This window comes from Bos indicus, chromosome 16 (genome assembly GCF_029378745.1).
Source record: "Bos indicus isolate NIAB-ARS_2022 breed Sahiwal x Tharparkar chromosome 16, NIAB-ARS_B.indTharparkar_mat_pri_1.0, whole genome shotgun sequence".
Lineage (NCBI taxonomy): Eukaryota > Metazoa > Chordata > Mammalia > Artiodactyla > Bovidae > Bos > Bos indicus.
The window spans coordinates 52,851,202-53,075,915 of NC_091775.1; the positions used below are offsets into that span (position 1 = coordinate 52,851,202).

The 224,714-nt window shown below is 47.0% G+C and overlaps 2 protein-coding genes and 1 long non-coding RNA gene across 12 annotated transcripts; 1 reads left to right on the plus strand and 2 right to left on the minus strand.

Moving 5' to 3' along the window:
- Window positions 1–4,510: 4,510 nt before the first annotated feature.
- EFHD2 (EF-hand domain family member D2) lies at window positions 4,511–22,530 on the minus strand. Of its 2 annotated transcripts, none has more exons than XM_019976728.2 (4): window positions 22,150–22,530; window positions 8,987–9,134; window positions 7,356–7,490; window positions 4,511–6,165 (listed from the first exon to the last, which is right to left on the minus strand). In XM_019976728.2, the coding sequence occupies exons 1-4, from the start codon at window positions 22,458–22,460 to the stop codon at window positions 6,034–6,036; spliced, it is 726 nt and encodes a 241-aa protein (XP_019832287.2). In that variant the 5' UTR covers window positions 22,461–22,530; the 3' UTR covers window positions 4,511–6,033. The 2 variants fall into 2 exon arrangements, with proteins under 2 accessions (XP_019832287.2, XP_070624556.1); XM_070768455.1 differs by lacking the exon at window positions 22,150–22,530 and adding an exon at window positions 10,330–11,317.
- An 11,138-nt stretch (window positions 22,531–33,668) lies between these two features.
- Window positions 33,669–199,065, minus strand: FHAD1 (forkhead associated phosphopeptide binding domain 1). 9 transcript variants are annotated; one of them, XM_070768456.1, is made up of 34 exons: window positions 198,930–199,065; window positions 194,945–195,051; window positions 166,018–166,224; window positions 148,826–149,096; window positions 134,590–134,699; window positions 130,996–131,232; window positions 120,277–120,400; window positions 116,810–116,940; window positions 114,809–114,898; window positions 113,678–113,782; window positions 109,484–109,591; window positions 106,396–106,479; window positions 105,494–105,646; window positions 103,517–103,712; window positions 84,127–84,197; window positions 82,411–82,563; window positions 78,803–78,910; window positions 78,454–78,561; window positions 74,684–74,791; window positions 70,970–71,077; window positions 66,220–66,393; window positions 64,113–64,338; window positions 61,980–62,064; window positions 59,217–59,323; window positions 57,343–57,502; window positions 55,815–55,947; window positions 52,059–52,188; window positions 51,262–51,386; window positions 49,197–49,292; window positions 48,316–48,536; window positions 47,613–47,778; window positions 41,442–41,522; window positions 38,630–38,683; window positions 33,669–34,223 (listed from the first exon to the last, which is right to left on the minus strand). In XM_070768456.1, exons 2-34 carry the CDS (start codon window positions 195,035–195,037, stop codon window positions 34,107–34,109), a joined length of 4,440 nt encoding a protein of 1,479 aa, XP_070624557.1. In that variant the 5' UTR covers window positions 195,038–195,051; window positions 198,930–199,065; the 3' UTR covers window positions 33,669–34,106. The 9 variants fall into 9 exon arrangements, 8 of the variants coding, with proteins under 8 accessions (XP_070624557.1, XP_070624558.1, XP_070624560.1 ...); XM_070768457.1 differs by lacking the exon at window positions 198,930–199,065 and adding an exon at window positions 197,868–198,004; XM_070768459.1 differs by lacking the exon at window positions 109,484–109,591.
- Window positions 83,476–110,213, plus strand: LOC139176416 (uncharacterized). The gene is made up of 2 exons (XR_011560884.1): window positions 83,476–84,221; window positions 103,324–110,213. It is a non-coding gene; the product is annotated as an uncharacterized lncRNA (long non-coding RNA).
- Window positions 199,066–224,714: the final 25,649 nt, after the last annotated feature.

Sequence of the window (224,714 nt, forward strand, 5' to 3'; positions counted from 1 at the left end):
CTACTATTTGCTGGTTGCCATGCTCAGTAACTCTTGCAGTCCCTTAATTCTCCCAACAACACGCAGTAGACACTCTTGTCCGCTGATTAAACATGACAAAGCTGAGACTCAGAGGGTCAATGACCATCCAGGGTCACACAGCTGAACAACAACAGGGTCTGAAGTCAGCCTTTCAAATGTCAGCCTACGGCCCAAAACTGCTATGATGCACCACTTCCTTCTCTGTCGCTGTAGCTCTTGTTTGCTTCCTGTCTTTTTCTTTCTCCCTCATTCAACTAAATCTGTCGGATCTTGGGGTTCTCCCTGCTCTGCAGCACCTTCTTCCACCCAGGCTGTGGGTGGAGGCTGAGGCCTTGGCATACCCTGGAAGGTTTTGGTTGGCCAAATTCCTACTTGGAGCCAGCTTAGTTGTCTCCCTGCAAGGCCTTCAGTCTCCCGTTCTTTAAAATGGGCATGTAGGATCAGATCAACTCTCGGGCTCTTTTCAGATCTTAGATTCCATGATTTAGATGTAAAGGTTGAGTGCTACTCTGTTGCTGCTGCTGCTGCTAAGTTGCTTCAGTCGTGTCTGACTCTGTGAGACCCCAGAGACGGCAGCCCACCAGGCTTCCCCGTCCCTGGGATTTTCCAGGCAAGAACACTGGAGTGGGTTGCCATTTCCTTCTCCAGTGCATGAAAGTGAAAAGTGAAAGTGAAGTCACTCAGTCATGTCCGACTCTAGCGACCCCATGGACTGCAGCCCACCAGGCTCCTCCATCCACGGGGTTTTCCAGGCAAAAGTACTGGAGTAGGGTGCCATTGCCTTCTCCAGAGTGCTACTCTGGATGCCCCCAAATTCCACCTGGAGCCTCGGCAGTTTGGGTTCAGCCTTGACCTCGGAGAGTTGGTTTACTTCATTTGCCTTGAGGCCTTACTTCTCTTTGTCTGCTTTGAACTCCTCCATGCGCTGTTTGGAAGTTGTTTTCTGAACTGGGCCTACTGGTCATGTTGGGCATTATTCAACCATGCTCTTTCACTGGGAGCAACTGGGCAGAGGTGGGAGGTGCCTCTGGTGCACGATTAGTGTGCATGGCTAGTGTGCATGGCTAGTGCCAGCCCCTCCTGACCTGGTCCTGATGCAGGGAAAACCACTGGCCAGAGGACGCCATCACTCCAGGGGCTCAAAATGCCTAAAGTTCTGGTGGTGACACCTGGCTGGCTGACCTGGTCTTCTGACCACCAAGATGAAGAAACAGCCCCAGGAGGGCTGGTGAATATTTGCAGAGAGGTGCCCTGGGGAGTGGATTGCTGCGATTGGAAGGCAGAAGGCTTGGAGTTGGATTAACTTAAAGCTGTGCATCTTGCCTGCCCAGACTGTGAGGCACTGACTTAGTAGGTACACAGAAGCCATTCATTCCTTCATTCCTCCCGCACTAGCTGAGCAGCTCCTGTGTGTAGGCTCTGTGCTAGGGCTGGGGCCACAAAGAAGATAAGACCCTGTTCAGCTCCGCTGGAGCTCCCCGCTGGGCAAGGTGACAAATGTTTTTTTGAACATTCTGGGCCAAGGTCTGGGAGCCCTGAACGAGAGTGCATTAATCCTGGGCGGGGGGAGCTTGATGGGTGCAGGTGGGAAAGGGTCCCTTTTCTTCAGATTCCATATCCAAAATGAACTTGAGATTCAAAAAGATGCACGCAGCTCTATTTTCCCAGCAGGATTATTCACAGTAGGCAAAACATGGAAGCAGCCTAAATGTCCATTGACAGATGAAAGGATAAAGAAGACATATATGCAATGGAATACTACTCAACCATGAAAAAGAATGAAATAATGCTAATGCAGCACCATGGATGCAACTAAAGATGCTCACACTAAGTGAAGTAAGTAGAAAGACAAATACCCTGTGATATCACTTATATGTGGAATCTAAACTATGGCACCAACAAACCTATCTATTAAGGAGAAATAGACTCACAGACATAGAGAACAGACTTATGGCTGCCAAGGGGTGGGAGAGGGAAGCACTGGAACTTTGGGATTGGCAGATGTAAACTTTACATAGAGGATGGATAAACAATAAGGCCCTTCTGTTATAGCGCAGGGGGCTATATTCAGTCTCCTGTGATAAATCATAATGGAAAAGAAGATATAAAAAAGAATGCCTATATGTGTATAACTGAGTCTCCTTGTTGTACAGCAGAGATTGGCGCAACAATGTAAATCAACTATACTTTTTTTTTCCTTTAAAAAAAAATTAATTTATTTTTTATTGAAGGATAATTGCTTTACAGAATTTTGTTGTTTTCTGTCAAACCTCAACATGAATCAGCTATAGGTATACATATATCCCCTCCTTTTTGAACCTCCTTCCCATCTGCCTCCCTATCCCACCCCTCTAGGTTGATATAGAGCCCCAGTTTGAGTTTCCTGAGCCATACAGCATCAACTATACTTTGATAAAAAATTAAAATTAAAACTAACAACAACAACAAAAAAACCCCAAATGAACTTGAGGACTTGAGGCTATGAGGATGCTGTAATCCCACCTTATCCTGCTGACCCTTGTGTATTCCAGGGCCTGGAGTGGGGCCTTCCAGGATGAGGGCACTTAATGTCAGCCAGCCACTCAGGGCCAGACTGTGCTGGAAAAACAACCAGGAGTGACTTGGCAGAGGCTGGGCTTGGGAGTGTGGGGAACGTTAGGAGAAGCGATGCCAAGGTTGGGAGTCAATGAGGATGCTGGTGAGAGCCTGAGAAACAGGGCAGGTGCCAGGATGGGGGCCCATTATTTTTAGTTGCTGGGACAGGACTCTCAGGTGGCAGCTGTTACATCCTGGGTGGGGCCCATTAAGCAGGCAGGCCTGGGGCTGACAGCATTTCTCCTCAAAACCAGGTGAAAGTAGGGAGTTGGGGGGCTGAGTGAGGGAGTCGGTGTTTGGTGCTGGGGCTGGGACTCGGTGGTGGGGAGGCTTACCGAGAGGCCAGGACATGGTTGGGGTTTGAGGAGCCATCTCCGTTCCCCACTCTTGGTCCCTTAATCCCTTCAGGACTCCTTATTCCTCTCGTGCCCCCTGCCCAGGCTGGGAGAGGGGGTTCTCATGGTGGCTGAGGCTAGGGCCCCTCCCAGCTGCATCTGATGGTGGAGGGCCTGGCGTGGGACCAGCAGCCCATGTATCTCACATTCTGTGGGCTCGAGGCCCATTTCCATTACCGGGCCACCTGGGCCAGGGCTCTGGGGCTTGAATGCCCTTGCCTGTCTGTATCCTCTCAGCTCTGAGACCATGTTGCTAGGATGTCAGGGCTTCTGATATTCTTCCCTTGGGAAGGCAATTGAGGACAATGCTTCACCCAACATGCAGTGTTAATGGCATCTCGGGCCACAGGTGGCACGTGGGGTGGCCTTTCTCAGGAAATAACACTTCAAGGACGAAGAAGCCTTCTCCAAGCAGGAAGCCAGAGGCATAGGGCATTAGGCTGCTGTAGTACCACCTACGTCCACGTGGGGGCAGCGATGTACAGCATCATCTCAAAATCCTGCCCGCCCCACCCTCACCACATTGTACCTGGGAAAGGGGACACCCTACCTCGAAACCAAAGGGAAGACCTTGAGACCTTAGCCCAGCCTCACATTGACCAGATGGGTAGACTGAGACCCAGGGGGAGCCTAATCTGTTCAAAGTCCTCTTATAGGGGGCACCCCAGCTTGTTCCTCCTCACCCCACCGTCCCAGTCTGTAATGGAGGAGGCTTGGAGTGTCTCTGAGTGTGAGGGAGTCTTGGCGGGGCTCCCGGGTGCATTAGTGCAGAATTCCTGTGGCCTTGGTGCCACTCCTGGGGCATATCCTCGAGTGAACTTGGCAGGCAGGGTGGGTAGATGGGTAGGGACATGGGCTGTGGACTGAATGAGCTGGAGCTGCTCCATTTGCCTGTGTCTCTTGAAAACTTTCTGGGTCTGTTCTTATCTGAGAAAGACCGCCCCACTGCCATGGGCTGACTGTGAGGATTAAATGAGTTGATACGCTGACTTCTCTGGTGGTCTGGTGGCTAAGACTCCATGCATCCAGTGCAGGAGTCTTGGGTTTGATCCCTGGTCAGGGAAATAAATCCCCCATGATGCAACTAAGCGCTCGCATGCCACAAGTAAAGACTCCGAGTGTGGCAACTAAGACCTAGCGCAGCCAAACAAATAAGCAGATTTTCCTTTTAAAAAAGAGCTTAGACGAGTCCCTGGGGACAGCACGTGAGCCTCAAACTCAACTTCTTCCCTTAGGAAGAAGTCCTGCGTCCCCTCTTCTCCCTGGCTTCTGACATGGGAGCCACCTGAGCAAATGCTGCCCCCATACCCAGGTGACCTCGCCCTGTCCACTCCTTTCCCAGCCCCTCCCTTCTCCCACCCCAAGAAGAACCACACACACATAAGAATATAGAATTTTATCTTATTTAGTTAAAAAAAATAATCGTACCACCAAATGAAGAAGTAGCTTTTTTTTTTTTTGGTGAGATGCGAGGAGAGAAAAAAAAAAAAGCAATAAGCCCAAAGAAAGAGAACTTTTTATATTCATCTGTATAAACATATCCGCTAAGGCAAACGCAATCCAGGGCCAAGGCTGCTGCACGGGGGTCAGTACCTCCTAATTCCTGCAGATTCTAAGGCCAAAAAAATAAAACCTCTGCAAGTCCAACAGAAGTTGTGTGGACTCTTGGGGCATCTTACTAAAATAAAGAATTATCAAGTTTAAAAAGCAGTGACGCTGTCACAACACACACGGAAAGTTGCATAACTGTGGCCTCGGCGGCCATTCACTTGTTTGGACTGGGGGACGGGCACAGCTTCACGACACAGCAACGGACACAGACACGCACACACATGGACACGCACACGTGTGAGCGCACATGGGGAGCCGCGTAGGGCCTGGCTGGTGGCACAGGCTTGGCCACAGCCCATCTGGGGAGGGGCACGGGGCAGGGGGGCTGGGGTCCCCGTGCACCCTCAGGGGGTGGGTGTGATGGGACAGGTTCCCGTCGCTGGTGCCAAGGCGGTGAACGTCATTCGGGGAAGGATGGCGTGAAAGAGCCCAGCCAGGCCCCCTGCTCCCAACCACCTGGTCTGTGCAAACCATTTAAAGCACTTCTTGGACACCTCCTGGAGAATGGAGGCGTGCTGGTTTCCTTCCCCATGAAGGGGCCAAGCCCTCCTCCCTGCCCCCTCTTCTCCCGGGACCCTCTGGCTGCTGTGGGCCAGTGTGGGGTGAGAGGGCGACCAGGGAGTGGTGTTTCTGCCCCCAGAGCCTTCCCGGCCCATGATCCATGGCATGGCCGGCAGAGTGTGGGCCCATGAGGTAGATTGGCAGAGATGCCCCCTCACCCTGCCTGGCTGGGGCCCAGAGGGCTGGGGTTTCCATGTCAGCTGGGGGGCAGGGGGGTGGGCGGGTGGGCCAGGGCCTTGGGTCCCTTGGCCAGGATAGAAGCGCCGCCCCCTTGATTCCAGCAGAGAGAGGAGGCAGGGCTGCAGGAACAGGTGCTGGGCGTGGGGAGCCGGGTGCCACCGATCAGCTCTATGGGGCTGCGATTCTTGCCATCTGTCGTTCGCCCAGTCTAGGGAGGGGCCCCAGGGCCGTGGGGGCGGTGCAGCCTGTAGGTGAAGGGCAGCTGGCCTCTGGGGTGGGGACGAGGTGGACGGGGGAGGCGCAGGAAGGAGACGAGTGTGCTCTAGGGCACACTCTAGGAGTGCTCTAGGGCAGCCTCCCAGCAGGGTGCGCCCTAGAGCCGGGAGCAGGCGCGGCTGGGGCAGGCAGCGGGGCAGCCAGGAGGCGAAGGAGCAGGACTGGCCGGGCAGCTGGTGTCGCGGCCTCAGGAACAGCAGAGGGAGCGGGGAGAGGCTGGGCCGCTCTGGGAGACCCCGTCCACCGGCTTGTTCACAGACATCTGTAGCTTTTTAGCATGGTCCCTTCGGGCAGAGCCGAGGATCAAGCTGGGCCTCCGGTCTGCCCACCCTTGCCACCCTCGCGGGCCGGACCGGGCGCCAGGGCCGGGGCCACATGGTGGGGTGCAGCCTCGCTACTTGAAGGTGGACTGCAGCTCCTTGAAGGCCGCTTTCCGCTGCTTCATCTCCTCCGCCTGCTTCTTCCTCTCCTCCTGCTCTGCCTTGATCTCCTCCTCGAAGCGGCTGGACACGTTCATGGCCTGGACCTGGGATGGGGTCGGGTAGGAGTCGGGTGGTCAGGACCGGAGGCGGTCTCTCTGGGGTCTCTTCTAGTTCTGCTGTGCCCTCCATCCCACCCCAACCAATGCTCTGCCTCCCACCATCCAGACCCTCAGCTCGGCACCTCAGTCACCTCTCTGAGCCTCAGTTCTTCCATTTAGAGCCTGGTAGTGATTTAGTCGCCAAGTTGTGTCTGACTCGTGACTCCATAGGCTATAGCCTGCCAGGCTTCTCTGTCCATGGCACTTCTCAGGCAAGAATACTGGAGTGGGTTGCCATTTTCTCCTCCAGGGAATCTTCCCCATCCAGGGGTTGAACCTGGGTCTCCTGCACTGCAGGCAGACTCTTTACCAACTGAGCTACCAGGGAAGCCCATATTTAGAGCCTGGTGATTAATAACTCTGACCTCATAGGTACATGGAGAGGATTAAAAGAAATAAGATACATTCAGTGGCTGTTGCAGACTGTGGGTCCTGTAACTGAGAGCTTCTGATGTATCTATTCTTATCCTGTTCCTGTCCTGGGAAGTCCAACTGAACCCGGAAACATCCCATCAATTCTAGAAGCCCAGAAGGAGGTGGGAAGAGGCCTTTAGAAAGAATGTTCTTAGCTAACATGAAGATGGGGAGAAGCAAGAACAGGCAGGAGCCCCAGGGCCCTGGCAAGACAGGATCCAGGAACCATACTTGTCCTCTCCTCCTGAACCTGTGCCATGCCTGGAGTTGGCCTCTGGGGGCCATCACACTCCCTCCAGGCTGGGCTGGCAGGGCTAGTGTCTCTGAGAGGCCCTGGGAACCAGTGCTGTGTTTCTGGGCCTGCTCTGCTGTTTCTTGGTCCCACCTTTTAAAGCCCAGTCCTTTGTGGGTAGTGGCTCTGTGTGCCAGGGCAGGGGCATCTCAAAGTGGTCCTTGTTCCCTCTTCAAGAATACACACCCCTCACCCATCCCTGGGGGAGAGAAGAAGGAAGCTGGAAAGGATCACAAGCTGGATGGGAGGGGACAGAAGCCAGGAACAACGTGGGCCCTGATAGGCATCAGTTCCCCATCTCTTGCCTGTGGCCTCAGCAGGGACAGGAAGGGGACATGCTGATCCTTCTGCTAACTGAGGGTCCTGGTGGATCCCAGCCACCCCCATCCTCAAGTGGGGTCAGGGCACCCCACAGCCCCCCATTCCTTACCTTGGCCTCAAAGAAGCTCTTGGCCCCCTTGACACCCTCGGTGGACACGTCGATCTCAGAGAGGCGGGCCAGCACGTGCAGCCCGCTGTCCTCCTGCAGCTCCCCGGCTGCTGCCTTGCGGAAAATCAGGAGGAACTGTGGCAGGGAGAACAGAACACTGACATCATCAGGGAGAGAGTGGGAGGGGCCAGAGCCTGCCCACCCCCGGGCCTGCTACAGGCCTCCCTGGGAAGAGAGGTGCTCTGGGGCCTGGGAGCCAGAGGCCTGGGCTCTCCACTCTCCATGCTCTGTGTTCCTGAACAGGCTGCTGGGCCCCTCCTCTCTGGGCCTCAGTTGCCCATCTGTAAAATGGGAGGATAGGTGACCTATCTCCTATCCACCCCAGGATTGGGGCTCCTGCAGGCTGCTCTGCCCATGCTCAGCTCCCAGCAAAAGCCTCAACTTATCTCTTACCTTTGTCTCCACTGTTCTCCAAACCAGTCCACCTTAAATCCCACTTACTGAGCCCTGAAGGTACATGATTATGCCCATTTTACAGAAAGAGTGAGGCTCAGCACTGGAAAGTCATAGAGGAGGACTTGAACCCAGGTCCTGAGTCCATACCATCATCGTGTGCTGCCTGCACCGTCCTCCCTGGGCCTCGGCTCCCCCAGGCGCCTGGGCCACCTTTCTCTTGCTTGCCTCCTCTATGCTTCCTGCTAGCTCTCCAGGGCCCACCTGAGACCTGACCCTCCAGAGGCCACAGCTGGCATTTAACCCTGTGCTGCCCAGGAGGCCAGTGCCATTGCTATCTGGCTTGGAGCCTCGGTTTCCTCCTCCAGCAAGCAGGTTCGCTCATGGCTCCCATCTCAGAGTGAGGCTGAGTGAGAGCTGGAGTGTGAAGTCACCTGGCCCAGCGCCTGCTCCTCTTGGACCTGCAGGGTGAGTCCCTCCTCCATCTGCCCCCTCTTCTCCTCAGTCACAGCATCCTATCGTTTCACTCTCTGTGCATCTCCCCCTCTGCATGCCAGGACCCCTGGAGCACAGGGTCTTTCTCTGTACTCCCAGAGCCCACACGGGGTCAGGGATACGGGACTTCCCTGATAGTACAGTGGATGGGGAGTCTGCCTGCCAAAGCGGGGGACATGGATTTGATCCCTGGTCCAGGCGGTGGGGCAAACTAAGCCTGTGGGCCACAACTCCTGAGTATGCGCTCTAGAGCCCATGAGCCGCAACCACTGAGTCTGTGTGCTACAACCACCGAGGCTCGTGCACCTGGAGCCCATGCTCTGCAACAGGAGAAGCCACTGCAACAAAAAGCCTGAGCACTGCAACCAGAGAGTAGCTCTCTGCAAGTGAAGAAAAGCTCGTGCAGCAGTGAAAACCCAACACAGACATAAATAAAAATCAATCAATCAATAAAATAAGTGCTCACTACATGAAGGGATGGATGGACCTTCTTCTCACTTAGGCATCTCAGAATCTCCCTGGGGACCTGCTCTACGATCTGCTGAAACCTCATTCAGCCAGCAATCAGCCATTCAACAGTGGCTGTTCAAGGACAAGTAGCTCAGTGACAAAGCGGGGGTGAGTCTCTCCCCACCACCAAGCCCCCAGCAGTGTTGCCCCCCCACGGGGAGGAGGAAGCTCACCTCCCGGAAGCTGAGCTTGCTGTCAAAATCCTCATCCACCTCCTTGATCATATTTTTCAGGCCCAGGTGGGTCTGGGGGGCTCCAAGTTTCTCCATCATGAGCTTTAGCTCCATCAGGTCAATGAATCCATCCCGGCCGGCATCGTACCTGTGGGTGCAAAGAGAGGCCTTAGGACATCCTGACACTTGTTCCTCACCAGCCAGAGCAGTGATAAGCCAGAGCGCAAGGAGCCTAGGAGCTCAAAAGTCACCTCTTAGCGAGGAACTCAGCCAAGGCTGATTTGTGGCCCAGTGACTGCTTGGTTACCTCTGATGATGGGGAGCTCACCACGTGGCCCGGCAGCCTCTTACATGTTGAGCAGTGCCAACTTTTGGCCAAACCTGCTACACAGGGAAGCTGAAACCACAGCCCATATCTACTGAATGAGACATGACAAGCATGTAGGAAGAATTCACAATATCATATGGGGTATGGACTGGGAGTGTGGGCCCTGATGTAAGAACTCACTGACCATCCTTAGGCACCTCCACAGGCCCTCGAGGGACATCTTGGCTCCATATCTCCCCCTCTCCCTGTCCCCACCCAGGAGGGAGGCAGAAGGAACCACACTAAGGGTAGGGGCCAGAGCTCACAGGAGGGAGGGGAGTTTTCTGGAATGTGGCCTGGGGTGTGTTCAGGGAACAACTTGCACAGGGTGCCTGCAGAGGGGTACAGTGGTGGCTGGAAAGGCCTGGAACAATGATTAGGTGATGACTGTGTCTCTGCCCTGCACATTCCGGGTCTCTTTTTTCTACCACTCATGGCCTGGCAGAGAGACAGACAGGGTGAGGGGCAGAGTCTAAATAGCTTGCTTGACCGGCTTCCTTGTGGTAAGAGATTGGGTCAGAGCTGCCCTCTGGCCCATCCCCTGGTGGGGGAGGTGCTTGCTGCTGGTGCTGGGAGCACACAGCCTGGTGGATGTGGGCGCTGTTCCCACAGCCCAGCCAGGCCCTCTTATCAGGCCAACCAAGCAACTGCTCTGATTGCCTCTGGTGGGTGGGGGAGGGTCATCTCAGTGTTGGCCAAGTGGGCCTCCTGAGCCTAAAGACCCTTGTGCAGTTCCTCAAGGCCTCAAGATGGCTGGGTGACAGTGCTGGTGACATTAATATGACACAGAGGGGCTGAGTTCCAGAAACTTTCTACAGACTTGGATTTCCTACATAAACACTCATCTCGTTTCTGTCCCCTCTTCAAGGGCTCCCCAATTCCCTTCCCCTATCTCCAGGTATACTTCATACAACTATGGAAATCTGATAGCAACCAGCTTTTGAAATCTTATCTTTGTGCTGGGAAATTTACCTACTTCATTTTTCTTAATCCTCTTCATTTAAAACGAAGGCTCAGAGAGGTGAAGTGAGCTGCCCAAGGTCACACAGCAGTAGAGGAAGGAGCTGGGCTTCTATCCCACGTCTGGAGGGCTCACAGACTTGCCCATTTGCTGGGCCCAGCCCCCCTCCACACGTCCTGGGGCTGCCAGCAGAACAGAGGAGCGCTGAGTGGAGCATTTGTGCGAGGGGTATAAATAGTTCACGAGCAAGTGAGTCAGTGGTTGGAAGTGACGCAGCACAGGGAAGACAGGTCTCTGGGAACCCTGCAAGGAACACAGGGTCCTGAGGCCTCTTCCCCCACCATGGAGAAAGGAGGCTGGAGTTTGGGCAGTGGCCACAGCCAAGGTGGAAGCAGATAACAGAGAGGATGCAGTGGAGGATTGTGGGACTTGAGAAGGTCAGGAAGACCAACGATCCTGTGGTCCAGACTCCACTTAGAGCTGGAGGGACCCTGTGGGGGGCACAGTGGAGCCCCTCATCTTCCATCTTTGGAGTCTGTTTGCCAGTTGGTAACAGGCAGGGTGGCTGCTCCTTGAGCCTTACTGACCGGTACTGGAGCAGCCCTGGAGCAACCCAGGAGGAGAGCAGCCCAATGACAGAGGAGTCAGTCTTTCCAGGGTCAGTCATACGGATGCCCCTCCTCAGTGTCCCTGAGGAAAACAAAGGCCCAGCCTCTTTCTGAACTTGGGCTCCAGTGACGTTCGGCGATGACATGTCAGGGCTGGAGCAGATGGTCTGGGTTCTAGGAGACTGTGCCAGTGAACCTCCCACCGAGGCCAAGAACCCCTGGTATGATGGTGACCCTTTCGTAGGGTCACTGTGGGGACTGAAGGGGTTCATACGTGACAAGCACTTAGCACAGCTCTGGCTCCAGAAACGGCAGCTACCAGCACTATCATGAGATTTAGTTACTTTTATGAAGCTCCTACTATGTGCCAGGCAGTTTCTCTCCACACCTCTATGCTCAGCAATCCTGGGGGGTCAGTTATGGCCCCACGTGACTGATTAGAGAACAGGGACTATAAACGTCTGGGCACTGGCCAGGGGTCCAGCCCCCCATCCCTGCGCTTCCCACACTTGACTCTCTCCACCGCCCCACTAGCCTCTCCTGAGTCTCAGCTCTATTTATTGCTCAAGGGTTTCTCCTGCAGCCAGGGGTGGCTCAGTTTCAGAGGAAGTGCAGATAAAGTGTCCACACTTGGACAGAAACGAGGGCTCTGGATCTCGGTCTCTGGCAGCTCCCAGGCCTGTCTGGGCTGCAGCTCAAACCGCGGCCTGAACCGCTGTCTGCGTCAATCAAGCATCAATCAATTACCAGGTCTGGGCTCCCGCCCCCAGGGGGACAGTGCTGGCCGCAGTGCCGGAGGATCAGCCACCAAGGGGAGGTGACAGAGAGCAGGGAGAAGCAGGTGCTGGAGTGGGAAGTGGGGCCCCAGAGGTGGTAACACTGGACCCCCTCCCCCCTCGGGGGAGTGGACCTCCACCATGTGCCCTGGGCTCTGGGTCACTGGATCAGCTAGATTCTTCCTGGGTAAACCCTGGAGGTTTGTGCTCACAGCACCTCTGCTGAGACTGACCCGAGTCCAAGCCCCAGCTCTGCCATCTGCGGGCTAGGTGACCCTGTTCAAGTCACATGACCCCAGGCACCTCAATTTCCCCATTCACACCATGGAGATCAGACCCATCTCAGGCTCAAGGCAAGGGTTAAGTGAGGGTCCACAAAGATTCTGAGCACAGAGGCTGGCCCACAATAAGTACTTAATTAATACACACTAATTACAGTACCACTGCTGAATTATTATTATTGTTAACATCTATCATTAGGGTTTGAGAGTAAAGGAGATTATGGATATATAAAACGGGCTTTCCAGGTGTTGCAGTTAGTAAGGAACTTGCCTGCCAATGCAAGAGATGTGGGTTCAATCCCTGGGTTGGGAAAATCCCCTGGAACAGGAAATGGCAACCCACTCCAGTATTCTTATCTGGAAAATCCCATGGACAGAGGCGCCTGCTGGGTGACTGTCCATGGTGTCACAAAGAGTTGGACATGACTAAGCCCATACTGAAGCTGAAGCTCCAATACTATGGCCACCTGATGTGAAGAGCCGATTCATTAGAAAAGACCCTGACGCTCGGAAAGATTGAAGGTAGGAGGAGAAGGGGACGACAGAGGAGATGGCTGGATGGCATCACCGACTCAATGGACATGAATTTGAGCAAGCTCTGGGAGATGGTAAAGGGCAGGGAAGCCTGGCGTACTGCCGTCCATGGGGCCGTGAAGAGATGAACACGACTGAGCGACTGAACAAAACAAAGCCCACACACGTACGCACACAAGGATATAAAACACCTAATATGTAATATGTGCCTAAAACCTGCTAACTTGATTATAATAGCTCTATTGAGAACTTTTAATGTGCCAGATACTAGTTAAGTACTTTGTATATATAATATAAAAATAGTGATAATAATAATAGTGGTAAAAAATACAATTTCTTCCCCAGTCCTGATTGTGTATGGCTGGGAGGAAATGCTTGCTGTAGACTGGCCTGGAGGTAGGGGGTGGACAAGATGAATGAGGGATCCCATGAGCACCTCCTCTGAAGGTCCAACTACTTCCATCCCCAACCCCCATTAGGCTGGATTCAGAGACCCTGCCACTTGGGGAGGTGGAGAGATATAATCTTTTGCTCTCTCACTGGGCAGAGAGAGAGAGAAGCCCCAGTCCTGGGTCACCCTCTGGTTCCTCCTCTGACAGAGAAGGAAGTGAGAAAGGGGGAGATGGTCACTGTGCCACCAGCAGGAGGATGCCTGGCAACCCAGGAGAGAATGGTGTTAGTAGGATGCTGGGAAACAGGCATATCCCTGGCTGGGGAGACCCTCTCTTCCAACAGCCCTTGCCCTGAGCTGGAGCTGAGGCTACAGGTAGCTCAGAGGATCCAGGCAAAGACTGTACACAAGATCCGTCTGGATGCCTGGTCTACTCGCTTCATGTCATGTAGGGAAATTGGGGCCCAGAGTGGGTAGCAAGCAGCCCAGAGTCACACAGCTAGAGATCAGCAAGATTCCAAAAGCTGTAAACTTTGCTCCCTTCCTACCAGCCTGCTTCCCTCTTCTTTGTGGTCCCGTAAGAGGTCCTGAATTCTCAAGCCTGCAGGGCTGGGGGAGGCTGGGCCGAGAGCAGAGGCTTGGGACCTGCCTGGGAGGACCAATTCCATCCGGCGGGACTGACAACAAAGCTCCTGGGCTGGGAGCTCAGCACTTTTCTCCAGCACTGGACGAGGCTGCTGCATCTGGCACTGTGCCCACATTCCTACTCCCCTCCCCCTGAACAGTTCTCAACAGGGAGGGCTCAGCTGCTGCCGCCCCGGATGCTGGTGAAAAATCCCCTCCCATCTGTCCTTGAAAGTGGAGCAGCGGCCACCACCCGGGCAGACTTTGCCCCTTTGGGCTGCAGGGCCCCCTTGGCGATTGCTCCTCCTCTCCTGGTTCTGATAACCCGGAGTTCTGGGGCTGAGCAGCAGCCGGCCCTGACAGTGTGCAGGGCCTGCCCCTATTTCATAACAATATTATCATTAGTGGCTCCTCTTGGCTGAGCACGTGCTATGTGGCAGGCACTACCCCAAGTGCTTTGTGTCAGATCCTCTCAAGAACTTGGTGCTGCTGCTGCTAAGTCACTTCAGTCATATCTGACTCTGTGTGACCCCATAGACGGCAGCCCACCAGGCTCTGCCGTCCCTGGGATTCTCCACTGGAGTGGGTTGCCATTTCCTTCAAAGAACTTGGTGAAGCAGGCATAAACATCTCCATACTACAGACGAGTAGACTGAGGCTCAGGGAGGAAGTGACTTGGCCAAGATCATAGCTAACAAGGACATACCTAACTATCAGAACCCTGGCCTGAGGAAAAACATGTGCTTTTAACTACTATGCTGTGTTCTGATGCCTACAGACCCTGTAACAAAGAAACTCATGTTGGGAGGGATACTGGAGGCCACCTCATTGAGCACTCGTGAGGGTCAGATCCCCTAATGCAGCTTTCCTGCTTGAATACCTCTGAGGACGGGAAGCTCACTGCTTCACTAAAACAGCCCATTTTGGCTTTGTAACTCTCTATTAGAAAGTTGCTCTTTCTAATATGACCCTCCCCATTGGCCAGCTGTGCTGTACAGTCTGATGGCAGAGTGAGGAGCCATCAGAGTCACTGCACAGGGGGAGAGGGGCAATGGTTTGGGAGCATAGGGGACCCCAATTCTCTCCCTTCTGGTTCCCATCCCATCCCAGGCCTTTGCTGGTGGTCTCTCTGCCCATGGGGGTTGCCAGGAGGACAGACAGCTGGAGAGAGTGGTGTTTAGGGACCACTGAGCCCCCAGGCCCACCTGACTTTGGCCCCAGTATTCACAGACCTGGTCTTCCCCCATCCTGTCTGGGGAGGCCTCAGTGGCTCCAAGGCCTGTACTCTTTGTCCTGAAATGGGAAGGTAGGAAAGTTCTAGACACCAGGGAAATTCTGGCCTTGCTACTTGTCACAGTTGGATTGGCCCGGCACGCCTCCTGGTACAGGTAGACACCCACAGGCTCGGTGATGACAGTTCGGTAGTGCCCATCCGTTCCTACACTCCCCCACCTCCAGACTGCCTGACTCGGGCGGGGAAAGCCCAGTCACTCACCACTTCCTCCAGCCCTATCTTTAGAGTCTGACACTCGATCTGTTGCCCTGTGTCAGCGAAGAAGAGGGTGTGTGAGCGTGTATGGGTGAATGTGTGGCCAGGGTGGGGCTGATGCTTCCCCTATGGCTTCCCAGGGAGTCCACGGATCAAGTGGGTGCCCCCCCTTGGCTGATGGCAACCTGCTGGGGGCTGTCAGGGCTCAGGACACCCTAAACTCGGGTTTAAGCATCTCTCACTGAGCCCCACCCTGGGAGGGCAGCTCCCTCCACTGGTAGCAATAGCAGTGGGTCTCCCCACAGCCTGCTCCTAATAATAATTATTATTATAACAGTGATTGCAAAGGACATATACCGAATGTCTAATATAATCCAGTGTTTATTACTTAACTTAATCTTCCCTCTTGTTATTGTCTCACTCCCTAGACTCAGGAACGGGGCAGGGAGACGGCTATGGGGTGGCCCAGTGCTTCTTAAACCTTAAAGTGCATACCTGGTGAGTCTTACTAAAATGCAGACTCTGATCCAGTAGGCCTGGGGTGGAGCCTGAGCATCTGGATTTCTAACAAGCTGATGAGGAGATGCTCCCAATAGGGTCCCATGGGAGCAAAAGACTTGGAGTCAGAAGGATCAAATTTAAATCCTGTCTGCTCCTCAGTCATAGAAACCTGAGACTCAGTCTTCTTATCTGTGAAATGGGTGATGACCATCTTACAGGATGTTGAGAAAGAATTAAACAAGAGGTAAAGTTCCTGGAATGGAGCAGCCCCAGAGGTCCTCTCTCTCCACACAGCTCAGGAGTCCCCAGGCCTGGCTCTGTCTGGCTGCACCTTTCTGGCCTAGAATCCTTCTCTAGAGTCCTAAAAAAGCGGAAATCAGCCAAGGAGAAGACTGCTGGGCAGACAGAGGGACCTCAGCTGCTGGAGGGCGTGGGGTTGGCTTTGCAAGGTCTGGTCTCCTAGAGCTGAAGCTAGGCCCTGAACCCAGAGGCACAGACAGAAGGCAGGAAGGCGCAAACCAAAAGGGAACCGAAAGTCCCCGGGGGTTGGGAGAGGAGAGGTGACTCAGAATCACAAGGGAAGTAGAAGAGCAGAGGACAGGCCCGAGGCCAGAAAATCCTCCCTCCCCAGAAAGCCAGGCTCCCGGCTGCTGTAGGTGCAGGACCCAACCTCTGAACCCCCAGAGGGTTGCACCACCACCCCCCCCCCCCCAGCCCTGCCCCGTCCCCCAGCCACAAACACCGCCCTCATTTGGCCTTGGGAGCTCCCTGTAGGCAGACCTGGTTCTAATCCTGCCCTGGCCACTTATTATAAGCTTGGGCCTTGCTTTTCTCATCTGGCAAATGGGGAGAATGACAGCACCCACCTCACTGGGCTGGTCTGAGGATTCAATTCAGTTCCTGAAATAATACACCGGGCCTCATGGGCCTGGTGGCTCCATTTAACAAGGAGAGGGCATGGAGGCAGGGGGCTGGCTATGAAGGGCTGACATCATGGCATCCTTCAAGAGAACTTTAAGTACTCCTCGTAGAAATAAAGAAACGGAACCCGACCTTTCCAGCCCTGGGGGTCCAGCCTCTCTCACTCCCAAAGACCCCTCTATGCCATTGCTCTTCATGAGACTGTAAGCTTCTTGAGGGCAGAAATTTTATTTTTCCCTTAATTCTCTGGAACTTGCATACAGAAACTTAACAAAATATGATCAAAGGAGTGAACACTACATTTTAAAAATATGTCACCTATGTTTTTAGTAGCCCACCAGCCAGACACGATGGTGGACTCTTTACAAAGGCACAGGTGTTTTTTTTTTTGACTACACTATGCAGCTTCCAGGATCTTGGTTCCTGGGCCAGGGACTGAACCCAGGCCCTTGGCAGTGAAAGTGCAGAGTCCTAACCACTGGACCACCAGGGAGTTCCCCAGGACTTTCTCAACTTAATCCTCAGGACTTTCCCAGGCAGGTTCTTTAGCCCCATCGGAAATAGACTCTGAGAAACGGAGTACCCACCCGCTGGGCAATGGCACACGGGAGCCAACTAGAGCCCTAGTTTTGTGTCATCCCCGGGCTGCTGGGTGCTCTTCCCTTTTTTCTGCCACCTGCCTTCCAAGTAATTAAGTGATAATGAATTTGATTCCCCATTTTTGTTATTTCCCAAAGCCATATGTAGCTGTCAATCAAAGCTTCTGTTCTGCAGGAGGGAAAGAAGGTTCTCATGCTGAGGCCGGTCACTCGGGCCCAAAGCAAGAGGGCTGTTGCCAGCCTGGCAGGCCGGGCAGCTCCGTGGGGGGTAAGTGGAGGCATCCAGTGGCTTTTTGGAGCCATCTCTGCCTCAGCCACCTCGCCAGGGCTGGGACGGTAGTGACAGGAACTTGGTGAGGACTTATTCTATGCCAAGCCCTGGATTAAACACTTCATAACAACTCTGGGAGGTGAGGGCTATTGTTCTCCCTGTTCTAGCGTGAGGAAGTGAGGCTCAGAAGGGTTTACTGTGTCTTGCCCCAGGGCTCACAGCTGGGATTCCAACCCAGGGTAAGTAAGTAAGTAAGTAAGTAAGTAGGTGAAATCGCTCAGTCGTGTCTGACTCTTGCGACCCCTATCCCCTGGTAGGACTGTAGCCTACCAGACTCCTCTGTCCATGGGATTTTCCAGGCAAGAGTACTGGAGTGGGTTGCCATTTCCTTCTCCAGGGGATTTTCCTGACTCAGGGATCGAACCCGGGTCGCCCGCATTGCAGGCAGATGCTTTATCCTCTGAGGCAGGGTAGCACACTCCAAAGGCCCAGCCATTAACCACTGCACCAGACAGTCTCCCAGAAAGGACAAGGGGCTGTGCTGGGGGGCAGGGGGGCGGTGCTGTGAGCTGCAAAAGCCTGAGGAGATACCAGGGAGGTGGAGCAGGTGGAGGGGAGGGAAGGGTGGGAAGAAGAGAGGGGCACCGGCTGTTCTGACGCAAGGGGTCATGAGACGAAATGGCTGGGGACGGGGCTGGGCCAGGCAGGGAACTAGGGCATCTTCCTCGGATTCCACAGCAGGTTAAGAATTACATGGCTGCCTCCCTCTCTGGCAGGTCTCAGCTTACAAACCCCCACAGAGCCCCAGGCAACAGCCCCAGGCTGTTGCTAGCCCAGAAGTGGCTGCCTTGAGGCCCTCTGGGGCCACACCCCTGCCCCTTGCCTGGAGGTCTCCAGCATTAGTCACTCAGTCTGACTCTTTGCTACCCTAGACCCTATGGACTGTAGCCCTCCTCTGTCCATGGAATTCTCCAGGCAAGAATATTGGAGTGGGTTGCCCTTTCCTTCTGCAGGGAGGCCTTCTTCCCAACCCAGGCAGGACCCTAAATGAATGAGCAGACAGAGGAGGGGAGAGGGTGGAGTTAGAGGTGATGGGAGGAACCTGAGGGAGCAAGGGGAGGACGGACTGAGAGTCAGGTGCCTCCAGGTGCCTGGCACTGTGCCAGAGCTCGTGTGCATCACCTGCCTGCAGCACCCCCCCCCACCCCAGAAGCAGGGACCACTGTCCCCAAATGTACAGATAGGGATGCTCTGGTTCAGTCGTTGAAAATCTCCCCATGAAAGTCACTACACCTTCCTGGGCCTCAGTTTTCTCTTCTGTAAAATGGGGAGAAGGGTTGATGACAACCCCCCAAGGTCTCTCCCAGATGGAAACTACCAGGAGTGTAAGGTCAGTGATAGTAGAGAGCATGGCCATCTTCCCTCTGCCCCCTTTCTTCTCCCTCCATCTCCACCCTGAGGAAGAATCTGCTGATGACCACTGAATGGATGAACTGGAGGACCCCAGAAGGCAGTTCTGTCATCCAGACAGCTCAGGATTGCTCAGACATAAGGAGGTCACTGCTGAATCATCTTTGAGAATCATCTGTCATTGTGCTCCTTTTACAGATGGGAAGACTGAGGCCAGAGGAAGGGCGGGCATACTAGGTAATTCCATAGCAAAGCCCTGCTTCCTATCTCCTGACCTCCAAGGCAAGTCCAGCTCCCAATTCCTTCTGCCCTCTCCCGTCTCTTGCACTCTGATCTGGGGGACGGTTTCCCAGGAGGCCTGGGCTCCCCTCCCCTCTGCCATGGAGGCTGCAGATCAGGGTGGAAGTCTCTCGGCAAAGCCCTGGCTGTGATCCTCCAGCCCTGCTTGGACCCAGGAGGCTGCAGCCCCTCTTGGATGGCAGAAGCAGAACGGGGGTTTTGTCTTCCATGAGAGCCTGTCTGTTGGCTGTTCACAGCTGGGACTCGGCTGGGCTGGGCTCCGCTGGCACAGTGAAGCCTTGTTTCCTTGAATACAAAATCTGCCGCCTTCCCTCCTCGCCAGGGCCCCCCGGCGGGCGGTACTTCCTTCCCTAGAAGTCCAGCTCCCTGGCCCCTTCCTGCCCTCCTACCCCATCCCTGCCAAGCAGCACCCCATCAAGCAGCAGTGGTGCCAAGATGGGGCTCCAGGGGTTCATCTCCGCTCAATTTTCACCAAAGTATCCCTCGTCAAACTCATACCAAAAACAGCCTCCATAAAACAGTGAGCTTGCTCTGCAAATGCAGGTTCACGATCACTCCCCAAGCCACGTGCTCCTTCTAAACAAGCTGCAGCTTCCCATTTAGTGAAGGTGTTAGTCACTCAGTCATGTCCGACTCTTTGTGACCCCACTGACTGTAGCCCACCAGGCTCCTCTGTTTATGGGATTCTCCAGGCAAGAATATTGGAGGGAGTTGCTGGGCCCTTCTCCAGGGGATCTTCCCGACCCAGGGATCAAACCCAAGTCTCCTGCATTGCAGGCAGATTCTTTACTGTCTGAGCCATCAGGGAAGCAATCCCAAGTCCCTGCTTATTTGGCATGTCTGGGTTCTCCAAACTGTTCCTTCTTTTTATTTTTCGTGGGGGTAGAAGGGATGTCATGGAAGCCCAAGAGTAGGAGGTGGTGGGTCCATGTGGGGGAAAATCAGCCATGAATATGGAAGGGGGTGCTGGGTGATCGTCCCCTTGTGGAGGCAGACATCTGTGATGGGAAACCCAGAAGGGAAGAACATGAATTCTGGAGTCATAGACCTGGGTTTAGAGCCTGACTCCATCATTTTCTAGCTGTGTGTTCTTGGCAAGTTACTTCACTTCTCTGTGCCCAGACTGCCCAACTGCGCCACAGTGGTGATGACAGTTCTGTGTCATGGGGTGCTGGGAGGAATGGAGGAGCTCCTTAGTCCTTGGGCACTGTGAATATAGGGATCAAGCAGCTGAATAATCTCTCCTATACTTCCCTGTGGGGGGTGGGAGGGGTTCAGCAGAGTCTACAAGGAAGTTGCCCTCTATTGGGTCTGGAATTCTGGAACTCCTGCGCTTCTGATAAGGCCAGTTTTGATCAGGAAAAAAACTTGAGAAGAACTCCTAAACCAAGACCCTGGAGGCAAAGGAGCAGGCTCCTCAGGGACCGTGCAGAGGCCTGGGGTGGGGTTAAGGACTCAGTTCTGCCCCAGGCTTACCCTCGGAAAAAATTATGGGGTTCCCAGCCATTCAGATCTGAGAACCAAAAAACCTCTTCCCTACAATAAGGGTCAAATGCAGAAGCAGCAGCCGCAGTAAGCAGTAAGAAGTGGGAAAGAGCCTTTCTCAAGCTGGGGGGTTGCAAAACACCCTCGGCTTCCTGCTTGCCGCTGGGTCACACTGCCCCAGCCTGCCTCCACCTCCTGCCCCAGCCAAGGTGGCTGCCAGACCTCCTGACTTCCTCACCTGAGACTTGACCTCAGGACGGGTCTACCTTTTTGGATCCATTTCCAGACCTATTCCAGATCACACCCCCCAAGGCTGTTTTGCCTGCCAGGGGCAGGGGCCATGGGCAACAGGAGGTGGGTGGGGAAGAGTATCAAAGTGAGGGGGGTTGAGCACCTTCACGGCCCCCACCCCCCACTAGCCCCCTCACTGCTGGGGGGCAGAGCATCTGATTATCTCAGTCCCAAGAGGGTGAACCCAGGGGTGGACCCGAAGGGCATCAGGAAGTTTGTCTCTCCAGTCACTTAAGAGATTTAAAGTTTTTTTGTTGGGGGAAGGGTAAGTCCATAGGTCTGAAAGTACCTGTCCAACCTGCTGAGGCCATGGGGTGTGGAAAAAGGGATGGAGGAAGGGCTGAGGTGAGAGCCACCAGCCAAGTCAGATAGGAGGTGACCCTCTGCGGGGAGGGCAGGGGGCACGCAGTAAAGGAAGAGGGGAAAGGAGAGATGGGGCCTTCTGACAGAAAGCCAGTGACTGCAAAGCTTCAGGGCGTAGTGGGTGGTGAGGGCAAGAGGAGGGAGCTGCTGTCTGGAGAGGGAGGAGGGGGACAGTCCTGACGGGACTATTGGTGGTGGGGTTTGTACAGACCTGCGGAGTAGAGGGCAGGGAGGAAGGGGTCCCTCCCTAGGGAGATCACCTGAGGGTCAAGGGTAGGGGTCCTGGCTAAAGGAGTGGATGGGGGTAGAGCTGAGAGGGACTGAAGGGTCTCTGACACAGTTTGCTGGTAGATGCTGAATAAGTGCAGGGAAAGTGGGGGAGGGGTCTCGGCCCAGAACCCACATTGAGGGAGATGTAAGATAAGCGGAAGAAATGAAAAAACCCCAGCCAGTGAAAGGAACGGTCACCTTTGTTGAGGCGCTAGAGGGTGGGGTGGGTGTTTCTGACCCGCGTTTGGGGTGGGGGTTGGTTGGGAATTCAAGTAGCTGAGGAGGAGGAGGAGGCAGAGGCCACGGGGCCCCCAGTCTGGTGGTGCGCGGGTGTGGAGAAGCATCGCTAACAAGACAGGGGTCCTAGGCCAGAGATCCGAGCTCTCCAGACCCACGCGAATGGTAGCAGTGGGGGCTCGCGCTTCTCTAGAAAGAGCCGCGGGGTCCCCCACTCCGTATGCGGGCGGGTAGGGTACCGGGGGCAGCGTCACCGTGAGAAGGGGTCGCGTGCCAGGGACCGCGGGTCCCCAGACCCATAAGCGTGGTGGGGAGGAGGTCCCGAAGCCTCGTGACTATCTGGAAGGGATCTGGGGTCCTCGCCCCTGATGTGTCGGGGATCGGGGAGATCGGCTGGCCGCATGGGTCCCGAGACCGCGCGGGGTCTCAGGAGCCGAGGCCGGCTCGCGGGGTGGGTGGGGAACAGGGTCGAGCGGGCACTCACTCCTTGAACATCTTCTCCATGTCCTTGATCTGCTTCCTGGAGAACTCCTTGAACTCAGTGTAAGGGTTGAAGACGCGGCGGCTGGGTGACTGGGGCTCGCCGATGCCCTGGTTGAGGTCGGCGCGCCGCAGCAGCTTGGCGCTCAGCTCTTCGTCCGCGCTGCCCAGCGCCTCGGCCGTCTCGTCGGGCGCTCCCGCCGCCGCCGCCGCCGCCGCCCCGTTCAGCCCGGGCTGCTCCGGGGCCTCGCCGCCGCCCTCGCCCTCCATCTGCAGCCGCCGGCTTAGCTTGCTGGCCAGCTCGTCCGTGGCCATGGTGGCCCGCGCGGCGCTCGCCTTGGCCCGGCGTCTGCTCGTCGCGCTCCCGCACCGCCTCTGGCCGCGCTCTTCCTCTTCCTGACACTCCCCACCGCCAGGCACCGCCCCTGAAGGTGGGACTTACGCCCCTCGCGGGGCCCGCCCGCTCCCGCCCCTGATCCCTGCCCAGCGCAGCCCGCGCCTGCTCCGGCTCGGTCGCAGCGGCTCAAGTGTGCCGGGAGTGCCGGGCCCGCCACCGTACCCCGCCCCCCCGCGTCAGGTTGGGGGAAGCCGTGGAAACCCATCCCCCGCTCTCCGTCCTCACTGTGCCAACTGAGCGGGAGAGGTCCGGCGATCGAGGCGGGAAGGAAGTGGGGGGTCCTTCCCTGCAGTTTGGGCGTGGGTCTGGGGCTCAGAGGGGCGCCGCCCCCAACCCCTTCTCTGGAATCCCCACGCCGTGAGGTCGTAATCTCGTGTTGGCGTGACACCTTGTCGGTTGCCATGGAGACCACTCGATGTTACACACTGGCGCTCTCCATGAGGGTTGCGAGGCTAATGAAGAAGGTGGACCCCGTGTGCAGGATACCCTGTGTAAATGTACCCGCAGGTGGAGCCGCCGCATCTTTTGGAAAGGGAAAGACCAGCAGCTGCGAGGGAGATGGCGCTGGGCCTCAGTCTTGAGGTCCTCGGAGATATCTCAAGAGAGAGCATGGGAGAAGGGCCTGGTCCTCTCCCCGCGGGTCAGCACATAACATGAATGACTTGGCAGAATAGCTACCGGGCCATGCGGTCGTCTGTGACTTTATTTTAGGGGATCTGGCAGGGAGATCTTGATGTTGCCATTTCAGTGGGACCCCAGAGAAGAGGTGTCCTCTCCCAAGGCTCAAGGGATGGGGTGTTAGGAAGAGGCCAGACAGAGAATTTCTCTCTGTGGTCTGGTCTGTCACCTTAAAACTCAAGAGTTGTGGACTTCCAGCATCAGGACTCCTACAGGGGAGGAGAGGAGCTGGTTGATAATACCAGTTTCCAGACTCCAATCCAGAAAAACAAATCTGATCTCTGGAGTGGGACCCAGAAATCTACATTTTAACAGACACCCAGGCGCGTTTGGCTACATGAAGTTTGAGAATCACTACTGTGCTTTGTGCTTGTTCTCTAAAATGTTAGGATGATTCTCAAGACTCTGCAGAAACGGCTTCCTCCAGAGAAGAGATGGGCTTAGGGCTTAAAAAAAACCAGTGCTCTGGAAACAGAGAGCACTTGAGAATGTAAAACCAGCGAGCTGTTACAGACTGATTCCCAAAGAACAGATCCTCAGTTGATATTTGTTGATTTCCCACAGTTTAAGAATATTGCTGGGACTCCCCTGGCAGTCCAGTGGTGAAGACTCTGCACTTCCAGTGTATGGATTCATTCCTGATCAGGGAGCTAAGACCCCACATGCCTCTGGGCCAAAAAACCAAAACAGAAAACAGAAGCAGTGTTGTAACAAATTCAGTGACTTTAAAAAAATATGCTTTCCTTAAAAAAAAAAAAAAAGATATTGCTAGAATTAATTTTGGGGGGCTCCAAAATCACTGTAGATGGTGACTGCAGCCATGAAATTAAAAGACACTTGCTCCTTGGAAGAAAAGCTATGACCAACCTAGACAGCATATTAAAAAGCAGAGACATTACTTTGCCAACTAAGGTCCGTCTAGTCAAAGCTATGGTTTTCCAGTAGTCATGTATGGATGTGAGAGTTGGACTATAAAGAAAGCTGAGCACTGAAGAATTGATGCTTTTGAACTGTGGTGTTGGAGAAGACTCTTGAGAGTCCCTTGGACTGCAAGGAGATCCAACCAGTCAATCCTAAAGGAAATCAGTCCTGAATATTCATTGGAAGGACTGATGCTGAAGCTGAAACTCCAATACTCTAGTCACCTGATGCGAAGAACCGACTCATTGGAAAAAGACCCTGATGCTAGGAAAGATTGAAGGTGGGAGGAGAAGGGGATGACAGAGGATGAGATGGTTGGAAGGCATCACGGACTCGATGGACATGAGTTTGAGTAAACTCCGGGAGCTGGTGATGGACAGGGAGGCCTGGTGTGCTGCAGTCTATGGAGTTGAAAAGAGTCAGACAGGACTGCACAACTGAACTGAACTGAGAATTAATTTAAAAGGGATTTTAAAAAGAATAAAATTGAGAAAAGGACTCTTCAGGGTTCAGAAAATATGAAATTTTCATCAACTTATTTTTGAGAAATGAGTTGGACTGTTTCTGAGTCCAATAAAGATATTCAGCTTAAATGACGTGATTTTTTTTTTTTTTTTTTAAGTTTGGAATTAAGTTTCTGTTGGTCTTGGACAATTTGGTCCAGCTACTTTTAAGAGCTAAGTTTCTGTATCTCCCATGTGTTTTCTTCAAGGACTCATCAGAGGCAAAATAGTTGGGTTTTTATTGAATGCAAAAACCTGGGGACATGGTATAGATCGAAACTTTAAAAATTATGCCTGCAAATGCTTGGGTTTGCAAATTCTGAGCTTTCTTTTTTAGGTAGTTAATTGCTTAAATTCTGACAGACTTCAATTTGCCCCAACCTATGATTCATAATGGGTCTGCATGAAATAGGGCTGCCTTTATTATGAAATGTTTTGTTTCTGGGAGCCAACTTTTTAACAGTGAAGGGATTAGGTTAGGGTTTGCCTTTGTGAAGAACAATTTACATGTATGTGAAAAACCTGGGATTTGGTTTGGATTATTCACAGACTCGTAAGTATTAAATGCTCTGGTCAATTGCCCATTTGGCTTGTGTGAACACAACCCTCTGGAGGCAGGGCGGGCTCCATGATGCACAGTTGGGGGAATTCCTGTTCATTACCAATTGCATTTTGTAAAAGAGGAGCAGAACGCCTAGACCTTGCAGCTCTTACGCTCAGACAGAGCTCAGGAAGTGCTGCCCAATGGGCGAGCCCTTTTAACACCTCTCAGGCTGATTCTGTCACTAGTGTTCAGGGGTTGAGGGGTCTGAGACTCTGGGACTGTGGAGCAGGAGCTCAGGCTGCTTGGTGTCTGTCTCATTTCAGAGCCCTTGTTGTCTGCTCCAAAGCTGGAGATGCATGCTGGATTTTATTTGAACTCTTTCCTTCTGAGGTCATTGGACTTCAGGAAAAGCACTTATTCAGAAACCAGAGAAGTAGTGGGGGGAAGAAAACTCTGGGATAAGTGATGATCCCCAATTGCTAGGGAAACTTCCAGGAACCACCTAGTTGCCTGTTCATTAGGGAAAAATCACTTCTGAGTGACCCTGAGTGCTGTGCCCCAAGCACAGATTTGGGCAGAAAGAAATGCTCTGGACTGGTTATGCATGACAACATTTGGTCATGTGGAAAAAATGATCTTCAGGAAAAAATCACACCCTCGGCAAAGGATTTTTACAGAGGCAGGGGTGAGAGAGAGCCGATTCTGACAATATTCCAGTGACGAGGGAGCTAGGCAGACTTAGTCATCGTTGACTTATGTTTTTTAGCTTCCTCCCACATCTACTTGTGTAACTGTCTTTTGGGGAGGGGTAAAGCAATATTAAGAAAAACAACAGCCCTTTGAAAAACAGGAGGGAGACACAGGGAGGAGTCGGGAAGAGCTCTTGGGTGAAGAGGGCAGATGGAGAGAACTTTGAGGGACATTCCAGAGCCGGATGGAACTGGGTGGTCCCTCCAGCCTGAGATGCTTGGAAAACAAGAAGGGATTAGGGAGACCAGAGGAGATAGAGTCAGCTCATAAACTACGGTACTCACTTGGCACTTTATAGACCCCGGTTTACTCATTCATCATCACAAACCCTCCGTGGTCATCAGCAAACCGGTGATGGATGGAGAAAGGTGCACAGAGGCCAAAGTTGAGGGACAGCCCAGATACCCATTTGGAGCGATTGGAGGAGTGAGAGCAGAGAATGAGGTCACAGCCTGGTTGGTCTCAGAGGCTTTCTCACCTCCTGCCAAGTCTGGAAGCCGTGCAGAGCAGGCAGCGGGGGAGCTGAGTCAGGAGGCGCTCACAGGACCGCAGAGCAGGGCAGGTGGGAAAGGGTGTAATGGGGCCAAGGCCTGCAGGTGGTCGCCAGTCATGAGAAGCCAACCTATCTCTCTCACAAGCTTTTTGTGGTTATCTTGGATGTGTTGAATCTACTTGAAAATCAAGATTGTCTTTCTAATTAGTTGCATATGCCCAAATGGACAGTCTGGGAGAAGAAAACTGAGCGTGATTTCTGCTTCTATTAAACCCCAGGCAGTTCTGTGTCCAAGTTTAACAACTTGGACACAGCTTAAGTCTTAGCCCTGTCTTAAATGCTCAGAGAGAGAGAAAGAAAAAGAGAGAGAGACAGAGTGAGCGTGTATGTGTGTGTGTATATCTTGTGGCTTAAAACCCAGCAATGTTGCATCTGCAGAGCCTTCCTGGACCCTTTCCAAAGATGGCAATAATATGGGCAGCTGATTTCGATTTTTATACCATTCTATGAAAGCAGTGTGCGTCTCCATCCAGGCAATCAAGACCTATTTATTAAGTGTATTGGGCACCAGGCTCTGGTCCTGGAATTCTAGCCATGTGCAAGAGTGGGAATGGGGGTGGGGAGAGTGGGACTAGCCAGTTTGAAGAGTGAGAACTGTTGGACCCACGCTGGGGGACTGACAAAGGCTATGACTGTTCCAGCTAACAAGCCTCTGGCTGGGACTCAGTACTTATTACCACCCACAATGACGCTGTTAGTAAACTATCTGACACCTCCTACCCGACCCTGCCCCAGCACAGCTTCCTGGGGGAAGGGACCTGTCTGTCTGGTTCAGCTTCGGCTCCTCAGTGCCAGCATGGTGCCTGGCCCAAGGTCAGGTTGGAGAAGTCAAGGTTGACAGAATGCATGATGGCCTGCTCTGCCTGAGGGCTCAGGATGGACTGGGTGTTTTTTTCTGAGTGTCCCCTCCTGAGCATCCGGTGGCTGGTTTTCAGGTCTCAAGGTCACCGCTAAGAAAGAGTAAAGTGACACCTCTGTGCACCCACATGACTCAACACAAAGTTAACAGGATCTCTGGGACAACGGACCTCTCAAGTATCTGTCCCTGCTCCTCTGAGGACAGCGTCAGCAGCATCAGATAGGGATTGCGGCCGGGTGACCTGCTGGTCCTTGGGCATCAATAAGGCCCAGAGGTCATTTGGAGCTCTCTGTTCAGCAGACAAGGTGGAAGGAATAAAAGGAGGGTAGGGGTAAACAGTGCATGAGGCTGCTGCAGGGGAACATGAGGATTTGGGAAACTGAAAAGCAGGTTGTAAAATTAGCACAAGGCCGAGGCAGGCAAAGTTGGTTGAAAGAGAGAACACAGCGCCCCGGCCAGGGACACCTGAACTCAGGCAGTAACTAAAGAAAGCAGGGGACTCTGAGAAGGGGCTAGTAAGCCAGGATGCTGAGAGGAAGGGGTTTGTCATGAAGTCTCGTTTCCTTCAAGCTTGGTTCAGTGGAAGGCAGTTCTCCTGATTCACCTGTGCAGCTTCCTATTGTTCAGATGCAGGGCTGTGATGGTGAAAGGCAGTGTTGCATCATGGTTAGGATCTGGATCTGAAAATCCCTTTGGGTTCACCTAGGGCAGCCTGTTTTACCTTTCTAAAGGCCTCAGTTGCATTGTCTATAAATGGCAATGTATCTCTCCTCCTGGAGTACTTGAGAGGATTCAATGAGAAAATTTGTGTGAAGTGTTTAATGAAGTGCATGGTTCATAGTAAAAGCTCCAGATGCTCTCAGTGATGGAGATATTGATAAACATGGCAATGTGGCAGGCAATAGCCATGCAGATATTAACAATCTAGTCTGGGTAAGAGTCTAACATGGGGCTGGCACATCTGGTCCCCTGCCTATCTTTATAAATAAAGTTTTATTGGGACACAGCCATGCTCATTTGTTCAGTTATTGCTACAATGGCAGAGTTGAGTAGTCATGACAGTGACCCCATGGTTCACAAAGGGAAATGGCCCTTTATAGAAAAAGTTTGCCAATCCAATCTTCATTGACCAGTAGATAACAAGCTGGTTCCTGGACTTCATTGAGGAAAGCACCGCATTGGAGCAGTTGAGTATGAAGTCTGAGCTCTGAGGCTTTTTCTCTTGGGCAAGTAACTTCTTATTGTTTTCACATGTGAAACAGGAGTGATACAGTGAGGACTGAAAGGGATAATGTCTGGGCTGTGCTTAGCACAGGATCTGATGGCTGGCAAGGATGCTATAACAAGTTTGCAATTATTAACTATTAAAATTCAACAGTTGAAAGGCACAAAGAAACTTCCAGAAGAGGGTAACTGCTGTGTATAGCTCTCTCTAGAGAAGGCCCAGCAGGAATCTCATAGAAAGCCAAAAAAGAGGATGGGAACGTCACCAGTGAGCTCTCCCAGGCAACACACCATCTAAATGAACGATTCCACTCCTCAGGTGAGCAGCAGGTCAGGTCGTGAAAAGTCAGGGGAGCAGACGTGTAGGCCATGAGGTCTAGCACAGTGTCATTAATACCTGGAGCTTAGTCAGTCAGTTCAGTCGTGTCCGACTCTTTGCAACCTCATGGATTGCAGCACACCAGGCTTCCCTGTCCATCACCAACTCCCAGAGCTTGCTCAAACTCGTGTCCATTGAGTTGATGATGCCATCCAATGATCTCATCCTCTGCCATCCCCTTCTCTCCTGCCTTCATTCCTTCCAGGCATCAGGGTCTTTTCCAATGAGTCAGTTCTTTGCATCAGGTACATAGTAGGTACCCAGCGTTTGTTGCCTGAATGAATGAAGGCTGGTTGTTTAACCATAAAAGTGATTGATCCGAATAGAGTACCTCTGATGATTAGATCCACGGTGAGCCAGAAGATAAAATTTCTGCCTCCAATATCTTAGGGTCTTAGGAATGAAAGCATTATGAGAGTAAAGTCAAAACAAGGAGTCTGCTAATGCTTCCCACAGCAGGAAGGAGGCACTGTGATGGATTCCTAGGGAACAGATGGACAAAGAAAAATGTTTAAAAACAAAAGCAGGGACATAAGGTCATGAATGGGCCCAAAATAACTCGGGACACTGAGCAGACGGGTGCAAGCGGTGCATCTTGATGGAAATGAGGCCAAGCTGATACACTGAAATAGTCTACCCTCACCAGATGCCCTAACCTCAGTACAGAAAAGAGGCTTTAGGAACCTCAGTCCGGAAAAGAGAAGCGCATCAGTGTGAGCAGGTGTTGGGTTTCTTCTCATCATCTTCGGTGTATTGCTTTCATTCTTAAGATCCTAGAAAATTGGAAACCACTCCACTTACCAGGAACACACTTGGGAATGCAGATCTGGTGGAAGCTGTTTTTTCCTGCAGACACTTCATGACTCTGGTTTCCACAACAGCAGGCATGGCTGGCTGTGCCAAGTTGTTGGAGAAGGGCACCTTATCTGCAAAGTCACGAATCCAAATGGGCTACCATTGGCAAGGGCGGGAGGAAGTTGTTTGGTTTAGCCTCTCGGAGGGATCAGAAGATTGGGAGCTCTGGAGGAGGGTGAAGCTGCCTGTCCCCTGTTGTCCCTTGGAACAACGCCAGGGGAAAGGTCATTGGTAGCTTCTCAGAGCTACCAGTGGGGGCTGTGTACCAGAGTGTCTTTTTAAAAAAGTCTTCATTGAATTTATTACAATATTGTTTCTGTTTTACGTTTTGGTTTTTCAGCCGCAAGGCATGTGGGATCCTAGCTCCCTGAACAAAGATGGAACTGGCACCCTCCACATTGGAAGGTGATGACCTAACAACTGGACTGCCAGGGAAGCCCCAAGAGTGTCTTAATAAAGGCCATTTTGTTTGCAATAACAGAAACTCAAACCAGCTGAAGCAAAAAAAAGAGGACATCTATGGGAAAGAAGAGCTGGTTCCTGACAGTCCTGACTTTTCTCGTGATGGTCCTGACTTCTCAGCTTTGCTCACCCTGTGATTCTCTAACCTACCTTGTCGCCTTTCAGTAAGCTCCCTTTCTGTTTAAGTTAGCCACAGGAGGTTTCTGTTGTTTGCAACCAGAGACCCTGGAGTGATACTCTCTCCTAGTGGAAGCCAAGGGCAGGCCCTAGAACTGGCCTTTCCCAGGAAAAAAACCAGGAACCAGAAAGTCATCAGGAATTAGGGTAACTTTCTGTGTCAGTTGGAATGCTATCAGCTTTTAAATAATAGAAGCCTTGACGTGGGTAGGTGAAAATGTGGAGCCTCTCCCAGATGAACCCTGGCTGTGCGGTTTGCTTTGTCTGATGACATATTGGCAAACACAAGGCAGGTGGAGACTTGAAAGTGTGCTTTGGGGCTTGGTCTCTCCTGCAGCTCTTGGGAACCTGTGGCTTGATCTGACCTGCTGGGCAAAGAGAGATCACACCAGGCAGAGACAGAAATCCCAGCTGAGGCCTTTCTAGACCAGGGTTTCTCATTCTCGGTACTGTTAACATTTCTAATCAAATAAGTCTTTGCTGTGGGGAGTGGTTCTGCGCATTGTGCTATGCTTAGCAGCATCCCTGGCCTCTACCCCCAGATCAGCGGTCCTAAACTTTTTTGGCACCAGGGACCAGTTTCATGAAGATTCCATGGACTGGGGCAGAGGGATGTTTTCAGGATGATTTCAAGTGCATTATATTTATTGTACACTTTATTTCTATTATTATTACATCTGTCCCACCTCAGATCATCAGGCATTAGATCCCAGAGGTTGGGGAACACTGCCCTAGATAGTTGCACCCCCCATGCCAGTTTAACCACCAAAGTTGTGTCCAGATATTGCCCAATATTCCCTGCGTGACAAAATTCCCCTGATTGAGAACCACTGCCCTCACCCAGCTTGCCTGTCAATGACCAGGCATGTACACGAGGCATCCCAAACCATCCAGCTCCAGCCAGGCCAGCCCAGACCAGTACATGTGTCCTGTTTGATCCATGAAATAATGAGAAATAATGTTCGCCATTGTAAGTCAGCAAGTTGCTCAGATGGTAAAGAATCTGCCTGCAATCCAGGAGACCCAGGTTCAGTCTCTGGGTTGGGAAGATCCCCTGGAGAAGGGAATGGAAACCCATTCTAGTGTTCTTGCCTGGAGAATCCCATGGACAGAGGAGCCTGGTGGGCTACAGTCCATAGGGTCGCAAAGAGTCAGACACAACTGAGTGACTAACACTGAGAAGTTTTAAGTGGTTTGCTCCACAGCACACACAGGTACACCAGACTACAGTGACTTAAACAGAGAGGGGTTTATTCACATAAAAGGATGTACAGAGGTAGGCTGTTCAGTATACTGTGGTGTACAGCACAGTGATGTTACCAGGCTCCCACCCAGGCTTTTCATATCTTTCCACTCCGTTGTCCTTGAGGTGGGCTTTGGCCTCTTGCTTGTTTCCTGGTGATTCCCAGCATGGCTGCTCCAGCTCCAAGTCTGAGCTCCAGGAGAGAAAAGACAGACAAGACAAAGGGACAAAGAGAAAAATCTCTCTCCTAACAAAGTCTTGCCTTTAATTCCAGAAGGGAAGCCCTGTCCAGGACCTTCACTTGCATGTCATTGGCCAGAACTGAGCAACATGGCTGGGTCTAACTGCAAGGGAAACTGGGAAATGAAGGTGCTTAACCTTCAGCTTATGCAGTAGAGCGGGGGCGATGACTAAGGGACTTGTAGTGTCCACGGCACTGTCTCTCTGGTGGTCTTGGTTTCTTGTCTCCACTTGTTTATCTATCCCGGCTGTCTCATTTTAGACTGGCTTTGTTTCTCCAAACACAGTGGAAGAAATGGCCACACCAGCTGGGAACTGCATTGAGACCTCAGCTCCACACCACTAATGACCTGTGTGGTGCTCCTGTTCTCTACTTCCAATACCAAGGCTGGAGGTACTGATGGGCCCAGCTTGGGTTAGAAGTGAAACCTGATCAGTCTGGCTTGGGCAGACTATCTACTGCTCAGCCAACCAGCTGTGGCCAACAGAGCAGCATTAGCTAGGGCAAATCTGACTGGGGGCAGGGGGCAGTGTGCATTCTCAGAGAAAGGGGTATGTGGCTGAGGTGATACCCAAAGAACCATCTAGTTCAAGGAGTGAAGAAAGGAAATCACCACCACGGGTTGCAAAGTTGATATGATAAAATTAAAATGTCCTTTGAGAGACCTAAAATACAATGGAGTCACAGAGGCATCATGTTTGACTTCTGCAAATTCAAATATTCATGTTCAACCAAATTAAGTATTTCCACCCCCCACCCCCCACCCCACTTCAATTTGGCTTCCAAACATTAGCTAGCTTAACTACTGTCTAACCCAGTGATCTTTTCTGGTGTTGGAGACTGCTTTTTGGATTTTGGGGATATGGTGCAGTATAAGTAATATCATATTCTTTATGGAAAACTGGGGTTTTCAAGATTACTATTATTATTTTTTAAAAATAATTTAAAACTCTTTTTAAAAATTTTATTTTTTTTGGCTACACCACCACGAGGCATGTGGGATCTTAGTTCCCTGATCAGGGATTGAACCTGCACCCCCTGCCTTGAAAGCATGGAGCCTTAAACACTGGATCACCAGGGAATTCCCTTCAAGATTATTTTTAAGGTCATGTGTAAGATGTACCTTCTCACTGTGTAAGATGTACCTTTAGTGGAATATCACGCAAATAATTTTTCCTATTTCCTTCTAATTTTAATTGGTATAAAGAATGCATTTGGTTTAAAAATATAAAAATGTTTTTATTGTGACTATTTAAAAATTAAAAGAATTAGTGATATTCATGACTTCTGCTGTTCCTCCCATTTTATTTGGTGGTCTTGGCCATGTAAGAAAGGCAGGGAGAGGACAGATGGCTGCAGAGAGGGCAAAAATGAAAGTCTCTCCAAATACCATGGAAAGAGTGTGTGCACCTGGGCAGTGTGTGCCCTTTGGTGATTGGGTACTTGGTCTGTCCTGATGGCCTGTGACTTGAACTACTGGGCTTATCCTGCTGTGACAGAATGGGCAGTGTGAGATGGGAGGTAAATACCTGGGTTCCAGACCCAACCCTTGAATTTCTTAGCTGTGTGACTTTAGATGGGCCATTTAACCTCTCTTGACCTCAGCTTCCTCATTTGTAAAATGGGGAATATAATACTATTTACCTCCCAGGTCTTGGAGGAAGATTAGATGAGATGGGTTTTGAAAACTGCAGAGTGCCATATACATGTGACTCATTGTTATGGAAGCAATAAAAACAGGTTGGTGTTCAAATTTATTATAAGAAATTCAGATATAAATGCACTATACCATGGACCCAGCAGCCCCTGAAGTTACCTTTCTGTCCTGTGGCCCCAGTATCATGCCCTGGGTTTTCTCAACTGTGGGTTTCTTGGAGCTCCGTGGAGGTGTGACATTTGGGTACGTCACAACCCAGACACATAAGTTTATCTACTGGGCCCAGGAGTCGGAATTTTGAACTAATTCTTCATATGCCTGAGTGCGTTTACATTCGCAGATAGCTGTGAAAAGAGCCCCTCTCCCCACACACTCCGAAAAATTGTACTGTGCAAAATACCAGTCTAGGAAGCAACACACAGGGTAACAATAAGTCCTAAAAAAGTCTCTTTGTGATTTGGCGCGGAAAAGTCTCTCTGACTCATGGAGGAGGATCTCGCAGACCCGGCGGGATGTTTCTAGTTCCTTCCACCAGGCTTAGAAAACAGAAGGCTCTGGCTGGACTTGCTGGACATCTCTCTCTTTAGCATCTCTCTTTCTTGGTCCATCTTTGCAGTGGCTTTTCTGGCTCCCACCTTCAACAAGAGCAACAAATGCACAAACTTGACAATTGTAAGGGTATCCCCAAATATACCACTCAAATGGGCTTTTTTACTCAAAATAAAGTATTTGTAAAAAAGAAATTATATACAGACATAGATGTGTGCAAAAAGAAGCTAAAATAATCCACTATTCTCACACTACCCACAGGTAACCTTATTGACATTCCAATGTACTCCCTTCCAGATATACAGATACTTTCTTCTTATATTTTCTTTTTTTTTTGGTTTTTGAAACCAGGAGTTTCTGATTATGGGCACATTCATTGGGATGGACTTTCTCTTGAAAAGCTGTTACTAAACTGAATGTCTTATGTCTCTGATGTCTTAGGAGGAGAAAAGGCAGGATATTCAAGGGGAATCGGTCTAACCCTATTCTAAGCACTGCCCCTGGTGTGGGGCAGTCTTGAGTATGACTCTGTCCCTGGTCTTAGCTGATCGGGCACTTTGGCACAGGCTCAGCTTTTCAGAAGGTCACTCCTAGGATTTAGGATCATGGGCTCTATGATGCTACTTACCACTTGAGCTGATTCTTTGAAATGGGGGACCGTGAGGTCATCCCTTTTTATCACATGACCAGAGAGAGACGAGATCAGGGGAGATTTAGGCACAGAGAGGTGATATGAGCTCTGTGTGTGTTTGTGTGTAAGAGAGATGACGCTTGGGAGATGACGGCCTACCAGTTCTCTTTTGAGGCCAGGCTCTCTCTCAGCTCTCAGTATTTATGAGGCACTCTTACATCCTTATAAAAGCCTCCTCCCTCTTTCTGAATAGGTTTCTATTCATTGCAACCCAATAATCTCTCTCCCACACGGTTCTGTTTATATTGTAGATACGATTGTAACTTGCAAGTTTCTTTCCAACAGGCTTCACATCAACAGCCCTACTTCCTGCAAGTTTTTGACTCCAACTCATGCCCCTGGGGAAAGAGGGCCTGCGGGCCTACAGGTAGTCAAGTTTCAGCTCTGCCTCTGAAAGCATGATCCTTGGTCTCCTCATCTGTCAGCTAGGGGCCAGAATGTCCTGTCTTCCTTAGGGGTTGAGAGGAGGTTCTGGGTGGATTTAAATGGAAGGGGCTGGTAGGACCTTCTCTGTAACTCTTTTCATTTTAAGACAGGCTTAAAAATCACGTTCTGTGCCTGACCTATGCCAGTGGCTGCCAGGAGCCTTGAAATGTGCTTTGAGATTGCTTTCAAAATCATTTCAGGAAAACATTTCAGGGTGAGGTAGGCTAAGATCTCTACACTAGCCCACAAAGTAAATATTGGTGGGAATGCCCAGATAAAAGGAAAACAGGCAGCAAATGTCGAAAATCTTTTGCCTCTAAACCAGTTTTCCTTTGTATCCTTTTTAGTTTGATTTTCAATAAAATTGGATGGGTCCCCAGGGCCAGTGCCCTGACCTGGTGTGGGGCTGGCTGTCAGAGCGAGAGTCTGGGTGTTTGTTAAAAATGAAGATTTCTTAGTCCCAGGGTCCCCCAAGTCCCAGGTCTGCCATGAGCTTGAGGTGGGAAGCACCACAGAGCAAGCTTTGGTCAACTTTTTTGAGTGATGAGGTCGGGGACAGCAAAAGGCAGAGGGGATGGCTGAACCAGGAAAAGGAAGGGGTGAGGAATGCGAAATGTGAAATTCAAGTGTGGGCCTGACGTGGGGGAAGCCTGGCTGGGTCTGTCCCGAGCCAGAGACCTCCCGCAGCAATAGGCATTCATCATGCATGTTTGGAATCGCATTCCGGCTCACCCTTAGAAGGACAAGGCCAGGATAGGAGCCTGTCATTTAAATAAGGACATTTAAATTGGAAATTTGGCAGTTCTATTTCCAGTTTTTTAAGGAATCTCCACACTGTTCTCCATAGTGGCTGTACTAGTTTGCATTCCCACCAACAGTGTAATGGGAGGGGGGTTCAGGATGGGGAACACATGTACACCCATGGCGGATTCATGTCAATGTATGGCAAAACCACTACAATATAGTAAAGTAAAAAATTAATTAATTAATTAAAAAAATAAATTGGAAATTTGGAAATTAACTGGGATAATTCCAGTTAATACTCAGGGCATACTGGAGTAGCAGATCTGGGCACAAAGATCCCAGTTCATTCCCACACCACCTCAGGTCTTTGTTTTAAACATCCCTACTTCAGGGAGGCCTCTCCAGGTCCTTGGACTGGGGAGGGGGAGGGAGAGGTCCCTGTGAAAAGTGTTCCTGAGCTCAGGAACAACTCAGAAAGTACTGCGTTGGCCAAAAAGTTCATCTGGGTTTTTCCATAACATTTTAATGGTAAAACCTGAATTAACTTTTTATCCAACCCAATATTTGTTTATTTATTTGCCTCAGAATAAAAAGCCATGAAAGACTGGGAGTTTTACATGTTTCTTCATTGATCTAACCTGGCGTTTCTCATTCTTTTTTTCATTATCATCCTTTTCCTTAAGAAACCTTCTTAGACATTTTTTCCTAATCGCTTTTGTTGTTGTTTAGCCTCTAAGTCGTGTCCAACTCTTTTGAGATCCCATGGACTGTAGCCCACCAGGCTCCTCTGTCCATGGGGTTTCCCAGGCAAGATCATTGGAGTGGGTTGCCATTTCCTTCTACAGGGATCTCCCCAGCCCAAGGATCGAATCGGTATCTCCTGCATTGCAGGTGGATTCTTTACTGCTGAGCCACCTGGGAAGTTCTCACCTCTGTGAAATTTGATTATTACAGATAGCACTGTGTGTATTTCTGTGCTTTATACATTAAAAAAGTAGAGTTTTGCCCTCTCCGGGGTGATACTGCTGCCACTGAGAATGGGATTGAATCCTAACACCTGAATATTACCCGCCATATCGCAAGCCTCTCAACAAATATTCGTTGAATGAATGAAGGCTGGGGTCCTATCTCTGTTCATTTTTCTGTCCCCAGTTCCTAGCACAGTATGTGGCCTAGACTAGGTATTCAATTTATTAACTAGAAGATTTTCCCCTTTAGCATATGATAGATAATTATAGAAGACTGTTAGCTGCAGAGGAAACAAAAATCGATATGAATCCCATTGGATCTTAAAAAGGAAGAATGTGCTAGTTCTGAAGCATACTAGAGATGGAGACTCTGTTATGAGAAAGGCTGAGACTCTCTGGGAGTCTCTTATGCGAGACTGAGAGAGCAAACTTTACACGTCCCATCTTTATCAATGTGGTCCTGGTGACTCCATCCCCTGAAGGACTCCAGGTCCACTCTGGAGGAAGAAGTCGCCCAAGCTACACTTGGTAGGCAACCTGGAGGAAACCTTTCTGTACCAAGGAGATCTCAGACACCAACTTCTAAGCTGGGGCTGGAGTGCAAGGAAAATGGGAAGCTGGCTCTTTGCTCTCAGCCAAAGCACCATTTGTCCCTACTCTGTTAAAGCCAAAGGCAGCGTGAGATGCCAGGGGGTCTCGTATCTCAGAGAAGCACAGTATTCCCACAACATCTGGGATCCATGTCAATATCCCCTCTGTCATTTTACATCCCCAGGTGGTCCTCAGACAAAACCTAGCTCAGGGCTCTTTCTTCCTCCTCCGCTTCAGTCATATTTGTGAATGAATAAGTGACAAACTTCCCAAAATTTCCACTTTGCAGGGTGGCAAAGGTCTCAGATCCATAGGGGCCCCCAGGACGCTCTCTGTCATTTTAATGTCCTGCTTTGGGACAGTAACCATCTTTTGGCCTTAGAACAAGGATGCTGGTTGAGAAGAAGCTTCCATTTTCCAAATATATCCCTCACCTAGAATATCTTTGTTTCTTCTACCAATGATAATTTGGTTGCTTCAGAATGACTGTGGCCTTTTATCAAACTTGAATATGTCTCTTCTCTCTTATTCAACCAAAATGTGTTCAGCTTTCAAGCTCCCTGAGAGCTCGCCTCTACTTTCTGCAAAGTGGGAACGCGGATTGGCTTAATTCCAGTTCCAGGGCTGATTTGTCAATGGCAATGTTTCAACATGCTCAAGATTTCAAAGTTTTAATTCTCAACTTTTAAAATAATTTTAGAGGATGCTTCTGTGAAATTCAAGAGAAATGCCATTGGAAGTGTTATCAGGTTTATTACCTGGAAGTTTATAACCTCAAGGAAGAGAAGCCAGCACTCTTACCTGGGTGTCAGATGTCTCCTACTTAGCAGTGTGGCTCTGGACAAATGGTCTCTAAGCCTCAGACACCTCATCTGAGAATTGGGTATAATAACAAAATCCACCCCCCATAGGGTTGTTGTGAAGCTTAAATGAGATACTGCAGGTCAAGTGCTTAGCTCTGTGTGCATAGCACACGCTAAATCCTCAGTACACGATAGATACAGTGTCACTGTCGACTGGGCTTCCTGCTGATGTTCTATGGTTTTCTCTCTTCTGTCCTCTCCTGGCTCACCTGGAAATTTGAGTTCTGCATCTTGTTCTTCACCGCCTCTACAAACATTTGTCTCTTTAACACAGAAAGAATATTGACAAATTTTAGCTTATGCTCTGCTTTGTCTTTTGCATCAAAGAAAAACAGCTTTTTCTCAACTTTCGGATGCTACCCATTTGGATGAAAGGTTGAGCCTTCCTAGGTGAGGACATGAGGATGAGGGTCTGCAGAAGAGGGAAGGGATAAGGATGGCAGAGAGGGGGTGGTGTCTGTAGAATGGGGTGTGGCTTTGGGGCAATGCTACATTGTCCTGCTGAACCTCTTAGAGATCTCTGTTCCAGATTCCAGTAGAGAAGGAGGTGGGTCAACCAAGAAGGCTATGAAGGATGCTATATTCTCCCTGGAGGACAGATCTGCTTTAGGGGGAAGCACAGCCTTCCAGGTCACTAGAAGAGGCTGCACATGTCCAGCGATTTCCACCCAATGGCCTAGGCATGACAAAAGGCCCAGTGGTTAACGCCCCTGGCAGGGACTTTGTGGGCCTGTTGGGAAGCCATCACTGAGAATCTGGAGCCCACTCCCCTTGGGTTTGATTACTACTGCTGCCCTGATCTGCTTAAGACTCCGCACCTCAGGGACAGTTCATCAAAGAAAGAGCATCCCTGAGACACTGGAGACACCAAAGGGAGAGGGAACTGGGGTCCCCCTTGCAGACTGACATCCCGCAGGTAAATTATAGGGGTGTCAGGAAGGGGACTTTCTCAGAGAGCCCTGAGCATCAACTGGGGTCACCAACCTGATTCCTACAGGGGCCAGGGAAGTAAAGGAAGTGAGTGAGGTGAACCAGGGGAGGGGTGGCAGCAAGTCCACGAGCCCAGCACCTAAGGGGCCTGGAAAACAAAGGCTTGTGATTTTGTGGGACTGTGGGCCTAGTGTCCCCATATCTTGCAAGTTTCTCAGAGAAGCTGGAAATCTGGAGTATTCTGTTAAACTGCCCTACTTTGAAATGTACCAAAAAAAATCCCATGAGTCAAATGAAATATGTCTGTGGGCTGCCATCTTGCGACACCTGCTTCAGAACCTCCCCGCCTGGTGTCTAGTTGGTGCTCAGTAAGTGCTGGAGGGGTTGTCAGATAAAATACAGGATTCCAAGTTCAATCTGAATTTCAGAATGAAACCAAAATATTTTTTACTATGAGTATGCCCCTGTATAAGTTAGAACATATTTATACTTAATAACTGTTTGTTGTTTATCTGCAATTAAAACTTAACACATCCTGGGCATGCTGTTTTTTTTCCCCCCTCAAATCTGGCAATGCTACTGGGCATTCATAAAATTCATGGAGGAAGTAAGGCCATCTTTTGGGACAGGTCACAGGTACTAGTAAGTCTCTTCCATTCTCCCTGAAGGACGCTAACTCTCCCCTCAGAGGATTGTCCACGAAGGCTTATGCGCCCATATCAAACAGATAGTTGTCCTCCAGACATTTTTCATGGAGGCCTTGAGCCTGCAACCACTCAATATTTATCACAAACTCAGTTGAGGCAGTCACCATCCAAATTTCCAGATATTATAAAGCAGTGGTATTAAACCAACAACCTCCTTCTTTCCCATCCCACCCCCACCTTTCCCCCCTAAACCTTTTATCCAAGCAAAATTCCAAGAGGAACTTGGGGTATAAAACAGACAATGGAGAGCTTCTCTGGTGGGAGAAAGGTGTGTGTGTGTGTTGAGAGTCATCCCCTTCCCACGGCACCCAGGGCTTCAGGGAACCCCAGTTTGAACACTGCTCTGAAATACCTTTTTGGGTTAAGTCCAATCAGTGGATGCTGGGCACTGAAGGGCAGAGCCTGGCCCGTGTGCATATGCTTTTCCTGGACTCACTGGGATATGATCATCAGTCTGTTTCAAGATCTGTGCACAGCCATGACCCAGGTAGCACTGCACTGCTATTCTTAGGGGTGTTGCTCATTACACCACACAACGTCCTCTCTGGAACACTTCTGAGCATCACACTCATCATATCTCATGTACACAGTGAACTCTGGACCATGCTGGGTTTTCTATTTCCCATTGGCTACCAGAAAGCCCACTGTCTAATGGGGCTCCCCTTTGGCAGGTGAGGGGGTGTTATAACAGGCACCTTCCTCCTTATTTTTGGCTCCATTTTCTACCATCCCCTCCTTCTTCCACCTGCTGCTGCTGCTGCTGCTAAGTCACTTCAGTCGTGTCCGACTCTGTGCGACCCAATGGACGGCAGCCCACCAGGCTCCCCTGTCCCTGGGATTCTCCAAGCAAGAACACTGGAGTGGGTTGCCATTTCCTTCTCCAATGCATGAAAGTGAAAAGTGAAAGTGAAGTCACTCAGTCGTTTCCGACTCTTCTCGACCCCATGGACTGCAGCCTACCAGGCTCCTCCATCCATGGGATTTTCCAGGCAAGAGTACTGGAGTGGGGTGCCATTGCCTTCTCCGCTTCTTCCACCTACTGTACTTCATTCTTAGGGCAGAGGTTTCTGGGATTCCTTACTCCTACCCTCTTCTCTTCTTATGGTTTTGTCTCTATGTCCCCAAATCATTTAGCACCCAGGATGGCTGCGCTGCCCTTCTGCCTTCTCTCACTTCCAGATCCTGGGTCTTTCAGGTCCCTTGTGCGGGTTGCAGGCAGGAGCAGGGGCAGGGGCAGGGCCCGGGGTGGGGGAGGGGAAGGGAGTGGAGGGTGGAATGTTTTTTGGGCTGCCCACGCTGGCGTTTGCACCCCACATGCTCTTACCCTTTGAAAATAAGGTATCTACTTTGTGTCTGGCTGCAAGATCAGAAAGGGTCTCTGTACCTGCCTCTCTTTCTCTTTGAAGGAACAGTTGCAAGCTGCTGACTCTTTGGCATTTCTCTGTTCGAGGTCCTCTAAACGTTCCTAAGTGAAAATATCAGGTGAGCAAGACAGTGTTCAATGTGTCCCCACCTGTTCCATTCGGGGACACACCTCTGAGGTTGCTAGGAGACGCTGGGACTCACTGGGATTGGTGGGCAGAAGAAGGGGCAGGTGAGGGTCTTTTTCTTTGGCCATCTTCTGTCTGTATGCTGCACCAGCCTAGCCACATTGCCCTACTTCATCTTCGTGGGCACCCACAAGCCCCTCCCGTCGCACGCTCCTCCTACACAACATCTACCAATTTCTACTTGTTGGCTAAAAACACACAAATGGTGCTGAGGAAACCAGGATCTTGAGAACACGCGGGCCCAAGGAAATCCTGGAAAATGGTGAGTTAAAGAGAAGAGTGAGGATAACCATGATGGCAGGTGAGCGTGTATCCTACGTGGTCCCATGTACCAAGGGTTTTGTAAGCAACCTCCCATTTCATCCAAGGCTACCGAGTTAGGTGCCATTTTTATTCTCATCTTAAAAACAAGGGACATGAGCTAATTAAGCAGAAGGAACTTTAGGGGGCTCCTGCCTGGCTGAGGGGGCTTCCCAGGGGGCGCAGTGATAAAGAATCTGCCTGCCAATGCAGGAGCCGCTGGTTCGATCCCTGGGTCAGGAAGATTCCCCTGGAGGAAAAAAAATGCAACCCACTCCAGTATTCTTGCTAGGATAATCCCATGGACGGAGGAGCCTGACGGGCTAACAGTCCACGGGGTCTCAAAGAGTGGGACCCGACTGAGTGACTTAATCACACACGCTTGCTCGCTGGGGGGAGGCCACAGGCAAAGTGGTGGCCATGCCCCCTAGTCAGGACTTCATTGGCTGGAGATTTGATTGGCAGGCGAGCTGAACGGGTTTCTGCCAGAAGCAGCCGGTGCCCTTCAGCCTTTCTTAGACTTCAAGTCCTAAGTAAAAGGGTTTGCGTGCTTTTCAAATGGCCACTTCTGTGCATTTAAAATTTTCCTATTGAAAAACCCCAGCATTAGCCCATTCACAAAAGGTATCTGGGTCCTTTCTTGGCTGTGACCCGAGTGGTATTCACTGAGGAGAAAAGAGCGTCACAGAAGAGCTGCCGGCTTTGGGAGGACCAGGGAGGGCGTCAGCTGGCAGGAAGCTCCCTGAAAGAAACGCAGGACTCCCCACCCATCCATGGGCTGTCTATTCTTCCCCTTAGAAAAGGGGCTTGCCATGTGCCAGGCACTGCGGGCATCTTGCCATTTAACCCTCCCGCTGCCCCACGGAGCGGGCCTCTTGTTAGCATCTTTGGTTGTTTTGGTTGAGGAACGTGAGATAGAGGTCAAGACACCTACTCAGGGGTCACTGGGGGCGGGGGCGGGGCTGGACTGCTGTTTGTCTGACTGCAGCTCTGTCCTCTGAGAGACACTTCGGGCTTCTCGAGAGACTTGGACGCGGATTAGAGTGAGCTCGGCCTAGGCCAGGGTCCCTTCTCTCTGCCACGTGGAGAGAGCCACAGACCCAGGGCCTTCCGGAGCCCCCGGTGATGACCACCGGGTTCTCTGTGAATGTCTAGCCTTTCGTATCAAGTCTCATGTTCACAGCCAGAGGTATTAGTGTGGAAATACGACTTGTGATTCTGGAAGGTGCTGCTTAGTGAAGAGATGGTCAAACATTTAAGACATAAACTACATTTTGGGGGGTGGGGGTGGGGGGTGGATTCTGAAGCTTCAGATGTGTTAATTTCATCTCAGTGCTTCAGCCCTGCAAGCTCAATGAACAGGGTGAACAGTGTCAAAGTTTTGTATAGGAGGCTAAAAAGTAAGGCTCCTTGTGAAAATACTAGGTGTAAAACTTAGGAAAGAGGAATTCTATTTTCTGTTAATTTCCACTTAAAAACAATGAAGACATACTCCCTGGAAGGAACTGATGCCAAGACGAATGTATACACGTGCCCTTTAGAATCCAGCAAAACTGTAAAGTTTATTATTTTTTCCTTCCTGATAAACAGGGATTTCTGATGACATAGTAATAAGAAGCCTCAAATGCAAACCCGAGTCCTGGAGTGAATACTCTGGGAGCAATGGTGAGAGAAATACAAGGCAGGCACCCAGGTAAGGGAGACGCAGAAGGAAGGGGTGTGGGAAAGTGAACCTGGGCTGGAGAGGGCAGCAGGTGGGAGGGAATCCTGTTTCTGCAGCTGAGCAGCCAGGGAGTGGTGCCCTCTGTCAACTCAGCCCTCCCCTCTCTCAAGTGGGCTGATGCTCACCAGCTTCCCTTGTGGGGTTGATGGGAGAGGTGAAGCCTGTCCGGTGTGGAGCAGGTGCCTGCCCCTTGGTAAATGATAAAGTAAAGTAAATGATACTCAAAGTGCTCAGTAAATGATATCATTGGCGATGCCATGACTGTGGTTGTAGTTCCTGTACATCTTTTCTCCAGTTGTGAATTTCACGAATTTTAAAGCTCCTAGCTCTAGCTCTTCTGGGGACCCTGACACAGGTTCAGCTTGGCCATTTCAGACCCTTCTCTGCTGAAGGATATCTAGCGCCAAACAGGCTGGCACGTCCCCTGCATTGTGTATGAATGAGGCAGCCCATGAATAATGCATGTGAAGCCTGATTATGTAAATCCTCAGGTTTTCAGTACATGACAATGGCCTTTTTTGGGTCCTTTGCTGTCCCATTCTGTGGTCTGGTGTCTCTGCTTTGGGGCCTCGCCTGCCAAGCCCTGGGGCTCGGGGGATGCCTCAGGGAGGGGTGAGCTCTCTAGAGGGCACATCAAAGGGAAAGTCAGAACTCTGTCAGTGGCCCAGCTCTCCCTGGCATTGCTTGGTGTGAAAGGAAACTGTCCTCTGCCTGAGGCAGCCCCGTGACACACGCAGACTGAGGTCTGTGATGTTTAATTCAGAACGGTGAGCACTAGAAACACCACATCCGGGCTCCCTCAGAGCAGGACAGCAGCCACTTTCATTTCTGGGGCTATAAGCTAGAGAGACTGATGTCTGGAAACCTCCTGCCTGGAAAGTTTGCAGAATGGAGGACAGCCTTTTGCAAGGAATTCATCTGACCATCAGCTCTTGGTTGAGAAAGACATCCTTCTATGAGCTTCTAAGGCCTGGCCTCCTTAGAGCTCATGTAGGCAACACACTCACAAATACACACACATACAAACACACAGCACATACTCACAGGCATACACACAAGCATGCGTGCAAAAATACACAGCTCCAATTTAGAAATACTAATGGGTACAAGGAGGCAACTGGGGGCCAGACCTGCAAAGAGTGCAGGACCTAGGACTAGAGAGATCTGGGGCTAGGTAAAGGCTCTACTTGGGACTTCCTTGGTAGCTCAGACAGTAAAGAATCTGCCTGCAATGCAGGAGACCTGGGTTCGATCCCTGAGTCAGGAAGATCCCCTGGAGAAGGAAATGGCAATCTACTCCAGTATTCTTGCCTAGGAAATCCCATGGGCTGAGGAGCCTGGCAGGCTGCAGTCCATGGGGTTGCAAACAGTCAGATATGACTGAGCAACTAACAAGACTCTGTGAACTACCAGCTACTCTATGAACTTGGACAAGTCTCTTTTTTAATTCGTTGAGCCTCAGTTTCCTCATCTGTAAAATGGGGATCATCATGACAACCAGGCAGGGCTACCAGAGGCATTAATAACCCTGATCATGGCTGCATAGCATGAGTGGAGCCCAATGCCTGCAGATATCATGAAGAGATGGGGGCTATGGTAGTTTTTCCTGTTTGCCTGATGCCTGCCTGGAGATCTGCTCGACCTTAGGTGAGAGTGAAGGACCACGGAGAGTCTGATCTATTTAGGAGTCGCTGTGCCGGTGCCCAGTTGGGCTAGTGACATGCTGCTGACCACAGGAGTGGACGTTCATGGGTGTTAACTGCCAAGAAGACCAGAAACCCCCCTACTGACTGCAGTGCAGGCACAGGGTTACAGCGAGCTTCTGGAGCTGGTTTTCAGGTGCTGCCCATGCCTGTCTCGATGTGTATGGGGACTTTTGGCAGCAGACTCTACTGGGTCTGGGGCAGCACTCACTTCAGAGGCCACCTGCGCAGTTGGCTGGCCACAGGGCAGACAGCCTCATCCACCTGCCGAGTCCCAGGCCCTGAGCTGCATGCTTCAGAGCCTGGACAGGTGTACCTGGGCATCGGAAACCGTTTGGTCTTGAGTTCAGACAGTAAGAGCTTGGATAGGAAGGGTTACCTGTATTGTATTCAATCCTTATAACAATCCTGCAAGGCAGGTGCTCTTAGCTCCCATTCACTGATGAGGAAAGTGAGGCTCAGAGAGGGGGACTGATTTGCACAAGGTCACACAGTAAGCAGGGGGATTTGACCCCAGGACCCACTGAGTCTTGTGCCATGTGATAGATGAGATAGCAGGATGAGGGGAGGAGGTGGCCTCTTTTAGCTGGATCACCAGCCTGAGTGTCAGTCTTGGTCTCTCAAGTCAATGCTCTTACCAAGTTCATGCCAGGAAGCAAATCCCTCACCCTCATGCCTTTCCTCTGTGGCTCCCACAGCCTTAAATGCACACCTGTCCATCCCTTTGGTGGACAAACTCCAACTCTCCTTTGCAATTCATAACAAATGTCAGCACTTGGAACACACTTCCTGAATGCTCTAGTACCCTCCTGAGCCAAGTACCCTTCTCTGGATCTGAACAGAGCCCTTACCCCACTAAGTCAGCCTGAAATCAGCTCTTTACCTGTATGTTCTGCACTGAAAAATATGTCCTTCAAGGACATTCATCTATCTCTATCCACCTGATCATTCATCTACCTGAACACGTACTGATCCACTGATCTGGTGTCCATCCATCCACCCATCCACCCACCCATCCATCCATCTACCCATCCATCCACCTGTCCTTCCATCCACCCATCCATCCATCTATCCATCCACCTGTCCTTCCATCCATCCATGTACCAAATATTTATTGGGTGTCTACTATTCTCTGGGTACTCAGAATAGCAAGTTGAAAATCTTTATTCTCAGAGAACTTATTCATCTGTGTATCCCTTGCACCTGGCAGAGCAATGAAAGTAAGAACAATAGACACCACTTTAAAAAATTCAGGACGTTTGCTAAGCTTATTGTGGCAATTGCTTCATGTGGCATGGAAGTCAAATCATTATGCTGTATACCTTAAACTCAATACAGTGTCAATTACACCTCAATAAAACTGGCAGAAAAGTAGTTAGAAATGGAAAGAACGAGGTAAAATACATGAATTATCAAAAGTTAAAAAAAATACAGACAAGCTGGACTCTGAGTCTCAGAGAGCACTGTTTACAGCAGTCAAGACATGGAAGCAACCTAAATGTCCACCGACAGAGGAATGGATAAAGATGTGGTGCATATATACAGTGGAATGTTACCCAGCCATAAGAAGAGTGAAATAATGCCATGTGCAGCAACATAGATGGATCTAGAGAGTACCACACTAAGTGAAGTAAGGCAGACAGAGAAAGGCAAGTATCATATGACATCACTTGTATGTGGAGTCTCAAAAACGGATACATGTGAGCTTATTTATAAAACAGAAACAGACTCACAGTTTGAAAACAAACTTATGGTTATCAAAGGGGAAAGGTGGAGGGGGGATGAATTAGGCATTTGGAATTAACACATACACACTACCATATATAAAAGAGATAATCAACAGAGACCCGTGTATAGCACAGGGAATGCTACTCAATATTCTATAATAACCTATCTGGGAAAAGAATCTGAAAAAGAACGGATATATGTGTATGTATAACTGAACCGCTTTGCTGTGCACCCGAAACTAACACAAAATTGTAAATCAGCTCTACTCCAATACAAAATTAAAAATTAAATTAAAAAGAAAGAAAGAAAATACAGACAAGCTAGACTCTGAGTCTCAGAGTGGTTAAGAAACCTGCCTGAAGTCACACAGTAAATGGAAGAGCTACAGTCTAAACTTAGGTCTGTCTGATGCTAAAGCTATTCTGCCACTTTCCTTTGCATCAGTAAATGCCTCCTGTACTGCCTAGATCCCGCTGGGACCTCAGCTGGCCATTTCTAAAGGGGGCAGAGGGGCAGCCTCAGAGACTCTGCTCCAAGCAGGCACCACTCACCTTCTGCTGCCTGATCGCCCTGTTGACCCTCTTCTCCTGGTGCAACTGCTGCTCCATGCGCTCCAGGGCCTCCTTGAGCAGCGCCTTCTCTTCGGCCTCTTTGTAGATGTCGTCCTCCAGCTTGGCCACCTGTGACTGGTACATCTGAACCGACACTTTGCTCTGCCTGAGCACACGGGAGAGACAAAGTCTCCTTTCCCCTCATCTTTCTCACTTACCAGCAATGCCCCTGCCCTGGGAGATTCTCAAGATACTTCTGTGTCTGCCTAACTTAGCGGTTTCATTACAAGTGGGAGAGAAGGATGGAGTTTGGGGACTAGAGGGCAGTATAAATAGCTCATGGGCTGTGTAAGTGTGGCATGAAGCTGACACAGGTTATATTACCAGCCCCTCCCAATTTCCCAGGGAGGGTCAGGGAACTGATACTACTGAAAATAAGAAGGAATTATGAAAAGCACACACATGGTGAAATATCAGACACATTCATAAAAGGTGCACCTTACCCCTTAAGAAAATATAGTACACTTTAACTGCTGCTTTCTGGCCCAGAGGACTCGCCTCCATCAGACCCTGAGTCATGATCCCGCCTCCCCTGCACACCCAGACCTCTGTCCTCCTGTCTTGGTCCAGAGGTCTGCTGCTGCCCTGAGGTTTAGCCTGGAGAATGGAGGTCCAGGCCTTTCTGCAGGGACATGGGCCTTACCTGAGCTGTTCAATGTCTTTCTCGTATCCTCTCAAAAGCTCCTCTTTTCTCTCCAGCCGGTTCTTGAGTTGGGTGATCTTATCGAACACCATATCGAGGTCTCTTTGTCGAAGCTGGTTGACTCTCTCCCTCTCTTTGGGGGAGAGGTGTTTCATGGACACATGACCTGACATATCTTTGATGTTCATCAGACTCCCGAGTGTTTTGCTCATGTCCATGTACTACGAGAGAGCGTTTTGCAGGTAAGAGGCTTGATCCACCACCACTGGTGGCTGCTTTAATAAGGAGTGTGTGTGCTGTGCTCAGTCGCTCAGTCGTGTCTGACTCTTTGCGACCCCATGGACTGTAGCCTGCCAGGCTCCTCTGTCCATGGGATTTCCCAGGCAAGAATACTGGAGTGGGTTGTCATGCCCTCTTCCAGGGGATCTTCCCAACCCACAGATCAAACCTGCATCTCCTGCACTGGCAGGCAGATTCTTTACCACTGAGCCACCTGGGAAGCCCTTTAATAAGGAGGCAAGTGTCTAATTCTGTTTCATTCATTTTCTGCAATCACAGGGAACACATGCTTTGGAAAGGAGTACAATTGGGGCTTTTAATCCGACTTTCATGTTCCCCACATCCATTTACGCTATGCCTTTTTGAGAACCAGGGGGAAAATGACAACAGATAGAAACATTTATTCTTGCTACCCAGTTTTCCAAGGAATTCAACTATGCAATTTCCAACCCATGCTGGGATAGCAACTGGGTCTCGCAGAGCTGTAATAATGACTAAATATCTACGTAGGGTTGATGTTTAGTTAAGCCATCTGGTGGTTAACAATGCCTGAGGGGGTTGTGGGTTTGGACAGGAGGGGGACTGATGCTAGGGGTACATACCAGCTTTTCACTGAGATCCAGAGCCTCAGTTGCATCTGTTTTCCCTAATTTATTGGTGGCCATGATGGACCCTGAGCTGGAAAGGCCATTTTGAGGCTGAAATAAAAAAAGAAATAAAAACTCTCTCTTGGTATTCATTATGATTTTCTACATCCAGAAGAAAACCCCAAAGAATAACCGAAGAACTGGAAAGTTCCTAAAGAATAACTTGACAGTTGTGGTTCAATCACTAAGTCATGTCCACCTCTGCAACCTCATGGACTGCAGCACTCCAGGCTTGCCTGTCCTTCACTGTCTCCTGGAGTTTGCTCAGATTCATGTCCATTGATTTGATGATGCTATCCAGCCATCTCATTCACTGTCGCCCCCTTCTAGCTGTTTTTTATTCTAGTCTGATTCCTCTGTGAACTGCTTTCTTACAGCTCTGTTCCCATCCCTTAAGAGTATAACTTTTCTTGAAATGACACATTAGTCCCGCTCTTTGGTCACTGTCTGTCTTTCCTCTAGACCAGCGGTTCTTAACTGGGGATGACTGTGCATTCTCCCTTTACCTGGGACATTTAGCAATGCCTGGACATGGTGATGGTTGTCACAACTGCTACCGGCATCTAGTGTGTAGAGGCCAAGGATGCTGCTGAACAACCAGTGACACACAGGGTAGTCCCCCAAGTAAAGAGTTACCTGGCTCAAAAAATCGGTAGCACCGAGGCTGAGAAGATAAGCTTCAGAAAAACAGGAGTCCTGTTGCCTTTGCTCAGCTATTCTTTCTCCTGCTCCTTCTCTCCTTTTAATTACTGCCAGCCTTGGAGGTTTCCTGCTCTGTCGTGTCAGTGGTGGGATGAGGGGTTGTTGCCAAGAAGGCAAATCTTGGAAGCAGGATCAGGATATGGGATCCAGCTGAGCTCCCCACCTGGAGATGGTCCCTCCCTTTCTACTCTCAGAGGAGGGTTTGCTCTTAGCAGGAAAACCAACACGTTTCTTTCTTTCATTCTTTTTTTAAAATATTGTTTTGATGTGGATCATTTTTTTAAAGTCTTTATTGAATTTGTTATAATATTGCTTCTGTTTTATGTTGTTTTTTAGCCCTGAGGCATGTGGGATCCTAGCTCCCCAAAAAAGGATCAAACACTGCACCCCCTGCATTGGAAGGCGAAGTCTTAACCACTGGACTGCCAGGGAAGTCTCAAAGCAACACATTTCTGAAGATTCACACATCTAGCAAATGTGTAGAAAATGAGATTGAATGATTTTAATTATTTCTTCCAACAGCCTAAGGATGGTTTGGATCCAGCTGTGGCAGCAAACCATGCCCAGCAGGTCCTCTGATTAAGGCTAACCTGAGCTGTCCATTGTCATGTGTCAATCAAATGCCCAATCAAACACCTTCCACCTAACAATCAAATTACTTCTGCAAATCTGGGCAAATCAAACAAAGCCCCCTAAGGAAGGAAGGCTTTCTTGAATAATACCATTGAAATACTATTTAATAATAATCACAAGTATCATCTATTAAGTGCTCACTATGAGCTAGGCAGTGGCATAAGCACTTTACATAATTATCTCCTTTTACAGCTGGGAGATGGAGTCCCAGAAAGGTTAAGAGCCTGCCAAGGTCACTTGGTTTGCAGAGCTGGGATTAGGACACAGGCAGGTCTCTGATTCTAGAACTGTGGTGTCTTCTTAATCATCATGGCTCCCTTCTGCTACCTTTTCTGTGTTCGGGTTTTTGAGTTTACAGAAAGAAGCAAATTTTAGGCAAACTCATGGCATCATGTTATATAGCTTGTTGAATATTTTCTGCAGAATATAACACATGATATGAAAAGGAGGGCCCAGAGATTGACCTGGCCAACATCAGTGTGATGATACATCCTGCTCTGTACATTTGAAAGCCTCCTTTCTGTTCAAACACTGGACCACTGGTAATGCTAGGCACTGACTGATCGATCCAGATGCTAGGCTAACAGGGAGGATCTGACCCTGAACCAGTGATGCCAGGGCACTTGGACAGACCTGCCCTCAGGCCCACCCTCACCACGTGTCAGTCACTGCAGAGGTAAATTACCACTCGGCTCTCTACTCGTGAGAAAGCTGGCAAATCAGGTTTTACATCCAATATTTTCTGGACGTTTTTTTCCATCCCAAGAGTCTTTAAGTCTAGAAATGATTCATCCATGTGGTCCTTAGGATCTAAAAAAAGAAATAATTTATTAGACTCAAAAGAAAGGTTCAGGAAGAAGTCACTGGATGTAAAAAAATCACAGCTGCTGTTAACTGGACGCTTACCATGGGCCAGTACTAACCCTCATAATCTGAGGCCCAGAGAGGTGAAATGACTTGTCCAAGGTCACACAGCTAATATGAGGCTGCAGCCTCACACGGCTGAGGCTCTGAGGGTGAACCTTTGGCCACTGGTAGGAGGATGGAACTTGAACCCAGGCTGCTGGGGCCTGGCTCAGTGCTCCACCCAGCAACAAGCTCTGTTTCTTGAGAGCCCCATTCCCTCTAAACAGGGTTATTTATCTAGGAAGTTCCCCAAGGTTGATCCTTGAACACCATCAGTCTATGCAAAAGTTTCCAATGGGCCATAGTGAAATACGAAAAAGAAGGACAATGTTATGAGTTTTTCATGAAATCCTGTTTATTTAGTATCAAGGCCTGCTCTTGACTTTGAGATCATGTCTGCCCATCTTCCCCCCTCCCCCCCACTCATCTTCTTCTTTAAAAAAAAAAACTACATCTTTTCACTTATGAAATGATAAGAATAGAAGACAGTGATCCTGGTCAGCCCCCACAGGGAACCCTCAGGTCTGGGGCCCATGGCTCAGCACAGAAGGGGCCACTAGGAAGGAGGGAACTTACTTGAGGAGCCGGCCTTCTCAAGTTCTTTAATTCGCGCACGAAGCTCAGATAAGGCCTTTTTCTGACGCTGAATGACCTCCTCATGTCGGGACCCTTTGCATTTGGCCCCTAGATCACTGAAGGACTGCTCCTGTGGCCAGAAAGGTGCAGACAGTGGCTTTATTAGGGATCAGAATCTCTCTCTTATATTTGAGGAAACATGAACAATTCATGGATTAGCAGAAACCCCGTCATTTAGTACCCTGGAAAATACTGTTAAGGGGCTTCAGCAGAGAAGGAATTTAAATATTTCATTTCAAATACAAAGTCACATCTAGGAAGATTTCCAACTTCCCTACTGACTTAGCATCACTATAAATAAGAGATCCCCTCTGTGTTTCCTCGCCATGTTTTCTTTCTTTCTTTTTCTCTAATCTTCTTCTCAGTTTGGGTTTCCACTTGTCATTCTGTTCTCATCTTTGAACAATCACATCAAATTCACTCCTGAAGGGGGTACTTTTTGGTTCTTTTTTTTGGTCCAGTCTCTTCTCTGACCAGGGATCAAACTCATGCCCTCTGCCGTGGACGCATGGAGTCTTAACCGCTGGACTGCCAGGTAAGTCCTGGAGGGACATTTTTCGGTGCTTAGCTGGTAGTAAGGATGATGGTCTCATATTTGCTAGGGGGAATTGCATGGATGGGCTCTTGGCTGGTCTAGAGAGACCTAGCAGGTCCTCCCTGGGGTCTCTTCTCCCCTCCAGGCCCCCACCACTCATTCCTTCATTTCATTCAGGCTCTGCTCCCCATCTCCTCCTGCAGAGGCCTCCCTACTGCCTTGTCCCAAAGAGCCCCTGCCCCTGTGCTACTCAGCCCCAGTCCTGCTGTATCCTTCCTTGGAGGGCTCACCCTCGCTGGACATTTTGTTAGACGTTGCCTTGTTTATCGCCTCTTTCCTTTTTCAGAATGTGGACCCTGTGAGGAGGGGCTTCTCAGGTGTGCCAGTGGTAAAGAACCCACCTGCCAATGCAGGAGATGTGAGAGGTGTGGATTCGATCCCCTGGGTCGGAAAGATTCCCTGGAGGAGGGCATGGCAACCCCTGCAGTATTCTTGCCTGGAGAATCCCTGGACAGAGGAGCCTGGCAGGCTATAGACTATGGGGCTGAAAAGAGTCGGATACAACTGAGCATGCACGCATGCAAATGAGCATGCACGCATGCACGGGCCCTGTGAGGACACAGTTTGTCTCCCATGTAGGCCGTGCTATTCCCAAAGCTCAGCCCTGTGCCCGAGCATAGTAGGGACTCCGTAAATATGGAGCCAGAAGGGGCCTGCCCCAGAGTTCCTGCTGGGACCAAGGTTCAGCCCTGAGAGAAGGGGGCTGCACTTAGTAGGGCGTCACTAGACCCTGATCTGGCTCCAGCCGGCTTTCAGCCTGCTCGGCTGGTCCACTTCCGGGGCTGTTTCTACACCAGCCTCCCTCTCTTTGAGGGCATATGTTTGCCCTGGAGTGAACACCAGGAATGCTGTGCATGTGCACACGTGCTGGAGGGTGGAGAGGAGGTGGTGGCTGGTTTTGGGGGTGGGGCAGCCGCCAGGCTCGGTGACAGCATTTCCTCTGCCTGGAGAGCTCGGCTGAGCCCGACGTGACCCTTACTCATGGCCCTTCTGGGAATTTGTTTATTTAGAGAAGATGGAGATTCTTTCTCATACAACTCTTAAGCCCTCTGACCCACTCTGGTTTAGAAAGCAGGAAGTAGACTGAGTGTGGAAGGCTGTTTTGAGAAAGAGAAAAAGCCTTTTTTCCTTTCATCTTGCAGCCTCCCTCCCCCATCCTCCTCTAATACTTGTCATCATAGAAACTGAGACAGGGCCTTTGGTCAACGATCCTTCCCAGCAAACACAGGAGAGTCAGAGGGAGTCTTGTGTGGCCAGGAACCCTGAGCATCCTGCTTTGTGCCCAGCACAGGGTCTGGCATACAGCAGGTGCCCAGTAGTTGCTGAACATGTGAACTAACACAGGCCAGGTCCTGCACTAAGAGCTTGGATTTCAACAGGAATGAGACCTGCTTCCGGCCCTGGGCGCTCACAGCTGCAGAACCAGTTGCAGCCCCATGGCTGGGCTGCCCTAGTAAGGAGGAGACGCTGCTGCTATAAAGGTCTCTGGATGGTGACAGGAGCCAGGGCCAGCCGGCGGGGCCACTGAGCCCTCTCCTTCACACTGCGTGCGGCCTTGGCTCCCTGCTGTTTGGCAGGGGAAAGGCATCTTTGAGGAAGCAGGCAGGCAAGCCGACACATTTGGCCCTGTTTCCAAGAGAAAGTCCAAAGCGCATTACTGAAACGCCCTGGTCTCTAGTTTCATAAAGCGAAGGGAGAAAGGAGATCCCTGGACTCCAGGAAACCCGGGGCCTCGAGGAAGTGCCGTGCCCACAGTCAGCCAACGACGGATCACAGGGAGCACGACCACCCACCACAGGGACAGGTGGGAGCCACCGTACAGGACCACGGGATGAAGGCACGGTTCTCCATCGATGATGTGATCCCTGTGCACTGCCTGGCTGGGACTTCCAGGCGTGCCAAGGCCTCTGGGCAGAGATCATCAAGTCAGCCACGGAGCATAAATGGCCTAGCATTTGAGCCCTTTCAGGCCTAATTTAGGATGTCCCCTGGACATCTCAGAATCACACCTAGGAATCTGTTCTACATACTTAGGGCTTCCCTGGTGGCTCAGACAGTAAAGAATCTGCCTACAATGCAGGAGACCTGGGTCTGGAAGATCCCCTGGAGGAGGGCATGGCAACCCACTTCAGTATTCTTGCCTGGAGAATTCCATGAACAGAGGAGCCTGGTGGGCTACAGTTCATGGGGTCGCGAAGAGTTGGACACGACTGAGCGACTAACGCTTTCACTTTCACAAGGATATTAACTACAGCAATGTGTGGAAGCAGAAACAAATATCCATCAACAGGCGACTGGCTGGATAAAAGGGATGTGATGGAATTCAATGGAAATGGCCCTGCGAGTCCCTAGCACAGGGCCAGGGAGTCACAGCTGTCAGATTTGTGACGGGCAGCAGCTGCTGCCTTAGGGTGGGGGGGTGGGCATCCCCGTCTGACAGCAGAGGATGGGTGCCGCCCCATGTGCCCACCACTGTCGAACCAGCCCACACGCTGGGCCTTGGGGATGAAAATTTCCAAATCATTTGGTATGTTTGCCTCAAAAATACAATTTCCAACTTGGGACAAACAAAAGCATGAGGAAGATCTTCACGTACATTTACTTGAAAATATGCCCATGAAATAGTATTATGTGGGAAAAAAGAAATGTTGCAGAATAAATATGGTTTGAGACTATATTTTGAAAAAAAAGTCTATCAAATAAATATATGTATATGTAAGCTTGTACATGTTTGTGTGTGTAAGTTAAATTTGTTTCTCAAGAATCCCATGATGGGGTGGCTGGCATTATGCCCACTTTCCAGACGAGGGAATTGGTACCAGGTTGCAGGGTTTCTGAGTGGAGGAGCAGGATCGGAACACAGGCAGACGGGTTCCAAGCCTGAATTTCAACCGCTGACTGTATGAGCGTGTGGTGGTTTCTGTGAGGAAGAGGGCTGATGGTACCTGTGCCCAGCTGATGATAACTTTATACATTTCACATAAGCAAGTCATGCTTTTGGAACTTAGAATGAAGATGTTTTCAAAAGCAAAGAAAGCCTCCATCAGGCTCTTTCTTAGCTTATCTTTCTAGATGCCCCCGGGGATGGGGCAGGTACTCACCTCTTGGCTGCTCAAGAAAATATCAGTGTGGACTGGTTCTATCTGCACTGAAATGTCACACATCTTGGTTGTGTTTCTGGGCTTCTGTTCCTTCTCCTTGTGCAGCTGGAGTTTTTGTTTCTCTTGGGAGGCCCTGGGGGCAGAGAAGATGAGTCACTGAGCAGGAGGGTGGCTGGCCGCACAAGGTTTGGGAACCACAAATTACCTTTGTACTCACAAGCAGAAGTGGGAAAGGGACTCCATGTTTACAGGGAGCCGAAGTCTTGGAGCCTTCAAGCTCCTGCCTGAGGGTTTCCAGATAATTGAGCTTGTTGATTAGTGACCAGGGCGGCAGGCACCTCTCCATTCTTGCCTCCTGCACTGGGTCTGCAGGATACCTGCTGTGGCATTTATGGGGGCATTTAGTGCCTGTCTGGGCTTCCCTGGTAGCTCAGATGGTAAAGCGTCTGCCTACAATGCAGGAGACCCGGGTTCGATCCCTGGGTCGGGAAGACCCCCTGGAGAAGGAAATGGCAACCCACTCCAGTATTCTTGCCTGGAGAATTCCATGGACCGAGGAGCCTGGTGGGCTACAGTCCATGGGGTTGCAAAGAGTCGGACACGACTGAGCAACTTCACTTAGTGCCTGTCTGCTATTTCTAACACCTGGTATCTGTCAACCCTTCTATTTCTCATAATAGTCCCATGAGCTAGGGACTCTCCTTGCCCCATTTTACACCAGGAAAGAGACACGGCAATTTCCCTGTGGTCATGGAGCTTATAGGTGAAGGCACCTGGCTTTGAATCCAGGCAGCCTGGGCCTGGAGCCTGTACTTTTAACCACAGTGTGAATCCACTTTGGCCATGAACCATGAAGCAAATGAAGCTATGGGTTATACATGAGACATCAATTTTATTCAAACTTTCTTGGAGAAAACATTAATTTTATATCAAAATATGGATAAACTATGGATGAAAATGCAAACTCACATATGTTTCATAGACAAACTCGCAAAACAACAATATATTTAGTTTAAGCTGACATCCAGTTTACACTTTTGTTCAGTCAGCATTTATCAAGTTCCTTTACATGCCAGGCATTGTGTGAATGGTGGGGAGTCAGTAGCAGGCAAGGTCTACAAGGGGTCCTCATGGGGAAGGCAGACAATTCAACAGGTGGGAGCAGCCTGGCTGTGTGAGAAGTGTTAGATCAGGTGACATGCAGGGACTGAGGGATCCTGGGCAGAGCAGGAGCCCTTGGCTATGTTTGGTGAGGGTGAGTAAAGGAGGATTTCCTGGAGGAAGCCGCATTTAAACTGAGACTTATCTGAAATATTGGGCAGGAATCTCTGAAGGCTCAGAACTGAGCAAAGTTCTAAATGATGAGGTTGTGAAGCAATGAAACATATGTCATTCACTCATTCATCTACTCATTCATTCAACTCTTTAACCATCATTGACTGAGCCCTTCCTCTCTCTATGTCAGGCTCCCTGGGTACTTGGGTATGCCTGGGCTCCCCACACCTGCTGTGCAGGCCTTCCCACCCACCTGAGAGCCTGCTTGAGGACCTCCAGCTCCTTGTCCTTCTTCTCCACCAGGCCGGTCATCTGCACCACCTTGTCCTTGAGCACGCTTAGCTCACTGCTTTGTTGCTGGACCAGTGCCACGTTCCGCTCCAGTTCTATCTTCTGCTTCTCGTTCAGTTCCCCTGGGGGATACATGCAAGCTGTTGGCAGTGGGGTCTCCTGCCTTGGGTTTCCTGGAGGGCCATAGCAGATCTGCCAGGCCTCCAAGAACCATGAGGCGGTTCACCCTCCAGGAAATCTCAGGGGGCTTCAGTAACGGCCAGGAAGTCTTCTTGCAAAAAAAAGAAAAAACCAACGAAACCGCCCACCAGCATCACCTTTCGATGAGCGCCGGCGCCACGAGGCAGCCTGTGTGGCGCCCGCCTGGCCCCAGCTGTCAGGGCCTGTGTGCCTGTGGCATTTTAGGGCACCTTCAGCAGCCTGCTTCTGCATCTGTTTGCCTGAGGCTTCTGAGCCCTCTGGAGACAGCTCTGCTCACGTGTCTGCCAGAGGCAACAGCCTCCAACTGAGGCCCAGTGGAGACAGGCTGGAGCACACAGCCCAGCCCCCTCCCCGTCCAGGTGGCACTCAGAGGGCTGTGACCACATTGCTCCCCAGCATCACCCCCTCCCTGGCAGAATTAAGCTCTGTCTCCCACTGTGCCTGATGACAGACAGCATGGCAATTCTTTATCTGCTTTCTTCCCTTCCCTGTCTCACTTCCCTTCCATTGCTGTTTTCCCTTGGATCATCTCTCAAATAAACCACCTGCAGTGGAATTCTGGTCTCGGGGTCTGCTTCTGGGAAAATCCAAACTAAGACCCCTACGTTGTCTTGGATCTTCATAGCAACCCTACAAGGCAATTCCTAGTAACAGCCCCACATCACAGGTGCAGAAACCAAGGTTCACAGAGGTCAAGGGACTTGTCTAAAGTCACCCATCTAATAAATAGCAGATCCAGAACTAGGTCCAATGCCTCCCGATTCTAGCCTTTCTGCCGCAAGCTCTCATATCTTGGAAGGGGGAAATCCCTCTTTGAAAAATCCTGCTGTAAAAGTCCTGGGGACATCAATTGGTCCAGACACAGGGAGTAAACACAACTGAAGGTCTGGGATACACAGGGCTTGAGATGGACCAGATAAAAGGAATAGTCTTCACCCTCCCTCCACCCCCTCCTAAACCTAATTATACCTCCCGACTCCTGCCCTTTGGCTAAATGGTGGAAGTTAGGGATAGGAAAGAAGAGGCAGCTCTAACAAGCAAGAAGAAGGGAGGCAGAAATAAGTCTGTGGAGAAGAGGAGCCAAGTAGGAATATTCAGCCAGACTTGTGCCCATCCGGAAGAGAACAGACCTCAGAGCTATCTTGCCCCTACTCTAGGTGGGTCCTGATGTCGACGTGAGGGACAGGAGGAGGCCCAACAGGCAGATGTGTGGCGAGTGTTTTTGCATCAGAGGCAGGAGAGACCTAGGGTACACTTACTCTAGGTCCATAAGCTGGTGGGCGCTAGGACTTGTGCTGGCTGGCCTGCCAAGTGAGGGGGGCCCATGGATGACCTCCAAGCCTTTGCTCCTACAGACAAATCCTCTGTGGTCGACAGAGATTCTCCCCGAAAAAGAAAGCTGCATTTCTACTCAGAGGTGTGGAGCCATGTGAGAATGCTCCCTGTGATCCCATATCAAATGGAATCAGTTCAGTACCCGCAGCTTTTGCTGATCCTGAGTTACAAGTGCTGTGATGGCCCAGGACAGCAGGTCGAGGCAGGGTTTAAATGCCCGGCCTTCCAACCCCAAAGACCCATTTCTTTCCTTTCTCAAAGTGGGTTGGGAAATTGAGAAACACAGGCAATTGTACAAACCTCTCAGGTCTGACATTCGGTTATGAGCTTCAGTCAGGTTCTTCCTTAACCTCATGATGATCTCCTGCTGAGACAGGATCTCCTTCTGAGCAGTCAATAAATCCTCTCTGAAATTCACACACATAAAAAAACAGACCAAGTCAGTTCAGCTCCATCTCTGTGGTGATGCTCCAGTGCCTGGAAGGGGAAAAGTAAAAAGGCAATGTGATCCTCCATCAGTGATGGTCCAATCTGGGGATGATGCCACCCCAGCAAGGCTGATAAGCACACTCTTGAAAAGTTCTCAAAACAAGAATCCGTTTTGATGCACCTTCGTTATAAAGAAACACTTGGAGACAGAACAAAGGATCCTGGCTGAGTTTGCTCTGAGGCTGAAATACAACTAATATCAAAAGGACACCTCTTCCTGCTCAACCGTCTGTCAGCAGGAACCAATGCTCTCATGGACTTTCGATCTTTGGCGCAAAGAAGAGGGGAGGCTATTTTTGTGTGTGTGGGTTCAGGGATTCTTCGAGGATGAGGAAAAAGAAAGAGAAGAGGACAGTATGGCTTCTGTGCTTTCACCAGCTTCTTTTAATTCCTGATGGAGAGAAGAGGGACCACATGAGTGGGTGGTCTTCAAGTGACCCTTTGGGGATGTAGGGGCTCTGGGGGCCCAGAGAACTAAGCGGGGGACACAGAGAGGTGGATGAGGGCAGGTCCTTGGTCCCACACCCCAGAGAGTGTGTCTTTGGGATCAAAATGATCAGGGTGGCTGACTGGGAGGTGATGTTTCATGGGAGGGGCCCAAGGTGATGGTGGGAGAGGGACCTTGAGGGCCTTATGAGCATGTATGAGACACCCCAGCCCTGAGAGAAGCATATTGTGTGTGTGTGTGTGTGGTGTGTGTGTGCGCGTGCATGTGTGTGTATGTGCATGTGTGTGTTGGGGCAAGAGGAAACACTGCAAAGGGGGTTTAGAGATTGAGTCTCTCAGTTAAGTTCAGTTCCGTTGCTCAGTCATGTCTGACTCTTTGCGACCCCATGGACTGCAGCACACCAGGCTTCCCTGTCCGTCACCAACTCCCGGAGTTTACTCAAACTCATGTCCATCGAATTGGTGATGCCATCCAACCATCTCATCCTCTGTCAGCCCTTTCTCCTCCTGCCTTCAATCTTTCCCAGCACAAGGTCTTTTCTAATGAGTCAGTTATTCACATCTGGTGGCCAAAGTATTGGAGCTTCAGCTTCAGCATCAGTCCTTCCAATGAATATTCAGGACTGATTTCCTTTAGGATGGACTGGTTGGATCTGCCTGCAATGCAGGAGACCCAGGTTCGATTCCTGGGTTGGGAAGATCTGCTGGAGAAGGGATAGGCTATGTACTCCAGTATTCTTGGGCTTCCCTTGTGGCTCAGCTGGTAATGAATCCACCTGCAATGTGGGAGACCTGGGTTTGATCCCTGGGTTGGGAAAATCCCCTGGAGAAGGGAATGGCTACCCACTCCGGTATTCTGGCCTGGAGAATTCCATGGACTATAGTTCAAGGGGTCACAAAGAGTCGGACATGACTGAGTCTCTGGGCAGGTATTAGTGTCACTTCATTTGTATTCACAGTCTTTTGAACCACAGCCTCCTCTTATATAGACCTTTGAAGGTGGTGTCTGTGTTTATTATGGAATAAAGCAAAATACTTGCAGGCTGCATGTGAAAATTGAAAAAAAAGATTGGTGATCACTGGAATGGATCACACACATGCACATACATGTCTGTCTGTCTATCTAATCTCTTTGGCCGTGACTTTTCCAACTTGAGGATGAGACTTTGTGTCGAGTGTGTCCATCATTAAGGAAGTGAACCAGAGAACAACTTGATGCTGATTCTTTTCCAGGTCATGGCTACTGTTTTCTTTACAGAGTTTAGGAGGAGACATGAACTTTACAGGAGGAGACAAACTTTTCAGAACATGGAGATTGAGAGTCTGTCTGTCATTGCCTTCTTGGGGTAAAACCTGTGTGACATGAGACTTTGGTAATTGGTATATGGGGCAGGGCTCAGGCTGGTGGCTTGCCTTCTTTGAGAAACTTTCTGAATCCTTTCTCTGCGTCATGTTACCACCTTCTGCTTTGTATGATGCTTGGCAGTGTCTTTCAGGATCTTTCCCATCCATGGGTTTTGTTTCTCTGGAAATTGTCAGCTCTTTGAGGGTTGGGAAGATCTCCTGGAGAAGGGAATGGCTACCCACTCCAGTATTGCTTGGAGAATTCTATGGACAGAGGAGCCTGGTGGGTTGCAGTCCGTGGGGTCACACAGAGTCGGACACAACTGAGTAATATCACTTCACTTCTTTGAGGCTCCAGATATGGACCTTTGGGTTGGGAGGGGTCTTCAAGGTCATTTAGTCTAACCTCTTAACTTTTAACGCTCTCTGGGCCCCCACTCCACCAAACGGCTTCCACTGTTTTGAAACCCCAAAATGGGCTTGCCTCAGGTAGGTCTTTGGGGAAAATAGCTAAGTAGTAACATTAGCTGGCATTCATGTGCTTCCTTATCTCACAAGCCGGGGGTGCTGAGGCACAGGAGGGGACATGACCTGCCCGGGGCTACATACCTGGAGAGTGTTGAGTTTAGGATTTGAACTTAGATCTACCCAGATCTTTCCATGACACCAGTGTGACTTACTAAAGGGACTGAGAAACTCAACCAGCAGCAAGGACTGCACAGACTCAACTCTTGTCAGATTCTGACAGTGTGACCAGAAGCAGGAGTCCCATCCAGTACTCACATCAGGTGGTCGCACATTGCATCTTTGGAGCTGCTCTCCCCTAGAGGTGCTGCTGCAGGGTCCGGCTGTGCGTCCCCCTCCTGGGCTGAATCAGAGGGACACGTGAGCGTCATCACAGTCCTCAGGCAAGAGATATTTTCCTTCCCCTTTGCTTATCAACAGAGCAAACCTCAACTGACAATCCTTCCCTCCACCCCCAGCCCTCTCCACCTAATGTGAAACACCATGTGTTCTGTGTCACAGGCTGCCCTTCCCCCATGCATGAGCTTGTGACATCTTTCCAGCTACTCTCTCAGGTGGTGGTGCTTCCCAGGTAGCTCAGTGGTAAAGAATCCGCCTGCCAACGCAGGAGACATGGGTTTGATCCCTGGGTCGGGAAGATCCCCTGGAGGAGGAAATGGCAACCCACTCCAGTATGCTTGCCTGGGAAATCCCATGGACAGAGGGGCTTGGTGGGCTACAAGCCATAGAGTCATAAACAGTCAGACACAACTGAAGCGATTAACACCCACTGATACCACTGACAGCTGTGGAAGTGAGCACAGCATTGCTGGGACCTGCTGGTAACCACTCTGTTAAGGGGTGAGAGGTAGAGCCTTAACCCCTCCCTGGGTCACACCTCCTTGCCCCATTTCCTGCTCTCCACTCAGATAAGAGTCTCGTCCTGTGCTCACCCCCCAGTTACTCCTCAGCCCACTGCCTTCCAGTTTCCGCCTCTGCCCCCATCCTCAGTTCACTCGCTCGTTTATTTGTTCAACAGATGCTTATGGAACATCTGCTTGACGGCAGGCACGGATCTAAGTCTGGGGTGACAAAAGAAGTGTCCCAGCTGGAACACCCTCCCTCTGCGCTGGGCCTGGGCTGGGAACCGAGTCCCAGCCTGCTCTTGCCATGGTGCCCTGAGCTGGAACACCCTCCCTCTGCACTGGGCCTGGGCTGGGAACCAAGTCCCAGCCTGCTCTTGCCGTGGTGCCCTATTCATGCCGCGTCTCCTGTCAGGGCAGTGACCTGGCAGACTGTAGGGATGCCGCCTGGTGGTCCACAGCTGAACTCCCAGTGTCTAGAATGAGCTCAGGACACAAGAGCTGCTCAGCTAAGCGTGCTGAATGAATGTATTCGTGAGGTGAGTCCTGACAGCCTGTCCAGCTGGCTTGAGACTAGGACCACGGTTCTCAACCAGGAGTGAGTTTACCCCTAGGGGGACGTTTAGCCATGTCTGGAGACATTTTTGGCTGTCACACTGGAGTGGGGGGCGGGCATGCAGTGGGTAGAGGCAGGGACACTGCTCAACACCCTAAGTGCATAGGAAAGTCCCAAAAAAGAGCACTGCATTCCATGTGCCTGCTCAGTTACTCAGTTGTGTCCCGCTCTTTGCGACCCCATGGACTGTAGCCCTCCAGGCTCCTCTGTCCATGGGATTTCCCAGGCAAGAATACTGGAGTGGGTTGCCAGGTCCTTCTGCAGGGGATCTTCCCGATTCAGGCACTGAACCCACATCTCCTGTACTGGCAGGCAGATTCCTTACTGCTGAGCCACCGGGGAAGCTGATTTAGCCCACGTGGCAATATTAACGCTCAGGATGAGAAACCCTAGGCCGAGGCCCCTACTTCCAGAACTCTTCTCCAAGAGCTCACTGTCTTTAGTTTTATCTGTCACCCTTGGTCATTCAGGGCAAATAAGTGCTCACAACTCTGAGTTCTTTCTTCAGGCTTTTTTTTTTTTTTTTAAAAAAAGAGATAAACCCCAGCTGGTTGTGAAAAAGCATTAGACAGAGCCGCAAATTGCTGATGGCAGAGAGATGCCTTTGAAAGGGCCCTGCCCGGGATGCTTCCATGGGGAAAGGACGATTCCCATCGTGTGTTCTGACACCACTCACAGCCCCAGCAGCCTGTGCTGCTCCCTGGCTGACTTGCTCGGCACAAAGCCTGTCTCTGTTCATCGTGTTACTTCTGCTGAACCTGGGCCTGGAGGGCACCTAACCTTGCAGTGCAACAAGGACAGGGGCCTCCAGAAATAGAGGGGCTTTTTAAATGAGACGCAGACTTCTTCTTGTCCATCAGCCTGGAGGGACCCACACGGTCATCAGGACCCACCCTGAACGCTAAGGTTCCCTCGGCGTCTCTTTGGACTGACCTGGGTCATTGTCCTTCAGCGTGGCGATCTCTCCTTCTATCTTTCTGTGGTGTTCGGTCACTTTCTGGAGTCTTTCCTCAAGGCTCACGATCGTCTGGGAGTGCTGCTTGATTTGTTCCTTGTATTCCATGATTTGTTTTTCAAATTCGTGCTTCTGTGATTCCTGCTCCTCTTGGAGGGCCATTACTCTGTGCTGTTGCAGCTGCATCCGCTCCTCCATCATGATCTGGGGAAACAGACATGGTTCATGTGACCTTGGGAGCTGGGTAAGACGACAAGAACAGGAACGACACGGCCCCTCTGCACCCACTGGCACTGAGCTCTGCCTGCCCCAGGACCTTTGCACGTGCTGTTCCCTCTGCCCATACACTCCTCCCCCAGCTCCTCACAAGGCTGATTCCATGTGAAAAAATTTCCAGCTGTGCTGGGCTGCAGCTCCAATGTCACCTCCTCTGAGAAGTCCTCCTGGACTGCCTATCTAAAGAAGACATCATCCTGTTTTATTTTCCCCGAGGCACTTATTACCATGTGAACCATCTCATGTCTTTATTTCTTGCTCCCACTAGAATGGAAACTCCACGAGGACAGAAACTTACCTTTTCTTATTTACCGATATGCCCACAGCATCAGAGCCCAGATCCCTGCCACAGCATCTAGACCCAGATGCTCAATAAGTACTGGCTGAGTTAATGAGTGAACAACTTTATAAGAAAAAGTGAATAAATTTGTATTTCTTAAAAACAAAAGTTACCAGTGGCCTCCTGATGGTGAGTCACACCCCTTCCCATGACTACCCTCCCCTCTTGCAGCCACTCCGTACACCTGAGTCTCAGTGCCTCATCCTTGCTCCCCTCCCACTCCCCCCACCCCTTCCTCTGCTCTCAGGATGAGGTCTCCTGCCACCTGGATGATGTCATTCTCCCGCTCTCGGGATGATGTCATCCTTCTCGCTCTCCATTCCTTGTTAACACGATGGGCCTCTCTTCTCCTCCGGATGCAGACATTTTCTGCCCCAGATGCTCACACACGCCCCCTCCTTCAACCATCACTCCACTGAGGCTCTCTTCCAACTTTAGTCTTCATGTCTCACTTCCTGCCCCAAATCTAATGTGTCACTAAAAGTTTGGGCAACTTTTGAACTTTGATACCCCTACCCTCGGTTAAGTCTGAATGCTTTATCTTCTCCAGGAAACAGTCTCTCTCCCACAAGAGACCTGCCCCCATCCCCCAGCCCAACCTCTATCTTTCCAGCAACCCCATGTGCCATCACCGCCCCCCTCCATGGTGCCCTGGCTGGAAGCTCGCCTGCCTCCTTAGCTCCTCCCTCTCCTCGGGACTCCCTCTCCTCAGGAGCTAACTGTCAATCAGTTAGCAAGTCCTGCCATTTCTCTGGTAACTCCCTCCATAGCAACTCCTTTTCCCCACTCCTCTGCTACCCCGAATGTCCAGGTCCTGTGATTCAGGACCTTGGGAATGGCCACCACATGCCACACCCCTGAGCTGCTTTCTCCAAGCCCAGTCCCTCTCTACTTCCCTCTGGTCAGTCCTTATTATGTCCTTGTCCACGGACCTGCCGGTTAAATGTATGAATGACAGGTCATTGCAATATTGAGCCCTGATGATGAAGGGCCTTGAAGGTCAAGCTAAAATTGAAAAAGGCTATCTTAAATTCTATGGAATCATCACTGGCCCCTAAACTCCAGGGCTGCTCTGTATGATCCTGGGAGTAGCCTGAATTACATCATCTCAGAAGGCCCTGGAGAGAGGGTGTTATAGCTTCTGTCTACCTTTCATACTAAATTAATGCCTCTCAACAGGGGGTGATTCCCCTCCCCCTCCCCCCCTACCAGGGAGATGTGGCAAAGTCAGAAGACAGTTCTGGTGGTCACACCTGGGGTAGGGTGCCACTGGCATCTTCTGGGTGGAGCTCAGTGGGTGCTGCTGCGCATCCTAAAATGCACAGGACAGCCCCCCAACTCCCCATGAGAGTCACCCACCCAGAACATCAACAGTACGGAGGCTGAGAACCCCTGGTCTAAACCACACACGGCATCATGATCTTGCGTCGAAGGGAGAATTCTGCCTTCCCTGGAAGGCACTGACTTACCATTTTCGTCTTGGCAGTTTCCAGTTCAGCTAATGTTTCATTTAATTTCATGGTGAGGTTCTCTGCTTTCAGACTTTCAGCCATCTTTGTTTTCTGAGCCTTTTCTAGCATGGCCAGTGCATCATTTAATTTATTACTTAAAATGTCTTCTTTTTGCATTTTTAAATCCATTTCCTAGACAAACAGCAAATATCAAATGAACAGAAATTCAGGTGTAAATATTTACCCCAGCCTCCCCCTTCCCCTGTTTTCAGAGAGGAGGGGACCTCTGTTCTGTTATTGTTCTGTTGATCCTTTTAAAGTCCAAAGTCCATGCTTTCTCTGGAAGGTTCCAATTATTGCAGAACTCAAATTCAGCTGAGATCTATCTCCTTGAGATTTCTGGCCCCTGAGCTCAGTTCTGTTACTTGGAGCTCATTGAACAAGTTTTATTTCTCTCGTACGAGACAGCCCTTTAAATATTTGAGAAGGCTGTCATGTCTCTCCCTAAATCTGTCTTCCAGGATAAATGTGCCGAGTTCTTCACCCTCGAGTCATAGGATCTGTGTTCAGGACATTCCTCCAACTTACTCCGTGACTTAGGCCCTGAGATGACCTCCCCTGGGGACCCTGGGATGGTTAGACTCCAGTCGCCGTGTCCCCAACATCTTCTACCTTCTCCTCGGACCCATTCTTCTCATCTTTGTCAAAATTCTACTCTCTTTCTTGAGTCCCTCCCCAAATAGTGCAGAAAGTGGGCTTTGTGACAGGCACTGTGCTGGGGCTGGATGGACTTCATCTACTTATTTGACTTGACTTTTTAGGGCAGTTTTAGGTTCACAGTAAAACTGAGCAGAAAAATTAGAAAGTTTTCCTTTAATTCCCACCCCCGCCACAGGCACAGCCTCTCCTACCATCAACATCCCTCATCAGATCATCTCATTTGTGATAACTGATGAACCTACATTGACCCATCATTAGCACCTAAAGCTCATAGTTTACATTAGGGTTCAACTCTGTGGTATACACTCTATGGATTTGGACAAATGTATGATAACATGTATCCACCATTATGGAATCACACAGAATAGCTTCCCTGTCCTAAAAACCCTACGCACTCCATCTATTCATCATCTTCCCACCCCTTACCAATCCCTGATCTTTTTATTATTGCCCTAGTTTTGCCTTTTCTGGAGTGTCACATAGTCGGAATCATACTGTATGTAACCTATTCATGAACATTATTTAATCCTACCTGAAATGTATTCAGGCTTCCCTAGTGGCTCAGATGGTACAGAATCGGCCTGCAATGCGGGAGACCTGGGTTCGATCCCTTAGTTGCACAGATCCCCTAGAGGAGGACATGGCAACCTACTCCAGTATTCTTGCCCGGAGAATCTCCGTGGACAGAGGAGCCTGGCAGGCTACAGTCCATAGGGTGGAAAAGAGTCAGAAACGACTGAATGACTAAGCACAGCACAGCACAAAACATATTCTCGAGGTGCAGTGCTAGGCATTCCCAGACTCTGTCGGAGGCAGTGAAAACCGGTATGACCTTTCTGAGAGTGTCACTTGGGAACCTGTTTCACGAGCCTAAAAATGTTCATATCCTGTGACCCACTGATTCCACTTTTGGAGATGTATCCTAAGGACGTAACCCCACACGTACACAAAGCCCCTGACACAGAGCTGCTCAGACAAGCATTTTTCACTCCACTGAAAAGAGAGACACCCCCGTGCCCAAGGGTAAATGAATCAAGGTTCACCCAACACAGTGCAAACCCAGGTCATCCTTTACTGGCGTGTTGCAGAAGAAAGTTCAATGATCTGTGGACATACTTGTAATATATTAAGTCAAAACGCAGCATGCACAGTGTAACAGTGTAAATAACTTTGTAACAAATCGATGTTTGTCCATGTCTGTCATAGTGATCATCATAAAGCTGGTCTGGAAGGAATCACATCAAAATGTCATTAGTGGACTTCTTTGGTCCAGCAGTTAGGAATCTGTGCTTTCAATACAGGGAGTGTGGGTTCAATTCCTGGTCAGGGAACTATCATCCCACACACTGCATAGCATGGCCAAAATAAAAAATAAAATAATTTCATTACTGGTAACTCTGCTCGGTGGACTCATGAATGATTTTTTCCATACTTCTAAAAATTTCTAGAGCAGTTACTCCTTTTATTTTTTAAAATTTATTCTTAATTTTTTGGCGTGGCCACATGATATGTGGGATCTTAGTTCCTCCACCAGGGATTGAACCCACACACCCTGCATTGGAAGCGTGGAGTCTTAACCACTGGACCGCCGGGGAGATCCCAGGTGCTCCTTTTATAACTAGGAAATGAAACTGATTTTTTTTTTTTGAAACAAAACAGAGTATGGTTCTCATCATGTGATGCCTGTGAGCCTCGCCTGGGAGAAGCTTCATTCTCTCCGTACCACCACTGAACTCTGTCTGTTCTTATTTGGGGTCGTGATGTGGTCATTACTGTTGAGAAGTCCCAGTGCAGACAGTGTGCGGACCTGGCCTGAGGAGGCGCTCCCTGGGGGTCAGCGGCAGGCACAGCACACAGCAGAAGCACTCCAGCCGTCCCGAGGAATCCACAGAGAACTGAGATGGTTTATCTGATGGGCCATGAGGTTGCCTCAGGGCAGAACACGCTGCCTGGCATCTTTGCTCCTTGCCAGCTACTCAGCAGCTTACTCAAGTCCAGGGTTCCAGCAGGTCTGAATTTATTTTTCTCCCCTCTCTCCTCTTTCTCTCATATAAATCCTGTTTTCACCCGTAGAGATGAAATCAGTTTTTCAAATGCTCTCCTGTGTGTGCTAGTAAAACGGCATGCAAATAAGCCTCCCTATGTCTGACTGGGTCTTAGACCTTGAACTTCCTTGGTCTATCCTGGTGCGTGGGGAGTCCCTGGGGTCGAGTCCCACTTCTCAGCACCTGATGTGATGCCATCAGCCTGCCTGCAGGGTTGTCACAAGATCTTCCCTCCGGTGTTACTGCTGTTTTCTCTAAGGCTGCTGTTGACGACACTGTTGATTGCATTAGTCTCCTCTGTCATGATCCTGAGGACAGATGTTCTCTGGGTTGAGTACCCAGAATGGTCTAATTTCCAGGAGCACTTGGTCCATTTTGTCTAGTGAGCTACACAGCCACTGGGTGTTCATTTTCACTGGGCTAATAAAAACTGTGACCCATTCACTGATTTTGTGATACACTTTTTTGTTTGCATTAATCTCATTCCTAATCCATTTTCTGCCCCAAATAATCTACTTTAAAATTCTAATTCCTCCTTTTCTGCTACCCCTAACTGAAGTATTTTATGGAGGACGCATGTGAATCATTGGGGAAACAAGGCTGCATGGAGAGATGGCCCCTCCTGGGCTCCCTCTTGGGCAGCGTCCACCTGCCCACAAGGAGTCCTGCACATGTGCATCAGCCCAGAGCTGACAACTCTCACATCATTTCATCCAGCTCATCCTCTGGACACGCTCCAGTTGGTCAAGGCCCCTCTTAAAGTGGTGCTAGGGTGTGCATTCGTTCACACGCGTGCTCAGTTGTGTCCAACTCTTTGCAACCCCATGGACTATAGCCCTATCTCCTCTGTCCATGGGATTTTCCAGGCAAGAATACTGGAATGGGTTGCTGTGCCCTCTTCCAGGGGCTCTTCCCAACCCAGGGATTGAACCTTTGTCTCTTGCACTGCAGGCAGATTCTTTGCCACTATGCTGCCTGGGAAGCCCTTACGGATAGGTAATCCAGACATGGTTTACTGGCACCTTGAGCAGGGTCGTTCCAAGAGCACCAGCACCCCTTGGACTGCTTTAAAAGTACAGATTCCTGAGTCCACTCTATAGAGAGTGAATCAGAATCTCTGGGGCTAAAGTCCAGGGATTGGGCATTTAAAATTACCACCCCCTCCACAGTGATTCTATGTGTATTAATGTTAGGGAAACGTTCTTCAAAGAAAATGATCCAAGACTGATGTGAATAGACATAAAGACTTGTTTGGTCCCATCTGGTCTTGACAATCCTTTGAAATTGTATTTGCCTGTATTTGAATCTAACTCATTGTTGTCAGGTTGTCTGTTTATCACTTGCCGTGACTTTTGAGACACTGACCTGTATCTGTGTGTGTGTGTGTGTGTGTGTGTGTGTGTGCCCTTTGTACTGCTGGGACCCAGGAGGGTGGAATTCAGTCCTCCAGCTTGGAGATGCCTGAGACAAGGTCCTGGATAACAAACTTCAGCCGTGTCTCCTACTCCCAGTGAGAATCGTAAACGTGGTTTAATGATGAAGGTGCTGATAGCGAAGGTGACAGGTTCTGGTGGAGAAACAGCACCAAGGCGGTCGGACATTGACTCCAGGCAGCTGAACCCACAGCGAGCTTAAGGACAGACAGAGGAGCGGTGAGGATGAGGGGGTCCCGGTGGCAGATGGTCCTGGGTTCAGACTCTGCCTCTCCACTTCGTAATAATAATAAAAGCAGCCAACACACACAGCATTCACTGAGTGTGTCAGGTGTGTGTTGGACACACTTGTCTCTGTGTGTGTTAGACATCAAGTCTCCCAGCTCCACGAGGGTGATCTATTGGATCATCTGTATCTCATAAGCGGGCAAAGCAAGGCACGGAGGTGCTAACTGTTGTCTAATGTCCCACAGCCAGATGGCGGCAGGGGTGGGATTTGAACCAGACCGCCTGCCCCCGGAGCCCGGCACTCAGTCACGCTGGCTCCTCTTTCCTCTTAGAGAGGCATACCTCCTTCTGCTTGGTTATACGGTTCTCCAGATCTTGGACCTTTTTCTTTTCCTTCTCTATGGCCTCCTTTGCTTTGTTTTTCTCATAGGCGATGCTGCTCTCGGAAATCTGGAAGTCAACAACAAGCGTTATGAGGGTGTGCGCATGAGAAAGGAAGGGAAGTGACACCCAAGGGGAAAGCTAGCATTAGTAATAGTTGACACCAGTGAGTCAGGGCTGGGGAGCTAGAGCTCAAGGAAGATGATGCCCGTTGGAGAGAGAGACATGAGAACCGGAAGTCAAGTCGTGGTTAGTTATGTCCTCAACAGAGAGAGTTATTCGTCATTCAGGGTTTCTGGGCTGGTGTGCAGGAAGTGACAGGCTGGTGAGTGCTCAGGTCAAGGCGTTTGATTCTGAGCCACTGACTGAACTACTAAACGGACAGACGGTGGCACCAATGTGGTCCTTTGTTGGTACCTGGCTTCTGGGAGGTGGGGCAAGTGAGGCCAAGGGCAGGGGTGGGGGTGGGGGGATGCCTCCTGTCCCAGTAGGCCTGAGGTCTGTGGTTTCAAAGGACACCGGCGGTCTCTCTCCAACCTACGAAGGCTTGGGTCTAAAAACCGAAGTCCAGGACAGTTTGCTGCAGAGAACATTTACCCCATAGATCCTGAGATGGGGAGGGGATTGGAACCCAGCCTCACCTACACAAGCCCCAGGAGGGACACAGCCAGAGTGGGGTCAAGAAACTATTTGCAGCTGTTGAAACTCTTGGAGTGATGCCTCCCACATAAATATAATGTCCACGAGAACATTTTAATGAAATAAATAATTTATCTATGCATAAACAAAAGACTGGAAAGATATGTACCAGAATGTAAATAATGGCTATTTTGGGGCAATTGAGATTATGGTCATTTATATTTTCTTCTTTTCACTGGTCTGGATCTTCTAAATTTTCTTTAGCGAATGTGCATTATTGGGTAAAAAGGGAAAACTATTGAAAACTGTTATGCTTTGGGGATAGGTGGTCCTGGAGAACAGATGATCTTCCCAACAACCCTTTGATTCTCGCATCGCGCCCTTGGCCTCCATCCCCACTGCCCCGCGCTGCACACAGGCCTCGCCGCTGCACCTGGACTCTGATTCTCCTCCCTGCATGGGCTTGGCATTTTCCCACTGCCAAGTCTGCCTGAGACCATCCAGTCCCCACCCTGCCAGGCTGCGTCCTGCCTGATGTAAGAGGCCACCGCATGCTCTGTGGGAGGGCGTGCGCCCTTCTCGTATTTTGTGCTGCTTGGAAAATTACAGATGAAAATGATAATGACGATGCTGCCTGCTCTGTAAATGCTACACGAGTGCCTGCGCCGTGTAGTGAACGCAACCCCCCAGGTGGCATCTGCCTTCCATTCTGCAGGTAAGGGCATGGAGGCTGTAAATGAGGCAGTACAAGGACGAGTAATGGGCCAAGGTCGCACCACTGGGTGCCAGTTCAGATGCCAGTGCCCCGCCCTAGCCACTCTGCCACCTGGTGTCTGGACCTTGCCTGAGCTGTCCTCCTGACTGAAGCCCCACCCTACATGGAGGCAGGAGATGCGCCTGAGTGTTCATACGTAGGCTGGCCCAGAGTCTGCCACCCTGCTCAGCAGGGGCGCATGCTATAAAACTCTGCCCTTAGCCCACCTGTATAAGGGATGCCTGGGGGATGCCATTGACCACAGCCTGGGTTCTACCCCTTAACAAGGCTTGCTCTGTGTCGGTGTTCCCTCACCCTGTGTGGACTCTGACCTCACTTCCCTGCCAAGGTCTTTGCTTGACTGTCCTGCCCCCATACCCCGCCATGCACACCGTCCTCCCCACTCAATCTGAACTCTGAGCTCACCTGGGCAGGTGTTTCACAATGAATGCACTGACTCCTCACAACAAATCTCTGTCACTACACCCACATTACAGATGAGGGCACAGAGAGGGGCTTGCCCAGGGTCACACGACACGTTAGGGCAGAGCTGCAATAGGAACTGGTATCAACTTGTTTGGCCCACACAGCTCTCCTGCCACGCCTCGCTTTGCCCCCCACTCTGCGGCTCCCTCTGGCCTTCTTGCCCTGATCCCTCCCCTTTGGTTTCCATCTTGTTCCAGTGTGATTTCATTCTTCCCGCCCTGTCCCCACCACCCCCTGGCTAACTCAGGCGCCCTCCTTTGCACTTGGGACCCCTGACCTGGGGCATTCTCTTCCCGCGGATGTCACTGTAGTGTTCCTCTGCCCTCCAGGTCTCACTCAATGTCACCAAATACGAGAGGCCCTCCCTGCCTGTTGGCCACTCTCTAACTCATGCTGGTTTTGTACAGCCTGTGGTTCTGGGGTCACCTGGGCGTTTGTTTACATGGCTGTCTGCCCTCCATCCTAGAGCGGCGGGCTCACGAGGGCAAGGCCATGGCCCGTCTAGTGCTCTGCAGTATCCCTGACACCCAGTAGGGCCTGGCACATGGCAGGTACTCCATAAATATTTGCAGATGGATGAATACAACTGCATCAAACAATTCACTGAGTTGTCCGCCGTTTCTGGACGTTCCAAGGGGCTGGCACGTGTCTCTTTGCACTCCCTGGAGCCCAGCTCCTAGAGATGCCACCACAGGTCACTAAGGGCACTGCCACCTGGCCTCTTGGCTCCAGGGAGCCCCTGTTTGACTTTCAGGGCATGGCTTGGGCATCCATCCCTCCTCTTGGCCTTGGGGGTTTGCCTTCATGGTGGCTCCATGCAGGTGAGGCTGGTGAGCCCAGTTCCCGGACTTGTAGGGGATGTCACCAGCTCTGCCCCGGCCTGGTGCTTGGACTCCCCTCTCCCCTCCCACATCACTCTCCTCCAGGGTGTACTTCTCATTTGTTCCAGAAGGCACTGACCCCGGGCGTTTATTTGATGTGACTGCCGTGTGAGCTGGTTATGTTCCTGTCTACTCCATCTTCCTCTGCATCGTTTGTCTCTACACCTGACCATTAGCCCAGGGAGGGTCTACTTGGGAATCTCTGAAACTAGGAGGATGGAGCCAGGAGGGTGTTGTTCTGCTGTGCCCACGCTGGGTTGCCTCTTAAATACCTTTCAGTGATGAGGAGGAAGAGGATGCTGGCTGAAGGACTGACCCAGACTCCAACCAGGCGTATCCCCTTGAGGGCATCTCTCCTCCCCAGGCAGTTGACCAGCAGGGCTTATGGAGATGGTCCTCTGTGGGTGAGGGCAGGTCTAAGTACTTAATATACACTGTGCTGTGTGCACTAAGTCGTTTCAGTCATGTCTGACTCTTTGCGACCCCATGGACTGTAGCCCAGCAGCCTCCTCTGTCCAAGGGATTCTCCAGGCAAGAATACTGGAGTGGATTGCCATGTCCTTCTCCAGGGGATATTCCTGACCCAGGGGTTGAACCCAAGTCTTTAGCGCCACTTGGGAAGCCCCGAAAAACACTAACTGGTTTAATTTCATGATGCAGGGGTAGTTAGCCTCCCCATGTTATGGATGATGAAACTGGTCCAGGAGGTGAGGTGGTCTGCCCTAGGGTCATACAGCTGTTGAGTCCTGTGATGTGACATCAGCCACTCTGATCAGCGGCACAGCTCCCCATCAGGCTGCTTTACCACCTGCTCTACATCCGGGTACCAAAACACAGTCTTGCATCTGGTTCTGAAGCTGCTTCCAAGGGCTTTCGGCTGCCACCACCCACGTCCTCTCTCTCTGCTCCCCATACCTCCTTCTGCTGTGTTAAGTGGTTCTCCAGATCTTGCACTTTCCTCTTTTCTGTCTCTAAGGCTTCCTTGGCTTTTCTTTTCTCATGGGCCATGCTGCTCTCCAAAACCTGAAAATCAATGACCGGTCTTTTTGGTTGCCTGCACATTTAGCGGGGGAAATTGCTAGTAAGCATGATACCAATAGTAACGACAGTAGCTCAAATGTTGGGGGCTGGTCTTATGTGCCAGGGCCCAAGGCCAGTGCTCCTCACCCAGTTTATTCTCATAGCATCCTCATCCACAGAGAAGTTGTGTCCCCATTTTATAGGTAAGGAAACTAAAGAGTGGAAAGTTCCTGGGGACCCAGGGGTCCTGCAGTTTGTTAGTGGAGAGGCCAGAACTGAGCCCTGATATTGTTCGTGTGCAGAGGCCCCGGCAGGGAGCCAGTGAGGAAAGGTGACCAAGCCTGTCTTATTACGGAGTCTGAGTTCTTACCATCGTGCCAGGCTGCCTCTCTGATAAGAAGAAGAATCTCATTAATAATGGAATTTCCCATTATTGAAATAAATCTCTGAAATAGAATCAGGTTTCTAAAAGAGGGCAGTGTATTGAATTAATGAGCCGCACACACAAATTTCTGGAAGGGGAGGGGACCAACCTCACAAGGGAAGCTTTGAGGGGATGAGAGGGCTGTGGTTAGTATTTAGTGCCCATAATCAGGGATTTTTTATCCAGGAAGCAACTTGCTGATGAGCCGTTCAGTTAAATGGTTTATGCAAATTGCAGAAGGATAGAAGCTGCCGGCAAAGCCCCTGTTTCTAGTCACTGCAAGAAAGGCACCTCAACTCTCAAATAGGTTTTATTATTATTACTTTTTTATACACACCAAACTTAAAGTCTTTATTGAATTTGTTGCAATATTGCTTCTGTTTTATGTTTTGGTTTTTTGGCTGCCAGGCATGTGGGATCTTAGCTCCCCAACCAGGGGCCAAACCCACTCCCCTGGCATTGGAAGACAAACTCTTAATCACTGGACTAGCAGGGGAGTCCTGGAATGGGTTGTGTTTTAAACACCATTGGCTGTCAGATGTCTGGAAGTTGGAATGTGGTTTCCATTATAGCCTGTGGTTAGGGTCCTAGATTAGCCTGCAAAAATATTCAATCCATAATATGGATGAAATAGTATATACTTTTGTATATTTTTTTCAGTGAAAAGCAGTTTAAAAAACTCCAACACTCAGCGGTTCCAATACCAGCCCTCAACGAAGCAGAAGAGCACTAACATCATGGGAGCTCCACGTTTATTTTGAAGTTTGAGGTGGGTTTAGGGGTAAGACATTTTGCTGCCCCACTGCGTCTGATCTCACATCGACACTCAGGACTTTGCTATGCCGCCGAGCTGGGCACCGCAGGGAAGGCTGTCCTTGCACAACTCAGGCCCAAGTTCTGTCCCCCTTGGACATTTTGCCTCCACACTCCTGGGCGGGTCTTGGGAATTAACCTTTAAAGTTACCTCCAAACCAGCCATGTGACCTGGTGATTCTGTCGTTCTTAGAGATTCATCTGACAGTGTGGTGCATGCATGTGTGCAATACACTTAGTCGTGCCCGACTCTTTGTGGCCCCATAGACTGCAGCCCACCAGGCTCCTCTGTCCATGGGATTCTCCAGGCAAGAATACTGGGTGGGTTGCCATGCCCTCCTCCAGGGAATCTTCCTCACCAGGGATCGAATCCGTGTCTCTTGTGTCTCCTGTATTGGCAGGTGGGGTCTTTATCACTAGTGCCACCTGGGAAGCCCCTGACAGTGTGGAGGAAGGTCTAATGGAAAGAAAAATCTCACATGACCGTCTGAGGTTGATCAAAGCCTGTGTCTGAGGTTCTGATTTCAGATTTCCCGACAAGAAGCCACAGAGAGGTCCTCCTGGGAGGAGCGGGCTGATGTTGTCCATGGTGTGGGTGACCCGGCCACAACTCCTCTTGCGTTGGGGCTATCCACCATCAGCCTGTCCTTAAATCTCCCTTCTGAAGTGCCCCATGACCTCAAGACCGCTCAGTTCAAGGGGCTTTCCCATCCCTGTGCAGATGACCTCTCAGTGGCATTTCGCCCCAGCGAACCCTTGGGAGACCCTCCTCTTCCTCGCCATCCCTGGAGAAATAACTCAGGACCAGGCGCTGACACTGTTTACACAGGCCTGCAGAGCACATCTGCACCAGAGACCCAAGTGAAACCCAACATGTAAACACCTCCCCTCCCTGGATAGGATCAAACTGCATGAGCTCTACTCACAGGTTCCTCTTTTCCCTTCCTGGGGGGCGGGGCAAGGATTTCACTCTGAGAGGTAGGGATGTGGTGGAGGGTTCATACAGTAAGTGCCTAAACAGCACTGGAAGTACAGTGATGGTATTAATAGCCACCGTTCATTGAGTGATGATTCTGGGTCAAACACTTCATTGTACATGATCTCTAACCATTATCTCACAGCCATCCTTTAAAGAAGGTAGGTACTGAGTCAGTAAGCAGCCCAGCCGGAATCTGAACCCATGTCTCATTTGGATGCAAAGCCTCACTCTTCACCCCTTTACACTGCCCCAGGACTGAAGCACAAATGAGAACGTCGAGTAAAAAAGACCCAGGGATCTGAGAGTGACCAAAGGTAAGTATATTCAAGTGAACAATGTAATAAGGCTTTCCCCAAACCTAGTTTGGACACATCAGCAGAAGTATAACATCTTTGAATGGGGCGAGGACAGTCCTGCTCTAGGCCACTGCATGATGGAAAACTGTCCAGATTTGGCTATAAACAGTTTAGGAAGAAAGCAGATGATGGGCTGCAAACCCAGATGCCTGTAGGGGCTCAACAGTTACCTGAAATGAAATGAGTTGTGTTGAATGCAATAGGGAATGGTGGGGACTGTGGCAAACATCTGCTACTTGGTTCAGCTCCAGTCCATTTCTGCTGCAAGTAGAAAGGAGGGCCAGTCTTCCTGACTTTTCAAGAGAGGATGGGAATCTGGATTTGTCAGTAAATTTTATGAATTCAAGATAAAACACTCTAGGCCCAAGCATAACATGTCTATGAGCCCTTTTCAGCCAGTGAGCTGCTAGTCTGTCACAGGTTAATCTGTCGCAGCTCAGAGGAGGGGACCAAGGCCAGGCTCCAGGCCTGTGAAGGGCATTTGTGTCTGGAGAGGAGCTGGTACCTCTATTCTTATGCATCTAAAAGGTTACTCTGTGAAGAGAAAGCAGACGGGACTTGCAGGAGCCCAGAGGGGTGGGTGGAGGGTTGGAACCTTTTCTGAAAGAGAATCTGAGTCAACTCAATCTAAAGGAAGAATTTTCTGCTAGCCAAGGCATCAACACTGGGATGGACTTCCCTGGGCTGTAGAAAATTTCTTGGTGGTGGAAATGAAGTGTGGGGCATTTTAGGATGTTGTTGGATTCACGTTGCCCTAAAGTCCCAGGATTCTGAAATTCCTCCATTTTTAGGATTCAGGATGTAGTCTCCATGCAGAAAACACACATGTTACCAATCCTGATGTGTCCCCTAGGATTGTATTTTATGACATTTACAATTTTTGTGTAAATTGTAGGCGCAAGGTTACAACTCTAGGGTCCTCTCCTAGAGTCCCACTTGCTTCTTCCTAAAGTAGCTGAGCTCCCCCACGGACAAATCCCTCTAGGAAACTCCGCCACGCTCGACTCCCCATCAGCTGTGGTTTGAAACTTACTTCCACGTGGCCCTCAAGCTGGGTTTGGGTTTGAGCCGCCTATCTCCCCGAGCTGCGTACCTCCTTCTGGTGGGTTAAGCGGTTCTCCAGCTCTTGGACTTTGCTCTGTTGTCCTTCTAATGCTTCCTTTGCTCTGCTTTTCTCCTGAGAAATGGTCTCCTCCAAAGCCTGAAAACCAATGACCGGTGTTTAACAGACAGAATTACGATGGCAGGAATCCAGATTCTGCTAGGCATTGCATGGGCAGGTGAACTCTTTACTACTCACAGCATCCCCATGGGGAGACTGTGGGCAGCTGAGAGCCTGGCAGCTGGGGTGGGCAGGCCCAGATGAGTGTCCCAGGTGAGTCCGTCCTGGCTGCCTGACCTTGCCCTGGGCTCAGGCCGGCTCTGCCTCCCCGAGCTCATACCTTTTTCTGGCGGGTTAACCAGTCCTCCAGCTCTTGGGCTCTCTTCCGTTCTTCTTCTAATGCTTCTTTCGCTCTGTTTTTCTCTTGAGTAATGCTTTCCTCCAAAGCCTGAAAGTCATGACTGTTGTTTAATAGACATAGTTACCATGGTAGGAATCTGGACTCCAGGCCAGGCCCTTCACAGATTAACTCTTTCACATCTCAACACACAACAAACCCAAGGAAAACTGTGGACAGTATATCTAGGGCCTAAGATAATGGGGTCTGGAGTTGGCAGGGTCAGATTAGAGCCTGCGGCTGATTCTTCCTAGGGGTATAGTCTTGGGCAAGTGAGAAGCTTTAGAAACCTCAGTTTCTCCATCTGTACAATGGGGACAGTAAGAGTGCTTCCTGCATTGGGTTGATAGAAGCAGCAGATGAGATGATGAACATGAAATGCTTGTCACACGATAATCATTCACTAGTAAAGATCAATCATTTCTTCTGTCATTTCCACTTTCTTGAGGAGGAAATAGGCTTAGAGAGATTAGGAATGTTTACCAATGAATCACATCAATGGGAAACTGAACCCTGGTCCCTTTGATTCTAGAACCAGTAGTTGGCAAGCTATGGCATGTGGGCCAAATGTGGCCCACTGTCTGCTTTTTTTTGTAAATAAAGTTTTATTGGAACTCCACCATGCTCATCGTGGGTTGCCTTGGCACTGCAACCACAGAGCTGAGAAATCAGGACAAAGACATGACCTGCACAACTGAAAACATATACTATGTGGCTCTTTATGGGAGAAGTTTGCTGACCCCTGATCTAAACCTTTAGTGTGTGCATAAGTCAGGGGGATGTGGTTAGCAGATAGTAATAATAATTAAAAAAGAATGATAGCTTCATAAGTTAGCTACTCAGTCATGTCTGACTCTTTGCAACCCATGGACTGTAGCCCACCAGGCTCCTCTGTCCATGGAATTCTCCAGGCAAGAATACTGGAGTGGGTAGCCATTCCCTTCTCCAAGGCATCTTTCTGACCCAGGGATTGAACCCCTGCGTTGCAGGCAGATTCTTTAATGTCTGAGCCACCAGAGAAGCTCTATAAGGGAACCTAGAATTTCTTACCATTGAAGCAGAGTCCTAAGACAAGTCAGGATTTGTGAGGAGGAGCTTAATTAATGAATTTTGACACACATATTTTTAGAAAGGGTGGGGGGTGACAGTGCCATGTTCATTTAAAATTGGGGAACCTAGCACTCAAGCCTGCGATGATACTTCTGGATGAGTCCCTGGGGTCAAGCCAATCAATGTAAGTGTCTGGGGAAGAATGACCCTCAATGGGACAGTAGTGGACATGAGCAGCTGTACTGTCTGTCTGTGGGTCCCTGGCTTTGTGTTCCCCTCTGCAAGGGGTGGTGTGCCCTCTGAAGTTTGGCGTGATTAAAGGGGGGTTGATGTCAGCCCTTGAAACCCTGTGTCTGTTGGAATCAATGTTACAAAGGGGCATCTGGAGGGCCCAGGCTGGTGCCGAAGGTGGTGGTGAACAGGCTGGGGCTATAGTACTGTACATTCACAGTGGAAAACAGTCAAACCAAAACTGAAACTAAAATAAGACATTTGGGAAGGGAGAAATTAAACAGAGAAGAGAGAGGAAACAGGTGGAGAGTTCTGTGAAGGTTTTGAAGATTTTTAGGTTCTTTCTGGTTTTATTTCCCTCTCTATAGAATGGCATTGTTTTTTTTCTTCTACATCTAATTGCCCTTCTGAAGGGACCTGTCTTGATTTAAAGCCATTGTTTATATACCTGTATGGGGCTCACAGGCGATTTTGGTCAGGTGGTTCTTTCTTTTTAATATTTTATTTCACAAAAGGCAGAGAAAGAGGCAAAGAGAAGAGGTAGTGAGGCACGGATTAGAGGATGAGATGAAACTGGAAGAGGCCGCTGCCTCTTGGAGAGGCCTGGAGAGTCGGGGCATCTGACAGAGAAGGAGGGTCCCGGCAGGAAGTCACCAAGCTGTTCCTGGTGGAGATGGAGGAACTGGCAGTTCTGGTCCTTTTTGGTGGAAGAAAGGAGGTGCTGGGGTTCGGTGGATCTGGTGCTGCTGTTTTGAGGTACGTGGGAGATGCTCTCTGCGGTGGCTGCACGTGGGAACCACCAGGGAGAGCTCACCAATCCCAGGGCCTGAGCTGCACCCCCACCCCAGCTAGATCAGAATCTGGGGGTGGGGGAGGGGGAGGGGTGCAAGGCCTTAACATTTTTTTTAATCTCTTGAATGACAGAAGTGCAGCCAAAGTCGTGAACCAGGGATCCAGGGTGATGGTGACGGAGGTAGTTAAATTCATGGTGGGTCCCTGAATATCAAAAATGGCCAACTCAAGACTTCCCTGATGGTCCAGTGGTTAAGAATCCTCCTTGCAATGCAGGGCACATGGGTTTGAACCCTGGTCTGGGAATTAAGATCCCGCATGCTGGGGAGCAACTAAGCCCACAAGCCACAACTACTGGAGCCCGTGCATCACATCTAGAGAGTCCATTTGCTGCAATGAAAGATCCTGCAACATGCAATGAAGAGCCTGCGTGTTGCAACTAAGAAGCGACACAGCCAAATATATAAATAAATATAAAAAAAAATACACGGTGAACTCAAGGAAAGGAGGAGAATTGGCCTATTAACTGCAGTTTCTGGCCTTCTCCTGAGATTCTGAATCAGTGGGGCTGGGGCAGGGCCCAAGAATCTGTATTTTCAACCAGCTTCCAGGTGGTTCTTATCTGCCAGCTTGGGTAAAACCTTCGTCTGAGACTCTGTCGCTAAACATGTGTCTGCAGAGCTGTGCCATTAGCACTGGCTGGGAGCTTGTCAGAAATGCAGAGTCCCAGGTTCCACCCCAGACGGGCTGAGTCAGAATCTGCCTTTTTACAACATCCCCAGGTGATTCACAGGCACCTCTGAGTTGAGAGACACTGCTGGTAGCATCCTTTAATTGGCCGTTTTCTAGAAAAGTAAGCAGCAATTTTGGCCATTTTATTCCCTTTATCTGTACAAACAGAAAGCAAAAGACTGAAATAACACTGGCTGGTCTTGCACATACTTAGAAACACTCTGTCGGTCATAAACCAGGACTTGTAGTAATGCCTCAGATCTGTAAAATCAGCTGCAGTGTATAAACCAATGAAGTACTGTTTCTAGAAATTGCAATAACCGTGCCTACTCAAGTTGATCCTGCTCTGAATTTTAAGACCCAAGATTCATGTTAATTCCTCCAACATTATTCACCCTTTTTATTTATTTTTTAAAAAACATGTCTATTTATTTGGGTGCACTGGGTCTTAGTTGCAGCAAGTAGGATCTTTGAGCTTCATTGTGGCCCATAGGATCTTCAGTTGGGGCCTGCCGGATGTGGTTCCCTGACCAGGGATAGAACCCAGGCCCTCTGCATTGAGAGTGTGGGATCTTAGCCACTGAACTACCGGAGAAGTCTCCATTCACCCTCTTAAATTAATTTAATTCCATGGCATCCATCAAGATTGCTGCTGAAGTTTCTGCTCTAAATGTGCGCCCTCAGTTTTTTATGGGGAAGGTCATCTCATCCTTCCAGCATGAAAGGGAAGGAAGGGGCCTCCTTACCGCCTTCTCTTCCATCAGGCACTGGACTCGGGCTTTCAGCTTCTCCTCCTGCTGGAGCCTTTCCTCGCTCAGCTTCTCCTTCTCTGCCAGGTGCTCCCGCAACTTCTCTTGCATCAGAGACTGCTGAGTTTCCTGAGAACTGCTGATCTTGATCTGAAGGGAGAGGAAGGGAGATTGTGGCTGATTAGTCCTGTTCGGGACTAATGCAGGAGTCATTTCTACTACTTTTGCGGGAGGGACAAAAGTTCCCAAAACTTTCTGAAAAATGCAGAAAAACTATGCTTAACCTAGTAACCAGTAGGGAAGCAGCAGAGCATCATAGATAAGAGTTCAGACTCTAGATCTAGACAGACTCTCAGCCATAGTTCTTTCTATATGCCTTTTCATTTAAAAGATGAGGTTAATATGAATATATACTTCTTAGTGTTATCAGGACTGAACGAGATAATGTTGGAAAGCTTTTATCACAGTGCTTAGCACGTAGTAGGTGCTTAGTAAATGGTAGTTAGGCTCATTCGTTATTATTTGCTGAGTGTAAGAGGAAAAGCAGTGAGCTAGGGCCAGAAGGCCTGAACTTTTGTCTTGATTCTTCCACCAACTAGCTGTGTGACATTGAGATAGTCACCTGAGCCTCTGAACGTCATTGTCCCTATCTGTAAAATAAGGAGAATGGACTAGATCAGGGCTTGGCAAACTATTGTCTGCAGGCCACATCTGGACCACTGTCTATTTTTATAAATAAAGTTTTATTGGAACACAGCATGCTTGCCACACCCATTCATTTATGCAATTGTCTATGGTTGTCTTTGCTCTATAGTAGCAGAGTCAGATAGGTGTGACAGAGATGATATGTCCTGAAATATTTACCGGCCCTTTACAGAAAAATTTTCTTACCCCTGGAATTGATGGTCTTTGTGGCTGATTGCTGCGGTGCTCCCCCTATTTCACCCTTCCTCTGTTCATACCTTTGGTTATGTAACTTGTAGTGCCTGCCGACATCCTGCCCCCGAAGCTGAACTCAGTCATGTGACTTGCTCTGGCCAGTGGGATGTTGGCAGACATAACACAAGGGCCTGGTTCCTCTTCCTGATCTCTGCTTCCTCTGCTAGTGCCGTGAGAACATGCTCAGGCCAGCCTGCTGGAGGATCAGAGCCATGTGCAACAGAGCACAGCTGCTCCAGCTGAGGCCAGCCTAGATCAGTCAAGAGCCAGCCAACACCCAGGACTGTGAGTAAGTCCATCCAAGGCCAAAGGATTCATCCCCCAGCTGGGCCCGGACATGTGAGCAGTGGACCGTAATTGTGGAATACTGCTATTGTTTATTATGCAGTATTAATATGGCAATAGTTGTCAGAGCAATACAATCCCTAAGGGTTATTTTGCCTCTAAAATGTTGACATTGTGTAACTTTTGGTACGTCTGCTCTCTGTACTGTGGCTAGCTGTACTTCTTCCACTGCATTTAATAAACACAAATTTTAAGATCTAATGTCATTTAAAATTGTCTGGGTTTGGACAGAGGAAAACAAGTCTCCTTGCCCTCCTGGGAGATCTCAGCTACCCCATCTGAATCATTTGGAGTGAAACTGGAGATATCATATCACCTTTTGGAGAATGTGCACTGACTACCTCATAGAGGAACAACGGAGTTAAGATGCCCAGTGCCATGAAAATTTTAAGGAGGAGCTGAAATGAACTTTTGGAGCTCAAAGATTACCTGAAGTTCCTGGGTCCGGCTTGTAATTTTTTTATAATGTTCCAGAAGGTATTTCAGATACAAAGACAATCCTTAAGAAGAGAAGCAAGAAGAAGGTAAGTATCAAGTCAATTCACTTTCTTTGTTTTCTGAATAATGTCTTCACAGGGCTTGCTGACAGGAGGATGAGGGCAACGCTACCCTCCCATCAAGATAACACAAGTTGCCATCCATCTTGTGTTTTTTTAAATGGCTGATCAGCTTCAGTTGGGCTCAAATCCAACTTTCTTTTTGGAGGTAGACAATAAAAACCATCCACAGAACCCTTGTTGACTAAGTGTCCACTGTGCACAAAACTGTGAGCTGAGCTTGGGGGATGGCATGAAGCCATTCCTCAAGGGACTCAGGTTCAGTCTGAGAACAGGTCTAACTGTCTGACAGGAAACAGGCAGTGACCCCAGGTGGTGTGGAAGTGACCGCTGAAGGAGTGGGGAAGTGTGAGGGTCCCAGAAGAAGAGCTATTGTTTACCCAGAGTGATCACCGCTCAGCTGAGGATCCACTGGGCGTGGGCACTGGCATATGTTCAGAGTTGGAGGGGAGGACATTTCAGGATGGACGATGTGGATGAATGGTGCCCGCAAGAATAAAAGGATATTAGCATGTGGTTTCTTAACGACATCACAGTGAGTTGATGGTGACATTCAGAGGGACTTGATTACAGGCTGATGGGTAGACCAATCTGGTCTGGTACAGAAACAGAGAGGCTTTTCATTCTGGGTGTCAAAGTTTTATTATGTTCTGGGTATGAAGAACATTTGATAGATATTTTTTAACTATGGGGTTTATTTTTCTAAATATGGGTTGATTGAGCAGTCAGTTGGGGATGCCCTTAAAAGCAAGTTTAAGTTTTCCCAGTGTGAACCTTAAAAGGTCAGAGAAGTACTTTCATTTATTAAATTCTCTGTTGGGGGAACAAAGCTTCTCGCCCGACATTTTATTTATTTTTGATTTTTCAAAGGGTCTTGATCAGTGGTTGTGTCTTGGCTAGAATTTGTGGGACTTTGGTTGCTATACAGTCGGCATTTACAAAATCTGAAGCATCATAAATAAAGTTATTTATTTAATCATAAAAAAATCAATGCCCCCCCCCACACGCAAAGATTTCCAGGTCCTAATCCTGAGAGGCCATGGACATTACCTGACAGGGCAGACAGAGATTTGTGGATTTGAGGAAGTTGAGGATCTTGAGATGGGGGGCTTATCCTGGATTGTCTGTGTGGGTCAAATATAGGCACAGGGGTTCTTACAAGAAGTGGACAGAGGGAGTTTGACTACAGACAGAGGAGAAGGTGATGTGACAGAGCAGAGAAACCTGAAGATACCCCCTTGCTGGCTTTGGAGATAGAAGAAGGGGCCATGAGCCACAGAATGCAAGGGATGAAGGAGTAAAGACTGGAAAGGAGTAAAGACTGGAAAAGGTGAGGGATCAGATTTTTTTCCTACACCCTCTGGAAGAGACCGACCCCTTGACTTTAGCTTAGTGAAACTAATTTTGGACTTTGGGCTCCAGAGCTGTAAAAGAATAAATATGAGTTGTGTTAATATAAGCCACACACCTGTGATAATTTGTTATCACAGCCATGTGTGCATGCACACTAAGTCACTTCAGTCGTGTCCAACTCTGCAACCCAATGGACTTTAGCCTGCCAGATCCTCTGTCCATGGGATTCTCCAGGTAAGAGTACTGGAGTGGGCTGCCATGCCCTCCTCCAGGGGATCTCCTCGACCCAGGGATCGAACCTGTCTCTCTTTTATCTCCTGCACTGGCAGGCAGGTTCTTTACCACTAGTGCCACCTGGGAAGCCCATGACAGTCACAGGAAACTAATATCGGGGGGTGAAGGGAGGAGGCAGGATGAGAGGTGGGGAATGCAGCACATGTTCTGGAAGAGGGTCGAGGTTAGTTGGGGTGGAGTGGATGATGGGGAGGGGAGGAGTAAAGGGAAGAGTTGGGATGGAGGCTGAGGTCAATTTGTGGCCAGCCTAGGGCAGTGGCCTAAAGACTGTAAACCTGACTTAAATTCATGAGTGTGGCCTGTGTGCCCAGCTCTCTGCTAAGCAATCGATGCATCACCCCACTGTATCGTCTGACCATCGCCCCATTTTACAGACTAGGAAGGGGGGCGCTGAGACATGTGGCTGCTAGATGCTGGCAAGCAACCTAGCCAGGGCTTGGGCTCACGGCAGTCGGATTCCAGAGTCTGAGTCACTGCTTTTTCGGCTGCTGATACAGCAGTGAATTGGCTTAATGAACTGTATTTTTTTTTTCAGAAAAATAACAGATGAATTAGAGAGGAAGGAGCCAGTAGAGTTTCTTAACTATAGCACTACTGACATATTAAAAGACACTTGCTCCTTGGAAGAAAAGCTATGACCAACCTACACAGCGTATTAAAAAGCAGAGACATCACTTTGCTGACAAACGTCCATATACTCAAAGCTGGGCTTTCCTAGTGGCTCAGATGGTAAAGCATCTGCCTGCAATGCAGGAGACCTGGGTTTGGTCCCTGGGTCGGGAAGATCCCCTGGAGAAGGAAATGGCAACCCACTCCAGTACTCTTGCCTGGAAAATTCCATGGATGGATGAGCCTGGTAGGCTACAGTCCATGGGGTCACAAAGAATTGCATACAACTGAGCGACTTTGCTTTCTGACTTTCCCTTTCTTTCTTATGGTTATTCCAGTAGTCACATATGGATGTGACCGCTGGACCACAAAGAAGGCTGAGCACCAAACAATTGATGCTTTCCAACTGTAGTGCTGGAGAAGACTCTTGAAAGTCCCATGGACTGTAAGGAGATCAAACCAGTCAATTCTAAAGGAAATCAACCCTGAATATTCACTGGAAGGACTGATGCTGAAGCTGAAGCTCCAATACTTTGGTCACCTGATGCAAAGAGCCGACTCATTAGAAAAGACCCTGATTCTGGGAAAGATTGAGGGCAGGAGGAGAAGGAGGCGACTGAGGATGAGATGGTTGGATGGCATCACTGATCAATGGACATGAATTTGAGCAAACTCAGGGAGACAGTGAAGGACAGGGAAGCCTGGTGTGCTGCAGTTCATGGGGTCACAAAGAGGAGGACATGACTCAGTGACGGAGCAACAGCTGATATATTGGGCTGGACAATCCTCTGTTGGGGGGCTGTCCTGTGCAGTGTAAGAATCTTGAGCAGCATCCTGGCCTCTAGCCTCTGGCTTCCAGGAGCATCCCTCACCCCAGCTGTGATGATCAAAGATGAGAAGGTTTTGAGAAAGAGACCTGGCGGGAGTGGGGGCGGGTGGGTAGGACAGAGGGAACAGAGCTTGGGGAGGAAGGTGGGCCTTCAAAGACAAAGTCACAAGTTAGTGGTGAGGACAGAGGGTGTAACACACTGTAAGGTCTTGGTGGGACAGGAGTACAAGCTATAGAAAAGGAGTTAAAGAAGCAGTGATCCTGAAGATGCACCAGCTTGAAGGGCATGTTTGATGACAAAGGAGTGAGACGCAGAGAAAGGCTGGAGATGCTGAAGGAGGAGGTCGTGATTCAAAACCCTGCACACAGGATGGCCTGGGAGGGAAAGAGAAAGGGAAACGCAGGGAGGGAGGAAGTACGCCTGGAAGAGAACACAGTAGGGGAAGACAGACGGAAGAGGGGGAAGATGGATGTGGAGGGAGACGGAGGGGAGCTGAACAGGCTCGCGCCTGGGCCCTTGACCTGCGACAAGGCCACCTGCTGAGAATTTCCAGCTTGGAAGACTGAGAATGATAACAGTATAATAATAGCGAGTCCCTTGGACTGCAAGGAGATCCAGCCAGTCCATTCTAAAGGAGATCAGTCCTGGGTGTTCATTGGAAGGACTGATGCTGAAGCTGAAACTCCAATACTTCAGCCACTTCATGAGAAGAGTTGACTCATTGGAAAAGACCCTCATGTTGGGAGGGATTGGGGGCAGGAGGAGAAGGGGACGACAGAGGATGAGATGGCTGGATGGCATCACCAACTCGATGGACATGAGTTTGGGTAAACTCCAGGAGTTGGTGATGGACAGGGAGGCCTGCCATGCTGCGATTCATGGGGTCGCAAAGAGCTGGACACGACTGAGCGACTGAACTGAACTGAACTGAACTGAATAATAGCTAGTGTCAGTATTAAGCACTTGCTGTGTGCCAGGCACCATGCCAGGAGTTTGACACGTGATATTTTCTAATCATTACAAACAACCCAACAAGGAAATTTGTTTGCATTTCTAGGCACGACACAGACGCTCAGCCGGGTTAAGCTGTGGAGCTGGTGAGCAGTAGGATCAGAGTTCAGACTTAGGTCTGTTGTTGTCTCTCTCTTTTTTAAAAAAAATTATTTATTTTTAATTGTCATTCTCTTTTAAGAGAGACTAGAGGTTGGAGAGTGAAGGGTTGAGCTGGCTGATGTGAAGGGTGTGTGATAAGAAGGACACCAAGGTGGCAGAGATGGGTGACGCTAGCTTGGGCTGTAGAAGAGGGGTTTTCCTCTTTGAGAAGAAGCAATTCTTTATTATATTCTGGTTACAGAAGTTATGGAGGACAGAGGAGACAGCCTGATGTGCTGCCGTCTGTGGGGTTGCAAAGAGTCGGACACGACTTAGCGACTGAACAACAACAGCACTTAAGTTATACTTGCCTGTTACACAAATCCAAACAGGACCGAGACCCACAAAGTGAAAACTGTCCCTCCACCCCCGCCGCTGTATCCTCAGTGGTCTGCACACAGCAGTCTGCAATAAACAGCTGTTAAAAGACTGAGTGAAAGTCAAGGCTCACGCAGTCCCATCATACTGGGATAGGCCTTTCAACACTTGTTTTTTTCTCCAAATTTCTCTTGTGGTCAGATAATGACACTTGGGGGAAAAAAAAAGGGTGGATCGGGGAGAGAACACTGTGTATATTCTATGACAATCTACTTTTTTTTTCCACTTAAAAATACTGCTTATCTTGGATATCTAAGGAAGAGTGATTTTCTATGTATGGAGAGAAGACTTTGTAACAAAGTCTTGCAGAAATAGACACAATCAACTGAGCTTGCAAAGAAAAATGTAAAAAGTCCTTTCTTTCCCTTATCAAAAGAAGCTGAGAAACCAGGCGGGGATGAAATTTAAGATCCTCCTTAATGTCTCCTATCTTCCCAGTGGGCTTAGTGTTTCTTGTCTTCCTAGCGGGACCAGGCAGCAAATCCTTCACCAATCAGATTTTTTAGATCACGGACTTTTTAAAAATTAAGGTATGGTTGATGTACAGGTATTATATGTTTCAGGTATATAACATAGTGGTTCACAACTTTTAAAGATTATATTCCACTTACAGTTATTATAAGAATGTTGGCTATATTCTCTGTGTTGTATAATATATCCTTGTGGTTTATATTTTATACATAGTAGTTTATGCCTTTTAATCCTCTATCCCTGTTTTTTCCTCCCCTTCTCTCTCTCCATTGGTAACTACTAGTTTGTCCTCTGTATCTTGGAGCCTGTTTCTTCTTTGTTACATTCTCTAGTTTTATTTTTTAGATTCCACATATAAGTGATATTATACAGTATTTATCTTTTTCTGTCTGACTTATTTTGCTAAGCATCAGTTCAGTCAGTCAGTTCAGTCGCTCAGTTGTGTCCGACTCTTTGTGACCCCATGAATCGCAGTACACCAGGCCTCCCTGTCCATCACCAACTCCTAGAGTTTACCCAAACTCATGTCCATCGAGTTGGTGATGCCATCCAGCCATCTCATCCTCTGTCGTCCCCTTCTCCTCCTGCCCCCAATCCCTCCCAGGATGAGGGTCTTTTCCAATGAGTCAACTCTTCTCATGAAGTGGCCCAAGTACTGGAATTTCAGCTTTAGCATGATTCCTTCCAAAGAAATCCCAGGGCTGATCTCCTTTAGAATGGACTGGTTGGATCTCTTTGCAGTCCAAGGAACTCTCAAGAGTCTTCTCCAACACCACAGTTCAAAAGCATCAATTCTTTGGTGCTCAGCTTTCTTCACAGTCCAACTCTCACATCCATACATGACCACCGGAAAAACCATAGCCTTGACTAGATGGACCTTTGTTGGCAAAGTAATGTCTCTGCTTTTGAATATGCTGTCTAGGTTGGTCATAACCCTCCTTCCAAGGAGTAAGCATCTTTTAATTTCATGGCTGCAGTCACCATCTGCCGTGATTTTGGAGCCCAAAAAAATAAAGTCTGACACTGTTTCCACTGTTTCCCCATCTATTTCCCATGAAGTGATGGGACCAGATGCCATGATCTTTGTTTTCTGAATGTTGAGCTTTAAGCCAACTTTATCACTCTCCTCTTTCACTTTCATCAAGAGCATAATACCCTCCAAGTCCATCCATGTTGTTGCAAATGGTAAATAATGCTGCTATGAACACTGGGTTCATGTAGCTTTTCAGATTAGTGTTTTTATTTTGGGGGGATAAATATCCAGGAGTGGAATTGCTGGATCCTATGGTAGTTTTGGAGAAGGCAATGGCACTCCACTCCAGTACTCTTGCCTGGAAAATCCCATGGACGGAGCAGCCTGGTCGGCTGCAGTCCATGGGGTCACTGAGAGTCAGACATGACTGAACGACTTCACTTTCACTTTTTACTTTCATGCATTGGAGAAGGAAATGGCAACCCACTCCAGTGTTCTTGCCTGGAGAATCCCAGGGACAGGGGAGCCTGGTGGGCTGCCGTCTAAGGGGTCGCACAGAGTCAGACACGACTGAAGCGACTTAGCATAGCATAGCATATGGTAGTTTTATTTTTAGTTTTCTGTGAAACCTTCAAATTGTTTTCCATTAGTGGTTACACCAATTTACACTCCCGCCAACAGTGTGCGATGGTTCTCTTTTCTCCACATCCTTGACAACATCTGTTATTTGTTTTCTTTTTGATGATGGTTATTCTGACAGGTGTGAGGTAATATCTAACCAATCAGATCTTTAGTAGTGATCCCACCTTCTGGGCTGCTCATGACATCACCCAGCAATACTTCAGGTGGTTTCCCTCTACATTACTCAACCTGGATTTCCCTGAGGGACTTACTTCAAAATTTTACAAACCTAGCTTGTTATTACATGCATTTTATCTCTTAGGACAATATTTTAAAAGGCAGGTAGTATGATGGTTAAGAGCAGGGGCTTTGAGTTCGGAGGGACCTGGATGGAGTGCCAGCTTTACCACTCGGTAGCTGGCAAATACACCCATTGTCATGACTCTTGAAAGGAGGTCCAGGAAGAGGACAGAGCATTCATAGCTAAGAAAACCTGACTTGCTGTCAGATGTAGATGGGGCAGGGGTCACAGGTAAAGTCACCTTGGTGTGAGTAAATCAAGCAGCGGTGCTGCTGGGCACATACCCATCTGACTGCCACCCACATTAGTTCACATTACATCAAGAGTGATGCTGATGGCAGCCGCCACTGACTAAGGCTCACGTGTGCCTCTGTGGTTTGGGTGCCACATCACTCAACCCTCACAGCTACTGGGTGAGATCTGTCCCCCATTTTATGACCAGTAAACAGAGGCACACAGAAGCCCAGCAACCTGCCCACACAACTGATGGTGCACACTTGAGAGTCAAGCCTTGGCAGCTGGTCTCCAAAGCCCGGACCCAGAATCTTCACTGTAATGCAAACCTGGGGCAAGGCCAGCAGTGTGCTCAGGCCGGCATCAAATGTTCTTCATCCCAGGGGATGAAACTCTCAACTTTGCCTCCACTCAAGTTAATGACAGAACCTGTCCTCTAGGAACTGGGTATGTAGCTGGTACCTCTCTGGATCTTTAGAGGTCATGTGGGGTCACAGAAAAAAACACAGCCATTAGAATCACAATGACCTCAGTTTGGGTTCTGACCCTGCCATGTACCAGCTGTGTGACTTTGAGCATGTTTTGTAATGTTATTGGTACTCTGTTTCCTGGCCTGCAAAATAAAGACAACAATAGTATCTAGCTCATTGGGTTGCTGGAAGATAAAAGTATGAGGTACATGAAAAACAACTAACACAGTGACAGGTACCCAGGAGGAGTGAAGCAAACCATGGTTCCTACCCTTTTTGTTAAGGAACTGTAAGCACAGAAGACTCTTAGGAGTGTTTGTGGTTGGTGATGAATGACTGACGATCCCCTTCTGGCCTCAGTACCTCAAATCACCTTATCACAGTGAAATACTCATAAAAGGTTTTGAGCCAATTTCTGCATTTTTAAAATGAGGATTTTACATGCTTTACTGAGTTGTACGTGGTTTACTGAGTTATTGTGAAGATGAACTGAGGTTGCTGCTGCTGCTGCTAAGTCGCTTCAGTCGTGTCCGACTCTGTGCGACCCCATAGACGGCAGCCCACCAGGCTCCCCGGTCCCTGGGATTCTCCAGGCAAGAACACTGAAGTGGGTTGACATTTCCTTCTCCAATGCATGAAAGTGAAAAGTGAAAGTGAAGTCGCTCAGTCATGTCTGACTCTTTGCGACCCCATGGACTGTAACCTACCAGGCTCCTCCGTCCATGGGATTTTCCAGGCAAGAGTACTGGAGTGGGGTGCCATTGCCTTCTCTGGAACTGAGGTTAGGTATGGAAAATACCTAGAACAGCGTCTAGAATGCAAGTGCTCAGTAATGAATGATGGCCACCACTGTCACCATCACCATCCTCACCATCTTCTACTCATTATTCTCACCGCCATGACCATCACAGTCGTCACCACCATCATCTTCACTACCTTCATCATCGTCGCCATCATCACCATCACCCTCGTTACACTTACCATTATTATCTTAACCATCACCATCACCCCTGTGTGGATGGCTCTAGGAACTAAGGGCAAGTAGTACCTAATCCAGAGAATATTAGGAATACTCTAGCTCATCTGGTTCTTTTCAACATTTGATGCTTTGAGAGAATATTGTTGGGGCTGGAAGATAAAAAGCCTTTTACCATTAGCTTCCTCTTCTACTGAATGAATGAAGAATGGGCCATAGTCACTGGCCTCTCTGATATTCCCCTTTAACGTTTGATTTCTTAGAACCAAGTACGAACAGTTGTAATCAGAGAACAAAGTCTGTGTCTCCCCAGCTGGTGTTCCATAGAACATTATTCCAAGCATTGTTAGTTCGGGCTAAGGGTAGCAAGAAGGAGAAATGTATTTTGGGAATACTGCATTCTTATCCCATCCTGAGAGATCCGTAGTGTGTATCAGTGCAGGAGGGGCTCTGCAGAGACTTGTTTGATATTGCTCAACTCTCCTCACTCTGTGAACTCCAGAGAAAAAGACAGGGGACCTGAGGAATGCTGCCTGAAAAGAGTCTTCCTCAAGCTTTCTGATGGCTTAACATTACAACCCATGTTTCTTTATGGTAATGCAGTCAGTCATGTCTAACTCTTTGTGACCCCATAGATTGTAGCCTGCCAGTCTCCTCTGTCCAGTGAATTCTTCCAGCAGGAATATTGGAGCAGATTGCATTTCTTCCTCCAGGGAGAATCTTCCTGACCCAGGGATCAAACCCGCATCTCCTGCATTGCAAGCGGATTCTTTATCGTCTGAACCACCAGGGAAGCCCTTTCATTTTGGTGACGAGATTAGAGACAGACGCTATAACGACTCTTGCGAGTGGGGAGGGGACAGTGCATGCCTTGCTTGGTCCACTGTCACTAGGTTAGAGATCATGGTCCTTCCCTGTTTTAGTTCCAGTTTGAAGAGCAGCTAGAACTGTGGGCCACGTCTCACCTGATTTTACATACATTCAGACTCTGCCATGATTACAGCAATAGTAATACTGTGGTTGCAGAGGTGTTGGGTTGTTGGGAGGAATCCAGTCCCTGCCTCTTCTCTATATGGTCTGTGAAGGGCAGACATTTACAGAGAAGTTAATCTTGATTTTCTTTTCAAAAATGTTTAAAAGAAATTTATACCACCTTCTGGATTACCTTAGAGATATCCTGGCTGGGGTTGTCTAATCACTGGAGTTGAATCAGTTCAGTTCAGTCACTCAGTTGTGTCCGACTCTTCGCGACCCCATGAATCACAGCACGCCAGGCTTCCCTGTCCATCACCAACTCCCGGAGTTCACTCAGACTCATGTCCATCGAGTCAGTGATGCCATCCAGCCATCTCATCCTCTGTCGTCCCCTCTCCTCCTGCCCCCAATCCCTCCCAGTATCAGAGTCTTTTCCAATGAGTCAACTCTTCACATGAGGTGGACAAAGTACTGGAGTCTCAGCTTCAGCATCATTCCCTCCAAAGAAATACCAGGGCTGATCTCCTTCAGAATGGATTGGTTGGATCTCCTTGCAGTCCAAGGGACTCTCAAGAGTCTTCTCCAACACCACAGTTCAAAAGCATCAATTCTTCGGCTCTCAGCTTTCTTCACAGTCCAACTCTCACATCCATACATGACCACTGGAAAAACCATAGCCTTGACTAGACGGACCTTTGTTGGCAAAGTAATGTCTCTGCTTTTGAATATGCTATCTAGGTTGGTCATAATTTTCCTTCCAAGGAGTAAGCGTCTTTTAATTTCATGGCTGCAGTCACCATCTGTAGTGATTTTGGAGCCCAGAAAAATAAAGTCTGACACTGTTTCCACTGTTTCCCCATCTATTTCCCATGAAGTGATGGGACCGGATGCCATGATCTTTGTTTTCTGAATGTTGAGCTTTAAGCCAACTTTTTCACTCTCCACTTTCACTTTCACTTTCACTTGAAAGCCACTTTCAAGAGGCTTTTTAGTTCCTCTTCACTTTCTGCCATAAGGGTGGTGTCATCTGCATATCTGAGGTTATTGATATTTCTCCTGGCAATCTTGATTCCAGCTTGTGCTTCTTCCAGTCCAGCGTTTCTCATTATGTACTCTGCATATAAGTTAAATAAGCAGGGTGACAATATACAGCCTTGACATACTCCTTTTCCTATTTGGAACCAGTCTGTTGTTCCATGTCCAGTTCTAACTGTTGCTTCCTGACCTGCATACAGATTTCTCAAGAGGCAGATCAGGTGGTCTGGTATTCCCATCTCTTTCAGAATTTTCCACAGTTCATTGTGATCCACACAGTCAAAGGCTTTGGCATAGTCAATAAAGCAGAAATAGATGTTTTTCTGGAACTCTCTTGCTTTTTCCATGATCCAGCGGATGTTGGCAATTTGATCTCTGGTTCCTCTGCCTTTTCTAAAACCAGCTTGAACATCAGGAAGTTCATGGTTCACATATTGCTGAAGCCTGGCTTGGAGAATTTTGAGCATTACTTTACTAGTGTGTGAGATGAGTGCATTTGTGTGGTAGTTTGAGCATTCTTTGGCATTGCCTTTCTTTGGGATTGGAATGAAAACTGACCTTTTCCAGTCCTGTGGCCACTGCCGAGTTTTCCAAATTTGCTGGCATGTTGAGTGCACACTTTCACAGCATCGTCTTTCAGGATTTGAAATAGCTCAACTGGAATTCCATCACCTCCACTAGCTTTGTTCGTAGTGATGCTTTCTAAGGCTCACTTGACTTCATATTCCAGGATGTCTGGCTCTAGGTCAGTGAGCACACCATCATGATTATCTGGGTCGTGAAGATCTTTTTTGTATAGTTCTTCTGTGTATTCTTGCCACCTCTTCTTAATATCTTCTGCTTCTGTTAGGTCCATAATATCACTCCTCTATTCTCATTCATTGGTGTAAGAAATGTCAAATTCATGCAGCCTCCCTGGGCGGGTGGTTTGGCAAGAAGGATCCACAATCTTAAAAACGTTGGAGTCCCCTAGGTATGGCCCTGGGTTCTCCCTTCTCATCTGATACTTTCCTTCTCAGTGATACCATTCATACCCATGGCTTTAATCACCATCCATCCCACACAGTGACCAAGCACCCACCCTGTGGCATGTGTTCTTCTGGGTTTTGGGGCCACATCACTGACATTCATTTCCAGGCTAGATACCCAGGGTGACAGCTGCATCCTTGGCACCTCATCTTGGATGTCTCCAGGCAATTCTCACTATCTTCCCCCTCAAATCTGGTCCTCACGTCACATTCCTTACTGCGGAGTTTGGTGAAGGAACCACATCTGTACTTTTACACAAGCCAGAAGCGTGGAGATCTGCAACCCCCTTTCTCTCTGTGGTTTCTCTTGTTGTTGCTATTTAGTCACTCAGTTGTGTCCAATTCTTTTGCAGCCCTGTGGACTGTAGTCCACCAGGCTCCTCTGTCCACAGGATTTCCTGGGCAAGAATACTGGAGTGGGTTGCCATTTCCTTCTTCAGGGGATCTTTCCAGCCCAGGGATTGAACCCAGGTCTCTTGCATTGGCAGGTGGATTCTTTACCACTGAGCTACCAGGGAAGCCCCTACCTCTTTTCTAACCATATCTAATTCCATTCATCTTTTAAATGCCCCTGGAATCTTCTCTCTTTTTCCATCCCCTTCTCTGCTGTAGCAAGGGCCACCATCGTGTCTTATGACAGCCTTCTAGCTGTACTCCAGGGTTCTGTGCTGGCCACCTTCCTGGACAGTTTCCATTCATAGCTGAGATGACTGTGTCCAAATGCAAGCCAATTCCATCAGTTCCTTACTTAAAACCTTTTATGGACGTCTTTCTGCTCCCTGGCCAAAGCAGAGCTTCCTACCAGGGCCCTGCAAGTCCCTGGGCCCCCCGTGGTACAGCCCCCACTGACCTCTCTCATTGTTCCTTCCCTGCCCCACTCCTGTCCCCGTTTTTTAGCCCTTGCTTGTGTTCTCCTTGTTTCCTGTGATACCATCATTCTACTATCTTCACCCAGGATGCCCCCACCCTCCTCTGTTTGGCAAATAACTCCCATGCATCCTGCAGAGGCCCTGCCCTCCCTGTCCAAGTCAGAGCCCTGCACTTCTCCTTCAAAGCAACTGTCCCCATTAAAGTTTTCCATGTGAGTGATTTTTTGGTAGCTGCCCATCCTATCCTGTCACAAGATGTGCTGATCTTCTCCTGCAAGAACTCCAACATTAAAACTCGCTGCTGAATAACCATTGACAGGAGAATGTTGGATCCCACCAAAAAAGATATCTCATGTCCAAGTGCAAAGGAGAAGCCCAGCAAGATGATAGGAGGGGTGAAATCGTGTTTAGAATCAAACCCCATACCTGCCCCTTGGAGGGCTCAGACAAAACCTTGTGTGCACCAGGGAACCCCACAGAGACTGAGCCAGACCTGCCTTTGAGTGTTTGAGTGTCTCCTGCAGGCGTATGGGTCAGCAGTGGCCTGCCGCAGGGGTAGGGGCTCTGGGTGCAGAAGACCTGGGTATGTCATAAGCCCCATTGGAGGAGGCCACCATTAACCCCACCACAGAGCCGCCAGACTTACACAGGACTGGGAAAACAGACTGTTGGAAGGCACAAACAAAATCTTGTGCGCACCAGGACTCAGGAGAAAGGAGCAGTGACTCCACAAGAGACTGACCCAGACCTGCCTGTGAGTGTCCAGGAGTCTCCGGCAGAGGCATGGGTAGGCGGTGACCTGTGGCAGAGTTGGGGGCACTGAGTGCAGCAGTGCATGCACAGGACCTTGCAAGGAGGTAGCCATTATCCTCATTACCTCCACCATAGTTTGACCAGAGGTCAAACAACAGGGAGGGGGCACAGCCCCACCCATCAACAGAACGTTGGATTAAAGATTTACTGAGCATGGCCCCGCCCATCAGAACAAGACCCAGTTTCCCCCTCAGTCAGTCTCTCCCATCAGGAAACTTCCATAAGCCTCTTATCCTTATCCATCAGAGGGCAGACAGAATGAAAACCACAATCACAAAAAATAATCAAACTGATCACATGGACCACAGCCTTGTCTAACTCAGTGAGACTATGAGCCATGCCATGTAGGGCCACCCAAGACAGACAGGTCATGGTGGAGAGTTCTGACAAAACGTGGTCCGCTGGAGAAGGGAATGGCAAACCACTTCAGTATTCTTGCCTTGAGAACCCCATGAACAGTATGAAAAGGCAAAAAGATAGGACACTGAAAGATGAACTCCTCAGGTCAATAGGTGCCCAATATGCTACTGGAGAAGAGCGGAGAAACAATTCCAGAAAGAATGAAGAGACGGAGCCAAAGCAAAAACAACACCCAGTTGTGGATGTGACTGGTGATGGAAGTAAAGTCCGATGCTGTAAAGAATAATATTCCATAGGAACCTGGAATGTTACGTCCATGAATCAAGGTAAATTAGAAGTGGTCAAACAGGGATGGCAAGAGTGAACATCAACATTTTAGGAATCAGTGAACTAAAATGGACCGGAATGGGTGAATTTAACTCAGATGACTATTGTATCTACTATTGTGGGGAAGAATCCCTTAGAAGAAATGGAGTAGCCCTTGTAGTCAACAAAAGAGTCTGAAATGCAGTTCTTGGGTGCAATCTCAAAAATGACAGAATGATCTCTGTTCATTTCCAAGGCAAACCATTCACTATCACAGTAATCCAAGTCTATGCCATGACCAGTAATAGTGATGAAGCTGAAATTGAATGGGTTCTATGAAGACCTACAAGACTTTCTAGAACTAACACCCCAAAAAGATGTCCTATTCATTACAGGGGACTGGAATGCAAAAGTAGGAAGTCAAGAGATACCTAGCAACAGGCAAATTTGGCCTTGGAGTACAAAATGAAGCAGGGTAAAGGCTAACAGAATTTTGCCAAGAGAACACACTGGTCATAGCAAACACCTTCTTCTAACAACACAAGAGAAGACTTTACACATGGAAATCACCAGATGGTCAATAACAAAATCAGACTGATTATATCCTTTGCAGCAAAAGAGGAAGAAGCTCTATACAGTCAGAAAAAACAAGACTGGGAGCTGACTGTGGCTCAGATCATGAAATCCTTGTTGCCAAATTCAGACTTAAATTGAAGAAAGTAGGGAAAACCACTAGACCATTCAGGTATGACCTAAATCAAATCCCTTACGATTACACAGTGGAAGTGAGAAAATAGAGTCAAGGGATTGGATCTGATAGACAAGAGTGCCTGAAGAACTATGGATGGAGGTTTGTGACATTGTACAGAAGGCAGTGGTCAAGACCACCCCCAAGAAAAAGAAATGCAAAAAGGCAAAATGGTTGTATAAGGAGGCCTTACAAACAGTTGAGAAAAGAAGAGGAGTGAAAGGCAAATGAAAAAAGGAAAGATATACCCATCTGAATTCAGAGTTCCAAAGAATAGCACAGAGAGATAAGAAAGTCTTCCTCAGTGATCAATGCAAAGAAATAGAGGAAAACATAGAATGGGGAAGACTAGAGATCTCTTCAAGAAAATTAGAGATATTAAGGGAACATTTCATGCAAAGATGGGGACAATAAAGGACAGAAATGGTATGGACCTAACAGAAGCAAAAGATATTAAGAAGAGGTGGCAAGAATACCCAGAAGAACTATACAAAAAAGATCTTTATGACTCAGATAATCACGATGCTGTGATCACTCACCTAGAGCCAGACATCCTGGAAAGTGAAGTCAATTGAGGCTTAGGAGGCATCACTATGAACAAAGCTAGTGGAGGTGATGGAACTCCAGTAGAGCTATTTCAAATCCTAAAAGATGATGCTGTGAAAGTGCTGCACTCAACATGCCAGCAAATTTGGAAAACTCAGCAGTGGCCATAGGACTGGAAAAGGTCAGTTTTCATTCCAATCCCATAGAAGGGCAATGTCAAAGAATGTTCAAACTATGGCACAATTGCACTCATCTCACACGCTAGTAAAGTAATGCTCAAAATTCTCCAAGCCAGGCTTCAAGAGTATGTGAACCATGAACTTCCAGATAGTCAAGCTGGATTTAGAAAAGGCAGAGGAACCAGAGATCAAATTGCCAACATCCGCTGGATCATGGAAAAAGCAAGAGAGTTCCAGAAACACATCTACTTCTGCTTTATTGACTATGCCAAAGCCTTTGACTGTGTGGATCACAATAAACTGGAAAATTCTTCAAGAGATGGGAATACCAGGCCACCTTACCTGCTTCCTGAGAAATCTGAATGGAGGTCAAGAAGCAACAGTTAGAACTGTACATGGAACAACAGACTGGTTCCAAATCGGGAAAGGAGTACGTTAAGGCTGTATATTGTCACCCTGCTTATTTAACTTACATGCAGAGTATATCATGTGAAATGCCAGGCTGTATGAAGCTCAGGCTGGAATCAAGATTGCCAGGAGAAATATCAATAACCTCATATATGCAGATGACACCATCCTATGGGAGAAAGCAAAGAGGAACTAAAGAGCCTCTTGATGAAAGTGAAAGAGGAGAGTGAAAAAGCTGCCTTAAAACTCAACATTCAGAAAATGAAGATCATGGCATCTGGTCCCATCACTTCATGGCAAATAAATGGGGAAATAATGGAAACAGTGACAAACTTTATTTTCTTAGGCTCCAAAATCACTGCAGATGATGACTGCAACCATGAAATTAAAAGATGCTTGCTCCTTGGAAGGAAATCTGTGACGGACCTGGACAGCATATTCAAAAGCAGAGACATTATTTTGCCAACAAACGTCCATCCTGTCAAAGCTATGGTTTTTCCAGTAGTCATGTATGGATGTGAGAGTTGGACCATAAAGAGAGCTCAGTGCTGAAGAACTGATGCTTTTGAACTGTGGTGTTGGAGAAGACTCTTGAGAGTCCCTTGGACTGCAAGGAGATCCAACCAGTCCATCCTAAAGGAAATCAGTCCTGAATATTCATTGGAAGGACTGATGCTGAAGATGAAGCTCTAATACTTTGGCCACCTGATGCAAAGAACTGACTCATTTGAAAACACCCTGATGCTGGAAAAGATTGAATGTGGGAGGAGAAGGGGATGACAGAGGATGAAATGGTTGGACGGCATCACCGACTGGATGGACATGAGTTTGAGTAAGCTCTGGGAGTTGGTGATGGACAGGGAAGCCTGGCGTGCTGCAGTCTACGGGGTTGCAAAGAGTTGGACATGACTGAGCAACTGAACTGAAGATCCTATCCTTTCCTGAGACCATAAAATCTACAAGGGCTGGGATAGAGCCTGTTGTCTCAGCAATATTTTATTATGAAAGAGTTCAGATTCACAGTAAAGAAGGAGGAGTTTTATAGCCAAGATCTAGATTCTACCTGTTTTTGGCCCCATTATATCTCTGCCCAGCATGGTGCCTGGTATCTAGTAGACCTGTAATAAATCTTTGCTGAGTGAAAGTGGTTCATATCCTTCCACATCTCAGATGATAAAGATAAGGTGAACAATATTTATGTCAGCATCATTTCTGTGTGTGAAAAATTGGAAACAACTTAAAGGCCCAAGATAGAGAACTGGCTAAATAAATTATGGTACATCCTACATAGTGGGATTCCTTATCATCAGCGACAGCAATGATGTGTGTATTGACATGGAAGGGTGTTCCTGATGTACTGTTAGGAACAAAACTAAAGAAAACTGGGTATGACGTTATTTTTTTGTAAAGTTAATAAATCAATAAACATTTACAGGTAGAACCTATTCTATGATAGGTACTCTTTTTAAGTACTTTAGATATATTAATGCATTTTAACCCTCACAAGAATCCTATGGAGTGAGTATACCCTATTATCCCCATTTTACAGATAAGGAAACTGAGGCACAGAGAGGGGAATAACTTGCCTAGACTCACATAGCTCTTTCCATGGGAAAATGCCTTGGAAGTTACACAAAGAATATGACAGTGTTGACAATATCAAATACTGGCAAGGCTGTGAGGCAACAGGAACTCTCACTCATTGTTGGTGGGAATGCAAAATACAGTCACTTTGGAAGAGAGCTTTGTGGTTTCATTAAGAACTAAATGTACTCTAACCACATGATCCAGCAACTACAACCTTGGTATTTCCTCAAAGGAGTTGAAAACACGCCCACACACAAACCTGCACGTGGATATTTATGGCAGCTTTATTCATAATTGCCCAAACTTGGAAACAACCAGGATGTCCTTCAGTAGGTGAGTACATAATGGAACATTGCTCAGTGCTTAGTCACTCAGTCAACCTCTTGGCTGCAGCCTGCCAGGCTCTTCTGTCTATGGAATTTTCCAGGTAAGAACACTGGAGTGGAGTGGGTTGCCATTTCCTACTCCAGGGGATCTTCCTGACCCTCGGATCAAACCCTTGATTCCTGCGTCTCCTGCATTGGCAGGAGGGTTCTTTACCACTGCGCTACTTGGGAAGCAATGGAATATTGTTTGGCACTAAAAAAAGAGCTGTCAAGCCATGAAAAAACTTAGAGGAAACTTAAATGCATATTACTAAGTAAAAGAAACTAATCTGAAAGATTGTATGATCCCAACTATATGATATTTTAGAAAAGGCAAAAAACCATGGTGACAATAAAAAAGATCTGTGGTTGCCAGGGACTGGAGGTCGGGGAGGAAGCACAGAGGATTTTCAGGGCAATGAGACTATTCCGTATGATATTATAATGGTAGCTACATGTTATCACACATTTGTCCAAGCTCAAATCCATAGAATGTACAAGAGTAAACCCTACACAACACTTCAGATCAACTACACTCCAGTAAAATTAAAATTAAAAGGAGTGAACCCCGAAGTAAACCTGATCGCTTCCCTGATAGCTCAGTTAGTTAAGAATCCACCTGCAACGCAGGAGACTCTGGTTCGATTCCTGGGTGGGGAAGATCTGTTGGAGAAGGAATAGGCTACCCACTCCAGTATTCTTGGGTTTCCCTTGTGGCTCAGCTGGTAAAGAATCCCCCACCCCAACAATGTGGGAGACCTAGGTTCAATCCCTGGGTTGGGAAGATCCCCTGGAGAAGGGAAAGGCTACCCACTCCAGTACGCTGGCCTGGAAAATTCCATGGACTGTATAGTCCATGGGTTCACAGAGTCGGTCACGACTGAGCAACTCTGACTTTTCTTTTCAATGTAAACCATGGGCTTTGGGTGATTACGATGTGTCCATGTAGGTTCATCAGCTGCAACAGTTGTGCTTCTCTGGTGCTGATGTTGATAACTGGGGGGCTGGGCATGAGTGGCGATGGAGGGTACCTCGGAAATCTCCATATCATCCTCTCAATTTTGCTGTGAAACCAAAATTGCTCTAAAAACAGTGTATTTTTATATGTATGTGGTAACTTCTAAGAGAGAAGATTTGGCATAATTTTGCTTCTTCCTATTGCCTCTGTTACATCTCGTTTTTCTCCAGCAGTCATGTCTCACTTGTGTATACTCTTTTCCTGGAACATCACTTCTCAAGTGGTGAAACGAAGTTAAGTCTGGAGAAGGGAACGCTTGGCTGCACACCCAACAAGAAGCCTCCCTCAACAGATGTCCCATCGTGATCAGATTTGACGCGACATTTCAGTCATGCAACTACAGGAGAAGAAGGCTGCCGTTACCTTTGTTGGAGCTGGAGAACTGGATGCCCACGTCTTGGAGGAGGTGCTCGGTCTCCTCCAGCCAGGACAGCGACAGGCGCAGGATGTCCAGTGACACCTTCTGGAGCCCCGAGACAGGTGGGCTCACCTGCAGGTGCTGCAGGAGGCTGACCTCCTTCCTCAGGTCGTTGCTGCAGCATGACATCTTCATGCAAGCCTGGAAAGAGATGAGGTCGTGAGGAGCCAGGCCACCGTTGCCAGAAATAGCACCCGGCCGCCGTGACCTGCAGAGAGCGGGGTTCTTGATGTGTTCTTGAAGCAGGAAGTGCCCTGGGATGGCCCACTTCTAGTTGCCTTTTAGGGTGGGGGGACGAGGGGGCAGCTTTTATTTTGTGTGCACTTTAATTGGGACTTTTGATGGTCAAAGAGACCCTGTGTTTACAGACTTAGGGAATGAATTTATGGTTGCTAGGGGGATAGCAACCCCTTATGGAGGGAAAGGATAGTTAGGGAGTTGGGGATGGACATGCACACACTGCTATATTTAAAATGGATAACCAACAAGTATCCACTGTACAGCACATGGAACTCTCTCAAAGTTATGTGGCAGCCTGGATGGGAGGGGAGTTTGGGGGAGAATGGATGCATGTATATGGATGGCTGAGTCGCTTCGCTGTTCACCTGAAACTACCACAACACAGTGTGTTAATTGGCTATGAAAGTGAAAGTGAAAGGCGCTCAGTCGTGTCCGACTCTTTGCGACCCCAAGGACTATACAGTCCATGGAATTCTCCAGGCCAGAATACTGGAGTGGGTAGCCTTTCCCTTCTCCAGTGGATTATCCCAACCCAGGGATTGAACCCAGGTCTCCCACATTCCAGGTGGATTCTTTACGAGCTGAGCCATAAGGGAAGCCCAAGATATAATCGGCTATATCCCAATATAAAATAAAAAGCAAAAAAAGGGACTTCCCTGGTGGTCCAGTGGTGAAGACTCCGTGTTCCCAATACAGTGGGCTCGGGTTTGATCCTTGGCCAGGGAACTAGATCCCATGTGCCACAACTAAAAAATCCCGTATGCAGCAATGAAGATTGAAGGTCCCACATGCTGCAAATAATCTCTGGTACGGCCAATAAACAAAATAAATAAAATAAATTAGAAAAAAAAAAAAAACAGAAAAAGGAAGAGATCCCGTGTTTAGGTGCAGGCAATTCCAAAGCCAAATTGCCAAGGACAATTTGGCTGAAACAAGAACCAAATTTGGCTACAAAATTCCTGCTGAGATCAACACATAAGCTGGTCAGAAAGTCCGATTTCCTGACTTGAAAGAGTGCTGACAAGCCAACATTCAGACAGACTCCGCAAATAGCAGCTGCTTATTTCCAGAGAAAGCAGAAGCAGCTGCCTGCTCTGATAAAGCTGGTTCTCCAGGTGGGGGCTGGGAGGTGGGGGGTGGTGGTCGGTCAGAACCAGTCTTGTCTCCTCCAGAGTCAAAGGCGACTAGGGTAAGAGCAGCCTTTCCATTGCTGGGACAAAAAAGAAAAATGAAAATAAAGAGCAGGATGTTTTCTTGGTTTCTCTGGAAATAACCCAGGGCTATTTTGAGGGCAAGAGGAGAAGGGGGCAACAGAGGATGAGACGGTTGGATGGCATCACTGACTTAACGGACATGAGTTTGAACAAACTTCAGGAGACGGTGAAGGACAGTGAAGTCTGGCGTGCTGCAGTCCACGGGGTCGCAAAGAGTCAGACACGACTAAGTGACTGAACAACATTTCTTCCCCTGAGGTCCAGGGGCCTCCCAAAGGGGAGCGTCAGGCAGCTTTTTCTTGGCCACACCAAGTTCACCCGGGAGGCAGTTTTTGAGGTCCTTTGTTTTCTACCTCAAACAGATCTCTCCAGCAAGAGAGAAGGTGGGCAGAAAAGCAGAGCCGGACGATCTCCTGAACAAGGAGCACGTGAGCCACGGGGGCACGGGTGAGAAGCGGAGGAGGGCACCTGGCAACTTTCTAAGGCCTTCTTCAGCCTCTCAACGCTGTCTGTGACCTCCTCGTGTCGGCAGAGGCCGAGCTGGCTCTCCTTCGGCAGGGTCCACTTTTTCTGCTGGAAGTTGATGTTGTCCTCAGTGACCTTGGTGATCTTCTCTATTAACTAGTGGGGGGAGAAAAAAGACTGACATCGCAGGGTGGCTCTGCAGGAGGGGCCCTGGGTTGGGGGAGGGCATGGGCTTGAGCTCCCATCTCCGCAGGGTTGAGGAGGGAGGTCCTGGCATGTTTGGGTGATGGCTCTGGAGGGAATGTCGGCTCTGTCACCAACAAGGGCACGTTCCCCGGGATCAGAGATGATTTTTAAGAGCCAAAGGCTTGTCATGTGGCCCCGCGTGTGTTCTAGATTCTTCGGAACTCTGAGAGTGATTCATCACGCTGAGCCTGATGCTGTGGGGCCCGAAAGAGAAGGCTAGGCTATCTGAGAGCAGTCCATGGTGTGAATTTTTCACCCGCGTGCCGACACAGGGTTGGAGGGGACAAACGGAAGAATAACAAGTCAGTCCTTACGCCAGAGGCACAGCTTCGCTGCCGGCTGCCCTCTTCAGGAGGAACGAGCCAGGACGCCTGCCCTATGGCGAGGCTCTTTCCTCGTGGGACTAACGGAGGTGGATCATGCAGGCCTGGAGACCAGACACAGGCCTGGGTGGTTCCATTTGATTTTCACAGAAACACTTCAAGGGAGTTTCACTGGCTTTTACTCTAAAAGCCAGGAAATCCCAGAATATCGAAACAAATCTTCATGGTGTAGCAACAGTGTGAAAAATATGCACCACCAACAAAAAACAGAAACATATGCTCTCAGTGTCTGGAGTCCCGGGTCCCCGAGAAAGAAAGTGGGGAAGAGGGACGAACCTGCTGATCAGAGACGGGCTTGTCCTGGAACGGCTTCGTTCGTCCATAGGTGGCCTTGATGACCTGACTTCTGAAATGCTCCAGCTGCAGCACAAAGAAAGGGAAGGTGATGGAATGAGTGGTGCAGCGGCAGCCACAGGGCTTCAGGAGTCACTTCCACTGCTGGGTCTGGGAGAAATCAGTTAGAAGGCTCTGCACACCATTAATGGTCACTATGTTCGGGGCTTCCTAGGTGGTCCTAGTGGTAAAGAATCCGCCTGCCAATGCAGGAGCCACAAGAGATGTGGGTATGACTCCTGGGTCGGGAAGATCCCTTGGAGTAGGAAATGGCAACCCAATCTAGTATTCTTGCCTGAAAAATTGCACGGATGGGGGAGCCTGCAGGCTACACTCCATGGGGTTGCAAAGAGTTGGTCACGACCAAGTGACTAAGCACGCCGCAAAACGGATTATTAACACCTTTACCTCTCACCGGAAGGGGCAGTGCCCACACAAGAGAGGGGGACAGTAGGTTTTAATGACTTTTCAGGCATGCCCGCCTAACCCAGCGGATGTGTGTGGGCAGCTCACATACGTCTCAGGCCCTCAGAAGAGCCACTCACTGCCAATTATCCAGTGGGAAGTCTGGGGCCGGGAGCGGTCTTCCATAATTGGTACGCTGGCACCAGGCTGTGAGATAAATATTGAGGCTGTCAGCCCGAGTAAACTGTGTAATCAGCCAGGGTGCCCAGGGAGAGAAGGATGAGCAGCCTGCTGCCATTTTGTGCCTTAGGTCTTGTGTCCTGAAGATGACGCCTGCTGTATTCCCCTCAGGGTCCCCAGAGCCTGGCACCCAGCAGGCACTCAATAAGTGTTCATCGAATGCTTGTAACAGAAACGACTGACTTGGCAGGTATTCAAAGTCCTCGCCTTCAGTTCGGCCAGCTTTTATTGACTATCTCCCTGCTTCTGGTGTCTTCAGATTACAGTTGATGAAAGAATACAGTTACATTAGAATCAGGGCTTCTAGAATGACAAGTTCAAGGTGTTCCAGGTTCATGAGAGACCTGAGAGGCAAACAAGCCCAACCCTCTCTGGAAGTTTACTAACTTGATGGCCCTTGGCTTGGGTTTTTGGCTCACGGGCAAAAACGTGGTCACGAAAGACTCTAAGGAAAGCTGAAGGACCGTAACAGCTGGGGAATCAATGTGAATGTCAATGGGTCCCAAGACACAGGAGTTTGCTGCACACCAGGAAGTTCTGAAGAGCCAAGGAGAGGAATTATGACTCTCCTAAAGACAGCTCTGCAGTCAGCTTGCCGGGAGCCAGCTGGGTGATCTGAGGGATTCTGGGCCGTCTGTTGGTTTCATGACCAAGGGGAGGGTCCTAACTTGCCCAAGGAAGAGGTTATGTAGGCAGGGCCCCATGGGCGATGGCCCGCATCACCACCAGAGGCACCCTATGGGACTGCTCTGAGTGGAGGGATAGGTCCTGCTGGACAACAGGAGTCAGTCCTGAAGTCACTTGCCTGGGGAAGGGCATGACCTCAGGCAGGGAGCTGGCTGTGGATAAGAGGGTGACATGGGAAGGCCAGGGCAGCACAGGGAGGCCTCATCCTTACTCTCTCAAGTCCTGGAGGAATCTCTGTGTCTCTAAGGGTCTTCCTGAATGAGCTCTGGCTGGAGGCATGACCAGGCTCCTGGCAAGCAGCACAGATCATGCCCTCAAGGTGGGTGTGTGCTGGGGGTGCAGAGCGCTGGCAGGGGCAGGGGTAGCCCAGGTGCACCAAGGGACGCCCAGAGTGGCGGGCTCTCTCCCTTGCTAAGGGTCAGTGCCCTGCAGAGAGGGGACACCGGGGGTGATGCTGTGGATGTTTGTTGAAGAGGCTTTAATACCTGCCAGGAGGCACTATCATCATCATTTAACCTGTGGGTGCTTCTGGAGTTCAGCGTGGGGGACAGTGCCCGGTCATACTGCTGGTTCAGGCTTGCATGCCACCACATGGAAGGGCTTCGGGAGCTGGGCTGGGTGGGCTGGAGTGCTCCTTTAAGGACTGTGGTTCTTAACCTTTCTGGGTAGTTTACAGACCCTTCTGAGAATCCAGTGAGTGACGAGGTGGACTCATCTGCCCAGAAAAAGTCTCTCACTGTTTCCATTGTTTTCCTATTTGCCATGAAGTGATGGGATCAGATGCCATGATCTTCGTTTTCTGAATGTTGAGTTTTAAGCCAACTTTTTCACTCTCCTCTTTCACTTTCATCTCTTTAGTTCTTCTTTGATTTCTGCCATAAGGGTGGTGTTAATGTGCATATCTGAGGTTATTGATATTTCTCTGGGCAATCTTGATTCCCGCTTGTGCTTCATCCAGCCCAGCATTTCACATGATGTACTCTGCATATAAGTTAAATAAGCAGGGTGACAATATACAGCCTTGGTGTACTCCTTTTCCGATTTGGAACCAGTCTGTTGTTCCCTGTCCAGTTCTAACTGTTGCTTCTTGACCTGCATATTATTAATACTTCATTAAGAAAAGTGGCGGGACTTCCCTAGTGGTTCAGGGGTTAAGACTCTGCGCTTCCACTGCAGGGGGCACGGGTTTGATCACTGGTTGGGAAACTAAGATCCTGCAAGCCACGTGGCTTGGCCAAACAAAACAGAACAAAACAAAAACAAACAGAAGAGTGGCATCCCCTGTGGATACCGACTAGAGCGTCTGGAGACCCAGAGGAAGAAAGATCGCTCGCTGTACATGTCAAGACAAAAAAATGTGAAGGAGAAAGTGCTAGAAACGCCACTGCGGTTGAAAGGCTCAAACCCTCCCTAGGAGGGACCCGCACCGCTGGTTCACCGGGGTGGGCCTTGACCTGGGACTGGCTGGTTGGTCAGGGTCTCAGGTGATGGCAAACACTGGTGTGGGCAGCTTCCCAGCAGGAAAAGCCTTTTTAGCGACATCCACTGGGACTCGGGAGCCACACAGAGCCCTGCCCTCGGGGATAAGTGGGTGAAATTAAACCAGGCCATCCTCCTCCTCACTCATCCCTGCCGGCTGCTTGGGCGCAGGGCTCCGTGGAGAGCGGTGGGCCATGAAGGGGCTTGGCAGCACGCCTACCTGACCTACTGCCCTTTCCAAATTGGCTTTAATGAGGTTTTCTCTGTTCCCCATTTCTTGCAGCTGAAGCAATTTCCTTCTGGAATCCTCCTGAAGCTTCTCTTCAACCTGAAAGGATGATGAAAGCATGGGCTTGCTGCTAATGTGATCATCATGCCCTCTGGGGGAACTCTTCTGGGTGGGGTGGTGCTAATGGCAGTGGGGGAGTCCTTGAGGGGTAGGGACAGCTGCGGCCCTGTGGCAGGGGTCATGGGCATACACAGGGTGGAGATAAACTCACAGGGAGATACCCCTTAAGGGAAGGGGCTGAGCTCTGCACCCTGGGCTCGACTATGTCCTATCACAGACTCCAATCCCAGCTCCGTCCCTAGCAAGATGTGTGACCCTGGGAAAGTGATTTCACTGCTCCATGACTCAGTGTTCTCATCTGTCAAATGGGGATGATGGTACCTGTACTGCAGCACAGAGTTATTGTGGGAATTCAAAATATTTGGAATACTGCTTACAGGTCTGTGAGTGTGGTAAATATTGGTGTGACCTATAAAAGGTGGGTGGGGAATTTCCTGGTGGTCCAGTGGCTAAGTCTCCTTGCTCTCAATGGAGGGCATCCAGGTTTGATCCCTGGTCAGGGACCTAGATCCCACATGCTGCAATGAAGATAGAGGATCCCACGTACAGCAATTAAGATCTTGTGCAACCAAAAAAATAAATATATTTTTTAAAAGGTGAACGGGAATATCTGCCATGAAGCCTCCTTCTAAGACTCCACGAAAGGTCTTTGGTCAGTGTTATTACTGGGTTTATCATCATAACTATTTGTCACCACCACTTTGAGCACACCCACTGGTGGAAACTTCTCTAGAGGCTTGCTCAGCAACGTCTATTAAGAATCGCAGCCTGTAAAAGAAAGCATTTGAAGTGCAGAAGCTTGCTTGTCTAATCCTCCCTAGCTTGGGTAACGGGGCAAGCTGAGGTGAGCCTGGGAGTGCTTGATGCTACCATCTGCTGGCAAGTGTGGGCCTTGCAGCTGCTCCTTTCAGGGACACACCTAGTCATTTCAGGGACATACCTACTGAGCCCAGGGCTCTGGCACCAACAGGAAACCAGGCAAATGCTCATAAATAAATGGAAAGACTTTGTGCCGAAATAAATCCCATGGGCCGTGTTGATTAGGGATCTGACAAGGGGGATCACAGAGATGTAATAAAAGACCCAGAAGAGCTCTTTGGAGCTTTCCTCTGAGTAGAGTATACAGAGGTAGAGCGACTACCCAGCTCTGGTACCTTGGAAAAGCCACCTCTCTGGGGCCTTAGTTTCCTTCCAGATCTAAACATGCTCTGACTTGTATTTCAGCTGCATTTCCATACACCACAGAAGCCAAGTCCAACTCTGGACTCTGCCCTTATCTGTGTTCTCCACGAACAGCCCCCGATTCCCACTCCTGAGCCTCAGGCAACCTCAAGGGCTGCCCTGCTCCCTCCGTCACGCCTGGTGCTCTCCATGCCTGTCCTCCACCCCTCTCAGGTGACATGCTGGGCTGTGGCAGCTGGCCTCCTCGCCTCTAGTTTAGCGCCTTGCGGTACTGTGAGGGTTAGCCAGCTGTAGGGCAGCTCTGACCTACAGAACTTTCTACAACGATACAGATGCTCTGACTCTGTATCATCTAATACAGCAGCCACAAACCATATCTGGTGATCCAGCGCTCGAAACACGGGCTGGTGTGATCGAGGAAATTAATTTCAAAGTGTATTTAATTTTGATTAATATCAGTGTGAACAGTAGCACGTGGCTGTTGGCTACACAATAGTGATTGGAGTCAGACCAACCTGGAGTCAGCCAAAACTATGCGACTGGGCTAGTTACACTGCTAGTTAACAAGCGGTCTTGACTTTCTCATCTGTAAAATGGGGAGGATGATCTCTAGGTCATTGCGCTGTTGTGAAGAGGGAAAAGAGATGAAATGTTTGGTGGTGATGCCCAGTCCATGAGAAACTGCAGCTATCATTTTCACCATTATTAGCTGCGAATGTCACCTACTGGTTCTCTGTTCGGAGGCCCTGGTAGCGCCCCACTGCCTGTGTGCAATAGAGCCTGAGTGCCAGAACTAGCACAAAACACCAAGCCAGGGATTCAAGAAGCCCTGATGAGCTCTGAACAAGGCAAAGAAAAATGAATCCACACCTAGATAAATCATAATAAGACTGCTGGAAATCCAGGGAAAAGGAAATCTTAAAAGCAGCCAGAGAAAAAGACAGGTTTTGCAAAGGTGCATCAATAAGGCTTACAGATGACTTCTAAATAGAAATAACAGGAGCCAAAAAACAGCAGTGACATACCTAATGCTGTTTCTAATGTGCTGAAAGAAAAGAACTGCTATTGTAGAATTCAATAGGCAGTCAAATGTGTTTTAAGAATGAAGGTTAAATATCATTTCAAGATAGACACACAGACACATCTGCGACTGTCATCAACAGAGCTACAGTGAAGGAAAACACTAAAGGGTATTCTTCAGAGACAAGAAAAATGAATGCAGACGGATGATCAGAGATGCAGAAAAGACAAGCAACAGTAAGAGTAATGTGTGCATATGATACTGACTATATAAAAATGCCAATAATATCTTTGGGGGCTTTATTAATAACTATAGAGAGGAGTTTAGAAAATGACAGCAATGACTTACAAATTTGGAGGGGTTAAGTGAAGTCAGGGTGTTCTAAATTCACTACATTGTCAAGGAGAAGGGCATAATTATCAACTAATACTACATCTTGGTAAGTTAAGAATGTACATTGTAAGTACTTCTGTGGTGGTCCAGTGGCTAAGACTCTGCGCTCCCAATGCCAAGGGCCCAGGTTCAATTCCTGGTCAGGGAACTAGATTCCACATGCCACAAATGGAGAGTTTGCATGCTGCAAGTGAAGATCGAACGTGCCACAGTGACGATCTGCAACTAAAACCCAGCCCAGCCAAAGAAATACGTTTATTAATTAAAAAAGAATGCACGTTGTAATCTTTAGGATGACCACTAAGACAGCAATGGAAGCGTGAAAAACTTAATTAATGTGAGATCTTTGCAAGTCAAGGATAAAATGCTATTGTCTTACTATGGTTAAAAGGATAGTAAAAAAGTGAAATGTTTCCAAGCTAATAGAGGGGGAAGGTGGAATGACAGAAAACCATCAACTCAAAAGGAGGCAAGAAAGGAGAGAAAAAGCAATATAGTTACAGAGAGTACAACTGGCACTGGGCAAGAGAGTAGATTTAAATCCCAGTGTATGAGTGATTAGATAACATAAACGGACTGAAAGTAAAAGACTGTCAAACTGGGTTTTGTAAAAATGATATGCTATTTGGAAGCTATATGTCTAAAACTTAAAAATTGACAGAGAGGACTTCCCTGGTGGTCCAGTGGTTAAGAATCCATCTGCCAAAGCAGAGGACATGGGTTTGATCCCTGGTCCCGGGACAGTCCACATGCCACGGGGCAACTAAGCCCATGAGCCACAACTGCTGAGCCCTTGCAGCCCAAAGTCCATGTTCCACACAAGAAGCCACTGAAATGAGAAGCCGGTGCCCCGCGACTAGAGAGCAGTCCCTGCTCACCACATCTAGAGGAAGCCTGTGTGCAGTAATGAAGGCCCAGCACAGCCAAAAAGAAACAAATAAATAAAATTTTAAAAAATTAACAGAGAAAGTATGAAAAAAATATGCTATGGAAACTCTAACCAACAGCAAGCCAGTGATGGTGCTACACGACAAAGACGATGTTAAGGGAAAACACTACTAGAGATGAAAAGAGACACTAAAAAAAAAAGGGACATTTTATGATGATCAAAAGTCTTGTTCTACTGGAAGTATTAGAATTCTAAATTTATATGCACATAGTAATACAACCTCACAATATATAAAGCAAAATTTGTCAATATTAAAAGAAGAAACACAAATCTACAATCATGATGAGATTAAAAAAAAAAAAATTCCCAATGACTGATAGAACACAAAGACACACACACACACAAATCAATAAGAGTATTTAAGCTGGAACAACATCATTGACAAGCTTGATTTAATGGATCAATTCTTTCCTGGGTAATTTCATGATTGAAGGCAGTGGGTCGTGGTTACACACGGGAACTTTGGAGTCTGGCAGACCCAGCCTGGAGCGGTTGCCAAGACGACCCATCCCTGCCATACCTTGCTCTTTTCCCGAAGCGTCTTAGAGATGAGGCTCTGCTCCGTACTGCTCCTTTTCAACTCCTCCCTGAGCTTTCTCACTTCTTTCTCCATGCCGTGGATTTGCTAAGAAAGTGTCAACAGCAGGGAAGTCAACTTCGTAACTCACCTCACCCAGTTCGTTAAGGTGGAAACCTAGTCTGAGATCAGTTTAATTCTTTCCCTTGGGAGATGCTTCTACATCTTTAAAGCAAAGTAGGGTTTCTTTCAACAGATGCATTGAAAGTGCAGGGTGAGGGAAAATTTGAGTTTCTTTTGAAGATCAGCATGGATTCTGGATTCAACAGTACAAGGGACACATTCACTCATTAGATTCTCCTTTCTTGGAATATATTTTGAGTTCAGTCTAAATAGGGGTTATTTGGAAGACACCATGGGCAGAGCTTGGAAGAAAAGAACAATGAGCTTTTTCTTTTTGTTCCCATTTGAGACAGAGAATAGCAGTGCCCCTGAGAGAAGAAAATGGCCTCGACAGATGGAAAATACATGCTTAGTGATGTTCTCGAGGACTTGACTGGCACGGAGGGTGAACATTCACATTTAGTGCTCATCTTTTCATTGTACTAATTTTTATATTCACCTTCCATACAAAGCCAATGATACGTCTGCGTTTTATTTTGTTTTTATGAACTGATGTAAAACTGAATGCATCAATATTTAAGAAACAATACTTAAGGAGGAGTTTCATGTTAATAACAGAGCCCATGGCTGTGATAAAACTTGAGACAGTAGATCATGAAAGTTTGGGCATCACAAGTCCAGGGGTAGGCACCATGGTGAATTTCTAGTAGCATCTAGTGGCCACTGGGCCACCTTTTGTCCCAGTCTCCAGCCCAACTCTAGCCCAGTTCCAGGGGCTGATAAGGGGCCTAGAGCCAACTGTCCATGAAATCCTAGGAGAGCATGTTTTCCAAGGTTTTCTACCCATCTCTTTGAGGCAAGCAAATCAAAGAATTACATTAATTACATTAACAGACACCCATAAAGCCCCAGAGTTTGTACTAGCTAAGGGGCCAAGGAATCCCTCCAAAGCCCTGAAGGTCAAAGTCTAGGCTTTCCATGGACACCCAGGGGTGAGGAGCTTCAACGCACAGTTTTGTAGAGTTTTAGTTCTTTCTCTTGGGCCTCCAGGTTCTCCTTCTGGGCATCTTCCTTCTTTAACTCTTCTTTCAGCACTGAGCACTGGGGAGAAAAATAACCAGGTCACGTGGGCTTGACTAGGGGCCTAAGTCCCTATGTGCGTGCCCAAGACTGTCTTCTGTTGTTTAACTCCATCACACCCTGCATCATGAGAGGCCAGACCGTCTGTGTGACGGAAGCATGGGGATCCTGTGGTTGTTCCTGGTTCACCCCTCTTGTGAGTTTTGACAAATAAAGTGTCTAAATTGCCCTTCAAAAGCCAGCCAACTGCACCACAGGGAGAGTCCAGACTCGCAGAGGCTGGTACTTAGTGGAGGAATTGAGCCGCTTTCACTCAGTGAGCATCGAGAGTGGTGAGGGAGGGCCAGTGAGTTTGGGTGGATCTTAGTGCTTTCGTGCAGGTTCCATCTCAGAGACACGACTGCCCTGCTGGTCACAGAGTGGTAAACAGAGCTGCCTTTTCCGAGGGCATTTTGGCAACAGACATTAAGAGCATAAGGATGGATGTGCCTTCTTTCGACCCAGAAATTCCCACTTTAGACATGTACCCTAAGGACAATGATTAGAGAAATCAGTGAATCTGTAGCTTCAAGGATGTTCTCCATAGAACTGTCAGTAACAGTGGAAAAAAAAAACAAGTGTTGTTTATAACAGGAGATCACCTTATAACACTGTGTACATCCAGGAGAAAGTGTGTGGCTTTTAAGACCAACGATAAAGCGTTGATTTATTAGCATGGGGAAGTCATTGTGTTTATGATTTTAAAAAATATGCATAGTGTAAATTCACTGTAAAATAACTGACTGCTTGATTTCTAGGTAATATATAGAAACAAGACTGGAAGAACCCAGAGGAAAAGTGACCTCACTCCAAGGTCAGTAAGGAAGGGGAAACGGGGACATAAGCAAATAGATGCAGGTGGGAGGTGGAAGAGCCAAGCAGGGGCTGTCTTTGCATATTCCTTCTACTAAGCACCAGCTCTGCAACCCCTCCCCGTCCCCAACACACACACACACACACACACACACACAGTCCTCTCACCTAAAACAGCGAGTGCACATGCCTAGGAGGGCACTCTGCTTGGCAGAAACAAAGGCAGAGGCATTGCCCAGGCGGCTGACTGAGGCAGAGGCAGAGGAGCACTGCTAAAACCAGGCTCCCGTGTCTTGGAAAACGATTTTGTCACTCCCATTTCGCAGATAGGGAAATAAAGGCCAAATAAGTTACAGTAAGAGAAAGCTCTGGGATTGGACCCAGGTCTGTCTGACTCCAAAGCTCGTGCCTTTTGCTGGTTCCATATTCGGTGTAGTACTACGCACCAGTATCGTGCCTTTTCCTTGGAACCTCAGGATGTTTCCACCCCACACCTGTGCAGCCCTGGCTAATCCATCAGACAGCTGCTGGGAATCTCTGAGTTACGACCTGAGATGAAAGCTATGAGGTTTTACCTTGACTGGCAGGAACAGATGCATTATACAAATACTGAGAAATCTTATCCTATAGAGTCAGGATTCTAAAGTTGGCATGGAAGGCAAGATTTGCAAATAAAGTTCCATTTAAAAAACTCTTCACTTGCCTACCAAGTCTAGGGAAGAAATGAGAGTTTGTGTGTTTGCATCTGGATCTTCAAACGTTCTGATTTGAAGGCAGTTATGAGAACCAGTGGTGCTGGGACCGTGATGGAGCCCTGTGGGTTGTCCTTGCTCACAGAGATATTTTATTCTGTTTTACATTAAGCTGTGCAGTAGCAATATATGCTAATAAGTGTGTTTGTTCCTGGGGTTTATTTATCATAGGGGTTAAAAAATGTTTGCTGCATTTGAAAATATATCATGCTATTCTGAGCCACATACTGTACTTTAAAAGCTGCCAAGAAGTTGACTTCTCTGCAGACACCTGACTGCACCGTGTCTGCTTTTCGAAGCTACACTTTGATGATGACCCGACACTCACTCTGGAGTTGAGGGCTTCAAGCTGGTGATCCTTTTCTTTGTTCTCACTTTTTAGTTGATTCACCTCCTGTTTTAGTTGTTGAACTTGCTCATCCTTTGCTAACATATCCTTTTGCAAAGATGACACCATCTCTGCAAAACAAAAATCACAGGTCAAAAGGGCAGGAAGGATTCCTGGTATCACCACGGCTGTTAGCCAAGTTTCGGACAAGAACCTCCAAGCCCAGGGCCAGCATTCCTAGAACTGCGGAGGTTGTTGCCAAGAATCCCAGAGCAAGAATGGGAATGAGACCAGAGACCATGGAACATGGTTTGAGGCGTCAGGGAGAATGAGGGGCAGTCAGCGAGCACCAGTGGGAGGAGAAGCCTTTGGGGGCCCCTGGTGGGCACAGGCTGGGCAGAGCCGAGAGGAGAGGCCATGCCCAGGGCTTGGGAAGCAAAGGCCCAGCACAGGTGAAGTCCAGGAATTCTTCTCCAGAGCCCAGGAGGCAGACTTGCGGCAGAGCGGACTGCTGGGCACTCTTGGCGGGGCGGCCAGCTTCACACTTATGTGAGTTTGGCCCTGTCCTAACCCCTTATTAGCTTGGCGGTCTTGGACAAGTTATTTCACCTCCCACTGCATGTCCTGCACAGAGTTATTGAAAGGGTCAAGTGAGATGGCCTGTCCTAAGAACATAAAGTGACTTATATTTGTTGTTGTTGTTCAGTCACTAAATCGTGTCTGACTCTTTGCGACGCCATGGACTGCAGCATGCCAGGCTTCTCTGACCTCCACCATGTCCTGGAGATTGCTCAAACTCATGTCCAATGAGTCAGTGATGCCAACCAACCATCTCATCCTCTGTCACCCCCCTATATGGCACTCACTATGTTTCACGACAGCCAGTTTCCAGCATGGCCCCCATGATCCCTGCCTCCTGGAATCCATGCCCTTGTGTGGCCCCTCCCACCCTGAATAGGACTGACATGGGTAACCCACATGATGCTGCGGAAATGATGCAATGTGACCTCCCAGGCTGGGTCATTAAAGACACTGTGGCTTCCTCTTTGCTCTCTCTTGCACCGCTCACTCTGGGGGAAGCCACCCTCCGTGTTGTGAAGACACTCAAGCAGCCCTTGGGAGAAGTACGTGTGATAAGAGGCTGAGGCCTCCAGCCAACAGCCACATGGGCAGCAACTCTGAAAGGGGTTCCTCCCGCTTCCGATAAGGCTTTCAATGACATGACTGATGCCCCAGATGACATCTTGACTCCAATTCAAGAGAATTAAGTTACACACCCCTCCATCCCAAATTCCTGTACTGCAGAAACTGGGTGAGATAATAAATACCAGCTGTTGTTTTACCTGTTACATTTTGGGATAACTTGCTATACAGCAATAGATAACTACTCTGTTACTGAATTATCACTTTGGAGAAAAGTGGGAAGTGAAAGTGAAAGTTGCTCACTTTCCAAGCTGGTGGAAGATTCCACTTCCAGTGGACTTGGAGCCTCATTATATGCTCACTGTAATGCAATAGCTAAGTGACACACCCAGCAGCAACAGAGGCTGAGATGGTTGGATGGTATCACCGCTTCAACGGACATGAACTTGGGCAAACTCCAGGAGATGGTGAAGGACAGGGAAGCCTGGTGCGCTGCAGTCCATGGGGTTTTGAAGAGTCAGATACAACTTGGTGACTGAACAACAACAACACACTCACCAGTACCATCACAGTTCTGAGGTCAATCATACAAGGTCAGAACGTGGGCAGTGGCCCAATTTCTGGAAATCACTGCCCCTTCCCTGAAATATTTGGAATAATCCTCCCATTCATTAGCCTATGAAATTACCCAGCCCATAAAAATTAACCACCTCATATTTCAGGGCCGCTCACCTTCTGCGATGGCCCATACTCTCTGCCTGTGGAGTGTGTTTCTATCTAAACAAATCCACTTCTTACCTATCACTTTGTCTCTCACTGAATTCTCTCTGTGACAAGACATCAAGAAACTGAGCTTTATTAATGAATAAATAAAGCCCAGATGTATGACCTCAATTAAAAGACAGTATGTTCTGGCCTGGGTCCAAGTCCCACCTGAGTTGCCCGGTTTCACACCCACTCTGCTGTTCTCCCTTGGGTCCCCACTGAGGCACAGGCCACCAAGTCACACAGTTTAGTTTCTCCACAGCACGACCACTCTCTGAAGCAGGCTGTTCGTTTATTCGTCCTTTTCCTTCAGTGAGTACGGGGTCTGACTGTCTTGCTCAGAGCTCTCTCCCCAGAGCCTAGAACAGGGCCTGACACCTCGCAGGTGCTCAGTCAGCATGCTGAAGGAATGAAGGAATCCAGGGAGCCCAGGCTCAGCCACAGCTGTGTGGGGGCTGCCCCCACCTCCAAGCCCTTTACCAGGGAACCACCTCTGTTGGTCTCACTTGGGCTCGAGTGCGCTCAGGTGAAAATGGGTGAGATGATGGGTACCCAAAGCGGTGACCCCATTTTGTCCATGTTCTAGTTCACACTTGGGCAGGCTGGCTTGTGGAGCCACCCAAGTCACCCTATGTTCTATGTTCTCCCTGGCGGGGCCAGTGCTCAGGTGACCTCGTAGACAAGATATATGTGTGTGTGTGCTCAGTTGCTCAGTTGTGTCCAATTCTTTGTGACCCCCATAGACTGTAGCCCACCAGGCTCCTCTGCCCATGGAATTGTCCAGGCATAAATACTTGAGCAGTTGCCATTTCCTTCTCCAGAAGATCTTCCCAGACCAGGGATTGAACCTTGGTCTCCTACATCTCCTGTATTGGCAGATGGATTCTTTACCACTGAGCCAGCCACTTGGGATGGAGAAGGCACTGGCACCCCACTCCAGGACTCTTGCTTGGAAAATACCATGGGCGGAGGAGCCTGGTGAGCTTCAGTCCATGGGGTCGCAAAGAGTTGGACATGACTGAGTGACTTCACTTTCACTTTTCACTTTCATGCATTGGAGAAGGAAATGGCAGCCCACTTCAGTGTTCTTGCCTGGAGAATCCCAGGGATGGGGGAGCCTGGTGGGCTGCTGTCTATGGGGTCGCACAGAGTCAGACACGACTGAAGTGACTTAGCAGCGGCAGCAGCCACTTGGGAAGCCTGGTCAAGATACAACATTCTCTCCAGTATTTATCAGGCCCTGCCCTAGGAAGTAGGTGGCAAGAAATCTGCACTGAGGGAGAATTCTAACTCACTGACACTGGTGGCCTGGTGGGTTGCTGAGATCCCTGAGGCTGCACCCAGGTCACGGGCACAGGTGCTGTGGTAGATTGGTGATGTCTGCAGGGGGAGGGAGGCAGGTGCAGTGATAGACTGGTGATGTCTGTGGGGGGAGGGAAGCAGGTGCAGTGATAGATTGGTGATGTCTGCAGGGGGAGGGAGGCAGGTGCAGTGATAGATTGGTGATGTCTGCAGGGGGAGGGAGGCAGTTCTCAGGAGCAAATCCAGAAGGACCTCACCTGAAGTGATGGCATTATCCCTCCTCAAGTTCTCACCCTGGTTCTTCAGGGACGTGATTTCCAGGTTCCTCTCAGACAGGGTTTGGCACAGCACCTGGCTGTAGCCTTGCTGCAGGGCACTGATCTGCAGGGCAACACACAGTCAGAGGGGGGTCAGCCGGCTTTGCAGGACACACTTCTCCAGGGCTGGACAAAAAGAGTCGGGTTGATCTTGGGTTGGGGTGTTGGGGAAACCAAGCTTTTCAGTTATAACTGGTGGGAGAGACGGGAGGGTGCCTATCTTCAGTGACCACCGTGTCCTATATCATCAAGACACAAACCTTACCTTTGTGGTCACCCAGGGGCTCAGGTGCCCTTTCCCTGGATCCCTTCCTGTGACTGAGGCAGGAGGCAGATGGGCTTCAGGCTGGATACTTACAACCAACCTTCTGTTTACATTTCCCAAGACAGGAGGTAGGTGGGCTCCAGGTTAGGCATTTACAACCAGCCTCCTGTTTGCACTGTGAGATGGAAACGACGACAGGAACAGGGTAAATGGCTGGACTTTGCCTCCTGTGGACACATCAGTTATGTCGGGGACAGACAGGGGCAAAACCTTGTTTGAGTACAAGACCAAGAGGTCACGTATTTCCCATTGGGGCAAGGGAGTCGCTGCACATGTGCAGAAAGGCTCTTTGGGGATACCAAAGGAGGGGTCACCATCCCATAATACGTGATGTCAAGCCCCATCCCTCATTGGCTGCTGGGCTGGAATCTACCTTGGGAAAAAGCTGTGCACACATGTTGGGGAGGATCCTAGGGTAGGTCCCATGTGGAAAAAGAAACCATTTAATTGGCCAAAGGTAAACAAAGACCCACTGGATGGGTGGCCACATAATGCAAAGAGCCGACTCACTAGAGAAGACCCTGATGCTGGGAAAAGATTGACGGCAGGAGGAGAAGGGGACGACAGAGGGCGAGATGGTTGGATGGCATCACCGACTCGATGGACCTGAGTTTGGACAAATTCCACAAGACTGAGCCACTGAACAACAACAACAAAGACTTGAAAGAATCGCCCTATACACATGATTTCACCACATCTGCCCTGGGCTCCTCCTCGCTGAAGCGACGCCCAGACCGTTTCTCCCCGGGTGTGCATCTCTGTCTTAATGAAACAAACTGTTTCTCTTTGTGCTCTTGCAGTTGTCCTGCTGTGTCCGAAACAGTTAACTTTGTACCTGTTTTTCTTTTTTTACAGTTTTTGCCTCCACAAGAAATGCATTTTTCAATGGGAGCAAGAGCCAGGGGAGATTTGCTTCTAGCCTCTAGCTGTTGATGGTCCAGTGGCTAGGAGTCCTGGTTTTTATCCCAGGTTCAGTTCCAGGGCAGGGAACTAAGACCTTGCTTCAAGCCACCGCTCACTGTTGCCTCTCCGAGATCACCATCTGTGGCCTTTTAGCCATAAACAGGCCAGCCGTTGGTGCTGAATCATCCAGCACTGACTGTATGCAGAGTGAAATTCAAGAGACAGGAGGGTGTTGTGTGTGCTCAGTCACGTTCGACTCTTCTGTGACCCCAGGGACTGTAGCCCGCCGGGCTCCTCCATCCACGGGATTTCCCAGGCAAGAACACTGGAGTGGGTTGCCATTTCCTATTCCAGGGGTTCTTCCCAACTCAGGGATCAAGCCCATGTCTCCTATGTCCCCTGCATTGGCAGGCGGATTCTTTACCACTGGGAAGCCCCCAAGAGATGGGGTCTGCCATCTCTTCAATATATACTGAATATATATAATGAATATATATTCATTATATAATGAATTTCCTTTAATGAGAACAGCAAATCGCTTATACAACACTCCGGAGTTTACACAACTCATGTGCACATGCTACATGGATACTCCTCACAGCATTGCCGAAGGCTGATGTTCCCAGCAGGCTTCCCATTTGCAAGAGGGCAGACTGAGACTGGGAGAGGTAAAGTCCCCTGCTCAGGATCACGGGGCTGGTCAGAGGCGGAGAAGGATTCAAACCCAGCCTCTAGGGGCCCGTTTCCACTTTTCCAGGTGGCCCTAGGAAGCAGCATGAAAAGTTAGAGGCTCTAAAGCATAGCGTGGACTTGGGAGCCAGACTGTAGGCTTCAAGTCCTGTTTCTGCCTGTTACGGGCCCTGTGAACACAGGAAGACACCGTATTTTATTTTCAGTCTGTACGTGGGGTGATGGCAGTCCCAGTCTGATAGGATTGCTAGAAGTATAGTTTTTTCCCCAGTCCTTGCTTTGCGGCATGTCGGATCTTCGTTTCCCAACCAGGGATCAAACCTGTGCCCTCTGCTTCAGGAGCTTGGAGTCTTAACCACTGGACCACCAGGAAATCCCTGTTAGAAGTATCTTAACAAATTAGTCATGTGTGCAAGTAATCAGATTATGCCTGGCACACAGCATAGAGGGATGAGGTGTCACGGTCCTCTCAGCTGACTACCCATGGTGTGTTTTAGCTTCAGCTTCCCTTGTCTGTCTCTGGGGAAAGGAGTTGGGAATCTTTGTGTGCATTTATAAGTCTTGCTCAGGCTCACTTTAACACTGCTGTGGTTGTTATTAGGAGGAAATACAGGAATCATGAGTGGGATGACCATGGGCTGGCTGCTCCAAGAACTCTGGAAGTCCCTGGCTCAGAACCCACTTGAGGGCCAGCCCCTCTCCAGGGATCCATATGCAGGGCAGGGGCCCTGGAAGGATGTCCTTGGAAAGCAGCCCTGGTAAGGGCTGGAAAGTAGCTGCCGCATTTACTGCAAGAGAGAACCACCTCTCACAGGTACCCGAGAGGCTGGGGAAGGGAGGTGGGCCAGAACCCCCTCCCTCTTCATCTGACTCATCGGACTGCTTGGTCTGAGTGGCCAGGCCTTTTCCCTCCCAGGGTGTGCTGTGGGCCTTCGCGGCTTTGATTTTTCAGACGTCAGGACTCAGTTCTCCCACAGGGACATGCTTATTGGGCCAGAAATGCCACATAGTCCGTAGACAAGATGAGAACTAGCTTGTTTTGATAGATCAAAATAGAAGCGACAAGCAGCAGGATGCAATTTCTTTGTTTTCCTAAGGTAAGGTTGCCGGATTTGGGGGAGAAAAAAAGGATGCAAATGACAGATAACATTTTCCTGTGTGTCCCATGCAGTATGTGGAACATACTCTAAAAAAGATATTCTAATATTCAAATTTAATTGGGTATCCTTATTTTATCTGGCAACCCCACCTAAGAGAGTTCTTAAACTTCAGTCATTCAAATACCACTTTCACTATTTTTGCCATATCTCTTTGCTGGTCCCACTATAATTTCTTAGCATTTTTCTTAGAAGCCCCTTGCTTTCTAAACTTAAAAAACATGTATTAAATTTAAAATAACTGCTATAAGAGTAAATAGTGACTCAACATCTTAAATAAAAATAATCTTAAAAAAAAGAGAAAATACAAGAATTTCCCTGTTTACTGTCAGACCAGGCTGCAGGCTTCACATTAAAAAAAAAAAAAAAAAAAGACTTGGGGTAAGGGGCGGGCATGCCCAGGTATTTGGGCAACGGTGTGGTGAATTTAACTCAGATGACCATTATATCTACTAGTGCGGGCAGGAATCCCTCAGAAGAAATGGAGTAGCCATCATGGTCAACAAAAGAGTTCGAAATGCAGTACTTGGTTGCAATCTCAAAAATGACAGAATGATCTCTGTTTGTTTCCAAGGCAAACCATTCAATATCACAGTAATCCAAGTCTATGACCCAACCAGTAATGCTGAAGAAGCTGAAGTTGAATGGTTCTATGAAGACCTACAAGACCTTTTAGAACTAACACCCAAAAAAGATGTCCTTTTCATTATAGGGGACTGGAATGCAAAAGTAGGAAGTCAAGAAAACCTGGAGTAATAGGCAAATTTGGCCTTGGAATACGGAATGAAGCAGGGCAAAGACTAATAGAGTTTTGCCAAAAAAATGCACTGGTCATAGCAAACACCCTTTTCCAACAACACAAGGGAAGACTCTACACATGGACATCACCAGATGGTCAACACTGAAATCAGACTGATTATATTCTTTGCAGCCAAAGATGGAGAAGCTCTATACGGTCAACAAAAACAAGACCAGGAGCTGACTGTGATTTGGCAATAAGGAGCTGAACTCCTTATTGCCAAATTCAGACTGAAATTGAAGAAAGTAGGGTCGGACACGACTGAGCAACTTCACTTTCACTTTTCACTTTCATGCATTGGAGAAGGAAATGGCAACCCACTCCAGTGTTCTTGCCTGGAGAATCTCAGGGACAGGGGAGCCTGGTGGGCTGCCGTCTATGGGGTCGCGAGGAGTCGGACACGACTGAAGCGACTTAGTAGCAGCAGCAGCAGCAGGAAAAACCACTAGACCATTCAGGTATGACCTAAATCAAATCCCTTATGATTATACAGTGGAAGTGAGAAATAGATTTAAGGGCCTAGATCTGATAGATAGAGTGCCTGAGGAACTATGGACTGAGGTTCGTGACATTGTACAGGAGACAGGGATCAAGACCATCCCCATGGAAAAGAAATGCAAAAAAGCAAAATGGCTGTCTGGGGAGGCCTTACAAATAGCTGTGAAAAGAAGAGAAGCAAAAAGCAAAGGAGAAAAGGAAAGATATAAGCATCTGAATGCAGAGTTCCAAAGAACAGCAAGAAGAGATAAGAAAGCCTTCTTCAGCAATTAATGCAAAGAAACAGAGGAAAACAACAGAATGGGAAAGACTAGAGATCTCTTCAAGAAAATTAAGAGATACCAAGATACTTTCATGCAAAGATGAGCTCGATAAAGGACAGAAATGGTATGGACCTAACAGAAGCAGAAGATATCAAGAAGAGGTGGCAAGAATACACAGAAGAACTGTACAAAAAAGATCTTCATGACCCAGATAATCACGATGGTGTGATCACTGACCTAGAGCCAGACATCCTGGAAAGTGAAGTCAAGTGGGCCTTAGAAAGCATCACTATGAACAAAGCTAGTGGAGGTGATGGAATTCCAGTTGAGCTATTTCAAATCCTGAAAGATGATGCTGTGAAAGTGCTGCACTCAATATGCTAGCAAATTTGGAAAACTCGGCAGTGGCCACAGGACTGGAAAAGGTCAGTTTTCATTCCAATCCCAAAGAAAGGCAATGCCAAAGAATGCTCAAACTACCGCACAATTGCACTCATCTCACACGCTAGTAAAGTAATGCTCAAAATTCTCCAAGCCAGGGTTCAGCAATACGTGAACCGTGAACTTCCAGATGTTCAAGCTGGTTTTAGAAAAGGCAGAGGAACCAGAGACCAAATTGCCAACATCCGCTGGATCATGGAAAAAGCAAGAGAGTTCCAGAAAAATATCTATTTCTTCTTTATTGACTATGCCAAAGCCTTTGACTGTGTGGATCACAATAAACTGTGGAAAATTCTGAAAGAGGTGGGAATACCAGATCACCTGACCTGCCTCTTGAGAAATCTGTATGCAGGTCAGGAAGCAACAGTTAGAACTGGACATGGAACAACAGACTGGTTCCAAATAGGAAAAGGAGTATGTTAAGACTGTATATTGTCACCCTGCTTATTTAACTTATATGCAGAGTACATCATGAGAAACGCTGGACTGGAAGAAGCACAAGCTGGAATCAAGATTGCCGGGAGAAATATCAATAACCTCAGATATGCAGATGACACCACCCTTATGGCAGAAAGTGAAGAGGAACTAAAAAGCCTCTTGATGAAGGTGAAATAGGAGAGTGAAAAAGTTGGCTTAAAAGTCAACATTCAGAAAACGAAGATCATGGCATCTGGTCCCATCACTTCATGGGAAATAGATGGGGAAACAGTGTCAGACTTTATTTTTTTGGGCTCCAAAATCACTGCAGATGGTGACTGCAGCCATGAAATTAAAAGACGCTTACTCCTTGGAAGAAAAGTTATGATCAACCTAGACAGCATATTCAAAAGCAGAGACGTTACTTAGCCATCAAAGGTCCGTCTAGTCAAGGCTATGGTTTTTCCAGTGGTCATGTATGGATGTGAGAGTTGGACTGTGAAGAAAGCTGAGAGCCGAAGAATTGATGCTTTTGAACTGTGGTGTTGGAGAAGACTCTTGAGAGTCCCTTGGACTGCAAGGAGATCCAACCAGTCCATTCTGAAGGAGATCAGCCCTGGGATTTCTTTGGAAGGGATGATGCTAAAGCTGAAACTCCAGTACTTTGGCCACCTCATGCGAAGACTTGACTCATTGGAAGACTCTGATGCTGGGAGGGATTGGGGTAAGGAGGAGAAGGGGACGACAGAGGATGAGATGGCTGGATGGCATCACTGACTCGATGGATGTGAGTCTGAGTGAACTCTGGGAGTTGGTGATGGACAGGGAGGCCTGGAGTGCTGTGATTCATGGGGTCGCAAAGAGTCCAGAGACGACTGAGCGACTGAACTGAACTGTGGTGACCTTGCCACCAGATGGCGCTCACAGCCTTTGGTCCTGGTTTCTGTGCCTGAAAATCTTGTTATTCTTACTCTCAGAGAATTAGCGGAAGTGTCAAGGTCTCACAAGTTTTCTTTCTCGTTTCATGCACCACCATGGTTGAGAGTCTATGACATTTATGATGGTTATAGATACTTATCCCCTGGGGCATCTGAAACATTATTGGGACAGGTCTACTCTAGAAGGTGGCGGGGTGGGGGGGGGAGGGGACACAGGCCACTCTGGCCCCCAACCTCTCCCAGGCTACTGTTCAGTTGTTCAGTTGTGTCCGACTCTTTGGAATCCCATGGACTGTAGCATGCCAGACTCTTTTGTCCTCCACCATCTCCCAGAGTTTCCTCAAATTAATGTCCATTGAGTCAGTGATGCTATCTAACCATTTCATCCTCTGTTGCCCCTTTCTCCTTTGGCCTTCAATCTTTCCTAGCATCAGGGTCTTTTACAGTGAGTTGGCTCTTTGCATCAGGTGGCCAGAGTACTAGAGCTTCAGCTTCAGCATCAGTCCTTCCAATGAATATTCAGAGTTGATTTCCTTTAGGATTGGATCTGGATCTCCTTGCTGTCCAAGGGACTCTTAAGAGTCTTCTCCAAACCACATTTCTAAAGCATCAATTCTTCAGTGCTCGCTTTCTTTACGGTCCAAATCTCACATTTGTACATGACCACCTTCTATGAGTGGTGGTGGTGGGCGACACAGGCCACTCTGCCCACCAGCCTCCCCAAGGCTATACTTTTGCATGTTTGTGCTTTGGACTTTGAGTGAAAAAAATTCTTTCATCTCTTACTGAGGAGATGAAAGAGGGTGGGTGGTGGCGGTGGTGGAATGCAGCTTTCCCATAAAAGGTACTTGGAACACTTAAGCAAACTGTTTCTAGCTCTTCTCAGCTTAATGGGTTTATTTGCATAAGGAAGAACACACAGAGACAAACTTCCAGAAGGGAAAACATACGTTCCCCTCTAAAGACTCCAGTGCTTTTGACAGATTTAAAATATTTCATTTTAAGTGTCAGAGTTTTAGGATTTTGGATTGCTGACAAACTCAAGAGTCTTCAAGGGACTTCCCTGGTGGTCCAGTGGTTGACAGTTCACCTTCCCATGTAGGGGACGTGGGTTTGATCCCGGGTCAAGGAACTACGAGCCTGTGCTCCGCAGTTAGAGAAAGCCTACACACACAACGAAGGCCCAGCTTAGCCAAAAAAAAAAAAAAAGAGAGTGTTTCAAACCTCTTTGTTACTTTTACTACCAAAACAAATATCCATGTTGTCTGTAATTGGCATAAATTCCAAGATGTTTAATGTCTGTTACACTATGTAATAAAATGGGCCCAGAATCATAAGAAAATTAATAGTGCCAGGAGGAGTGACTGTTTCAAGATACTAATTTGGTTTCTAATTAGCACAGGCGTATAAGAACACATGCAGGTAAGAATTTTCTAGCGATATTTCTAGGGGATCGAAGATCTTTGAGAGCAAGTCATTACGTACACGCTTTCAGGGACTAAGGAGAATGCATACGGTAATCAGAACGATAAATCAACCAGCCATGCGGCTTCTGCTTCTGGCTGAATGTTCTGCAGGCAGTAGAATATTGAAGAAGCTGAAACGTGAGTGGATGCAACTCGATTTGAGTTCAAACCAGGGCAGCCTCCGGTTCATAGATGTCTTGTTACAAAATATTCTCCTTCAGTTATAAGTAAAACTCCAGAGGTGGAGGAGGTAACAGGATGATGAATCAGTGTAATTATTTCTAGATAATATCTTTGTAAAAAAAATTTTTTCCCTCTAGATATCATCAGCCACTTAAAATAATACTCAAATTGTGACTGGCTGATATTCAAAGATATGTGGAAATTCTATAATATTATATGTCAAATATGTTTCAACTGAAAAAAAAAAGATATATGAGAATAATTCAGTCTTGTCCATGTGCCTGTGACATTAAGTCAGGAAAGCTCTGAAATGGGAGGATAACTGAAAAGGATATTTCAGCAAAACTGGGTTCAGCTCGAGAAGGTGCTCCTCAGTGCATCAGTTACACGTCACGGTAGCTGTTTGCAGCAGGGGTTCCTGAAGGACTTGCTGCTTTCAGTGTTTTCTTCAAAAATAGGTTCAAAAGAGAGTCACTGCTTCGTTGAAATACTAGAACATCTATTCTGTTTTCTGGTTTATTCTGTCCCCCTCACTAGAACAAAACAGGGGGAAGGATCATGTCTTCCTTGTTTCTGCGGAATTCACAGAACCTGGAAGACAGCATGACACAGGGGTGGCCCCCGCAAATACTGATTTGAATGAATGAATGGATGGATGAAGAACAGACACAGACCTATCAGAGTTTTGGAAGGTTACTAGGACCAACCTTTGCCTTCATGGAGCTGACAGTCTCCTGATAGAATCTCCTAGGTTCCCCATACTCCTTTCTAGGGCACCATTTCTAGGACTGAAACTGCGCACCTAGAATCGGTTACAGAAGGGGAAGGCAGTAAACAGAGAATCAGGGAACCGAGGCCCCAAACGTGGCTATGGCTTTAAGCAGAATTACGCACTGAGGCCAAAATTCATCAGGGGCCCATTTCTTTTTCTTATCAACGATGCTGAGATATGGGCTTCCCTGGTGGCTCAGTTGGTAAAGAATCCACCTGCAATGCAGGAGACCCCGGTTTCATTCCTGGGTTGGGAAGATCCCCCGGAGAAGAGAAGGGCTACTCACTCCAGTATTCTGGCCTGGAGAGTTCCACGGACTGTATGGTCCGTGGGGAGAGTCAGACACAACTGAGCTACTTTCACATATGTTGAGATATAATTTGTGTACAAGATCAATGGCCTAAAGTCATTCCTTAAAAAAAAAATTTTTTTTTTTTGGATCTAGTTTCAAGAGAAAGGAACTTGACTATAAATCCAGGCATCCTGGGTGGAGAATTTTGGGTGAAATTCTCCATAAATGAAGCAGCAGCTGCCTTCAGGGTGCTCTCAGGGTGCTCCCTGAGGCTCCACCTGAGAGCCATCACCCTGAGTCACCACCCTAAGGCTCTGACCCCTTGTCTTCAACCCCTACCTGGTTTTTCTTTTTTTTTAATAAAGGCCTTGGTGTTTGGAACACTTGGAGGTTCCTTCTCCCCATCTCCAGTCCTCTCTGGCTGGGGCCAGGTGAGCATGAGAGGTGGTCACTAAAGCCACAGAGCTGGGTGGAAGGGGCAGAGGGGAGCTCAAGTCACACAGCCCCCTCTCATTAACTGCGCAAGCTGTAACAAGTTCCTGGGTATCTCCGAGCCTACCTGGGTCTCCTCATCTGTAGAATCATATGTGTGGTCAGGGGCTTCCCAGATGGTGCTAGTGGTGAAGAACCTGCCTGCCAAGGCAGGAGACGTAAGAGACCAGGGTTCGATCCCTGGGTCAGGAAGATTCCCTAGAGTAGGGTATGGCAATCCACTCCAGTCTCCTTGCCTGAGGAATCCCATGGACAGAGGAGCCTGGCAGGCCTCAGTCCATAGAGTTGCAGAGTCGGACACGACTGAAGAAGGCACTTAATCAAAGGTATTAATAGTATTGTTCTTAGCAGGCTAGGAACCTACCAAGTCTCTCCTCCCTGGATCTGTGCTCTTCTCCACCATCTGTGCTGACCACCCGTTTCCAACTATCCGGGTGGATACCCTTGGTGCTCCCCGAGGCTCCACCTGAGAGCCATCACCCTGAGTCACCACCCTAAGGCTCTGACCCCTTGTCTTCAACCCCTACCTGGTTTTTCTTTTTTTTAATTAACTGTCATTAAAGTATAGTTGCTTTAGAATGTTGTGTTAGTTTCTGCTGCACAGCAAAGTGAATCGGTTACATATACACATATATCCCTTCTTTTTTCGACTTCCTTCCCATTTATTTCACCACAGAGCATTGAGTAGGGTTCCCTGTGCAATACAGTAGGTTCTCATGAGTCATCTATTTTATACATGGTATTAAGAGTGTGGGGCTTCCCTGGTGACTCAGTGGTAAAGAATCCGCCTGCCAAGGCAGGAGCTGCAGTTTCCATCCCTGGGTTGGGGACATGCCCCTGGAGAAGGAAATGGCAACCCACTCCAGTGTTCTTGCCTGGAAAATCTCATGGACAGAGGAGCCTGGTGGGCTATTGTTCATGGGGTCGCATAAGAGTCGGACATGACTTAGCAACCAAACAATTAAGAGTGTGTGTATGCCAATCCCAACCTCCCAATCCGTCCCACACCCCTCCTCCCCCTACCTGGCTTTTCAAGTTCTCGATTTCTCTCTGTTGGGCATCATCGTCTTCCTCCAGAACCTGGAGCTTGGGTGGGACCACCCTCTCATTCTGTCTGGAGGTGGCTGTTTCTGACAGCTTCTGGCTCAGGTGGGCCACTTCGTTCTGAAGGTTCACGATCACGGCATCTTTGTATTTGGATTCGAGTTCGAAATCCGATAGACGGCTGACTTCTTTTCCCAGCAGCAGAATTATTTCATCCTGGGTGGAGGCCAGATGGGAAGTTTAGTGGGTGTGGGTCTGGGTGTAAGGCTGAGCCCACTGAAAAAAATATAGGAAAAATATGGTATCATTCTCTGGGAAGGTGAGGGCAGGCAGGGAAGGACAAGGCAGATTCTCAAGGCTATCTCTGTCATTTGAGAAAACCTCAAAGAGTCAAGAATTTGGTTGAAATGATGTCCTTGTATATCGATATCTGTAATGGATGTCTGGGCTTCTCAGCTGGTGCTAGTGGTAAAGTACTCGCCTGCCAATGCAGGAGATAGAAAAGATGTGGGTTTGACCCCTAGGTCGGGAAGATCCCCTGGAGGAGGGCATGGCAACCCACTCCAGTATTCTTGCCTGGAGAATGCCATGGACAGAGAAGCCTGGTGAGCTACAGTCCATGGGGTTGCAAAGGGTCAGACACGACTGAAGCGACTTAGCCTGCACACACGGGTGGATGTCTATAGCTCACAGGTACTGAAACTACTGAGAATTATCCTTTCACATTAAGAATAACCATCCCACTTGGGAACTTTTGTTGCTGGAAAGTTTATAATTTTTTATTTATAATATTCAGCCTAGCACACTGGGGACCTAGGAAAGGTAACTAGGAAATCAAGATTCTGTTCAATCACATTCTACTTATAACAAGGGCTATTTTTTTTTTTAAACTTAAAACATTTAATACATTCTGAAATATTTATTTTCCCTTTCCTCTCTTCTAGTACTTCCTGCCTCTCTGGCAATTCATTTAAGGATTTTTTTTCCAGGTCACTGGATCTGGGAAGTAAATGAGACGGGAATGGTGATTATTTGTGCGGGCTGGTGTAAACTTTGGGCTGGAAAAGCAACATCGCTGGCAGACTTCACCCACAGGTGTAATTAACTGTGTCTTCCATCTCTCCAAAGAAAAAGTTCTAATAAAAGAATTTGTTAGGTTTTCCAAAAGTGGAAGGAAAAAAAAAATCCCCCAAGCTTCTCACCAGCAGTTATCAACAAAATGTCAAGAAAACTGGGGAAAAAAGAATTCACCAGATGCCTTTTCAAAGGCAGACACAAAAAGAGGTAAACAGGCAATTTCCAGGCTGGCTCATTCCCGGGGGAGCTTGTCCAGTTGGCCTCAAGACCTTCCAGCTCTATGACCTGGGGAAGGACAGGATCTTAGTCAGGAGGAAGCTTGTCTGACATTGCCAGCTGCTGCCAAGGGTCTTCCTCTGCTGCTGCTGCTGCTAAGTCGCTTCAGTCGTGTCTGACTCTGCGTGACCCCATGGACTGCAGCTTACCAGGCTTCTCTGTCCATGGGATTCTCCAGGCAAGAACACTGGAGTGGGTTGCCATTTCCTTCTCCAGGTCTTCCTCTGGGTCCCTGTAAATGCTGGTGGCAAAATTTCAAGAGAGAGTACCAAACAGATTACCTGCTCCTGGGAAATCTGCCCCCCTCTTTCATCCTATTATGATCAGCCAGGTGCTTATTTATTTTTCATGCAACAAACACTCTCTGGGCAGCCACTATATACCAGGCCCTGTGTTGGTGCTGAAATATAAGTTTGCAGAAGGCAGCGGACTGGTGTGGGTTCTGTCTTCCTGGTGAGCGCCACCCCCCCAGCCCCCAATGCCCTTCCTGGAGGGAGCCCAGTGCATGTGACCCAAGCTGGTCAATCAAAGTTTAAGATTTCACATGTCGGTTACAGAGGGCGAGGATCTCGTGCCTCCTTTTGGACCACAGACCTTACATTTAGAGGCTTGTTTGCCTGAGTTTGCCTTTTTCAACACACAAAACTGGCCTTATGCAGAAAGCCAGACTCTGAGGGAAACAGAGAGGAGAGATTGGTGGTAGGAAGTGTTCTGATGACAAGATTCAAGCTCCTGGATCTAGCCATACCTGAAGCTAGAAGCCCTTTAAATATTCCAATAAGAGGAGCCAATAAATGCTTCCCCCTCCACCAAGCTAATTTCTTTACTGTCACCTGAAGGAGTCCTGGCAAGTCAGGGCATAAATGGCTTATAAATAGAAAAAAATTATAACCGTGGTTGCACTATATTTCCAATTTAAAAATGGAGGCAGTTTGAAAAATGGCTACAAACACTTTGCAGCTTTGCCATCTAGTCTATTTTCCTGCCCTCTAAGTGTAGGCTGGCCCTGGGACTTCTTTAACCAACAGAAGGTAATGGAGGTGTGGCTGCACAATCCCCAGGCAAGTTCTTACAGGCTGTGAGCTTGTGTTCCAGCCCCTGGGAACCCTGAGAGCACTGTGCTGTGATGAAAAACCACAAACAGAAAGGGGGCACCAGTCCAGGCATCCTGGCTGAGGCTCCAGTCCTGGGAAGGAGGCCATCAGGGAGACCACCGGCTGGGCCAGGTCGTGGGCTGACTGCAGTCTAGTGAGTGAGGTCAGGGGACAGGAGCAAAGGAAACTTCCAGGTCAATCTGGAGATTCTGGGGAATAATGAGTTGCTGTTTTAAGCCCCTAAGCTTTAGGGGTGGCTTGTTACATCCAAGCCTGGCTTCTCACCTCCCTGCAACAATTCTTACAGTCTTGTCTCAGGACACCTTTGTCGGAATCCCCTACCTCCTGAAGTTTGGATTCCATGTCTGACAAAGACCCCAGGTAGTTCTGTTCCTCACAGACTCCGAGAATTGCTGCAGGCCCAGGCCCTGGCCTTTGAGGAAAGCGAGATATTGCAGACTGCTTCTTTTAGAATAATTTTCAGGTCATGTGTAAGAGGGGAGAAATCAACCCGGGTCCTTCCCAGGATGGTTTGAATTCACCTCTTCTCCTTCTTTGAACCTCCCTAATTCTTTAAGGAGTCTCTTTCTTTGCTCGGGCCTCCCTGACTTCAGTGTTCACTTCTTCCTGCCAGAAATGTATTTATCCATGATCACTGTTCCATCACTCGAAGCTGACCAAGTGATTACTATGTGTGTGTTAGAAGTACTCGCTGGGAAGTTAACCAGACCTAGGTTTGAGTCCTAACACTGCTCCTTACCCTGGGCAACCTTAAACAAGTTACTTAACCTCTCTGAGCTTCGGTTTCCTCATCTGCAAAGTGAGGGAGATAAAATCTATCCTGAAGATGATAAGGATTAACAAGCCAAGGAAATGTCAAGTGCATAGGACATGGCCCAGCACACAGGAGGGGCTCAGTACCTTGCAGTGGTAGATGCTGTTTGGGACAAAATGAGCAGTAACCAGACTTTTGGCTGAATGTCTTGGGAGCAAGAGGTGATTTCTTGGAAGTAGTCAAAAAAAAAAAAAAAAGGCACTTCTAGAGTCACAAAGAGCAAGAGGCAGTGGCAAGCCCTCTGTGGGTCCCTCCTGCTACTGCAGCTCTGTCCTCCCCAAGATCCCTCACCTTCTCCTGCTGGGCCAAGTCATGATCCACAAACATCTCTCTGGCAGATCCTGCCCCAGGAATTTCCTCAGCCACTGGTTGGTCTGACAGATCCACGGCATTGGTCCACACTAATACAAATGGGCGACAGAGAATGCAGAGGAGATTGTAAGTTTCCCCCAAATCTTAGAGGATATCTTCAGATTAACCTTCACACTCATGAAACTCATGCAATGACATCATCACAGGAACGTTGGTAAGGGGAAGAGCCGCCTCTTCCCCTTCCCTGGGTTAGCTGTGCGGATGCACTTTGATGCAGCCCTTTCCAGACTTATTTCTATGCCGTGTAAGAGCTGAGGACCTGTGCACGTCATTTAATCTCTCTCAGCTGCATATATAATATAGGGACACTAACAGTCTCTATTATAAAGGGCTCTTTGGAGAGTAAATAGAATGAAGATGTAGAGCAGGGGTGGGAAAACTACGGCCCTACGGCCAAATCTGGCCCTCTGGGTATTTTAAAATTTATTTATTGGGCTTCTCTCTACTGCAGTGAGTGGAGCTACCCTCCAGTCGTGGTGCAGGTACTTCTCACCGCAGTGGTTTCTCTTGCTGCAGAGCACGGGCTCTAGGGAGCAGGTTCAGTGGCTGCAGCACGTGGGATCAGTAGTTGCGGCGCACGGGCTTAGTGGCTCCACGGCATGTGGAATCTTCGCAGACAGGGACTGAACCTGTGTCCCCTGCACTGGCAGGCGGATTCTTCTCTATTGCGCCACCAGGGAAGCCCAGCTATTTTTAAACTGCAGTCACATCTTTTATTTACGATTTTTTTTTTTTTGAGGCTGACCTGTTTTCCTTTCTAAGTCTTTATTGAACTCATTACAATATTGCTACCGCTCTGTGCTTCAGGTTTTTGGCCATGAGGCATATGGGATCTTAACTCCCCTACCAGGGATCAAACCCGTACCTCCTGCTCTGGAAGGTGAAGTCTTAACACTGGACCACCAGGGAAGCCCTAGTCGTATCTTTAACAAAAAACAAAAATGGGGAAATACCCTGGCTGTCCAGTGGTTAGGACTCTGCTTTCCCTGCCAAGGGCTCGGGTTCAATCCCTGGTTGGGGAACTAAGATCTCACAGCCAACAAACAAAAACAAATATGGATTTACATAACAGAGATTTTCTCCAGCTTACTTTTCACCTAACAATATTAAAAAAGAAAAATCAGCATTTGCAGCTGTACTTGGTTCTTTTTAAAAATATTTATTTATCTTTGGCTGTGTTGGGTCTTACGTGTGGGTGAGCGGGCTTCTCTCCAGTTGTGGCGGGTGGGCTCCAGAGCACGGGGGCTCTCTAGCTGTGGTGTGCAGGCTTAGCTGCCCTTCGACACGTGGGAGCTTAGTTCCCTGATCAGGGATCAAATCCCCATCCGCTGCACTGGGAGGCAGGTTCCTAACCACTGGACCACCAGGGAAGTCCCTGTACTACATCCTTTTTAATGATAGCATTGTGCTCCACTGTACAACCCTACCTGATGTATTAACTGGGACCCACTTGATAAACATACAAGCTTTCCTGATTGTTTGCTCATTAATCCCATTATTACAAGGGCTGTTTACATGACTTTTGGGGGATGTGGCATTATGTTTGGGGATCTCACTCTGAATTATATCAGACACAATTCACATCAAGACTGAATAATTTTTTTTTTTGGTGTAGAAACTTTCGTAAAGATTTCCATAATTCTGCTTGTGAGATCACTGGGCTCCAAGCAGTGTATTTAAAATTTCCAACTGACTCTGGTTTCTGGGCAGTCACTGCACATTCTTATCTTCTTGTGAAGTGAGAAACTGATCCAATTGTTTTCAAAGCCAGTGAAACTTTAATGGGTGTTAACATGAATGATGAATGAAGCATGCACCGACGCGTTTGTGGCCATTTATTCCATCATTTATTCATTTGGCTTCTGCATTTTTTATTTATGCACTTCAGAGTCAATGATTCCCTCCCTACCAAGCTTTTAAACATGTCTGTGGATCCTAGAACCTCCAGTGGACGCAGCCTATTAAAAAAAAAAATCCTCTCCTGGTACAGGTTTGACTATAACGTGCAGCCAAATTCTGGGCCCTGTCATGCATCAAGGATCGTCACAGGCCTGCGCTTTAGTTTCTAAATATTCAGCATCGTGTGCTCGGTGCTATATGCGTGCAGGTCGCTTAACTTGCAGGCTAGAGGCGGTCAGATCCCGAATCTGCAGTCCTCTCCTGGTGCGGCCGGGCAGCACTGCATTAGACAGGCCATAGACCAGAGGCAGTTGTGCCTCCCGAAGGTCAGAAATGGGTTCTTACTGGTAACAGCGTGGCCTGTTACTTGGCATGCTGAACGCTAGAAACCAGCTCCCAGGGGTCCAAGGGAGGAAGGGACTGCCTAGGCTGTGCCCCGGGGCAGGCCCTGGGGTCTGACCCTAACGGGGCGAGTGTCCAGTCTCGGCTTAAAGCTCTGGCGTCTGCTGCTATCTCTAGGGGTAACTCAAGATGCTTAGAGACCCTGCAAGGTGATGGTCAGAGGGGGACATCATCAAACCTATAGAACAGGCTGGACGACGGGATCCCTCTGCTGCAGAAGATGTGTTCACGGAAAGTCTCTGTGGGGGCAGAACATGCTCTGAGACTCACTTTCCTTACAACCAGGCTGGGAGGTGCTGGGGCAGCTTCCCCTCACCCGCCCCAAATGTCTTTACAGGCTACTATTATTTATCAACACTGGAGCAGGAAATGGCAACCCACTCAGTATTCTTGCCTGGAAAATTCTATGGACAGAGAGGCCTGGCAGGCTACAGTCCATGGGGTCACAGAGTCGTATACAACTGTGGGACTGAGCTATCTTCGTAGCTCTTCCTGTTTCCCCCGTTCCTATTAATATTATTTATCAAAAAGGACCTAAGGGCCACGTCTGACCAAACTGGTTTAACTAAGTTCAAAACAGACCCTCTTGCCTGCTGGATCCCTTGGAGATCCTAGTGGGGAGAACCCCCAGGGAGGGCCAGGAGGGCTGGGGGATTGGGTGGGAGCAGAGGTAGGGACAGAGGCACTTTAAGAAGTTTCCAGCAGGAGCTATTTGCCAAACAGCAGGGGAGTTACTTCAATATTTTAACAACCCACTGTCCTGGTGTGTGTGTGTGAAAGTCTCTCAGTTGTGTCTGACTCTTTGCTGCTACATGGATTATACATCCATGGAATTCTCCAGGCCAGAATACTGGAGTGGGTAGCCTTTCCCTTCTCCAGGGAATCTTCCCAAGTCAGGGATTGAACCCAGGTGTCCCTCATTGCAGGCAGATTCTTTACCAGCTGAGCCACAGGGAAGCTTGCCTGTCCTGGTGCTTATCCAATAATCATCAGTCTACAAAGGGGCAGCAAGTGTGCACCTTAACTGTGTCTTATTTTTTTTGTCATTTCTTTCTTTAAAAAAATTTTTTTTAAATTATGAAAGTATGACAACACATCTATAGCAGACATGGAAAATACAGAATAAAGTTACATATATTAACTGTATCTTCAAGACGTTGCTACATATGGTAAGTTGTAAATAAAAGTTAAATGACAATCATGGGTAGATAATCATTTAATTTTTAAAAATTTTAACATTTACTGAGTGTTCAGTATGCATCAGGGACTGTGCTTGGCACTTACAGGCAGGATCTGATTTTGTCTTCATGACAACCTGGTGAGATAGGCTTTACTATTTCCACCTCTAGTGAAGGACACGGAAGCCTGGCGTGATACGGTCCGTGGGGTCGCAAAGAGTCAGACACGACTTCGTGACTGAACAAGCACATTCCTGTTTCCATTTTATAAGTGAGTGGTATGAGGTTCAGAGATGGCAAGTCACCTACTCAAGGACACACAGCTGGTATGTAGGTACGAGCCCAGGTCTGTTGGATTCTGAGCCCAACCGCTCCTAACCTCTACGCAGTAAATTTACTCAAGTGGGAAGACATTTATGATATATTATTGAATTTCAAAAAGCAGGTTACCAATGTTAGGTTCACAAGATCCCATTATTGGGAGAAAAATTATATATAAATTGGATGGTATTTCAAAAAATTCACCCAATGTATTTTCTGTTCTCAGTAATTCTTCTCCACTTCCCATGAGCTCTTGCCATTAAGATTTGGTGGTTTTGGAGCTGAGGTTCTATTGCCTTGTGGGAAAGGAAGGATGACTATTAACTTAGAATGGGGTGATTCAGCCTCCAGGCACAATGATGTTTTGACTTCTGGCAAAGACTGGAGACATTTCTGAGTATCACAGTCGGAGGGTCGGGGGGTGGGGTTGCTGCTGGCATCAGTGGGAAGGAGCCAGGGATGCTGCTAAATGTTCTAAAATGAACAGGACAGATCCCACAGCAAGGAGTTATCCAGTCCCAAATGTCACCGTGCTGAGATGGAGAAACTCTGACCTGGCCTACGATAAATAAGGCCTTGGCCTTGGGTTTTCAAATAGGATTTTTCAAATCTATAGCAAGGCAACAGTCTAACAGTAAACCAACGTTAGTTGAAAACCCCAGCTTCATTAAGAGGGGATGGGTTTTTTTCAGAACCCTCAAAAATAGATGTTTTCTATCAAGAGCCAGCCTGGAGGACTGGAACATAGAGTGCTCTGAAGAGTGGAGCAGAGAGGCCCAGACAGGAAGGAGCTCTCCATCACATGGGAAGTTGAAAGCCCTTCTCAGAGGATGGAGTGTCAGGGAAGTCAGGGTGAATGTATGGAAACAGATGAGATATGGCTGGGAGGCTGAGGGAATAGAGCCCCAGGTAGATGTGAAGGCCTCTAAGCCATAGGATTCATCCTTCACTTCTCCAGGGGACTGTACATCCCTCAGAGAAGCCCCAGTTGCAACATGGCATTGGAAAAACTGATGGCAAAACCCACTGATTACAGTTGTTGTTTCGTTGATCAGTTGTGTCTGACTCTTTGCGACTCCATGGACTGCAGCATGCCAGGCTTCCCTGTCCATCACTATCTCCCGGAGTTTGTTCAAACTCATGTTCATTGAATCAATGATGCCATCCAACCATCTCATCCTCTGTCGCCCCCTTCTCCTCTTGTTCTCAGTCCTTTCCAACATCAGTCCTTCCAATGAATATTCAGGGTTGATTTCCTTTAGGATTGACTGGTATGATCTCCTTGCTGTCCAAGGGACTCTCAAGAGTCTTCTCCAGCATCACAGTTCAAAAGCATCAATTCTTTGGCACTCAGCCTTCTTTATGGTCCAACTCTCACATCTGTACATAGTCAAGCTGTACAAACCATAACTTTGACTATACAGACCTATGTTGGCCTGAGACTAGGTCATAAAAGACATTGCGGTTTCTGCCTTAGTGTCCAAGACCACTTGTCTGGAGCAGCTGTGTCACAAGGACACTCAGCAGCCTATGGACAGGCCCACCTGGTGAAGAACTGAGGCCTCTTACTAAAAGCCGTGGAGGGAACCATCACAGAGATGGGCCCTTCAGCCCCAGGAGGGCCTCCTGATGACCACAGCCCTAGCTGAGACCATGATAGCAACCTCATGAGAAACCCCAAGCCCAAATCAACCAGCTCAGCCAGTCCCAAATTCCTGACTCAGAGAAACTGTGAGATAATAAATGCTTCAGTTCAGTTCAGTCGCTCAGTCGTGTCCGACTCTTTGCAACCCCATGAATCACAGCACGCCAGGCCTCCCTGTCCATCACCAACTCGTGGAGTTCACTCAGACTCACGTCCATCGAGTCGGTGATGCCATCCAGCCATCTCATCCTCTGTCGTCCCCTTCTCCTCCTGCCCCCAATCCTTCCCAGCATCAGGGTCTTTTCCAATGAGTCAACTCTTCGCAGGAGGTGGCCAAAGTATTGGAGTTTCATGCTTACTGTTGTTTTATTTTAAATGTATTTATTTGGCTGTGCTGGGTCTTGATTGCTGTGCTCGGGCTTTCTCTAGTTGCAGGGAGTGAGGGTTACTCTTTAGTGTGGGCTTCTCGCTGCAGTGGCTTCTCTTGTCGCAGAGCACAGGCTCTAGGGCTTCCAGGCTTCAGCAGTTTCGGCTTGTGGGCTCTAGAGCACAGGCTCAATAGTTGTGATGCACGAGCTTAGTTGTTCTGTGGCATGAGGGATCTTTCCAGATCATGGATAGAACTGTGTCTCCTCCTTTAGCGGGAGGATTCTTCACCACTGAGCCATCAGGGACACCCCTTACTTTTGTTTTAGACCTTCACATCCTGGAGTAACTTATCATGCAGCAATGAGGAGTGAATACTGATTTTTGGCAGCAGGATCGTTGTGAAATTTAACAAAACCCCTGAATGGTGGAATGGTTTGAGGCGGAACAGTGGCCAGAAGCTGGAGGACGTTTGCCGAGAGCCTTAGAGAAGGCCTGTTAGAAGGTTTGTTAGTAGGAGCTCAAAGGCCTTTGAGGAGGCAGTGAGGGGAGGTTTCCAGGAAAGTTAGGAAAATGTTACTGGGGTCCAGGGATCCTTGTTAGGTGGTGGCAGAAGTTTTAATAGCACACTGCCTGTCATCATGTGGGAAGAGAAAATGTTCCTGACGATCAAGCGCTCCAGGCAAGAGTTGTGGAAGGAGCACCTGGTTACTTCTTACTGCTTATTTACAGTGAAATGTGAAGGGGTGCTCAGTCACTCAGTCAGGTTTCTTTGCGGCCCCATGGAGTGTAGCTCTCCAGGCTCCTCTGTCCATGGAATTTTCCAGGCAAGAAATACTGGAGGGGGTTGCATTCCTACTCCAGGGGATCTTCCTGACCCAGGGATTGAACCCGTGTCTCTTGCACTACCTGCATTGGCAGGCTGTTTCTTTAACACTAGTGCCACCTGGGAAGCCCATGTGAGGGGTAGAGACAGTTAAAGAAAGGGATGTTCAATCAGGACTCAGTGCTCTGGGCTTGAAAATTCCCTGCCCGTGCAGGTGACAAATGACATGTAAGAAACAGACTCTGGGCAAAGATCAAATCAAGGGCGCTCTCAAGAAAACACCATCCAAAGAAGAAACTGAAGTGACTGTAAAAATCCTGTGTTAAGAGCACAGACTCAGGGCAGTGTCCCAGAGATGTTTGCTCTAGGCACTGGGCTTCTAAGAAGCTTGGGCAGTGTTGGCAGAAGCCCAAGGTGGAAGGGCTTGTGTCAAAAAAAACCTGTGAGCATGGGTTTTGCCCACTGTCAACCTACTTTTTTAACTTATATGCAGAGTACATCATGCGAAATGCAGGGCTGGATGAAGCACAAGCTGGAATCAAGATTGCCAAGAGAAATATCAATAACATCAGATATGCAGATGACACCACCCTAACAGCAGAAAGCAAAGAGGAACTAAAGAGACACTTGATGAAGGTGAAAGAGCAGAGTGAAAAAGCTGGCTTAAAACTCAACATTCAAAAAACGAAGATTGTGGCATCTGGTTCCATCACTTCACAGCAAATAGATGGGGAAACAATGGAAACAGTGAGAGACTTTATTTTCTTGGTCTCCAAAATCACTGTAGATGGTGACTGCAGACATGAAATTAAAAGACACTTGGAAGAAAAGCTCCTTGGAAGAAAAGCCATGACAAACCTAGATAATGTATAAAAAAGCAGAGACATTACTTCACTGACAAAGGTCCGTGTAGTCAAAGCTATGGTTTTTCCAGTAGTCACATATGGATGTGAGAGTTGGACCATAAAGAAGGCTGACCACTGAAGAACTGACGCTTTTGATCTATGGTGTTGGAGAAGACTCTTGAGAGTCCCCTGGACTGCAAAGAGATTAAGCCAGTAAGTGCTAAAGGAAATCAACCCTGAATTTCCATTGGAAGAACTGATGCTGAAGCTCCAATACTTTGGCCACCTGATGGGAAGAGACAACTCATTGGAAAAGACCCTGATGCTGGAAAAGATTGAAGGCAGGAGGAGAAGGGGACTACAAAGTATGAGATGATTGGCTGTCATCACCAGCTCAATGGACATGAGTTTGAGCAAGCTCCAGGAGATGGTGAAGGGCAGGGAAGCCTGGCGTGCTGCAGTCCATGGGGTTGCAAAGAGTTGAACACAGCTGAGCCACTGAACAACAACATGGGTTTTACCTAACAGGATGAACCCATATAAGAAGAACTGGCAACGCAGACCGACAGAGATTCACAAAAGTAAAAGAAGCTTCTGGACTCACAAGCTTCTGCAGGCAGGAAGCAGACTCTAAAACTATGCAGCTGCAACTATGTGATACCTTCCATGGGAAAGGTAGGACAATTCATAGGGCAGAACTTAGAGACCGGAGGGCAGAACCAAGAGCCCTGGAATGTCATTTCTGGGTAAGAGCTGGACTGAGGCCCCATGAAGGAACTGCTAAGATTTTCCCAGCTGGATTTCAGAATTGCTTTGGGCCAATGACGCCTGTGTGTTTCCTATCTTTCTCCCTTTTTAACTAGAGGAGGGTATGTAGCAGTTAGCTGTGTCTGTCCCACCATCGTATTTTGGGTATGTGAGGGACAGACACCTTGTTCATCAGTCTTCACTTTTCTGAAATAGTACTTGATGAACTGAACTTAAGGAACTACACCCATGAGCCTAATCTGTGCCTGGACTTGATTTAGATGAGATTCTGGAATTTGAGCTGATGCTGTAATGAGGTGAGATTTGGGGTAGGGGCGCAGGAGAGGGTTGGAGGAGGGTGAATCACTGAGGACCAGAGGGCAGACTGCAGTAGCCAGCCTTCAAGATGAGTGCCGATAATTCTTGCCTCCTGGTCTTCAGCCGGGTGTAGTCTTCTCCCATCCTGGAGAGGGACACCCTGTGTAATCAATAGGACACTGCAGCAATGACAGGGAGTGACTATTGAGGCTTAGTCACAAGAGATGTTGCAATTTCTACCTTGCTCTCCTGGATCGCTTGCTCAGGAGGAGCCAGTTGCAGACCGATGCTCATGAGAACACTGGAGCCGCTCTCTGGGGAGATCCCCATGGTGACGAAGTGAGGCCTCCTGCTCACAGCTATGTGAGCACGCTATCTTAGAAGTGGATCCTCCAGCCCTAGTCAAGCCTTCAGATGATGCAGCCTTACAAGGGACCTGAGCCACGGCCGACCTGCTAAGCTGCTTCCAGATTCCTGACGCACAGAAACCGGATATGATAACATGCTTGTTTCTTGCTTTAGGCTGCAAATTCTGGGGAGAATTTCTTATGCAGCCAAGATAACAAATACACATTGCATGTTAATTTCACATGAAAGAGACAAAAAACACTGAATTCTAGTTAATGGTATCTATGCTAAAATATTTAGGAGGAGGACTACAGATGTGTGCCATTTATTTTGAAATGCATCAGACAATAAGATGGATTAAGGAATGAATAAGGCTTCCCTGGTGGTTCAGTGGTAAAGAATCCGCTGGCAATGTAGAAGACCCAGGTTCAAACCCTGGGATGGGAAGATACCCTGAAGAAGGAAATGGCAACCCATTCCAGTATTCTTGCCTGGGAAATCCCATGGACAGAGAAGCCTGGTGGGCTACCATCCATGGAGATGCAAAGCATCAGACACAACTCAGTGACTGAGCATGGAATAAATGAATAGAAGGATGGACAGACAGAAATGTAACAAAGAATACAGAAATATGTTAATAGTAGAATTAGGAGGGGAGCTGTTCTCTTTAAAATTCTTTTTACTTTGCTGTATGTTTGAAAATTTTCACATTAAAATGTTAGGGAGAACTGGCTGAGTAATTTCTTAACTTGGGTTGTAGGTAAATGAGCTTTCCTTAGAGGATGATGATGTAAACTGTAGAGACAGGTTTCATACGCTCCTTAGTTTGTACAGTTTCAGAATAATAACTACTATTTGAGTTCTGGAACATTTCATGCAAAGATGGGCACAGTAAAGGACAGAAATGGTATGGATCTAACAGAAGCAGAAGACATTAAGAAGTGGCAAAAACATACAGAAAAACTGTACAAAAAAGATCTTTACGATCCAGATAACCATGATGGTGTGATCACTGGACTAGAGCCAGACATCCTGGAAAGTGAAGTCAAGTGGGCCTTAGGAAGCATCACAACAAGAAAAGCTAGTGGAGGTGATGGAATTCCAGTTGGTTTATTTCAAATCCTAAAAGACGATGCTGTGAAAGTGTGGCACTCAACATGCCAGCAAATTTGGAAAACTCAGCAGTGGCCACAGGACTGGAAAAAACCAGTTTTCATTCCAATCCCAAACAAAGGCAATGCCAAAGAATGCTCGAACTATCACACAATTGCACTCATCTCACACACTAGCAAAGTAATGCTCAAAATTCTCCAAGCCAGGCTTCAACAGTACATGAACCAAGAACTTCCAGATGCTTGAGCTGGATTTAGAAAAGGCAGAGGAAGCAGATATTAAATTGCCAACATCCGTTGGATCACTGAAAAAGCAAGAGAGTTCCAGAGAAACTTCTGCTTTATTGACTATACCAAAGCCTTTGACTGTGTGTCACAATAACTGGAAAATTCTTCAAGAGACGGGGATACCAGATCACCTTACCTGCCTCCTGAGAAATCTGTACACAGCTTAAGAAGTAGTAGTTAGAAACGGACATGGAACAATGGGCAGGTTCTAAATTGGGAAAGGAGTACATCAAGGCTGTATATTGTCACCCTGCTTATTTAACTTATATGCAGAGTGAAAGTGAAAGTTGCTCAGTAGTGTCTGACTCTTTCAACCCCATAGACTATACAGTCCATGGAATTCTGGAGTGGGTAGCTTTTCCCTTCTCCAGGGGATCTTCCCAGTTCAGTTCAGTTCAGTCTCTCAGTCATGTCTGACTCTTTGTGACCCCATGGGCTGCAGCATGCCAGGCCTCCCTGTCCATCACCAACTCGTGGAGTTTACTCAAACTCATATTCACTGAGTCAGTGATACCATCTAACCATCTCATCCTCTGTCATCCCCTTCCCCCACCTTCAGTCTTTCCCAGCATCAGGATCTTTTCAAATGAGTCAGTTCTTTGCATCAGGTGGCCAAAGTACTGGAGTTTCAGCTTTAGCATCAGTCCTTCCAATGAATATTCAGGATTGATCTCCTTTAGGATGGACTGGTTGGATCTCCTTGCTGTCCAAGGGATTCTCAAGAGTCTTCTCCAACACCATAGTTCAAAAGCATCAATTCTTTGGCACTCAACTTTCTTTATGGTCCAACTCTCACATCCATACATGACTACTGGAAAAACTATACCTTTGACTAGATGGACCTTTGTTGGCAAAGTAATATCTCTGCTTTTGAATATGCTGTCTAAGTTGGTCATAACTTTTCTTCCAAGGAGCAGGTGTCTTTTAATTTCATGGCTGCAGTCACCATCTGCAGTGATTCTGGAGCCCAAGAAAATAAAGTCTGTCACTATTTCCATTCTTTCCATTGTTCCACTGTTACATTGTTTCGCCATCTATTTGCCATGAAGTGATGGGGCATCTGCCATGATCTTCGTTTTCTGAATGTTGACTTTTAAGCCAACTTTTTCACTCTTCTCTTTTATTTTCATCAAGAGGCTTTTGAGTTCCTCTTCACTTTCTGCCATAAGGGTGGTGTCATCTGCATATCTGAGGTTATTGATATTTCTCCCAGCAATCTTGATTCCAACTGTGCTTCCTCCAGTCCAGCATTTCTCGTGATGTACTCTGCATATAAGTTAAATGAGCAGGGTGACAGTATACAGCCTTGACATACTCCTTTCCCTATTTGGAACGAGTCTGTTGTTACATGTCCAGTTCTGTTGTTTCTTGACCTGCATTCAGATTTCTCAGGAGGCAGGTCAGGTAGTCTGGTATTCCCGTCTCTTGAAGAATTTTCCACAGTTTGTTGTGATCCACACAGTCAAAGGCTTTGGTATAGTCAATAAAGCAGAAGTAGATGTGTTTCTGGAATTCTCTTGCTTTTTTGATGATAAAATGATGTTGAAAATTTGATCTCTGGTTCCTCTGACTTTTCTAAATCCAGCTCAAACATCTGGAAGTTCTTGGTTCATGTACTGTTGAAGCTTGGCTTGGAGAATTTTGAGCATTACTTTGCTAGTGTTTGAGATGAGTGCAATTGTGTGATAGTTCGAGCATTCTTTGGCATTGCCTTTGTTTGGGATTGGAATGAAAACTGGTTTTTTCTAGTCCTGTGGCCACTGCTGAGTTTTCCAACTTTGCCGGCATGTTGAGTGCCACACTTTCACAGCATCATCTTTTAGGATTTGAAATAGCTCAACTGGAATTCCATCACCTCCACTAGCTTTGTTCATAGTGATGCTTCCTAAGGCCCACTTGACTTTGCATTCCAAAATGTCTGGCTCTAGGTGAGTGGTCACAGCATCGTGATTATCTGGGTTGTGAAGATCTTTTTTGTATAGTTCGAAACCAGGATCTTTCCAACCAGGGATCAAACCCAAGTCTCCCATATTGAAGGCAGATTCTTTACAAGCTGAGACACAAGGGAAGCCCTATATGCAGAGTACATCATGTGAAATACCGGGCTTGATGAAGCACAAGCTGGAATCAAGATTGCCGGGATAAATATCAATAACCTCAAATAGGCAGATGACACCACCCTTATGGCAGAAAGTGAAGAAGAACTAAAGAGCCTCTTGATGAAAGGGAAAGAGGAGAGTGAAAAGGTTGGCTTAAAACTCAACATTCAAAAAACTAAGATCATGGGATCTGGTCCCAATGTTTCCATTTGGGAAACAATGGAAACATTGAGAGACTTTATATTCTTGGGCTCCAAAATCACTGCAGATGGTAACTTCAGCCATGAAATTAAAATATGCTTGCTCCTTGGAAGAAAAGCTATGACCAACCTAGACAGCATATTAAAAAGTATAGACATTACTTTGCCGGCAAAAGTGCATATAGTCAAAGCTATGGTTTTTCCAGTAGTCATGTATGGATATGAGAATTGGACTATAAAGAAAGCTGAGTGCTAAAGAATTGATGCTTTTGAACTGTGGTGTTGGAGAAGACTCTTGAGAGTCCCTCGCTCAGCAAGAACAAGCCAGTCAATCCTAAAGGAAATCAGTCCTGAATATACACTGGAAGGACAGATGCTGAAGCTGAAACTTCAGTACTTATGGCCACCTGATGTGAAGAACTGACTCACTGGAAAAGACCCTGATGTTGGGAAAGATTGAAGGCAGGAGAAGAAAGGGATGACAGAGGATGAGATGGTCGGATGGCATTACTGACTTGATGCACATGAGTTTGAGCAAGCTCTGGGAGTTGGTGATGGTGAGCAAGCTCTGATGAATCTGCCTGCAATCCATGTAAAGAATTGTGCGGCAGTCCATGGGGTCGCAAAGAGTAGGACACAACTGAGCAACTGAACTGAACTGACCTGTAACCGACTGTGAACAATCAATTGAGATAACTCACTACCTTCAGAGTAGCCTAATAACTATTACTTGAATGGCTGAGTGAGGTGACTAGGTGAGTGGTCCTGAGGGAGACCAAGGGAGGGTGTGGGGCCACTGAGAGATCTGGGGACTCAGAGGGGTCTGGGGCTGGGACCCAGAGGACAGAGAATGGGACCTTCTTGACAGCAGCCACAGAAGAAATCTGGGAATCATGCCAGGGACTAAGTCGACCTAGCTACTCTGCCAGCGAGGCTGGTGAGGCTGAGAGGATGGTGACAGACAGGAAGTCTCCTCCCCAAATGCCATGAAGCCTTCTGGGGCGGAGGAGGGGGAAATGAATCCCTGATGGCTTTGTGTCCCCAAAGTGACCAGGCTGCGAGTGACAGTCCTCGAGATAACCAGCCTTAAATTTCACCGAAACGCATCAGGTGAGATTAGAGTGAATGTATCACCTCTAGAGAAGTAATTTTCTCCATAAGCCTCTGTCTCCTCTAACTTGCAAAATGGTAATAAAATATTTAAAACCTCCGAAGGCAAGAGGGATTTCAGTTACCCGTATTTCTGTCAAAGTATATAAATATAGATTCTGATACACATTCATATATATTCATGTATATGTACAGACACACACACATTCATTGCAGAGGTACTGACTGATATGTGTGGATGGGCACAAAATCTGGAGGGATTTGTACCAAAAAGTCACAGGGGGCAGTCCAGATGGTAAGAATGAGATCTTTCACTGTTTTCTGTTTATCCCAATTGTTTTTTTTTTCACAATTGCTAATGTTCCATTTTAGAATTGGAGAAATTAAGCAAAAACTGAGCCCCTGTCCATGAGCCCATCCCCGAAGCCACCACGGAAGCTCCCCTGAGTACCTTGTTTGATGATGGGAACCCCGTGGGCAGTGCCGTCCATCATAAAGGAGAACATCTTCCCACTGGCACTCATGGGCCGCTTGTGAGAGGCAGGCGGGACCACGGAGGGCCTGGGGAAGCCCTGGGACCAGCTCCTCTGCACTGGCACCGGCCGGACGCCCGGGTGGAAGGGGACCTGTGGTGGCGAGGGTGACTGGTTCGGCTGCTGTGTGGTCCGAGATGGCTGTGGCCTGGGCCAAGGTGCTGGGCCCATCGCCCATGGGAAGGAGACCTGCAGGGGCAGACAAGAGGGTCAGGGGAGGTTACGAGCAGCTGGGGTGGTCTCCACCCTTCTGTCCCAGTGACGTGATTGCTGTCCTAGGTTTCATCATATAAGTCACTTCCTCCAGGAAGACTTCCCAGACTCTCCCCAAATCTGGGATGGTGACCCCGCATGGGTCACCGGCACATCACTGCACCACCATTTGTTGGGTGCAGCCTTCATGCCAAGCACCCTGCCAAGAGATTTGCATCCATTACCTCACTTAATACACCTAACACTCTATGATGAGCCTGAGGCTGAGTAAGACCTAGTGACCTTCCCAAGATCGTAGATTTGGTAGTGAGCGGCTGAGCTCGTAGAACGCCATCTCTAAGACATAAGAGCGTTTTGTCTATCTTGCTCAACACTGTATCCTCAGCACCTAGAATAAACCCTTGGTACGTACAGAGTAGGCCCTCAAATATCAGTTGAGGACTTCCCTAGTGGCCCAGCCATTAAGAATCTGCTTGCCAATGCAGGGTACACAGGTTCAATCCCTGGTCCGGGAAGATCCCACATGCTGCAGGGCAACTAAGCCCGTGCTCCACAACTACTGAGCCCATGCTCTAGAGCTCTCGAACCACAACTGATGAAGCCTGTGTGTCTAGAGTCCATGCCCTGCAACAAGAGAGGCCACGGCAATAAGCCCACACAAGGCAACTACAGAGTAGCCCCCACGCACCATAACTAGAGAAAGCCCGCAAACAGCAATGAAGACCCAGTGTAACCATAAATAAATATTGTTTTAAAAAGTACTGGTTGAAAGAATGAATTGACAAATCTCCGAGATTCAAGCCCAGCTCTCCAGGACCCCATGGTCTGCTTTCTTTCCATCCACACTGCGTGTCTTTCTGGCGTACCTACTGCATCTGTCCCCCAGAGCCAAGAGCTCTGGGGTGGCAGGCACCCCGGCTGGCTGATTAGCCTGTGACCCTCAACACCCACCCTATTCTTGGCAGATACTCCATACATATCTATCGAGGGACCCCAGCAGAAGATGTTTGTAGCTACTTTCAACAGAGAGCACATCAAGCTCTATCTAAACTGGGAGAAGCAAATGCTGAGAGAGGTGCTGACACCTGGCTTTGTCTTGGCTTGATGCTGTCATGGCGGTTTCTCCCCTTGCCTAGTGGTTAAGACATGATGTCGTGAGTGCTACCATTTATTGTACTTTAATCATCTTCCTCACGATACGGGGAGGAGATCTCTTTATCCCCAGTTTACAAATGAGGCTGGGAGAGGTTAAGGCAGGGGTCCCCAGCCTCCGGGACCTAATGCCTGATGATCTGAGGTGGGGCTGACATAATAACAATAGAAATAAAGTGCACGATAAATGTAACGCACTTCAGTCATCCCGAAACCATCCCCCAGCCCACTCCTCTGCCACCTGGGTCCTTGGGAAAATTGTCTTCTATGGAACTGGTCCCTGGTGACCAAAAAGTTGGGGGACTGCTGGGTTAAGGAACTGACCAAGCTCAGGTGATGGTGGAAGGGGTGGTTGGATTGGGGTCTGATGAGCTCTTTCCCTCTCTGTTTCTCTCTCCTTTCTTATCACCCATCCCCACCCCTCCCCCTAGACTCCTGGAAGAAAAAAGCAACACACTTTTCAAGTAAGAAGCTAAGTTTAAAGGTTCGCCGCCTGTGTGGGGTCACGTGTCTCTTTCCCCAGACAGGGAGACATAATGAGAAACAGGACAGAAGGCTTCCAAAATAGGAGCACTGGCAGACAGGACTTCCTAGAACTCCAGCTGGACTGCGTTCAAGAGGAAGTTTCTCCGCTCGCTTGGGCTCCCAAACCAGTCTTTTAGCGACAGCTTTTCCCAGCCAAGTCAAGAATCCGGTGAATTTCTCCAAAGGCTTTTTTTGGAGTCAGTGAGAGCAGTGTTCAAGGAAATTAAACTCCAATTGTCTGGGGACACCTGGCCCAGCATTTTTTGGGGGGCTTCATCGGGGCTTAGTTGCATCACGCAAGATCTTTTGTTGTGAGTGGACCCTCTAGTTGTGGCGCGTGGGCTCTCTAGGTGTGGCACTCAGGCTTAGTTGCCCTGCAGGATGTGGAATCTTAGTTCCCTGACCAGGGATCAAACCCCAGTCTCCTGCATTGCAAGGTGAATTCTTAACCACTGGACCACCGGGAAGTCCCTGCTTCAGCATTTATAATGACATTGACCCTGGGCTTCCTTGGTGGCTCAGAAGGTAAAACTCCGTCTGCAATGTAGAAGATTCGGGCTCCATTACTGGGTCGGGAAGATACCCTGGAGAAGGGAATGACTACCCACTCCAGTATTCTTGCCTGGAGAATTCCATGGACAGAGGAGGGTGGCAAGTTACAGTCCATGGGGTCACAGAGCTAGACAAGACTGAGCGACTAACAGCCAGCCTCTAGGCCCTACTGAAACCTGTTTCAGGAACGGACTTGGTGGTGTTCCAGAACTCCGCTACCTTACACGTAGATTAGAATTTCTCTCCACTGTGGACACCTCTGTCTCTACCTACGCTCTCTTCCTTTCTCTCCTTTCAGAAGCTGAGATGCACTGCTCCTGCCTGTGCTGACTTCTCCATCCATCCTCTCCCTTCCTCTTCTCTGGGGCTGTCTCACCTCAATCATTCCTATCATTTTTTCCCATTGATTTAATAAAGTTTTAGCAAATGCACGGGCTGAAGGTGGGAAGGGGTAAATTCAAGTGTGTTTTCTCCTCTGCTAGCTAGAAAACAAATCTAGAGACCACAGGTAGTGGTGCAAGAATTTCCTTTCATGCTGGGATGCTCAGGTAGATGTGCCTCCCTGCCCACCTACTGCCAGGGTGCTAAAGGGAGTGGTCATATCTCATGCCTCAAGTGAGAATAGGCCAGAACCCACTCGGCCCTTTGGAAATTTCAGGAGTCTCTATCCCAATCTCAGTCCATTGCTGTGGGTGGGGCTCAGCCATCAGCCAATCACACTCCTTGGTGCACTGATTGGTGCACTGGTGGGGCAAGTGATCCAATCAGAGCCAAGGAGACCCAACAAAACTTGGCTGGACACCAGGGTCTGGAGTGCCCTGGTTGGACTTACAAGTGCAGCCAGCACGAAGGAGTGGAGCCCAGACAGGAAGAGAGAGAAGTTGTTTTTTATTTTCAAAATTGTGGTAAGTAACCTATGTGTACGTGCTCAGACGCTCAGTCGTGTCTGACTCTTTGCAATCCCATGACTGTAGCCTGTCCGGCTCCTCTGTCCATGGGATTTTCCAGGCAAGAACACTGGAGTGGGTTGCCATGCCCTCCTCCAGGGGATTATCCCGACCCAGCAATTGAACTCATATCTCTTATGTCTCCTGCACTGGCAGGAGGGTTATTTACCACTCCAGTTCATCCTAAAGGAGATCAGTCCTGGGTGTTCATTGGAAGGACTGATGCTAAAGCTGAAACTCCAATACTTTGGCCACCTGATGCAAAGAGCTGACTCATTGGAAAAGACCCTGATGCTGGGAAAGACTGAGGGCAGGAGGAGAAGGGGATGACAGAGGACAAGATGGTTGGATGGCATCACCGACTCAATGGACATGGGTTTGGGTGGACTCCAGGAGTTGGTGATGGACAGGGAGGCCTGGCGTGCTGTGGTTCATGGGGTCACAAAGAGTCGGACATGACTGAGCGACTGAACTGAACTGAACTGAACTGAGCACCACCTGGGAAACCCAAAACTGTTATGAATAGGTTTAATAATAGTAGTTTACAAGTGAAGTGAAGTCGCTCAGTTGTGTCCGACTCTGTGACCACATGGACTGTAGCCTACCAGGCTTCTCCGTCCATGGGATTTTCCAGGCAAGAGTGCTGGAGTGGGTTGCCTTTTCCTTCTCCAGGGGACCTTCCCGACCCAGGGATCGAACCCAGGTCTTCTGCATTGTGGGCAGACGCTTTACCCTCTGAGCCACCAGAGCTTGATTTTTTTGTTTGCTGATTGCCTATGCTTAAGAAGGTAATGGGGAAAATCTTAACAGTGCAGATGATAAAAAAGTATGTCGTGCCTCAGCCATTATAAGTAGCACAAAAAATGGAGGGAACATTTCTCTCGTACTTGAAAACTACTATCTGATGCAGGAAAAAAAAAAAAAAAGTCACGTCACTGATGAATGTGGGAAGTTCCAACGTCTTTCTTTTTTACTCGTGTTACTCACAAATGCAAATATATCCAAAATACCCCCAAATATCCACCAGTGCTCAGATTGGGAACTCTCTTATTCATCAGTTACAACCAGAAATTGGCTATGGATACAAGGATTCAACGAAAGTCAATGGAAGCATTCTGTGAGACTCAGCTGGCTGTGTGGAATTTACAGGAAAGTGTACTGTATTTCTTGTTATTTGGAAAGAAGGTGTTACACATTCTTGATATCATTAAACCTTATGCTATATGTGTGCATCCTTTACATTTTTCAGAGAGCTGGCTGTTAAACATTTACTAGCCAGTTGCTGTCTGTGCCAGGCACTCAGCAGAGTGCCTGGTACTCACGGTAGGTGTTCACCACCGACTGAGCTGAACTGTTGGCAAAAGTAGTGTAAGTAAAAAGGTCTTTGATTCTGGGGCTGGGACAGGGGAGGGGGGAATACCTGCTAAGCCTGGAGAATCTCGTAACAGCAGAGAATAAAGAAGTGCCCAGAGCAAAAGCATGGGGAGATGCTTAAGGCCACGGCAACCAGCCTGAAAGAGCTCCCAGAGGCTGAGGCTGGAAGAATTTGAGCTACAAAACAGAAAATGAGGGACATCCCTGCTGGTTCAGTGGTTAAGAATCCACCTTCCAATGCAGAGGACACAGGTTCAATCCCTGGTCGGGAAACTAAGATCCCACATGCCATGGGGCAACTAAGTCCATGCACAGCAATAGGAGAAAAACCCTCACGCTGCAATGAAGACCTAGTGCAGGCAAAATAAAAATAAAAAAAGAAAGGATTATGACCCAGAGGGTAAAATATACTACGTCCATGCCGATATGGATATGTGAGTGAGTAAATACATAAAGCAGGGAGAAGAGACCATCTTCCTTACAGAAGAATCTAACACATGTGGATGTTGAGCTTAATTCCCACAGTCTGGAAAGGCCTGGGGGTGGGGGTGACAGGGCAGGGGGAGGAGACACACTGACCACAGCATGGAGGAGCCATGGATCTCAAAAGACAGGACAGAGACTACAGAACACAGTCACTACGTCTCAGAAGCTCGGGGAGGGGCTTTTTGCTGCTGGGCAAATGGCTTTTTTTCTGATGCAGAAGCTGAAGCTCAAGTACTTTGGTCATCTGATGCAACTCATTGGAAAAGTCCCTGATGCTGGGAAAGATTGAGGGCAGAAGGAGAAGAGTGTGTCAAAGGCTGAGATGGCTGGATGGCATCACCAATGCAAGGAACATGAACTTGGGCAAACTCTGGGAGATGGTGAGGAACAGGGAGGCCTGGTGTGCTGCAGCCCATGGGGTCGAAAAAGTTAGACATGACAGGGCGACTGAACAACAACAACAAATGGCTTTTACCTCAACAGCTCCCAGGACGTCACCATAACTCAAAGTGGGGTAGTAATTCTGTGTCTCCAAGAAAAAGGTAAATTATGTTCGGGATTTTCAATGTGAGAAATCAAAATGATACATTCAGAACACAGCACCACCAAGTTGTACATTACTTTTAGGTTTTAGAACTTAAAAGAGGTCCCGGCACTTCGCTGGGGGGTACAGTGGTTGAGACTCTGCCTGCCAGTGCAGGGGACACGGGTTCGATCCCTGATCCAGGAAGATCTCCGTGCCTCAGGGAAACTAAGCCTGTGGGCCACAACTACTGAGCCCGTGCTCTGCAACAAGAGAACCCAATGCAACGAGAAGCCCAAGCACCGCAACAAAGGGTAGTCCCTGCTCGCCACAACTAGAGAAAGCCTGTGTGTAGCAATGAAGACTCAGTGCAGCCAAAAAACAGAAAGAATTAGGTCCCTTTGAGCTGTTCAGAAAAATCATTCATTTGGATTTTAGGGTCAAAGGAGACCTGATCCATCTAATTTTCCCATTTTTTGCTAAATCTTCAATCTTACAGTTCTTTCTTTCGAGTTCTAATTAGCTTCCTGGTTGGTTCATAAAATGGGAAATAGAATCTAACCAGAAAACAGCTGGGTGTTTGCAAATAGCTTTCACTACCCCTAGACTTGACCTCCTTCAATTCAATTGACAGGCTGAATGCAAGAGTGAATGACCATCGACTAAGTAAAGAGAAGAGAAGCAGCAGTGTGGTTCAAGTTTGGTAAACCAGGGTGTGCTCTGCCAGAGGAGCCAGGAGGTAGCCACGCTGATCCCCAGATGTCTGGCTGAGTCTGGGTCCTGTCTTTCCAGGGTGCTAAGCCTTCCACCTGTGCTCCTGTCTCCACCTCCCCCAAGGTCGTCCATAGACATCTGGGGATGACACAGTCCTCAAGAGTCCTCCTGTTTGAGTTTTTGCTGAGGACCCTGTGCCTGAGACCATCTGCAGCCCCCTGCCCTCCACTTCACTGGCCATGGGAAGTCGCCTTTGATATGAAGCACGTGGTGGTCTCAGGATTTCTCATCCCATCAGCAGGTCCCCACAGGACGTGTAAGAGCATAGTGTAGATGAACTCCTAAGAGGTCAGGTTGGAGATGACAAAGCTTGACTGGCAAGAGGTTTTGTTCTGAAGGGGACCGTGTTCTCTGGTCATTCCCTCTACCACCAGCCAGCTCCTCAACCCCAGGTACAGTAAAGCCACATCCTTCTCAAGGCTGGCCTCTAGTCAAGATCCAAGCCACGCCGAGGAAGATGCTGGCTCTTCCTCTGGAGCTGCCAGTCTGGTGCTGATGGCGGCCACCTTCCTGCAGGTGAGGCAGCAAGAGTCTGCCAGAGACAGTGAAGCGGACAGAGCAGAGTCAGATTCCTGACCATTGCTTGGGCACCTGGGCCTGAAGCTGCAGCTTTTGGCCTTTTCAGTTACATAAGCTATTTTTTTTCCCCTAGGCTAGTTTAAGTTAGTTTTATGACACTTGCAACCAGTAAAATTTTCTAGACAATATGCTTATTGAGACTTTGGCATAAGCATCACTATGTGCTCTATGTCCTATGAACACTATGGTGAGACTCTGTGGTACTCAGAATGAAAGCTGTCACAAGTTGTTTGTCATGTTCAAATAAAACCCCACCAGTCTGTAACCATGCACCAAATTTAAACCTATAAAAGTAAAGCAGCAGCCCCAGAGAAGAATGATTTAAGACCAAGGAATCAATAATAAGACAAGTAGTAAAGTGCTGCCTAGAGAAACTTTGAACAAATAAATAGTTCTTCAGCTACAGCAGGCTTTGGACTATAAACCCAAATTTTCTTCTTCAGAAATTACCTAGGGAAGACATTCCACAGTTTTATTTGTTTATTTATTTCTGACCTCACTACTTGGCTTTCAGGATCTTGGTTCCCAGACCAGGGATTGAACCCAGGCCACCAGAGTGAAAGTGCCGAGTCCTACCCACTGGACTGCCAGGGAATTCCCAACATTCCACAGTTTAAAAAAAAAAAAACTTTCCAGTTGAAGAAACAGGTAAAACTTACAATATGCAGTAAACTTACAATATGCAGTAAAAAAAACTTACAATATATATAACTCTGTTATATATAATATACTAATATCTAGTATATTTATCAGATATATGTCAATGTAATTATACTATTACTATATATGCAAATTATACTTAGTATATATGCAAATACATGTATATGTGGATGTATATTTATTTATATTTGTTTATTTATGGCTATGCTGGGTCTTTGTTGCTGCACATGGGCTTTCTCTAGTTGTGAGTGGGCTTCTCATTCTGGTGGCTTCTGTTGTTGGAGAGCATGGGCCCTAGAGCAGATGGGCTTCAGTAGCTGTGGTGCACAGGTTTAATTGCTGCAAGCAGGCTTTCTCCAACTGCAGCGAGTGGGGGCTCCTCTCTAGTTGCAGTACATGGGCTTTTCCTTGTAGCAGCTTCTCTTGTTGCAGAGCATGGGCTCTAGGTGCACAGGCTTCATTAGCTATGGCTTGAAGGCTCTAGAGCCCAGTGGGCTCAGTAGCTGTGGTGCATGGGCTTAGTTGCCCTGAAGCATGTGGGATCTTCCTGGACCAAGGACTGAACCTGTGTTCCCTGCACTGGAAGGCAGATTCTTAACCATTGGACCACCAGGGAAGTCTTGTTTGTGTATATTTAGAACCACATATTCCAGTTATTTTTTAAAGAGGTGATGAAAAAGATTGCTCAAAATCTGTTTTTTCAGCTCACCTATTTTTTGTTGTTGTTGTTATTTCTCAGCAAACTAAGTAAGCAATTAAGGAGCACAGCTGTCAGCACACAGTGGGGCTTAATCTGACTGAGTTCTTTCTCTCCAGCTTTCCCTCTATTTTTAGTTCTTCTTTCAGAAACCAGTAAAAGAGACCGTACAGAAATCAAGTAAAATAAGAGACCGTACAGTGCAGTGTTACATGCAGAGGCTAGTAAACATTTTCTGTAGAGCCAGACAGTAAATATTTCCAACTCTGTGTGCCATATGATGTCCTTCCAGTTTACTCTGCAGTTACAGCAGACAACACAGGCAATACGGAAATAAAGGGAGTACTTGTGTTCCATTTGGCCCTGGGCCATAGTTTGCCAACCTCTGGTTAAAGAGCTTGGGATCTGGCATGAAACAGAATCTGGTCCAGCTTCCCGCTCTGCTCCTTACCATCTGTGTGACCCTGACGAGTCTGCTATTTGTGTGCCTCGTCTGTAAAATAGGGATGAGGACAGCTATTTCTCAGTCTGGTGAGAAGCAGGTGAGACAGAGCACATGGAATGCTTGGAGCACTTCCTGGTCTATAATAAACGAGCATCAAACACTTGCCATCAGGTATCATCATCATCATCGAAAAAGAAAGAGGGCAACTAAATTTGTCCAGGAGAGACGAGGAAATGAGGGTTCGATCCCTGCGTTGGGAAGATCCCCTGGAGGAGGAAATGGCAACCCGCTCCAGTATTCTTGCCTGAAAAATCCCATGGACAGAGGAGCCTGGTTGGCTACAGTCCATGGGGTCGCAAAAGAGCCAGACATGACTGAGCACATATGCAGGACGTAGCAGCAATAGCCCCATAACCCTGGTGAAAAATTACTGAAGCCAAACAAGGAAGCCAGTAACTGAAAATGCATTTTCTTCTATTACCAGCGGCTTTCGCTTTTACCCACATGATGGATCATTCCTTGTCAGGCATGTGAAATTGCAGGTTGAACTGGGAATTGTGAGACCTCCCTTAACCAGTGGGCAGTGGAGGAGCTGCCTGGGCTCACATGGCACCGTGATGCTTCATGCTATTAGAAAAAGCCTACAAGGGACTCAGGAGAGGTAGCTTTTAATCCTGGCTCTGGATCTATATGACTGATAACTAACCTTGGGGAAGTCACTGAAATTCTCCGGGCCTCAGCTCATACAATGATAGGGGTGGTCCCAGGGACCTCTATGAAAAAACTTAAGGGTGAAAGGGGATCTGTGATTAATGAGAAGCTCCTTGGCAGAAATTAAAAATAGAAGCTCAGAAAGGTAAAGTCAATTGCAGTTAGCATTTGAACTTGGGTCCATCAAACCCCAAAGCCTTTGCTTTTGATTTTATTCTGCAGAGCTTTCCTATGAAAACAGCGAGGAATAATGGCCGACAGAGGGCGCTCTTCCCGCTAGACATGACGTCATGACATTGCAGGGACAGAAGACAGTATCCAGGAGCCACGTGGGAGAGTCTAGTTGGACTGGGGACAGGGCAGAACAGGCTAAAGGGAAGGCCAGTCACGGGCAATGATAGGGGTGGGAGCTCCTGCCAATGAGCCAACAACACCTTCATGGAACAACTCGACACGTTATTTGGGGCACCTCGCTTCCTTTTTCATTCTCGCTATTTCCATCAGTTTTGCTATACTTCACAACAGAGAAAGACACGATTTATACATTTGGGTGATGAGGGTTTCCTTACTCAGCTTTTTTATGAGCACACGGTCACTGTGACTAAAACAGCTTGTTTCTGTACCTCCTTTCCCAGAGTTCAGGAAGCACAAAGAAAGGCAGCTACCAACAAAACGCACGGTGCGGCAGGCACACCTGACTCTGTGACTTCAGTTTCCCACACCCGGTACTGAGACTGTATATTAATCAACGGTTGCTTCAGGGCATTGCAAACGGCCCTGCAGGTTACGTCCTGCACAACCCCAGGGGGCGCCGTCTACATGGATCATACTATGAATGGTGACTGTGGAGTAACACTTTCATGAAAGATTTATGATTTACAGAGCATGATCCTAGGCATATGCTGGCTGCCGATGTACTTTGTCAAACGAGATTTTCTTTATAGTTTTCCATTTTCTATGTTATTCTATGGATAATTTATCTGCAAATATATCTGTCTGCTAGTCGGGGGAGGGCTTGGGAGGTTTCCTGTCCAAAGGAACACTTACAAGGGAAGCATCTTGGCTGCTACATGCTGGTTTGCTTGATTCTAACTAAAGTTGAGGGTGGGGACTTCCCTGGCAGTCCAGTGGTTAAGACTCCATGCTTCTAATGCAGGGGATGCAAGTTTGATCCCTGGTCAGGGAACTATTATTAATAATAGGATCTTACCTACCTGCCGTGCAGTGCAGCCAATAAATAAATAAAAGTGAGGATTTTCATATGTTTATCAGGGGCCAGACGCTGGAGTCAACATTTTACATACATTGCCCACTTAATACCACAGTTGTTCCGTGTGGTAGGAACTATATTACAGAAATGAGGACTGAGGCTTTGAGAGAAATGACCTGGGTGTGTCCAGTATAAACGCCAGTACAAGAGCAGGGCTGGGACTGCTCTGGAGTCAGCCTGGCCTCAGGCATGTGCCCTAACCACGTGACAGCTGCAAACACATCTGGGCTCCTAACCCAACCTGCCCCCCTCCCCAAAGAAATGCTGCCACAGTCCTCTCTCTTGGTTACGGTCACCACAGAGCCTGAAATAAATGTTCTCACTTGGGAACTCTTTGTCAAGAAAAGAACAGTTCCTATCACACTTAACCTGGGTGATATCAGGGCGGTCCTCCTGGGAAACTCTACCCTGGGAGTAGACACAGCACCCTCACCTGGGACCCGCCAGTCAGTGGGAAACAAGAACATCCAGGAAGCATGATGACTTCAAAGCATTTCTTAGAAAAACTAGGCCTTAAGATATTTTCAAAATTTTATTTATATTTGGCTGTGCTGGGTCTTCATTGCTGCGCATGGGCTTTCTCTAGCTGCGGTGTGTGGGGCTTCTCATTGCAGTGGCTTCTCTTGCTGCAGAGCATGGTCTCTAGTGCTCCCAGGCTTCAGCAACTGTGGCTCGTGGGCTCAATAGTTATGGCATGCAAGCTTAGCTGCCGCTCAGCACGTGGAATCTTCCTGGACCAGGGATCAAACCCATGTCCCCTGCACTGGCAGGCAGATTCTTAACCACTGGACCATGAGGCAAGTTCTGTATCTCAAAATATTTGATGAGAGACGCTTTTCAATACCTTTCCCTCTTCCCCCCTCTTTCTCTTCTTTTAAACAGTTCACACTCTGAGTTATCAGCAAGTGGGATTCATAGGGAAATGTTTATCAGTCCATAGGCTGCCCTCAGGTAGGCCTTGAGAAGGACCCCTCCACGAATAACAGCTTAGAGGATGCAAGTTTCTCAACCTGGGGACTCATCAGCAGAAAGCGTTTTTGAGAAGATGAGATGGGGGGAGAGTCCTGCAAGGTCACCTGGGCACAGTCAGGGAAACACCTGTGCAGGCAGTCACTGGAGGAACGAAGCAGGGCACAAGTGAGTGTAGAAACGAGAACGGAAAAAGTTCGTGTATATTTGAGTGACCGTGAAAGTATGCTTTGCTCTTTGTGAAAACCAATTAAGGCTACTGCTCCAGCCAGCAACAGACTAAATGGTTTTCTCCCTCCCTTTTTCTGCAAGCGGGGATAGAGTTTCATTTGTGCAGACTAGCTGTATGACCCTAGGGAAATTACTTAACCTGTCTGAGTTTTGGATTCCTTGTCTGTAAAATGAGGATCATGGGAGAACCCAAGTCATGGGTTGCTGTGAGCACGAAACGAGGGAAAGCAGGTGAATTGCTCAGCACAGTGCTGTCCACGTCAGCGATTCCTCCTCCTGCCGTACTGGTTTCTCTTCTTACAAAGCATCTTCCTTCTCATCTACTCAAGGTCAGAGATTGTCATCACTGTTTCCCATGCTTGTATAACAAGCACCTTGTAAAATAAAGTCCCCCTTCCATATCTGTACACCCACGTTCATAACAGTCTTACCTGCAATGGCCAAAGGGTGGAAGCAAATGGCCATGGATGGACAAAAAAAACCAAACAAAATGTGGTGAATACACACCATGAAACATTATTCAGCTGGAATGAACCTCGAGGACATCACACTAAGTGAAATAAGATGGTCACAAGAGGAGAAATCAAGTAAGATTCTACCTATAGGAGGTACCTAGAATAGTCAAATTCATAGACACAGAAAGACTGGTGGGATGGGAGGGAGGAAGAGGGAGTTTTTATTTGATGGGTGGAGAGTTTCAGTTTGGGAAGATGACGAGTTCTGGAGTCGGACGGTGGTGATGGCTGCACAACAGTATGAATATATTCAATGCTACTGGACTGTACTCTTAAAAAAGGTGAACATGGTAAATGTCATATTTTACCACAATTTTGAAAATTAAAGAGCAAACTAGAAAATGAAGTGCCTCCAAGGTTTCCCGACATTTGGGGTGATAGAAAAGGATGAAAATGTTCTGAAAGCAGGTTATGGTGATGGCTATACATGTAAATGTACTAAAATTGAACTGGACACTTAAAATGGGTGAAGTTTATGTTATGTAAATTGTACTTCAATGACATTGGACACTGGTAAGCTAGAGGAGGAAATGGCAGCCCACTCCAATATTCTTGCCTGGAGAATCCCATGGACAGAGAAGCCTGGCCGGCTACAGTCCATGGGGTTGCAAAGAGTCAGATAACACAGAGATTGAGCTTGCACACACAAAGCTATTAAAAGCAAGCAAACAAACACACACATGCTGTGATCCAGAGGAAACCTTGGGGGATGAAGGATTTGTTTACTGTCTTGATTGTGGTGATGTTTCATAGGTGTACACATATGTCAAAGCCCATCCAGGTACAGATTTAAATGTGTATGTTAATAATATCTCAATAAAGCTGTGTTTTTAAAAGGCAGCACAGTATTCCCTATATAAATGAACTCCTTATGATTTATTAAACAATGCCCCCTTTTGAGGAAGATTTAGGCTTCAAATTTTATACCCCTATAAATGATATTTCAATAAATATCTTGGTGTGGAAAAAAAGAAAAAAAATGCAGATATCATTTGCTGCCTCCTTCTCCCTCCTCCCACTAAAGGTAAGCCAGAAAGTCAGAATTTCCCAGGGAGGGTGCCTGGGAACCTGTAATTTTACTGAGCATTCCTGAAAATTTCTTGTAATTAAACATGTTAGGGAAATATTGACTCAAACTTCACAAACTTGGATTTTCAGACTTAGAGGTCTGGAATCCCTTTTTCTTTGACCCCTAAACAACTCTATAAGTGTTCCATATAAATGATTCTAAATTTGGGTTTCCCTACTGTTGGGGGTAAGCTTGAGTGAATACATATTCCCAGGCCCCACTCCCAGGGAGGATGTGTATGGTTGCCAGATTTTGCATAAATAAATACATGAATAAATACATAAATAAAACGTGGGGTGCCAGAAATCTGAGTTTCAGACAAACACCAGATAACTTCTTTTAGCATAAGTTGTTCCTTGCAATATCTGGGACACACATGTATAAAAAAACACCTGTTTTTTAACTGGGCATCCTGTATTTTATCTGGGAACCCTAAATATGAGTCCTTAGGCCTGGGCTGAGCCTCAGATCTGCACTGTGGGTCTGCTCCCCACATGGTTCTGATGAGGGGATCCCCAGAACCCGTGTAGAGGATCCTTGATTGGATCAACACATGAGGGTCAGGAGCCCCTCCTCAGGGCGGCCAGAGGACCCTGGTGTATCTCACCAGAGAGCACCTTTAATACTGGTCCAAGGAGGAAAAGGAGGCTGGGCAGCAGTGGAAGAAAACTGTCCCAGATCTGCAAGGCTGAACGTGACGGATGTGGCGTCACTGCCCCTGAAGCCCGAGGGACGCTGCTGATCTCAGAGTGAGTATTTAGGGCTGCCTATGGGACCCACACCCCAGGAGTCTGTCCAGAGTCTCTAAGCTTTGTTTATTTTTATCTAGTCTCGTCCCAGAAAGGATTTTACACCGAGGGGGTCTCAGTCCACGCAGCACTCTTGGTGGCGGGGGTGAGATGAGCACACGGTCTCTCTGGGACACGCACGACAGGCGTTTACTGCGTGCTCCCAAGGACCGGGCACTGGGCTGGGGCTTTGCAGTTATAACCATCTCTTTCAGTCCTTGAGACAAGCCTGCAAAGACATTACTGCCATTGGCCCCATCTGTAGGTGAGGAAATGGAGGTTCTGAGGAGTCCAGTGGCCTGTGCAAGAGCACACTGAGTACGCCAGGGGCAGAGCTGGGGTTCTGACCCAGGCCCGTGTTGCTAACCACCCTCCATCCTGTCTCCCTACTGAGCTTTGATGGGCGAGTTTTGGGTTACGTTCTGATTAACCCGGGGCCATACTTTAGGTCCTGATCCAGGAACATTTCTGATCCAAGGTGTGAGGACAGTTACCAGGTGTGGAGTGTCTATTTCCACCAGACACTGATTTTGACTTTTTACACATAGATACTGAAGGGTTATGGTCGTGAGCAGTGAGTTACACTGGGATTCGCTGTTTCCAGAGGAGAGGAAGTCAATCTGGGACCAGAGACAGGACTTGATCACTCGGAGCTTTTGTGTAGCAAAGTACATGTACACCCGTGGCTGATTCACATCAACGTATGGTAAAAACCACCACAATATTGCTAAGTAATTAGCCTCCAATTAAAATAAATGAAACAAACCAACAAAAATATAAAAGGGATAGACAAAGCTTCTGAAACAGACATCAGAAGGGGACAGAAAGAGTGCCCCCTTGCTAGTTGTAGGCAAGGCATTTTATACCTGTTGTGAAGTCACTCAGTCGTGTCCGACTCTTTGCAACCCCGTGGACTGTAGCCCGCCAGGCTCCTCTGTCCATGGGATTCTCCAGGCAAGAATACTGGAGTGGGTTGCCATTTCCTGCTCTAGGGGATTTTTCCAACCCAGGGATCAAACCCACATCTCCTGCATTGCAGGCAGACGCTTTATCCTCTGAGCCACCAGGGAAGCCGCAAACTGCTAATCAGATAAAAGAAACACCTCAAGACTGAGAGAGTTTCACCAGGCCCCTCTCCTACAGCATGCATTTTGAGACAGCATTGGAACCAGGGGTGTCATCTCTGAGCATCAAACCATTGACATGAATCTTGAAGAAAGGCAGATTCCAAAGCAAATACATAGTTTCATTAACACAGCTTAAGAAAAACATTTCCATAAGAAAAACACATTGGTTACTTCAAGGTTTGAGAAAAGTTAAGTTCAGGCAGAACCAGGTGTCACCATGAAACACAGGATTAGAAGAAACCTCCTTTAATTTTGTATTGGTGTTCAGTCATTCAGTTATGTCCAACTCTTTGTGATCCCATGGACGGCAGCACGCCAGGTTTCCCTGTCCTTCACCATCTCTGGGAGCTTGCTCAAACTCATTTTCATTGAGTCGGTTATGCCATCCAACCATCTTTATCCTCTGTCGTCCCCTTCTCCTCCTGCCTTTGATCTTTCCTAGCATCAGGGTCTTTTCTAATGAGTCAGTTCTTCGAATCAGGTGGCCAAAATATTGCAGTTTCAGCTTCAGCATCAGTCCTTCCAATGAATATTCAGGATTGATTTCCTTTAGGATTGACTGGTTTGATCTCCTTGCAGTCCAAGGGCCTCTCAAGAGTCTTCTCCAACACCACAGTTCAAAAGCATCAGTTCTTCGGTACTCAGCCTTCTTTATCATCCAACTCTCACATCCATACATGACTACTGGAAAAACCATAGCTTTGACTAGAGAGACCTTTGTTGGCAAAGTAATGTCTCTGCTTTTCAACATGCTGTCTAGGTTTGTCATAGCTTTTCTCCCAAGGAGCAAGTGTCTTTTAATTTCATGGCCGCAGTCTCCATCTACAGTGATTTTGGAGCCCAAGAAAATAAAGTTTGTCACTGTTTCCATTGTTTCCCCAACTATTTGCCAGGACGTGATGGGACTGGATGCCATGATCTTAGTTTTTTGAATGCTGAGTTTTAATTTTGTAAAGAGAAGGGAAAAAAAACGTCTACCATTTGCAGATTATTTCCTCCTGCCGCTTGGGGACCTCTGGCCTTCCTAACAAGGCTGTTAACCCTTTCTATACTCTCTCAATGCCCTGCACCGTTGATAATACCCAGACCCAAGCATGCAAAGAACCCTGGCCAAGGTCTCAAAGCTAGGAAGTTGTAGAGCACTGATCTGCCTAAAAATGAAGCATCCATCTCTGCATCTTCAAAAGCACACACCTGCTTTCCATCTCTGCTTGCAAGCTTCACTTTTCAGGAAAATGCACTAGTTCTGGGCTGGTTGCCAAGCGACTCTTGCTGTAATTCTGAGAAATTCCCAGTAGAGGGCGCTGGGATTCGCTCCTCCCTGGGACCCACCGGATGGGTCTGACCTTCATAGAATTGGGTCCTGTGGCTGCCAGGGTGTGTGTAGCTGAGGGCAAAGTAATGCGCTCTGGACAAGCTCCACCTTTGGCCGCATCTGAGCCCTGAGCTGCACAGAAGGTACCTCTGCCACCCAACCTCCACCCCGCAGGGGCCTGGACTCACCGAGGCTGGGTTTTCGATGACCAATTCGTAGGTCAGCCCTCCAGTCCCGAACCTCAAGAGGTCTCCCGGTAAGAGCTTCACAGCCACGTTCTGAATGTGGCACTCATTGACAAAGGTGCCGCTGCGGGAATTGAAGTCCTGGAGAACAAAGCTGCCCTCAGCCTCATTATATTCGATGAGCGCGTGATGGTTGTCGATGTCTGCAGACTGCAACGGAGGAGGGGGACAGTCAGAGCCAGGAAAGCGGGAATAATGAGGCGGGGCTTAATGCTTACTAGTGCTACTGACACTGGGTGCCTCAGTGCGCTAATGGCTTCATCTGACTGGATGGTCACTGCAGTCCTCCTTTTAAGGAGGATGCTGAAGTTCAGAGAGGTTACGTGACTCGCCTAAGGCCACACAGCAAGTGAACAGAGGGCCATGGGCTTTGTCTGACACCAGACCCAGAATAGGTGCCCAAGTTGTTGGACAGGGAGTCAGGCACCACAGACAGGCAAGAGGGAACTTGGGGGAACTGGTCAGGAATTGGCCAGTCTGTATTTCTGTGATCCCACATGAGTATACTTTGGGTTGTCCCAAATGGCAAGACAGCAAAGTCAGCTGACAAGTGACTCAACTATTTACTGCAAGTGTTAAAGTGAAGGGGAGGTTTTATAATGATTGTTGTTTTCATTTGTTCATTCTATTCATTTTTAGAATAACACGTTTTTCTTAACAATGCAGAAAATGAGAGCTAGAGAAAAACATACAGAAGACATTAAAATCACTTAGACTCTTGTTCCCCAGAGGCAGGCACTCTCTGAACACAGCGATTCACATCCTTCCAGTCTTTTTCCTATGTTTACAATCTTTCTGTTCATTAAATTTTATTTTCTCATCTTTTTCTTTTTTGTTAATTTATAGCCTACTGATTTCTTTATTTTTGGCATGGCATATGGGATCTAGTTCCCCCACCAGGGATTGAACCTGCGCCCCCTGCACTGGAAGATCAGAATCTTAACCATGGGACCACCAGGAAAATCCCACAACAGGTTTTATAACTACTTTTTAAAAGCCTTGGTTTTCCCATGTGATTCATTATTTCTAGTGCTTCTTAAAAGCTAATCAGAATTTAGCTAACCAAAGATGATCTGGTTTTCAGTAGGGGCCCTGGTGTGACCACACTGCCGCCCAAAAGAAAGGGATTTCAGACAGTGAACTGGCCGTGGGGGCAGAGGGCTCCTATGCAATTTCAAATAAGAGTGAGCAAAACTCAGCACCAAGGAAGAAATATCACATTCCACCCGCCTGGGTGCCCTGGACTATGGGCTGCAGGGCATATGTGAAGTCTTCTGTCTTTTCAGCACGCTGCCTATGAGCCATCCACTCCAGCCTGAGACTTCGCAATTATTTTCTAAGTTAATTCTTCTCAGAGTGCCTCACTCAACTTTCATACAGAGTACTTGGACTTAGAAATCTATATTAACATCCCACTTATATTATATATACATCCCACATCTTCACAATAATCCAAAGGGGCACTGCCTCATTTAAACATTTCCCTGGTGGCTTAGATGGTAAAGAGTACACCTGCAATGTGGGAGACATGGGTTTGATCCCTGGGTTGAGAAGATTCCCTGGAGGAGGGTATGGCAATCCACTCCAGTATTCTTGCCTGGAGAATCCCCATGGACAGAGCAGCCTGGTGGGTTACAGTCCACGGGGTCACAAAGAGTTGGACACGACTGAGCGACTGCGCACAGCACAGATAGTTGATTTACAATGTGTGTTAGTTTCTGGTGTATAACAAAGTGATTACATTACACACACACACACATATAATATATATCCTTTTTCATATTCTTTTCCATTACAGGTTAGTACAAGATTCTGGATACAGTTCCCTGTGGTATGCAGTAGGTCTGACAGTTCCTGACTGTTTAGATGAGGAAACTGAGGCACAGAATGATGAAGTGTGCCCACAGTCAACCAGCTTGACTTGCCTGGCTTTGTACCCAGGTTTGTCTGATTCAAATGGCTGTGCCCTTACCCACTTCACAAATTCCTACCAATCACTTTGACTTTTAAATATTGAATCACAAGAAGAAAGCAGGAGTACCTACATTAATTTCAGATAGAATCGACTAAAGCAAGGAAGGTTATCAGGGATAAAGAGAGGTGTTATATTATGATAACGGGATTTATTCTCTAAGATGATGTAACAGTCCTTCATTACATGTATCCAACAATAGAGCATCAAAATATGGGAGACAAAAACTGATAGAGCTGCAGGAAGAAACAGACGAATCCATCATGACAGCTAGAGACCGCAGCAGCCCTCTATCAGTAATGGGCAGACCCAGCCCACAGAGAATTAGTAAGAATAAAGTTGAACTGAATAGCACTATCAATCATCTGGATCTAACAGACAGCCACACAACTTCATCCAACAACCAAGCACACATCCTTCTCGAGCTCATGTGGAACACTCACCAAATAGACCACATTCTGGGCCACAGAACATCAACAGATGTAAAGAGAATAGAAATTACACAAAGTATGTGCATACCAGACCACCTGACCTGCCTCTTGAGAAACCTGTATGCAGGTCAGGAAGCAACAGTAAGAACTGGACATGGACAACAGACTGGTTCCAAATCAGGAGAGCAGTACGTCAAGGCTGTACGTTGTCACCCTGCTTACTTAACTTCTATGCGGAGTGCATCATGTGAAACGCTGGGCTGGAAGAAGCACAAGCTGGAATCAAGATTGCTGGGAGAAATATCAATAACCTCAGATATGCAGATGACACCACCCTTATGGCAGAAATGAAGAAGAACTAAAAAGCCTCTTGATGAAGGTGAAAGAGGAGAGTGAAAAAGTTGGCTTAAAGCTCAACATTCAGAAAACGAAGATCATGGCATCTGGTCCCATCACTTCGTGGGAAATAGATGGGGAAACAGTGGAAACAGTGTCAGACTTAACACCAATACAGTATACTAACGCATATATATGGAATTTAGAAAGATGATAACAATAACCCTGTGTACGAGACAGCAAAAGTGACGCTGATGTATGTCAGTCTTATGGACTCTGTGGGAGAGGGAGAGGGTGGGAAGATTTGGGAGAATGGCATTGAAACATGTAAAATATCATGTATGAAACGAGATGCCAGTCCAGGTTCAATGCACGATACTGGATGCTTGGGGCTAGTGCACTGGGACGACCCAGAGGGATGGTATGGGGAGGGAGGAGGGAGGAGGGTTCAGGATGGGGAGCACATGTATACCTGTGATGGATTCATTTTGATATTTGGCAAAACTAATACAATTATGTAAAGTTTAAAAAGAAAATTAAATTAAAAAAAAACAAAAAAAACAAAAAACAAAAATAAAATAAATTCGATTATATTTAAAACAAAACAAAACAAAATCACTGCAGATGGTGACTGCAGCCATGAAATTAAAAGACGCTTACTCCTTGGAAGGAAAGTTATGACCAACCTAGTTTGGTTCAGTTCACTCAGTCATGTCTGACTCTTTGCGACCAACCTAGATAGCACATTAAAAAGCAGAGACATTACTTTGCCAACAAAGGTCCATCTAGTCAAGGCTATGGTTTTTCCAGTGGTCATGTATGGATGTGAGAGTTGGACTATAAAGAAAGCTGAGCGCCAAAGAATTGATGCTTTTGAACTGTGGTGTTGCAGAAGTCTCTTGAGGGTCCCTTGGACTGCAAGGAGATCCAACCAGTCCATCCTAAAGGAGATCAGTCCTGGGTGTTCATTGGAAGGACTGATGTTGAAACTGAAACTCCAATACTTTGGCCACCTGATGCGAAGAGCTGACTCATTTGAAAAGACCCTGATGCTGGGAAAGATTGAGGGCAGGAGGAGAAGGGGACGATGGAGGATGAGATGGTTGGATGGCATCACCAACTCGATGGACATGGGTTTGAGTGGACTCCGGGAGTTGTTGATGGACAGGGAGGCCTGGCATGCTGCAGTCCACGGGGTCACAAAGAGTCGGACACGACTGAGCGACTGAACTGAACTGTTTTCAGACCACATTGGAATTAAACTAGAAACCAATACCAGAAAGATAGATGGAAAATCCCCAAATATTTGGAGATTAGACAACACATTTCTAAACAACAGATGGGTCAAAGAGGAAGTCTCATAAGAAATAAAACAAATTATCTTGAGTTATATGAAAACGAAAATACAACCTATGAATATTTGCAAGATGCAGTGAAAGCAGCTCTTTGAGGGAAATTTATATATATAAATTTATCAGAAAAGAAGAAAGATATATCATATATCAGAAAAGAAAAAAGATCTAAAATCAGTAACATAAGTTTCCACCTTATAAAACTAGAGAAAGAAGACCAATACAAGCCTACAGAAAGCAGAAGAAAAAAAAAAGCAATGAATGAAATAACAATACAGGACAGGAAAATCAAGAGCTTTCTTTAAAAAAAAAATCAACAAAATGGACAAACCTCTACCAGGATAATCAAGAAAAAAAGAGAGAAGATACAAATTACTAAAATCAAAAATGAAAGACAGGCCATGATCCCATGGACAGTGAAGGGATAAAAAAGGAATATTATGAATTCTGAGGGGCTTCCCATGTGGTACAGTGGTAAAGAATCCACCTGCCAATGCAGGAGATGCAAGAGATACGAGTTCCATCTCTGGGTTAGGAAGATCCCTGGAGTAAGAAATGGAAACCACTTTAGTATTCTTGCCTGGAAAAATCCCATGGACAGAGGAGTCTGGTAGACTACAGTCCATAGGGTTGCAAAGAGTCGGATATGACTGAGCATGCATGCAATGCATGAATAATTCTATGTCCACACATTTTATAACTTAATGAAGTGGATCAATTCCTTGAAAGACACAATCTGCCAAAACTCACATAAACAGAAATAAATACCCTGAATAGACTCATATCTATTAAAGAATTTGAATCAGTAATGAATAACCTTTCAAAATGGAAAGTACCAGACCTGGGTGGGTTCACTGGTAAATTTTACCAAATATTCAGGAAAGATCATGAACTCCTTACTGCCAAATTCAGACTTAAACTGAAGAAAGTAGGGAAAATCACTAGACCATTCAGGTATGACCTAAATCAAATCCCTTATGATTATACAGTGAAAGTGACAAACAGATTCAAGGGATTAGATCTGATACAGTGCCTGAAGAACTATGGATGGAGGTTCATGACACTGTACAGGAGGCAGAGATCAAGACCATCCCCAAGAAAAAGAAATGCAGAAAGGCAAAATGGTTGTCTGAGGAGGCCTTACAAGTAGCTGAGAAAAGAAGAGAAGCAAAAGGCAAATGAAAAAAGGAAAGATATACCCATTTGAATGCAGAATTACAAAGAATAGCACAGAGAGATAAGAAAGCCTTCCCCAGTGATCAATGCAAAGAAATAGAGGAAAACAATAAAAGGGAAAGACTAGAGATCTCTTCAAGAACATTAGAGATGCTAAGTGAACATTTCATGCAAAGATGGGCACAATAAAGGATAGAAATGGTATGGGCCTAACAGAAGCAGAAGATATTAAGAAGAGGTGGCAAAAATACACAGAAGAACTATATGAAAAAGATCTTCATGACCCAGATAACCACGATGGTGTGATCACTGGACTAGAGCCAGATATCCTGGAATGCGAAGTCAAGTGGGCCTTAGGAAGCATCACTATGAACAAAGCTAGTGGAGGTGATGGAATTCCAGTTGAGTTATTCCAAATCCTGAAAGATGATGCTGTGAAAGTGCTGCACTCAATATGCCAGCAGATTTGGAAAACTTGGCAGTGGCCCAGGACTGGAAAAGGTCAGTTTTCATTCCAGTCCCAAGGAAGGGCAATGCCAAAGAATGTTCAAACTACAGCACAATTGCACTCATCTCACATGTTAGCAAAGTAATGCTCAAAATTCTCCAAGCCAGGCTTCAACAGTGCTTGAACGATGAACTTCCAGATGTTCAAGCTGGATTTAGAAAAGGTAGAGGAATCAGATATCAAATTGCCAACATCCCCTGGACGGAGGAGCCTGGTAGGCTGCAGTCCATGGGGTCGCTGAGGGTCGGACACGACTGAGCGACTTCAGTTTCACTTTTCACTTTCATGCATTGGAGAAGGAAATGGCAACCCACTCCAGTGTTCTTGCCTGGAGAATCCCAGGGACGGGGGAGCCTGGTGGGCTGCCGTCTATGGGGTCGCACAGAGTCGGACACGACTAAAAGTGACTTAGCAGCAGCAGCAGTTGGATCATCGAAAAAGCAAGCTGCTGCTGCTGCTGCTAAGGCGCTTCAGTCGTGTCCGACTCTGTGCAACCCCATAGATGGCAGCCCACCAGGCTCCCCCGTCCCTGGGATTCTCCAGGCAAGAACACTGGAGTGGGTTGCCATTTCCTTCTCCAATGCATGAAAGTAAAAAGTGAAAGGGAAGTCGCTCAGTCGTGTCCGACCCTCAGCGACCCCATAGACTGCAGCCTTCCAGGCTCCTCCGTCCATGGGATTTTCCAGGCAAGAGTACTGGAGTGGGGTGCCATTGCCTTCTCCGAGAAAAAGCAAGAGAGTTCCACAAAAACATCTACTTCTGCTTTATTGACTATGCCAAAGCTTTTGATTGTGTCAGTTCAGTTCAGTTCAGCCGACTCTTTGCGACCCCATGAATCGCAGCACGCCAGCCCTCCCTGTCCATCACCAACTCCCAGAGTTCACTCAGACTCATGTCCATCGAGTCAGTGATGGCATCCAACCATCTCATCCTCTGTCGTCCCCTTCTCCTCCTGCCCTCAATCCCTCCCAGCATCAGAGTCTTTTCCAATGAGTCAACTCTTCGCATGAGGTGGCCAAAGTACTGGAGTTTCAGCTTCAGCATCATTCCCTCCAAAGTAATCCCAGGGCTGATCTCCTTCAGAATGGACTGGTTGGATCTCCTTGATTGTGTGGATCACAACAAACTGGAAAATTCTTCAAGGGATGGGAATACCAGACCACCTGACCTGCCTCCTGAGAAATCTGTATGGAGGTCAAGAAGCAACAGTTAGAACTGGACATGGAACAACAGACTGGTTGCAAATTGGGAATGGAGTATGTCAAGGCTGTATATTGTCACCCTGCTTATTTAACTTATATGCAGAGTACATCATGTGAAATGCCAGGCTGGATGAAGCTCAAGCTGGAATCAAGATTGCCAGGAGAAATATCAATAACCTCAGATATGCAGATGACACCACCCTTATGGCAGAAAGTGAAGAACTAAAGAGCCTCTTGATGAAAGTGAAAGAGGAGAGTGAAGGAGTTGGCTTAAAACTCAACATTCAGAAAACTAAGATCATGGCATCCTGTCCCATCACTTCGTGGCAAATGGATGGGGTAACAATGAAAACAGTGACAGACTTTATTTTCTTGGGCTCCTAAATCACTGCAGATAGTGACTGCAGCCATGAAATTAAGACACTTGCTCCTTGGAAGAAAAGTTATGACCAACCAAGACAGCATGTTAAAAAGCAGAGACATTACTTTGCCAACAAAGGTCCATCTAGTTAAAGCTATGGTTCTTCCAGTAGCCATGTATGAATGTGAGAGTTAGACCATAAAGAAAGCTGAGCACCAAAGAATTGATGTTTTTGAACTGTGGTGTTGGAGAAGACTCTTGAGAATCCCTCGGACTGCAAGGAGAGCCAACCAGTCAATCTTAAAGGAAAGCAATCCTGAATATTCATTGGAAGGACTGATGCTGAAGCTGAAACTCCAATACTTTTTGGCTACCTGATGTGAAGAACTGACTCCTTGGAAAAGATCCTGATGCTGGGAAAGATTGAAGGCAGGAGAAGGGTTCGACAGAGGATGAGATATTTGGATGGCATCACTGACTGGATGGACATGAATTTCAGCAAGCTCTGGGAGTTGGTGAAGGACAGGGAAGCCTGGCATGTGGCAGTCCATGGGGTCGCAAAGAGTCGGACATGACTGAGTGACTGAACTGAAATGAAGAATTGTATCAGTTCTCTATAATCTCTTTTGGAAAATAGAAGAGGGAATATTCCCTAATGCATTCTGTGAGGCCAACCTTACTCTAATACCAAAATCAGATAAAGATATTACAAGACAGGAAAACTGCAGACCAGTTCTTCCTTTCCAGAAAGATGAAAAATCCTCAACAAAATATTAGCAAATTGAATCCAATAACTTAGAAAAAGAATTATACACCACAATCAAGTGGGATTTATTCCACGTATGCAAAGATTTGGAAATCAATGTAATCTATCACATCAATAATGTAAAGAAGAGAAATCACATTGCCTTATCAGTAGATTGAAAAAAGAGCATTTGACAAAATTTAACAGCCATTCATAATAAACCTGGTGGGTTCCCTCATGGCTCAGATGGTAAAGAATCTGCCTACAACGTGGGAGACCTGGGTTTGATCCCTGGGTTGGGAAGATCCTCTGAAGGAGGGCATGGCAGCTCACTCCAGTATTCTTGCCTGGAGAATCCCCATGGACAGAGAAGCCTGGATGGCTACAGGCCACGTGTTGCAAAGAGCTGGACACGACTGAGCGACTAAGCATGGTCCACATGATAAAACAACAAACCACAACAACCCTTGGCAAATTAGGAATGAAGGGGAACATCCTCAACCTGATAAAGTACATCAATAAAAACCCTAAAAGCTAACATCATACTTAATGGTGAGAAACTAAAAACTTTCCAATTAAAATCAGGAATAAGGCAAAGATGTCCCCTTTCACCACTCATTTTCAACATTGTCTTTTATGTCATAGCTAATGCAAGAAGACAAGAAAAGAGAATAAAACATTATAGATTGGGAAGGAAACAAAATCTTCTTGGTGAGGTGTCTGTTCAGATCTTTTGCCCATTTTGTAGACTGCATGATTGTTTATGCAGAAAATCCCAAAGAATTGACAAAAAGCCCTCCTGGAACTAATAAGCAATTATAGCAAGGTTTCGGGATACAAGATTAATATGCAAAAGTCAATTGCTATCTTATAAACCAACAGTGAACAACTGGAATTTGAAATTAAAAACACAATACTGCTTAACATTCAGTTCAGTCGCTCAGTCGTGTCCGACTCTTTGCAACCCCATGAATCGCAGCACGCCAGCCCTCCCTGTCCATCACCAACTCCCAGAGTTCACTCAGACTCATGTCCATCGAGTTGGTGACAGCATCCAGCCATCTCATCCTCTGTCGTCCCCTTCTTCTCCTGCCCCCAATCCCTCCCAGCATCAGAGTCTTTTCCAATGAGTCAGCTCTTCGCATCAGGTGGCCAAAGTACTGGAGTTTCAGCTTCAGCATCAGTCCTTCCAATGAACACCCAGGACTGATCTCCTTTAGAATGGACTGGTTGGATCTCCTTGCAGTCCAAGGGACTCTCAAGAGTCTTCTCCAACACCATAGTCCAAAAGCATCAATTCTTCGGTGCTCAGCTTTCTTCACAGTCCAACTCTCACATCCATACATGACCACTGGAAAAACCATAGCCTTGACTAGATGGACCTTTGCTGGCAAAGTAATGTCTCTGTTTTTTAATATGCTATCTAGGTTGGTCATAACTTTCCTTCCAAGGAGTAAGTGTCTTTTAATTTATGGCTGCAATCACCATGTGCGGTGATTTTGGAGCCTCCAAAAAATAAAGTCTGACACTGTTTCCACTGTTTCCCCATCTATTTCCCACGAAGTGATGGGACCAGATGCCATGATCTTCATTTTCTGAATGTTGAGCTTTAAGCCAACTTTTTCACTCTCTTCTTTCACTTTCATCAAGAGGCTTTTGAGTTCCTCTTCACTTTCTGCCATAAGGGTGGTATCATCTGCATATCTGAGGTTACTGATATTTCTCCCAGCAATCTTGATTCCAGCTTGTGCTTCTTCCAGTCCAGTGTTTCTCATGATGTACTCTGCATATAAGTTAAATAAGCAGGGTGACAATATACAGCCTTGACGTACTCCTTTTCCTATTTGGAACCAGTCTGTTGTTCCATGTCCAGTTCTTACTGTTCCTGACCTGCATACAGGTTTCTCAAGAGGCCAGGGGCCCAGGGGCTTGAGGAGAATCGGGGATTTTAGGGCAGTGAAATTATTGTGTACAATACTATAATGGTGGAGACTTGTCACCACACATTTGTCAAAACCAAACAATGCACAACACAAAAAGTGAGTCTTAATGTAAACTGTGGACTTAGTTAACAGTAACACATCAATATTGGTTCGTCAGTTGTAGCAAATGTTCTGCACTGATACAGAATGTGAATAACAGAGGACACTGTGTGTGTTGGGTGCGGTGGGATATATGGGGACTCTCTGTATTATCTGATCCATTTCCTAAAACCGTTAGAAAAAAATAAGGCATTAAAAAAAACATGGAAACACATTAGTTCTTTGGAAAATGCCACCCATATCATCGTCATCACCATCCCCCTTGATCTCTGTGTCCTGTGGACCTCTAGTATTTCCCATGAGTAAGAGAAATTCTGTGTGTTCCATTTTGCTTTTCTCTTCCCAGCCTTTACTACTTTCAGTTCCCCAAAAGCTGACAAGCCATTATTAAGAAATCAAAGCAAGCAGGAAGTTTTAAATGACTTCACAAAATTGCATGAGCCTCTACCACATGTTAGGCAAGGCAAGAGCTTCCTAGTTCTCCCCTATAATATCACATGTTCCCTTTACTTGGAAAATTGCTAAATGCTCCTATCGGACAGAAGTCCTGCTGCTGATGCAGACTGACTGTATAAGCTCCATCTTGTTGAGCTGTCCTACCATGAGATAAACTGTTATTTATTATTATCGTCATCATCATCTAACATATTTTGAGAACTTCCTGTGAACGGGGCCCTGCTGAAGCATGTTGTGTGCATTCTTTCATTTAATCTGTATGTTAGCCCTATACAGGGGTCCTATTATCTCCAATTTAGAGATGAAGAAGCTGAGACTCAAAAGGTGAAGAGGACAGCATTATCTTGATACCAAAACCAGACAAAGACACTACAAGAAAACTACAGACCAATATTTCTTATGAACACTGATATCAAGATCCTCAAAAAAATATGAGCAAACTGAAGCCAACAGTACATTAAAAGGATCATACACTATGACCAGATAGGATTGATTCCTGGAATGAAGAAGTGATGGTTCAACATATGAAAATCAATCCATGTAATATATCACTAACAGAAAGAAGGAAAAAAAAGTGATCATCTTAATTGATATAAAAAAGCATGTGACAAAATGCAACACTCTTTCCTGATAAAAGCATTCAACAAAAAGGAAATAGAAGGGAATTACTCCAACACAATAAAGGCCAAATATGAAAAGTTCACAGGTGGCGTCATACTCAAAAGTGACAGACTGTAAGCTTTTCTTCTAAAATCAAGAACAAGATGCCTGCTTTTACCACTTCCATTCAACAAATTGCTGGAAGGCTTAGCCAGACCAAATAAGCAAGAAAAAGGAATAAAGGAATCCAAATTGGAAAGGAAGAAGTAAAATGATCTCTGTTCAGAAACTACATGATCTTATATGTACTAAATCCTAAAGTGTCCATGAAAAAACAACCTTGTTAGAACTAAGAAATGAAATTCAGTAGCAAAGTGGTAGGATACAAAATCAACACACAAACACTGGTTTTATTTCTATGTAGTCACAATAAACAATCTGAAAAGGAAATTTAAAAAATAATTTCAGAGACTTCCCTGGCGGTCCAGTGTTAAGATGCTGCAATTCCACTGCAGAGGGCGCAAGTTTGAGCACATCAGGGACTAATCCCACCTGCTGCACAGCGCAGCCAAAAACTTTTTAAAAGTTAAATTAAAAGAGGAAATAATTTCATTTAAAATAGCATCAAAAAGAATAATACTTTAGAATAAATTTAACCAAGGTGGTAAAAGATGTATACATTGAAAACTAGAAAGTGTTGCTGGCAGAGATTAAAGAAGAGACAAATAAATGGAGAGACACCCTGTATTCATGGATTGAAAGACTTATATTGTGTAAGATGCCATTACTACCCAGAAGGATCTACAGATTCAATGCAATCTTTATCAAAGTCCCAATAGCAATTTTTGTAGAAACAGAAAAATCCATCCTAAAATTCATATGGAATCTCAATGGAACTGAATAGCCAAAACGATCGTGAAAAATAAAAAGTTGGAGGTCTCACACTTATTGATTTCAAAACTTACTTTTGATAGGTGCAAAGCTATACTAATCGAAACAGTGTGATACTAACATAAGGTCAGGCATATAGACCAATGGAACAGGATCAGATCAGATCAGTCGCTCAGTTGTGTCTGACTCTTTGCGACCCCATGAATCACAGCACGCCAGGCCTCCCGGTCCATCACCAACTCCCGGAGTTCACCCAGACTCATGTCCATCGAGTCAGTGATGCCATCCAGCCATCTCATCCTCTGTTGTCCCCTTCTCCTCTTGCCCCCAATCCCTCCCAGCATCAGAGTCTTTTCCAACGAGTCAACTCTTCGCATGAGGTGGCCAAAGTACTGGAGTTTCAGCAGAAATAAACCTTTGCATGTATGATCAAATGATTTTCCACAAGGCTACTAAGATCATCCAGTGGGTGAAAGAACAGTATTTTCAACAAATGATGCTGGGAAAAACTGCAAAAGAATTACGTTAGACTCTTACCTTACACTGCATACAAAAAGTAACTCAGAAAGGATCAAAGACTTATTACTGTGCTTGCTCAGTCCTGTCCGATTCTCTGTGTCTAGCTCACCAGGCTCTTCTGTCCATGGGATTTTTCCAGGCAAAAGTACTGGAGTCAGTTGCCATTTCCTCCTCCAGGGGATCTTCCTGACTCAGGGATTGAACCCGTGTCTTCTGAGTCTCCTGCACTGCAGGAGGATTCTTTACTGCTGAGCCACTGGGGAAGCCTGGCTCAAAGACTAAAGACTAAAGACTCATAGCTTAAAACTATATAACTTTTAGAGGAAAACATAGGAGGAAAGCTTTATGACATCGGATTTGGTAATGCTTTTTTGGGTATGGTACCAAAAGCATACGCAACAAAAATAAAATAGATAAATTCAACTATATAAAAAATTAAAGCTTCTATGAATCAAAGGACACAATTAACAGGGTGAAAGGCCCTCTACAGAATGGGAGAAAATACTTGCAAATCATGTAACTTAAAAAGGGTTAATATCAAGAATATGAGGCTTCCCAGGTGGTGTTAGTGGTAAAGAATCTGCTTGCCAATGCGGGAGCTGTAAAAGACACGGGCCAATCCCTAGGTTGGGAAGATCCCTTGGAGGAGGGCATGGCAACCCACTCCAGTATTCTTGCCTGGAGAATCCCATGGACAGGGGAGCCTGGTGGGCTACACTCCATGGGGCTGCAAAGAGATGGACTCGACTGAAGAGACTTAGCAGGCACACACATCAAGAATATACAGGGACTTCTCTGGTGGTCCAGTGGTTAAGAATCTATTTTCCAATGCAGGGGACGTGGATTTGATCCCTGGTCAGGGAACTAAGATCCCACGTGCTATGGGGTAACTAAGCTTGCATGCTGTAACTACTGAGCCCAAGCACCACAACCAGCGAGAAGGCCAGGCACCACTCTGAAGAGCTCGTGTGCTGCGACAAAAGATCCCACGTGCTACAACTAAGGCCTGACACAGCCAAATAAATACATAAATAGTTTTAAAAGAATATATAGAGAACTCCTATAACTCAATAACAAAACACCCCAAATAACCTGATCGAATATGGCAAAGAACAGGAATAGACATTTCTCCAAAGAAGATACACAAATGGCCAACAAACAGAAAAGATGTGCAACATTACTAATCATTACGGTAATGCAAATCAAAACCACAACGAGATATCACCTCATACCACTTGGATGGCTACCATCAAAAACAAGCCAACAACGGAAAATGACATGTGTTGGCAAGGATGTGGAGGAAGTGGAACACTTAGGCACCGCTGAGAATGTAAAATGGTGCAGCTGATATGAAAAATAGTATGGTGGCTTATCAAAAATTTTAGTATAAAATTATCATATGATCCAGCGAGTTCACTTCTGGGCATATACCCAAAAGAACTGAAATCAGGACCTTGAAGAGATATCTGTACACTCATGTTTATGGCAGCATGATTCACAGTTGGCTCAGACAGTAAAGAATCTGCCTGCAATGGGGGAGACCTGGGTTCAGTCCCTGGGTTGGGAAGATCCCCTGGAGAAGTGAATGCCAACCCACTCCAGTATTCTGACCTGGAGAATTCCATGGAGGGAGGTTATAGTCCATGCGGTCGCAAAGGGTCGGACACGACTGAGCAACTAACACTAACTATTCACAATTACCAAAAGGTGGAAGCAAACCATGTGCCCGCTGACTGATGACTGGATAAGCAAAATGTGACCCGTCCATGCAGTGGAATATTATTCAGCTTTAAGAGCTGGGCTCAAGTTCAGCTCTCCCATTTCCTAGCAGGCTGACCTTGGGCAAGTGATACCTCAGTTTCCTCATCTGTAAATGAGGGTAACATTAGGACAGTCTTATAAGTTATTGGTGACATAATACATATAAAAGCATGTATATGTTTTTAGAAGAAAACATAGAGCGAATGCAAAATGTTCTCTATTGGGAGCAGGAGGATGTGTTCTGGAGTCGGAAAGCCTGGAGTTCAAGCCCCACCGCTGCTGCTCTCCAGCTGGGCAGCCCACGGCATGGGTCTTTGCTTCTCTGCTGTTGCTCCTTGAGCTGTAAAAGTGAGTTTCAAAAGCTAGGCTTCACAGAATTGACAAAAGGCACTGCTTGATGAAGTGTTCAAAGTAGCAGGAAAATATTTTTGAAATTAATGTGTGTGTGTATGTGTTTGATCTATTTCTTTTTAACTTTTAGGTTCTTGGCTGTCCTGTCTTTCCCCTTGCCCCAGCCTCTCACTGCCTCAGAAAGCGATGGAGTGCATAAATAGTAGGAAAACAGGGTTTTCAAAAGAATAAGGATATAAGAAAATGGCCAGGGGCTGGTGGGGTGGCGAGTCTGGGAGTGGAATGAAACAGGAAGCTTCTCTGCTTCCCCACCGGCTGGATCTCCCTCTTGGTCTCCCTGGGAGAGCCCTGGGGATGAGCAAGGCTCCAGAGAGGCTGGTACCAGTGCCCCAGCCTGCCTCTGTGACCTCAGGCAGGATCCTCAGCCTATCGGTGCCCCAGCGACCTCACTGGGACAGACTACAGCCCTTACCTCCTAAGGATGAAATGAGTTAATATACTCAAAAGTGCAAAGAGCAGAGCCTGGCATGAAGCAAGCCCTCAGCAACCATCAGCTGTCTCTGTTATTAATGCCCCGACCCAGCAACAGCTTCCTGGCTCCCTCAGCTCTCTGCTTCCAGGTCTCCACGCCAGGCTCCTCTCCCCTCAGATGCTCCCCGGCGTTCTAGGGTTGTATCTGTTTCCTCCTCAGTCTGTTTCTATGGGCTGGGGCTGCTGCACCACCCCCTGGACTCTTGGATGTGTATTTCCAACCCTGCCCAGCGGCTTCCTGAATGCTGAGGTGCTCATTCAACAACCCTGCCCCCTCCATTCTTGATAATCATATTATCACCCTCCAGCTCATCCAGCCATGTTTCTCCATGGCCCCTGTTGTTGACCCACTGCTTCTTCCCATAGCAATGGTCCAGGCAGGAGGCAGTATTAATGTGGTGGGCAGAATGGTCTCTCAAAGATGTTGTTCAGTCACTAAGTCCTGTCTGACTCTTTGTGACTCCATGGACTGCAGCACACCAGGCTCATCTGTCCTCCACTATCTCCCGGAGTTTGCTCAAATCCATATCCATTGAGTCAGTGATGCTATGTAACCATCTCTTCCTCTGCTGCCCTCTTCTCCTTTTGCCTTCAATCTTTCCCAGCATCAGGGTCTTTTCCAGTGAGTCAGTTCTTCAAATCAGGTGGACAAAGTACTGGGGCTTCAGCTTCAGCATCAGTCCTTCCAATGAATATTCAGGGTTAATTTCCTTTTGGATTGACTGTTTTGATCTCCTTGCAGTCCAAGGGACTCTCAAGAGTCTTCTCAATCCACAGTTCAAAAGCATCAGTTCTTCGGTGCTCAGCCTTCTTTATGGTCCAACGCTCACATCCATACATGACTACTGGAAAAACCACAGCTTTGACTCAAAAATGCCCACACCCTGATCTCTGAAAATATAATCCATTATGTGGCAAAAGGGACCATGCAGATGTAATCAGTGATCTTAAAAGAGGAAGGCTATCCTAGGTTATCCAAGTGGGAGCAGAGAACTTACTCTGGCTAGTTTGGAAAGAAGAGGTGGGATTCTTGCTGTGCCTTCACGTAACAGCTCCAATGTGCCTCTTGGAAATGAACTAGTAGTAAAGAATCCACCTGCCAATGCAGGAGACACAAGAGACTCAGGTTCGATCCCTGGGTCAGGAAGATCCCCTGCAGCAGGAAATGGCAACCCACCCCAGTATTCTTGCCTGAAAAATCCCATGGACAGAGGAGCCTGGCGGGCTACAGTCCATAGGGTCGCTAAAAGTGGGACACAGTGTGAGCACGCACACACATTTCCTCCTTACCCAGACCCCCCACTAGATGGCGCCATCTCAGTCTGTGGCGTGAACGAGGATCGCTAGACTATACCAAGGACGGTGGAGCCTGATGGGCTGCCGTCTACGGGGTCGCACAGAGTGGGACACGACTGAAGCGACTTAGCAGCAGCAGCAGCAGACTACACCTATCATGTTTCACTGACAGCCCCACCCTGGATTCCACAGGGTGCAATCTCCCTAGCTTAGCCAATTACCTTGTCATCTCAGTTAACCTACAAGGAATTTCTAATATTTAGATATTAGATGTTCCCAAAGCTAAATTTAGATGCAAAAAGCTTTTTAGCTTCTTTTTTAGAAGCTCGAGTCAGCCCAGTCTGAAACTCAGCCCCACCTCCCCCGGCTAGCTATCTGATTTGGGCAAGTCCCTTAACTTTTCTGAGTTCCACTTCCACGTCTTCAGTTGAGGATAATAATGATAAGAGCAATTCTTACCCGCACAGGATTTGTTTTGAGGATGTAATTCTATAACTATATATAGAACATACATAGACGATACATAAAGTCATGAGAGATGGTAAGCAGTCCATAAACACATGCTATAGCTTTTGTGTATTCTGTAGGCTATTCAAAAGATTATGATCTTTCTTTCACCTCACATCAATCAGAATGGTTACTATCAGCAACAACAACAGGAAATAACAAGGGTTGGTAAGGATGTTGGGAAGGTAAAACCCCTGTGCACTGCTGGTGAGGATGTAAATTAGTGCAGCTGCTATGGAGAACAGCATGGAAGTTCCTCAAACAACTAAAAATAAAATAATCATGTGATCCAGCACATGATATACTTTTGGGTATATATCCCAAAGAACTGAAAGCAGAGGCGTGAAGCGATATTTATACACCCAAGTTCACAGGATTGTTTGCAACAGCCAAAAGGTAAAAACAACCCAAGTGTCCACTGGTAGATGAATGAATAAGCAAAACGTGGCAAATCCATACAATGAAATATTATTCAGCCTTAAAAAGGAAGGAAATTCAGATACACGCGACAGCATGGATGAACCTTGAGCTCACTGTTTTTGTTTTTCAGCTGCTAAGTCGGATCTCTTTACGACCCCATGGTCGGCAGCATGCCAGGCTTCCCTCTCCTTCACTCAGTGAAATAAGCCAGTCGTGAAAAGACAAATACTATATGATTGTACTTCTGTGAGGCACCCAGAGTGGTCAAGTCCATAGAGACAGAAAGCAGAATGGTGGTTGCTGGGCGCTGGGAGGCAGGGGGATGGGGAGTGGTTTCACGGGGACCGGGTTTCAGTTCTGCAGGATGAAACATGTTCTGGCGATGCATGGGGGTGACGGGTTGCACAACAATGCAAACATATTTAATGCCACTGAACTGTACACTTTAAAAAAGTAGTTAAGATGGCAGATTTTATGTTATGTGCATTGTATCACAATAAAATGATGAGATTATGATCCAGTCCTTTCGTCTGAACTTTTTCCTCTTGGAAGCCTTCCACCTCCAAGTGAAAAAAGCAGCCCCATCAACCACTGTGGTGGGAACTGACCGATGAAATCAGCTGCCAGTTCTCAAACAGGGGACACGAAAATTCCCCGAGGACTGGTGAGATCAGACAGGTGAACCCCGAGAGTTAGGAGCACTTGGGCAGGAGTCAGGGGTAGGACAGGTGGGGGCAGGGAACGGGGTGGGATAGGAGTGCAGTCCAGGTAGGATGACACGGCGGGTGGGGGGCACAGACGGGGAGTCGGCAAGTGCACCCTCCTCAGGTCTGCTTCATTCCATGGATTTCCCTGCAGAGAGTCCACTTGTCACCTTCTATCTCCAAGTGCAGGTGTTCCCTCAGAATAAGAGTGTGAACAAAAATGACACGGGTACTGTACTTCACCCTGCAGATCACCGAAGATCCAGTGGTGGACAACACTCTATGCTGGGGGGAGTGGGAGAGGGACCCCACTGCTGGCAGGACACCGCATCCGGGAACCTCTGGTGGGCAATATGGCCGCGCTCGTCTGAGTTACAGCCATACGTGTCCCTGGACACAGCAGACGCACCTTCCCATCCATGAAATGCAGATAAACAGACAATTCCAGTAATCTTTTTTGAGAATAATAAGATGATGATGTCAGAAATCTTTGTACAGACATAAATTTACATTTCTTTTACAGGAAAAAATGCTTGGTAAATTTGCTTGTTGTTACTGTTAGTTGCTCAGCCGTGTCTGACTCTTTGCGACCACATTGAGTATAGCACACCAGGCCTCCCTATCTTTCACTGTCTCCCAGAGCTTGCTCAAACTCATGTCCATCGAGTCAGTGATGCCATCCAATCATCTCATCCTCTGTCGTCCCCTTCTCCTCCTGCCTTCAATCTTTCCCAGCATCAGGGTCTTTTCCAATGAGTCGGCTCTTCCCATCAGGTGGCCAAAGTATTGAAGCTTCAGCATCAGTCCTTCTAATGAATATTCAGGACTGATTTCCTATAGGATTGACTGGTTTGATTTCTTTGCAGTCCAAGGGACCCTCAAGAGTCTTCTCCAATACCACAGTTCAAAAGCATCAATTCTTCAGCGCTCAGTCCCCTTTATGATCCAACTCTCACATCCATACATGACTACTGGAAAAACCATAGCTTTGACTAGAGGGACCTTTGTTGGCAAAGTAATGTCTCTGCTTTTTAATACGCTGTCTAGGTTGGCCATAGCTTTTCTTCCAAGGAGCAAGTTTCTTTTAATTTCATGACTGCAGTCACCATCTGCAGTGATTTTGGAGCCCAAGAAAATAGTCTTTCACTGTTTCCATTGTTTCCCCACCTATCTGTCATGAAGTTATGGGACCAGATGACACGATCTTCGTTTTCTGAATGTTAGGTTTTAAGCCAGCTTTTTCACTCTCCTTTTCACCTTCATCAAGAGGCTCTTTAGTTCCGTTTCACTCTCTGCCATAAGGGTAGTGTACCTGAGGTTATTGATATTTCTCCCTGAAATCTTGATTTCATCTTGTGCTTCATCCAGCCTGGCATTTCACATGATATACTCTGCATATAAGTTAAATAAGCAGGGTGACAATATTCAGCCTTGACATACTCCTGTCTCAATTTGGAACCAGTCCATTGCTCCATGTCTGGTTCTAACTGTTGCTTCTTGACCTGCATACAGGTTTCTCAGGAGGCACGTAAGGTGGTCTGGTATTCCCATCTCTTTAAGAATTTTCCAGTGTGTTGTGATCCACACAAAAGCTTTAACATAGTCAATGAAGCAGAAGTAGATGTTTTTATGGAATTGTCTTGTAAGAAAATAAAAAAATAAAAAATAGTGTGATGTCGACTCTGGTTCTTTTCTAAGAGGCAGCCCAGAACCGGCAGGTGCCAGGGTCAGAGACAAGAGTCACCTGGTCGTATGGATTCTGGTCGGTGTGAGAGCGCGCCTCAGATCCCATCTGAGAAGCGCTGACACAGGCTGGACAGATCGCTCCACCCATGAGAAGGAGTGGTCCCAGGATGCTGGTCACTGAGGGTTAGAGGTGCGGGCATCAGCATTTCATCCCCCGGGCATTTCTGTCCTTTCTCCCTCTCTTCCACCTCCACCCTCCTGGCCACAGCTCTGAAATGACGGGCTGTCGTACAGCTCAGTCTTCTAGGGGACCCTGGAACCTCCCCAGGATGGGACTGGGGGAGCCCCTTAAACGGGGAGTCCTTACACGGTCAGCCCTTCACTGTTTAACCTTCGCTTCTCTCTTCCTCAAAACATACTTTATTGAAATAACACACACACACACACACACACACACTCACACACACAAGCAGGAGCTCCCAGAACATCAGAAGGGAAGAAGCACTGATCAAGAAGGGACAGGAAGGGAACAAAGTTCCCAAAGTGTGGTCCTGGAACCAATTCCAGGGGACCCCACTCTGACCTGAACCTGGGGAGCATATAAATATGAAGATTCCTGGGCCTTACCCCAAACCCACTGGGATCAGAATGTCTAGGAGCCCATGTTTAACAAGCACTCTTATATAGAGTGTTCATACACTCTTACACAAAATGGGGGCTCAGATGGTAAAGAATCTGTTTGCAATGCAGGAGACCCAGGTTTGATTTCTGGGTTAGGAAGATCCCCTGGACAGGGAAAGGGCAACCCCCTCCAGTATTCCTGCCTGGAGAATTTCATGGACAGAGGAGCCTGGCAGGCTACAGTCCATGGGGTTGCAAAGAGTCAGACACAACTGAACAACTAACACTTTCACTTTATACCAATGGAAAATCCAACCGTTGGCTTGTGGTATTTCTTTATTCTGGAAGAAAGGAGCACCCTTCTCAGCAGACTATAGATAACAGCCACATTCAACTCTAAAAAAATTATAGTTCGCAAGGCACATCAAATCACATAAATTATAATTTGAAATGTTTAACTCTGAATTGAGCAAGGCTTAGGCTTCGGAGTGTACAAAATGGGAGGAAGGGACACTGCACATGGCATCCAGGATGGCCACTGGCAGGTCTCCTCCTTGCTTGCACACGTGTGTGCTAAGTCGCTTCAGTCATGTCTGAATGTTTGTTACCGTATGGACTGTAGCCTGCCAGACTCCTCTGTCCATGGATTCTCTAACTCGAGAATCCAAGAGCTCAAACTCATGTCTCTTATGACTCCCGTGTTGGCAGGCAGGTTCTTTACCACTAGCGACACCCAGGAAGCCTACCCCGCCTTGCTTACAGTCCTTCAAATCTTCTTCCATTGCTTTTCAGATAAAGGGCAAAATCTTTAGTGTGACGTGAAGGAGGCCTGCTTGTCACTAAGCCCTCCTCCTTTCGGATCTGACTCCTGGACGCCCTGGTTTTCTCTCAGTGACTTTGGTCTACCCCAGGACCTTTGCATATGCTGTTCCCGTCTCCCTTTGTCAAATCCTCTTTGTTCTCCATATTTCTTTGTTTTAGAGCCCCAGTTCGGAATGGAATTCGTCACACCTTTGTGGGATCATCTGACTTATGTCCCTCTCTCCTGGCAGCTTCCTGATCGCAGGGACCATGTCCAGTTCCGCCATCACTGTATCCCTAGGCTTCCCTTGGTGCTGTGGCTCCAGGAAAATATTGTGGAATGAATGAATGATAACAGTTCTTACTGTTGACTATGAACAGTTCTCACTAGCCTGGCTATAAACAGGTTTCCTGGGCTTCTCTAGTGGTTCAGTGGTTAAGAATCCGTCTGCCAATACAGGGGACATGGGATTGATCCCTGGTCTGGGAAGATTCCACAGGCTTTGGAGCGACTAAGCCTGTGTGACACAACTTCTGAACCTGTGCTCTAGAGCCTACGCTTGGCAACAAGGGAAGCCACTGCGACAAGAAGCCTGTGCTCCTCAACGAAGAGTAGCCTCCACTCGCCGCAACTCGAGAAAACCCGTGTGCAGCAACCAAGACCTACCACAGCCAAAAATAAATAAATAAATAAATAAACAGCCTTCCTACTGCCTTTAGGGAATTACGTTTCTTGCAGGATATACGGAAAAAATCTGGACAGTAAGACCCTGCAGATACCAATATTGATTTTTCTCTGAACCAAATGATTACAAGTGACTTTTATTTTTTTCCTTATATTTTGCTTCCTCCCAATTTTTAAAAACAAGAAGCATGGAACTACTTCCCATTATCGGAAAAAGTAAACGATGTCAAACTATTACAAAACAAACACTCCAAACAATATTTCAGCCTTGCTGATAAATAGAACTCTTTAGAAGTGTGACTGCCTATTTTTTAGGATTGATTCAGATAAATAAAACAATCTTTTTTATTTGCTAGATGTAACCTCTGGGTAATCTGAAGGATGACTTTTTATTAATACATATCCCTTAATCTTGGCTTCCCTGGTGGTTCAGCTGGTAAAGAATCCACCTGCAATGTGGGAGACCTGCGTTTGATCCCTGGGTTGGGAAGATACCCTGGAGAAGGGAATGGCTACCCACTCCAGTATTCTGGCCTGGCAAATTCCATGGATGGTATAGTCCGTGGGGTCGCAAAGAGTTGGACACAACTGAACGACTTTCACTTCCACATACATTAATCTTATTTAGTAGAATGACTTCTAGTGGCATTAATAACATAAACTATAAACTGACTGCTGAATGATTCCTTAGGATGGCTCACAGCTGATCAAAGGTGATCCTTCTGGAACTTCCCTGATGGCACAGTGGATAAGAATCTGCTTGGCAATGCAGGGGACATGGGTTTGATCTCTGGTCTTGGAAGATCCCACATGCTGGAGAGCAACTGATCCTGTGGGCCACAACTACTGAGCCCTCACACTGGAGCCCACAAGCTGCAGCTACTGAAGCCCATGTGCCTGGAGCCTGTGCTCTGCAACAAGAGAAGCCTCTGCAGTGAGAAGCCTGTGCACCACAACAGAGAGCAGACCTCGCTCGCCACAGCTAGAGAAACGAAGGCCCAGCACAGCCAAAAATAAACAAATAAAGGAATAAAAACTAATTTTAAAAAAATGGGTGATCCTTCTGAACAGAAAGGCAATGAAGTCAGCAGAGGGGCAATGTTTACCTTGTCATGTTTTATAAAACTGGAAAATGTTGACATGTCTGCAGGTTTCAATTCTTCCAAGTAGACCCATGTCCCCACACCGCTCTTTAGATAAACTCTCCTCTCCCAAACCCATTTAAACCATGGGAAGATGATTTGTCTAAGCGAAGACAGAAGTGCTCATCAGAACTCTATCCCCAAAATGCTTGGTGATTCACATATCATCTGTACTCCACGGAGCCAAAATGAGCTCACGCTTCTGGAAATGCAACTGATTCCTTCATAAATTAACCTGACTGTTGCTGGTGGTGGTGACTTATTTCTTAAACTAAGTTTGGGGAGCTTGCCTGGAAAATCCCATGGATGGAGGAGCCTGGTGGGCTGCAGTCCATGGGGTCGAAAAGAGTTGGACACGACTGAGCAACTTTCCTTTCACTTTTCACTTTCCTGCATTGGAGAAGGAAATGGCAACCCACTCCAGTGTTCTTGCCTGGAGAATCCCAGGGACGGGGGAGCCTGGTGGGCTTCTGTCTATGGGGTCGCACAGAGTCAGACACGACTGAAGCGACTGAGTAGCAGCAGCAGCAGCAGCAAGCCATCACTTATTTTTATACAATGAATGCAACTCAGTTTCTGTCCGGTTAGTAACGGTCCTCACTGGTTTCCTTTTCCAAATGGCTTGTTAATGTCAGTGGATCCTCAACTCAACCTTCTGAGGATTCTTCAGCCCTCTGAGGATTCTTCTCTTCTTCTGAGAAGAGTCTCTCTGTCTTATGAGACCAAAACAATGACCACTGTGTCTTTTACTGAGCACCACATGCCAGCCTCTTTATATGCATTTTTTCACTTAACCCTCACAACCATCCTGTGAGGTAAGAGGTTTACAGACAGGGAAAATGAGCTCAGAGTGATTAGTCTGGTTGAAATCACTCAGCCACAAAGTAGCCTAATGAGATTCAAACCCAGGTCTGCCTATCTTCAAAGCCTCCACTTTTAAAAATTGCTAGTTTCCTCACATGGGCCACTATGCTGTGGATGGACAGTCTGGGAGGCTTTGGGCATGTGTGTTGGGCAGGAGGATACACAGGATATCTATAAACTTTTTCTTAATTTTGCTGTAAGCCTAAAATTGCTCTTTAAAAAATAGTCTTTGAGGAAGAAAAGAGGATAGACATTTTATCACATCTTCAAGCAGCTCACTCTCCATGCTCTTTCGGAGAAACACACTATACACTCACTGCTGAAACCTATCTGGAAAGGGCAAGGATACGTCACCAGTAATAAAATGACCTATTGCATTACGAAAAAAAGTTACTACAGTTTTTTAATATCATGGTCAGGTTCAAAACAGAGATCTCTGTCTCTACTTTAGCCAGACAGGAAGTAACGTGTGTCCTCAGTCACTCAGTTGTGTCTGACTTTTTTGTGACCCCATGGACTGTAGTTTACCAGGCTCCTCTGTCCATGAAATTTTCCAGGCAAGCATACTGGAGTGGGTTGTCATTTCCCTTTCCAGGAGATCTTCCGGACCCAGGGATCGAACCCATATCTCCTACGCTTCAGGTGGATTCTTTACCGCTGAGCCACTGGGGAAGCCCAGAACAGGAAATAAAACCACCCCAAATCTATGCCTTGTTATGATAAAGAAGAAACTGCAATTCTTCTTTTTCTCCACCCCCGCCCCCAAACTTTGCATACTGCATAGATTTTTCTGTGTCCTTGAAAGGAAACCATATCATGGAGAAGAATCTCAAGGGGAGGTTCATGGAGTTAGTTTTAAATCTGTTGAGCTTATGATAAATATAATCAGAAAACTCGGAATAAAGGAGGGAACTTGCTCACTTAGTAAGAATATGTACAAAAAACCCACAGCTTACCTCATAGTTAATGGTGAAAGACTGAATGCTTTCCCTAAGTTCAGGAACAAGCAAATATAAAGATTTACACTAGGTCCCTGGTGGTTCAGTGGTTAAGTCTGCCTTGCAACGCAGGGGACATGGGTTCAATCCCTGGTCAGGGAACTAAGATCATACTTGCCATGGAGCAACTAAGCCCACGCTGCAACTAGAGAGTCCATGCATTGCAATGGAAGATCCTGCGTGATGCAACAAAGATCCTGCATGCTGAAACAAAGACCCAATGCAGCCAAATAAAATAAATAAATATTTTAAAAATTTATGCCACTCTTATTCAACAGAGTCCTAGAAGTGTTAACCAGACAAATAAAGCAAGGAAAAGGAAATGAAAGGCATTCAGATATCCTTTTCTGGAAGGAGAAATAAAACTAATCTTACTGTAGATGACATGATTGTTTGTGTATAAAAATCCCAAGAAAGCTACAAAAACCTTTATATAGAGAGTTCAGTTAATGTTGCAAGAAACTAAGAAGCATACAAAGATCAACTGTATTTCTACATAGTGTCAATGAACATGTAAAAATAAAATGAACACGTAAAAATAAAAAGCAAACAAAATAAAAAATATAATACCTTTTGTGTGACAGTGTGTGTGTGCGCATTAAGTCGCTTCAGTCGTGTCTGACTCTTTGCAACACTATGGACTGTACCCTGCCATGCTCCTCTGTCCATGGGATTCTCCAGGCAAGAATACTGGAGTGGGTTGCCATGCTCTCCTCCAGGGGATCCTCCCGACCCAGGGATCAAACTCGAGTCTCACGTCTCCTGCATCGGCAGGTGGGTTCTTTACCACTAGGGCCACCTGAGAAGCCCAAATACCATTTACAATCACTCAAAAAAAAGAGAGAGAGAGAGAAATACTGAAGTGAAAATCTAACAAGCATGTACAGAACTTGTATGCTAAAAATTACAAAACACTCATGAGAGACGTCAAAGACCAAATAATCAATGAAGAAATATACCATGTTCATGAATTGAGAGACAATGCAGTAGAATATCAATTATTCTCACATTGAATGAAGGACTAAACACAACTCCAATAAAAATCACAGCATGATATTTTGTATATACAGATGGCTTACACTAAAATGTAAATGAAAAGGCAAAGGAACTAGAATAGGTTAAAAAATTTAAAGAAGAATAAAGTTGGAAGAGTCACTCTATCTGATTTAAGACTCACACAGCAATAGGAATCAAGGCTGTCATAAAGGTAGAGGGATTGCCTCATAGATCCATGAAACATACTAGGGAACTCAGAAACAGCCCCTATAGAAGTATGGCCAGATTATTTTTGACAAATTTGCAAAAGCAATTCAATAAGAAAGGATAGTCTTTTTAACAAATGGTTCTGGAACAACTCAATATCCACATGCAGTAAGACTGAACATTGACCCAAATCTCACAACATAAACAAAAGTGAACCCAAGATGGTTCACAGATTTAAACATAAAACTATAAAGCACTTCAAAGAACATATAAGAGAAAATCCTCAGGATCAAGGACTTGGTGGCATGTTCTTAGACATGATGCTAAAAGCATGATCTATGAAGGGAAAAAATAATGACCTGGACTTCATCAAAAGTTAAAACTTTTGTTCTGTGAAATATCCTGTTAAGAGAATGAAAAGACAAGCTATGGATGGGAGAAAATATTTGCAAACCTTCGATCTGATGAGGGACTCATACCTAAAATACCTAAAGAATTCTCAAAACTCAACGGTGAAGAAACAATTGGATTAGAAATGGTTAAAGGACATTAAGAGATATGTCACTAAAGAGGGTATGCAGAAGGCAAATAAGTACACGAAAAGACATTTAACATCACTATCGATTTGGGAAATGCAAATTAAGACTATGATAAGAAACCACTACACATTTACTAAAACAGCTAAAATAAAAAAGTGTTAATATTAATTGCTGGTGGAGATGCAGAGAAACTTATCTCATACATTGCTGGTGTGACTAAAAAATGGTGTAGCCACCCTGGATAAGATTCTGGCAGTTTCTCCACAAACTGAATATATATTAGCATAAATGTTGATCCATGCAATCATACTCCTGAACATTCATCTCAGAAAAATAAAACTTACATTCACAGAAAAACCTGTTCACAAATGTTTATAGTAGATTTATTTGTAACAGCCCCTAATGGAATCACAATGTCCCTCAATAAGTGAATGTTTAAACATAGGTGGTACATTCATAACATGGGCTATTACTCAGAAATAAAAGAACAAGCTAATAACCTAGATCGATGTCAAAGTCATTACATGGAGTTAAAAAAAAATGGCAAAGGTCACAGATGTTAAGATTCCATTTATGTAATATTCTCAAAATGATAAAAATTAAAGAGATGAAACACAGATTAGTGGTTGTTGGGGCCTGGGGATGGCGGTGGGAGAAAGTACTGTGACCATAGAAGGAGTCTCATGGGACTTCCTTGGTGGTCCAGTAGTGAGATTCTGAGCTCCCAGAGCAGGCGGCCTGGGTTCAACCCCTGGTCAGGGAACTAGATCTCACAAGCTGCACTAAGACCCAAGGCAGCTAAGTAAATAAATACATTGAAAAAAAAAAAGACTATCACAAGGGAGATCTTTGATGATGGAGTAGTTCTATACACCTTGGTGTGGGTGTGTGTTCAGTTGTTCAGTCGTGTCCAACTCCTTACAACCCCACAGACTGTAGCCCACCAGGGTCCTCTGTCCATGGGATTTTCCAGGCAAGAATACTGGAGCAGGTTGCCATTTTCTTCTTTAGGGGGTCTTCCTAACCCAGGGATCAAACCTGTATCTTCTGCATTGGCAGACAGCTTTTTTTTTTTTTTTTCTTTTTACCACTTGAGCTACCTGGGAAGTCAATTCTATATCTTGGCGGCTACACACACATTCATACGTGTGATAGAATGGCACAGAACAATACACACGCTTTGTACCATTCTCTCTCTACTGTTTGTGAACCTATCATTTCAAAATAAAAAGTCTTTTAACAATCTGTTGAGTGAAGTCTGAAAGAGACCTGCCTTTTAAAGTCATAAATTCCACTGCATTTTTCTTTCAATATTTTAACCCCTAAAATATTGAAATATTTTAAAAGGTTCAAAGCAACTGTTGTGTGTGTGTGTAGCAGAGTTTTATTAATGTGAAAAATGACAGAGAAAGCTTCTGACACAGACATCAGAAGGGGGACAGAGAGTGCCCCCAGAGCCACCGTTTTGACTAATTCCTTACTATCTTCCAATTTCTTTGGCTATCATCAAGCTGGGACTGTGGACCAAGCCACAGCTAACACAGAGAATGAAGTGAAATGAGAGGATACTGTGGCTATGCCCAAGGCTTATCCTGATTTACTACTTGGGAGGTGGGGGTAGGGGAGGGCTTCGAGGGACCCACAGCAGTCTCCAGAAGCTCTGAAAAGGGCAAGAGGCTATTGGTCAAGCTGGGCACTTCAGGTGGCTCTGGCTGCCAGACCTGGAGCAGGTGAAGGTCAAGCACCAGCTCCATGCCCACTTTCCAAACGGCCCCATCAGGCAGCGGGGGAGGGGATCCTGGGTGGGACATGGCAGAACAGACACGGTCAGCAAAAGAACAGAAGGCACATCTCCTGCTCATTCTTATCATGTGAGCCAGGGAGCTCCAGCACACCTGACAACTGGTTATCGGTAGCACACCGAAGATGAGACGGCTAGATAGCATCATGGACTCAATGGACGTGAACCTGAGCAAACTCTGGGAGATGGTGAAGGACAGGGAAGCCTGGCGTGCTGCAGTCCAAGGGGCCGCAAAGAGCAGAACACAACTGAGCGACTGAACGACAACAAAGCACACCGAGGAAGGCAGAGGACGTCAGCCAAGCGGTCAGAGTCCACAGCAGACTGGACTTCTGCAGAGATGAGGGGTTGGGCAGGAGGAGGTCTTACCTCTAAAACAAGGTCTGAGTCTCCATGCCTTCCAATCGTAGTACTTTTATTCAAGACAAAAAAGCCTTCCGCGCTCTTTAGATAGGCTTTCATACTCTCTGCTTTCCCTAGAAAAGGTTTGCAGAAAAAAATCTGGTTAGAAAAAAAGAGTCCTTTAATTATTCAATATCATATTTAGAATGAATGAAATATACCATAATGTCACAAGAGGAATCAGCAGAGGTAGGAGTGGACAGATGGATTTAACAATGATCATAATTACAGTTCTTCACATTTTTAAGACTGTCTTTTCAACACTGATATCTGTCATAGATAAGCTTGATTCTGATTATCAGAGGACACCCTTTATGTAACTTAGAGCACAAACAAGCAATAGCAAAAACAACCCAACAACAAGTCTGAATTCCACTGACAACTGTTCTCCAACTCCCATTAAGCTTAGTTTGAGGTTAGTTATTTGCCATAATCAAGAACTAAGAATTACTGACCTACCACTTACTAGTTCTGTGACTCTGGTTGAATTACTTATTCTCTCTGTAAACCTCAGTTTTCTCATCTGCAAAATGGGGCTAGTAATACTCTGTATCCCAAAGGGTTTTGTTTAAATGCAGTGATACATGTGACGCATCTAGAATGGTGTTTGCTAAACACACTTTTCTCCTACTGTGATTATTACTATTACTAATCTTGGGTTTCTTGAACTTTGAATCAAGGAACTCCAAGCTTCTAAAGAGCTTCTTAAAGTGCAGAGAGTAAATCATCAAGGAAATGGGCATTAGATGATACTTTCAAGTCACTGTATTTTGTTATATATTTAGGTAGAAAAACAGGATGATTTCCAAAGACAAAGTATTAAGATTATAGCTTAGTCAGGACTCTGTACCTACCTTTTCCTGGTGTTTTATTTATGAAAATGTGAAACACACAGAAAAGTTCAAAGAAGTAGATAGTGAACTCCTATATAACCACCACCCAGATTCCACAATTGACATTTTGATATATTTACTTTATCACATATCTACCCATGTATCCTTCCATCCATTTTATATTTCAACGCAGTTCAAAGTAAGTCCTATACATGTGTTTTGGTTGTATAGGTTGCTCCCTGGTTGCTCAGGCAGTAAAGAATCCACCTACAATGTGGGATCCTGGGTTCGATCCCTGGGCGGGAAGATCCCCTGGAGGAGAGCATGGCAACCCACTTCAGTATTCCTGCCTTTGGCAGGTTCCAAGATGTTGATGATAATTCACATGACACAATATTTGAATTCCAATTTGAGAGATGTCCAGCTACACAGGGTGACATCCTCCATCTTAACACCTTGTAAAGAAAGTCTCTTTGTACCTGAAAGGTCACTGAAGTGTGAAGCTGTTGTACTGTGGGTAAAAACAAAAGTCATTTAGAGGCTTACCATGGTGGCCCAAGATCCTGTATTCCACAATGAGGCTCAAAGAACGCACATGCCACAACTAAGACCAGATGCAGCCAAATAAGTAAAGATTTTTTAAAAAGAAAAAGGAAAAAACCTACTATTGAAAACAAAACAAAAAACAAACAAATGAAAACAAAAGTCACCTGGGTGTGACTGTAACGGGCCTCTGGTCTGGCTCTGCTTTCCATCAACACCTCCATCATTTCATCCACTACTAAGGATGAGGGTGAACCCCTACTAAGTGTGAGGCACTGGGCTAACCTTTTACAGACACTGCCTCTTTTCATTCTCAGAACAACCCTGCAAGGTAGGTGTCAGTATTGTCCCACTTTACAGATGAGGAAACTGTGACTCAGAGAGGTTAAGGTCACACAATAGTAAGTGTGTGACAACTCTGGACCTTAGTCTATAACCACTGCACAAATCTCCAGTGTTGCTGGTGGGGCAGAGTGGGGTGGGGGAATTGCTCGATCTGTTATGCTTGGGACATGCAACAACAGAGTCTTTAAAACCAGCATTCTATCTGCTGAAAGAAAGATGAGATCCTACCTGGGGATAAGTGGAATAAAAATAAGCAGGATAGTTTATATCTGTAAACTTTGAGGCCTGTGGATGTCCCACTAATACTGATGCTTCCATATAATGAGAAATAAAATTTATTAAGTTCACTGTCATGAACATAGGAGAAAGACATTTCCTCTTTCCAAACAACCATGCTCTACTGCCTTCAGTTATTAATCTTCATTGGCAGAGCACCATGTTATCCAGCAATTAATCTAAAATGTAAACTTTCAAGAAAAGTCTCTGTTGTAGGAAAACCACAGGACAGGCTACTAATTTAAAACTTAAAACTTGGGTCATGTATATACTTGTTTTTCAGCTGTCACCCGAGACGACCCCAAAGCCAATGTCTTCTCTCTGCTCAGACGCCCCACTTTGGGGCAACCTCGTGACCACTGTGGCTAAAGGCGCCCTCAGTTCATGTTATTCCCCTGTTAGTTTTCCCCTGCTGGGTTTCCTTCCTCGTACTTATCATTCTCTGACCTTTTCTTGTTCCTTTATTTAGTTGTGTTTGCTGTCTGTTTCTCTTTCATTCACTAAGATGTATATTCCTGGAAAACCAGAACTGTGTTGATTTTGTCTTGGGTTTTGGGCCATACTGTGTGGCATGTGAGGTCTCAGTTTCTGGACCAGGGGTTGAACCCTCTCACCCCCTGCATTGGAAGCGTGGAATCTTAACCACTGGACCGCCAGAGAAGTCCCTTGATTTTGTTAAGAAGCAATTCATGGGTTTCTTGTGCTCATACCCATTGAAAGATTTTGTCCTTCCAAGGATGCTTATAATGGCAAACAGCTGGAGAATAAAGCTGTTTATTATAATAAAGACAACAGCTCCTTCTGAGGCTAAAGTCAGGCAGGTTTGCTAGCAGCCCCTTTCAAAGACTGAGGTTTCCTAAGTTTGGAGTTTCTTATCTGGGACACAGACTCACCGCACGCACCAGCAGCCACCTTGGCTGTTCTTCACCACCCCGAGGCATGTTCAGGGCAACAGGAATCCCTGTGCATATGCAGCTCTGGCTGTTTCTGCTGTGCTGTGAGCAGTCAAGTCCTTAGTTTCTGGCCTAGGAGTCTTGTCTTCTGCCAGTACCTATAAGGTGGGCAGGCTAACTTTCAAACAGGGTAAAAGCTCACACCCTTTGCAGTTGTTCTGTGCAGGGCACCATCTCTAGTGCCAGGATAGAGACTGGCACATACAGGTGCTTGGTCAACACTTGCTGACTGAGTGAAAATACAAATGACACCTCCAAGCAAGCCAGTGTGGCCAGCGGCTAGGAACCTCTGACAGTAACTACCTTTCATTTCTCCTTTCAGCATCTATCCTAGATAACTTCTTGGAGAACCTAAATTCTATCTCTAGCTTTTGGACTGGACAAGATTTCTCCACCTTAATCTTGGCCCGTGCATCACTTCTTTGTCTGAAAACACTGCAGAAAGTAATTTGAATGTGTTTAGCTCTGTGAATTCGTTCTTACTCAGTGCCATGGAGCACCCACTACCATAAAGAGCAAAAGAGCTAAAATAATCTGCATTTCCCCTGACCACTCTGGATGGCTCAGAATTGGGCTACAGGAGCAAAACTTCTTTTGAGGACCATAAAGGGCCTCGAAGTTCCTTAAAGAAAGACAGGTGAGGTAAGGGGTGGGTGGGTGGGTCTGTGTCTGACCATTGGGTGGGTATTGGCTATAAATCAGGGGAAACAAGGGTTCCTCTCAATTTCAGCGGTACCCCAGGACATCCAGAAACCGGTGCCAAGCAGGGGCCCGAAGTTTCCTCGCAGGCTACCTCGGGGTGGGGGTGGGGGCTGCATTTAGGAAGGAACGGCTGGTGTTGGGATAGCTTCTCTAGGGTGCTCCCGGCGACTCGAGCCTGGATCAGAGAGTTCAGCCTCGGGTGGGGCCGGGTCCCCAGCCTACCGCAAGCCCTTGACCTAGCAGGGCTGGCCTCTTCCGGCCCGGGTTTCCGTCCGCCGCCTCCTTACGTGTTGCTCTCACCTGGCCAGAGGAAGAAACCCACGTCCCGTCCTCCGCCAAGAGCCCGGCCCGCTCGGGAGGCGCCGGGCTCGCTCCGGGCGAGGCCGCTCGGCCGCGCTCCCGAGGAGTCTCCAGCCGGCGGCCCGCAGCCCGTGCGCCCTCCCGGCCTGTGTACGCGCGTCGCCATGGCAACGCCCCCGGGCCGGCCGCGCCGGTGAGGGGCGTGGCCTGCGAGGGGCGGTGCGCGGAGAGCACCCGGCGAATTACAGCCTGTGGCAGCTCCGCGAGCCTTCCCTGATCCGCGGTCTATCCCCATTTCATGGATGGGGAAGTTGGCTCGGTGGTCACAGAGGTACTCCAGAGTTTTTCATCGGGGAAGGAGCAGACTCTAGAATCCTCCCTATTATCCTTTGGTCTAGGCTGGGTGCGTTGGGAGGGGGTGGGCAGGCATGGGAGGGTAATGGAGCTGAACTAGAAGTTTGGAGGTTAGTACCCTCCGCCCCTGCCAAATACCTAGTTCTCTCTGTTGCAGAGGAGAAAAGAATAGGATAAGGTGTGTGTGTGGGGGCGGGGCGGGGGAGACCATCTCTTCTGGGGGTGGGTGTGGAGATGGGAGATGGGTGGGGAGGAAGGAATAATTTTGAAAGAATGAAGAATTCTCCCACTGTTGTTCAGTCGCTCAGTCGTGTCTGACTCTTTGCGACCCCATGGACAGCAGCACGCCAGGCTTCCCTGTTCTTCACTGTCTCCCGGGGTTTGCTAGAAAGAGGTTATTTACAAGCCCACAATCCTACTGTTCTGTCCTTCCCTGTCAGAACTGACATCTATTCATTCATTTGTTCTTTATTTCTACAAACATCACCTGAGTCCCTACAAGTGTCAGCCGGTGGCCCCAATGTTGACTCGGATCAAATCTTTAAGAAGCCCCCCACCTACCTATCCACGGGCCTAGGACTGGCTCGGGGGTGGGGGATGGATGGAGTGTGTGGAGAAGACATGCCAATCCCATCTCCTATCACCTTTTTCAGGTCAACCCCTTCTGTCTGAGAGCAAACAGAACAGCCCTGCTGACCACCTACAGAATGCCCCATTTCCCTGGCAGGAAATGACTGACAAGTTGCCCCCAGACAAACTTAAAACATTTATCCAAAAAAGATGAAAGATGGCAGACTCCATCCTTGTCAATTAGAAGATAAAAGAGAGAGAAATCACAGAGATTGGTGTGGGATGGAATATACAATAAAGATGCTCACACATGCCTAGGCGGCTCTTAGAAATGCAGATTCCCTGGCACAGACCACAGAGATTCTGATTGAGCAGGTCTGGAGCATAGTCCAGGAATGAATTTGATGCATTATTGCCAATTCCTTGTGCATTGGTTAAAAGCATGGCAAAACCCCAGGATTTATTCAGCCCTGCAGTTGTGTTGCAGAGACCTGGGCTTCCCTGGTGGCTCAGACAATAAACAATCTCCCTGCAATGCAGGAGACCCAGGTTCTATCCCTGGGTCAGGAAGATACCCTAGAGAAGAGAATGACAACCCACTCTAGTATTCTTGCCTGGAAAATTCCATGGACAGAGGAGCCTGGCAAGCTATAGTCCATGGGGTCCCAAAGAGTCAGACATGACTGAATGACTAACACTTTCACTTATACTTCCCAGAACCTGTCCCTAGAAATTTCTTCCAGGCCCTCAGTCAGCCTGGAGGTTCTGTCTTCGCTAGTTTCCTTCAACCAGAAAGACTCTAGGAAAGTATGAGGTGTGACCGCTAAGGCCAGGACCTGAGTGGTAACTTCAAAGGAAAAGGGAGGGTCAGGTTCAACTCCCCAGGAACATTCCTGCTTCTGGGCCTTTGCATTTACTTAACCCGCCTGCCAATGCAGGAGACCTAAGAGACATCGTTTGATCCCTGGGTCAGGAAGATCCCCTGGAGGAGGAAATGGCAACCCACTCCAGTCTTCTTGCCTGGGAACTCCCAGGGACAGAGGAGCCTGGCAGGAGGCCATGGAGTTGCAAAGAGTCGACACAACTTACAACTAAACAGCACTTCCACTGCCGGGGCTCAGGTTCAGCCTCTGGTCAGGGAACTAAGCTCAGTGGCTCGGCCCCTCCAAAAAAGTCATCATGAACAGCAAAACAAAAACCTCACTGTATTGCTCTTCCCTTTGTCTTACCACGTATCACCTAGCATGCCATTTATTTAGTTTATTTATCTTATTTATTGTCTATCTCCCCACTCCCATCTCCTCCCCCGACCCCAACTTAAGCTCCACGAAGGCAGGGATTTTTTTTTCTGTTTTGTTCACTGCTGAATCCCCAGTGCCTAGAACAGTGCCTGAATGAATGAATGAGCAGGGGAAGCCTTTGCCACCTGCCCCAGTCTTTCCTGCTACCTCTTGGGCTGCTGGAGCTGAACTGTCCTTACCCAGGACCTAGGCTTCTCCAGCCAGGACCCCTCTCCAGCCCCACTCCCATCTCCAGGCTTGTCTGTAGTGTCATCACCATGAGCACAGAATACGAGTTGCTCAGGGCCAGCCGGACCCTATGGAGCCCACCCGGGCTGGCCTCAAGCTGGAGCAGCCCATGCCCCCTGATAGGCTTGGGAGAGCATATGTTGCCCCTAGTCCGTCTCTCAGCGAGGGAATACTAAAGCCAGAACAAGGTTGACATTCAGACTCACTGGAGCAGAAATGCCAAATCTTGATTGGACACCCTTCCCCACAAGTGGCCACATCTCAAAGGGTATGGGAAAGTCTTGGAACCCAATTTCTTGTCATCCATTTAAATTTCAAAAACAGAGGATAAATCACCCTAGTTAACTTCTGGCTTTATATCAGCATATCCTGGGATGAGTGAGAGTTGTACTTTGCAATGATGGGATATTAAAAATACTGCCCTTGGGGAATTCCCTGGTGGTCCAGTGGGTGGGACGTGATGCTTTCACTGTCATGGCCTGGATTCAGTGTCTGGTGGGGGAACTAAGATCCCGCAAGCCACAGAGCATGGCAAAAAAACAAGCTAAAAACCAAAATCAAAAACCCTGAAGAAAAAAAAAATTAGAGATTTCTAGTTTATATGGGCTCCTTGATGCTTGTAATCAGTCTTACTGAGCTCCGGGTGGCTACCAAGGCTTAACTGTATCTCCATGAACATCGAAACCCTGGGGTCTGAAGGGCCTGGGTTTAGGACCCAGCTCTGTTGTTCCTGGCTGTCCTCACGATACTGGAGCAAGTGATGTTAACTCAGGGATTTCCACCTGCTGAGCAGTGTCTCAATCCTTCTCCTGGGTCATCTCATTTAATCCTCACCATTACCTGGTGCAGTAGGCGTGAGTGAAACACCCAGAACAGTGAGCTCTGCAGAGAAGAACTCAAAGATGTCGTGATGAGTATTATTTTTATCCAATGACTCCCAGTTTAACAGGGAAATAAGACTCAAAAGACATGGAGGTATGTGCCCAAAGTGGCACAGCCAGAAAATCTGGTAGGATTTGAATCAAGATGACTGTGACGGGAAGGTATTTCCCTGGGGACTTACAGGTGACAGCTGTCACCACCACAGGACACCCATGCTCACCACCTGTTTTCCCTCAGCCCTGAGCAGGCTGGGCTCCCGTCTGTCCTGAAGGCTGGGCACTGCCTGAGGCTGATGGAAGGGGGACTGAGGCTAGGAGGGAGCACCTGGAGCTTGTTAGCGAGTGCTCCTGCTACCCACCCGGCTTCCTTCCTGCAGGACCTCTGCCCCATAAAATCTCCTTCTGCCCCAGTTAATTTCCTTGGATGGCCCTTATTATTATTATTATTCATTTATTTTTGGGTGCCCTGGATCTTTGTTGCTGCGCGAGGACTTTCTCTTGTTGCAGCAAGTAGAGGCTACTATTCGTTGTGGTTCATGGGCTTCCGTTATGGTGGCTTCTCTTATTGTGGAGCATGGTCTCAAGGCACGTGGGCTTCAGTAGTTGTGGCTTGTGGGCTCTAAGCAGGGAGGCTTCCTTGGTTGTGGTGCCCAGGCTTAGCTGTTCCGTGGCATGTGGAATCTTCCTGGACCAGGGATCAAACCCGTGTCCCCTGCCTTGGCAGGCGGATTCCTATCCACTGCGCCACGAGGGAAGTCCCCTGGAGTGTCCTTGACTGAGGAGAGCACACCAGCTGTGCCCCTGCCCCAGACTTGCCTGTTTGCCCCCTGCATTCCTACACGAAATGAACGCTGGGAGAGGCAAGGAGGTTGCCCAGCCTTTAAGGGGTGAGAGAGAGCCAGGGAAAGAGCTGGAACAGGGGAAAGGAAGAGAGAGAGAGGGAGCATGAAAAGCAGGAAGTAGCTAAGCTGTTGAGTAGGATGACAGATGGAAGAGCAAAGAGCCACTAGAGGCTCCACAGTCCGTTAATAACCTGAACTTCTGGGCTAAGGAAATGGCAGGTTTATACAAACACACACACACTCACAGACTCACAAAAATAAATTCATACCACAAAACTACAGCTAGTAACTGAGGCCCTCTGCACCTGTGCTAACCCCCTGCTTCTGGCAGAAAATGAGAAAACACCCACTTGTTTTTTGTTTTTCTCAGAAGCAAGGCTGGTCTGAGACATTCATTTCTCTTGCAAATCAAAGTTTTGCCAGGGGAGACAGTCTGTCTCTTCTGTTTGAAAACTGCAGATGAAGTATGCTGATCCCATCTATGATGGGCCGGATTTTGTGTGTTTTATTCTGTCTTTGTCTCACTTCTGTCACCTGTAAAGTGGAGATTAATAACAGCACTGACTGTAAAGAGCCAACAGGTTAATGTGTGTGAAGTCCTGAGCTATGCCCGATACAACAGATTGCATTATTGCCTGTTTTTGTTTGTTTGTTTTCTGTTGTTTTCTTGATGATATGGGAGGACAGCCCAGTCCCAAGCCTGGGCACAAGTTCTGTCCCCTGGGAAGAACTTTGATTTGCATTGTCTCAGTCCCAACCCAGAGCAAACTTGACCTCTGAACAGTTCCGTATCATCTTGCTTGTTGCCCAGGGATCTTTCTGGGTGTGGGTGTCAGAGGCAGGCTGAGCTCCTCCCCTGAGCACTGCTAGAGGGATTCTGAGAACCCAGCCGGTCTCTGTGGGGTGATACCTGCAGGACAGCTCCATAAATTTGACTTTCAGGCATCTGGGCAAACAAACCTCCACTACTTTTTTTTTGAGATTAACAATGAACCATTATGAATGAGGATAACATGACTAGCTAAGATTTATTGAGGCTTGTTAGGTACCAGCCACTAAGCCATGCACTGTTTTATTTAATTTTTTGCCCAACTCATTTTACAGAAGTGGGCATAGAGAAGTCAAATAATTTGCCCAGTTACAAATTTTGTAAATGATGGGTCCAGGATTTGAACCCTGGCTGTTTGACTCCGCACACTCTCTTTTTTTTAAACTTGTTTGTTTTCTTTTTTAAAAAATAATATACATCTTGAAAAGTGCACAAATCATAAGTATATACTTGAAGAATTTTCACAAAATGTATGCACCTACCCTAACCGGAACTCAAATCAAGAAGCAGAACATCTCCACCCTCCTGAGAAGTCTCCCTGTGCTCCCTTCTGGTCATCTCCTTCCCACTAGTCGACTTCCAATATCATAGATTAGTTCTGCTTCTTTTTGAACTTTATGTAAATGGATCATACAGATTCCATTTGCTGCCTGGCTTCTTTCACTCAACGGTGTGAGATTCAACCATGTTGTGTGACATAGCTGTGATTCATTCATTCTCATGACTGCATTGCATTACACCCTGCATGCATGCTAAGTCACTTCAGTCGTGTCTGGCTATTTGTGACCCTATGGACTGAAGCCTGCCAGGCTCCTCTGTCTAGGGATCCTCCAGGCAAGAATACTGGAGTGGGTTGCTGTGCCGTCCTCCAGGGAATCTTCCCGACCCAGGGATCAAACCCATGTCTCCTGTGGCTCCTGCATTGCGGGCAGATTGGGGAAGCCACATTATACTCTAGTAGTTTATCTATTTCCGCACAACAAATTATGGCAAACTGAGTGGCTCAAAACAATGCCTACTCACCATGTCGTAGTTTCTATGGGTCAGGAATCCAGGCACTGCTTCTCTGGGTCCCCTGCTCAGGGTCTCTCCCAGGTTGCAATCAGAGAGGTCGCCAGGGCTGGGGTCTCATCTGAGGCTCAGATGGAAAAGGATCCACTTTCCAGTTCACGTGATGGTTGGCAGGATTCAGTTCCCTGAGAGTTATTAGTGTGAGAGCCTCGCCTCCGGCTGTTAGTCAGAGATCCTGTGCTGTTTCTTGCCACATAGGTTTCTCTGTAAGGTGGCTTGCTTCATCAAAGAAAATGAGAGTCCATCCAGAGAGTCTCCTGGCAAGGTGGAAGTTACAATCTTATGTAACACAATCACAGAAATGACATCCCCGTCACCTTTGCAGCATCTATTGATTAAAGGTACGATATGGTCCTGCCCACACTCAAGGGGAAGGGATTACACAGAGATGTGAACACCAGGGATATTTGGGGGCTGTTTTATATGCTTTAAAGAAAAACTATTTATTTATTTAGGCTGTGCTGGGTCTTCGTTGCATCGTGAAGGTTTCTCTAGTTGCAGAGTATAGACTTAGTTGCCCTGTGGCATGTAGAATCTTAGTTTCATAACCGGGGATCAAATCTGTGTCTCCTCCCTTGGAAGTCAGATTCTTTATCCCTGGACCACCAGGGAAGTCCCTGGGTATATCTTTTGGTGTGCACATGTCTCTTGGGTATATATGTTTGGGAGTAGAATTTCTAGGTCAAGCATACGTCCAACTTTACACGATTCTGCCAAACATTTTTGCAAAGTGCTGGTACCCTCTGTGCTCCCTCAGCAGGCTCTGAGCTTCCCAGTTAGAGTACATGCTTTAAATACACTCCTCCTCGCTCTTCGTACAGAAAGGGCTTTTGACCTGGGGCTCCTTGGGTTGGCAGGTCCTGATCCTGGCCCCATGTTAGAATCACTGAATGCCCTGTCTACTTCTCCAGACTTTGTGATCATCTAAGGGCTCAAAAATAAACTGAAGGGTCCTCTCCATGAGGCGAGGATCCCTGTGTCCCTGGTGCCCGGAGCAATACCTGGCGTGTAGTTGGCACTCAATAAATACTTTCTTGATTAAGTGAGTAAGTTTAGGAGCTGTTGTTCAAGAGCCAGGCCTGGGGGAGGGTATAAGCTGCTTAAATGGGGAGTTAACTTTGATGTGTCTGAGCCTGTGTGCATTTTTCTGGGAAGAGGGCCCAGAGCCTTAACCAGATTTCTCCCCAACACAGGTTAAGAGCTGCTGCGATTGGTTGCTGTTCAGCTTAGGTATTTCATCACAGGAAGAAAGGATTGGTCCCCGGGCAGGAGGCATGGGAACTATGTAAGAGGCCCCATGGTCCTTAAACGTGAGAAGCAAGACAATGCTTGCCTGGGGCAACTCGTAAACTGACAGACACCCTGCTTGCTTTGACCTTTGACCCATAGTAGCTCTTTATGGTACGACTGGCAACTGCCTGGCCTTCTGGAGCCCTCCCGATGTCTGTTTGTTGAACAGAAAATTCCAGAAGGCCTCGGTGCCCTGACTTCCCAGCAGTGGCAAGCCAACACGAGCCCTACCTTTTGAGAAAGCCTCTCAACCAACAGAAAGCCTCCCCGTTTATCTGGTTTGAGATGACCTCATCCCCCGTCACCTTCACTCTTGTTTTCTAGAGGTTTCTCAGGGTCTTGGTGCTGTCTGCATTCTTTTCTCATGTGAACAGTGCACCGAGTTTGAGCATTTTGTCGTTGTTTTGGGTCATTCCCGTCACACACTTTTTATCTTTCTTTCCAGGCAGATCAACTTTATGCCGCTCTAGACTTTTCTTCTCAGGTTTCCTCTGAATCATTTCATTTGGTCTAAATATGTCCAATTTTTCCTCCTTCCTCACAGCACTCCACACACTCTCTTTTGCCCAGAACAATTGTTCTTTTCTTTCTAATCCCTCATGCAAATCCTCATCTTTCACCGTGTTTTCTGACTTTTCCTAAGAACTGATTGTTTTATGAAATTTAAGCCTCAAAGATCATCCCTTCTACTCTGGGTCTAAATTTGGATCACAGTCAAGAAGCAGGGGAGACAGGAATGTTGCTGGGTGATTCAGATCAGAAGGGCTAAGTGCTCATCAGGGGGTCAGAGGGACCTGCGGATGGAGGGGGAGGCATTTAGGGGGGTGGGGTTTGGGGATGGGGTGGGGTGTCAGGACAGGCTCTAGGAAAAAAGGAAGATTTGACCTGAGGTGCTTTTTTTTTGGCTGCACTGGGTCTTCGTTGCGGTATGAAGGCTTTCTTTAGTTCTGGTGTGCAGGCTTCTCATTGCAGTGGCTTCTCTTGTTGTGAGGCGTGGGCTCTAGGTGCTCAGGCTTCAGTACTTGTGGCACACTGACTTAGTTGCCTGGCATGTAGAATCTTCTCAGACCAGGGACTGAACCCATGTCCCCTGCACTGGCAGGCGGATTCTTAACCACTGGACCACCAGGGAAGCCCTGACCTGAGTTCTGAAGGATGAGTGGGATTCAGGAGGTAGAGGAGGGAAAGAAGAGTATGGTACAAGGAAGGGGCAGCAGGAATGGAGGCTAGAAGGTGACTAGTAAGAGAAGCTAAGTACAGAAGGAGGGGGTGGCCAAGTGCTGAGACTGCAAACTGAAGATCAGCCCTCGGATGCATTTGTTTGGCTTTTCCAGCACGTTAAAAACAAACCAAAAAACAACAACTTTTAATTGGTTGCTGAAGGGATACGTCTTTTTCTGTGGAGTGACAGAGAAACCAATTCAAATTGGCTTCAACTTGAAAGCAAATTCACTGTTTACCATAAATGAAAAGTCCAGAAGGAACTTCTGGGTTCAAGCCTAAATGATTTCACCATTTGGTCTCTGCCTCTCTCTAGTTCTCAAGAATGCTTTTAGCCATGTAGATCCAAACTTAGACAGAATTTCTGTATAATAGTCACAGAAAGGCTGCCATAGCTCCAGCCCTTCCATCTTCTCAGCTTTGAATTCCTTGGGGAAAGATGAGTCTCTTTTCCTAAGGTTATCCCAAAGGCCTCACTGCTTCTCATTTTCTCCAGGTGGGTCATAAGCCCATTCCTGAGCCAATTATTGTGGCCTAGGAGACTGCTGTGCTCTGACTGGCTGAGTTTGAATCGCATGCCCATCCATGTTGCCAGAGGTGGAATCAATACCATCTCCAAGAGATTGGATGGAGACTTGGAGAAAGTAGGTCCCTAAAGAAGGATCATAACACCATAATATTTTAGAAGAGAGGTGAATTGTTATTAGGTAACAAAACTTTCAGATGTCTACTGCAGTGGCCAACATGTTCAGATCATTAACATCTGTATTTTGCTTTTTTGGAGAAAACAGGAACATCTGGCAGTACCTAGGCTCTCTTCTTGCATATAGATCAACAATCTACTGGAGCTGAGGAGAGGCTGCCTTCATTAGCTACAGCCTGTGTTCTCTCTGCCCAATACCCTGCTCACATTTCCTCTTTGGCTTCTGGAAGCACTTGAATGTTTATCCCCAGAATAATTTGACTCCATAAACCTGTTTTTCCCACCAGAACAGAAGTGCCAAAATTACAGGGGGTCAAATAGCTCTCCTGTGCTTCTGCAAAGTCCTGAAGTCAAACGCCTGGCCGTTTTTTATAATCTCATTCCTTACTCATTAAAAAACAACTTTCTTCTAAAAAAGTACTGAATACATAGTGATTGTAGAATCTGTTTTCTGATAATTCTAACATTTGAAATCCTTGGGTGGAGGTGGGGAGTGTCTCAATCTCTTGTTTGTTGTTTCTGCTTACTCTAGCTTTTACTGTTTCTCAGATGTTTAGTAATTTGATTGTAATTTCATTTTTGATAGAATTTAACTTATATGCAGAGTACATCATGAGAAACGCTGGACTGGAAGAAACACAAGCTGGAATCAAGATTGCAGGGAAAAATATCAATAACCTCAGATATGCAGATGACACCACCCTTATGGCAGAAAGTGAAGAGGAACTAAAAAGCCTCTTGATGAAAGTGAAAGTGGAGAGTGAAAAAGTTGGCTTAAAGCTCAACATTCAGAAAACGAAGATTATGGCATCCGGTCCCATCACTTCATGGGAAATAGATGGGGAAACAGTGTCAAACTTTATTTTTCTGGGCTCCAAAATCACTACAGATGGTGTCTGCAGCCATGAAATTAAAAGACACTTACACCTTGGAAGGAAAGTTATGACCAACCTAGATAGCATATTCAAAAGCAGAGATATTACTTTGCCAACAAAGGTTCGTCTAGTCAAGGCTATGGTTTTTCCTGTGGTCATGTATGGATGTGAGAGTTGGACTTTGAAGAAGGCTGAGCACCAAAGAATTGATGCCTTTGAACTGTGGTATTGGAGAAGACTCTTGAGAGTCCCTTGGACTGCAAGGAGATCCAACCAGTTCATTCTGAAGGAGATCAGCCCTGGGATTTCTTTGGAAGGAATGATGCTAAAGCTGAAACTCCAGTACCTTGGCCATCTCATGCGAAGAGTTGACTCATTGGAAAAGACTCTGATGCTGGAAGGGATTGGGGGCAGGAGGAGAAGGGGACGACAGAGGATGAGATGGCTGGATGGCATCACTGACTCGATGGACGTGAGTCTGAGTGAACTCCGGGAGTTGGCGATGGACAGGGAGGCCTGGCATGCTGCGATTCATGGGGTCACAAAGAATCAGACATGACTGAGTGACTGAACTGAACTGAACTGAATCTGTGGGAATCCTGTGGGGTCTGATTCTTGGTCACTTTCCTCTAGGAAGACTTTTGTTGTTCAACTGAATGCAGGGGATGCTAATAACCTGTGACCACTGATATTTATTTCCTCAACTTGGAGTTTTCCCGCTAAATACAATGAGTATGAACTTGAGCCCCAGACCCATATGGTTACAAATCCTCAGGGTGATAATCATCATTATTAATGTTTTGTTGTTGTTTAGTAACTAAGTCGTGTCTGAATCTTTTGTGACCCCGTGGACTGTAGCCCACCAGGCTCCTCTGTCCATGGGATTTCCCAGGCAAGAATACTGGAATGATCTATGAGGCCACCATCACCCTAATACCAAAACCTGACAAAGATCCCACAAAAAAAGAAAACTACAGGCCAATATCACTGATGAACATAGATGCAAAAGTCCTTAACAAAATTCTAGCAATCAGAATCCAACAACACATTAAAAAGATCATACACCATGACCAAGTGGGCTTTATCCCAGGGATGCAAGGATTCTTCAATATCCGCAAATCAATCAATGTAATACACCACATTAACAAATTGAAAAATAAAAACCATATGATTATCTCAATAGATGCAGAGAAAGCCTTTGACAAAATTCAACATTCATTTATGATAAAAACTCTCCAGAAAGCAGGAATAGAAGGAATATACCTCAACATAATAAAAGCTATATATGACAAACCCACAGCAAACATTATCCTCAATGGTGAAAAATTGAAAGCATTCCCTCTAAAGTCAGGAACAAGACAAGGGTGCCCACTTTCACCATTACTATTCAACATAGTTTTGGAAGTTTTGGCCACAGCAATCAGAGCAGAAAAAGAAATAAAAGGAATCCAGATTGGAAAAGAAGTAAAACTCTCACTATTTGCAGATGACATGATCCTCTACATAGAAAACCCTAAAGACTCCACCAGAAAATTACTAGAACTAATCAATGATTATAGTAAAGTTGCAGGATATAAAATCAACACACAGAAATCCCTTGCATTCCTATACACTAATAATGAGAAAACAGAAAGAGAAATTAAGAAAACAATTCCATTCACCATTGCAACGCAAAGAATAAAATACTTAGGAATATATTTACCTAGAGAAACTAAAGACCTATACATAGAAAACTATAAAACACTGGTGAAAGAAATCAAAGAGGACACTAACAGATGGAGAAATATACCATGTTCATGGATCTGAAGAATCAATATAGTAAAAATGAGTATACTACCCAAAGCAATTTATAGATTCAATGCAATCCCTATCAAGCTACCAACGGTATTCTTCACAGAGCTAGAACAAATAATTTCACAATTTGTATGGAAATACAAAAACCTCGAATAGCCAAAGCTATCTTGAGAAAGAAGAATGGAACTGGAGGAATCAACCTACCTGACTTCAGGCTCTACTACAAAGCCACAGTCATCAAGACAGTATGGTACTGGCACAAAGACAGAAATATAGATCAATGGAACAAAATAGAAAGACCAGAGATAAATCCACGCACCTACGGACACCTTATCTTTGACAAAGGAGGCAAGAATATACAATGGATTAAAGACAATCTCTTTAACAAGTGGTGCTGGGAAATCTGGTCAACCACTTGTAAAAGAATGAAACTAGAACACTTTCTAACACCATACACAAAAATAAACTCAAAATGGATTCAAGATCTAAACGTAAGACCAGAAGCTATAAAACTCCTAGAGGAGTTTTAGGCAAAACATAGGCAAAACACTCTCTGACATACATCACAGCAGGATCCTCTACGACCCACCTCCCAGAATATTGGAAATAAAAGCAAAAATAAACAAATGGGACCTAATTAAACTTAAAAGCTTCTGCACATCAAAGGAAACTATTAGCAAGGTGAAAAGACAGCCTTCAGAATGGGAGAAAATAATAGCAAATGAAGCAACTGACAAACAACTAATCTCAAAAATATACAAGCAACTCCTACAGCTCAACTCCAGAAAAAAAAAATGACCCAATCAAAAAATGGGCCAAAGAACTAAATAGACATTTCTCCAAAGAAGACATACAGATGGCTAACAAACACATGAAAAGATGCTCAACATCACTCATTATCAGAGAAATGCAAATCAAAACCACTATGAGGTACCATTTCACACCAGTCAGAATGGCTGCGATCCAAAAGTCTACAAGCAATAAATTCTGGAGAGGGTGTGGAGAAAAGGGAACCCTCTTACACTGTTGGTGGGAATGCGAACTAGTACAGCCACTATGGAGAACAGTGTGGAGATTCCTTTAAAAACTGGAAATAGAACTGCCTTATGATCCAGCAATCCCACTGCTGGGCATACACACTGAGGAAACCAGAAGGGAAAGAGACACGTGTACCCCAATGTTCACTGCAGCACTGTTTATAATAGCCAGGACATGGAAGCAACCTAGATGTCCATCAGCAGATGAATGGATAAGACAGCTGTGGTACATATACACAATGGAGTATTACTCAGCCATTAAAAAGAATACATTTGAATCAGTTCTAATGAGGTGGATGAAACTGGAGCCTATTATACAGAGTGAAGTAAGCCAGAAAGAAAAACACCAATACAATATACTAACGCATATATATGGAATTTAGAAAGATGCTAACAATAACCCTGTCTACGAGACAGCAAAAGAGACACTGATGTATAGAACAGTCTTATGGACTCTGTTGCAGAGGGAGAGGGTGGGAAGATTTGGGAGAATGGCATTGAAACATGTTTAATATCATCTATGAAACGAGTTGCCAGTCCAGGTTGGATGCTTGGGGCTAGTGCACTGGGATGACCCAGAGGGATGGTATGGGGAGGGAGGAGGGAGGAGGGTTCAGGATGAGGAACACATGTAAACCTGTGGTGGATTCATTTTGATATTTGGCAAAACAAATACAATTTATAAAGTTTAAAAATAAAATAAAAAATTAAAAAAAGAAAGAAAAAAAAATACTGGAATGAGTTGCCATTTCTTTCTCTGGGTGATCTTCCCAACCCAGGGATTGAACCCTCCTCTCCTACCTTGGCAGACAGATTCTTTGCCACTGAGTTGCCAGGGAAGCCCATTATTATTGTGGCCATTATTAATTTTCCCCTCCAGAGCCACATTGAAAATGACAGATTTTCATGGGCTCCCTTTTCTGAAAGTTCAGGAAAAAACATTTTTTTAAGCTTTCCTCTTGCCCAGGTGTATAGCATCTTTGAGGGTGCCAACTTAATATTGGGAATCATAGACTTGGCTAACTCACTTTGCAAAGGCCCCAAGCTTAATCTCTTATTTCCTGCACTTATTTTTTTTTAAGATATTTTATTTTTATTTATTTCTTTAACTCCTCTGGGTTTTTGTTGTATCATGTCGGACCTAATTTCCTGACCATGCCGTGAAGCCATGAAGTCTTAGCCACTACCAGTAGGGAAGGGGCTGGTGGTCACTCCCTCCTGCACTTATTAACCCCTCAAATTGGTAGAGGGATTTTTTTCTCAGGAAGCCGTGGCTTCTTCATTTTCTTCTGCTTTGGTTGGAGCTTACTCTGTTTGTTTTGTGTGTCTGTCTGTTCCTTTGAGATTGCCTATATAAAAATTGTGGTTTTTTCCCCAACAGTTAATATTTTATTTATTTGTTTGTTTTTAATATAAATTTATTTATTTTAATTGGAGGCTAATTACTTTACAATATTGTATTGGTTTTGCCATACATCGACATGAATCCTCCACGGGTATACACGTGTTCCCCATCCTGAACCCCGCTCCCACCTCCCTCCCCATACCATCCCTCTGGGTCAATCCAGTGCACCAGCCCTGAGCATCCTGTCTCATGCATCGAACCTGTACTGGCGATTCATTTCACATATGATAATATACATGTTTCAATGCCATTCTCCCAAATCATCCCACCCTTGCCCTCTCCCACAGAGTCCAAAAGACTGTTCTATATATCTGTGTCTCTTTTGCTGTCTCGTAGACAGGGTTATCGTTACCATCTTTCTAAATTCCATATATATGAGTTATTATACTGTATTGGTGTTTTTCTTTCTGGCTTACTTCACTCTGTATAATAGGCTCCAGTTTCATCCACCTCATTAGAACTGATTCAAATGTAGTCTTTTTAATGGCTGAGTAATACTCCATTGTGTATATGTACCACAGCTGTCTTATCCATTTGTCTGCTGATGGACATCTAGGTTGCTTCCATGTCCTGGCTATTATAAACAGTGCTGCGATGAACATTGGGGTACACGTGTCTCTTTCCCTTCTGGTTTCCTCAGTGTGTATGCCCAGCAGTGGGATTGCTGGATCATATGGCAGTTCTATTTCCAGTTTTTTAAGAAATCTCCACACTGTTCTCCATAGTGGCTGTACTAGTTTGCATTCCCACCAACAGTGTAAGAGGGTTCCCTTTTCTTCACACCTTCTCCAGCATTTATTATTTGTAGACTTTTGGATCGCAGCCATTCTGACTGGTGTGAAATGGTACCTCATAGTGGTTTTGATTTGCATTTCTCTGATAATGAGTGACGTTGAGCATCTTTTCATGTGTTTGTTAGCCATCTGTATGTCTTCTTTGGAGAATTGTCTGTTTAGTTTTTTGGCCCATTTTTTTGATTGGGTCATTTATTTTTCTGGAATTGAGCTGTAGGAGTTGCTTGTATATTTTTGAGATTAGTTGTTTGTCAGTTGCTTCATTTGCTATTATTTTCTCCCATTCTGAAGGCTGTCTTTTCACTTTGCTTGTAGTTTCCTTTGTTGTGTAGAAGCTTTTAATTTTAATTAGGTCCCATTTGTTTATTTTTGCTTTTATTTCCAATATTCTGGGAGGTGGGTCATAGAGGATCCTGCTGTGATTTATGTTGGAGAGAATTTTGCCTATGTTCTTCTCTAGGAGTTTTATAGTTTCTGGTCTTACGTTTAGATCTTGAATCCATTTTGAGTTTATTTTTGTGTATGGTGTTAGAAAGTGTTCTAGTTTCATTCTTTTACAAGTGGTTGACCAGTTTTCCCAGCACCACTTGTTAAAGACATTGTCTTTTCTCCATTGTATATTCTTGCCTCCTTTGTCAAAGATAAGGTGTCCGTAGGTGCGTGGATTTATCTCTGGTCTTTCTATTTTGTTCCATTGATCTATATTTCTGTCTTTGTGCCAGTACCATACTGTCTTGATGACTGTGGCTTTGTAGTAGAGCCTGAAGTCAGGTAGGTTGATTCCTCCAGTTCCATTCTTCTTTCTCAAGATAGCTTTGGCTATTCGAGGTTTTTTGTATTTCCATACAAATTGTGAAATTATTTGTTCTAGATCTGTGAAAAATACTCTTGGTAGCTTGATAGGGATTGCATTGAATCTATAGATTGCTTTGGGTAGTATACTCATTTTTACTATATTGATTCTTCAGATCCATGAACATGGTATATTTCTCCATCTGTTAGTGTCCTCTTTGATTTCTTTCACCAGTGTTTTATAGTTTTCTATATATAGGTCTTTTGTTACTTTAGGTAGATATATTCCTAAGTTTCTTTTGGTTGGAATTGTGAATGGAATTGTTTCCTTATTTCTCTTTGTATTTTCTCATTATTAGTGTATAGGAATGCAAGGGATTTCTGTGTGTTGATTTTATATCCTGCAACTTTACTATAGTCATTGATTAGCTGTAGTAATTTTCTGGTGGAGTCTTTAGGGTTTTCTATGTAGAGGATCATGCCATCTGCAAACAGTGAGAGTTTTACTTCTTCTTTTCCAATCTGGATTCCTTTTATTTCTTTTTCTGCTCTGATTGCTGTGGCCAAAACTTCCAAAACTATGTTGAATAGTAGTGGTGAAAGTGGGCACCCTTGTCTTGTTCCTGACTTTAGGGGAAATGCTTTCAATTTTTCACCATTGAGGATAATGTTTGCTGTGGGTTTGTCATATATAGCTTTTATTATGTTGAGGTATATTCCTTCTATTCCTGCTTTCTGGAGAGTTTTTATCATAAATGAATGTTGAATTTTGTCAAAGGCTTTCTCTGCATCTACTGAGATAATCATATGGCTTTTATTTTTCAATTTGTTAATATGGTGTATTACATTGATTGACTTGCAGATTATTGAAGAATCCTTGCATCCCTGGGATAAAGCCCACTTGGTCATGATGTATGATCTTTTTAATGTGTTGTTGGATTCTGATTGCTAGAATTTTGTTAAGGATTTTTGCATCTATGTTCATCAGTGATATTGGCCTGTAGTTTTCTTTTTTTGTGGGATCTTTGTCAGGTTTTGGTATTAGGGTGATGGTGGCCTCATAGAATGAGTTTGGAAGTTTACCTTCCTCTGCAATTTTCTGGAAGAGTTTGTGTAGGATAGGTGTTAACTCTTCTCTAGATTTTTGGTAGAATTCAGCTGTGAAGCCATCTGGACCTGGGCTTTTGTTTGCTGGAAGATTTCTGATTACAGTTTCAATTCTCATGCTTGTGATGGGTCTGTTAAGATTTTCTATTTCTTCCTAGTTCAGTTTTGGAAAGTTGTACTTTTCTAAGAAATTGTCCATTTCTTCCAAGTTTTCCATTTTATTAGCATATAATTGCTGATAGTAGTCTTAAAAATTAGGGCAGAAATAAATGCAAAAGAAACAAAAGAGACCGTAGCAAAAATCAACAAAGCCAAAAGCTGGTTCTTTGAGAAGATAAATAAAATTGACAAACCATTAGCCAGACTCATCAAGAAACAAACAGAGAAAAATCAAATCAATAAAATTAGAAATGAAAATGGAGAGATCACAACAGACAACACAGAAATACAAAGGATCATAAAAATTATTTTTTATAATGGGATTTTGGAAATACATACAAAACTAAAGAAGAGTGCGATTAACTTCATGGATTCATTATCCAGCTTCAACATTTTCCCAATCTTCTTTAATTTATATTTTCTTCCTTTTTGATTGTTTTTTTTTTTTTCCAAAAGGTAAGAACCATTTCAGGTTCAACCTCTTCCATGCAACTCTCCTGTAGCCTCCTATCGAACAAGTTTTTTTTTTTTTTCCAATCACCTTCTAGAATGTACAAAGTATTGAGTCTGTTTGAGATGAATTGTGTTGTACATCATTTAAAATCTTTTTCTAGATTAAAACAAGTTGTGTCATTTCACCTATTTGTTGTTTTTCAGTTGCTAAGTTGTGTCTGACTCTTTGTGACACACCAGGCTTCTTTGCCTGTGAACTGGCTCCTTTGTCCTCCACTATCTCCCAGAGTTTGCTCAAATTCATGTTCATTGAGTCCATGATGCTAGCTAACCATCTCATCTTCTGCTGCCTCCTTCTCCTCCTGCCTTCAGTCTTTCCCAGCATCAGGGTCTTTTCTGAGTCAACTCTTTGCAACAGGTGGCCAAAGTATTGGAGCTTCAGCTTCAGCAACAGTCCTTTCAATGAATATTCAGGGCTGATCACCCATAAAGGCTGCCTAACAGAAAGGAGGGATTTTTTCCTTTTGTATTATCCACACTTCAACAGTATCACAGCTAAAAATGTAATCATTCCTGAATACCATCCAGTATTCTGTCCATGCTCATATTTCCTTGATTCTCTCAGAGATATCTTTTTAACTGTTGGTTAGAGTCAGGATTCAGACAGGATCCACATGTTACGTTTGGTTGTTTTGTCTCTGAAATGTCTTTTAATCTATAACAGCAACTCCCTGTCCCTGACCTTTTTGTCCCCCAGCCACTGATGTGTTGGAGAAACTGGTTCCTTTGTTCTGTAGAACATTCACACCCTGGATTTGGCTGATCGCTTCCTCTTGGTTTCAGTTAACTTGTTCTTCTTTTCCCCTTGTTTCCTGTTAACTAATAGTTAGATCTAGAAGTCTGATTAGATCAAAGTCCAGACAGACACCTTCTTAGGTGGTGCTGTGTGATCCTTCCTGCATCACACCATGAGCACACATTTGGTCGTCCCATTATTTTTTTTTTTTTTTATAATTTTTCAGTGTGGACCATTTTTACTAACTGGTGTGGACCAGTCTTTATTGAATTTGTTGCAATGTTGCTTCTGTTTTGTGTTTTGTTTTTTTTGGCCAGGAGGAATGTGGAATCTTAGCTCCTCAACCAGGGATTGAACCTGTGCTCTTTCTGCATTGAAAGGTGAAGTCTTAACCGCTGGATGAGGGAAGTGCCTGGGCATCCCGTTTTTAACAATATCAGGAGTGAAAGGTTGGTGCTGGGTTAAAAGACTGACCCAGCCATTACAAAGTTCCCATCAGTTTTTCTTTCCCCAATAATTAAAAAATTTTTATTTTTAATTATTGGTCAGGAAGCAACAGTTAGAACTGGACGTGGAACAACAGACTGGTTCCAAATAGGAAAAGGAGTTCGTCAAGACTGTATATTGTCACCCTGTTTATTTAACTTATATGCAGAGTACATCATGAGAAATGCTGGACTGGGAGAAGCACAAGTTGGAATCAAGATTGCAGGGAGAAATATCAATAACCTCAGATATGCAGATGACACCAACCTTATGGCAGAAAATGAAGAGGAACTAAAAAGCCTCTTGATGAAAGTGAAAGTGGAGAGTGAAAAAGTTGGCTTAAAGCTCAACATTCAGAAAACGAAGATCATGGCATCCGGTCCCAACACTTCATGGGAAATAGAGGGGGAAACAGTGGAAACAGTGTCAAACTTTATTTTTCTGGGCTCCAAAATCACTACAGATGGTGACTGCAGCCATGAAATTAAAAGACGCTTACTCCTTGAAAGGAAAGTTATGACCAACCTAGATAGCATATTCAAAAGCAGAGATATTACTTTGCCAACAAAGGTTCATCTAGTCAAGGCTATGGTTTTTCCTGTGGTCATGTATGGATGTGAGAGTTGGACTGTGAACAAGGCTGAGCGCCGAAGAATTAATGCTTTTGAACTGTGGTGTTGGAGAAGACTCTTGAGAGTCCCTTGGACTGCAAGGAGATCCAACCAGTCCATTCTGAAGGAGATCAGCCCTGGGATTTCTTTGGAAGGAATGATGCTAAAGCTGAAACTCCAGTACTTTGGCCACCTCATGCAAAGAGTTGACTCATTGGAAAAGACTCTGATGCTGGGAGGGATTGGGGGCAGGAGGAGAAGGGGACAACAGAGGATGAGATGGCTGGATGGCATCACTGACTCGATGGACATGAGTCTGGGTGAACTCCGAGAGTTGGTGATGGACAGGGAGTCCTGGTGTGCTGCGATTCATGGGGTCGCAAAGAGTCGGACAGGACTGAGCGACTGATCTGATCTGATACATATATAACATTACCATCTTAACCATTTACAAATATACAGTTCACTCAAATTAAGGATATTCATATTGTTGTGTAGCCAATCTCCAAAACCTTTTCATCATGTAAAACCCAAACTCTGTACCCTTTAAACAACAACCCTCTGTTTTCCCCTTACCCACCTCCTGGCAACCATCCATCTATTTTCTATTTCTATTAATTCGACTCCTCTAGGTACCTCACATAAGACAAATCATACAGTATTTGCCTTTTTTTGTCATTAGCTAATTTCACTTAGCATAATGTCCTCAAGGTTCATTCATGTTGTAGCATGTGTCAGAATTTCCTTCATTTTAAGGTTTAATAATATCACTGTTTCTATGCTGTGTGTAGACATCATATTTTGTTTTTATTCACCCATCAGTGGACACTTGAGCTCATCACCATTTTACCTAATAATTTTAGTATCCTTTGAAGATCATTCCTTGGATCTGTTATTTCTTTTGAGGTCACAAACTTGTGATTTTTTTTCTGATTGTTATTCTTTTGGTAATTATTAGCTAAAGTCCTTCATCAACCATTTGTTTATTTATCATAAAATAAAGTTGGTTCAGGAAAAGCAAACTAAGAGATTGGGTCTTTTCTTTTATGTGTCAATATTCAAATTAAGAAGCAACTGCCAAAGTGACCAGTGAGTTTTTAAAAACATCATTAGGAATCTTTGATTTAAAAAGGTGTTGATGTGTTTCAATCCACTGAAGTCATTGTTTGGTTTGAGGCTCACACTATGCTACCTCAGGGGTTCATGCAGTTTGGCTCTGTGTTTTTGTTTTTCCAGGTGGATGCCACATGGTAATGAATTGTAACCACCTATGTTTATATTGCACTGGTGTGTTCTTTAGACAAACAACTCTGTGTCTTAGTTTTCCTTCCTGGTACAAGAAGTTGGACAAAATAAGCTCTAGCACCATTCCCACTCGAAACTCCATTTTATAGCATTTTCACCACATATAACTTATAGTTTAGTCACGTGTGTATCCAGTCGTGTCTGATCTTTTGCGACCCCATGGACTGTAGCTGGCCAGGCTCCTTTGTCCATGGAATCTTCCAGGCAAGAATACTGGAGTGGTAGCTATTTCCTTCTCTAGGAGATCTTCCCGACCCAGGGATCAAACCCACATCTCTTGCGTCTCCTGGAGTGGCAGGTGGGTTCTTTACTACTGTGCCACCTGGGAAACCCTTCCAGCCTTGTAACTAAATGCAGTTACTGACATCTTTTACAACCTTTACAACCTGGTGGCTCAGTTGGTAAAGAATCCACCTGCAACGTGGGAGATCTGAGTTCGATCCCTGGGTTGGGAAGATCCCCTGGAGAAGGGAAAGGCTACTCACACCACTATTCTGGCCTGGAGAATTCAATGGACTGTATGGTCCATGGGGTCACAAACAGTTGGACATGACTGAGCAACTTTCATGTTCTTTCTTATTTTACAAACATGGAAATTACCACCCAGTGATACTATTTTTTTTTTTCTGCTTCTTCATACTTCATTTTCCCCCAGTAGACTTAAAGCTGTAGCTCTCAATTAGGGATATTTTTCCTCCCAAGGGACTTTTGACATTGTCTAGAGATATTTTTGATTGTCACACCTGGGAGGGCTACTGGCATCCAGTAGGTAGAGGCCAGGGATGCTGCAAACAGCCTGCCATGCATAGGACAGTCTCACCCCTTCATATAGATGCTCTCCAGCCCCAAATGTCATTAATGCCAAAGCAGAGAAACCCTACCCACTCCAGTGTTCTTGCCTGGAGAATCCCAGGGAGGGGGGAGCCTGGTGGGCTGCCGTCTATGGGATGGCATAGAGTCGGACACGACTGAAGCGACTTAGCAGCAGCAGCAGCAGAGAAACCCTGACTTGAGGCAATCCATAGAGATAAAATCATATTTCTTTTCCTGCTATGTTTATTCAATGAAAAGAAGTACATATAAAAGTGTACACATCTGAGAATTTGGCTACACACGTAGGAGGACAATGGGCCAGTCTGCTTACAACCTATCTATCGAATTTGGTCATTTAATGTGCTTTTCCTTACTGTTTCTCCTTCAATCTTATTTCTGGCTCCTATTTTTCCCCTGAGACCTTTCTATTATTGGCCTAAGGGAGATTAATGGACAATTTTTTACTGCTTTCAGGCCAATGGAAAAATCTTAGGTCTTAAACTTAAAAAAAAAAAAAAACTTGGGAAATAAACATTAAAAACAAATTTTGTCCTAAATAGCAGTTAGATTTTTTTTTTTTGGGGGGGGGTCTCAATTCCTATTTGCCATTTTAATTGATTGAGTGGATATTTTCAACAAACTTAGCATTACCATTCAAATTATTGTGCTCTTCTGCTCACAGTATCTCCTGTGAGATATATATTCCTATATCTTGTTCTCTGGTGTATTTGTGCTGATTTAAAAGGAACCATTTGGTGCTAAAATGAATTTATCATTGGCAACTGCTAGAATAGTGTGTCCTTTTCTGTTCAGAAAGTCAATTTATGGACTCATACTTTGGATCTGATTTTTAGAACAGACAATTTGTCAGGAACAAAAAAATGCAGCTTTTGTCTTTTTTGTGGTTGTTGTTCAACTTTGAAAGAGGCAGCATTTAGATAAGGCAGGTACATTTATTCACTTGTTCATTTCAAGTATTCACACAATTTCTTTTACCAACACATATATTCACAGCTTGTCAAGTTTTACCCAAAAAGTGAAAGAAAGAGCTTGCTATCACTTTATTATATTATTTTTCTCTCTTTTGTGGTTTGTTAAAGTAGATGCTGATGATTTTTCTTCACTGGACACAATTGTCGAGGATGCATTCTGAAATAAGACATCTTGAAGACAAACACTAAGAACATTTTCTTGGGTTTAAAGTTCCCACCCACCTCCCAAACTGTATACAGTATTGAGCCCAGCTTATGGTAAAGAATCTGCCTGCAGTGTGGGAGACCTGGGCTTGATCCCTAGGTTGGGAAGATCCCCCGGAGGAGGGCACGGCAACCCACTCCAGTATTCTGGCCTGGAGAATCCCACGGACACAGGAGCCAGGCAGGCTACAGTCCATGGGGTGTCAAAGAGTCAGACACAAATGAATGACTTTCACTTCATCTCTGAGATGCATGCTGTATTGTTTGACATTGTTTTTGGTTTTTTTTCCCTGATAAGGAAGACCTATTGCCATAACTTTTGCTTCCCATATTGTATTCTAGTTGTTTTGTTACATACCCTTCCATTAGTTCTAAGTAGGCTTTTAAATAATCTAAAATTTCTCAAAGTTGACTTGAGTTTGTAACTACTACTGACTTTATTTTCTTTCTCTCATTTTTTATATTATAGTTAATAAATTCCAGGTTTCAATGCACAGAGTTAGGACTAGGGAATAGAGAAAAGGAGAAAGGGAAGAGATATTTGTTTATATCATGCCCTGGAGAATTCAATTTATAGTCTGCATTGGGCATGGATTGGAAAACAATCTTTGTAAAAGTGACAGTTCTTTAAAGTTCTTAAAAATGATAAGTACCACCCTCAGCCTGATCTCCAAGCATGATTGTTTCCTGCTCCTTTTAAAAAATATTTAATTTTTATCTGTTTATCTATTTGGGGCTTCTCAGGTGGTGCTAGTGGTAAAGAATCCACCTACCAATGCAGAGGACACCAGAGACGTGGGTTCCATCCTTAGATCGGGAAGATCCCCGGAAGTATGAAATGGCAACCCACTTCAGTATCCTTGCCTGGAAAATTCCATGGGCAGAGGAGCCTGGCAGGTCACAGTCCATGGGGTCCCAAAGAGCTGGACACGACAAAGTGTCTGAGTGTGTGCGCACGCATGTGTGCGCGTGCACACACACACACACACACACACACATTTATTTATTTGGTTGCACCACGTCTTAGTTGTGGCATGTGGGATCTAGTTTCCCAACTAGGGATGGAATTCAGGTCCTCTGCTTCGGGGGCACTGAGTCTTAGCCACTGGACCACCAGGAAGTCCCTCTTGCTTCTTCTTGATGTAACTGACACTGGGGAGCCAGGCTCTATGACCGGAGTCCTCACTGCCCAGGAGGATGGATTTTCCTTTGTCCAGAGCAGTTTTTCAACCTTGGCACTGTTGACTTTGGGGTAGAACAGCTCTTTGTTGTGGGGACTGGCCTGTGCATTGGTGGGTGCTTGGCAGAATCCCTGCTGTCCTAGATGTCAGTCAGAGTCAGACACGGCTGATGCAACTTAGCAGCAGCAGCAGCCCCCACTCCAGCCATGAATTTACCAAATGCCCCCTAAGAGGGGAGGTGCAAATCAATCCAGTGGTTAAGAACCACTGATCTAAGGTAAAAACATTCAGTTCTGGCATTGGCTTGAATCCTTTAGCTGTGTCACTGGGAGCTGAGAATCTTTTGTTTCATGTTGCGTCTGGGAGTGGGTCGCTTGTATGAGCAAGTCATCCACCTAGCTGCCTTCCTGGAACCTGCAGAGTTCCAGGGGGTCTGATGAGACACACAGCAGTCAGCTGGCTTGGCCCCGATGAAACTTCTGCTGCCAGGGCTACATTTTAAAGTGTCTGGTGTGGGTGTATATGTGTTCTCTCTGGTGGCTTTTCTGGATAAATTTGTATCTATGTATTGCACAATCTGTATTTCTATGTCTTTCCCTTCCTCTCTTGGTCAGCTTGCTTCACAGTGTCCAAAGAGAGCAGGCTTCCTGACCTCTACCGTCCATTGATTATTGGAGGATCTGAGCCTGATGTGCTGCTGCTCACTGTCAGGTACCATCCAGCTTCAGATGCTCTAGGATATCGTCTTCTAGACCAACTGCATTGCTGCAAAGAGATGGGGGAATGGCTTTCTCCTATCGGCTCAATGTGAAAGGTGCCTCTGAATGGTCTGGCTGTGCCTTGCGAACCACCACCCTCAAGGTGGCAAGAACTTTGGAGAGCATACACCGCTCCACCGTGAGGCTCTCGTGAGGGGATGCAGGCTTTCTGTCAGAGGCACAAGCTTCCCGGTAGGTAGTGGACATGAGGAGGTCTGTGCTGGGTGTCCTAAGCACAGGGACCCATCCTGGACCCATCAACCTGGTTCTCCCCGCTGCTGTCAGGTGCTGGGACATCTTGGTAGCTTGCCTTCGCTGGTGATCTGCGATCTAAATGCACACAGAGAGAAAGCTGATGGACAACTTTATCAGTGAGCTGTAGGGCTTTGGCCAATTCTTGTCTGTTCTGGGCCTGTTTCTGCCCCTAGAGAATATTGGGTTTGGTTCAATCACTATTCTTTGAAGGATGTTCTGTGAAAGCTGACCCTGAAAGATGCTTTGTGGGGAGAAACGTTTCAGTGGCCAAACGTGTTTGGAAGATGCTGCAGCATCTGGTTGGAGATTCATAATGTGCACAAGTGTAGGAGAGATTTTCTGGAATTCTCTGCACCCAGATATTTATGTGGCTCACTCCCCACTTTTCCTCAGTGTTACTTCCCTCGGAGACTTTTCCTAATGACCCAGATTGGTGATCCTCTCCTGCCCCATTTTTCTTCTCATCCTTTTAGTTTTCTGCCATGACATCATATTTTGATTTATTTGTTTATTATCTGTCCTCCCTCCACCCGGAATATGGCCTCTGTGTCAGCCAGGACTTGATCCACTTTTTTTTTTTTTTGCAGATTATCCCTACTATGAGCATGTGGCTCATAGTAGGTTCTCCATAAAAATGTGTTGAATGAATAGACTTTGCTTAACTTGGGTTTTCCCAAA

Bases quoted from the DNA above. Each gene is read 5' to 3' on its own strand.
- FHAD1 (XM_070768456.1), bottom strand. From the start codon at position 195,037: ATGAAAGCCTATCTAAAGAGCGCGGAAGGCTTTTTTGTCTTGAATAAA. The intron at 71,078-74,683 runs GTATGGGGAGCA...GTTGACTTCCAG, and splicing joins ACTTAACACAGCAGAAGGAG to ATTTCCGAGAGCAGCATCGC. The intron at 48,537-49,196 runs GTATGTACCCCT...GCTCTCTCGTAG, and splicing joins TGGATCTCAGTGAAAAGCTG to TACATGGACATGAGCAAAAC.
- EFHD2 (XM_019976728.2), bottom strand. From the start codon at position 22,460: ATGGCCACGGACGAGCTGGCCAGCAAGCTAAGCCGGCGGCTGCAGATG. The intron at 7,491-8,986 runs GTGAGCTTCCTC...TCCCTGCCACAG, and splicing joins GCAAGCTCAGCTTCCGGGAG to TTCCTCCTGATTTTCCGCAA. The intron at 6,166-7,355 runs GTAAGGAATGGG...ACCCCATCCCAG, and splicing joins AGAGCTTCTTTGAGGCCAAG to GTCCAGGCCATGAACGTGTC.